We start from the raw sequence: 287,496 nt of genomic DNA, 5'->3' as shown, positions 1-287,496 counted from the left end.
TCAAAAACACATATCCAAATCTACTAAAATCATCAGTAAATGTAATAAAGTAGAGATACCCACCTCTAGCAAGCTTGTTCACTGGTCCACATACATCGGTATGTATGAGAGCCAAAAGATCACTAGCTCGCTCACCTTTTCCGGTAAAAGGGGCCTTAGTCATTTTCCCCATTAAGCAAGGTTCGCATGTCTCGATCGATTCTAAATCAAACGAGTCCAGTAATCCATCCTTATGGAGTCTAGAGATGCGATTCTCGCTAATATGGCCTAAACGACAATGCCAGAGGTAAGTCGGGTTCGAATCATTAGATTTGAGCCGTTTGGTTTCCACATTATAAATAGGCGTATCTAGATCAAGAACATACAGACCATTACTTAAATGTGCACTGCCATAATATACATCATTCATGTACATAGAACAACACTTGTTCTTTATAGTGAAACAAAATCCCTTCTTGTCCAAACAAGAAACAGATATTATGTTTCTACTAATAGCAGGTACATAATAACAGTCGTTAAGATCTAATACAAGCCCAGTAGGCAAAACTAGGTGATAAGTCCCTACAGTTAATGTAGCAACTCTTGCTCCATTTCCAACTCGTAGGTCCACCTCGCCCTTTGTCAACGATCTACTGTCCTTTAGGTCCTGCATATTTCCACAAATATGAGCACCACATCCGGTATCTAATACCCAAGATGTAGAAGTAGTAGATACATTAATCTCTATAACATGGATACCTGAAGTGGAAGTCTCACTTCCCTTCTTCTTCTTCAACTCTTCCAGGTATATCTTACAATTCCGCTTCCAATGTCCAGTGTTGCCACAATGGAAGCAGTAATCATTCTTCGCCACCTTGGCTTTAGGCTTCAACGCACCCAAGTCAAAATTGGATGCACCTTTAGCCTTCTTGCCTTTACTCTTGCTCTTGCCCTTTCTTTTGGTCCCTTGGACCATTAGAACGGACGTCCCCTTGCTGATATCATGCTCAGCTGTTCTCAACATGCTAAGCAGTTCAGGCAATGGTTTATTGTAGTCATTCATATTATAGCTCATAATGAACTGACTATAACTGCTGGGCAGCGACTGTAGGACTAAATCTGTGGCCAACTCTTGACCAAGAGGAAATCCCAGTCTTCCCAGAGTCTCAACGTACCCAATCATCTTGAGTACATGAAGACCCACCGGGCTACCCTCAATCAACCTTGCCTGAAAAAGTGCTTTAGAGATCTCGAATCTCTCATGTCGAGCCTGCTCTTGATAGAGCTGCCTGAGATGCACGATCATATCGTACGCCTTCATGTTCTCGTGTTGCTTCTGAAGCTCCGAGTCCATGGTGACTAACATGAGACATCCGACGTTTACGGCATCATCATGATGCTTACTATAAGCATCTTTCTCAGCTTGGGGGGCATCGTCAGGCGGTGGCGCAAGAAGAGGTTGCTCTAAGACATATAGCTTCTTTTCTTGGGTGAGAACAATTCTCAAGTTTCGATACCAACCAAGGAAATTATTCCCTGACAGTTTGTCCTTATCAAGGACGGATCGCAAACAGAAAGTACTAGAAGTGCTCCCTGCCATGGTAACTACCATAGAAATATACAAAATAAGTATTATGACACAACAATATTTAATGAGGACTTTATAAATATTGCTCCCACTATTTATATCAAATCAATGACCCTCAACATTGATTCAGAGAATATCATTCTCATAGTAGCTCAAGATCCATATCTCACCAAGCTCTGAGTCAGCGAGGGCTGATTCACCCAGAACTGGCTATTTAGGTAGGGAACTCACTTTCCCAATTGCATCACATGCAACTCTTGATTAGTTGGGTGAATAACTCCTTATTCAAATCTATCTTATAGATCGATGCCCAACTACATGCCTCTGAACTCCTAATCCTATTAGGCTTGCTCAGTTAAGTCCGACCCACTGGTAAACACAACGTCTTACTAGGATAGATAAGGGCATCCTGCGAAGGCAAGGTCTACACACTCATCGATCTTGGTCTTGACGAGCGTTACACGGTGGAAGGATATGGACTTAATATTTTGAGGGATTTGATTAACATTTAATCGATCTCACTATACACTATTATGTAACTATTACATAATAGTCCACACGTATAACTATTATACTAACACAACTAGGACATTGTCCATGTCTAACAGTCATGCACCGCAAATATCAAACATAATCACACGAGTACCAAGCATAAAATCATATTTTATGCTATTATCTACTCAGATTCTAACTAGCTAGGCTTTGATACCAATTACTAGTTCCACGGGGCGCAACGGAAGCGAAAAAGGAACAGAAATTCAAAATTTCCTACCCGTGAAACTAATTCCAAGACCTACTAGAAGAATAAGAGTAAATAAAAACGTACCTGGAATATTTAAAGTTGTCGACCGAGCGTCCCACGCGTGACGCCTCTACTGGAATCCACACCGACTTTGTCGACGAGTCTTCGAGATCGGCGGTGCTAGCGACCAACACTCGAAAGAAACACTGGTGCGACTCTCGAAATTTATTAGACTTAATTGGACCTAATGAGTTGAACAATTCAACTCAATTATGCCCATTTATATACATACATGTATATCTTATATATTTGTGTATGTAAACGTACACAAACACATGCATACATATATATCTCATCTATATATATATATATATATTCTGTACCCTTTATATAACAAACAGGAAGGGAAGAAAATTCAAATCCCACCGATGTGGGATTAGAATTACATGGGCTCCCTACATGACATGTGTCTAGGTAAATGGCATCATTTAATTAGCCCATGTGTATGTATAAATGTAGACATATGTATGGCCCATGTGTCTAGGTAAATGGCATCATTTAATTAGCCCATGTGTATGTATAAATGTAGACATATGTATGGCCCATGTGTCACCGTATTAATCTTGCATCAATTTGGTCCATTTAATCTAATAAATCGAGTCTAATTAATCGACAAATTTAATCTCATTAAATATCCGATTAATTAGTCGCACCATAAATCATCTAATCTTTATTAGATGATTTTATTGTTTCAAAATATCTCGTCAATTTAGTCGTAGTGTGTGACCCTGTAGGTTCCCAATTACGTTGACAGTAATATCAAAATCTCTATTTCAATATTACAAACAGTGAGTGGCATCTAGCAATGCATCACTGTTACTCAAGTAATCGGAAAGTCAATTTCTCGACGAACCTTGTGACCTCCATTACCGTGTAATATAATCCCTTTGTCCTCTATATCTCTATTGAGCCCAAGGCATGGTCGATGACATCCTTGTATGGCTCAATATCTCTTTTTCTTGGTTTACCGGGTAAGTCTATCAGAACAAATGAGCTCGATATCATTATATCGACTCATTTGGGTATGCATACACTTTTAGACTTAACCACCAAGTGGCCGTGAGATATCGCTCCCGTTTCGTAGGAGGGACAAATCCTATCTTGATCACTCACATTCCTCTCCATGCTCTGTGGTATACCCAATAACTGTCTTTATAACCATCCTGTTACAGTGGCGTTTGACAGTATCAAAGTATATGACATTACATGTAGGAATCTATGGTGACCTCAAGTCAAAGGACCATTACACTATATTCACTTTGAGATATGCTAATGACAGTCACGTAACAACCCATGTAGCAATCTCATGGCGGATCAGTCCTATACACATTACTCTTAATGTATACATGTGGTGTGATTTGATATCTCCATATCCATGACCTATGAGATTTGATCATCAATCAACACTTACACTAATCTAACCGTATTATCGTTGTCCTAATTAACGATAATACTTTGACTATGGACATTTAGGAATAATGTTCAGTAATTATAGGATCTCACAATCAAGTCACACTTGATGCCTATTGAACCTACTATTCCAAGGACATTATTGTGTAAAATCATATTTAGCGCAATTTACACAATAACAGATATGCCTCGTAATATAATGAAATACATGTCATATTACAGAACTGATGATAGATTGCATCTAGGGCATACACCAATTCCCAACATGTAGTTGGGCATCGATCTATAAGATAGATTTGAATAAGGAATTATTCACTCAACTAATCAAGAGTTGCATGTGATGCAATTGGGAAAGTGAGTTCCCTACCTAAATAGCCAGTTCTGGGTGAATCAGCCCTCGCTGACTCAGAGCTTGGTGAGATATGGATCTTGAGCTACTATGAGAATGATATTCTCTGAATCAATGTTGAGGGTCATTGATTTGATATAAATAGTGGGAGCAATATTTATAAAGTCCTCATTAAATATTGATGTGTCATAATACTTATTTTGTATATTTCTATGGTAGTTACCATGGCAGGGAGCACTTCTAGTACTTTCTGTTTGCGATCCGTCCTTGATAAGGACAAACTGTCAGGGAATAATTTCCTTGGTTGGTATCGAAACTTGAGAATTGTTCTCACCCAAGAAAAGAAACTATATGTCTTAGAGCAACCTCTTCTTGCGCCACCACCTGACGATGCCCCCCAAGCTGAGAAAGATGCTTATAGTAAGCATCATGATGATGCCGTAAACGTCGGATGTCTCATGTTAGTCACCATGGACTCGGAGCTTCAGAAGCAACATGAGAACATGAAGGCGTACGATATGATCGTGCATCTCAGGCAGCTCTATCAAGAGCAGGCCCGACATGAGAGATTCGAGATCTCTAAAGCACTTTTTCAGGCAAGGTTGACTGAGGGTAGCCCGGTGGGTCTTCATGTACTCAAGATGATTGGGTACGTCGAGACTCTGGGAAGACTGGGATTTCCTCTGGGTCAAGAGTTGGCCACAGATTTAGTCCTACAGTCGCTGCCCAGCAGTTATAGTCAGTTCATCATGAGCTATAATATGAATGACTACAATAAACCATTGCCTGAACTGCTTAACATGTTGAGAACAGCTGAGCATGATATCAGTAAGGGGACGTCTGTTCTAATGGTCCAGGGGACCAAAAGAAAGGGCAAGGGCAAGAGTAAAGGCCAGAGGGCTAAAGGTGCATCCAAGTATGACTTGGGTGCGTTGAAGCCTAAAGCCAAGGTGGCAAAGAATGATTACTGCTTCCATTGTGGCAACACTGGACATTGGAAGCGGAATTGTAAGGTATACCTAGAGGAGTTGAAGAAGAAGAAGGGAAGTGAGACTTCTACTTCAGGTATCCATGTTATAGAGATCAATGTATCTACTACTTCTACATCTTGGGTATTAGATACCGGGTGTGGTGCTCATATTTGTGGAAATATGCAGGACCTAAAGAACAGTAGATCGTTGGCAAAGGGCGAGGTGGACCTACGAGTTGGAAATGGAGCAAGAGTTGCTACATTAACTGTAGGGACTTATCACTTAGTTTTGCCTACTGGGCTAGTATTAGATCTTAACGACTGTTATTATGTACCTGCTATTAGTAGAAACATAATATCTGTTTCTTGTTTGGACAAGAAGGGATTTTGTTTCACTATCAAGAACAAGTGTTGTTCTATGTACATGAATGATGTATATTATGGCAGTGCACATTTAAGTAATGGTCTGTATGTTCTTGATCTAGATACGCCTATTTATAATGTGGAAACCAAACGGCTCAAATCTAATGATTCGAACCCGACTTACCTCTGGCATTGTCGTTTAGGCCATATTAGCGAGAATCGCATCTCTAGACTCCATAAGGATGGATTACTGGACTCGTTTGATTTAGAATCGATCGAGACATGCGAACCTTGCTTAATGGGGAAAATGACTAAGGCCCCTTTTACCGGAAAAGGTGAGCGAGCTAGTGATCATCTGGCTCTCATACATACTGATGTATGTGGACCAGTGAACAAGCTTGCTAGAGGTGGGTATCTCTACTTCATTACATTTACTGATGATTTCAGTAGATTTGGATATGTGTATTTGATGAAACACAAATCTGAATCCTTTGAAAAGTTCAAAGAATTTAAGAATGAAGTGGAGAATCAGTTGGGTAAGAGCATTAAAGTTCTTCGATCAGATCGAGGAGGTGAATATTTGAGCTATGAGTTTGCTGACTATCTTAAACAGTGTGGGATTTTATCTCAACTGACTCCACCTGGAACACCACAGTGGAATGGTGTAGCTGAGAGGAGGAATCGAACTTTATTAGATATGGTTCGATCTTTGATGAGTCATGCAAACTTACCTGACTCCTGGGGATATGCTCTACAGACAGCTGCTCTCATATTAAACAATGCTCCGTCGAAATCAGTTGAAAGGACACCATATGAGATGTGGTATGGGAAGCGTCCCAAGATGTCTTTTCTAAAAATATGGGGTTGCGAAGCTTATGTGAAGAGATTGTCTTCGGATAAGCTTGGCCCTAAATCGGACAAATGTTACTTTGTGGGGTATCCTAAGGAAACTCGAGGATACTATTTCTATAATCCCATCGAGGGCAAAGTGTTTGTCGCTCGAACTGCGGTATTCCTTGAGAAAGAGTTTCTCTTCAAAGGAACTAGTGGGAGGAAATTAGAACTTGGGGAAGTTCTACCACAAAATGACATTGACCAATCAACGGGCGATGTTGCAGAACAAGTACCACAAGTTGTTGTGGCACAATCTTCTACACAGGTGACACGGGAGCCTCGTTGGTCTAGTAGGATACGTCATGAGCCCGAGAGATATGGATTTCTCGTGACTCAAGACAATGACGTATTGCTCATAGATAATGATGAGCCTACAACCTATGCGGAAGCCGTAATAGGCCCTGACTCTGAGAAATGGCTGGAGGCCATGAGATCTGAGATGGAGTCCATGTACACTAACCAAGTATGGACTTTGGTTGATCCACCTGAATGGGCAAAACCCATTGGGTGTAAGTGGGTCTTCAAGAAGAAGACTGATATGGACGGTAATGTGATTACCTTTAAGGGCCGACTTGTGGCAAAAGGTTTCAAACAAGTTCATGGTGTTAACTATGACGAAACTTTTTCCCCGGTGGCTATGCTTAAATCCATAAGGATCTTGCTTGCAATTGCAGCTTATTATGATTATGAGATCTGGCAAATGGATGTCAAAACTGCTTTCCTGAACGGGAAGCTCCTCGAGGATGTGTATATGACACAACCTGAGGGTTTTGTCGATCCACATAGCGCCGGAAAGGTTTGTAAGCTACAACGGTCTATTTATGGGCTGAAGCAAGCTTCCAGGAGCTGGAATCTTCGTTTTGATGATGCAATCAAAGAGTTTGGTTTCATTAAGGATGAAGATGAACCCTGTGTTTACAAGAAGGTTAGTGGGAGCGTAGTGATCTTCTTGGTGTTGTATGTAGACGACATACTTCTGATCGGAAATGACATTCCTTCCTTACAGTCTGTGAAGACTTGGTTGGGAAGGTGTTTCTCTATGAAGGACTTAGGCGAAGCTACCTATGTGCTAGGTATCAAGATCTATAGAGATAGATCCAGGAGACTGCTTGGCCTAAGTCAGAGTGCATACATAGATAAAGTGCTTCGGCGTTTTAGCATGCATGATTCTAAGAAAGGGTCGCTGCCTATGTTACATGGCATAAGCCTTTCGAAGGCTCAGAGTCCTTCTACTCGAGAGGAGAGGGACCGCATGAATAGGATTCCATATGCGTCAGCTATTGGATCCATCATGTATGCTATGTTATGCACTCGATCAGATGTCTCGTATGCTTTGAGTATGACGAGTCGATACCAATCAGATCCAGGTGAAAGACACTGGATTGCAGTAAAGAACATCCTTAAGTACTTACGAAGGACTAAGGAGATGTTTTTGGTATATGGAGGCGAAGAAGAGCTCGTTGTAAGAGGTTACACCGATGCTAGCTTCCAGACCGATAAGGACGACAGTAGATCGCAGTCAGGGTATGTGTTCTGCCTGAATGGAGGTGCTGTGAGTTGGAAGAGTTCCAAACAGGAGACAGTAGCCGATTCTACCACAGAGGCCGAGTATATTGCTGCCTCTAATGCTGCAAAAGAGGCCGGTTGGATCAAGAAGTTCGTGACAGAACTTGTTGTGGTTCCTAGCATCGCAGACCCAGTGGATCTCTATTGTGACAACAATGGAGCCATTGCGCAAGCTAAGGAACCCAGGTCTCACCAGCGATCCAAACATATACTCAGGCGCTTCCATCTCATTCGCGAGATCATCGACAGAGGAGATGTGAAGATATGCAGAATACCAACAGATGAGAATCTCGCAGATCCACTTACGAAGCCTCTTGTGCAGCGCAAGCACGAGGCTCACACTAGATCTATTGGCATAAGACATGTGCCAGATTGGCTCTAGTGCAAGTGGGAGATTGTTGGGAATTGGTGTATGCCCTAGAGGCAATCTATAATCAGTTTTGTAATATGATATCTATTTCAGTATAAAACGAGGCATATCTGTTATTGTGTAGATTGCGCTAAATATGATTTTACACAATAATGTCCTTGGAATAGTAGGTTCAATAGGCATCAAGTGTGACTTGATTGTGAGATCCTATAATTACTGAACATTATTCCTAAATGTCCATAGTCAAAGTATTATCGTTAATTAGGACAACGGTAATACGGTTAGACTAGTGTGAGTGTTGATTGATGACCAAATCTCATAGGTCATGGATATGGAGATATCAAATCACACCACATGTATACATTAAGAGTAATGTGTATTGGACTGACCCGCCATGAGATTGCTACATGGGTTGTTACGTGACTGTCATTAGCATATCTCAAAGTGACTATAGTGTAATGGTCCTTTGACTTGAGGTCACCATGGATTCCTACGTGTAATGTCGTATATTTTGATACTGTCAAACGCCACCGTAACTGGTTGGTTATAAAGATAGTTATTGGGTATGCCACAAAGCATGGAAAAGAATGTGAGTGACCAAGATAGGATTTGTCCCTCCTACGAAACGGGAGCGATATCTCACGGCCACTTGGTGGTTAAGTCTAAAAGTGTATGCATACCCAAATGAGTCGATATAATGATATCGAGCTCATTTGCTCTGATAGACTTACCCGGTAAATCAAGAAAGAGAGATATTAAGCCATACAAGGATGTCATCGACCATGCCTTGGGCTCAATAGAGATATAGAGGACAATGGATTATATTACACGGTAATATAGGTCACGAGGTTCGTCGAGAAATTGACTTTCCGATTACTTGAGTAACAGTGATGCATTGCTAGATGCCGCTCACTGTTTGTAATATTAAAATAGAGATTTCGATATTACTATCAACGTAATTGGGAACCTACAGGGTCACACACTACGACTAACTTGACCAGATATTTTGAAACAACAAAATTGTCTAATAAAGATTAGATGATTTATGGTGCGACCGATTAATCGGATATTTAATGAGATTAAATTTGCCGATTAATTAGACCCGATTTATTAGATTTAATGGTGTGCTAAGTGGTTATTTTTATGGAACCACTTGGAGCCAATTATAGAAAGAAACATGGGCCAATTGTATGATAACACTTAGCTATACACATGGACTAATTAAATGATGTCACCTAGACTTACACATGTCACTTGGAGCCTTGATTCTCCTTAATCCCACATCGGTGGGGCTTTGAATTTGTCTTCCCCATATTGCTTATAAAAGGGGCAGCATGCATGTTTAGATATAAGAGATATATATACATGTATATGGGTGTACGTGTATAAGTGTAAGGAAATTCAAGTTGAATTGTTCAATTTGAATTAATCCTACTAGTCTAATAAATTTCGGGTGTCGCATCGGGGTGTTTCTTTCGAGTGTTGGTCGCTAGCACCGCCGATCTCGAAAACTCGTCGACAAAGTCGGTGTGGATACCAGTAGAGGCGTCACGCGTGGGACGCTCGGTCGACAACTTTAAATATTCCAGGTACGCTTTTATTTACTCTTACTCTTCTAGTAGGTCTTGGAATTAGTTTCACGGGTAAGAAATTTTGAATTTCTGTTCCTTTTTACGCTTCCGTTAGCCCCGTGGAACTAGCAGTTAGGCACATGGCTCTCAAGGAGATTGAGGTCTTTGGTTCAAGTCTCCATCCATGCAATTTAATTTTTCAATAAAAGGAAACCTATAGATAACCAAAAAATTGTTACCACAGTCACTGTTAAATTCGAACAAATTAATTATTGCTTATGTTAGGAGATGTTCTTTTGCTATAGATTTGAGTTTACTATTCCTTTGGTCTTTGAAAGATTAGCGAGCCAACACTTTGGTCCCTGAAAAATTTTTATCAACTACTTGGTCTTTGAAAAATGATTTCGTCTATCAATTTGGCCCACCTGTTAAATGAGGTAACGGAAGGCATGTGTAGACTAATGCCGTCCCTAATAATATAAATAATCAAAACAACGTCATTTTATGATTTCGATATTAAAAAATAAAAATAAAAAGGTTAAAAAGAGAAGAAACTAGAAAAAGAAAATCATAAGGAGAAAAACAGAAGGAGAGGGGATTTCTTGTGGGGCTCCCGATCGATGACCTCCCCCATTGATGGGGTCAATAGAGGTCCCTAAAGCCCTCGGCGATCTCGCCGGTGGGGGAGGTCTTCAGCTGGGGGGAAATCCACATAGTCTCTCTACCTGATTCCAATATTTTTTTAGTTTTCTCTTTTTCATTTTATTTTTTTAAATATTGAAATCCGCATGTGCATTCATGTGTGTGTCCACATCATATTATAGTGACGGCACTAGTTCACGTCAGATTTATGTTGCCCTAATTAATGGTTGGACCAAACTGGTAGACGAAATCATCTTTCAAGGACCAAGTTGTCAAAATTCATTGAGGGACCAAAGTGTTGGCTCGTCAAATCTTTCAGGAACCAAATATTTGGTCATATTAAACTAAGAGATTATAAGTGATATACCTTATAAGAGATCATATTTAATGGATTGTAAACTCTAATAGATTTCAAAAGGGGAATTTACCTAATATGACCCATGGTTTACCCGTTTTGTCAAATCTATCCCATGGTTTACTTTTTACATCAAATCTATCTCGACATTATCTTTTTCGTCGACATTTAACGGTCGTGTTGACATGGCGCCCACGTGGCAAGTGTGGCCCACTATCCCTCCATGTGTCACGTCAGCACGGCAGTTAGATGTTGACGGAAAAGATAACGTCGGAATAGATTTGATGCAAAAAGTAAACCATGGGATTGATTTGACAAAAAAAAGTATATGATAGATCTGACAAAACGAGTAAACCATATGCCATTTTAGGTAAAAACTCCATTTCAAAACAATCTTTTATTTTCTATAGGATATTACAGGACAATCTAATAGTTAAAAATAATAATGATGTAAGGAGGATTATAGTATTGTGATACCCTCTCAGATTAAACTAAGAGATTAAGTGTGACTAATATGACTTTCGATACTTTTTAATTTATTTTTTATTTCTTGTATCTTACTTATAATCGAAAAGATAATTGCATAACATGATTCCGGTCTATCAGAAAACAACAGAAGGAAAAGTTTTGGTTTTTCTAGGACAGATAGAAACTTATGAATTAGCGAGACTACATCCTGGTTGTCGTGATCCATCAAACGTGAAAATCACATGGGTAGTTTATTAATTGAGTAAGCAGTCAGGCCATCAAGGACCATATTATATTTGTCAAGGTTGACTCAAACAAAATTCTGATCAAAACACGTCGATTGCTTCAAGCAGTTCTGCATTTGTTCCCTTTAAATAAGGTTTTGAGTTCTATTGTGAGTGGAGATAATCCACGTTGAGAGAGTTTTAACCTTTAGTGGATTGACCCGGCTCAACCGAATTAGTTGGGATCAAATTGGACTTCCGAATATCAGGGTTCACACCAAAAAAAAATTATGATCACAAAGTAGTAGTAGTATTACCTAAACTTTTTAGGTCATTTAAGTGACTGATTCCCGACATCTTTTAATTAAACCACCACATCAACAATTTTCTATGAGGATCACAACTATAAAGAGTTTTGATCTCATTATCATCATCATGATTATTATTATAATTATATAAGGTAAAGATTGGGTCATCCCGGACTTCTCCACACGTACCACCGAATATTGGTATTGGCCTCTCACATGACATTATGTCCACTTCCCACGACAAAAACCTTGACTTCCTCGGGCTTTGATCGTCGATGTATTATCGACAATGCCCGGAGAATCTTTTGTGCTCAATTTGTTACTCCCCATGATGGACGTACTGGTGGTATCTCGATCTTCGGATTTTGTGTATGTTTAGTCTTGGATTGGGCGGATTTGCAACCGAATGGCTCGGATTCCCTTATTTTTCGTTTTCATTTTATTTAGTGTGTGGTTTGCTGTGTCTTTGCTTTTAAGAATGGACGACTCTACGGTCAATTCCCCTATTATGTTAGCTTGGAGTGTTCTGATTGTTATGTCGTGTGTCGTGTTACCAGGGATGGTCGTTCTTTTAGGGATCTTGTTAGATGAGATGGTTGCCTCTTCAGGAACCTTGCTCTCCAATATGGATGCTTTCCTGTAATTATGTTTGATCTTCAACAAAAGTTTACTGTTGACAAAAAATAAATGTCAAGAGAAGCCTTTTACAAGCTGGGGATAGGTCCGCTGAGGGGTTTAGAGACAGTCGTGCCTCCTAACATATTTACTCTCTATGCATAAAAATACATAATATTGATTTTCAATTTGTGATGAATCCCCTCGCCCCTTAATTCGAAAAATTTGTATTCCTATTCATCTTCCAAAAGATCACGTCTCCCTCGATCCAAATCCTCCGACTATCCATGTTTGTGAGAGGTATTGAAAAAGTCTGTTCTTCTGTAAAAGAGATTTGCAGGACAATGACAATTAATCCTGCAGTTGAAAGAACCAAGACGTGATTCCAATCAGAAAAATAAACAATAAATAAATAAATCAAGGACCAAATTATATGTACAAGGTACGTAGTTGAATAAATATTGTAAGCACGAATAAGTAGGCATACTATTCAACAAGATTTATCTAGTTCATTTGAGAAACAAACTGGTCCCCACCTCTTTTAACCACCACATCAACTCTTGTTTTTTTTACCCAAATGTATCTTCTATGATGATCATCACTATAGGAGTGATATGTTTATTATACAAGGTCGAGATAGATTATCAAGTTCTAGGAAGTAGCCGAAGATTCATTGACGATTTTTCTCATGATGTGACGTGCTTTGCACATTGCTCTAAGTGGCTCCGCTTTCGGCATGGTGACATTTTCTTTCTCCATCATGTCGAGTTCTTCTTCGGTGTCCCAGTCGAAGCACTGAATCAACACTCCCATAGTCAGACCTATCAGACGATGGGCCAGCAGAGCGCCGGGGCAAGCTCTCCTTCCCATCCCAAACGGCAGTATCAGCTTATGCCTTTCATCATTTCCTGTGCCTTCGAACCTCTCGGGCACAAAGCTCGTGGGGTCTTGCCACTGTTCGGGATCTCGGTGTATAGCCCATGCATTGACAATTACTATGGTGTGAGCGGGCACGTGGTAACCTCCTATGGTACAGTCCTCTGACGAGAAGTGCGGGAGCAGGAGAGGAACCGTAGTGTACAGCCGCAATGTCTCATAGATGATACACTGGAGGTAGTGAAGTTCTGGGAGATCTGTCTCATCGATCAAGCGATCCTGGCCAACTTGCGAGTCGATCTCTGCCCTAGCCTTTTTCAACACACTCGGGAACTTGACCAGATTCGCCAACAACCACTCTAGAGTAACTGATGATGTATCAGTTCCAGCAAGTAAAAGAGTCTGCAAGTTAATAGCAATAATTTGAGTACACGATGACCACTAAATTCATAGCTCATAACTCTCTAAAAAACGTAAAGATGATGGAGAAAGGGGGCGTAAAGAGGTACGAGAGCAATGCAAACTACTTTTCTAGTGCATAATTCTCTCTTATTTTTTTCGATCACAAGTGAGGCCCATGAATCTAATATAATGAAATAAAATTCTTAACCTAATAGCTGATAAAAAGCATAAGTAATTTTACCAGGAGGATCAAATTTGAAACCTATTAATTATCAGATGAGAGCATATGTGTCAGTGCATAATTCTCTTTAGTCAAAAGAAAATAATGATGAGGTTAAGATCCATAAATACTTGTTGTCTGGTTTAACTTAGTTGCAAAACACATGTCGAAAATGTCTTGAAAATGGTTCCGTTCAAATAATTGAGGACCGAAGGAAACTCATGATAGAGTCCAAAGTAATTGCATTTTATAGCAGACTCTTTCTTTCTTTTTTTGTTTGTTATTATTATTATTGGTTTTATAAGAAAGGCAACGAGGCGTTTGATTCTTATTAGTCCTGTTCGAATGAGCAAGTTCTGTTCGAATGAGCAAGTCCTGTCCAAATGAGAATTTAATGTTAGGCCTTATAATTCACTAAAGAAAAATCAATATTAATGAAGCAATCCATCACACTCTCGGTTTTTTTTTTTTTCCCGTGTGTGTGTGTGTGTGTGTGTGGGGGGGGGGGGGGGGGGGGGGGGGGGGGGGGGGGGGGGGTGGGGGTGGGGGTGGGGTTTGGTAAGTAATCCGTCACACTCTTGTCTATAATTTGTTTGGGCATGACTTGAATTTATTTGTTCTTGCTAAAGGAACCGTAGGGAGATGAAGACAATGTGCTAATTCAAAGGTAGTAGGTGAAATGACATGTTTTCCCTCTTTAATGAAGGACTTTATAGGTTTTAGCTACACATTTAAGAAAACATAAACAATATAACCTTCTTTCATTTGGTCTAAGTACTGGGATAATCATGACCATAAAAAATTGAGTTAGTCTTTGCTCAGATTTATTATACATGGAGTTGTTAAAAATTATTAGATTAGATATTCATCATTAATAATTTTAAAACCAAAGAATGAATTAAGTAAATTAAAATTAACTTGACAGGAAAAAAATTACTTTTTAATTAATCGGGATGCTCTATACTATATTATTAGATAACTAGGCAGCGTCTAATTTTAACCCTCACTAAGATAGCTAGTTTCATCAATCAAATGGGTCAGATACATATAACAAATTAACTATTAATCCTGGCAAAAGAAAACAAAAAGATCATAATGAATTATTATTATTATTATTATTATTATTATTATTATTATTATTGTCATTATTATAAATTGCTTCGCCAAGAGCTACAAACACAAGGAAAAGGTCCGGAGAGTAATTAGGCATGCGGCAATTGATTTTCGTACCAGTATAAGTCCTTTGATCATTTGATCACTATAGCACTCCGGTTCCGATTCTTGCAAGGAGAGCAAATGATCAATCATGGAGTTTGTACTTCCGAAGGAAGCTTTCCTTGCTCGACTTTCATCGACCAAGCCTTGCAAGAACTTATCGGCCTTCTCTCCAAGCCTTACCAACCTTTTTCGGTACCCCTGGTAATCGATCCATCTCAATATAGGCAAGAAATCACCTGCGCAAATACAAAAGATGGGAAGAACTGTTCCCTGCTGCAGATTAATCACGTCAAGTATTATTGGACCATCTATCTTGACTTACTAATCACCTGGATATGATGTCGATGTATACTTAGTAAGCTCTCTTATCATTTCCCGGAACTGCCTTACTTCTTCGACATCAGGTGCATCCTCCCCATAGTACCTCTTCCCAGCTATCATCCTCATCATGACATTGAATGTTAAATCCACGAATAGAGACCGCACCTCCACTGTGGCAAAATCACCAGCAGCGTTACGTGACAATTTCCATAGAAGCCTATTGATCTCATCCTTCCTTAGCTCCGAGAAGATGTTGAGGCGATGTGATGAGAAGATCTCGATCGCCCCAATGCGTCTCAGGTTCCTCCAGTGGTCACCGTAGGAAGAGGTGGGGATGGTCGTGCAGTTGTAGGAAAGGTGTTTGCCTGTCAGAAACTTTGCACGGTTCGCAAGTACGATGTCGTTTTTGGTGAAGCACTCCTCTGCGGCCGAGAAGGATGAGACGATGACAACTGGGCGCGACCCAAGCTGCAAGTACATGATCGGTCCATGACTTTGCGAGAGACAGAGGAAAGTTCTATGGAGGGGTTTCTTCAAGTGGTGGAGATGGCCTATGAAAGGAAGAGAAGGAGGGCTAGGAGGAAACCTCTTTGATGATCTTGATTGAAGCAATAGCTTGGCAGCGAGGAAAAGGAATAGCATGCAAAGGAAAACGGAAAGAAGGTTTTGTTCCATGGTTATGTTTGCCTTAGTTAATGATATTCACTGTGTGGCTTCTACTGGACCTCAAACTGGATTTATAGGGTTATTCCGGTTGAATATTTGTAAACTCGACATATCCCAATTTAGTCTTATTGAAATTAGATCAATTTATTAAGAGATACATTTCTTTCACATAGAATTTTTTTTTCATTCACAAGATTTGTATATTGCGATTTTATTTAAAGAGAATAAGTATCGAATTACTGAATCAATCTGCATTGGCCATTCATGGCATACTTTTATCTACAAGAAAGGGCAAAATAGGAAAAAAAAACTATTTCACGCGATAGATTTGCCTGATTCGCATGCACATGATTAGTGGACAAGCTTGACGAAGACTTCTAGGATTCATTGAAACAATTAGTGCGGTATCAAAAATTTTGATTAATTAAATTTTCTATGCAAAAGAAGGATGAAGGACAGATATTATTATTATTTTATCTCATCTTATTATCATCCCATCGTATCTTGATATCTAATGCTCGTACATCCAATTCACTGGGCGAGTAGGTGGGTTACTCCACTAGCCGGGACTTCCCCTCCTCTTTTTTATCACAAAAAAAGGAAATTTATCAATATTTTATTTTATTTTATTATATAAACTTTCTTTTATCCAAAAAGTTATATAAATTTTTGCTCGTGTGCATATGATATTTTAAAGTTCAACAGGTCCGATTATTAATGGGAATTCCTTTCTCTTTCTCTTTTAATATTTTTACATAATTTTAGTATAATAAACATTTTTTTTGTGTGTACCACCTAATATTTAGAAATTCAACGGATCTAATTAATTAATTTGAGCGAGATCGGTTCATTAGAGAATAAAATTTTCTCAATCATAGATTTTCTCGAATAGGGAGATTGACAAAAGGGACTGAGAGAAACGTGTTTTCTAGAAAAGATGGAGACATCAGACTTGGTGGGATGAGAATGGTTCATAGGTTGTTGTAATATACACATGATATACACATATGGGTATTTTGTTCGCCCGTCAAGGACCAAATTACATGTACAATAGGTACTCATGAAATTTATAAGCACAAATATTCACCCAAAAAAAAAAAAGAATTATAAGCACAAATGAGTAAAACTACTACGCAACTATTGCTTTTTTTTTTTTAATGGTGATCACAACTATAAGAGTGATCTGTTTATTATATAAGGTTGGGATAGCATGACCGAGTACTAGAAAGTAGCCGAAGATTCATCGACGATTTTCTCATGACGTGACGTGCTTTGCACATTGCTCTAAGTAGCTCCGCTTTTGGCATGGTAAGCCCGTCTTTCTCCATCATGTCAAGTTCTTAGTTGGTGTCCTTGTCCCAGTCGAAACACTAAATTAACGCTCCCATAGTCAGACCTATCAGACGATGGGCCAGGGGAGCGCCGGGGCAAGCTCTCCTTCCCATCCCAAACGGCAATATCAGCTTATGCCTGTCATCATTTCCTTCACCTTTGAACCTCTTGGGCACGAAGCTCGAAGGGTCTTGCCACCGTTTGGGATCTCAGTGTATAGCCCATGCATTGACCATTACAATGGTGTTAGCTGGCACGTGGTACCCTTCTATCGTGCAGTCCTCCGACGACAAGTGCGGAAGCAGGAGAGGGACCGGAGTGTACAATCGAAACGTCTCATAGATGATACACTGGAGATAGTGAAGTTTAGGGAGATCCGTCTCATCGATCAGATGATCCTGGCCGACTTGCGAGTCGATCTCTGCCCTAGCCTTTTTCAACACCCTCGGGAACTTGATCAGATTTGCGAACACCCACTCTAGAGTAACTGATGATGTATTAGTTCCGGCAAGTAGAAGAGTTTGCAAGTTAACAGCAATAATTTGAGCAAATGATGACCACTAAATTAATAGCTCATAACTCTCTTCATTACTATTATTATTTTTGTCTATAAACAAGGCTCACGAACGTAAAAGATAATAGAGAAATGGGTCATAAAAGGGCTCAGAGTGTTTCATTAGTGAGAATCGAACTCATCAGGATCCATTGATCTCAAACCAAGAGCAATGCAATTGAACTAGAATTCCTTTTTTAGCGCATAATTCTTTTTTGTTTTCAATTACAAGGGTGGTTTATAAGTCTAATATAAGGAAATAGATATTCTAATATTAATAGCACACAATGTCGACCAGAAGTCAAGGGTCCTCAATAGTTGGAATTATGTGCCCTTTATTTAGCTTTATTTCTTATTCTTATGGTAGACACATGGACCTCCTTTATTATTGAAAAAAATAACTAATAAAACACATATAATCTTACCACGAGAATCGAACCTAAATAGTTGTTGTCTGGTTTGACACAGTTGCAAAGCACATTTGAAAATGTCTTGAAAATGGTTCCTTTCAAATAATTGAAGTCTCAAGGTAACTCATGATAGCGTCCAAAGTAGTTGCATTTCATAACACAGACTCTTTTTTTTTTTTTTTGTTGGGAGGTTTTATAAGAAAGGTAAGAAGATGTATATATGACTCTTATTATAGTCTTCTCTGCATGAACAGGTCCCGTCCGAATGAGCATGCAATCTTTGGCCTTATTCGATCACTATAGAAAAATTAATATCAATGATGCTATCCATCACGCTCTCAGTCATAATTCGTTGGGGCATTACAAGAATTTGTTCATCCTAATCGACGTAGTAGGTGAAGTGACATGTTGTTCCTCTTAATGAAGGACACTAGCTTATAGACATTTAAGATAACATAAACTTCTTTTGTTTGGTCCTTCGTTTAGTCTAACTACTAGGATAATCATGACCATAATAAATTGAGTTAGTCTTTGCTCAAATTAGTATATATTAAGTAACTAAATTATTAGATTTGCATCATAAATAATTCTAAAACTAATTAAAGAATGAATCAAGTAAACTAAAATATACTTAATATAAAAAATTACTTTAGACTTAACTGAGATGCTATGCTATTCTTGTATAACTAAGCAGCATACTTTTAGCACTCAATTAAAATAGTTTCATCGATTAAATGAGTCAGCTAAATGTATCGAATTAACAATCTTAAACCCTGGCCTAAAAAAGATAATGATCTTAAATGGAAGCATATGTCTTGATGAATATTGGAATTATTATTATTATTATTATTATAATAAATTGCTTCGCCAAGAGCTACAAACACAAGGAAAAGGTCCGGAGTGAAATTAGGCATATGGCAACCAATTTTCGTACCAGTATGAGTCCTTTGATCATTTGATCACTATAGCACTCCGGTTCTGATTCTTGCAAGGAAAGCAAATGATCAATCATGGAGTTTGTGCTTCCGAAGGAAGATTTCCTTGTTCGACTTTCATCGACCAAGCATTGCAAGAACTTATCAGCCTTCTCTCCAAGCCTTACCAACCTTTTCCAGTACCTCTGGTAGTCGATCCATCTCAATATAGGCAAGAAATCACCTGCACAAATACAAAAGATGGGAAGAACTGTTCCCTGCTGCAGATTAATCGCATCGAGTATTATAGGACCATCTATCTTGACTTACTAATCACCTGGATACGATGTTGATGCATACTTAGTAAGCTCTCTTATCATTTCCCGGAACTGCCTTGCTTCTTCGACATCAGGTGCATCCTCCCCGTAGTACCTCTTCCCAGCTATCATCCTCATCAAGACATTGAATGTTAAATCCACGAATAGAGACCCCACCTCCACTGTGGAAAAATCACCAGCAGCATTACGTGACAATTTCCATAGGAGCCTATTGATCTCATCCTTCCTTAGCTCCGAGAAGATGTTGAGGCGATGTGATGAGAAGATCTCGATCGCCCCGATGCGTCTCAGGTGGGGATGGTCGTGCAGTTGTAGGCAAGGTGTTTGCCTGCCAGAAGCTTTACACGGTTCGCAAGTACGGTATCGTTTTTGGTGAAGCACTCCTCGGCGGCCGACAAGGATGAGACGATGACAACTGGGCGCGACCCGAGCCGCAAGGACATGATTGGTCCATATCTTTGAGAGAGATTGAGGAAAGTTCTATGGAGGGGCTTCTTCAAGTGGTGGAGATGGCCTATGAAAGGAAGAGAAGGAGGGCTAGGAGGAAACTTCTTTGATGATCTTGATTGAAGCAATAGCTTGGCGGCAAGGAACGGAAGGAGAATGCAAAGGAAAATGGAAAAAACGTTTTGTTCCATGGCCGTGTTTGCCTTGGTTAAGGATGATCACCATGTTGCTGCTACTGGACATCGGATTGGGTTTATATCTAGAATTATCCTGGTTGAATCCAGGGCATACTTTTTCTTTCTTTTCCCCATTGTCTAAATCATCTATGATTTGAAAATTCAACGACTCTAACTAATCAAATTCAAGCGGGTCGGTCTACTATGAAGTGATGCTCTCTCAATCGTATATATTTTTTAATTCACAGGACATGAACTCGAGATTTTATTTAAAAAGAACAAGCGTCGATACCTCAAACCAACTGATGTTGACCAATGACCATCCATGGCGTACTTCATCTACAAGTAGTTCGATTAGGGATAAAGTAGGGGCAAAGTAGACATAAAATGAACCACTTATTATTTCACGTGCTAGATTTGCCCATCATTTAATAAAAAAAAATGTGATATTTGAAGATGTCATATGTATGTATGTATGCATGCATGCATGCATGCATGTATGTATGTATATATAGGGTAAGCCTAAGGTGTTGACATTTATTGAAATCGATATGCTGAATTAATTATAAGTGATTTACATAAATGTTATTAATTACTTGACAAGTTCGACGAAGACTTTTATGGTTCATTGAAAGAACTAGTAAGGTATTAAAAAATTTTAATTTTAAATTATTATATTATATGCAAAAATAAAGGGACAAAAAAAATAATTTTATATTGCATATATAAATAGGGAGTTATTTGGGTTAGGAATAACCTGTATATTTTGATATTTTTTTCAGTGTGAACCTTGGTATCCGAAAGTCCAGTGCTTTTTTATTAATCCAGTCGAGTCGGGTCGGCCCTCTGAAAGGTAAATCTCTCTCAATCGAGAATTTTTTTCCATTCACAAGACTTGAATCTCGAGACCTTGGTTAAGGGGAGTAAGAGTCGAACCGCTTGAACTAATCCTTGTTAGTATATATTATGTTATAGATTATATATTTTGATATTTAATGAAGTTTTACCACTTATTAAAAGAAGAACAATAAGTACAATATCAGGAGACAATATATCGAAAATGGAGATGGCTCTTATATTATTGCAGGATAGGATACCCTCCAACGCACATTACAAGATATACCTTTTCTAATACTGTGTGGGTTTAACTTCTTGGTTGTGCTCCTCTCCTCTTAGCTTCTGGCAATAGATTTCTTACAATTTTTGCGTAACATATGAATAATAGTACCTCATTATTTTAAATTGACAAGCCACCCTTCCAAGAGAGTGCTATCAAAATCAACAAAGAAAAACAAAATTTAAATCCCTGAAAGTCTGAGGTCTCAATCTAATAGTATCAACTATACCACTAACTATGTAATTAACAAGAGAAACTTCTCGCTTGAAGACCCTTTTGCTCCTTTCCAGCTGGACCCTACACATGTATATATATATATATATATATACAAAGCTAATTTTTGTCTGATAACATCGAGTTTCCTTTCCTTCAGAGCTGTTATCGAAGCCATCTCAGCCTGCCAATTTGGATTCTGTTGCGTGATCCCAAGTCTGCATAATAGGCTTTACCAAATAGAATGTGTAACTCTACAGGCAAGAAACGGATTATCTCTGGTTTCACATCACAGCCACAAAACTCAATAGTCAAAGCTAGTAAACTCATAATAGACTTTGCCAAATAGAATGTCTTTGGTACTAAGCCGATCCAATATATTAAGCCAACAGATGAAAGATGATCTCAGAATGTGTCTAACAAATCAAACAGCTTTCCTCCATGGAAACTGGCTTTCTTGGTTTGAAACATTCAAACCCATTCTGAATATTGTATATGCCTATCTTTGCCAGGAGCCAGGTCACCTTGTCCTCCCTATCCAGTACCAGCCCAAGAGCGATTTGTTTAATTTCCTTAGCCTGTGGATCGGAGCTTCTCGCTACTTCCAACTACTACTATGATAGACTCTACTAACGATATATATCATGCTCTCTTATTGAGGGAAGCAATCAGTTCCTCTCAAGCAAAAATTTGCAAGGGGATTTACAAGAATCGAGGGGTGTTGGAGCTACGTTAGATGAAGTGCATCAGATTTGCTGCATTATTCTAGCCGTATCAGTTGATTTGTTAGTCGTGTCAGTAATTGTTTGCTTTCCTAAATTGTTGGTTTTGAGGAATCTGTTAGCATTTGTTTAGTTGTTTTGTTTCTGCACGTTAGTTGAAGTTATTATCTTGCTCTGTTTAAGTTTCAACTGGTGTCTTTTGGGTAGGCAACTAAAACATTTTGTATGAATGAAAGTAGAAGTCATTTTTCCTTTTCGCTCATCTACACTCATTTTCTCTCCTTAACTGAGTTCTGTTGATTTACTGTGAGGATTACGTTTGTTCTGAGCCCTAAAGAACTGACAATGCTAAGCTTAAAAGGATTTAACGGTGGTACCAGAGTTGCAATTGATCATAAGGGGCTGTGAGTTGCTTGATCGAGAGTCATTGCATCCATTGAAGGTTAGGATAAGATGGAACCAGGTTCAAGCAGTTTCCTTAGTATGGCGCCACCTGTGTTTGATGGAGAGAACTATCAAGCATGGGCAGTGAAGATGGCTGCTTACATGGAAGGGTGTGATCTATGGGAAGCAAAGGAGAATGACTATGAGGTGGCTCCACTTCCTGAGAACCCGACCATGAATCAGATCAAATACCACAAAGAGAGGACAACCGGGAAGGCCAAGGCAAAGTCCTATCTTTTGCAGCAATCCCCCCAACAATATTCACAAGGATAATGAGGTATGGATAAGCTAAAGCTATTTGGGACTTTCTTAAGTCTAAATATGAAGGACATGAGAAAGTGAGAGGAATGGAAGTGCTAAACTTCTTAAGAGAGTTTGAGAGGCAGCAAATGGATGAGACAAAAACTATAAAGGAGTATGCAGATAGGCTGATTGATATAGTCAACAAGACAAGGGCGCTTGGGACGGATCTAAAGGGTGAAAGAATTATGCAAAAGATATCGATTTCTCTCCCTGAGAAGTTTGAGGCTACTATAGCTTCTCTCTAAAATACAAAGGATTTGTCAGAAATAACAGTAGCAGAACTGCTTAGTGCATTAGAGGCATAAGAGCAAAGAAGGATGATAAGGAGAGGAGAGCCTATAGAAGGGGCATTACAGGCCAAATTGCAATTGAATGCAACAGGTAAAGGGAAGAAATAGAACCAATAAAAGGGAGATGGTGAAGGTTTCAAAGCAGTAGCAAGATCAGATGGTTCTAGTACTCAAGATCAAAGCAAGAAGGGAAAGCAGGTCCCTTGCAAGCACTGTGGGAAAACAGATCATCCCCACTACAAATGCAGGAGAAGACCAAATGTGAAATGCAGAAAATGTCACAAAATGGGCCATATTGACAAATTCTGCAAGGAGAAGTACACATAGCAACAAAATGAAGCTCAAGCAGCATAAGAAGTAGATCATTTGTTTGTTGCCCTGTTATTTTTCAAGCACTGCAGGTACCAGTTGGCTCGTGGATAGTGGTTGCACAAACCACATGACTAGTGACTGTTGCGCCTAATATACGATAGTGGAAGACAATATGAATGAAAAACAGAAAGGACACACGAAATTGATTATCCAGTTCGTCAGAAATTCTAACTACATCTGGGGGCGCCGCCAAGCCAGGTATTCTACTATTTTGAGTTAAGGTTACAAGAGATATAAGCTGCTACTTATAAAGGGAACAAACCCTAATTACATCACCAATGTTGGATCGCCGCTCTCAATCTGGAATCACAGTATTTCAGGCTCCATAACTCAACAATCTCCCACTTCGAGACTGAACACGAATGTAATTATCTCTTCATCTTCACAATCAACAAATAACCCATAAAATGACGGCGGCGCTAGTCTTCGAACTCCTCAAGTTCCAAGGCCAGTTGAAGCCATGCATAGCTTCAACTTCTCTAAGGTCACAGCCTTAGTTAACATGTCAGCAGGATTCTCGCTTCCACGAATCTTCATTAGTTGCAAAGCCTTCTTTTCCAAGAGATGTCGAATGTAATGATACTTCAACTCAATGTGCTTCGTTCTCGAATAAAAAGCTGGATTCTTAGCTAAGAAAATAGCGCTCTGACTGTCGCTATAAAGAATACTGTTCTTCTGCTCTTTCCTCAGTTCACACAAGAAATTCTGCAGCCATATCATTTCTTTACTAGCCTCTGTCACTGTTATATACTCCGCTTCTGTAGTAGACAAAACTACTGTCTTCTGCAACTTAGAAGCCCAAGAAACCGATGTACCACTAAAAGTAAACACGTACCCGGTAGTACTCTTTCTTTTATCAAGATCACCTGCCAAGTCAGCATCAATATTACCATTCAAAACCATGTTCTTGCCTTCGAAACATAGAGCCCTCTCTGTGGTACCTCGCAAGTATCTGAAGATCCACTTTACTGCTTCCCAATGCTGCTTACCCGGATTACTCATATATCTGCTCACAACTCCCACTGCATGCGCAATATCTGGTCTAATACAAACCATAGCATACATAATACTCCCAACTGCTGAAGCATAGGGAGTTTTCTCCATATGAGCACGCTCTGAATCACTTTTAGATGAATCCCTTTTTGATAGCTTAAAATGGCTGCCCATAGGAGTACTTATTGGCTTTGCTTCATCCATACGGAATCTCTTCAAAACTTTTTCAATGTATTCAGCCTGTAAAAGGAACAGCTTTCCTGCCACTTTATCTCGATTAATCCTCATACCTAGGATTTGTTTAGCCTCTCCAAGATCCTTCATTTCAAACTGTTTGGACAATTGCTTCTTCAACTTATTCACCTCTTGAGCACAAGAGCCTCCTATCAACATATCATCAACATATAATAGCAAAATAATAAAGCTATTGTCAAACCTCTTGAAGTAGCAGCAATGATCAGCATTGCATCTGACAAACTCGATCCCATGCATGAACCCATCAAACTTCATATACCACTGTCTCGGGGCTTGTTTCAAACCATACAAACTTTTTTGTAGCTTACACACAAGCTCACTGCTACTTTCGGACAAGTATCCTTCCGGTTGCTTCATATAAATGTCTTCGTTAAGACCACCATGAAGAAAGGCTGTTTTTACATCCATCTGCTCTAACAATAAATTCTCTGCAGCAACTATGCTCAAAACTAATCTAATAGTAGTTAGCTTCACGACATGAGAGAATATATTTGTATAATCAATACCTTGTTTCTGCTGAAAACCCTTCACAACCAACTTTGCCTTGTAACGCTTGCTTCCATTTGCCTCTTCTTTAATTCTGTAAACCCACTTGTTATGCAATGCTTTCTTACCCTTTGGAAGCTGAACTAGTTCCCAAGTGCTATTGGACATTAAAGAATTCATTTCATCTTCTATTGCAAGCTCCCACTTACTCGAGTGCTCACTCTGCATAGTCTCAACATAACATTCTGGCTCACCACTATCAGTCAACAAAAGATAGTGTAAAGAGGGCGAGTACCTTTCTGGTGCGTGATGTTGTCTTTCTGATCTCCTCAACGGAACTACTAGCGTACTTGGTTCTGCCTCAACAACCTCCTAGTCATTCTGAATTTTGCTAACACGTGAGTTTGAAATATCCAATTCAACAAACTGAGGGCTTTTAACCTGAGTACCTGCATTATCAATGTCTGGTGCACCCGACCTGTCTTTGTACAAGACATGCTCATTAAAAATGACATATCGACTTCAAATTATTTTCCGATTCTGATCATCCCAAACTCTATAACCAAATTCATCACCGCCATATCCAATGAAAGTACATTTCACAGATTTTGCATCCAGTTTACTTCTAGCAGTGGCATCAACATGAACATACGAAACACAACCAAATACTTTAAGAAATGACTGATTTACCTCTTTACCACTCCAAGCCTCCTCTAGTATGCCGTTATCCAAAGGAACTGATAGTCCTCTATTAATTAAGAAAGCAACAGTGTTAACTGCATCTGCTCAAAATGTCTTCGGTAACCCACACTTCAATCGCATGCACCTAGCACGTTCATTCAAGGTTATGTTCATTCGTTCTGCAACCTCGTTCTGTTGAGGGGTCCCTCTAACAGTTTTCTCCATGCGAATATCATCCACAGCACAGTACTCTTTGAACTCATCGAGCTCATATTATCCACCATTATCAGATCTCAAACACTTCACCTTTAGGCCTGTTTCATTTTCTACCAAAGCTTTCCACTTTCTGAAAGCATCAAAAGCGTTAGATTTACGTTTAAGAAAATAAACACATACCTTCCTCGTGGAGTCATCAATGAAGGTCATGTAATATGATGTGCCACCAAGAGATGTGACCGGTGCTGGTCCCCATAAGTCACTATGTACCAGCTCCAACTTCTACTCCTTCAAAGTTCTACCAGCTTTCGAAAAACTAACTCTTTTCTGCTTCTCGAATACACAATCCTCGTATAATCCAAGCTCAACTGTTTTTAGACTTGGTAGTTTGCCCTTTGAACATAACTGTTTCATCCCTTTCTCACTCATGTGGCCAAGCCTGCAATGCCACAATTCTGCATCGTTGTTTGCACTGGCAAGTGCAATGCTATCATGGCTATTCACGGTCATGTACAATGTACCCTCCTTCTTACCTCGAGCCACCACCATGGCCCCTTTGATTATTTTTCAAGAACTAGAGCCAAAGGATAGGTCATAACCCTCGTCATCCAACTACCCTACAGAAATTAGATTCCTCTTCAAACCAGGAATGTGTCGCACACTACGCAACTGCCATATGAGTCCATTCGGTGTTTTAATCCGAACATCTCCCTTCCCTGCAATCTCCAAAAGCTCATCATCAGCAAGATAAACCTTACTAAAATTACCAGAAGTACAATTCTCCATTATATCGGCATTAGGGCAGGAATGAAACGATGCTCCAGAATCCAAAACCCACGATTCTAACGGACTGCTGACACTCAAGATCAATGCGTCACTAATCTCCTCGGTTGCCACGTTTGCTGAGTTGTCGTCTTTCCTTTCCTTTCTCGATGCCTTACACTGATTCTTGTAATGACCACGTTTCTTACAATTCCAGCACTCAATTGAACTTTTGTCTTTTCCTGACTTATATTTATTTCTCGATTTTGATCTGCCTCGATTCGAATTCCCTGATTCTGATCTGCCTCTATTTTCTATACTCAAAGCTGATCCCGAAGTTTTTCCTGATTCTCTTCTGTGAATTTCTTCATTAACTATCAGATCTCGAACTTCGTCAAACTTTAATTTCTCCTTCCTCGCTGAAGCACTAACAGTTGTAACCGTTCCGCTCCAACTTTCTGGTAGAGACGACAATAAAATTAGGGCTCTTACTTCATCATCAAAATCAATATCGACTGAGGTCAATTGAGCCGTTATCAAATTAAACTCATTTAGATGTTCGGCAATAATAGTACTTTCCGATATCTTTAGGTTAAACAGCTGTCGCATCAGATGAACCTTGTTCGCCGTTGATGGCTTTTCGTACATATTGGCTAAAACCTGCAGTATACCTTTGGTGGTTTTCTCCTTCGCTGTATGAAACGCCATGTTCCGCGACAACGACAAACGAATCACACTCATCGCCTTCCTATCCAACACGTTCCATTCCGCGTTTGTCATCCCGATCGGCTTATTCTCTAAAGGTTGCCACAAATCTTTACTGTAAAGATAATCTTCAATCTGCATCCTCCAAAACCCGTAATCCGATCCATCGAACTTTTCGATCACCGATTTTCCTCCGTCCATCGTAGATTGCTCCAGATTCAAACCCGAGCTCTGATACCAATTGTTGCGCTTAATATACGATAGTGGAAGACAATATGAACGAAAAACAGAAAGGACACACGAAATTGATTACCCAGTTCGTCAGAAATTCTGACTACGTTTGGGGGCGCCGCCAAATCAGTATTCTATTATTTTGAGTTAAGGTTACAAGAGATATAAGCTGCTACTTATAAAGGGAACAAACCCTAATTACATTACCAATGTTGGATCGCCGCTCTCGATCTGGAATCACAGTACTTCAGGCTCCATAACTCAACAGTGACAGAAGCCTGTTCAAGGAGTTCGATGGTTTAATCTCTACAAAGGCGAGAATTGGCAATGGAGACTACATTGCTGTGAAGGGAGGAACTGTGGTAATTAACGGTTATATTGGCGCCAAGCTTATCACTGGTGTGCTCTATGTGCCTGAGATAGACCAAAACTTGTTAAGTGTTGGTCAGCTTGTTGAGAAAGAGTATAAGGTAATGTTTGAAGGAAAAAAGTGCTTGATTTCTGATGCAAGTGGCCAGGAGCTATTTAGGATACTTATGCAAGACAAATGTTTCTCTTTCAATCCTTTGGAAGAGAAGCAAGTTGCTTTCAAGACACAAACTAATGCTGCAGAAGTTTGCACAAGAGGTTAGGGCATTTTCACATAAAGGGTCGGATGTATATGCAGAAGAGTGAATTGGTTAAGGGCCTGCTAGTCATGGGGGAACAAGATTCAGCCTGCAGAACTTGTTTACTCGGCAAGCAAGCAAGACTTCCATTCAAGGGAACATGCTAGATACTGAGAAGCTTGAATTGGTGCAGGACCTTCCCTGAATGGAAGCAGGTACTTTACAGTTTTCATTGATGACTTTACCATAATGTCTTGGATTTATTTCTTGAAAGTGAAGTCAGAAGTTGCTGAGGTGTTCGTGAAGTTTAAGAGCTGGAAGAATCAATGTGATAGAAGGATCAAGGTGCTCAGATCGGACAATGGTACTAAGTATACTTTAAGCAAGTTTAAGTGTCTTTGTGATGAAGCAGGCATAGAACGTCAATTTATTGCTCCATATTCTCCATAGCAAAATGGAGTAAGTGGGAGAAAGAATAGAACCATAGTGGAAATGGCAAGGTGTCTTATGCAGGAAAAGGAAATGCCACTAAGGTTCTGGGTAGAGGCAACAAACATTGTTGTCTTTCTGCTCAACAGACTCCCCACAAAAGCTTTTGAGAAGAGATACCCTATGAGGCTTGGCACAAGGTGAAGCCATCTGTGAAAAACTTAAAGGCATTTGGTTGTGTATGCTACACACATGTACCTCAGGAAAAGAGAAGAAAGCTGGATCAGAAATCTGACCTTGGTGTGTTTGTGGGATATAGTCTGCAGTCTAAGGCCTATAGGGTATTTCGACCTCAAACTTAGAAGGTGACAATTAGCAGAGATGTCACCTTCTTGGAAGAGAAGTGGTGTTGGAAAGAAGGCAGTAAGGGAGAAAAGAGTGTAACTCAACAATACTGGCCGCCACAATTGTCAAGAGAAGAAATGGTAAAGATAGATGATACTGTTGATGATTATCCAGTGAGGGGCACCAGATCATTGGCTAAGATTTATCAAAAGTGTAATGTCGCAGTGCTTGAGCCATCATGCTTTGAAGATGCCAAGACAGATCAGAAGTGGATGGTTGCAATGAATGAGGAGTTGGGCATGATAGAAAAGAACCAGACTTGGGAGCTGGTTGACAGACCTTAGGACAGGAAGGTCATAGGAGTGAAATGGGTATATAGGACCAAATTAAATTCTAATAGTTCTGGCTAGGCTTGTGGTCAGAGACCTTTGCTCTTGTGGCCAGACTCGACAACATTAGACTGTTACTGGCAATCGCAGCAGAAAAGAGCTGGAAAGCATACTAGTTGGATGTTAAATCTGTATTCCTTGATGGTGTACTCGATGAAGAAATTTATGTTGAGCAACCTGAAGGTTTTTGGGTCAAGAGTCAGGAAGACAAGGTGTTTAAGCTAAAGAAAGCATTGTATGGTCTAAAACAAACTCCTAAAGCCTGGTATAGTGAGATGGACAAGTATTTGCGGAACTTGGTCTTTTAAAGAAGTTTGAGTGAATTTATTGTATATGTGAAAAGGGCTAGCAGCAGTGAGATTGTTATCTCTTTGTATGTGGATGACTTGCTTGTGATAGGAAATGATAAAGATCAAATCAAAGAGTTGAAGCAAGATCTTATGAAGGTTTTTGACATGATAGACCTTGGAGAAATGGCCTATTTTCTAGGTATAGAGATAAACTAGACTCATCTGGGAATCTTCATCTGTAAAAGAAGGTATCTGAAAAAGATTTAACATGGAGGAGTGCAGAAGTGTGAAGACTCCTATATGTTTACAAAGAGAAGTTAAAAAGAGGATGAAACAGAACCAACTGATGCAACACAATATAGAAGTTTGGTGGGCTATCTCATGTACTTAACTTCAACCAGACCAGACATTCTTTATGTGGTGAATGTTTTGTCCATATTCTTAAACTAAGCAAAAGAATCTCACCTGATAGCTGCAAAGAAGGTCCTGAGATATCTAAAATGGACATCTTATTATGGAATCACAAAGAGTAAGGAGGTTAAGCCATTTGATTTCTCAGATAGTGATTGGGCAAGATGTACATATGACATGAAGAGTACTTCTGGATATTGTTTTAGTTTTGGTTCAGCTTGCTTTTCTTAGTGTTCAAAGAAGCAGGAAACTGTTGCTCAATTTACTGTTGAAGCTGAGTTCATAGTAGAAACAACAACAACAAATCAAGCACTTTGGCTAAGGAAATTGATGCAGGATCTGCATTTAAGTTCAAAGGAAGGAACTGAAGTGTACGTGGACAATCAAGCCACTTTAGCAATCTCTCATAATCCTACTTTTCATGGAAGGACTAAGCACTTTAAGGTGAAGTACTATTTTCTCAGAGAAGTGCAACAAAATGGTGAAGTAAAGCTTATGTACTGCAAAACTGATGATCAACTTGTAGATATCTTTATTAAGTCATTTCATGTTGAGAGATTTGAGTTTCTAAGAGAGAAGATTGGTGTGTGCAGCAACAACTGATCTAAGAGGAGTGTTGGAGCTGCATCAGATGAAGTGCATCAGAACTGCTGCATTATTCTAGCCGTGTCAGTTGATTTATTAGTCACGTGTCAAAATTCGTTTGCTTTCCTAAGTTGTTGGTTTTAAGGAATCGTTAGCATTTGTTTAGCTATTATGTTTCTACACGTTAGGTGCAGTTATTGTCTTGCTTTGTTTTAAGTTTCAACTTGCGTCTTTGGGGTAGGTAACTGAAAATTTTCCTATGAATGAAAGTAGAAGTCATTTTTCCTTCTCTCATCTGCACTCTCTTTCTCTCATTAACTAAGTTCTGCTGATTTACTGTGAGGATTATACAAAGAGAGTTTATTTCTTTTGAGCACAAAAGAGCTGACAATGCTAAGCTTAAAAGGATCTAACAAGGGGTCACACGATAAGTTAATGGACTCACTTGAGCCAACTTTGTATATAAAGAAAAGCTTATGCTAACATGGTTAAGAAATTACTTTTCCGATAATATGTCGTGCTCTACAAAGAGCTTCTAGTGGCTCCGCTTTGGGCATGGTGATGCCTTGGCCCTCCAACATATCGACCTTCACTTCGCTCATCCTCTTCCAATTGAAGCACTGGATTAGGGATCCTAGAGTTAGACCCACCAAGCGATGGGCAAGGGGAGCGCCAAGGCACGCCCTCCTTCCCATGCCGAATGACAGTAATGGCTTCTGCCCCTCGCCTCCCAGGCTCTCAAACCTCTCAGGCATGAAACTCGTCGGTTCATGCCACAGTTCGGGATCTCTATGAATGGCCCATGCGTTGACAAGTACCATAGTGTTTCTCGGAATGTGGAATCCTCCTATGTCGCAGGCCTCCGATGACATGTGCGGAAACAAGGTTGGAGTTGCAGGATAAAGCCGATAGGTCTCTGACATAACATTTTGAAGGTAGCGAAGCTTAGGTAGATCGGCTTCATCGATCAGGCGATCCTGACCGATTTCAGAGTCGATTTCCACCTTCGCCTTCTCCAAAACACTTGGAGAGTTGATCAAATTCGCCAATGCCCATTCCAATGTGATTGATGATGTGTCAGTTCCAGCCGCAAGAAAGATCTACATAGATCAATTAAGGATATCATAACCCATTAAATTGATAAGCGCATGAATTTCTTATCATGGAATTAAATAAAAGGAGCTTGCATTAGTAATTCTTAGCTCATTGATCTATGACAAAAAAAAATAAAATTTATTGCAAAAAAAATGAAAGGAAAATTCGAAATGAGATAACATTGAATTATTTTGAGGGCGAATCAAAGGTGTTTTGTTACGCCACATAGAATTATTTTGATTTTCACATTTCAAAGAATTTCTATGATACACCAGAACAATCATTTAGAGGATTTAATAATTTGTAAAAGCAAATTCATACTTTTTTTAATAAAAAAAGGCTCTAGATCATTTGATGTTGAAAATAAAGATAGTAATGAATAGAGAGTTGCATCATCGATGGAAATGCTAAAGAGAACATGAATTTGATTCTCACTATTTGAATTTTGTACGTTCCAACATTTTTCCTCCTTGCAAAAACCTTCTAAAAAATATGCTTAAAAATTCTCCTTATAACTTACACTTAATAAAATAACATTGAAGTGATTAGAAAGATTATTAGAACACTTATAAAAAAAAGAATATATGATGTCTGTCAAAATAAGTCAAGGAGGAGGTATTTAAAAAATTATGGATCCACAGGTAGAAAGAACCGGACGCTTGACCAATTGAATAGGTTAAGCCCCTACGCGAAATATGATTAAACTCTATTTGATTTACTAACACAAACTAACTTTCTAACAATAAACTGAAAGTGGAAACATGCTCATTGCTCACCAACATTAGCCCCTTGATGATTTGGTCCGTGTAGTATTCGGGCTCTGATTCTTGTAGAGAAAGCAGATGATCGATCATAGTATTTGTATTCTCTTGTGTGGACTTCTTCCTCCGACCCTCATCAACCAAACCTTGCAGGAACTTGTCCAACTTCTCCCCGAGCCTTATGGCATTTTTCTTGTACCCTTTGTAGTCGATCCATCGCAAGAGAGGCACAAAATCGCCTAAGTACAAGGCAAAAGAAGTATTATCTCTTACCAAACTTGACAACACAAGATCATCAGTGAATGATTGACCTATAATATGCACTAGATTGGGATCTTGCGCGATGCTGCAGGTCCACAAAATTTAGCTCCATGATACATTACTTATATAATTAACATGTTTTGTAATGCCGCATTATGCATGTGCCTTCTCTGTAATTGAAAAAAGAGGAAAGAAAAGAAAAAAAAGAATAAAATATAGATAATTAAAGTTTGTGGAAAAAAAATGAAAGTTCGGAAAGAAGAAGACGAAAAATGCTTTAGTTAATTGTATCTATAGTCAAGATATGCTAAATTTGAAATTTCTTTTGAGGATGTAAGAAGAAATAAAAAAAAGAAGGGAAATAAAAGAGAAAGAGATGTAGTGCAAATATTACACATTATCGTTTGAAATTAAGAGGTTATGGGTTCGGCTCTCCTTAATGGCGCTTTCAATACCTCTATATTTAACTTTCTACATTTTTATATTAAGCTCTTGTGCTTTCTCTGTAACCGGCATAAAAAAGGGACAAGAAAAAAAAAACAATGAAAGTTGTGGAAGAAATTATAAAAATTAGTAAAGAGAGAGCCGAAAATTGAAAAAAAAAAAAAAGAGAAGGAAATGGATAACTTGTGATAGTTAATTGACTAGATAATTAAAACATGTTAATTTTGAAATCTTTTTGAAGGATGTGAAGAGATTAAAAAAAGGAAAAGAACACCAAGACTTGGTTCAAGCGGCTGAACTTGTATCGCTTAAACAAGATATCGAATTTGAATTTTTGTGAATGTAGAAAATTTACACTATGAGAGTTTTATTCCTTTGTGGATCGGTCTGACTCGACTAAACTAATAAAAACCCAATTAAATTTTTGGATATCAGGATTCATACCCAAAAAGAAAAAAATGAACACAAACAAAAAAGTAACGAAAAGTTTGTAGGGGAAAACTTGAAAAATAAGGGGAAAAGGGGCGAATAAAAGTTTTTAAAAAGGGACAGGTGGCAGGCTGAGATTTCCATTGGGCTAGTTTAGGTTATTTAGAGAAAGTTTCTAAGGAAAAACTTGAAAAATAAGAACAAAAGGGATAGAATAAAAAGTTTTAAAAAAGTGACAGGTGGTAGGCTGAGATTTCCATGGATCTGGTTTAGGTTATTTTAGAGTTTAGAGATAGAGATATCGAGGAATTTTTACCAGGATAAGTTGCTATAGCCGCCTCAGAAAGGTCTCTTACGAGTTCCCTGAACCGCATCGCCTCTTCGACGTTCGTTACATCGTCGCCGTAGTACCTCTTTCCGGCAATCATCCTCATCATGATGTTGAAAATCAAATCCGCCAGCAGGGACTTTACCTCCACCTTGGTGAAATCCTCGGTCGTGCCCAAAGTCGACAGTTTCTTCAGCAGCCTCCTTATCTCATCTTTCCTTACCCACGAGAAAGCATCAAGACGATGCGTGGAGAATATCTCCAGGGCACCGATACGCCTCAGGTTCCGCCAGTGGTTGCCGTAGGGTGCTGTCAGGACAGTCGTGTAGTCGTATGCGACGTACTTGCCCAGCAGAAGCCATGGTTGTTAGAATCGCGATTCGAATCGTAGAATCTTACGATTCTACGATTCAAGGGGTGGTTACCGATTCCGATTCCATGGCATGAATCGGGAAGGTATAATCGTGACTGAATCGCGATTCGAATCGCAGAATCGTAGAATCAGACCGATTCTACGATTCTAGTTTCAACCCAAAGTCATATGCCCCCTCTCTCTCCCCCCTCATCTCTCTCATTGTGCAACAGTATTACTCATCGGTTCTCTTATTTTATGAAAAGTTTGAAACTTGTCTCCTGACTGTAAGTGATAAGGACTTGGAAAGTTTCTGGAACTGTTTCGAATTAAGTTCCAGCCAATTCCTGATTGTCGTATGGTTTGAGATGATTTAGGCTGAAATTTTTTCCACTTTTTTTAGGTGCAAAGATGATTCCAAAAAGGAATATACCAAGAAGAATTTAGGGAGAAAAAACAACTTCGCCTATAAGATCCGTGACCATGGTACTATATCAATTTTCATTTGAGGTTTATCACCGAAAAAAAAAATTTCATTTGAGGTTGTTATAGTGGGAACGCTCTCTTGTGAAGACTAAGCACCATCTGATTTTGACGAACGAAATAGAAAGCAACAAAATTTATCATTTGATGTTTACTTCTACTATTTCTGATATGAGATTTGGTGTGTGTGTATATATATATATATATGTTATTTTTTTAAATATAGGTAGAATCTTACGATTCACGATTCGATTCTACGATTCACGATTCTACGACCCTCGACCGATTCTAGGTAGAATCGCGATTCTGACAACCTTGGCAGAAGCCTTGGACGGTTGGCGAGCACGATGTCGTTCCGGGTGAAGCACTCCTCGGCGGCAGCCCAGGACGAGATGAGGACGACCGGGCGCGACCCGAACTGGAGCGAGATGATCGGGCCGCCATACCTCTTTGAGAGGTCGAGGAGGGTCCGGTGGAGGGGGTCCTTTATGTAGTGGAGGTGGCCTAAGATAGGGAAGGAAGGTGGGCTGGGAGGGAGGTTCTTGGGTCGTCGTCTTGATCTTGATTTTATTGCAAGAACAAAGACAAGAGTGAGGATAGAAATTAGGAAGATGCTTATTAGGTAATTGTCTCCCATGAGTGTTTGGTTGAGTTCTGATTATATCTTTGGTCGAGGCTGCCCGTTATATCATTGCCAAGAACTGGGTAAAATATCATGTATTGCTTTCTAGATAAAGTAGTGAATACATATATATGTGTGTACAGGATCACAAATCACAATTCTCCTTCTTCTTTTTTTGGTACGACAAAGGACATGACCTAAATAATGAAATAAAATGGAAAAATAAAATCTAAAAAGAGAGTATAATACAGTGACGCACGTCCTCATTTGTTGATAGATACTCGGATTACCCGTGCCCTTTATTGGACATATGCAATCTTAGGGGGCTTTTGGTTTTAAAGTGTAATTTTAAAATCATGACTTTAATTTTAACTCTACCCACAACAAAATAAATTATCTCATTAAAATCAAAATTATGGATCCCACCCCTAAATATTTATACCGGCTTGTTTCAGTGAGGAGGGCAGCTACCAGTCAAATTGCTTTGATCGGTAAGGGAGTGTGGGGCCCGGAGCATTGAAAAACACCCCATTCAAATCAAAATCAAAATTCAGTTAAAATCAATCTAACAAATAAGTCACAGGTCCATAGCAGCATACTGCACTTCTTTCTCCACTATTTCCTCAACGGAGCATAAACAGAGGTTCTAGATATCATGTGAATGTATGGTGCACGGTCCATCCGGGACCCCTTTCTTATCCAACGAAAGGACGGTACTATGACCGTTTCTTATCAAACGAAAGGACAAAAGATTAGGAGTAAAACTTGACGCCTACATGAAATAAAGTGGCTTAGCCCCCTTGGATATTTGATAATGCGAAAAAGATACTATGCAGCATGCGCACTTCTTTGGACCATATCCAACAAAGTCGTCCATGTTTTGTCTCTCTCCTATTGACGATATAAAGTTCGAGAATGAAGTGAAAATTATTACCTAGTTAGATTGAGATCACCACGTTAAACATGCACTCGTCTAATACTTGTTTGGTACCAATGTGAAAATAGATATATAAGCATACCGTTCTGATAAAGTTGTCATCAAATTTACTTATCGACATTTAATGGAAAATTTTTTAATTAACGACATGAAATACTTGCACATTTGTCAACTCCCCATCCGTTATGACCTGAATTCCAAGCTCTTCGGTTACGTTTGGTTCGCTATAATTGAATAGACCGGGAATAAAATAAACAAGAAATATAATATAAATGGAATATAATAGAAATTCTGATGAAATTCTTTTGTTTGGTTGGAGGGAATAGCAAAATTGAGAATTATAATTATGATGTTTGGTTTGCTTGAATAAGGAATAAAAAAAAACAGAAATAGGGTGAAAAAACAGAAATGCCCTTCATGGTAAATCTAAATGGATTTTATAAGATAAATAGATAATTTTAATGGCAATTTTTATAATTAATAAAAAATAAACATTTTAAATAATTTAAAAGTAAATAAATTTTAAAAATTAATTATTTTAATTAATTTACTAAAAATGGTTTTTTCTTAATAAAAGTGATTATTTTAATAATTTAATAAGCATAATTATCTATTTTTATAATTAATAAAAAATAAACATTTTAAATCATTTTTAAAAATTAATTATTTTAATTAAATTATTAAAAATTGTGCTTATTAATAAAATTAATTATTTTAATAAAGCATAATTATCTAAAGAATGTGATAAGAATAAAGATGAGGATTGTCACGCTTTGCTTGACAATTAGACAACCCACTCTGTGCTTCTGAATGCCATCTACGGCTCATTCAAGATCCCATTTAACAACGGAAATATATGTCCCGCAGACATCAACTTAAGTTCTATAAAAAACTACACAATATGTGGGGAGCCTTCAACATGTGCGGCACAGTGAGAATTTAGAATAAAGGTTATACAAGCGAGAACTCTTACTCTCTACTGGCCTCTAGTTTTCCCTCGAGATCGACCGCCCTTTCCGCTGGTTTCTGGCTTCACCTTACCGGAGGCCTGCGTGAAAGGTGGCTTAGCACTCTCGAAAATCTGCTGAGCGACCTTTGGAGCAGCACGGTCTGTTGATGGAAGAGCCCAAGCTCCCCTACTGCTGCTGCCTCCTGAAAATGAAATTGGCATAAGCCAAAATTAAAAACAAAGGCCATATAACGCAGAAGGAAATAGAAACCCATGCGAGAGCTGGGGAAACAATACATACCATGACCATTGTAGCTGTTAGAATGATCAGTCCAGCCAGGAAGATGCTTTCTGGCATTTCCTTTCCAAGCTTCCTCAAATCCCACCAGATCATCTAGAGAGATTAACCAAAACTCACTTATTAATTCTGTAGACATTATGATGACCATTATCAAGGATGTTAAGCATTCACATACCTTGAAACACAACTGGAAACAATAGAACCTAAGCACTGAAACACAGGAAACAACACAACCGGAACAAACAATACTTTCCACAACAGAAAATACACATATCAGTAGGAACAAACACAACCGGAGACAACACATTTCAACACATTCTGATTTTAATACGATGCTAACTAAGCAAATGTTTAATTATAAGGTGAAACTCGTAATGAGAACATCTATAGAGCCTCAGATCCGATATTTAAGCAGAACCAATCATGCAGCTAGTTGATAAGATGAACTTCTCAGGGCAGATGAAATGCCTGGCTTTTAGCCCAGTATGCACTCGAACTAAATAACACACGATAGGCTTAAGTTCCACACCTCCAATCTAGATATTAAAAGAATACTATGCTTCATGGAATACCTGATACTTGTTTGCCCACCAGCATCAGCAAATAGCAGTGCATCAGATCAATCACTTGAAAGTACTTTTCATCAAAAAAAATGCAGAAGTCACTTGAGAAAGGATCTTAAAAGTATAAGCCTATTACTCTGGATAGCATTTTTTGATAAGGGAGGATTTGTCCATGAAATAGGTACAATTTGGACTTGGTTTTATGTTGGCTTCATGGTATCTGATGCTTGGATGATGGTTTCTAGGAAAAATTGTGCGAGAAAAGAGTTGGAGGCAATTTGATGCATGTTCGAGATGAATTGGAGACCATTGAAGTATCAAGATGGAATTTGGAAGGATACAAGGACTTTTGGTTAGTGGTGCACCATGTGCACAACCGATCCGAGAGAGAGTTCAGAATCAATCCCCGATTTATTTGCAAACCCTACAATTCCCCTTCAATTACAATGGGAGTTTTTAGGAAATCTTTAAAGATATGTTCATTATTTGTTTCCCATTTTTGAGGGAGATATAAAAACCTAAGAATCATCTAGGTTTAGGTTTTCTAGTTTTTCTGGGAAGAGAAACTGGAAAAAGAGGCGGGCGGCTCCGGAGTGTTCTTCCAACGATCGTCAGTTTTCATAAATTCTTGCATAGCCATGTGTGGCTAATTCATTTCGTTTGACTTGAGAACGGTAACCTTACGGTTTGGTTATGAGGAGCATGTTTTAATATTTCAATCTCAACACTTATTCATTCTTGGATGTCATCATTACAAGTATTCTCTCGCGGTCGTGAATAGGATATTTGTAAGTTAGCTTATCGACGACTACTACGGTGTTTGTAGAAATCGATTCGAAGCAAGCTTAATTAGGAATGAACTGTAGTTGCTGCCCTAATTGGTTAGAGAATGATAGGACGAGTCAATTAATTGACGAATTAATTAATCGCTCGAGTTAAGGCATCCTTATGTTTAAAGCCGTTGCTTAGTTAATTAGGGAATCGGTTGATACCTTGTTAACTAGTTGATGAATTTACTAGTTAGACGGTGTTTTGACTAGTTAGAATTTAGATGATAGTTGATTCCTTGCGGTCAACTCGACTCTTAGCTGCCGAAATTTACATTCTGATGCTTCTTTGATCAACCATCCGCTAGGTGGTTTTCGAACTCAAGTCATACGTCTCCCGGTTATTGATTACTCACTTTCCCTTGCACTTTTAAATTGTTTTTGCTGCAATTTAGTTTCTTGATTATCAAAATTCCCATTTTGTTACTTTTGTTAGCTCATTGGTTTAGAGAATCCCTTAGCTTCCTTTGGGATTTCGACTCGGCTCTTACCCTTTTCTCACTACAAGTTTTGGAGAAATTGATTTTATTTTTGGGGTTTCAACAGGCCTTGCCAAAATTTGGAGCCATTGCTGGGGAAAAATAGGACTCGCCTTGGTGAAAAACGAGCGGGATGAGCTAATTCCGACAAGAGTACAGAACAGGTGGCGAGTGTGCATCGACTATCGGAATTTTAATGCGGCTACCAGGAAAGATCACTTTCCTTTGCCTTTTATCGATCAGATGCTTGAAAGACTCGCTGGTAAGTCATACTTCTGTTTTCTCGATGGGTATTCGAGATATTACCAAATAGTGGTAGCACCAGAAGACTAAGAGAAAACGACTTTTACCTACCCGTTCGATACTTTTGCTTATCGGCGTATGCCATTTGGATTGTGTGATGCCCCTGGAACATTTCAACGTTGCATGATGAGTATCTTTTCTAACATGATAGAGAACTGTATAGAAGTGTTCATGGATGATTTTACAGTATATGGTAATTCTTTTGATTGTTGTTTGGCTAACTTGTCCAAGGTCTTGCACCGTTGTATTGAGTCAAACCTAGTACTTAACTATGAAAAATGCCATTTTATGGTGACTCATGGTATAGTTCTAGGTCATGTGATATCTTCTAGAGGCATTGAGGTTGATAAATCCAAGGTTGATCTAATTTGAAATCTGTCATACCCATCTAACATTCGAGACATTCGAGGTTTTCTTAACCATGCAGGTTTCTATCGGCGATTTATAAAGGCTTTCTCAAAGATAGCTCAACCATTGTGCCATTTAATTCAGAAGGACAATAATTTTGCATTCGGAAAAAAACTGCAATGAGGTGTTCGATAAGCTTAAGGAGCTCATTACATCAGCTCCAATCATCCAACCACCCAACTGGGATCTCCCTTTCGAAATCATGACCGATGCAAGCGACTACGCTGTAGGAGCTGTTTTGGAGCAACGAATGGATAAACGCAGCCATGTGATCTATTATGCCTCCAAAACCTTGGATGCAGTGCAGTGCAACTACTCGACCACGGAGAAGGAGCTTTTGGCCATTGTATTTACATTATAAAAGTTTCGATCGTATTTGCTAGGATCAAAAGTTATTGTGTTTACTGATCATGCTGCACTTAAGTTCTTATTGGCCAAGAAAGAGTCTAAACCTCGATTAATTCGTTGGATCCTTTTGTTGCAGGAATTTGTCTTAGAGATCAAGGATAGGAAAGGATATGAGAACTCCGTGGCAGACCACCTCAGCCGACTTGTGCTAGATGAGGAACCCCTTCCTATCTCTGACTCCTTCCCTAATGAACACCTCTTTCACATGCAAGGAGAAGAGCCCTGGTATGCCGATTTCGTAAACTTCGTTGTAACAAGTACATTTCCCCCTTTATGGAAGTTGTGTAGCCATCAAGTCATACGTCGTTGTGTTCCCAATAATGAGATTCATTTCATCTTAGCACATTGTCATTCCTATGCATGTGGGGGGCATTTTGGGCCCAAGAGAGCCGTTGGGAAAATTCTGGATAGTGGATTCTATGGGGAAACGTTGTTCCGTGATGCACATGGATTTTGTAAGGGTTGTGAAAGGTGTCAAAGAATCGGGAATATATCTCGTAGAAACGAGATGCCTCAAATGCCCATGATATTCTGTGAAGTTTTCGACATTTGGGGCATGGACTTCATGGGACCTTTTCCTAGTTCATTTGGTTTCAACTACATTTTACTTGTCGTTGATTATGTCTTTAAATGGGTTGAAGCAAAAGCTACTCGAACTAACGATGCTAAAGTTTTTGTAGGATTCTTGAAATCTAACATCTTCAGCAGGTTTGGAATTCCACGAGCCATCATAAGCGATCAAGGAATCTACTTTTGCAATCGCTCCGTCGAAGCATTGATGAAGAAGTATGGAGTCCATCACCGTGTAGCCACCACGTACCATCCTCAGTCCAATGGCCAAGCTGAGGTGTCCAACCGGGAAGTTAAGAGCATTTTGGAGAAGACGGTCAATCCATCAAGAAATGATTGGAGTTTGAGATTGGATGATGAGCTTTGGGCCTACAGAACTGCTTATAAGACTCCAATAGGTATGTCACCGTACCGTTTGATTTTTGGGAAGCTTTGTCATTTACCGGTTGAAATTGAGCACAGAGCCTTTTGTGCGGTCAAACAATGCAATATGGATTTGAGGCGTTCCGGTGAGGAAAGAAAATTCCAGTTGCAAGAATTGGAGGAAATCCGCCTCGAGGCATACGACAAGGTACTCCTTCGGAAGGGTTTCTCCATCGGCATAAAGGTATTACTTTTTTATTCAAGATTGAAACTCATGCCGGTAAGTTACGTTCTCGATGGAAAGATCCTTTCATGGTTTATAATGTGTTGTCTAATGGGGTTGTTGAAATTCAAAACTTGGAGACGAAGCAAATTTTCAAGGTGAATGGACATCGGTTGAAATCTTTTGTCGAGAATTTTGCAGTGTCTCTATTGAAAGAAGTACATTTATCGCACCCCATCTACATGAATTAGCAGGTCAATGGCATCGTTGAGCTAACGACATTAAACTAGCGCTTATTGGGAGGCAACCCAATCTTGAATTTTCCATTTTATTTTAGTTTCCCTTATTTTATTTATTAACTCCATAGCTAATCGGAATCCTTTTGTGTTGCAAGGGACATTGAATACGAGAGGCGAACTGATAATGGATTATGGTGGTTAAGGAAAGGAAAATACTTTGGTCGATCATCGTGCAGTAAGGTTGTGCGCCTGAGCGTGCACTGTTGACATTTGCTCTCAGTACGATTGTGCAATTAGTGCACAAGCAACCCGGTTGTAGACCCTGGTTGTGCATATATAAGAACAGCAAACTAGAAGTGGGATGTTGGAACGCATCTTAACTCATCATACCTCCCAATTGATCCACCATCCCCATCACCGTCACCACAACCTCACCTGTCGTAGGGGAGTCTCGTTCCTCTCTCTTGTACTTTGTGTCTCTTATTCTATTTTATAGTTTGTGTTTGCTTCTTGCATGTTGTGTTGTGTTGCCCACATGGAGGACCATGTGTGTCTTCAGTATGGGGGGTTTCTATTCTATATGCATATCACTTACATCTCATTGACATTCACATGTTGCATTCTGGATAGTTGCATACTCATGACATTTGCATGGTAGGGACCCCCATATGATTGGCAAGATTAAACATGTTTGAGTAAAATTAGCTAAGTCATGTGAGAGATGAATTGCCAAAGGGAATTAGCCCATAGCTCGAGTTGTGAATCGCGGTACCAAAGCGTGTTGATACAATAGATCAATAAACACCTATGTGAGGTCTTGGGCCTATGATTGATACACCTCTCTATCAATCTTTTTTTTTCTTGAGTGTGTCATTTCATGATTAAGTACTCTAGAACTTGCTTGGAATCTTGTTGAAATTTGTTTAATTGCAAGCATGGAAGTGATGAAGGCATAAAATTATCGATTGAGCCAAACAACCTACCCATCATGTTTATCCCCTTAGTGACCCCCTTTGAGCCTTGATGACGAGAGCCTTTCCTTTCTTCATCCATATTGCCTTATCCCAAACTATGCACAAGACGTCTTTTTAGATAAACCATGTCCCTTTTCCCTTATGATCATAAGGAAAGTCAAGCATTTAGCTTAGATGAATGGGGGAAATGAGTAGTGTATATTTCGTGTGCGGGAACAATGGAATGAGGTTTTTCATTCTTAAAAAAAAAACTGCAAGAGAAAAAAAAATAAAAGAAAGAAGAAAAAAAGTGCTCATTCATATCGGTATCAATTGCACATCATCATGGGATTTGGAATATAAGGAGAAATGTGTTGATTTGCTTGAATCGTGTTCTAGTAGTCTAAATACTTTGCTTTTCTTATGGTTGTCTTGCTTGTATGAACTCGAATATTTCCACATCTTTTTGTCCAAGCTACATTACAACTCGAAAAAAATCCTTCAGATTCATGCCTTGCAATTTATTTATAGTGGAGATGAGATGTAAAAGCAAGCTTACGGTAGTGCATTCTCATGAAATTGGATTTGAGTGACAAACACATAGCTTAAACACTTAAGAGAGAGCACATACACATCCCTGGTGAGGATTTACTGTGTTAACATATTAGGCGACGTTTCCTTGAGTAAGAGGGAAGTTCGTTTATGCAATTCTGTGCTCTCAAATGATTTAGTTATACACTCATTTGGGTATGTATCGTCCTGTTAATACTGAGGAACTAGATTTTTCTTTGGTGTCTTGCGTAAGGATGAGCAATGTTTAAGTGTGGGGGAATTTGATAAAGGAGGATTTGTCCATGAAATGGGTACAATTTAGACTTGGTTTTATGTTATTTTCATGGTATCTAATGCTTGGATGACGGTTTCTAGGAAAATTTGTGCGAGAAAAGAGTTGGAGACAATTTGATACATGTTCGGGATGAATTGGAGACCATTGAAGTACGAAGATAGAACTTGCAAGGATACAAGGACTTCTGGTTAGTGGTGCACCATGTGCACAATCGATCCGAGAGGGAGTTCAGAATGAATCCCCGATTTATTTGCAAATCCTACGATTCCCCTTCAATTATAATAGGAGTTTTTAGGAAATCTTTAAAGATAGGTTCATTATTTGTTTTCTATTTTTGAGGAAGATATAAAAACCTAAGGATCATTTAGGTTTAGGGTTTTTTAGTTTTTTTGGGAAAAGAAACTTGAATAAGAGGCGGGCAGCTCCGGAGTGTTCCTCCAACGATCGTCAGTTTTCATGGATTCCTGCATAGCCATGTGTGGCTAATTCGTTTCGTTTAACTTGAGAACGAAGATCTCACGGTTTGGTTATGAGGAGCGGGTTTTAATATTTCAATTTCAGCACTTATTCATTCTTGGATGTCATCGTTACAAGTATTCTCTCACGGTCGTGAATAGGATATTTGTAAGTTAGCTTATCGACGACTACTACGGTGTTTGTAGAAATCGATTCGAAGCAAGACTAATTAGAAACGAACGGTAGTTGCTGCCCTAATTGGTTAGAGAATGATAGAACGAGTCAATTAATTGACGAATCGATTAATCGCTCAGGTTAAGGCATCCTTGTGTTTAAAGCAGTTGCTTAGTTAATTAGGGAATCGGTCGATACATTATTAACTAGTTAATGAATTTACTAGTTAGACGATGTTTTGACTAGTTAGAATTTAGATGCTATTTGATTCCTTGCGGTTGCAGGAACTCGACTCTTAGTTGCTGAAATTTACATTCTGATGCTTCTATGATCAACCATCCGCTAGGTGGTTTTCGAACTCAAGTCATACATCTCCCGGTTATTGATTATTCACTTTCCCTTGCACTTTTAAATTATTTTTTCTGCAATTTAGTTTCTTGTTTATCAAAATTCTCTTTTTGTTACTTTTGCTAGCTCATTGGTTTAGAGAATCCCATAGCCTCATTTAGGATTTCGACTTGGCTCTCACCCTTTTCTCACTACAAGTTTTGGGAAAACCGATTTTATTTTTGGGATTTCGACAGGCCTTGCCACATTTCATCATAAGTAAAAGGCCATCTATAATATTGAAAAGACTTAATTATGGCCAAGTATTAACAAAGTAAAGCAACAAGAAGATAGCAATAGATCAAAGATGCATCAATAGGAATTAATGGAAAGGAGGAGAGGACATAAAGACAGGCAGCAACATGTTTCTGTGGCCAGGGAAAAGGATTTCTATTCACTGAGAATTGACAAAATTAACATGTATAAAGTTAATTTAAGATTAATCAAACTCAATTAAATTTTATGTTATTCATTCTTAAAAATTTATTCAGTTTGTTTGAAATACTTTATGAAAAATTTCATTTCCTATCAGAATAAGCATATGGTGGATCCAATCACTAGGATTATTAACTAATTAAATAAAGAGTGAGTATTGAAAAAAAAAAACGATTCTATTTTGTGAGAATCGAGAATATTCCTTCAGTATAACTAGTATATACGATATAGTTGATGATATATATGATGGAACTCTTATTGAATTTTATAAAGGAAAGTATAGAAGGGAAATTAACATATAAACATACCAGATGTTTAACTTATAGTCAGTTTTTCTGATCATTAATATTATATATCTTTGTCATGGGGTCCGTGATTCATTCATATTCAAAAAGTACCACCGAAAGAGAAAGTTATAAATTAAATTATTTTTCTAATGAACACTATCTGGAAAAATTAGTTCTCATATAAGTTGAATTTCTTAGATTCAGGCATATGAGGGGTTAGCAAAATAAGGGAGCTGCGAGTATATAATTTTCAGCACAAATGGTGAGATATGGCGATTGGTGATGAGTCCTTCGGTCGTAATATATTATATATAGATTTGGAAGAAATCTAATTTGTTGATTAGGATCGGGCCGGCTTTGCACTTCGAAGTCAGTAGAACAACCTTAGTTCTAATGACATCCAGTCAGGCCCACAAACCGCCTAGGTACGGGCTCATTTCTCTAACCCAAAAGACACATGACCTTAGTCGAAACATGTCGAATCGACTCATGACTTTGGTTGAGTCTCAATGAATAGCCGATGCACTTACCAATCATATCGTGCCTAGCGTAATGGTATGTCGTCCTATCATGCAATTCTTGGGTTGGAACTCATCAAGTCCACCCATGACCTCGGATCTCGATTAATCACTCCAGCATCGACAAGCAACATCGTACCCCATGCTCGCGATGGTGTGTCCTCCAGTGATGCAATCCTTGGAGCTCGCGTGTGGGAGCAGAAGTGGATTATTTGTTAGAAACAAGAAATTTCGTAAAGATTGTTGAATTAAGTGATTTGCGAGGACAAGATTAGTTATTCGATATTGTTAAATGAAACTTTAAGAATCAACATTTTCAAACAATAGCCAAACATGGAACGTCAATAAATCCTCCCGACTCCACGTAATGTGTAGTTATATGTAATATTCGGTTGAGATAATGCTGCAATTAAATTCACTATACAAGCACTATAGGATTTTAGAGAGTTTATCAATTCCAATTCTGAGCTATTCTTTGAAAGATAAAAATTTTAAATTTTAGATAGGCGTTATAAATTTGATGAAAAAAGTACTCAATTTAATTAGTAAGATTCAATTGACTTATATTGTTTGGAATCAAAACAATACTACAATCACTTAAAAAATACAAAATTTGCTTTGGATTTGAAATCGAATCAATTTTAATTTGGCCAGAATTCAATTCAATTGGAGGGAGTAAGTTTATCAAAATAAAAATATTTCAATTCTAATGTGTATCAGACAAGATTATTCAGTTCATTTCAGTTAAATCCATTGACATTCCAATCAACATTATCCTTCAGTTAAAAGTGAATGGAATTGAATCGAAGTAATTTGAAATCAAATGAATTCAAAATCATTTTCTTTGATGAATTTCCGATAATTTTCTACATAAATTTATGTGTCTGGTGAATTTAGTAGATATATAAAGAAATATATATAATTTGATTAGTATACGGTCTCAAAATTAGACCAATTAAGTATAATCATTTCATGACATCTAGGTTACCAATTTGCCAACGTCTTAGGTTGACAATGCATAGAGAATTCAAGATTAGGGACAAAGCATAAAAATTATTCATTTCGATCCAAAAAAATTAATGAAAAAGTTATGTGGGGCCCTCGATTAAAATGAATGTTGTTCAGCACGAGTGGGCCCCAACATCAAGATCCTGTTACCTATTTGTTCCCTAGTAACGGCCGAGGCCCTGAATTTTATATTGGGCCTATCGTGGCCCAATCTGAAGACCCTAATGATTCTGCTCCTACAAGGCGAAGCGTAGCACATAATCAACTGAGTCTGGTTGGCAAAATATAAAAAATTTAAAAATTAAAAAAGAAGGAGTCTAATGCTTCCTAATTCATTCATATAAATATTTAGACATGAAAAGCCTTCCCATTCATGGTCTACTTTTAGCTAGGAATTTATTTTAAATTGCTCATATCAATTAATAGCAGCAAACAATTTTTTTTTCGGGTAATAAAAAAAACTCGAATTTAATACAATAAAATAAAATTGATCTATCAAGGGAGTATAAATAGTCTCACAACGAATATTAAATGTATAATGTAACATTTTAGTTACCAGACAAAGGCGGACATCACTACGCTACATTCTCTTTTGATAGAGCCGCAAACAATTTATATGATAAGAAAATGATCTAAATGTGTAACGTTGAAAACTCACAAGATTAACTGTACAGGTACAATAAAATATGTCCGTCTAAATATACCTCTTAACCCCGATTAGAGACTGTCCAAGGATCAAGTTCCTACAAGATGTGCCGCATCTTACCATTATGCGACTTGTGGAGAAGATATATTGTTGAACAATTCATGATCATATCCTTTTTCCGTCCCTATGAACCGGACATCAACGGGTTCTTTCCAGATCTATATATGGTCCAGATTTGGACCTTGCTGATTTCGCCGTTAACATATGGGAAAGAAGAGAAAACGAGGATGCACCAATATCCTCATCTAATGAAACCTTATGTGCACTCTTCAAGCCCCAACTCGTCTTCCTTTTTGGTATCCTCATCGATCGCGAGATCTAGACCTTGGAATAATTTATTAAAAACAAAAATCTAACTTTTGTTAAGCTTGAAGAAAATAATTTCTTTACCCTAAAAAAGGTGAAAAGAAAAAACATCATCCCGGTGGCAAGGATCCAAAAAAACTAATAAGATGCCCAATTGGCACAAGAAAAGAACGGCACAATAATATCCACGAGAAAGAACAATCTATCAACCTCCATGAGCTTTTTTTTTTTGGCTCGAAAACCTTCATGAGCATTTGCTCGAGAAATGAAAATCTCTCTATATTTTGCTTTTCATTTATCTATATTTCAATTTCCTTCAGCTTAAAATTCATAAGCGGAATCAAACGAGAGTATAATATAATAGCGCATGCCCTCTTACCTAGTGATCGAGAGAGTAAAATTCATAAGCGAAATCAAATGAGAGTATAATGTAGTGTTGCATGCGTCGTTGCCTAGTGACCAAGATGTTCTAGATTCTATATTCGGTGAGATTATACGTGTTCCTTCATTAACTATTAGAATTTTTATTTTATTATATTAAATTTACGGACCTCCCTTGTAATGAAAAAAAAATTCATAAGTGAAATCTAACGGATAATGCTTGGTTCTAGAAATTAATTAATTAACCATCATCTTTCCATTTGGACCGGCGAGGTTAATTAGTCCACAATTAATTGCCAAATCTTGTAAAAATCAAAGTCGACAGCCTTCTGGAGACACCCACCAAACCCGACAGATACGTGGTCCTATAGTCAAATTGATGGTGTAAATAGTATAGGTCTATCTATACCCAAGGAAGATATAGTTATATTTGACACTAGGTTAAATTATACATCTAAGTATATGAACAAAAGTTTGACTTAGATTGCAATGGAATTCGCTCCTCTCCTTGATATCTTGAGTTTTATTTTGTCGAGAGTTTGTGAAGAGTAATTTCGATGGACGCACTAGACCTAATGTGATTGGCATATTTGCGGACCGGTCCAAAGCGAGGAAATCCTATTAATCCGATGCTCAAGCGAAATATATATTATATAAAAATTAATCTTAATAGCGTTTTGGGAACAAAACAAGGAGTGATTATATTAATAGATAATTATAATTAAGAATTGCCTAATACGGACAAAGAATTCAACAAACATTGGATGGCAATTTGGGTGACATGATCTGCCCATTTCCTGCTCGAGGATTTGACCAAGTGATTCTCTTGCAAAAGCACACGAAAAATGGTGGAAGCTCGGTCAATTACGTGAAATTTCATCTGAGGTTTCCGACTTAGATTTCTGTTACTGCATTCCAAGACAGGAGCCCCTAAACGATGACTAACCACACTATTAATGCAAGTCGCTTATAATAAAACCTCCTCATTGGACTTCGAACCCTAGTGATATAGCTTCCTCCCGCCTATCCCAATTTTAGTCCGATCAAAGTCGGCAACGCGCGCGTGTGTATCAACCATTCCACTCGTTAACCACTTAATATAGCATTCCATGCACCCCCATTCAGCTCATATTATTTGGATTTAGTCCAACCAGAGATGACATAGATGAGAGGTTGTGGAACGTGTCTTGTATACATAGGTTCTTTGACCTCATCGTTTGGAATGCATTGAATCTAAGACGTACACAGGCTCACGAGTGGCATGTGAAAAGAAAATCCAATGTTGGGTCTCACAGGTTCATCGATTGATATTTCCTATTCCCCTTTGACTGACTTGTGGAAAATGTTGGCAGGATTAAAACATGTGATGTATTCAATTTCTTGCTGCTACACGATTGAGGATATTGCTTGAGGGACTGAATGTCTTGCTTGGTGTTTGCAAATTACAAGGTAAATGGGGAACATATCAAAATCGTTCTCCTTTGTTTTGTCTTTTGGTAAGAGTAGAAGTTTTGTCTTTTTTATTTTTTTTCCTTACATTGACAATTTCTACATTTGACACATCTGCTTGCGATAGATAGATTTCGTATGAGCAGAATTTGCATTTTGACGAAGGCATGCAATAGTTTAAAAGGACAATAATTTTGACTTGAAATTTCCGAGTTGATTCATATATGTGAATTGAGCTCCTGTACATTGGACAAACACATTTACGTGTGTAAAATATCTTGGACAAAAATACAAACTTTATATTTCAATATCTAACTGAAAACGAAAACTCATCAATAAAATAAAATAATAAGGACATGGTTGAAAATGAAAATAAGTAAATGATTATCATATCTTCTACTTGGGGTGGAGTTCAATTGGTGTAGTTATAATGTTATATCCATTGCCATATTTTCCGTTGGTGCTAATTAACGAGGATTTAGTCTTAATTAATAAGTCGAGTAAGCCTGATAACATATATGTAGATGTAATTTCAACATATGTAAAAGTAATAAAGTAATCATGTAAATATCAGATTGACTGGGTCCATACCATCATGTACTGTGTATACTATCAACTTAAGTAATTGACGACATTTCAAATATCCTATATAGCTAGCCCATGAGTCAAGAAAAACCAATAATGCAAAATTGCAATTTGTTGATTTTGCTTGAAATATATGCAAATAGCACGTCAAAATTAGGTGCCATTGGCCGATATTAGGGGCCTTATCCACTGGTATACATTTTTGCTAGACATAGATACACACATGTACATATGAGTAGTTTTATTGCTTTTGCTAGTAGAGCTCGGAATATATATGCACCATATAGGATGGGATCTGAGGCCTTATTCAATCAGGAAGGATGGTGAGAGATGAGAATTATTGTATCGAATGGCTTCCATTTTCAAATCCTAAAAACTTGGTTGTGAAGTTTGGTATAGATCGGTATGTACCAGTTAAGGCGTTGAGACTGAGAAAAAAGAAAATAGATAATCCCGCAATAGCCAAATGAGAAAAATACGTGGGTTTATATGGCTGGTTTGAACTTTAAATGCCACCATCTATCATCGCAAGTTTTTGGTTTGAATATAAGATCGAGCATTTATAGGTCCATTGGAAATTTAAGATAAGGTTCATGGTGATCACAATAAGATATCAGTTTTTGCGCAAGGATAATCCATTCAATAATTAGTTATATATTCAGGGCTCATATATTCGAATTTCAAAACGATAACTACGAACGCAACCGTGGAAGTAAAGAAGTTCCCGAAAGTGGCTAAAGGGCAAATTATTGGGTTTCATGTGGTCAATATGAACTTCTCCATCCATCTCCTTGTGTGTTCATTATTGACAACATATCCTATGAAGTAAGGCAACATGAAGGGAGCGTGTACCTGCAGTCATGTCATGACAAATATACTGAAAAGTCATGGTGATGAAGTTATGATGAGGAAGAAAATTTTGAAACGGAACCGAGTGGATCGATCCAATGGGGGCAGAATAGCATGAATGCATGCATGCATGAATATATATCACCTCTGTCTCTTTGTCTGCTTTCAATAAGTTCGTTCCCTTCAACTCATGTTTCTATTGCAGTACACGTTTAACGTATATTTCAATGCATGTGTAGTGATGTAATATCTATGACCACAAGGACATGCATGTGTAGTGATGTAATATCTATGACCATAAGGACACAGGTGGATAAATTAAAGTTTTAATGGATAAGTACTTCGCTGGTTCGGTTACAATAGGAGGCTCATGGCCTAATACAAAAAAATAATAAGGAAATCTAAATAAAGGGGCACGGGTAGTCTCACTAATAAAAATCGAACCTGGAACCTCCAAGTTACTAGGTGAAGGTGTTAGCCACTGCACTACACCCATTTTCTCAGTACTTCGCTGGTTAAAGAAGGAGATTTGATACAGAGACAGAAATTGCCGATTTGGGAACTATGAGGTCCTGAAATCGATTCTCGTTAGTGAAATTTTATACCCTTTTATCAGTGGCGATCCAAGAGATTTCATGGCCTATGACGAAAATTAAATATGTGACCTCTAACTTATATTTAATAAAATTAATATATTATTTCATTTTAAATCTTTTTTTCTAACTGTTGAAATGCAAAATTAATTTTTTTATAATTAATATCTTCTAATAATTTCTTTTTTCTTTTTCAATGTGATTTTATTACGTTAATCATTCACAACGAAAAGATGAAATAATCATCTTCTTCTGTTCTAGCTTGCATCAACCAAGAGAATAAGACGAGGGGTAATTAAAAAAAAAAATTGAAACCATTAGAGGGGATAAAATAAAAAGAGAAAAGTTGAGTAATTCGGTAAAAAGGGAAAAAAATGATGACTAAAAGAACAAAATTATTATAATTGAATATTATGAAGCTATTTCATTATATATATAGCTCCCCAGTATTTGAAATATAAGTAAGTCCAGACATCCATGTTGTGCCCCATTATACCCTCAAGATATGCAGCTTTGTACCATAAGGGCCCCTTGGTGTCCGTATACTATCTTTGATACCGTTCTAGATCATTATTCAAGCAATGAGAAGTAAAATAAATCAAAATTTAGTAATTCAGATAATGGGTTGATCGACTTAATATAGCCATTCAAATTCTCTTGTACAAATATTCGAATTCATTCGGATCGGTGTGGGTAATAAGTTCTACATGTTTATTTACAAAAGTTGTAGTTAATAAATCAAAAGAGTAATCAGTTTCAAATTTAGTTTGTATTTCTTTATTCATCTAATCCGCCCATTATCAATGACCCACGATCTCATCGTCCTAGCTTTTGTTCTTGATCCAGTGAATTATGAGGCCACAAATGTCAACCCCTATAAGACCATCATCCCATTAAGCTAATATGGGAATCATCCCATTGGAAAAATGCTTAAAGTTAACCAATTGCATCATGGGAATCAAATCACGATGACTATCGACTAAGCTAATATACTGATATGTCTTCTCTCTCCTCATTGGATTAATTCTACAATAATTTCTTTACTGTAATTGATTTTTGGTCAGAATATTATTATTTTAATTACAAAATATTCACTGCATGCCCTGAAAAAGGACGAAGAAATAGGGCGTTTGGAAGGAGCACCTAATAAATGAGAACTACATGACCTACAATCTCATTGTTTCAGATGGAGAGCGAACATGCATGATGCAACTACACAGAGCTATTTCTGGTGATGACATGGCCAGGAAGCATCAACGAGTTTTTTTCAATTAAGAACGATTATAACTTTACTTGAGTGATTAACACTCATTCTCTTATTTCTTGTAATTTAATTTATACTTTCTCATATATAACGTGATCAAGTAGGATCATCGAATTACTTTTTCCCTACTTTAGAACAGTGCGTACTACTGCGTGGGCCCTTGAATGAAAATGTGAAGGTGGGTTGTATGTAACTTACAAGAGTATAGCTGGGATGCATGCAACTTGCAAGAATGAATCATCCTCAGAAAAGGAAACTGTGTGGTGAAAGAAGAAACATTTAGGATTGAGAAAAAGTCTCTGTTTTTACTCTAACGGTGATCACACTTGCTATAATTGGCGCAACATTGGAATCGTGCTGTTAGTATCGACGCATTTTTGGCACAAATGATGTAGATATATGTTGATGGGTATCAACTTTTCAAGTTAAACCATACACCACTGAACTACAAATTGTAACAACAACAATTCTTTTTTATCATATGTTTCCAACCTTTTATTACTCTACTCTTTCCCCTTTTACATGTAGATTTAGATCTAGATATGATGGATATGCGATTCAAAATTGTTGTGTTTCAAGTTCTCACAGCATGTTGCTGTGCTTGATCAAGGAATAATCGGTTCAATTGGATTAAATTTTCAGTATTAATTTTCTTCTTCCAAAAAGCAAAAATAAAGATAGAAAATTTATTAGCGCCAAGTGTCAAACATCATATAATTTTTGGTATGAGAACTTAGCATCCTAGTACTCATATTTAGTATATATCCGCACGCATTCATATAATAATCAAGAGATTTTAGGTTTAATATTCGTTATAGAACTATTCGTTTTTTTTATTAGTTATTATTTCTATTTCATTATATTAGACTCATGGACATCCCTATGTAATAAATGAATGAATAAATAAATAAATAAATTAGTTTTGTTTGGTTTTAGAGTTGGATAGGTACTCAACTTTACTCTATTTGTAAAATAAGAAAAGTAAAAAAAAAAGTAATCCTTACAAATGCTGATAAATGTATGGACGTATGACTATATATATATATATATATATATATATATTTTGTGAAAGTAGATGACATATTTATTTAATTATAAAAATTCAAAAGAAAAATATGAGTAATAAATTATTATTAAATGAGAGAAAAAGATAATAAAAAACGTAATGATTATAATGTTGAATTTAAGGAAGAATATAATTGAATTGGGTACAGGAAAAATAAATGCAAATTAAGTTGCGCAATGATCGATCTTGCGATTTTCTTTCTCTCACTCTCTCTTTTTCCCCCTCGACAACCTTAAACAAATAATGTGGCTCCAACAATATCTTCCCTCCCTCTATGAGCGTAAACATATTTAATTTAATTTGCTCCTCTTGAAGCTACGTACGAGTTGAATTAATCGTCCTTAGGATTCTTTGTCGATGCGAACTTTTTCTATTAAAAGTATTGCGGTTGTATGATAGATAATTTTTAAATCTCCAATTGATCGACCCATTAAATAAAACACTGAAAAAATTAATGAAATATCCAAACGTAGTTTTATCTCGATCATACCCCAATGGTGAGGAAAACAATGTGGCAACATTCCAAAGGCAGACAAATCGATCATCACATGACGTGAAAACAACTATAAAAGAGCTTTCACCTAATCTTATCATTAAATAATTGTTACTGTAAACCTTGACATTCAGAACAAGTACAAAACAGAAATTCTACCCAAATGAAAATTCGACATTAATTAAATTGTCATATTTCCACGTGATGACTCATACTCCAAACCTACATATACATACACACATATTTATACATTCAATAGAATATTTAATTTTAATTCTCCCCTCATATATTTAATCGTACTCTCCCCCCATGATAACCCTAATATTTTTACTTAAGAAAATGAAGCCTAGTTATAATATTCTCAATCATCATGTATAGATAACATTATCAAATAATGCAAATCTATTAATCAATCAGTATATGTTAATCTTAGCTATTACATATCCTATTTAGCCTAAGATAGCGACTAGTATAGCGTGACTAAAATAATGGCCCTTAGATTGGCACTACTCTGGGGTTAGAAAAGGTTGCAGTGCGCAAATTAGTTAGGAGGGAACCATCAGAAAATGACAGCGTAACGGGTCGAGCCGAGATTAACAGATGATTAATGAGAGCAATGATTGAGAACTAGCTAGTATAGGAGGAGGCTGGCTAGTTGTTTTTGCCTCAAAATACAGAGCCCTATCTACGATATTCCCTTCATAGATGAGAATACGATACGGAAATCAAATAAAATATATATGTGCTAATAATATGCCGTTAGACTAATTAATCTACCCTAATTTGGAAGGGCACTTTTATATAGAATATATATAGACATAGATTGATTTTTTTTTCTTTTTCCAATTCAACATGAAGCAAAGGAAAAGAGAAAAAGAGTTATCGGGTTTCTAAGGTCTCTAGCTAAGTTGCAACTATAGTAGTAACCACAATGTATATTACTGTTGGTAAATTGCATTTTATACCAGCATATTTTATTTGTAGTGCACGCGAGTTTGAAATGCACTGAAATTATCCAACTGAGGATTTCTTTTCCGACGTACACCTTACTATTTAAGAGTTTAATGTGCCTCGACTATCAATTTGAATTGAATTGGGCCATTAAATGGTAAAATTCTCGAAATTATGAATTTTTTTCTATTTACAAGAATCAAATTCAAAATCTTATTCAAGTATCCAATCGAACAAGAACTAGTCTTACCTAATAAATTGGGGATATCGTGACCCCAATGATAAAAAATAACAAATTAAAACTTGTGCTGAGAAAAGGGCAAAAAAAGAAATAGTAACAATGATGAATGACGCTTAGCGTGGTTATAGCATTTCGTTTGGCCGTCTCGGTTTATACCCACTCCTTCGCTGCCGGCTCATATCGCTGTCGGAAGCGCAACGGACTCCCCTAGCCAAACAAGACCATAGCTGATCTGGCAGACACGTGGGCCCCACATGTCTCTCCAGCCCTACTTCTTGGGGCCCACGTGTCGGTCCTCGGCAGACATCTTCTGAGACGACAAAATATTTCCCATGTCCCCTACGACCAGCAAAACCATTCACCCAAACGTCCTTCCAAGGACTACCATTGGTCCGGTCCAGATGACGTGGCTGCTGACGTGGCAGCATCCTCACTGGGCCCCCCTCTTCCCCTTTTGCCACTATAAATCTGCAAGAGCGCGGGTGTGCTCTCATCACAACTGAAGCTCAACACTAAGAGCGCGCACACGCAGTTCCCTCTTCCTCAATCTCCCTGTCTTCGATCCATCAATTTGCTCTTTGTGATTTGGTATTACTTAACATGGCGGTTGAATCGACTCTGTCATCCCCGTTGGGCCCACCCGCTTGCGAGAAGGATGTAATGGCTCTCCAATTCATCGAAGAGATGACCAGGAACGTGGATGCAGTGCAAGAGAGGGTCCTTGCAGAGATACTTAGCAGGAACTCGGATACCGAGTACCTGAGGCGGTTCAGGCTCAAGGGGGCCACGGACCGCGACACGTTCAAGGCCTTCGTCCCAGTGGTCACTTACGAGGATCTCCAGCCCGATATCCAACGCATAGCCAACGGGGATCGCTCGAACATCTTCTCGTCCCACCCCATCTCTGAGTTTCTCACGAGGTAGTTTTAACCTTTCCAGTATTTTCGAGATATCAATATATATATGTATAGATATATGGTTTCAGCATCCTCGCATTCCATAGTTTTTATTTTCTTATAATGCAAAAATAACATTTTCCATGGGCATAAAAAGAGTTAATGAATGTTTAAATTTTAATCAATTTGGAGATCTCTCTGTGGGTGTAGTTCTGGGACTTCGGCTGGGGAGAGAAAGTTGATGCCTACAATTCATGAAGAGTTGGACCGTCGCCAGCAATTGTACACCCTCCTCATGCCCGTCATGAACCTGTGAGTTCTTTTATTATTTACATTTGCTTCTTAAATTTTTTTTTTTTGGTTGAATTTCTCTTTTGTAATCTTTTAATAATTAAATAATGTTTTTCCTTCTTTTCTCATACTTATCAAAATGAGCTTTCTCTTTTACAAACTTACCTTTGCGTAGAGTTAGAAGTTATCACAATGGATCAAGTATTTTAATTCGAAAACAGCTTATCGTAATTGTTAAATGACATGTGTCTTATTATATGTCAGTATTGATTACGATATCACTTTTTTCGGTAGAATTACGGTATCACTTTAGAAAACCCTTTTTTAAAATAATTTTTAGCTTACTTGACCAAATTAAACTTAAGTATGCACTCATTTTATGCATGATATTAATCGGATATTTTCGGAGTCTTTCAATTCTTGCTGATTGAATAAGATATAGACCACAATTATCTACTACTGATTTTGTACTACTTTGAATTCTATATCTGATATATTTGAAAATTCCTTATGACAGGTACGTTCCTGGCTTAGACAAAGGCAAGGGGCTCTATTTCTTGTTTGTGAAGGCAGAGATGAAAACGCCGGGAGGTCTTGTGGCTCGTCCCGTGCTCACTAGCTACTACAAGAGCGACCACTTCAAGACCCGTCCCTACGACCCCTACAATGTCTACACCAGCCCGAACGAGGCCATTCTATGCGCTGACTCCTTCCAGAGCATGTACACCCAAATGTTGTGTGGCTTGATCATGCGGGAAGAAGTCCTTCGAGTCGGCGCCGTGTTTGCCTCGGGCCTTCTCAGGGCTATAAGGTTCCTCCAACTCAACTGGCAGGAGCTGGCCCACGACATCTCGACCGGTGCCCTGAACGTTAAAGTCACTGACCCTTCGATCAGGGAGTGCATGTCCAAGATCCTTAAACCGAATCCCGAGTTGGCGAATTTCATCATGAAGGAATGTTTGAAGGACGATTGGGAAGGGATCATCACAAGGATTTGGCCCAACAGCAAGTACTTGGATGTGATTGTGACTGGCGCTATGGCTCAATACATTCCCACACTTGATTACTACAGTGGCGGGTTGCCATTAGCTTGCACCATGTATGCATCGTCAGAGTGCTACTTTGGCCTTAACCTAAAGCCGATGTCCAAACCCTCGGAAGTTTCATACACCATCATGCCAAACATGGCATACTTCGAGTTCATGCCTCATGACCCTTCAACACCACTGCCTTCACGTGATTCGCCTCCTCGCCTAGTAGACCTCGCCGACGTAGAACTTGGAAAGGAGTACGAGCTTGTCATAACAACCTATTCCGGATTGTGCCGGTACAGGGTTGGGGATATCCTAAGGGTCTCCGGCTTCCACAACGCTGCCCCGCAATTTAACTTTGTCAGGAGGAAGAATGTCCTCCTCAGCATCGACTCAGACAAGACTGATGAGGCCGAGCTTCAAAAGGCCATTGACAATGCCTCAGGGTTCCTCCACGATTTCAACACAAGCATCGTGGAGTACACAAGCTTCGCGGACACAAAGACAATCCCAGGGCACTACGTGATTTACTGGGAACTTTTGGTCAAAGACCCGAAAAATGCACCGTCACCCGACGTCCTAAACCAGTGTTGTCTCACCATGGAGGAAGCACTGAACTCAGTGTATAGACAAGGCCGGGTGGCAGATAATTCGATCGGACCGCTAGAGATCAGGGTGGTGAAGAATGGCACGTTCGAGGAGCTCATGGACTATGCCATCTCCAGGGGTGCTTCCATCAATCAGTATAAGGTGCCGAGGTGCGTGAATTTCACCCCTATCGTGGAACTTCTCGACTCGAGATTGGTCTCTGCCCATTTCAGTCCGTCCTTGCCACACTGGATCCCAGAGGGACGCAAAACACTGAGCTAGCTAATGCCCAGCTAGCTCCAAACACATATGTGCAGGTCGACGTGAAGCTATATACCATTTGGACCAACCCAACATGATCAACTACGAAGTTCCACGTCGATTTGATAATTGTAGGGTCCATCTATATGGTACACTGTTATTATTTCCAAGGGCATGACAATGGCCAATGACTACGCACATGATCGATGCTTTGGCTACCAACCAGAAAAGGCGTTGCATGGAAGATGAGTCCACTGGATGTCGAGCTTTCCTCTCGTCTTTACCTTAGTCTTTGGTCGATTTATAGCTTTTAAAAGTGTCTTTCTTTTAGGTTCCTTTTGACATTTCAAGTGTGTTTGTTGGTGTAATAAGTTCAAATAATCCATTAATTCTTCTAGTGTTAATTGCATATCGGTCGTTGTCGTTCGTCTGTTTGTCTTTATTTCCTCAAGCTTCCTAAAGTTGAAGAAAAGAAGATTTCAAACGTGGCACCTGCTACCTCTACTTGATGATGGCAAAAATATGTAAATATCACTTACAGGACTTTGTTTCGGATGGTTCGGGGTCTGTTAATAGATCTCATATTAGAGTCTTTATGAATAGAAAATCTAAAATTACTAGAGTTTTAGCGCTCGTGAACCGACATGATTTGAATCTGAATTAGTCAAGGTTGATTTCAAATACTAGGTAGTAAACACTAAAAATAAATATGTAAATATCTAGACTCGGTAAGGGCAGAGTTGGAAATCCGACTTGTTGAATTGTTTCGCAGTAGGCCTTTTGTGCATGGAATTATGTTCACGTGCTAGATATGCTTTTGTCAACCAGGGTTTTCATTTTCTTTATATTTATAGGGTTTTAATAGATTTTTTTAGATCTATAACTTGGGGTTTTTTTGAAGGGGGTACTACACTACATATATTTTGGAAGGATATCATGAGGTTTCTAGTGGGTGGATCATATTAACAAAGCTTTTTTAACAGCTTTTTTAATTTTTATATGATCAATTAGTAATTAGCTATATATTTATATCTATTTATTATAGGTGGGTTCAAAAGGAAAACAATTTTAAACTCAAAAAAAATAATCTGCAATTGGCATATTCATTTAGCAACGATGCTCGTACATATATAGGGCAGGTGAAATGCGGACAACTTTTACATAATATATGTATGTGTATATACATATAGGTCCTCGACTAGCTCTCACTCAATCCTTTAAAATTAACAAAGATGTATTACCCAAATTTTTTTTTACCAAAGATGAGATTAACTTGCCCTTTTTTTTCTGGATAAGTTTTATTTTTCCTAACTTGCCCTAATTTATTGGCTTAAGTAATTTCTGGTTTTTTATTTCCAGGTGGGATTTTAAATCTTTTCTCTGCTTTAAGGGTATAAAGTAATTGCAAATTTAGGAACTTTTTTTGGGTGAAAGTAAATTTATGAACTTCAACTGTAGCAAAAGTATAACTTCCGGAGCTTTTGTAGAGATAGAAAAAACATAGAATTAGAGGTACGGTGCCGACACCCATCTTTTTAATCCTTATAAATGTTATACATTTTGGACAAAAAGCGATACATATATATTGTGAAAATTAGACAATTATTGAGCATAAGAATTTGTTATGGACAACATATGTGTCTCATCCACTGATAGAAGAGATATAACTGCACTATCGGAAAAAATCTCAACTGCAAAGGAGTCATCCGGCAGATGAACTAGGCTAGAATATAAAAGAGTAATTGTTTGAGAATAATGCGATAACTTTGACTTTGATGAAGAGAAGACAAAAGTGTTTGAGAATAACCATCAAAAGCAAATATATAAATTCATAAATCTGTGTGCGCTTATGCTTCGTTCATCTAATGAGATTCATGTTTTTCCTTCCTGAGAATGTCAAGCTATAGTTTTTTTTTTCGGTTACAAGAAAAGGTTGATCGGGCTAATATAATGAAATAAAAAATTTAATGAAACCCAAAAGAAAAAGACATGGTAATCTCAGAAAATATCGAACTTGCAATATCTTGATCGTCAGTCAAGAAAGAGCGCTACAACACTATACTTGCTTTGATAAGGTATAGTTTACTAATTCCCATGGAAAATCCAAAGAAATAAACAATAAAAATCTTTGCACCGAAATAGAAACACAGAATCTTTGAATGAGCCATGTGGAATGCATTTTGCGTCATCAATGGTATGAACACCAACCAGGCGGAGTCATCTTTAGAAGCATCAATGAAGAAGCTCTTTCTCGAGATATATGTGATATGCATGTGTATCAAAGTGAACTCATTTATTGAGAAAAGAGACTTAGCACGGTATCATATATCGTCATATGAGAATTAAAGGTTTGATATTCGATTTTTGCTAATAGTTGACTACCTGTATCGCTTTATATAGATTTATATTTTTCATACTAGCTTGTTGGTTTCTCTTGTAATTAAAAAAAAACTCATTTATCAACTTATATAAAACTATTAAAATAGTTTTAAAAAATTACTAGTGTATTATACCCATCATCCACTATAATGACGTTTCTATATGGCGTTCCACTAATGAATTTTGCATCAATAATGGAAACCATAGGGCCTAGATTATACAAGTACAATCCTCTAATATGATACTATACTAATGATCACGAGGTTCTAGACTCATGAGCTTCTCTATGTAACATAAAAAAGACTAACACGCACCGGATATAATTCATCCAAATTACTTGTTCTATGAGCCATATAAATACGAGATTAATTGAGTCGAAATCCGCTGGAAACTTGGTTCGGAGAAGGACAAGAATGATATTCGTCTTTTTATTAGATCGCATGGAATCTTCGGGGCGACAAAGTTTCCTGTGCAACATTCACCCAAAAATATATATATTAAAATGTTGCTTGGGCGACGTTTTTAATGATTATGATTATAATCATAAAAGCAGCAAAAGTTCAAATATCGACATTTAATTACTATTTTTCATAAATTGATCATATGCTTTCGAGTTCCAAAAAACGGCAGAGAAAGACAATCTGCCTAAATCTTTATCAAAAGGAGAAGATTTAGAAAAAGAAAAAGGCAATTTATGTAGCCCATGTTAAAGCTCTTTAAACCATCGTTAGCAATCTACAAAAAAAAAAAGGCATCATTAGCAAAAATGAAGGAAAAGAAGAAAGAAGGGTCCATTTGGAGCAAAAAAGACATACATTACTCTCCTTTTCCTAAATACAACAAAAAACGAAAATTATTAGCAATTTAAACAAGTGTTTTCAAAATTGTCTTGTATATATTAACCACTTTTAACTTTTTTTAATTTTTCGTGTGAACATATTTTTAATAAAAATAATTTTAAAAACATAAAATGGAGAAAACTGAAAAGAAAAATATATATAAATGGAGATGTTCGAAGATGAGCTAGGTTTGGTGATGGAAGGTAGGGGTGTGCATGGGTATAGGGTAGATCCGAAACCGGTTAGATCCTACATTAACGGATAGGTTCCGGGTAATTCCAATTAGAAACATGGTAGGGTCTGGGTAGGAAAATTGAGAACCGGTAAATTTCAATTCTGGTTTCGATTTCTACCTACAGGGTACTCAGAATCAGAACCGGAATCGGAATTCGGAACCGGATGATATTAAAAAAAAAACAGAGAGAGTAAAGTTCAACTCCCTGTTGCCGTGTCTGACTGAGACTTCCAAATCCCTAATCTGCCCGCCTAGTCCCCTCAGTCTCCGACTCTCCGTCTCCGTCTCTCCTTCAAGCTCCCTAAAGTACCTCTCTTCCTCTTCTCCAAAACCCTAGCAGTCAGCGATCGCTTCCTCTGGCCATCTTCTGGTATGAATCCATCCTCGGCGGCATCGGCGTGCTCAATTTTAATTTCTAAGATTTATTCTATGTTTTATGTTATAGATAGATTGAGTTGAGAGAGAGCTGGGCATGGTGATGATGAACTTTAATCACTTGATAGGCTGATACTCTGATGATTCAATAACCTCCTACTCATACTGAATGTCTTTTGAAGCTCTTTCACTTTTTCTCAAACTCTTTATCTTGGGTTCAGATCAAATTTTGATTTTTCTCCGTATATATGATTGTTTCTGAATCCGTTGAACAGAGAGTACTGGAGCCATCCAAGATGCATTGAAAACGATCAATCTTTGTGACTAGCATGGATGTTTTGATCGGTGCCATTGATGGTGTTCCTTCAACTGAATTTGAGTGTGTTTTGATTTGAGCTTGTCAATGGGGGGATTCTTCTTCTGAATGGTTCGGAGGTTCTTTAATTTTTATCGGATCTGCTGCGAGAGAAGGACAACACAACGATGATGATAAAACCATCATACTTTCATGTGTATTGAGGACCACCGATGATTGTTTTTCAAGCACTTTTGAGCTGCTCTTCCATCTCTTTATGGGCTCGGTTTATTCCCTTTCTGTTGTCAATTGTTTTCTGTCTTTTATTGCCACCAATCCTGAAGGTTGATTCCCTGTCTGCTATCAATGGTCTTTTGCTTTGCAGACACTTTTCAGCTACTCTCTCTCTTTGGCTTGTCCTATTTTTTGTTGTCAAATATTTTGTTTTTAATTGCAGCAAGTCCTGAGGTTAATGTCAATGTGCTTTTCAGCTCTTTGGAGCTGCTCTTCCCTCTCATTTCCAAGGTCGGACTATTTTAATATTTTATTGCAAATGTCTGTCATGGAAACCAGTTCCGAGGTTAATGCCAGTTGTAATTGTAATACCATCAAAACTGAGATCCCTTGTCTCATGTGACGATGATAAACATTTGCTGCTTTAGATCAGTTCCCTTCTCTGTTCTCCTCTGTCTTCTCCCACACGAGGAATTGTCGATAGGTAAATGATACACATCTTTTCATTAGAATGGTTAGTTAATGTTGTTAAACAAACAACAATGTCTCTCGTCGTAGTTGGAAATTTGTTTACCTTAGATAGTAAAAAGATAGCCAAATCTCTCATGAGAGATAGATGGGGTAATAGTTTAGGACAGAGTCAGAAGGCATTATCGGGCTGCAATCTTCTTACTGATTTGCCGTGATTACTGATTATGGATGAGATATTTTCGGTTTTATTTAGCTAGGTAAAAAAATTTACAGGTTCCAACAGAGTACTCGGAACCTGTATTATAATACAGGTTCCGGGTAGGTTCCGGTTCCATGATTCAACATGGTAGGGTTCAGTTCCAAAATCTTGGAACCTGTTCCTTATAGGGTAGGGTCCGGGTATCGTGAAAAAAACATGATACTCGGAACTGATCACCCCTAATGGAAGGCCCTCGTCCGTCAATATTGGGATTTGGTAATTTGTCTCAATAACTAGAGGGAGAAAAAATTTCAGTGGTACTGGTCACCACCGCTTAAGTATATTGCGATGTCCTCAATGTCGTGTATCCACTGGCCCCTTCTTACCTCCTCTGTTATTATGTATTTTCTTTTTCCTTCGTTATGATTTTATTTTCTGATATTTTTAAATTTTTTTAAAGAAATTAATGCAAAAACCAATGGAAAACGGAAAACTTAATGGAAGGACAAAAAAACTCAATGAAAAATACACAATTTGCTATAAATAAAATAATTATAAAAGCAAATACTTTAATTTTTACCAATTTGTACTTTTTGTTATTATTAGATTACAGAGTAGGAAAAGTATAGGTCTTTTATATATTACCCAAAAAAGAAAAGTGAAAACTCAATGGGCCCCATGTGATACAAATTCGAATGTATGCTGTGAACTCCATGGGCCCGCGGGAGGCCCATTAAAAAGCCCAATTGGTTGACTGGCTTGTAAGAGGCCAGGGCCAACTTAATTAGCGGCCTAATTCAAGTTCTGCTATGGAATTGGAGCTCTCGTGCGTTGCTCCCATTCTCCTGCAGCCTCTTAGCTCTTAGCTCCGTGCCTCCGACAACATTCAAAGGTGTTACTTACTAGGCAAATGATGAACCAAAAATCGAACAGAAATACATCGACTTTTGTATGTCTCCTTGCGGGGTAATGCTCAATCTAGTGGGTACTGTGTATTGGCACAAATGAATTGAGGGAGCATACGTCGAAAATATGGGTATTTTGGATGCTACCTTAAAAAATATCATATGCTTCGAATACATAATATATTAATGGAAAATATTTTAACTTATTCAATCTTAAGATCCTTAGTTGCAACCACGTCTCTGCATCCTTCCTTGATATGTACAATGCATATAGTCTAGTCTCCATTTCTCAAATCCAAATTATATGATAAATGCTGAAAGTACATTGATTTCTTAATGTACATTCCCTTTAGGCCAAGATTGCGTGAATCAAGCATTACTTGACAGACGATTTAGTATTACAATAAAGCAACTTTTCGACATTCCGTGGATTCATGTGTGGATATAATAAAGTACCTCGTGATATGAACAAAATCGACGCTCAAATCAGATTAGTTTTAAGCTAATAGGTTGAAGATACATGTGATTTAACCGATAAATAACTTAATTATCACAATCCTATAGAGATCAGATCGGATATGGATTTGCAATTCTCATGACTTAGACCGGTTTCTTTTTCTTGGTAGGGCAATAAAGAAACAACTCCAATAATCCAAGTATATATATTAGACAAGATATAGGTATGTAATACTGAAAGAGATATAGCAAAGGCGCGTGTATTTCACAGTCCTAGACGCCATCTGGGCAACAGAGCCCCGTGAATGCCCGAGCCCAACGTAACAAGGAGCACGCACGGCCCACAGGTGACCCGTGGCCCCGCCAAAAATAGCAATCAAGCACTCGCCTTTGCCACGCCCGGGCCCGCCACGCGCGCGCTCATCCTTCCAATCTGTACCTTCTTCTGACAGTTCATGACATACTCTCCTTATTACTATATTACCGAAAAGAACAAAATCACCAGTGTGGAGACATAATGGCAAGATAGCAAAATGAACCTCCTACCTACGAAGGGCAGTAGTTTAGATGTAATTAGGAGTGCGTTTGGTTTCAGAGTTAAAATAATTTTGATTTTGATTTTGATTTTAATTGTGAAAAAGGACAAATGAGATGGTATTATAAATTTGACTTGGAAAACGTGTATTTTTGTTATGTAGTGGGTAGAGTTAAAATCAAAATCATCATTTTAAAATCAAACTCTCAATCCAAACGCAGCTGTAATTTCCCTTTTTTCTAGTCCGCCAAACCTCATAGGATCTCACAATGTACGAACCGAATCTCCACGCAACGATTTTGTACTTTATTTATCCACGACCAAATTAGCTTAGTAAAAAAAACTGTGAAAAAAAAAAAGATCGGTCCTAACTGGCTGCTTATGAATTACTTATCTATTTAATAGACAAATGAGCTTATTATCCCAAGTAGGTTGGTTACCTGCATACTCGAGCTTTATGATGTCACCGTAATTTATTGTTAGTAATGGCCTAACTTAACATATATTGAACCATTATATGGAGAGAATCTTCTCATCAGTGTTGCATTTTTCATGCGGGAAATTCCCCGTATTTATTCAATTATATCCAAACCATCATTCGTTCAATTTGGCATTTAAAAAATTACACGATGCTTATTAATATTTGGAAGTAGAGGCGTATGACCTTCTCTAATAGAAAAAGGGGAAACGGTTTTATTATTATGTTTTTTAAATATAATTTGTACAATGAAGGTATGGGATGGGATGGTGATCCAAACCGAATTTTTTAGAGGATTATTATAACCATATGATCTAGGATGTTAATTTTGTCAGGTAATGGTACAATTTGTTCTATTGAAACTATAATAATTTCACGTAAATTTGCATAAGAGCATAAATAATTTTTAAAATTTGCTTCACCTTGCAAAGAAAGTTGGCCTGCTTCTTCTTCTTCTTCTTCTTGTTTTTTTTTATTCCCCATACACCACACCACCACATCCCCCCCCCCCCCCCCCCCCCCCCCCCCCCAACCTTGCCCTTTAATTGACCCATAAGGCTTTTAACTTTTAAGAGCCAAAAACGGAAAGAAAAGAAAAATGTGGGGTCTGCTGCCAGTACCTGTGGCATGGCATTTTCCCCTCTTTTACAGTTCCTTTGATGACTGGTCCCATTCGTAGGTGAGATTGAGAAAGCTCGCATTTAAGAAGAAATTCCTCTGTTTTCATTGGCTGATTAAAATCTAAGAAGATCATATTTCATATCGGATTAAATACATTTGATGTACTTCAGTGAAGTTTCAAAGCGAAGAATACAAAATTCACAATCACATTAAACTTCACAAATCATTTCATAAGTATTACTGGATCGAGATTCTATAAATTTCATGTACACGACTAATGCCTGAATCATGAAATGAAATATAATAAAAGATGCAATGGAATAAAGATGTTGTAAATATGATAATCCTATCTCGAGACGATATTGTCAATAAGGCTTACATAATTACTACGAATGGTGATCCACTATGTGGTGGGATGAACTATCGAAGAGTATCCCGAAGGTAAATAGATTATCGAACGGTCCAGTTGTTCGAGAATACAATATTCTCGACAAAGGCAAGGGGACCGGTAGTTACCAAAAACAAATGAATTTCCAAGGGAGAGTACAAGCTGCCGTGCTGGATAAATAGCAGGGAAGAGGACGAGGAAGGAGAAGCATCCTCGAACCCCCTGACAAAAAAAAAAAAACAAAAACAAAAGGACAGAAAAGGTACGACACAGCCAATCAAAACACTCCCATAACGATCCGCCGAAAAGCTGCAGCAGGGGAGTCTTTTTATCTCTCTTCTTTCTCAGTTTTCCCGCTGCCTATCCGCCGCGCCATGCCGCCATCCGACGACCCGGACCAACGTCAGCCGCTCCTGGCGGCGCGAGCGTCAGGAGAAGCGGAGGAGGAACAAGTAGAGACCGCGTATGAGGCCTCCGAGAAGGTCCACGTTGCCGGGTTCGGGGAGCCCGACGACCTGGACCCCGAGGACCCAGCTTCCTACACCGCGGTGCCACCCTTCTCGTGGCGGAAGCTGTGGCTTTTCACTGGGCCGGGGTTCCTGATGAGCATAGCCTTCCTAGACCCCGGGAACCTGGAAGGGGACCTGCAGGCTGGGGCGATCGCGGGCTACTCCCTCCTCTGGCTGCTCTTCTGGGCCACGGCCATGGGGCTGTTCGTCCAGCTCCTGGCGGCCCGCCTCGGCGTCGCCACTGGACGACACCTGGCCGAGCTCTGCCGGGAGGAGTACCCCAGCTGGGCCAGGACGGTGCTCTGGTTCATGGCGGAGGTGGCCCTGATTGGGGCGGACATTCAAGAGGTGATCGGGAGCGCCATTGCAATCCGGGTCCTGAGCAACGGAGCGGTGCCCCTGTGGGCTGGTGTCGTCATAACCGCCGCTGATTGGTAAAAGTTCTTGATTCTTCCCCCTGATTCTGTCGCTTCATTCTTCTGGGAAGATTGGTTCCTCCCCCCAGCAGGAGAAATTTCTCTGATATTCTAGTGAATCCGCAATCATTGCGCGGTGCCGCTTAATCAATGAACTGATATGTCGTTGATCAATCGCCACTCTCAATGGAGCATGGTTGGTTGCAGGAAATCCTCAAATTTTTCCACTTCAAGCATCGAACCTGATCCCATCCAATTGTCAAGGCGGGCGTCTTTCATATCATTTGGTACCAATTTGATTGGTTATGGATCATCATTTTTCTGCAATCATGTACTTCAAATTGTTTTCATCTATTCTATGGCAATCTTGAGGCTAAATGATTCTTCTAAAATTGTTTTAATTTCCCGAATCCAGGGACTCGATTATGTAATTAATTATTTCTTTTAAGTTCCAACTTCCAAGTAATCTCAGATGAAGTTTTGACTTTTTGTACTATTTTTTTATAATATATATTATTATTATTTTCTGTTAAGTTATTATTTTATTGTGTTTTATGGGATTTGATTATTTCAAATGGTTTTTGTTCCTTGGATCCTGCTCTTGGTTGGACAACTCATTAAACGAATAGATTGTTCACCTCTGTGTGATAATGGACTGTATTCTCGATACGAGTAAACATATGACACTGATGGAATATCTCAGATCACATATCTATTGCTTTCGGGTCTCGTCTCGCATATAAGATCAGGTTTCTTGATTTAACTCATATTTGAATTTGAGTTGGATTTTCTTAATTGGATCTGTCGCAGCTTCATCTTTCTGTTTCTTGAGAACTACGGCGTGAGGAAACTGGAGGCAGTATTTGCTGTTCTTATTGCAACAATGGCACTCTCTTTCGCTTGGATGTTCAGTGAAGCAAAGCCCAGTGCTGTAGAACTACTTCTAGGTAATAAGAAATAAAGCTTCTTTCGTTTTCTGAGATAAACTTTATGAATAAATACTTAGAGAAATCTTGTAATGTCTACAGGAATCGTGATACCGAAGCTGAGCTCCAAAACGATACAACAGGCTGTGGGAGTTGTGGGCTGCATCATCATGCCCCACAACGTGTTCTTGCACTCTGCCCTTGTACAATCCCGAGACATCGACCGCGCCCATAAAGGCCGAGTCCGAGAAGCCTTAAACTACTATTCTATAGAGTCCACGGTCGCACTTGTTGTCTCCTTCATCATCAACCTCTTCGTCACAACCGTCTTTGCAAAAGGCTTCTATGGAACTGCAATTGCAGATAGCATCGGCCTTGTGAATGCGGGCAACTACCTTCAAGAAAAGTATGGGACTGCCATTCTGTACATTTGGGGAGTCGGGTTACTAGCAGCAGGACAGAGCAGCACTATAACAGGAACTTATGCAGGGCAGTTCATCATGGGAGGTTTCCTAAATTTGAGGTTGAAGAAGTGGTTGAGGGCTTTGATAACCCGAAGCTGCGCGATTGTCCCAACTATGATAGTCGCTCTTATCTTTGACACCTCCGAGGACAGTTTAGATGATCTTAACGAGTGGCTGAATGTGCTTCAGTCTGTACAGATCCCTTTCGCGCTTATTCCGCTTCTTTGGTTGGTCTCCAAGGAGCAGATCATGGGGACCTTTAAGATTGGTCCTGTTCTCAAGGTACGTATTCTTTCCTTCTTAGGCATCGAACCTATGAGTTGGAAATCATATTGCCATGTCCAGACAAGTAGTTGTCCTTCAGAAAGACATTCCTAAACATTATAGCAGACAGCTAATGTTTTTGCAGATGAAATTTGAAAATTTCATGTCTGCTTTCTCATTGAAATTTTGAATCACCTTCACAAGATGTTTCATAGGGTGACATTGGATAAGTTGCATTCCCACACATTGTATCCTTTGTTTCTTCATGTGGAGAGGAAAAGGCAAAGGAAATGGAAAATTGGAGAACAATTTCCTAGCTTCCTAGAACCAAATCATCAAACACATAATTTGCGGTGATCCAATGAGCATCGGTGCTCTCGATTCTTTATATCAAATTCATTGCAAATATAATTCAAGGAACAGCAAAATTTTGGGAAATCATTAGGTTTCAAGCGAAACAGACCCTCCTGTGATGCCTGATGAGATTCTGCCAATTTGGCCCAACTGCATTAGGATTGATCAATAACGTCCTTACGTTTTGTATTTTTCCTTTTTGGATCAGACCGTCGCTTGGGTGATCACAGTTCTGGTGATGGTGATCAATGGCTATCTTCTGGTAGACTTTCTCACAGATGAAGTGACGGGAGTAGTGTTCGGCTCTTTAGTGGGCGTCGTTGCAGCTGCATATCTCGCATTTATAGTCTACCTCATCTTGCGTGGTATCGGGTTCTCAAAGTTGTGCAACATTTTCCAATCAAAGAGAGTCGTGAATGCAGAAAGCTGATTGAATCGGGCCAGAAAGTTAATCGCCAATGTACAGCTCTATCTACCTTTCGTCCTCGTGCAGCATGCGTAAATAAACATACTTTAGTCCTTCGAGGCATTTGGGTTTCTATTCTGACCATGACATCTCAATCTAAGGAGAGCCACCCAGTTATCAGACAGTTACTGATGGTCATGCAAGATGGAAGTCATTCATTATTTTCTGCTAGACACCGTGAAGTGAAGACAGGGAGTGGAAAGAAACGAGATTTTCTTCTTCCTCCTCCTCCTCTACTTCTTCTTCTTCTTCTTTTTATGTGGCGCTTCCTCTGTATTTGTCGGCTCTCTGGTACCATTTGCGAAGCAACTGTAAGCAGGAAAGCGTAATCCTGTTATGTACAAAAATCAGATGTATTAGGAGCTGTATGATTAAAATCCCCATTGGTTTAATGTTTCAAGTGTTTGAAAACAATTATGAGGTGAACTGCCTGATGAGCTCAATTCCATTTGCTTGACAAACTCTCTGGTTATCTCAATTTCTGGAACACACTTCTCATCGAGAGACCTTTGAGTCGCAAGAGTGAAATGGCTCACCTATCCCATATGGTTTCCGGAGCCACCCTTGAGCCCTTAAGTTTAAGATGGCCAGCACATATGCTCTAACTTCGAAACAGATCCAAAACTTCAAAAAAACCAGAACACTCAAGTCTCATGGAGCCGCATAGATCTAAAGACATTACCCTGAATCCGTAATAGCTAGAACACGGGAAAAGTCGGCAGCAACTCTTGCAGCTATCCGGAGCGATGTCGGGGCCTTCTTATACAGTATGCTTCTAGGCATGGAACAGAAAACCATGCATGGTTCCAAGAACATAGCTTAGCACATAGAGCAAGAGGAATTAAGCTAACCTCTTGATGGTCCTCCTCGTGGTTGTTTTTTTCTTTTTTTTGGGCTCACAGCTCCCAACTCTAATTGCCAAAATGAAAAAAAAAAAATACGAGAATATGACTCATCTATATATTAAGTTTTCAATAACAGTAGTCGTAGATATTTGAAACCAACCAGAAGCATTTTCTGGTCAAGTGAAAACCCAAAAATTACTCACGGCTTCAATACTCTGGCTAATTACGCTCAATGAGGCGAATTTTTACTAACAATATGGAAATTCAAAATTCAATATAAACACCTTGAACTCAGGCCAAGCCCGATTGTAAGCAAATTATCTGGAGATTTCTATGGCGCAACCAATAAATTTAGTGGTACTATATAATCATGTAAGTTATGAAAAGTGTAAGTAAATTATATAACCATAGACCTTCCCAAAGTGCAAGTATTTTATTAAAAAGATTAAGTAAAGTTTTTTAGAATTTGTGTATTTTATTTCAGAATTTGAACGGTTAATGTAATTTGTTATGGAATTTGTGCAACTTAATTTCTCTCTTTTTTTGATGAAGCTTTACTTTCTCTATTAGTAGTTTACTAAAAGTTCAAGTAATTAGATTTTCACTGAAATCGATTATCACTTTTAAAATTACTGCATTACCGTTGTATGGATTGGTAATGTTATAATTAATGATAATCTTGCCGGTAATGAGGATAGACACCTCCTGGCTGAGAAATTAGATTACCAGCTGAGTAAAAAAGTGAATTATCTCGAACAATCAAATTACAAGTAACATGCTTCAACCAAACATGATAATTTATTGGGTTTAGGAAATTCAAAATCAAATTTCCAGTAAACATAAATTATCTCATACCAAACGCCCTCGAGAGTTGTAGTAATTTATTTTGATTATATCCAAATTACACTATGGACCTTCCCAAATTGTCTTGGTTGAAATAATTCGTAATCTTAAAAAAAAAACAAATTTTATTTGCGGCGAAGGAAAAGAAAAAAAGATGAAAAGAAAAGGAAAAACAGAACACTGACATCTTCTTTGTAACACTACTAACATTTCGTCACCTACGTACGTTGACCTTCTTCCTGCATTCCTTGTTCTCCCTCCCTCACCTTCTCCCCCTCTCCGTCTCTCTGTAGCTTGCTGAGGAGGAAGAAAGAGTAAGAGGGCAGCCGATTCCCTTCTCTCTCTCTCTCTCTCTTTCTACGTCCCGTAATCTCCATTGGGTTTCATCCATTTTGGCCTACCGTCGGCATTCCTAAGCTTGGCCCGGAAAGAAGGCCGACATCGACCAGGATGGCCCGGGCACTGTCCCCGATTCAGGCCACCGTCTTCCTCCTCCTCTGTTATTCGTCCGCCGTCCAATTCGGCCTCTCCACGAACGGCCTCCTCGCTCCGCCCCATAATGGCGCCCGCCCTCCCATGGTCCTGCCCCTCTTCCCCTCTCCTCCCAATTCCTCCCGGGCATCCCCCGATTCCCGCCGCCGGCACCTCCAGGGATCCGACAAGCCCAATGCCCGTATGTCCCTCCACGACGATCTGCTCCTCAACGGGTAATCAAACCCCTTATATTATTCATCTTTTAACCGGTATCTCACCGTGATCTCTTCTGTGTTTTGTGGGATTGACTTCCGCTGCGTGATTGGGTCCTGAGTTTAGGTACTATACAACGAGGCTTTGGATCGGGACGCAGCCACAGAAGTTTTCCCTGATTGTCGATACGGGCAGTACAGTCACCTATGTCCCGTGCTCGACTTGTGATCAATGTGGGAAGCACCAGGTGCGTGTTTGCTTGAAATCCTATAGAAAGTTTCGTATTTTGAAGTGAAGATTGCTGTCATGTTTTTATGTAATTTGTTCCAATCGAGCTAGCTCGGCAGAGCATCACTTGCTTTATCTATAAGTTGGTTAGTATGGTCTGATTGCATAGAATGAGGGAGTAACATCTTTTGGATATGGTGAAAGTTGTGATTTTGCTGAGTAGCTAAGAGTGTGGAAGCTCGGGAATGTGGATTCAGGGGAACAATGCTTAGTGACTGACGCTCGATGTGCTTTAGTAAGTTGTTGTTGCAAGTAGTAGTTTGTGATCGATAGTAGTACTTAGATTATGCTATAACGAAATCGTGCTTTCTGTGCCTCAAATTGACGGGATAGATGGAGAATCATTTTTGCAAGATTCTTATTTTCTTTCCTCGGAACATGTAGAGGCGAACCTTGTTGCAATTCAGGAAAAAAAAAGTTTTCATTGATGGAACCGTGAGAACTTGTTTCTGTTCTCTGGAAATGGCGACTGTTTCCAATTGTTGGGGGTCTCGAAGATTCTGAGTGCATTATCACGCTGGAAAAGAGAAGGCACAATGAATGTTTTCCATGACCGAATGGACCAAACCTTTGTTGTGAAGATTTGCATAATTTTAGAGGGTGTCGACCTGCTAAATGAAATTCCCTTTTCCATATTTCCAGGACCCGAAATTCCAGCCTGAAGAGTCTAGCACATACCAGCCCGTTAAATGCAACATAGACTGCAACTGCGATGACAGCAGAGTCCAGTGTGTCTACGAGAGACAATATGCTGAGATGAGCTCTAGCAGTGGAGTTCTGGGCGAAGATGTAGTTTCATTTGGGAACTTAAGTGCACTCCCTCCTCAGCGAGTGGTTTTTGGATGTGAAAATGTGGAGACAGGAGATCTCTATAGTCAACATGCTGATGGCATAATGGGCCTTGGCCAAGGCGATCTCAGCATTGTGGATCAGCTTGTTGGGAAGGGAGTAATCAGTGACTCCTTCTCTCTGTGTTACGGTGGAATGGAGATTGGGGGAGGGGCAATGGTTCTTGGGGGAATCTCTCCTCCATCCGACATGGTTTTTTCATACTCTGATGCAGGACGAAGGTATTTTTTTATAAGCATTGTACATCATCAATTGTTAACCTGTTGTTCTGGGAAATTATTCGCTGCTCCATGCATAGTTTTATAAAACTTAACATATGTTGAATTGGCCAAGTCATGGGTTCAAGAGAGGTTTCAATGAATGCTATGGACTTTATGACATCTATTTGAAAATTATTATAAAAGTTAACTTTAAGGAAAAGAATGTCAGCCCACAAAGATCTGCATGAATTGGGTTGACCTTATTTATTTCTCTGAGCTGATCTATTTCCGTTGGTACCACTACTGTGAGCTTCTCTAGTATGGTTTTTTGGATAGTTATGGCTCCACAAACTTTAATTGTTCTCTGCAATTTGCACCGATAAATATTTGATTTGAAATAAATGGTTTTTTTTTTTGCCAATCATTTTTTTTTGGCCTGAGCGAACGCCAAGTGGCTACCTCAAAGGAAGCAGCCAATAATTTTCTTGTCATTATGTTTTCTCTGACAAAAATATTTTTGGTGTTTCTCGCGATTTACTCTAGTTTCGGGATGGTAACAGTCCCTATTACAATATTGATCTGAAGGAGATACATGTCGGGGGGAAGCCACTGCATCTGAACCCGAAAATATTTGATGGAAAATACGGAAGTGTCCTTGACAGTGGGACAACTTATGCTTACCTGCCTGAAGACGCTTTTTTAGCTTTCAAGGAGGCTGTAAGTTCTGCATTCCAGCATGTATTTTTTTTTAAATTTTAGTTGCTAACTTCAGTTCCAAGGATGAAGCTGATATTAGCCGATAACTAGTGATCCCATATATCTGTAGAAATTAAATGAATTATTTGAATGATTTTCCATTCTTTACTTAGGTTGTCATATATCTTGTAATTATCTCGTCCCAAGGTGATTTCTGGTATTTCTACTTGCAGGTGATGCAAGAAGTTCAATCCTTGAAGCAAATCCGTGGTCCTGACCCAAATTATAAAGATATTTGCTTCTCTGGTGCTGGAAGGTATCTTCTCTATTGGAAGTATCGGTTCTATCTGTAGCCTTACCATTGTGTTTGTCTGAATTATCTTATGTGATTGTTGTGACAGGTGTGCTTTCTATAGGTAGTTTTGCTCTTAGTGTATCTAAATGTTACCTTTTGATTTCTTTGGCAGTGACATTTCTCAATTGTCAAGCTCCTTCCCGGCAGTAGATATGGTATTTGGCAATGGGCAAAAGTTCACTCTATCACCTGAGAATTACTTATTCCGGGTCAGTTTTTGCTTAAAAAATTAAGACATCTAATTGGTAAACCTGTCGATGTTGCGTATCTTTTGTTGTGCTGACAGTTTGACTTCCTTCTTATACAGCATTCGAAGGTTCGTGGAGCTTATTGCCTCGGGATTTTTCAAAATGGAAAAGATCCAACAACTCTCTTGGGAGGTATGTTAACCTTTTGGATTTCATAAATTAGATTTAAAGAAAAAAACATTTGTTGTTCCATTTCTCATTTGGTAGTTGACCTTGACTAGATATATCAAAACTTCATCCAAGAAATTGTCAAATAATAAGTTTGAACTAATTCTTGTTCACTTTTGCTATATGGACAGGGATTATTGTTCGAAACACACTTGTAACATACGATCGAGAGCATTCGAAGATCGGGTTCTGGAAGACAAATTGTTCTGAGTTGTGGGCAAGACTTCATCTATCTTCTCCAGCATCCTCAACTTCTAACCGAACCCACAACCAATCGATTGATGTCACACCTAGTCCTGCTCCTACGCCATCTGAAGGTTATGACATTCCTTGTATTTTAACTGTTTCCTCTGTTTCCCACCTGAGTTCTCTCACTTCCATCATAATAGATATAATTTGGTTTAATATTTTTCTGATGATTTCTAGTGAACTTTCAGAAATTCAAGTTGGACAAATCACATTTGAGATGTCCTCAAGCATGAACGTTTCGGACCTCAAAAATCTCACAATAGAGCTTGTTCAAATCGTTGCACATGAGTTAGACGTCAATATCACACAGGTTAGGGAATTGCTGTTTTAGAGGAAATTCCTAATTCTCTGGAATATAATTGTATTTATGCTTTTACTTATGAATGATCGCAGGTCCATCTATTGAGTCTTACCCCTAAGGAAAATGGTTCGCTCATCAGGTGGGCCATACTTCCTGGTGGCCTCGATAAATACATTTCCAATTCAACTGCAATAGTAAGTGAACAGAAACTCTAATTGATTATTACTTCAATAACGAGTTGTTCTCAAACAGAATTCTCTTTTTCTTGTTCCCACAGGACATTATTTCCCGGCTTTCTGAAGATCGTGTTCAACTTCCCAAGTCCTTTGGAAGCTACCAGTTTAGTAAGTGGCATGTTGAACCTCCAGAAACACGGTATGCTAGTGAAGCTTTTCTCAATCTGTGAGTCACTCTTGTAAATGGCAAAGCAGCATATCACCTCAATAATGGGAAAAATAACCTGAATGTATATAGCTCAGGTCAGAAGTTTTCACTTTGCTCATTAGTTGTAAGGTTCTTCTACCAAAGCCAAAAATCCATTGAGTCTTAAGGTGTTGCTAATCGTGCAATTTGACATGTTTTCATCTTATTTTCTTGGTTTTCAACATGAGAAATATGCAAAATCGAATAGTTTATCTGGATTTACAGCTCATTTCTTCAACTATTCTTCGAAAAATTATGCAGGACATGGTGGCAAAAACATTATCTGGCTGTGGTTCTGGCAGTTACTGCTATATTCTTGATCGGATTATCAGCTTCAAGTGCATGGCTCCTATGGAGATGGAGCCAGCGAACTGTAAACAGCTACAAGCCCGTCGACGCGATGATTCCTGAGCAAGAGCTCCAGCCACTATGATAAACCTTCTCCTGGAATTGCCTGTTCATATTTTCCCCGAGCTTTCTTTCCCGTCATATACTTGCAGCCCTCTTCTTTTACAGCGTATATCGTCAGCGCAAGAAATTTTTTTTTTCCCGTGAAAATTGCATACTTTTCCTTGTACTGTGATAACTCTGCCTTTAGTTTTCTTGAAATTACTGAGTTTTGTAAAGAAACTGATCTGCGGTTATAGTATTAGTTTGCAATTTTAACCCCTTGTGAACAGTGTTGTACCATAGAATTGGCTCTCCACATCTTACAATGTTTGTAATTTAATATTTCTGCCATAGAATTGGCTCTCCATTGAGGTTTTATTAAATAAGAGGGTAAATTGCACTTCCCACCCTCGAAGTATTTTTGAATGACAGTGAGATTCAAACTTGATGAAAATAGATGTTTCCCCCAGTTGATCAAGTCAACTAACGGAGAGGTAATGGAAAAGTTAACGTCAATTGCATTTCATACCATTGTTAAATGATAAAAGAATTAAAAAACAAAAATAAAAAGAAAAAGAAATATAAATGGATGAAATCAGCCCATAATTGACGGAGAACCCATAGAAACGTGCTTCAGTCTTCTCCACAATTATGGGATGATTCGAGCCATTTTTATTTCTTTTTATTTGTATTTCTGTTTTTATTTTTTCAAATTCTTTTATGATTTAACTATAGTATGAACGTTAATTTTTCCGTTAACTATCAAGTTTTGTCTCGTTATCATTCAAGAATACTTGGAGAGTAAGGAGTGCATTTTACCCTAAATAATACTCTTTTTGCTGAATTTTATTAACTAGTACTCAACTCATTTTTTATTTAAAAAATTAGACACCTCACCTAATTGATCGTGTCGACTTATAAACAAGAATCCTTTTTGGTCCTTAACTTTTAAATATTTTCATATTTTCATTCTTTTTTTTTTCTTTGTTTCGCCTTATTTCAAATGTTTATATGGTTTGTCCATCTTAGTTTTAATGTTTCATTTTTCAATAAATGTATCGATAAGCAATATTTTTAAGAATAAGACTCTAAAAAAAAAGAGTAATATAGTAAAGCTCTTGGCAATATTTCAAACTGCTACTTCCGATATCTTGATCTCATGGGAAGTCTATTACCATGCAATACTTTTGTGAATATAAAAAATAAAATAAAGAAAAATATAATAACTTAAAGGAGTCTATTCAAAGTCGACGATTAACATATTCGTATAAAATCTCGATAAATTAGGGTAGGGACTGGCGCTCAGAAAGCCCCTATCCTTTCGCATCGGCACTCCCAAAGAGCGTCCTTGTTCATAATCCTTTTCTTCAGTAGCATCTAGGATTCCTCGAACAATATAATAATCGGTCTGATCCTTTTGCTCTAGTATTGTAGCAAGGCTGGTACTTGGTGACTCATGAGCAAGATATAGACGTTGGGTTGGTCCCCTCGCTCTTTTCTGAGGGCCCATACAAAGTTTGATTATATGGAAAACTTATGGTTCCATACCAATACCTACCATCACCCTAACAAAGTTGCAGTGACCACTTTGGTGGCTAATAACCTCGGTTGTGTTTGTGGCAGCATACAAGGCCCTCATCCCCAAGACATATATAGAGGTCCTAGATAATGGAAGATTTTAATAGCCGTCAATAACATTGGAGAGAGTATCTGCAACCGTTCTTTCATTTTAATTTTTCTTAATTTTCAACAAATATTTGTCATTCTTAAATAATTTATGTCAATGGAATGAAGGTAATTCATATAACAAGACCAAAGTGACAAGACCAAAGTGAACTTACTGTTACATTGAAAACAAGTTGAAAAGGAAAAAGGAATAAGGAAGAAGTTGTACAAGTATGTAAATATCAAGGACCGAAAGGATTGTTTTTATTAAATCAACATGGTTAATGAGGTTTTGTCAATTATTTTATCTACATGGAGTGAATTATCATGTATATCTTGGCCAATAGAGTCAAGCAAGTTTTGCCCAGAATTGTGAGCAAAAACCAGTCAGCTTTCATTAAGGAAAGAATAATCTATGATAATTATCTTATTAGCGCATGAGCTTGTGAAGGGACATCATAGAAGTTGTATTACTCCAAGATGTGCCATTAAGGTGGATATAATGCAGGATTTTGATTTGATGCAGCGGTTTCTTAGTGAATTTGCTGAAGGCTATGGGTTATTCTGAGAAGTACATTAAGTGGATAGGAGGGTGTACCACCGAATCCTATTTCGCAGTTGCAGTAAATGGGGCCCTAGCTGGTTATTTTCTGGGAGGAAGTGGGGTAAGACGAGGAGATCCATGTATTGTACTAAGGCAGAAAAGTAAAGAAAAAAAATATTTTAAGGCAATACTTAATGGGATTACTCGTATCCTTTATTAGCTATTATAATTTCTATTTCATTATATTGTGCTGATAATCCTCCATTGTAACAGAAGAATTTTAGCCCTTGGTGGACTAACCCGATTCAAACTAGTTTAATCGGTGCCTATTGGACATCCGAATACCAAAGATACACAAAAAGGAAAAAAAAAAAAAAGTAAAGTTAAAAAAGCCCATTTTTTAGTATTAGAAAAAAAAATCTAAATTTTAAATTTCAAAAATTTTATAAATAGTTATATTTTTATTGGATATCAAATAAGTCATCATTAATTTATCTTTCAAATTGCAATTGAAATATTCTGCATTTAGTGCAGATAGAAATCTATTTTTTCCTTAGAAATACAGGAACTGCAATTTACCCAATTTACAATGACCAAGAAACTAAAACCAAATTGCTTATAAATTCGATGTAAAATCATAAGTATTAGTACCAATTTCAGATTTACACAGAAAATCTGCTATGTAGTATACAAACAAGTGAGAGCGGAAAAATGAGATTCCGTTCCACCACAGCGGTTATATTTGTGTCACCATACACATGTATATCGACATTTCACGATATAAGATCTTTCTCGCACAAGCAAAAATTCAATAATTTTGTATTTACAAGTTAGCCGCCAAGGCTGAAGGAGGGACGGACCGACGGAGCGTGAGCATGTTCTTTGGCGTCCTGATCGGATGTGAGCAAATTGATCTACATGAAAAAATACAAAAGGAATTGGTTTTTTTCAGAAAACCAGAAAATATTCACTTTCCCGCGAAACATTCATTGAAGGCCCAGATGAGGCTTTACCTTCATGATCTCCAACTTCGAGCTCAGGCGGGTAGAAGCCGCAAGAACACTCAGGTGGAAGTCCTGAAAAATTTATGGAAATAAAGAGAACATGTTAAGAGTGCTGTTTCTTCAAAGCAACGAAACAAACTATCAAATATCAAAACAGACAGGATCAATAATTTTTTCATATAGCACGAGCAAAGAGCAAGAAGCTTAAATTTCCACTCAGTAAGAAGCTTACCCGGAAAGGATCACCTCTCAGGGACTGGATATACAAGGAATTTCCCGATTCGCCATCCTGCAAAGAAATGATGTGATCCTTAGCTTTGTGAAGCCTCATTAAGAGGCTAAAACTAAGGTAATTGTCAATATCTCTAGAGGTTTGTACCTCTACATAAACATCCCTTAAACGCCTTCCTGTTTGAGCACAGCAAACACGCACCACTTGCTCGTCACAACTACCGCTAATAATGTAGTCTCTACCATTCATGTAGTATGATCTGGTGTAGTTATGAGAGCTCCCAGTAGGAGCTATCTCAAAGTTCGTGTGGGGCCTCCCATCGACAGCCAATAGTTGCTTAACCTGAGACAGGACAACAAATATATGTCAGGCTTGGGATCTTTAAGATGCTATGTTCATGATCGATAAAGCTGTTGGGTTCTTTATACTGAGAACCCAGGTATCGGTAGAGGTAACGACGGGTTAGGAGCTTATCTATTAATCTGGAGAATGAGGCTTCATTTGATTCTATTAACCAGAACAATTTTATACCTACGTATATCTGGTGATGTGCAACCCCAAACAGTTCTAAATTTTCCCAAAGAATGGAGAATTGGAAAGAACAAAATGGAGTCAGATTCCTGGGAAAATTACAAGGCAAAGAATCATTATGCATTTGCATAGGTACCTCATTATCGACTGCCGAGACAAGAAGATAGAGGTCATCTGGGGAGAAGCAAGCCATGATGTTCCCCCTTGAGCTCGAGGCCGTGTAACAGGGCCGCACCATTTTCTGCCTCAGATCCCACATCTTCACATCGCGGTCGAATGATGAGGTTGCAAACATGAAAGGAGAGTGGTAGGCGAATTTGGCAACATTTATGGGCTCTCTGTGCAAGTCAGTGAAGAGCTCAATCCGTTTCCCAGTTCCAATGTCATAAAGGGCCAAGTCTCTCGAGTATCCACTTGCGAGAAACTGCTCATCCGTGGAGTTGACGTGGACGGAGGTCAACTGCTCAAAATCATTGAAAGTGGCTTTCACGTAATTATTGTGGAATTGGTCCGAGATGTTTGGCTGTTTGGAGTCGATGTCAAACAACTTCAACGAACCATTATCTGAACCAGCAATAAGCTGCTTGTCACAGAAAAAAGGAGCACTCCAATTTAGAAAAGAATTAAATTAATTTAGAATCATGGAAGTTGAATAATCGAATTAAGCGCATTACCATGGATGGATATTTTTTTAGCCAGGAGAGGCCTAAAATACTGTTATCAGTCCCAGCTGATGGTAGAAAACTAACAATCTTCCTATTCTCTGAGTTTATAACAACGATTTCTCCATCAAGAGTCCCAAATACCATAAGGTCTGGCTCCGATGGATGATACTCAAACTGCCTTGGGCGGAGCTGCCTGGTCTCATCCTTGATGAGGTGGCTGAATTTCGACACTGGCTCCACAAGCGGCCAAGTTGAAGACCCAAATTTGGCAGCGCTGAGGGCCCTTGAGTAGAAAGATGGGCTAGCACTCCTGAACCCTGGATCCTTCCTCTTAATGGATCTTGGGTGGTAAAGATTGCCTGTCCCCATTTCACGCTTATGCAAAATATCTGCCACACTCTCCCTGTGCTTCCTTTTATAGGGTAGGTATTCGTAGCAGCTCGAGAAGACATGCCTGGCCATTTCTTTCTCCTTTTTTAGAATCAGAAGATTGTCCAAGACCTTCAGACAAGGGAGTGAAACAATCATGTACTCCCTGTAGTGTTTCTCATAGCATATCGGAGAAGGATGGTGTGAGATGTATTTTTTTAAGGACTGGTCCATGGCCCTCGGATGCTGCTTCACTAAAGGCTGGCCTCCATCTTGAATCTAAAACAGTCCAAATCAAACCTATTTAACCAACTAAAGAATTGTACGTGACTGTCAAACTTGTATATCAAATAACCATAGGAAATTCTTACCTTTTTTTCTAGCTCAGCCTGTCTACTGAATCCCATTCGTCCGAGCTGATCACAGAGTTTGACATCACTATCGTCAGAATCAAGTAACTTCAGTTTCTCACCATACAGGGAGTGGCATGGGCCTGTGTCCCAACAACACAGACACTTCTGAAACCGTAGTTCCACAAGAGAAGGGAGATTTGATAGTGCAGTAGTCGCTGCCCAGAGATTGGAAACTCTCGTCTCACACAATGATAGTCGCATGAGATTTGGCATGCCTGAGAAGCAGTCCTTGTGGAAGTTCGTGATTGAAGCACAAAAGTCCAAGTTCAGCGTGTGGAGCTGCGTAAATTTCCCAACCATGTTCAGCTTCTGTAAGTGGACGGACCACAAGTTTAGCACTCGGCAGGAAATACCATTCTGGCTTAGATCACTGCAGAGAAAATCCATAAACGAATGTTTATAATAAAAACTCTGCACCTTTTCCTAGCACAATGATAAAGGACTAGGTTGTGTGTCTACCAAAAAGAAAAATAAAAAATACAAAAAGAGGACCGGGTAACGTAAATAAACCTGTGATGTATTACCACATTATTTGGCTGATTTTCTTAAAAGCTATAGTCAGTAGGAAAATACATATATTGAGCTTGATTTAACAGAACTTATACCCCTAAACTTCTCTGTGTTCCTCCTACATATTCAAATTTATAGCATGATTTCATCTTTGTAGCGGCCACAACGTTTATAATGATGCACAAAAGAGATATAATCTCGTTTTCTGACCTGAAAAAGTCTTCCCCGAAGGACATGTCTTGGAGATCGACCACATCAAGCTTTTCATTGGCTGCCCTCAATAAAGACAGCAAAAGCTCCGCATTCAAGTGACAGGACGACTCGTGAAGTATGTCAACCCTTTCAAATTCGAAAGTGCCAATGGATTGGAACACATCAATTAGTGGGAACAGATCACCATTCATTAGTTGGTCCAGCAAGATGGCTATGTTATACTTCCTGTACCGAGTCTTCTCTTCATCCGCCTGAACAATGAAATCAGCCCTTCAGTGCCCCAAGTTCTCTACACCTTTTCTCATTTTCTTTTTTTTTATTGAAACAAAAGTCGAGGAAGTTCTGAAGCAACTGGAGGTGCAGTATCAGTATACTAATGTTTAATGGATCAGTCATTACTATAATTGAACCGAAATTCATTCACAGGACAAGAGGGTTCGAGGAAAGGACCTTTGAGAACCATGACAAGAGAGCAGCATTTGGCAGCACATGATGCTTCTTGCAAGAATCCCGATACCTATTTCCATATGGGGAAAAAAAACCGAAACGATAGCTCAGTCGAAAACGTTCACAGACTACAATTGAATTGAATATGGGAAAAATCGTGGAGGTAACTAAAATCTAGAAGTCAAACAGGGCGTGCAGCTCAGTTAATTAAAATGAGCCAATAGCATAATACTGAATATTTAATTTCTTGGAAATCAGAATATAAAATCAGTAACACAAAAGCACAGCTTTCATACAAGGTCTGCTTCTTCGAAGTAAAGAGAATCAATTTTCGTGTTTGTACTTTCCATGAAAGATTAAAAAGAGTAACATTGGAAGAGTGAAAAAGGCAGAGGTCCATTAATCTGATTGAAAGAAAACCATGCACAGAAATTTGAAGAGGAAACTTTTATAAACTACAAGAAAGAACATTTCCTCTTATTGCAGGCAGCCAGGCACACAAAATTGCTTCCACAGAGAAAACCGAAACTTACTCAACATACATCAACCTCAAGAATCAAAAAGTTCAAAACTTCAATTAGTTGACTGAACTTTGTAAATATAATCCCAGACCCAATTCAAGAAAGCTCCACTCCATTAAACTGTTCAACCAGAATCCACAGACCCACTTGAGCATTTCACCAATCAAGACCAAGAACAGGACCCAATGAGAGAGCAATGAAGCAGAAAGTTAACTCACTCTAGAAAGAGAGATAGAGGGAGAGGGAGAGGGATGGAGTACAGGACATACAGAGATTGCAAGCTTGGGCTGGCCATGGAGAAGGAAAGGAAGCTTCCTCTTTTCTTTGGTTCTGAACAAAGACGGAGATTCACAGATACATTCATTCACTCCTTGGGGAGTATACTTGAATATGTATGTATGTATATATATGTCCTTGTCTGTGTATATAAATACAGAAAATGGAGCAAAATATAAGCAGAATGGCTTTTCAATTGTATTAAAAAAAAAAAAGAAAGAAAGAAAGAAAGAAAAACACGCATGTTTGATTGAAGGGTGCGGAGGATAAGCACAGGTGTTGGTGGAGGTGATGGTGGTGGGGGGGTGAGTGATTTGCGGTTATCTCTCGGCCCGCTTGAAACAACATTTGTAGGGACAATTCAGACAGCGATGTTTCTTCTTCCTTTCCCCCACTTCACTTCTCTTGCTTGGGTGAAATTTGGCGGGTCCCACCCCGTTTGAAAGCGACGACTTGACTTCCTTTGCTCTTCAATGACAAACGTTCCTCCATCTCCATGTCCATTGAAATATATATATGTATATATATATATATATATAACACCAGTTCAGCAAATATCATAATTATGAAGTTCCAGTTTACATTTTTTTGGGTTCAAAAAATATTAAGTGTGAACACCAGAAAAAAAAATCTCTTGTTTCATTTTGTCCTCAGGCTTTTTTCCTTTTTCAATTAGTTTTTCTCCGAGTTACAACTTGTATCCATAACTCGGTCGCTATTTTGCACGTGAATCTTACATTTATTCTCAAAATTCCAATGGTCTTATATACGAGTTCAGGCTCAATATACCCATGGATATCTTTCTGTTTGGCCAGTATTGGATGAATTTCCTTTGACTAGGATCTCTGCTTCTATTTATCCTCATGTTGACTTTTATAAATTGTGAATGAAAAGAGCTAGTTTGGTTTTCCTTATTTCCACAAAAAAAAAAAAAATGCGAGTTCCTCCCGCTTTTACGATATTGACTTATTAAAAGAGTAATAGCAATTAGCTTGTACGGATTCACTTACACTTTCTTGTTCGAGCGATGAATAACGTACTGGTGATATATATCGTCGTAGATATAGGTGACACAACCAAATAAACTACGAATTGATTAAGCCAATCTGATAAAGTCCTCTTTTGTGATAGCTAGAAGAATTAGAAGATGGAGACTCCTTTCTTGCATAACAAGAAAATTATAGGGAGTGATAGCTAATTATACAGACATATGGGAAGGGCAAAGAGGTAAATACACTCTTAGATCGCTTTCGTCCCTTACCTTGAAATGGGACTTGAGCTCAGTAATTGATAAACTCATGTCTAAAAAGTGATCAAAAGCTGAGCTCCATTTCTCCTCAGCTTTCTTTCTTGGATTCTCCCATTGAAAGCCTCGTTGCCTTACCACACTGCCCAACCCTCGCCGGTTGCTTGTCTATTGATTGCGGTCCAAAGTAAGCACATGCCCATAAAAAATTCAATTATTTAAAGAAAAATATATAGCAAAAAGATATTCTGTTTTGTCCCACAAAAAAGAAGTTCCTTTTTCAAATGAATATTCTTTGTGTTAAATTCATTTTATTCATTGAATATGTTGAAAAAAAAAAACCACTTACGAACTTTTATGGCCGGTTAAAGTTATTGAAAAGAATATTGTCAAACTCGAGGGGTGCAGACAAGGGGATGCGAGCAAACGACCATTCAGTTACTTGGCAGCCTGGCAATCTCTTCTGGACTACCCACGTCTCCTCAATGAGGAATGGAATAATCATCAATACTTACCAGCGGGCCTTACTTTTTTTTCTGGGAGACAATCAAAAAATGGAATAGAGCTATGTTTGGCCATATTGAGTCAAGGAAGCGGAGGTCAGTTTCGTGCCAGGTCATCGCATTCAAGATAATATTATAATGGCTCAGGAGCTGGTTCACACGATGAGTAAAATGAAAGGGGAAAAGAAATTCATGTCTATCACGGTAGATTTAGAAAAAGCCTATGATAGCCTGAATTGGGAGTTTGTGAATGAAACTTTGAAGAGTTATGAGTATTCTATGGAATGGGGAGTCCGCGGATTCTTTTCACATGGGTCGAGGGATACAACGGGGGTGTCCTCTTTCTCCATATTTGTTTGAGCTCTGTGTTGAAAGATTGGCTCATCTCGTTAACGAAGAGGTGAGTAATGGCGGTTGGCGACCGACGTGTGTTGGACGCCATGGACCTCCTATCTCTCACCTCTTATTTGCAGATGATTTACTACTCTTTAATGAGGCATCCATAGCACAAATGACAATTATATGTGGGACTTTGAACAAATTTTGCGCTTGGTCAGGTCAGAAGGTGATCCAGGCGAAAACGCTGGTTTTTTTCTCGAAGAATGTCTCGTATAAGGAAAGGTAGCAGATCTTAAATGTGAGCTCTTTTCGGGCTGCACCCATGGGGCGTTACCTTGGAGTCCCTCCAGTGCAGGGAAGGATCGAGCGAGATTATTTTATCCAGGTGCCGGAGCGGGTTGAAGTGCGTTTAAGGGGCTGGTCCTCTTCTGCTCTCTCAATGGCGTGGAGGGTCATCCTTGCTCGTTCAGTTATTCAGAGCATTCCGACTTACTCGATGCAATCTATGAGGTTCCCTATATCAATGTGCGATGATATTGAACGTATGTGTAGGAACTTTATTTGGGGACACTCGGCAGAGAATCACAAGATTCACCTTGTCAAGTGGAACATCATCAGGCAACCACTAGAAGTATCCTAGCCGTCTTCGAGGTGCATTACACTCGGATGAAACTTCTTCTGACTCTTGGCTTTGGAAGGCAATTGCTCGAGCCTGGAATTGGGTCTCTTAGGGGGCTGCATGATCGATTAATGGGGGCAATAGGGCTTTGTTTTGGAGGATCCTTGGGTGGTGGATTGCGAGCCACTGGAGTCAAGGGTTGTCATACCTATTCCTGAAGAGCTTATGGGGGAGGCCGGTGACGGATTTCTTATTGCCGAACGGGTCGTGGAGCTGGCAAAACTTTGGATATATTCTAGATCACACTTCAGCTCTATGTGTGGCTGCGATGCCACCCCAAGATCCAAGGGGTAGTGGGGATAGCCTTTATTAGAAGCTTGACCCATGGGGTCGCTTCTCAGTGAACTCTGTTTACCGATTAATTGTTGAACAGTCGTGGGCCGAGGCTGATTTATTATGGAAGCTGATTTGGAGTTCGAAGGGACCACAAAGGATCCGTAATTTTCTTTGGATTGTCGGTCATGATCGTCTTCTCACCAATGCGCACCGGGTAAGATGTCGCATCGCCTTCTCTAGTCTGTGTACTCTATGTTCCAATGGGGAAGAGACCATTATCCATATTAGGGCTGGCAATTCGCGTCGTGTCGTGTCGTGTCGTGTCGTGTCGTGTTTATACGTATCGTGTTTAAACAGGTTCATGTCATCAAAATCATAACCGGTACACGACACGATTATTAAACGGGTCAGGTTTTGGAAACACGAACACGACCTGTTTATATTCGTGTCAACCCGGACACGACACGTTTAAACCTGTTTATCAGAAGGAGTACAAATACATATAAATATATATGTTCACAATCACCTTCAAAACTTTTATCTAATCGTCCAGGCATCTTGGAGAGCTGATCGAAATGGGGCTTGCAGTATAACACTTAGTCGTAGGAGGAGTAATTATTCAGCTGCATAACCTGCCCATGGGAAGAAAACTATATAGCAACTATGTGTTCATTTTCTATTTCTTATGTTGTCGGGTAGGAAAAAATGTGTATTTAAGCAATATCTGAATATATACAGATTAATGCTCAATATACATATACATGCATATATACTAGCTGGGGAATATAATATAAATCATACTGCAGATTAAATCTTTTTTCAAGAATGGTACAGCTACCAAGCAAATTAGTGGCGATAGAGGCAGCAATGAGATATTAGTCAGCTAGGAAATTTCGGAAAACGTCTTGTTTAATTTCGATTTACATGGATACCACACGACCAATGCCGTCCATCTACACACATGTTCCAATCGAAGAACTTGTATAGCCTTTCCTCTTCTCTGCCATTAAAACATATGAGGGACCTGATAGAGGTCGCATCTTTATTTAATGTCATGGGACCATATAATTGGGACAACCATTGCGACTTGTATAATCAATCTGGATGAACTCTGATTTCAGAAAAAATCATGAACTCTCCTCTCGTCCTCCTGTCCCTGTGCAGGAGGAACTTCAAAATTAGGGTTAGTGGAAGGGTATATTGGTAAATTCGATTAGATAAACAGGTTAACGGATTACACAATTAAATAACACGATTAAACACGTTTAAATAAACAGGTTTAATCTTGTCTAATCGGGTTATGCGGGTTCAACCCGTTAAGACACGTTTATTAATCGTGTCTAAACGGGTTGAACCCGTTTAGACCGAATATCAAAAAATCTCAACCCGAACCCATTTAACTTCGTGTCGTATCCATGTCGTGTTATCGTGTCGTGTCAAATATTGTCAGCCCTAATCCATATCTTGCGAGATTGTGAACGGGCTAAGAGTCTATGGCTTAGCTTAGTTCCTCCTTATTTACAAGCTGGTTTCTTTTCCTTCCCCTTGTCTGATTGGCTTGTGGCTAACCTACGGAGATATAGACTTGATACTGAGGGAAGATGGGCAGTTATTTTTGGTGTTACATGCTGGATGTTATGGGGTTAGAGAAATAAAGAGTTATTGGAAGCTACCAGCCATATTGCCCCGGTGCTGAATTTTGCTAAGACAATCTGCCAATCTATGGTGTCTCTAGTTAAGAGTTCCAAGCCCCGTAAAGAATGGCGTTGGATCTCTTGGACTAGACCGCCTTTGGGTTGGACAAAAATCAATACGCATGGTGCTTCACGAGAAAATCCAGGATTAGCAGGAGCTGGAGGGATAATTCGAGATGTTGATGGGAGATGGATGAGCCTGTTTGCACATAATATGGGTATAGCCTCGGCAGTTGTGGCAGAATTGTGGGGTGCACTAATTGGGTTGCAGCATGCTTGGGATCTTGGGTACAGAAAGATTATACTGGAGTTGAACTCGGAAGTGGCTCAAAAACTTCTGCATCAGATGGTACCTGTGCTCCTCAGGTTGCTTCTCCGTGAATTGTATCAAGTATATTATTCAGAGAGCCTGGATAGTTGAGATCCAACATACATACAGGGAAGGAAATATGTGCGTTGACTGAATGGCTAGAATTGCACTAGATTGCCATTTGGTTCTCATTTCTTCTATGGTCCTCCGCCTAATATCTTATCACTGCTCTTCGGCGACACTATTGGGGCTTCCTTACCCCGGTTCTATTTGATGTAGCTTTTCTTTTGTTCCCTTTTTTTTTTTTCCTTTCCTTACGTTCAGAGCTTTGGCTCCGACTTGCACCCCAAAAAAAAAAAGTTATTGAAAAGAAGGTATTTTTCAATTTATTTTTCATTAGTTAACCATCACTTCTAATGAAGTAAAATTAAGGCTTCATCTATTAATTAATTCTTTGAAAATGAAAACAACAATAAGGATAAGATAATTACTTGTAAGGTCAGGTCCGTGTTGAGATCGAAGAAGGCTGTCGTGAGCAGAACCAAATGATTTAATTATTTATTTAAAATTTAATTTTAGCTTCTATATTGGAATGAACTGTATTTAAGGGAAAATTGAATTCCAAACTTTCAGTTGTTTGTTTGGTGGTAAAATTTAAAGGAAAAATCTAATATAACTTTTAAAAAATCTATATAAATAAAATCCGTTTCTATTGACAGGCTCCGTCAGCCGTCAGGACAGCCCACCGCTATCGACGACCACCACTAACACTAAAAAATTGTTGGATGGTTTGCATAGCAGGGTCTTAGAACACTTTCAATGACCTTGCCCAGGGTACGATATTAAGTCGCTAGGGAATGGTCACCCTCAGCCAACCAACTCCTCCCTCACGCCCAACTTCATAGATCTTGATCGATTCCTCTCAGACCAAAGATGAGGAGCCTCTTTGCCAAAAACCTTGGCCCGCCATTGAATTTTTTAAATAAATTTATTTTTCTTATAAATAATGTTTTCTAAGACAACAATATAAGTATTTATGTAGTGACAATAATGCGGAAACAACCATAAATCGAGTTCAGGTGCTGGAATCGGATCCTGAAGATGTCAATTACGAGATTTGAGGTTGAGAAAGTCAATGGATCGAGCGGTAACGGATTGTGCAGATCAAGTGGAAGTTATTGCTGGTGCAACATGGCCTTGACGGAGCATGTGACTCGAGCAACGACAAATGAGGTGGAGCCCTTGGAGGCTATAGCAGAGCAGGAGGTGCATGGATGTGTCGAAGCATGTTAAGGCAAATACGCTTCAAGATGGAGACTTGAAAACCTTGAAAGGAGGACGAAAGATCGATCGAAGATAAGGAGGAATATTCAGCAGTTCATGTCACAACACAGAAAGGGTTGCTACAGCGCTACCCGAGTATAAAAGTTTAGCACTATATTTGTGCTGCAACACAGAGATGGATGCTGCAGCACTGGAAGGCCAATGCGAGATTTAGTTTCCGTTTTGGTGTGATTTTGTTATAATTCAGAGATCCAACAAAAAAGTTCTGATCACGAGAAGATTGATTGTCGCGATGCTTGGCTGAATGCAAGTCAAGATGGAGAATTGTTGGGTGTGTCTTGCATTAAGCCGCAATCTGGAAGACCTAGTAAACGAGGAAGATATCACGAGAAATATTATTTATTATATTTTGGGATATCTTTTAATCTTAGAATATATTCAAATGGGGAAATATCCTTGGAGAGATATTATGATTATCTTTGGAATATATTTTTTGAATATTATAAATAGAGTCTTGTATGGCTTATAAAGTAAGCCTTAGTTGTTATAAAACCCCGACCCCTCGAGGGACCGATTGAGAGAGTCTTATATTACGGGAATAGTGATAGTGGATCTTTTTGGAGTTCTATTGGGGAAATTTCTTTGTGACTCCAGGGTATTAGAATGAGAAGGTTATAGAAAATTAAGCGATTCAGTCAGACTCTTCTCAGAGCGAAGTTTGTAACAGGGATTGGTATGATGAATATCTCTGGGGGCTATAATCTCCGGTTTATTATCTAGAGAATTCTCATACTCTATGTCATGGACATTTTCCCTTTCCCGTTGGGAGGGATTTTACCACGTATATTAGGTGTCCGATCTTATTTTCTCTATTATCTCATCTCGCGTTTCAAGTATCTTGTCACGACAATTTACATGAAACAGTCAGAGCTTGAATCTATTTTCATGGATAAACATAAAACTACAGTAAATTTTAGTGGAAAGTAAGCATATAAATTTGTTCGGTAGACATTATATTATAATCATATGAGGAATAATTGAGAAGTCTTTCCTGGCCGGCATCCCATCATATTTGACCCACCAGCACTAGCTATGTATCCAATTTGTGCAGTAGTAAAATATATGCTTCTTCAAAATGAAACCTCTACCGACACTTATAACATTTAAATATTACAAAACAAACGATTACTACATACATAATTATATCTATGAATTAAGTCACGTATAATTTGCGTCTGTCCAACCAACTCTAAATTTGTCTTTGCTCATAAAATAAAAGACCAATATTTTCCTTTTACCCAACAAAAAGCCAATATTCCCAGCAAAAAAAAACCAATATGAAATTTATTTCACTTTCACAAAACGTGATCCGTGATTCTGTATTTAGATAAATCTCTACATATAATATCTTGGAAAAGACATTTTTGCCCTGATCAATATCTTTAATGTTTTCTTGCGTAAGATGAAAAACGACTTCTAATTTTCTAATTGAATACGCATGTGGTTTCTTAATGAGGAGTAGAAAACGACCCCTTCATATATTAATAGATTTTCCAAGTTATAATAATAGTATTCAGTGGCTGCTCTAGATTCCCGTCTAGCGACTAATTATAAATATAACTCAACGACTAATAAAATATAACTCAGTTGTATCTGATTGATTTGCCAGACCACTGAGGAATAAAATGATTTTATTATGTATATATAATCTACATCCAATTTTGAACTTAGACCAAATGAAAGGATGATACGTAACTCATTTACTTGGTAATGGATAAAGAAGAAAGAACCAGGGAATAATAATAAATAAATAAAAAAGGAGAAAGGGACGTCAAAACTTAATCTATTTGAATTTGACAGCTCAGCTTAATCACTTATACATGCCTAACTCACTTAATTAGCCACATCCGGATAGTCTTTTCGTACAAACGGATGATCATCTAAGTCATTAATTATGGTTTGATTTTTGTGAGAAGTTGCCACGTGCAAGTGCGTTCCTATAAGTTCCACGGATGGTATCTTGTAGCCTAGTACTAACACAACTGTACAAGAAATAAGAGTTCATGAATTTTCCATTTTTCTCTACGATTGGGATAGCGGATTCGATATCTAACTCAACTCAAAGTAATATAATATTTTTTAGATCTGTTCATTGGTTTTTCATTAAAATATATGAAAGATTGCGCATATCTGCAGAATATGTTCATGTTCATGAACTCTATGAATGTTGTTTGAGGAGTATCGTCTTGTTTAGATATAAGGTGTCATACCCAATCAGGACGGTAGAATTTTGCCCGCAGAAGCTTAATGGATTGTCCTTGCATCATCAAGAGAGCCCTCTAGTAATTTCATCATCTTATCTCTATTGACAGTTCTCTTTAAAGAGCTTTTCCTTTTTTCCTTTTTTTCTTTCTTTATGTCAAATTATTCTTTGAGCTTTATACTAGAAATTAGATTTTTTTAAAAAAATTCCCACATGCATCTACTAAATTTTTTTTTTAAAAAAAATCTGAAATCAAGTTGGAAGTACAAATCCGTTTAGTTTTCGTAGTTCTTTGTATTAATATGTAAAATCGGTGAGTGTATAAGACTTCTATAATTCTAAATGTAATTTCAAGACAAAATTAAACATATATAGAGCTTGTAACTTAAAGTATTTAAACAAATTTTGACCTGGAGTACCGTTGAAATTAAATAGTTGGGTTAATAATAGCATATAGCCTATTCATCAAACATTATCAGAAGAATCATAATTTTTTGAGAATTTATAACTGAATTCATCAATTATCAAGTCGATACTTTTTCGACCACATGCAAAATAAAACAAATTAATACATTTTTAATGTTAAGTCTAGGTTACATTAGCCATGTATAGTTTCAACGATTAGTCAATAATACTGTAAATGTTTACAGAAAAAAAAAATCATCTCAGAATCCATGAGGCTTGGACAGGTATCCGATATGGAAATTAGTTAGGGAGCTTTTATGATCACTTTTAGTAAGGAAGCTCTTATGATGATTTTAAACAGCTCTTGTCAGGAAAAAAAAAAAAGATATTGTGCAATGACACGCGCTTTCATTTTAAAATCAATAGATTATGAATTCATTCTTGCGTGGAACTTTTTGTGTAATTTTTTTATTTAATTTTTCATTTTCATCTTCCAAACCGGCAAACCCATCAACCTCCTTTATAATATGAAAAAAAAAAAGTCCTTGTCACGATTTTAACATATTTGTGATTTGTTGGATGTTAATAAAAGTTTCGACAAAATGAAAGACAGAAACAATTTGATGGCCCAACTGGGCAGAAATATATATATATATATATAGTAATTATGGGGCTACAAAGAGTAGGAAGTCCATCCAATTGAGGCCACCAACGATACTTTCAGATGGTCAAATGGCCCAAATATCTCATTTCTTACACGAAGTGCTTTCCAAAATCACACCAATGAAGCCCACAAAGAAAAGTAAACTGTTATTTAAAGTGATCAATCGAGTCCCCACAATTCGAGGAACACCATCAATTTAGTCCAGTCATCCACTCGTCATGACGGTAAAATTAATGGAATCAAAAAATGGGCCATGTGCCACGTGGCACGTTATGAATGGTAGAAAATAAAAACCGAAGTCGAAATAATAAATTAAATACCGACAAAATGGTAAATTAAAAGAATTTAGAAAAAAGGGCCGAACCCTCATTCCTTTTAATTTCTTATATTTTTTTTATTTTTTTCGGCTTTTAATTCATTATTATTAATTTCATAGAGCTCCTTTTTTATTATTATTAACGCATTATCCTTATCGTTATATGGCCTTAAACAGGCCTCTCATAATTGATTTTCGAAATTTGCAACTGCGTTGACGAGTTACGGGTTCCAGCAAAGTGGTGCTGATCACTCTTTATTCACATTTGCCAAGAATGACATCTTATTGGCAGTCCTTGTTTACATCAATAATCTCATCATTGCTGGAAATAATTCTCTTCATTGTGCCTTATTTAAGGCATATCTCAATAGATGCTTCCATATCAAAGATTTGGGTTGTCTTAAGTATTTTTTAAGTATTGAGGTGAGGGGAATGAACTCAGGACTTTTTCTCTGCCAACGCAAATACGCACTAGACATTCTCTCTGAGTGCGGGATGACAGGATCTCGGCCCTTCCGTTTCCTGTGGAGCAGTAACACATATTATCCTCCCACTCAAACACGCCTATTCATGATTCAGGGAGCTATAGACGACTAGTGGGATGTCTTATCTATCTGACAATCATGAGATCGGAGCTCACGTACTCGGTTTCACATATTGGCGTAGTTCATGTAAGATCCTCGACAAGATCACTGGGATGCTGCAATGCGAGTGCTTTGATATATCAAGCAATCCCTAAGCCAAGGAATCTTTCTGAAATTTAATTCTTCTAAAGAGGTGTATTGCGACTTTGATTGGGCAAGTTGTCCCATGACGCTACGTTCTATTAGGGGGTATTTTATTATATATGCAGTTGTCCTGTCTCTTGGAAGACAAAGAAGTAGACAACAATGTCTCGTTCTTCAGGCAAGAAGAGTATCGGTAGATGGCAGCTGCAATCAGTGTGATTGTATGGCTTCGCAGCCTACTATCCAATTTGAGGGTGACTTTTTCTTAGCCTATATGTCTTCATTATGATAATCAAGCAGCACTTTCACATCGCTGCCAATCTCGTATTTCACGAAAGAACGAAGCACATCGTGATGGACTATCATTTTGTTCGGGAACACTTCAAGTCCGACCTCATTGCTACTGCCCATGTTTCAACTAAGCTGTAGCTTGCAGACATTTTCACCAAGGCATTAGGTCGGGACCCGTTCCAGTTCTTACTCAGCACGTTGGGAATTCAAGATCTTCATTCGCCAACTTGAGGGGAAATATTAGGAAACGTGTGTATCTTGTACATTAGGAATACAATTGATTTGCGCATATATATTTTTGGTAGATTGGATTATCTTTCCTAATGTACTCATTCTCTCTCTTTTACGACTATGAGGCTGGACCTATTTATGTATTCACAGATGTAATACAAAGACGTCTTTTTCTGCTCAACTCATTGTTTTAGATCCTAAGAGCTCATCTCTCTTTTTTTCTTTTTTTTTCCCCTTCATTAGAATTTTTTATATACCTGACAGAAAAAGAGAACATAACTAAATGCTCAAGGGAGCAGACACTGCAAGATCAAGCAAATATTGAGGAATCCTCCCAAGTAAACTGTAAATGAGAATCCACTTGGAAAATACCATAGCAAATAGATGCGGATGTACTGGCCAATAATAAAAGATGCATATGTATATAATTGCAGTACGCCGCGACATCAACTGAAAAGCCCTACTGGCCTATGCCCAGTCAAAACCAAGGAGGATCATCGATGGATAACAAATCCATGTTTATACGTCAATCATCAATTCTGGAGATCCCGAACATATAGCAATAAGAGGGATCTTGAGTCGTATTCGTACAGACTATCTAGACTCCATGGACTGGATATATGTAAAATGTATCTTTATCTCATGTTTACAGTAGATATAGATTATATAAGTTGCCATCACATACTTGTGGATTTGGCTGTGAACATACTTAATATATATCTTTTATATCATACTGAGGGCAATAGATTCTTCAAGAGTCGTCATCACTTTCGAAATTTATGGTGGACGTATACGTCCCTAAAATTTATGTATATATATCTACATATACTCATGTTTTTTTTTTTTTTTGGTGTTGAGCACATACATGGACTATTAACATTTAACACTTATCCTCCAATTAAAACCACATCTCTAGGATTCCAAGCAATAAGTCAACATTTATATAAATTGTAGCTCGAGGCACAGCCTATAAGAATAATAATTATTATTATTAATATGATGATAAACAACAGATGCAATCAAAGTAAGCCTGTCTTTTAGTAATTAAACAAATGTAAAAAATATCAGTTAAATACGAAATTTGAAAAATAATGAAAAATTGATCAAACAAATTCGTTTAATTTGTTTTGATGAGTCACTTCTTCTCTCAAGCTTTTGTCTGATCTACAGGATCAGACCAAAGACAGCCCATCCCAATGCCACCACCAGGCCCCCCACAACCTTATGGATCCTTTCTGCTCCACTCTGCAACGCAAACCCAATTATCCAATTAATTAATAAGAATGGACATTTTAAATTAAAATACTGAAGAAAATATATACTATTGACTCATTTTTCGGTACGACTACAAGATGTGCTCCATCAATAAGCTGAAACTAATCTTTACTCGGGCATCAACACGGCCTGAGCATGAGCGGCCTAATAGGCATTAGCTCCTTTGGGGTTGTATAAAATATATATATATATATAATATAACGATGAGTAATAGCGAGGTTACACCAAAGTAGCTGCATATGCATGAAGGATTACCTCATCGTTCAATGTTGACGACGGTCCAGGAGAGAAGGCGTCATCGCTCGGCCCGGGCGAGGCTGCCGGAGGAGCAGGTGGGCTGAGCAATGCCGGTGCAGGAGCTGGGGCAGCGTGCTTCTTCTTGCTTGGAGCTGGAGCTGGAGTTTCTGTTGCGACCGGAGGGGAGCTCACCGGGGCAGGTGAAGGGGGAGACTTTGCAGGGGCAGGCACCGGTGGTGGTGAGCTCACCGGCACTGGAGCTGGCGGGGAGCTCACCGGGGCAGGTGGGGGTGCGGTCGTGGCTGGGGGAGGTGCGGGCGTGGCCGCTGGAGTGGCCGGGGTGGGTGGAACAGTCTCCGAGGCTGGAGCGGAAGCAGGGGGCGAGGACGTCGGCGATGCGACGGGGGCAGTTACTGTGGCCGATGGAGATTTAGCGGGAGCGGTAGCAGGAGGAGGAGTCGAGGTGGATTTCGTCGGAGCAGCCGCTGGGGACTGGGCGCCGACACCGGCCACTACCATGCAGAGCAATGCGACTGCTACAATGCTTTTGCAAGCCATTGCTATGGAGGAGTTGGAAGGGAAAGAAATGAGGAAATGACACAGAGAGAGAGAGAGAGAGAGAGTACGTAATGGGATGGGAGGGTGAGTGCTTATATAATCGAGGCCGTTTCATATATTTATATATATATGAATACATTAATTTCATTTTTCACCCAAAAAATAAATTTATTTCATGATTTAGATGGTCCAGTTGGCCTGGTGATGCAGCGTGGGACCCGTAGGTTCACGTGGTCCCCGGCCTTTTTAGCCGTTTGATGAAAAGATTATTGACCGTTATAAAGCTATTCGCTTTGGTTAATCCCATTGCCTGATCTGATGTACCGGAGCTAATGTGTTCCATGGACCAATGCTCAGCATTTGTTGCCCGTTTATTACAGTTTCGGACAGTCGAGGCGATGAATTGCATTATCACAAGCACTTCATATGTACAGTTGCATCATTTGAATCATAGAAAATTTCATTTCTAGTACAAGTTTCAAAAAAGAAAGAGAAAAAGAAACACGTATCTTTTGAGGGAATCGAATTCTTTATGGAGGTAAAAATTCGAAGTGATATTTGAAATCAAGTTGACACATATAAAATCATAAACTAAGCCTGACACATCCTAAACTTATTATATATCTTTGTATGATTAAAGATTAATTGAACAAATGATGACAATATTGGGAAGTTCAGAAAAGCACATGTGGCAATTATTGGATGCCTGTAGTTAGCCGTTGAGGTTCTATTTCTCCGTCATGTTAGTCTCTTTGCTGGCCGATGATCTGTCTTTCTTCCGGCGGAGGCAGCGCCAATGGCTCCAGCTGGACCCTCGATGTGGGCCCACACGGTTGAAAAAAAGGACCAATGATAGCGCGCAACGTTTATAGGCTGGGCAGTATCAAGCACGAAGCTTTAATATAAAAAACATGGTATAACACAGTAACACTCATCTAGCGTGATGATCAAAAAATTTTAAATTTGATAGAATTATACGTGTCTCTTTATTAAATATTTAAAATTTTTTATTTTAATATACGAGATTTAATGGTTTTCCTTATAACTGAAAAAAAAGGACGAAGCTTCGATTTAGTTTAGGTGGCCGAATGAATATCTCGAACACATTTTTTTGCTCGATATCTCGAGCACATTGATTCCTTCTATACAATAAAGCAAATTTTTAATGATGATGGATTAGTTTCATAATGAAGTTCTTAAAGAACAAAAACCAGACCAAAATAAGGCCAATGAATTTGGAATCTAACCAAACATGAAATCTAGAGAATTCGAATTTGAACACCGTGCACCCAACACTTGAACAAACCTAAAACTACAACAATTCCGATCGAGATTGGAAGATCAAGAAAATTGTGCAACGCTGTAGACCATCTCGACTAAATCCTTGGAGGTGAAATCCCTGCAAGGCCTACGTTCATCGATACTAAAGTCCGGCAATGAAGGCAAGGTTTTCCAATACGACATAAATCAATTTAATTGTGATGAAATGTATAACAGAAAAAAAACTAAGTACATCACCTAGAGAACATATTTATAAGAGTGAGTAGTAGGGTGATGAATGACACTAAGGAATGACCAAAGTCCGCGTACACAAAGCATGGGATATCCCATATACTCATCGATCACAAAGGACTTGAAGAATATGAAAATAATGTCAGTTCGACCAAGTTTTAGATCTACATGTGTAGGTGATATTCTCTGATGTCACCTATAAATAGAGATACTATGACCACTGATCCCGTTCCTCTTTCCATTTTTGGAAATATCATTTCTTGGTCCGCATTATTCTTCGTCTATATGTGGTTGCTTGATCTAAGCATCAGAGGGTTGATTCGTGCTCAACTCCTTTGTGGTTTCAGAATTGAAGAGCTGAGCCCAAACTAAGGATTAAAGAAGTGACTGATGACCCCTCCAAGTCTATCGAATAATATTTAAGCTAAATCAAAACTAACAATCCAATCAATTAGTTTATAGAAAGAAAGTCATGCGTGTAACGGATATATCACGTCGCATTGTGTTATAAGACTCAATAAATTTTTTTTCTTAAAAGTTGTTTGTCAAAAATTTAATACTATTTATACTGACGTGTTTAAAAATAACATCGACTTGTATTATACCTGTTACATAGAAGACTTTCTCGTTGATAGGGATGTATGTGATCCGAATCATCGGATGAACTATTGGATTTCTGGAAATATTATCCTTTTCCATTAGTTCAGCTCTTGGAGAGAAAAGTGGAGCCTACGCTTCTTGGGCTCATATTGGGCCTCAGGAAAGAACCTCCAGACTTTCTCATTGGGCCCCACTTTTGGGCCTACCTGTTAGGTTTCTCCATTTCCTTCCTGCGATGTTCCTTTAGGCTTTTGTTTCTCTTTTTCCAGATAGCCGTTCTGCTTTTTTCCTCCTTGCCCTATTTCTAAGGGGATCTCGAATAATGACTTGGTCCACTCAAACAGCAAGGGGGACTATTTTCTTTGGTACATGTTCCCTGGTCCGAAATAGCTAGGGAGCTTCCATGATCCCGTGATGGGTCTCGCTTCGCCACAAATGGTTTCGAATATAGTATCGGTTGATGCTGAGGACATTACGTTCATATCCACTGCATTTTAACGGTTGCAGTCATTGTGAATCCATGACAAAGTTTATGAAAAGAGCATCAAGTGGATGACATGAGTTGGCACGAATCAGGTTCCACCTATTCGAACACATATATAACATTTATGATGATTAATTAAGTTTATTTCAAGCTATCTCTTTTTCCTTAATCCTCTTACTTTTTACGGTGTACACCTTGAAAGAAGCTCAATATGTCTCGACTAACCGAATTCAAGTGGACTTAAACCACTAAAGAGTAAATCTTTTTCCAACCATGATTTCTCTCAATTCACAAAACTCAAATCCGAGATGTTATTTAAAAAAAATAAGTACCGAACTACAATTTACATTTGATTGTTCCTCCTATGAGTAAATTAAGGATTTGATCATCGAGAGATGTATGTTACATCAAATTTGACCTCAAGAAATTTTTTACATTAAATTGAACTTTAAGAGATTAAATGTATGTGAAATCCGACATTCCGTCAGAATGTCCGTCAGAATGTCGTCCAAAAATAGACAGAAAAATCTGATATGGCATTCAACAACTAACATGGCATTGGTTGATTGTTTATGGCTCTAGGGTTTTAAGCTTTCGACAATGACTTTCACTTTCTTGGCCTTCTTCTTGGCGTTCTTCTTCGTCATCGTCGTCTTCTTCTTCTCGACCGACGGGCTTGGAGTGGAGCTCAGCTTGGGGGAGATTTCGAGGACATCGACGGTGGGGAAGTTCCACCAGTAGCTCATCTCCTCCGCCCACTTCCATACCCTCATTGACCCGATTCGGCTCCCCGTCCCAAGCCCAGGCTCCCATCTCGCTCCGGATTTCGGCAATCCGTCAGTGGGCTCGACGATTGAACCCGCACCCACGCTGATATTCCCCATGATGCTGTCGATTCCCTCATCGATTTCGTCGTCGAGGATGATTGATTATGCGTCGAAGTCGAAGTCCTCATACGATTCTTCGGGCAGGTCCGAGGCCTTTGATTGGATTTCCCCGGAAGCTAGCGACAACTTCTGCTCGGTTTGGAACCTCAGTTTATCGCTGATCGGCAGGAAATTGCCGGAACTATCGATTTCCCGAAAGGGCAGGAACAAGTCCAAGGATTCGGGCTCATCAAGGAAGAACTCGCAGGGCAGCTTGGAGAATTTGTGGGGATTGTCTGCCGGGAAAATGCTGGGGTAGGCTTGGGACAAGAGGGCGGTCGCTTCGTTGTATGTCTGGTTGGGCCGCTTCCGAGGGGTCTTAGTCTTTCGGGTGGAGATTGAGAGTGGGTGGTTGCTGGACTCCAAGATGGTCAAGGTGGGTGAAGTGGACGTCAGCGAGGTCCGAGGCAACGTCAATCGCAGCTTGACGATTTCGAGATCGAAACCATAGGTTTTCCCACCTTCGCTCAGAAAGGAGGACATTGTTCCTATTGAAATCGAGGCCTCAAGAAGCCTTGAGTTTGGATTGAATTACGGTAGAACTGAGCTCCAATTGGCACAACCAATAGAGGATGCGAAGCTATACCCGAAATCGCAAAGATTCAATCCAAATTACGCATAAGGTTAACGAACTCAGACGGACCGAGAGAAGGACTCAATTCCGAATCGGGGTTATTCTTCAGAAAGACACAGAGAAAGAAGCTTCTACTAATAGTAAGGATCGAGCTAAACCCCTTAAACCTCTGCAGAAGATTCTCAAACATGGAAGAAAACAATCAAATAATATTACGTGAGCAGTTAAATGTCAAATCAAATTTTTTCATCTATTTTTTTATGACATTCTGACGAAAGGTTGAATTTGATATACATTTCATCCCTCAAAATTTACTTTAATATAAAAATATTTTAAAATTAAATTTGATATAATATATATTTCTCGATGATTAAATTATTAATTTACTCTTTCTCCTACTTTCGAGTCTTGTCGGTGCGGATGTATAAATATCTTTTGCTCTTTTTATTAAGATATTGAATCAAAAGGTTCCATCGTTAGAAAAACGCGAAGGAAATTAGAATACTGATGGTGAAAGTATTCTCTTATATAGGTAATATGATCAGAACACGTGTTTTCACACATCGTCTTGATCTTTTAAAGTTTGGAAATCAGTCCTATCATCTCGATCTTATTTATTATCACACATTCAATTCTAGTGGCCTGTTTGGTTCATGGGAATTGGAGTGAATCGGAATTGCCATTCCGAGCCGGTTCCCATGCCTGCTTTCCTCGGTGCGAATGAGGCCGGAATCGAGATTCTGAAAGAATAGCAATTCTGTACGGACAAAGAATTGGGACTTCTCCCAATTTGTGAAGATTTTGCAATTCTTTGTGCTGAAGAATTAGGTCTTTATTTCATTTATCAAATTACCACTGTCTGTCGCCGCCCGCTCGCCACCGTCCGTCGTTGCCGCCGCCGCCGCCGCCGCACAATCTCCACCCCTGACCATCGGAACTTCCTCTTCCGGCCGGTCTCCACAAGGCGAGGCCCGATATGGCCTCTCAGTGGCCAAAACTCATCAGAAAGGGTGAGTTTCGACCGGTGGCACGTCGGTCGAAACACTAACCTCGCGACCCTCACTAGGGCGTGGCCCTTGGAGGCTCGCCTTGTGCTCGCGATGGGAGGGCGACCATGGTACGAGGTCCCCGAGACGCGAGCAAGGCTCTTCGAGACCTCTGAACCTTGTCGTGAACCCACTCGTGGTGCTCCTCCCTCTGCTCCACCTCATGCCTCCGTCGAGGCCCCACCTGTGGCTCGGACCCTTGGTCTGGGTTCGCGAGGGCTCGATGAACCCACCGGTCGTGCTCGCAAGCCTCGTCGCTCTCGAATCCATGGTATCCACACAGCTTGCAGACACAGTGCAAGCTTGTAGATTCATCTTCTTGCGAAGAAGATGAACAGTGAACGAATTAAAAAAATCTTTTTTATTTTATAAATATAGCGCATTCTAATCATTTCATAATTTATCAATTCCATTTCCTGTTAATTTCGAGCTCGCTCAAACAATTTTGAAACAAGAATTTCAATTTTCTTCGTTCAAATTCCTTCCTCATTTCAATTTTAAATCCTTCAGTTTCATTTCAGCAAATCAAATGCCAAATAAGTTCTATCTATTCCTTGATGAAACAAGATTTATGCACGATGCCAGAAAGCAATCGAAACAAACATTTCCTTGAATCACACCGATGGAAAAATTTTACATACACATGGCACTTGGACATTACAAAACAAACATGTATATACAAAGGATGGGACAATTCAGGATGCCGTTGATCATTAGATATATTTTAATTGAAGAATCTTGAATTGCCCCTTAGACAACAGATTTCGACAACTTGGGTCACATCTTCCTCTGGATCGCCCAACTAACCTGTCTGAATCATCGGATTCCCATTGTCCCCTTCTTCTGCATCATCATCATCATCATCAGTTCTTTCTTATATTGCCCCAACCTCAGTTATCTCAGAGCAACGCAATGCATGAAACGCCCCCCCCCCCCCCCCCCCCCCCCCCCCCCCTCATGGTCAAGTTTAATAACACAAAAATCACTAAAAAAAAAAAATCCAAATTGGAAGAGAGAGAGAGAGAGAGAGAGAGAGACACTGAAAGCTACAGCTTTTAATAAGCCCCTCTACCCTGATTGAGCATCTTGACAATTCAACAGGCCCCACAATAATGGAAAAAAAAGAAGAAGGAACGGTAATGTGGGCAAAGAAGCTCTATCAAGCTGCAATGTCGCTTTGGATATGCCTGAGCAGCACGGGGATGACGATGTCCGGGGAGCTGAGCTGCGGGAGGTGGCCGTCGGAGGACATGACCTCGACGATGGACTCGCCGCCCAGGTGCTGATGGAGGTACTCGGACACCGCCACTGGCACCGCTAGGTCCTTCATGCTCTGCACGACGTGGCACGGGACAGTGACCATTGCCAGTATGGACCGCATGTCACTGTTGAATATGGTCCGGCCTACACTCAAGGCTATGTCAGGTCTCATGTTGAAAAGTGTCCTGCTGAACTCCTGGACCGCGATCGAGTCCATGTCCCCACCCACCGCCAGCGGCGCGAACCCCGAGCACCACGCCTTGTAGTTCTCTCGCATCGCTTCGAACAGCTGCTCCAGGTCCTCCTGCTCGAACCCTCCATAGTAGTCGAAGTCGTTCAAGTACCTAATAAACACCGCATCGAATAATTTAACCCCAAACTAATGTAGATCCATAGAATGCATTTAATTGAATATTACTGAACTATTCGTCACTGAAGTAGCATATTCATCTCAATTAATAAATAATTTTTGGAACATTTATTTGGTTATATGAATTTAATTAAGAATTAGAAAATCGAGGGCTGGATGAGCAATTTGGTCTTTGGGAGGAACCACCACCTCAATTATTGCGATATTGCCGGGATAAAAACGTTGATTTACTGTCAAATCTTCATTGGAAAAGAAAAAAGATCTCCCCATAATTTCAAATAAATTCTTTTTGAATTTCCATTTAATCATATCAAACGAAAGCCCCTCCCGACCTCCTGGAATTTCCGGATCAACCATAACTGAACTCGATAAAAAACCGTTCGACATAATCAATCCGACGGATAGTAATATATAGGTAGCTAAGCTATGTACCTCGGAGAGCCAGAGAGCATGACAATCTTGGTGAACAAGTCGGGCCTGGTGATGGAGGCTATGGCTCCGATCATTGCCGAGACGGAGTGTCCCACGAAGATGCACGACTGAATCTGGAGCTCCTCCAGGATTGCCAGCAGGTCATACGCATACCCTTCTAGCGTCGAGTACCTGCAAAAATTAAAAACATCGACCAAATCAATCCTCTTTGACAACTACAATGCCTAAAGGAACACTGTTTGATTAATCAATTGTGAGACTAGAAGGCTTGGCGTGGGGCGTCTCACCGGTCAAAGTCGAAGTACTCAGGATTGGTGGTGCCGGCACCCATGTTGTCGTAGAGGATGACGCGGTATAGGTCGACGAGGTGGGGGACGAGGTGCTTCCACACAGACTGGTCGGTCCCGAACCCGTGGGCCAGGACTATCGTCTGTGGGTTGCCCGACCCCAGGACCTTCACGTTGTGGGCTGTCTCTACTATCCCCATTTTTCGCTTCTCCTATGCTCTGGGATTGAAACCAATGCAATCCAATCTAAATTTGAGGTTTTAGGTCTTGAAGTTACTCTACGTGAGGGTAGGGGAAGGGCTGTTTGGCTTTTGGACTTTGTGGTGGCTTTGACATATGAGGGAAGTGGCTAGCTATGCACCACATGTGGTTATTGATGACGCCTTCTTGATAAGCTGACGGTACGCGATTCCCTGTGGTCGTGTGCACAGCTGAAGGGTAGGACTACGTCTGATCCAAGGGGCGCTAGTGCACTGTCGGTGTACGGTCGACATCAACGGGCCAATCGCGATAAGCTCTTCGCCGGAAAAATATCTACGTGGGTGGTTAGATTCTTGTACATATCTCGGATGTTGGATCCATCCACGTATGGATATTATTATTGTGCAACAGTTTAGGAAGTCAGTCCCAATCACCATTGATGGACTCATCGGACTGACAGCAATAATTCATTCTAACGGTCCGTTTGATTTTATAATAATATTTTTAAAATTTTAACTCTAACTTTAACTCTACTCATTATATAATAAAATTCAACAACACAATTATTATTATTATCATTTTTAATTTTTTAATCATTCAATTCAATTTTTAATACTAAATTTTATCAACTATTTCTTACTTTTTTTCAACTATTCATTACTTTTTCACATTTTTTCTCATAATTCAATAACACAATCATTATAACTCAATTAAAATCAAAACTCAACTATATTTAACTCTAAAACCAAACACACTAGAAACGTCTCGTTACTAAAAATAACAATATTTGTCGTAATCGTTTGTGGTGGTGTTGTTTAATTAAAAAAAAAAAGTTGCAGTGGTATCATATAGATAATTGATGGTCAGGATCAAGACAGAAAAAAAAATGATAGACTGAGGCATTGATATTATGAAACTATACTATAAAAAATGAAAATAATGGGAACTTTCACACAAAATTTAAATAAATGAATGAATTCACTGTATTTGGAATATCAATCATCGATGTTATATATAGGTCATCAATTTGGTCCTAACTACCTTAGTGGTGGACGTAGCTGATGGAAAAATACAAAAAGAGTTAGAGAAGACAAGAAATTATAATTTCCACGAAATTTTATATAGTATATATACATAGAAAAAAAAAAGGGTTCTTGTTCTGTTTCTGATTAAAGTTTTTGCAGATGCTGCATAACCAATGAGGAAAAGGATCGATTAATTGAGATGCCCAACCACATGTGAAACGGGGTGGCCCCATTTGCAAGCTGGTCGATGCCTTTTACATCTTAGCATAAGAATAAGACACGAGAACCAAATGGACCACATTCTTTAATTATCTACTTATTTATTTATATACTATAAATCTTTTGAGAAATTAAATTATTTAACTTGCATATTTTAGATAGGGTTGAGAAAGATCAATATAATTCAATTTTAAGCTTTATTGGTAAATCAGGTTCTCGATATTTCATAAGTGTAATTGTCCTCAAGTTTAATCATGTGCTTTTATAAGCTATATTAGGCATAACATCTATTTGAGTATATGAACACAACCGAAATGAATGACGTGTATGGATGATAAGATAAAAAAGGAACAGGTTTAGAATCTGGAAAGGATCACAATAAAGCCATATACATATAGAATGCCCAATGGAGAAAGAAAAGAAACAACCGTTGATTGAAAAGACCATAGATGCCGCGCTAAGGAGCTTCATGGAGAAAGGTGATATATGGGGAATATATTTAATTTTTGCTAGAACAAAATTTGGGATTCTATGATACATTTGGTTGGCGGAAATTGAGGTACGTACGTTCAAAATGCCGTCAAATAGAAATCATAAAACTATAGCAGGCTCCATTCGATGAATTCTTTCATGATTCGATGGAAATATCTTCAAAGAGAGACAAGATAATGAACGCTTGCACGTACTGCTACCCGAAATACAGACAAATTAGAGTTGATGCGACATATATGCTGCCCGTCGTTTACATGCTTAAAAATTTTCCATGGAACATAAAAGCAAATGTACATGAAATTGACCCAAGCATACGCACACCGTGCACGACAAATTATAGTTAAGTGTAAAAATAAATTATATAGTTTTTAATAGAAAATTAATATAAATTAGGTATGGGTCCGCGTGATGTGCGGAGTGTTCAAAAAGCAATTAAATATTCTATGTGAAAATTTTCAATTAATTGCTCAATTTCACAAATATTTTTGCATTTATCAGAAAATTTTATAATATCTATTAGTAAATTGAGAAAATTTTATATAAGAAAATTGTAATCCTTACTCACAATTTTTAATGTGATAATTGATTATCATAAAAGCAAATGTACATGAAATTGACCCAAGCGTACGTACACTGGGCACAACAAATTATAGTTAAGTGTCAAAATAAATTATATAGTTTTTAATAGAAGATTAATATAAATTAGGTATGGGTCCGCGTGTTGTGCGGAGTGTTCAAAAAGCAATTAAATATGACTTGTGAAAATTTTCAATTAATTGCTCAATTTCTCAAATATTTTTGTATTTATCAGAAAAATTTATAATATCTGTTGGTAAATTGAGAAAAATTTATATAAAAAAATTTAATCCTTACTCACAATTTTTAATTATCATATTTTTTTAAGATAAGATATTAATAAATTCAGAGAATTCAGAGAGCTCGAGATTAGTGAAACAAAATTTCCACATTTTTCCACTTCTTATTTTTTCATATTATAATATATTTGTTGATAGATTATAATATATTTGTTGATAGATTATTTCTCGTGAATATTTTATATTTTCAGAAAAAATTTGAACGTCATCTACTCACTAATTGACAAGGATTTTTATGTTTATAGGAAATTTTAAAATTTTTATACAGGATAACGTTTACCATATGAGTTTTGTTATATATAAAATGATTGATTGATTATTTTTTGAGAATATGTTGTAATTACAAAAAAAAATGAACACGAGAGAATTTTTTATTTTTATAGAATTTTTAAAATTTTATTCTAGATGATGTATATTTTTTTATTACAATAGGAGGCTCGCGGCCAAATATAAGAAAATTGACAGGAAAAATAAATAGAGGAGCACATGTAGTTCTAGTGATTAGAATTGAACCTAAAACCTTTAGGTTACCAAGCGAAAGTGTTAGCCGCTGTAGTATACCTTTGTGTCAAATGATGTATACTATATAAGCAATGTAATATAAAAGATAAACTAACGGCTTCTTGATTATATCTTATAAATGAGACACATAAATTACACTAATTAATTTATTGTGCATGTTTTAAGGAGCTGAGAATTCACCTAAAAGCTATAATTTACTGATTGAATTCTTTAGTTTTTACATATTTTATTTTATATTGATTCGCATTCCGGACTTTCAAGTTTTCAACCAAAAACTCCAAGAAGACCTCTTCCCAAAAAATAAAAAGTTCACAAGAAATAAAAAAACAAGTTCATCATATAGCTTTCTGTCAAGATTTTGTAATACGGGGCAAAGAGTTAGAGATTTGGAGGGGGAGATTTGAGTAGACAATCAAGTGGATATAATTTGCACGACAGTGTATTCTTTCGACTCTTAGACTATGTTTGGTTCGCCGGAATAGAATTAATACAAAATAGAATGGATATGGATTATAATTGACAGAGAATATAATATAAATTCTGATGAAATTTATTTTATTTGGTTGGATGGTATAGAAAAATGGTGAAAATTGAAAATACAATGCAAACAAGATAAAAAGACATAAATACCCCTTTTAAAATATTATATTAAATAGAATTTAAAAAAAAACGCATTGTTCATCTTCTTCACGAACAGTACATGGCTCCCCCATGCACCGCAAGGGGGTTCGCGAACCCAGCCAGGGGTCGCGAGGTCAAGTTGACCTCATGGGTGGCAGCTTTCCCTATCTCCACCTTGCCTCTGCGGCTATGTCGTCTTCAGGTGTCAAAGCCTCGCGGAGGAGGGAGCAAATGCAGAGCGGCAACAACAGTCACCCTGACGAGAGTTGCGCTTTCGGATGGGAGACCTTGCGAAGGTGGCAGACTTATCGTTGTCGATGACGAAAGCTACGATGGCCCTGCCATGAGGACTTTGAGACTGGACCGTGTGGAGGACCTCCTAGGTGGCCCTTGAGTGACCCCAGATCCAACCTCTTGAGTGGCTCAAGGTCAGATCTGTGGCTCGTGAGACTGTAGCAAGCTACGGTAAAGTGAATACTGTTGGGAATTGGTGTATGCCCTAGAGGCAATCTATAATCAGTTTTGTAATATGATATCTATTTCATTATAAAACGAGGCATATCTGTTATTGTGTAGATTGCGCTAAATATGATTTTACACAATAATGTCCTTGGAATAGTAGGTTCAATAGGCATCAAGTGTGACTTGATTGTGAGATCCTATAATTACTGAACATTATTCCTAAATGTCCATAGTCAAAGTATTATCGTTAATTAGGACAACGGTAATACGGTTAGACTAGTGTGAGTGTTGATTGATGACCAAATCTCATAGGTCATGGATATGGAGATATCAAATCACACCACATGTATACATTAAGAGTAATGTGTATTGGACTGACCCGCCATGAGATTGCTACATGGGTTGTTACGTGACTGTCATTAGCATATCTCAAAGTAACTATAGTGTAATGGTCCTTTGACTTGAGGTCACCATGGATTCCTACGTGTAATGTCGTATATTTTGATACTGTCAAACGCCACCGTAACTGGTTGGTTATAAAGATAGTTATTGGGTATGCCACAAAGCATGGAAAAGAATGTGAGTGACCAAGATAGGATTTGTCCCTCCTACGAAACGGGAGCGATATCTCACGGCCACTTGGTGGTTAAGTCTAAAAGTGTATGCATACCCAAATGAGTCGATATAATGATATCGAGCTCATTTGCTCTGATAGACTTACCCGGTAAATCAAGAAAGAGAGATATTAAGCCATACAAGGATGTCATCGACCATGCCTTGGGCTCAATAGAGATATAGAGGACAATGGATTATATTACACGGTAATATAGGTCACGAGGTTCGTCGAGAAATTGACTTTCCGATTACTTGAGTAACAGTGATGCATTGCTAGATGCCGCTCACTGTTTGTAATATTAAAATAGAGATTTCGATATTACTATCAACGTAATTGGGAACCTACAGGGTCACACACTACGACTAACTTGACGAGATATTTTGAAACAACAAAATTGTCTAATAAAGATTAGATGATTTATGGTGCGACCGATTAATCGGATATTTAATGAGATTAAATTTGCCGATTAATTAGACCCGATTTATTAGATTTAATGGTGTGCTAAGTGGTTATTTTTATGGAACCACTTGGAGCCAATTATAGAAAGAAACATGGGCCAATTGTATGATAACACTTAGCTATACACATGGACTAATTAAATGATGTCACCTAGACTTACACATGTCACTTGGAGCCTTGATTCTCCTTAATCCCACATCGGTGGGGCTTTGAATTTGTCTTCCCCATATTGCTTATAAAAGGGGCAGCATGCATGTTTAGATATAAGAGATATATATACATATATATGGGTGTACGTGTATAAGTGTAAGGAAATTCAAGTTGAATTGTTCAATTTGAATTAATCCTACTAGTCTAATAAATTTCGGGTGTCGCATCGGGGTGTTTCTTTCGAGTGTTGGTCGCTAGCACCGCCGATCTCGAAAACTCGTCGACAAAGTCGGTGTGGATACCAGTAGAGGCGTCACGCGTGGGACGCTCGGTCGACAACTTTAAATATTCCAGGTACGCTTTTATTTACTCTTACTCTTCTAGTAGGTCTTGGAATTAGTTTCACGGGTAAGAAATTTTGAATTTCTGTTCCTTTTTACGCTTCCGTTAGCCCCGTGGAACTAGCAATTGGTATCAGAGCCTAGCTAGTTAGAATCTGAGTAGATAATAGCATAAAATATGATTTTATGCTTGGTACTGGTATGATTATGTTTGATATTTGCGGTGCATGACTGTTAGACATGGACTATGTCCTAGTTGTGTTAGTATAATAGTTATGCGTTTGGACTATTATGTAATTGTTACATAATAGTGTATGGTGAGATCGATTAAATGTTAATCAAATCCCTCAAAATATTAAGTCCATATCCTTCCACCGTGTAACGCTCGTCAAGACCAAGATCGATGAGTGTGTAGACCTTGCCTTCGCAGGATGCCCTTATCTATCCTAGTAAGACGTTGTGTTTACCAGTGGGTCGGACTTAACTGAGCAAGCCTAATAGGATTAGGAGTTCAGAGGCATGTAGTTGGGCATCGATCTATAAGATAGATTTGAATAAGGAATTATTCACTCAACTAATCAAGAGTTGCATGTGATGCAATTGGGAAAGTGAGTTCCCTACCTAAATAGCCAGTTCTGGGTGAATCAGCCCTCGCTGACTCAGAGCTTGGTGAGATATGGATCTTGAGCTACTATGAGAATGATATTCTCTGAATCAATGTTGAGGGTCATTGATTTGATATAAATAGTGGGAGCAATATTTATAAAGTCCTCATTAAATATTGATGTGTCATAATACTTATTTTGTATATTTCTATGGTAGTTACCATGGCAGGGAGCACTTCTAGTACTTTCTGTTTGCGATCCGTCCTTGATAAGGACAAACTGTCAGGGAATAATTTCCTTGGTTGGTATCGAAACTTGAGAATTGTTCTCACCCAAGAAAAGAAACTATATGTCTTAGAGCAACCTCTTCTTGCGCCACCACCTGACGATGCCCCCCAAGCTGAGAAAGATGCTTATAGTAAGCATCATGATGATGCCGTAAACGTCGGATGTCTCATGTTAGTCACCATGGACTCGGAGCTTCAGAAGCAACATGAGAACATGAAGGCGTACGATATGATCGTGCATCTCAGGTAGCTCTATCAAGAGCAGGCCCGACATGAGAGATTCGAGATCTCTAAAGCACTTTTTCAGGCAAGGTTGACTGAGGGTAGCCCGGTGGGTCTTCATGTACTCAAGATGATTGGGTACGTCGAGACTCTGGGAAGACTGGGATTTCCTCTGGGTCAAGAGTTGGCCACAGATTTAGTCCTACAGTCGCTGCCCAGCAGTTATAGTCAGTTCATCATGAGCTATAATATGAATGACTACAATAAACCATTGCCTGAACTGTTTAACATGTTGAGAACAGCTGAGCATGATATCAGTAAGGGGACGTCTGTTCTAATGGTCCAGGGGACCAAAAGAAAGGGCAAGGGCAAGAGTAAAGGCCAGAGGGCTAAAGGTGCATCCAAGTATGACTTGGGTGCGTTGAAGCCTAAAGCCAAGGTGGCAAAGAATGATTACTGCTTCCATTGTGGCAACACTGGACATTGGAAGCGGAATTGTAAGGTATACCTAGAGGAGTTGAAGAAGAAGAAGGGAAGTGAGACTTCTACTTCAGGTATCCATGTTATAGAGATCAATGTATCTACTACTTCTACATCTTGGGTATTAGATACCGGGTGTGGTGCTCATATTTGTGGAAATATGCAGGACCTAAAGAACAGTAGATCGTTAGCAAAGGGCGAGGTGGACCTACGAGTTGGAAATGGAGCAAGAGTTGCTACATTAACTGTAGGGACTTATCACTTAGTTTTGCCTACTGGGCTAGTATTAGATCTTAACGACTGTTATTATGTACCTGCTATTAGTAGAAACATAATATCTGTTTCTTATTTGGACAAGAAGGGATTTTGTTTCACTATCAAGAACAAGTGTTGTTCTATGTACATGAATGATGTATATTATGGCAGTGCACATTTAAGTAATGGTCTGTATGTTCTTGATCTAGATACGCCTATTTATAATGTGGAAACCAAACGGCTCAAATCTAATGATTCGAACCCGACTTACCTCTGGCATTGTCGTTTAGGCCATATTAGCGAGAATCGCATCTCTAGACTCCATAAGGATGGATTACTGGACTCGTTTGATTTAGAATCGATCGAGACATGCGAACCTTGCTTAATGGGGAAAATGACTAAGGCCCCTTTTACCGGAAAAGGTGAGCGAGCTAGTGATCATCTGGCTCTCATACATACTGATGTATGTGGACCAGTGAACAAGCTTGCTAGAGGTGGGTATCTCTACTTCATTACATTTACTGATGATTTCAGTAGATTTGGATATGTGTATTTGATGAAACACAAATCTGAATCCTTTGAAAAGTTCAAAGAATTTAAGAATGAAGTGGAGAATCAGTTGGGTAAGAGCATTAAAGTTCTTCGATCAGATCGAGGAGGTGAATATTTGAGCTATGAGTTTGCTGACTATCTTAAACAGTGTGGGATTTTATCTCAACTGACTCCACCTGGAACACCACAGTGGAATGGTGTAGCTGAGAGGAGGAATCGAACTTTATTAGATATGGTTCGATCTTTGATGAGTCATGCAAACTTACCTGACTCCTTCTGGGGATATGCTCTACAGACAGCTGCTCTCATATTAAACAATGCTCCGTCGAAATCAGTTGAAAGGACACCATATGAGATGTGGTATGGGAAGCGTCCCAAGATGTCTTTTCTAAAAATATGGGGTTGCGAAGCTTATGTGAAGAGATTGTCTTCGGATAAGCTTGGCCCTAAATCGGACAAATGTTACTTTGTGGGGTATCCTAAGGAAACTCGAGGATACTATTTCTATAATCCCATCGAGGGCAAAGTGTTTGTCGCTCGAACTGCGGTATTCCTTGAGAAAGAGTTTCTCTTCAAAGGAACTAGTGGGAGGAAATTAGAACTTGGGGAAGTTCTACCACAAAATGACATTGACCAATCGACGGGCGATGTTGCAGAACAAGTACCACAAGTTGTTGTGGCACAATCTTCTACACAGGTGACACGGGAGCCTCGTTGGTCTAGTAGGATACGTCATGAGCCCGAGAGATATGGATTTCTCGTGACTCAAGACAATGACGTATTGCTCATAGATAATGATGAGCCTACAACCTATGCGGAAGCCGTAATAGGCCCTGACTCTGAGAAATGGCTGGAGGCCATGAGATCTGAGATGGAGTCCATGTACACTAACCAAGTATGGACTTTGGTTGATCCACCTGAATGGGCAAAACCCATTGGGTGTAAGTGGGTCTTCAAGAAGAAGACTGATATGGACGGTAATGTGATTACCTTTAAGGGCCGACTTGTGGCAAAAGGTTTCAAACAAGTTCATGGTGTTAACTATGACGAAACTTTTTCCCCGGTGGCTATGCTTAAATCCATAAGGATCTTGCTTGCAATTGCAGCTTATTATGATTATGAGATCTGGCAAATGGATGTCAAAACTGCTTTCCTGAACGGGAAGCTCCTCGAGGATGTGTATATGACACAACCTGAGGGTTTTGTCGATCCACATAGTGCCGGAAAGGTTTGTAAGCTACAACGGTCTATTTATGGGCTGAAGCAAGCTTCCAGGAGCTGGAATCTTCGTTTTGATGATGCAATCAAAGAGTTTGGTTTCATTAAGAATGAAGATGAACCCTGTGTTTACAAGAAGGTTAGTGGGAGCGTAGTGATCTTCTTGGTGTTGTATGTAGACGACATACTTCTGATCGGAAATGACATTCCTTCCTTACAGTCTGTGAAGACTTGGTTGGGAAGGTGTTTCTCTATGAAGGACTTAGGCGAAGCTACCTATGTGCTAGGTATCAAGATCTATAGAGATAGATCCAGGAGACTGCTTGGCCTAAGTCAGAGTGCATACATAGATAAAGTGCTTCGGCGTTTTAGCATGCATGATTCTAAGAAAGGGTCGCTGCCTATGTTACATGGCATAAGCCTTTCGAAGGCTCAGAGTCCTTCTACTCGAGAGGAGAGGGATCGCATGAATAGGATTCCATATGCGTCAGCTATTGGATCCATCATGTATGCTATGTTATGCACTCGATCAGATGTCTCGTATGCTTTGAGTATGACGAGTCGATACCAATCAGATCCAGGTGAAAGACACTGGATTGCAGTAAAGAACATCCTTAAGTACTTACGAAGGACTAAGGAGATGTTTTTGGTATATGGAGGCGAAGAAGAGCTCGTTGTAAGAGGTTACACCGATGCTAGCTTCCAGACCGATAAGGACGACAGTAGATCGCAGTCAGGGTATGTGTTCTGCCTGAATGGAGGTGCTGTGAGTTGGAAGAGTTCCAAACAGGAGACAGTAGCCGATTCTACCACAGAGGCCGAGTATATTGCTGCCTCTAACGCTGCAAAAGAGGCCGTTTGGATCAAGAAGTTCGTGACAGAACTTGTTGTGGTTCCTAGCATCGCAGACCCAGTGGATCTCTATTGTGACAACAATGGAGCCATTGCGCAAGCTAAGGAACCCAGGTCTCACCAGCGATCCAAACATATACTCAGGCGCTTCCATCTCATTCGCGAGATCATCGACAGAGGAGATGTGAAGATATGCAGAATACCAACAGATGAGAATCTCGCAGATCCACTTACGAAGCCTCTTGTGCAGCGCAAGCACGAGGCTCACACTAGATCTATTGGCATAAGACATGTGCCAGATTGGCTCTAGTGCAAGTGGGAGATTGTTGGGAATTGGTGTATACCCTAGAGGCAATCTATAATCAGTTTTGTAATATGATATCTATTTCATTATAAAACGAGGCATATCTGTTATTGTGTAGATTGCGCTAAATATGATTTTACACAATAATGTCCTTGGAATAGTAGGTTCAATAGGCATCAAGTGTGACTTGATTGTGAGATCCTATAATTACTGAACATTATTCCTAAATGTCCATAGTCAAAGTATTATCGTTAATTAGGACAACGGTAATACGGTTAGACTAGTGTGAGTGTTGATTGATGACCAAATCTCATAGGTCATGGATATGGAGATATCAAATCACACCACATGTATACATTAAGAGTAATGTGTATTGGACTGACCCGCCATGAGATTGCTACATGGGTTGTTACGTGACTGTCATTAGCATATCTCAAAGTAACTATAGTGTAATGGTCCTTTGACTTGAGGTCACCATGGATTCCTACGTGTAATGTCGTATATTTTGATACTGTCAAACGCCACCGTAACTGGTTGGTTATAAAGATAGTTATTGGGTATGCCACAAAGCATGGAAAAGAATGTGAGTGACCAAGATAGGATTTGTCCCTCCTACGAAACGGGAGCGATATCTCACGGCCACTTGGTGGTTAAGTCTAAAAGTGTATGCATACCCAAATGAGTCGATATAATGATATCGAGCTCATTTGCTCTGATAGACTTACCCGGTAAATCAAGAAAGAGAGATATTAAGCCATACAAGGATGTCATCGACCATGCCTTGGGCTCAATAGAGATATAGAGGACAATGGATTATATTACACGGTAATATAGGTCACGAGGTTCGTCGAGAAATTGACTTTCCGATTACTTGAGTAACAGTGATGCATTGCTAGATGCCGCTCACTGTTTGTAATATTAAAATAGAGATTTCGATATTACTATCAACGTAATTGGGAACCTACAGGGTCACACACTACGACTAACTTGACGAGATATTTTGAAACAACAAAATTGTCTAATAAAGATTAGATGATTTATGGTGCGACCGATTAATCGGATATTTAATGAGATTAAATTTGCCGATTAATTAGACCCGATTTATTAGATTTAATGGTGTGCTAAGTGGTTATTTTTATGGAACCACTTGGAGCCAATTATAGAAAGAAACATGGGCCAATTGTATGATAACACTTAGCTATACACATGGACTAATTAAATGATGTCACCTAGACTTACACATGTCACTTGGAGCCTTGATTCTCCTTAATTCCACATCGGTGGGGCTTTGAATTTGTCTTCCCCATATTGCTTATAAAAGGGGCAGCATGCATGTTTAGATATAAGAGATATATATACATGTATATGGGTGTACGTGTATAAGTGTAAGGAAATTCAAGTTGAATTGTTCAATTTGAATTAATCCTACTAGTCTAATAAATTTCGGGTGTCGCATCGGGGTGTTTCTTTCGAGTGTTGGTCGCTAGCACCGCCGATCTCGAAAACTCGTCGACAAAGTCGGTGTGGATACCAGTAGAGGCGTCACGCGTGGGACGCTCGGTCGACAACTTTAAATATTCCAGGTACGCTTTTATTTACTCTTACTCTTCTAGTAGGTCTTGGAATTAGTTTCACGGGTAAGAAATTTTGAATTTCTGTTCCTTTTTACGCTTCCGTTAGCCCCGTGGAACTAGCAAATACGAGTGCACGTCCCCAGTAGTGACAATGGAGCTTGGGAGGCAACGATGGTTGAATGATGGCAGTGAAGGGGCTAAGCTGAGGACAAGATGGAGATTTGATCTCTATTCCCGATGAGAGTTGCTCTGGAGGATGGTGGAGTGGGTAATGCCCATGCTCCCCTTATGGAGGATGAGAGGGCCCATCTGAAACTGCCATTCCTATTCCGGAAGCAAACAAACACGAGAAATGTTATTCCTCACGAAATAGATCCAAAAGGAATTGGCAATTCCGGTCAACCAAAATACCCTTACAGGATTTGCAATTTAACGAGCTTCAACTTGGGATACGGACCTCATCCCTATAATCAAGGCATTGATACCTAAGGGTACACACCTAATTCACAAGGAGTATAATACGTACATAGAGCAGAAAAAGATGGTCTAATATTGTTTGCTTTTGCTATGTCTCAACAAATGCACCTAAGTGTTTACTAAAAGTACCACCATTTCGATAAAAATCACGAGATATGCAATGCGAATGCCAGTTTCTACATTATCTACATTGCGGGACCCTTATATAATTGGCTAGCAGTGAATGATATGTGACTTCCTATTTGTGGATTTTGAAAGACTAGAGAAGCAGATTCCAATTTTTAGTTCTCTGGAAAACTTTTTTTCGGTCCAAACCCTATGGATTCTTTTAGGTAATGCCTTGCGTACAAGGACTTTGTGACAATAGAGAGAAACACGCAATTGCAAAACAATTAAATGAGAATGAATTGCGATTTTCAATAACAATATGGTAATTACAATTTGAATATTAAAATATAAAATACTCGAAACAAAGTTATAGAGGATGATCTCCTCTGCTTTCCATCGTCAAAGGTAGTTTATGCTCTGAAAACCTTGACTCAAGCTCGCCCAAGTTCAAAGATTTGGAAGAATTGTGACCACGTTGAGATGCTCGAAAGCAAATGTCGTGAGATGGTGACAACCTTCCTGAACAAGGACTGATGGAGTTATGACCGTATCGTTGAGGAATACTCATACCGTCACAGACTTTGAACCTAAATCGTTGAGGGATAAGCCTTGCCGCTACAACTTCAGTTATCTAAATTACTCTACTCCTATGATAAGAGGGAAGATGTTCCCAAGTTAAGCTAAGTTACAATCTATTGATAGTCGTGTGTTGAATTGTTGTGTTGATCCCAGGAGATCAGCTGGTATTTATAGGTCTTCAAACTCCTCTAGTTGTTATGCTAGTTTCTTTGAGTTAGAGATCGTGGGTAAAGTGGTTGAAACAAACTTTTTTGTTGATTAAGGAAAGTATTTGTGTGCTCCCTACTCCAAGTAAATCGTTAGTAACAGTTTGGATCGTGTCTTCTGTGCACATTTTCCACATAATCTTATCTTTGAGGGTCGTGCCTTCGTTTTTACCCATGCGAAATTCTCGCCAAATCGTTCTTCTACCATTCAGAATGATTCGGCCGAATGTGTCATCCGGTCATCTTTCACCCATAGATGGTTCGACCAATCATATCATTCAATCTATCTTTAAAACGCAACGTATTATCTTCCTACGCTGGACGACACGGGGAATTCGAGCCATGGACATATTGGTTATTGCAAACAAGTCTCTGAACTTTATCTATTTACGCTAGTGACCTCGAATGTACCGTCCTATTAGATTCATGTCACGTAGTATCGGTTGGAAAATTAATTTTGCGCTGGCAACAAATCCAAGCTAGAAAAGTGAAAAATTAAAGTTGGAAAACTGCTAGATTGACGAGACAGTTTCCCCTTGTGCGTTAAGTGAGAAAATGTCAACCGGAGCATTCGTGCAGTCGAAATGCCCCCGTAGTTTGGCTCGGGAACCCTTGTTGGAATGGTCAAGGAACATCACGATCACGGTAATATCATCATGGAAATGCCGCCGTGTGCCCTTCTTGATCCTTTTAATGTCTTCGTACCTCATCTCTCTTTTCCTAGCAGCCTCCTGAAGGGCGGCTCTCACCAATCGCTTCGCAATTCCCTGGAATGTTAAATGCCCATGAAATCCGAGTGAATAATGCGGAGGAGAAAGTAGTGCAAGCAAAGCTAATTGTTTCAAGAGATTTATTAGTTGGACTTACAGTTCGAGGATTTTTTTGGACAGTTTCCACGGCTGCTTCATCAGTTAGGTGCTCCCATAGACCGTCCGACGCAAATATTAGGAATAAATCTTCCGGCTCTAGCTCACGGATCAGTATCGAAGGTTCAGCTGTCATTAGTGGTCTTTTCAGAGGAAAAGATGAACCGAACTGCTGCAGAAAAGGGTCTTGATGGAACTCGGCCTTTTTTAGATAGAAGTCCCCTATTGATCGCGAAACCTGCAGACATCAAATGGAAATCACCCGACAAGAGAAGATTAATTACTAAGCCAATAGCTCTGTGCACTGGGAACTAGCAGTTGATTTATGTTTCGGTGTCGAGAGCAGCTACAGGAACAGGAAGGATCCGATCTGAGACTTTGACTGAAAAACAACAATAATCTGATGAATTCTGAAATGTTACTGTAAACTTCTCCCGTAGAGTCACTTAGACAACCAATTAGTCAGTCTCCTTCGTAATTAGTTCACATTTCCAACTTACGAGCATGAAAAATTTTAGGGTATTTTCGGAATTTACGATTTTGTAGTTTGTTCACTGAGATGAAAATGGAGACCAACCAGATTACAAACCGAAGTTTATGGCAAGCCAACCCAAGTTGCCAGTCTTACATTTCAACATTATACTCAGGTAAGGGAAAATCTCAACTAAGCGGAGCAATTGCGGAACAAAATGGATCAGTTACCTGAATAATGCCCTTAATTCGCCATACCCCACGGGTGCAGACAACTATCTGCGAATCATCGGGATGGAGTGCCTCGACCTCCTTCCTAACCTCCTCGAAGCACACATTGTGATCGTTTGATAGCCTCTCTGCCATCACTCTACCATTCGTATGAGGGTGATTCTCAGAAACCCGGCGACCAAGAACCGCCCTTGAGTCACCAAGGTTCGCCACGTACAGCATCCCTTTCGATATTGCTCCAACAAGGCAGCATGAACCGACCGAAGCAAACTGTGGCTTGTGAGGCATTGACTGTCTCACCAGGTGGAGGAACTCCTCCTCCGTGGCTCTGTACGCCTTCCTTATCACATCCGCAGAGAGTCCCCCTTGTTCTAACGTTAATTCTAGGAAACAGAGTCACAGTTTATTCAGTCTTTAAATCAAAATTTTCAATTTGCTCTTAATATTCACTGGTTCTAATAGTGGTTCCTCAGGTGGATCAAGACCGGAAAAAATAGCAGCACATGCGTATCCATTGGGAGAGAGTTCCGACTGTGCTTTATTGTGAGATAGCATCACAAACAATTCATACATGCTGATGCGAAACGGTTCGTCAGGTTTTAGTTAATCTTATCACCCGGCAACCAATTTTATTCCCATAGTTAATTACGTTCTTCATCCGAAAACTATATGAGATGGTCATCTTGAACACATTACATGACACATTATTCACTTTTTATCTCTATTGTCATCCACCCTGAAATTCGAATTAGGCATGTACATTTTGGTAATACCATATCAATGTGTCCTCCAATTTATAATGGGACAACTCGTGCACGAAACTTAGGTCATCTTTGGTGCAATGATCTAAAATATGGAATCAAAGTGCCACTCCAATAGCGATTCTATTGAAATGATATCGACATTCCTTTTTCATTCTTTTGCTCCATAAAAAATTGTTGGATTCATCACTGTTCAAGTTCCCCTGACTTCAGATGCCCAAAGTTGAGTAAATTGAACAACATTACTATTCAGTAGCTAGACAGTTGAATTATGTAAAAAGTAAGGGCCGGAAATGCTAAGACTACGAATTAAAGTTTTCGTAAACATTCAATAAATAGTATATCGGTGATCTATGTAAGGCATAAGGAAAAAATTTGAGGGCAGTCCATATATATTACTGAATAAATGTACAATAACAATCAAGAACTATAGTTAGAGATCAACATAGAGGGATCATCAGGGAGTAAACTTACTGTGGAGGAAGGAGAAGAGAGAGTGGGTGATGAAGCGGGAGGCCTCCGGTCCGCCATGGCCGTCGTAGACTCCGACATAGGTGGCAGAAGGGGTGGTCAAGACCTGGCCTTGGTCCTCCAGTGCTGAGTTCGCCTGAACCACCGCCATGGAGAAATCCCCGAAAGAGTGCGGCTTCAGCCCCTTGTGCCACATCAGATCATCCCCCTCGTCTTCACCTCCAAAACACTTCTCTAGAGGCCTATAACACATCTCCAACATCCTTTGGCCCCGACTAGACCCCGAGGCCCCTTCAACTAACTAACTAACCTTTCTGTACCGGAATGAAAGTTGTATCCAGAAAGCTTTCTTAAGGACAGTTATCTCTTCACCTCCCTCATGCTCAAGACCCCGTGAAAGTGCACGAAATGGGAAAGAGGACGGACTGCAATGAATGAACCGGTCAGGAATCAGAACAGGCACGAAGGTGATTGCGGGTTGCTTCAACAGAAATATATGTTCTACCAAACACTTGTTTCCTTGACGGGTTTTGGAGGAAATCAAATGGGTTTGTTTGGAACAATTTCTTAGTCTAGACGGTCGTGGAATAAATAAGACATAGACGTGGGAATTGCGTGTCCGACGGGGGAGGAATACAGATTCCAGAAAAAGGGGTGGGGAAAGTTAATGTGAAATTGAATTTGAATGAATTTTATAGCGACGAATTGACTTTTCTATCCTCCTTTCGTATTATTTTATTCTTTTCCGGATACAAGATAACTCCACAAATTTAATATAATAAAATAAAATTTTAATAGTTAATAAACGAATACGGATAATTTTATTATAAAAATTAAAATTTAAAATTCTTAATTACCAGACAAAATCGTATATTGTCACACTACACCATCTTCTTCGTATTATTTGTTGTGTGTTGTATATTATGAAAGGAGGTTTGGTGAGGGAGATTAGTGGAAGCTTTTGGTATTAAGTAAACGTTGGGAAGAAAATTAAGATGGGAATGTGGGCGTTGACGTGGACATGGACGAAGAAACTTTACCACTGTGCCGTTGTGGACATGGAAATTGGAATCTTTATATTTTTTTCCTTGACAATTGATCAGGTCTGATGTGTATCCACGATGGAGTATGATCGTATAACATTTATTTTCGATGTATACCATGATATTCAAAAGTCTAATGGATCCCAATTAATTCGATTTACTCTTCTTCTCTCAATTGCCTATTTCTTGGACGATCCCTCTAGTACCACCACAACAATAAAAGATTGATCTCAGTGTTGATTTATGATTCAGACGAGTCAAACAAATCATTCAAAGTTACATGTACGAAGTCCAGCGATGCTAACTCACTATGATAAATTCTAATTTAAGGATAGAAAATGTCCCCAAAATATAAGAACTGGTGAGATGGAGGTTTGACTTATCGATTTTGGAAGATAATTGTTATGTGCGACAAGTTACATGTGCTTGGAGCGAAACGAGGCACGGTAGAAAACAAGGAAGGAAGTGTGTTTTTGAGAACAGGGACACGAAAGAGAATATAAAATTATTCTAAGAATATTTGTATGGTTCCACTTTTGTCCTCAATGTGCCCAACGAGTCATACGAAAGCAACATCGTGACTAATTTGTAGTCTTCGAAATTAAAAAAATTCTACTGAGGTCGTAAAGAGTGTCAAAAATGGCAAGTCAGATGTACATTAGTCTAATCTAGATTCGTTATTTGTATTCTAAAAGTAATTAAATTCTCATAAAATACTTTCTATAATGGTAGTTTCCTAATTTAATTATGCCCCTTTTCTTTCGTTACAGGGAGGCCAGGGTTTTTTTTTGGGTTACAGGGTCCATGCGTTTAATACAACAAAAATAAAAATCTTAATGGTTAATAAATGGACACCCGTAGTTCTACTATATATCGAATTTTGAATATCTTAATTATCAGGTGATTGCGTGTGTCAGTACATTACATCCATCTTTGATACGTCCAAACTTTTAGTAAATATCTTTTTTGGTGGGGGTACAAATACCCTCAATATACTGACTGTGTTGGGGGTATGAATTGGTTGTGATCACAAGGTGTTTTTACTTTTTAGTGTATATTAAACGCTTGCAATGTAAAATCCGTCCATTGAAATCTTAGTATATGCCGTTAAGTCACATCCCAATCCCCTGCAAAGTTTGATAAACTGAGCTAGAAACCACGCTTCTCAATTCTATATGATATCAGATGCAAACAAGGTAAATTCTTTCATTCTTTTATACATATATACATATATATATATATATATATATTTTTTTTTTTCCTGTTTGATAAGGACAGTTAGAAATGCTTGTAATTAGAGAAATACTGGAGGCCCTTGCTGGCTGTCTATATATGCTTAAGTGTGCCATATATGCTACTTATCTTGTATCGAAATTTTTTGAAATTCTACACGCTTCAAACTATTTCACTAGGAGACTGAAATGAGTCAATATGTGGCGCCAGCTTCCTTTTTGTGATCACGATTCGTGTTCGGTCCCTTACAATTGCTTTCTGATGCAGCGTGTACATGCAATGGGGACTGTTACCCAAAATCTTCTAGACCTCTCAAGGGCGATTACACTTTACAGCTATACTCAAGATGAGGATTACTCTTTTAAGTTGGAACTCCTCATGTGCATCCGATGCCTCCTTTTTTCATTAGTCGAGTTCTTTGCCAAAAGATCTGGTCAGAGGAGTGATAATAGTTGAAACAATAATTCCTATTTCCAAACTATTTTTATGTTGTTCAAGAAGAGTAAATTCTGTGAACCATTGGGGTGCTGCTCAGTGATAATGTGCAATATTTGGAGATAATGAAGAAGTTGGTGCTATTCGTGGAGAAAAATCTGGAGGAAGAGGTACTTTCCATAAAGTAGAATGCGGGAGCATCGCCTTTCCTTCTTTGAAGTCGAAATTTAAATATCTGGAATTATATGCTCTGGTGGTCTGCTTTTTCATTCAGGATACCATTCAGTTGAGCTTTTTCACCCAACCAAACTGTCCAGTGATAGGAAATGGAGCTTACAAGTCCTCAATCTTAACACCAAGGGATGTTCTGTCCCCATTTCTTAATTTCGAATGATGCTTCTGTCTTTCTGTCATCATCCTCTAACAGAGGGCATCTTTGTGTCCGAAAAAGGAAGCCATATATTTGGACCCACCAGCGAAAGACAATTAAGCTCCCAAAGGTACTAGCGATAATGTACTATGATGTTTTCTTGAATCAATAAATCGTGTGCTTGCTAACAGGCAGAGATCTATGCAGAACTTTCCACAAGGGTCTGTGCTGGTTGGAGCGATCTCATATGGAGAACTATCATCCGTGCCAACTCTGTGGCAGAACGTTTAGAAGAGGAGGTACATGCAGCTGTAACATGAATGAATATATTCTCCTCCTGATATATTTTGAATTCTGGTGAAGAACTCGTCCCATATTATCGTTTTGCTGTGAGAACGAGAGGCTAAAAATTGAAAAGGTTCTTCTAAGAACTGAAGAAGTGGGTTGATGTGAAGTCTTCCAGATATGGTAACCTCTTGGTCATACAAGAGAGGCGATCGGGAAGGCCTGGAACAGCTCTCAAGGCGCATCTCCTAATACAACTATTCTTTTTCGCAGGAAATCATATTCTAGAGAACAACGCCGCAATACTACGATGAGTACTTTAAAGCTTTATCTTTTTCATCTCGATTAATGTCTCGTTTTAGGCATTGAAACAACATGATCCGAGAAGATGCTGTTCCAACCAAGAAGAAGCTCTATGAACTAAAGCACTCTTTGCTCGAAGAGATTGGGTGGGGACACCTGGTATCATAGGAGCGGACACGAATGCACGTTCGGTTCCTGCCAAGCTTGCCATTGTTTTAGGATAAAGTCCTTGAGGATGATTCGCTTCAAGTAATAAAATGTCCATTCATCTCTCTCTCTCTCTCTCGAAACCTAATATGGTATCAGAGTCTAGGGATCACGCTCCATCACCTTTTCTTCTTGTTGGCTGAGTGATTCGGCCAAATCACTACATCGATCATGTCAAGGCTCTGATACCATCTAAAGACAATACTTATGCAAGGAATTGTTTATATTCACTCTTATTGAATCAATGTACAAGGCTGATGGTTATATAAGAGAGCAACAGAGAAAAAGGAAAGAATGTCAGAGAGAAAATCAAGGAAGATCTTATACATATTGATACATAGATGCCTAATTTGGGAGATATGCAAATATTCTAGAATTCTCGATCCTTAACAGTTTTCCTCCAACGGATAATTATATATATATATATATATATATATATATATGTAATTTTAAAATTGTTACCACTAGAGAACAAATTTACGTAATTATTGTTGATAATATTTTATTGGAAAAACAAGCGAATATATTTTTCACCCAAAAAAAGGATCATCAAATATATGTATATGATAATTTGAGCTTTAGGTGCATACATATTAATTACACATCCTCAAACAGATGGGCTTATCGTATTTATATATTTCCTCGCTCTTATGCCCCGAACAAGATCCATCAAATTTTAGTGGATTGTACTCATTGATTTTCAAGTTTTATGAAATTCATTTCAGTTAATCTTGCCTGGCGAGCCATTAAACTTTAGTAAATTAATTCAGCGTAAAATTAATATATGCATATATTCCTTCAATTAGAATTCAAGCAACTCGGAATAATTTGGACTTGTTCTGCTATATCTCATAATATTCTCAGCTCGCGAAGATCGTGTGATGACCAGACCGGACAATAAATCTTGAGCCGGTCCATGGAAATAATTCAATTTTTTTAAAAAATATAATATATATATATATATATATATATAAAGATTCACAATTGAGCATATATAAACGTAAGTTCCAAAATAAAGCTTTATATATTTCCTCGATCAAGATGTTTTGGATAATATATAAAACCATGGATATATAAATATGTATGATATTTTTTTATATATAGTTGTAAGCCGTTGGTCTTTATCATAGACCAAAAGCAGAAGGCGGGAGGAAAAGGAAGAAAGGTCGTCTTCATCAACCGTCACGATTTGTATATAAACAGTAGATTAATTAATAAATAATTATCCTAAGCTTTCGGGGTTCCAATCATTTCAATTGTTTGAATGACCGTTGAGCTAATACCTATTAAGCTGAGCAGAAAAAAAAAAACTAATGCGTGTTAAAATATCACATTATTAATATTGAGAAAGGAAATGTATTGTCGTCGCATAAAATCTCGCTTAATAAAAAAAATTCAAATTTGATTTTTACTAATGAAATTACTTAAATCTCTTTATTTAAATTACTATTTATTTAAATTATGTTCACAGCCCTTCTTTATTACAATATTCCAACTTGTGAAATATAATATATTTATATTGTTTATACATACATATCCATTGGTTGCTCAATTTAATTGTGTCATCACTTTTGCTTTTTTGACATGCTTAATGCCCCTCTTAGAAAGAAGGTGGCCCGTGGTCGTCAATAGGTTGGCACTGTATAAACGCACCGATTGAGCTCTTTCTTTTCTTTCGGTTGGATGTAATGCCAAGACCATTTGCGTAATCAATTAACTATATATATATATATATATATTTTTTTTTTCTGAACCGATCCAATGCTGGGACTGTTTGTGCTGCCAGCAGAACCTAAGCCAGGTCAATGAGGTCATATTTGCACTTCTATTTTCATCCTATGTATATGGTGATGAGACATATGTCAACCTAGAATAATATGAAACCGAATCTTGACCAATATTTTGTAGCCATAAGGAGAAAAAAAAAGAATCTTGACCAATATTTAAATTCTTGGATTTGTCATGCAAGAAATGGGATTATCTCCAGCACCTTGATTATTAAAAGAGAGCTTATAAACCGTCAAAAAGTAAATAAAATTATATATAATGTCGAAGAAAGTATCTTACAAAAATATACTATCCTTTTGAGGGCCGAGTTATAAAATCTTGAGAGTTGGTAATATTTGAAGGGTCCACATGCAAAGAAGTTTCTTGAGTCTCAGACACATGTGGAATTATTAATAAATTTGACTTGAAAAGGATCAAATATATAAATATAAATATATATGTATATATTTATATATATTTATATACACATTAAGGTGATGGTCGTACTACGCACGGTCATTAATGATATTATTGGGAAAAATTTTTATTGTGACATTTAAACTAATATAGGATAGTTAATGGGGAAAAATTATGTGAGATCAATCATTTTTAAATTAATAGGATAATTAATGTTTTGTGGCCGGTGAAATTAAATTGAAGCAATTAATGAAGCTAGTAATCATTCTCCTTAAATAATGTCAGAGTTCAAATGTGCTTGGTAAGCAGCAAAAAACAACACATTTTGTAATTTATGGAAAATAATTTGAAATTTATAAATTACTTAACTTTCAACTAAGTAAATCTGACAAAATCAATTAGTTTATTATTTTTCAAGTAAAATATCTAGAAAAAAATGTAAGTATGGGTAGTATAGAATCTGTATATACCTATACTACCCTAAATCCTAGAAGACTATGTCATAATAGATTCGAACATCTACCTCGGAAGGGTAGAATGGGGTACGTAGTACGCGAGAGAATCACCCGCCTGATTGAGTATGCTACCAATCAATTTTACAATGAAATTCATGAAAATTAATTTGTTGTAAAACTTGTTGAAAAATAAACATGCATATTAATATTATTTACTTCATCGTTAAGTAAACGTATTTATTAATATATTATTATGTACTTCAAATATGATTCATGATATTTAGTACTTTTTCCACTAAAAATAAGTTTTCAAACTAACAGTATATTATTTTTATTTACATTTATATAAGGACAGAATATTACTTATATTAAAAAACAGATATTAATATTTCTAATTTGATTTTCAGTCGGTTCTTTGATTTTCAATTTTCTAAATTTCACCATCTCTTAAAAAAATTTCTTTTATATTACTTTATCATCTACAAAAATTTAGTTTGATGTACGATTAACTAATTGGCGAGCAGCTACAGACTGAAAAAAGGCTATATCATCATTGATTATGCAAAATTTTAACTATATATTATTTAATTTGCACATGTATTTTATGATAATGATTATAAGTCAATGTATTTTTTTGTCAATGTAACATGAATAAAAATAAATTAAATAAAAAATTATTGTTTAAAAACTTTAGACTCATGGCTGAATTAATCTAGTGTGTATACATATATATATATATATATATATTGTATAAGTTTGAAACTCCTTCAGTGTTTTTCCATGCATACTCTCCCAAAATGCCATTTAGAATTTAGAATTTATGTATTTATGTCGCTTTAGGTTTTTTTTTTTTAAATTGTTCACGTCAAAAAACGCCAATTAGCCTCCAAGCGACAAATAGATGCTTAGAAAACTAAGTGTATCATAGCGTTGTCCCAAGATATTGTGGAGCGACGTGACACCAATCTGTACCACCAATTCATAGCGTAGTACCATGGCCTCGAGAGTCCACGGGACTGAACAGTGATTAGGTTTCTCCTAGATGAATTGGATGATTGATCAGACGAATCTCACAGCTTGGGAATTTAGCCTTTGTGAGTTCCCCACTATTCTTCGTGCTTCTGTGATTCGGAACTAAAATAGAAGCCGCCAAGGGGCCAGGAGAGCCCTCACACGTGCGCGTTTTCCATAATGTATGAACAAAATCTTATAAATTGAAAATTAAATTTCTGAGATTTGAAAAAATCTTTTAAAAAAATCCAATTTGTGTTTCTGAGGTTATTCTTGAATTTTGGATGCCATTGAGTGAAGCTGACTTCAGTGATGTTGCCTGCTAATTTTTTTCGCGATGAAGGTTGTTGAGATAACCAAGGGGAGCAAGGTCTAGTATGAACTTGACAAGAAGACTGGTCTCATTGAGGTAAGATCGATTAACCGTTTTACGAACTAGTCACGCACCATTTCCCCATGCCAGCAAGAAATTGCATGCAAACCTATAATCTATATTGTCTGAAATGTTTATGCTCCACGGATTTGTGGACCCCGTCCATGATCGTGAGGCTATTTCATCAGTATCGAAAATATCTGTTAGACAGATTGGCTATGTTATTTAACTGTCGCGACGGTTAAAAGATCGAGCTTCATCAATTAAGATGCTTGGAAATTAGCCGCGCGTAAGAGCAAAATAAAACAAAGAGAAATATTTCAAAGACCGGAAAGGAGAGTGCTCGTTTTATTGTGAACCGACCTTTCATAAAACTACGCTAGGGTATCCCGTTCATTAATTCTCCAGGGATATAGCACCAGCAATTGAAACTCAACAATGTTACCGAGAACTTTTGGAGCTAGCTTTACAATCTCCCAAACCGAAAGAATTAAACCTAGGCATCAATATTTCTTCCTAAACTTCTTTTACGAAGATCTATAATCAGGGAAGAAAGAACATACGAGAAGTACCAAAATCGGGAAGGTGCCCAAGTCCAACAAAGTATTACATCCTTTAATCGTTGTTAGTGGCAGCTTGACATTTCTTGACATGCTTCAAGTAATCGTATGGCGTTAAACCCCCAGTCCCTCCGCATGATTTGAGGGTGTCATACAGACCAAAAGCGGGCCTCTCTGGATCCTTTCTTGTTCTTTATTTTTGGGATAGAGTATGAATAAAATCATTACTAAATAACAGGGAGAAGAATTAGAAAAGCAAATCGACTGAAAAGAAAACTACAACTGCAATAACGATAAATAATAGAATGATAAACATACCTTGAATAGAATCCACAAAAAATTCTGAATGGCTAGCTGCAAGTGAGGATTATAATAAAAGGAAGTATAAGGAATTGCGGATGAAAAATTGATTGAAATAAAACATCAAACAATAAATGTAAAAAGAACTCCGAAGTAGTATCGTAATCTCATTTCATCATACATGATCATCATCACAACATAATCCCTTTCTTTGTATTATCATCATTTCACATCTTACATGACCATCATCACAACATCATCCTTTTCTTAGTATTATCATCATAATAATAAATTATCAAAGGTAAGTAGTGAAAGAATAGAAATCTTGGAAATGTACTCACTGCGTCCGAAAGAGGCGAAGAGATATCGTTCTATCCTTTGGTTTCGTTGATAGATAAGAGGATGAATGAACGAAGCCTTCCCTCACTGTATATGAGCATGCAGTCTTCTGTATGAGCACTTTTTCACCAAAGAAAAAAACTAAAATAACTGTCAACTAAAAAAAACTGATATAATTGTTGAGCGATTGTGTTCTAAAAATTTGGTTTTGGTTAAATAAATATTAATTTAGAAAAAAAATCAAAAAAGGAATATCAATTAATTATCAATCAACATATCTATACAATATATAAAAGTATGACAAGTTTCTCTAACTTTCAATATTTCAAAAATGCCCGTATAGCTACATATCCTTGTTAAATTTCTACCTTTCTTTTCATACATTTTACTCCCACAATTTTAGTATACTTTGTTAGTATGACTTTTTCTCACACACTTTCAACTCTGTATTCATCGCTCATTCTCAACATTCATTGTCTCACATCTTCTATCATATATGGCCTCAACCGAGTTAGACTCTATGGATCTCTTCTAAAGTACGACCATTCCCAAAGTGCTTCTCCAACTTCTTTTTCCTTTTTGGCTTGGGTAAATTAATAATATTACTATTTTATCCTTTACTCAAATAATATGAATGCTACTAAACATCACATATTTTCAATAACATGTCATGCTTTCATTCTCTTTAATAGAAAAACTAACTTTTACGTATTTTTCTCATGACCTGTCAACTTCGAGGCACCCTTTCGTAGTTCTTCACTATATAACAAACATAGCATGTTCTATTTCATAATTATTCACTCGTACAAACACATCAAACATGAAATAACTTCTCCATTCAACGCTCACGTTTCCTCTCTAAATAATAGGGAGAAGAATTAGAAAAGAAATTAGACTGAAAAGAAAACTACAACTGAAACAAAGATAAATAATAGAATGAAGAACATACCTTGAATAGAATCCACTGAAATTTCTGAATGGCTAGCTGCATGTGAGGATTATAATGAAAGGAAATATAAGGAATTACGGATGTAAAATTGATTGAAATAAAACATCAAACAATAAATGTAAAAGAACTCCAAAGTAATATCGTATTCTCATTTCACATCATACATGATCATCATCACAACATCATCCCTTTCTTCGCATTATCATCATAATAATAAATTATCCAAGGCAAGCAACGAAGGAACAAAAATTTTGAAAATGTACTTACTGAGTCTAAAAGAGCCGAAGAGAGATCGTTCTATCCTTTGGTTTTGTTGACAGAGAAGAGGATGAATGAATGAATGAATGAAGCCCTCCTCAATGTATATGAGCATGCAGCCTTTATAAGCACTTTTTCACCAAAAAAAAACTGAAATAATTGCCAACTAAAAAAACTAATAGAATTATTGAGAGAGTGTGTTCCAAAAAATGTTGGTTTTGGGTAAATGAATATTAACTTAGAAAAAAAAAGTAGAAAAAGAAATATCAATTAATTATCGTTCAATATATCTATATTATATATAAAAGTATGACAAGTTTCTTTAATATTCAATATTTCAAAAATACCCTTATACTCTCGTCACTTTTCCTCGCAAATTTTTGGCTTGTGACATTTGTTTGCACATTTTTACTATATTTATAAACCGACTATTTCTATTCATTGCTCATTTTCGACTCTTTATTTCCTCGCATCTCTCTCAACCGAGTTACCCTTCGTCACAAGTATGTTTGTTCTATTATTATTTCATCACGATTTATAATTTCAAAATTTGTTGCACCATATGTTCATTTTTGTTGTCCTAATAGGCTCATACATTTTTTGTCTCGTCCCTATAAATTACGTGGTTGTTTTCAAGATTTCTTATTTTCCCAATTTTGTTTCCAAAAAATACATGTATCTTTCGTAAATGTCAACCTTTCTTTTTATACATTTTACTCCCAAACTTTTGGTGTGATTTGTTAGTATGACTTTTTTTCACACACTTTCAACTCGCTATTCATCGCTTATTTTCAATATTCATTGTCTCACATGTTCTATCATATATTGCCTCAGCCGAGTAAAACTTTATAGGTTTCTTCTAAAGTATGACCATTCCCATACTTTGTAGATCTCTTTTATTTCCTTTTTGCCCTTGCTATATTAATAATATTACTATTTTATCATTTACTCAAATAATATCAATGCTACTAAACATCACATCTTTTCACTAACATGCTTTGCTTTCATTCGTTTTGATAGAAAAATTAACTTTTACGTATTCTTTCTCATGACATTTTGACTTCAAGGCACCCTTTCGTATTTCTTCAATATATAAACAACCTAGCATGTTCTTTCTCATAATTATTCAATCTGACAAACACATCAAGTATAAAATAACTTCTCTATTCAACGGTCACGGTTCCTCTCTAAATAATAGGGAGATGAATTAGAAAAGAAGATCGACTAAAAAGAAAACTACAACTGAAACAAAGATAAATAATAGAATAAAGAACATACCTTGAATAGAATCCATTGCAAATTCTGAATGGCTAGTTGCACGTGAGGATTATAATGAAAGGAAGTATAAGGAATCACATATGAAAAATTGATTGAAATAAAACATCAAACAACAAAGGGAAAATTACACAAAAAACCTAAATTTTGTAAAACATCTTAGTTTTGTTCTAAATTTTATTTTGTGACAAAAAAACTACAAGTTTTGATAATCGTCTCAGATTTGACCTCCCGTTACCATTCTGTTAAGTTTGCCGTCTATTTGCCTACGTGGATTTCACGGGACCCACAAAATTTACACATCATCTAATCATCTTCTCTTTTCTTTACAAAAATAACCTAAGTTTTTAGAAAAGTCTAAAATTTGTTCCAAATTTTGATTTGTAATTTTAAAAAATACATATTTTAACAATTTATCAGAAATGGTCAATGAGAGGAGATGCTAGCCGAGGCTGACTTTAGGAGCAAAAACGTATGGTTTTTTTTCATTACAAACCAAATTTATGATGAAATTTAGACTTTTGAAATTTTGATTTTTTTATTTAACCTATCTTATTTGTTTATTGATCTATGTTTGAAATTAATAGTTCACGTATGCAAAATTAACGGAATTTATAACGAATGTCATTTTTTAGACAATTTAGAAAATTTATGGTTTGTTTTGTTACAAAACAAAATTTAGGATAAAACTGAGACCTTTTACAAAACTTAGATTTTTTTTGTGTAATTTGCCCAACAATAAATGTAATAGGACTCCAAAGTAATATCGTATTCTCATTTCACATCATACATGATCATCATCACAACATCATCCCTTTCTTCGTATTATCATCATAATAATAAGTTATCACAGGTAAGCAATGAAGGAACATCAATCTTGGAAATATACTTACTGGATCTAAAAGAGCCAAAGAGAGATCGTTCTATCATTTGGTTTCATTGGCAGAGAAAAGGATAAATGAATGAATGAAGTCATCCCTCAATGTATATGAGCATGTAGTCTTCTGTATGAGCACTTTTTCACAAAAAAAAAAAACTGAAATAACTGCCAACTAAAAAAAACTGTTATAATTGTTGAGGGATTGTGTTCCAAAAAGTTGGTTTTAGGTAAATAAATATTAATTTAGAAAAAAAAGTAGAAAATGGAATATCAATTAATTATTAATCAATATATCTATACTATATATAAAAGTATGACAAGTTTTTCTAATTTTCAATATTTCAAAAATACCCTTATACTCTCGTGATTTTTACTCGCATCTTTTCTGCTCGTGACTTTTGTTTGCACATTTTCACTATATATATATATCGACTCTTTCTATTCATTGCCCATTTTCGACTCTTTATTGCCTCGTATATCTCTCAACCGACTTAGCCCTTCGTCACAGGTATGTTTGTTCTATTATTATTTTATAATGATTTATAATTTCAAAGTTTTGTTGCACCATGTGTTCATTTTTAGCGTCTGTTGTCCTAGCAAGTTCATACATTTTTTGTCTTGTCAATATGAATCACATGGTTGTTTTCAAGATTTCTTGTTTTCCCCATTTTTGTACCAAAAAATACCCGTATCTTTAGTAAATTTCTACCTTTTTTTTCATAACTTTTACTTTCACACTTTTGGTGTGCTTTGCTAGTATCACTTTTTCTCACACACTTTCAACTCTCTATTCATCGCTCATTCTCAACATTCATCGTCTCACATGTTCTATCATATATTTCCTTAGCTGAGTTAGACTTTGCAGATCTCTTCTATAGTAAGACCCTTCCCAAAGTATTTGTCCAACTTTTTTTTTCCTTTTTGCCCTTGGTAAATTAATAATATTACTATTTTACCCTTTACTCAAATAATACGAATGGTACTAAACATCACATCTTTTCAATAGCATGGCATCCTTTCATTCGTTTTAATAAAAAAAAACTTTTACGTATTCTTTCTCATGACCTTTCGACTTCAAGGCACCCTTTCATACTTCTTCACTATAAAAACAACATAATATGTTCTTGTAATTATTCACTCTGAAAAATGCATCAAACATAAAATAACTTATTCATTCAACGTTCACGGTTCCTCTCTCCTCTTTCCTATTTACATTTGTATCTTTTTTATTTTCTCTCTCAATTTTTAATTACTTCTTATTTTAATTATTCTTATTCTTTTTTGCTAATCATTGAAAAAACTTTCTCGTGCTCTTTTTCTTTGACCATAATCCCTTTATTGTTTTCAAGTTTCAAAAGCCAACTTATACATATTCTTTCTCATGACCTTTCAATTTCAATTCACCATTTCATATTTTTCACTATAAAAACTGCCTAGCATGTTCTTTTCCATAAGTATTCACTTTGACGAACGTATCAAATACGAAATAACTTTTCTTTTCAATGCTCACAGTTCCTCTCTCCTGTTTCCTATTTACATTTGTATCAATGGATTTTCAAAATTTATATAAAATTTTTTTAAAAGTTATTTTATAGATGGATATTTTTTTATGAGTTACTATCATATATCATGGGATAAAAAAAATTTATTTGTTGACGAATTTTTCAAAATTTATATTAATTTGTTTAAAAAATTATTTAAGACATTATGCCATTAGTAATTTGATTTCAAAGTCCTAATCAATTTTTTTATAGGATTCTAATGATACAAAAGTACGCATATGGGAGAATAAAAAAGAAAGAAAGAGAAGAAAAGTTTCAAAAAAAAGAGATACAATATCATTAATTTCTTTTTTATTTAATTTTATTTTTTCTTATCTCTAGATTTTTCTTCACTCCCAATACTTATTCTTTTATTTTTCTTCTATAGACATACATCGGCTACCGTTTTATCAATTCCCATTGCAGTGTTTGCCACCACCACCTACTAACAATGTTGCACAAGCTTAAAGCCTTCATGTGTCAATGTCCTCCTTCATGAGTTCTAGGTACATTTTCGTTCTTGCTCCTCCAGGATACGTGTGTAAAAAGGGAGAGGTAAGTTGTTCCCATGTAAATCTAGTATTGATTATCAATAAAACTTATCAGTTTGCAACATAAACAAAATTTACTCTTGTGCCTTAGGTGGGACCTAAAATGTATTTTTTTTCTATTTTATTTGTTAAGTATAAATTATAATATATAATATGAACTACTAAATAAATTTATATATACATAAAATTGAGTCCAATCAACTTTTTTCCAGTTTTCTTTCTTTAAAACTTAAACCCGACCCTTGAAGTCTTTAATTTTCGAAATTTTTCGATCGATATGGGTCAGTTTTTTCTGAATATCTGAATTTTGGGCGTCATTGCAAGACTATTTGTGAAAATAATATTTCTATTAATTATTTTGTAAACTTTTGTTAAAAATTTTAATTTTTTTCTCTATTTTTTATTTAGGATATTCTATTGAAATGAAAGATCAAGACAAAAATATATATATATACTGAAAAGAATTTCTTGAAAAAAATTTATTTTAAAATTGCATTAATTTTATTTATTAAAAATTCATTTTCAATATTTCAATAGTACTTATCAAATTTTTATTATTCATAAATTAGATTCTGCACCAGTGCTATGCATACTATGGAAAAAACCATAGTTTAAAACGTTGCCTTTGTATTTCCATCATTATATACCATTTGTAATTCTACATAATTGTGCTATTATTAATAAACTACAAAATTGTGATGAAAATTGAAAAAAAAATAATTTTTTAGTGAAATAAAAGAAAAATAACTTAGGTTGAGATAGAGATGGAGTGAGGGTTGAAGAGAAATAAGTAAAAAGTAGAGTGAAAGTTGATCGCGTATGAATTGATGGAGGAGCGAGATAAGATATATGAGTTCAAAATTTGAGCAATTTTATAGTTTTATTATTGCCTTCAGTTTTGCTTTTCTTCAATAAAGTAAAAAATAATGGGGATAATTTTGTAAAATTATACAAAAACTGATACATATATTTAGATATAGTAATTTGTCATTAGCATGTTAATTTTGTATATACTTTTTTATGTTACACATATGCAAATACCATTATTAATATATATATATATATATACATATATATGTTTCCATTGAATGTAATATTATTTATTTATTTTATTATAAAATTAAATGAAATATTTTTTGTAAATATTATTAGCTTCCTTTAATAATTTTTATTTATTTTTCAATATTTGAACACCCTTGGGTCCACTTGGTAGATTTTCATATGCCAAGTTTACAATGTTAGTGCCATGTTAGAAAAATCCATTAAAACTTACAGGAAAGTGATGGCACACGAGACGTTATAAGAGACTCATTATTTGTAATTCTATCAATTAAAAAAATTCTTGCTATAAATAATAAAAAGGTCAAATTTTACTTTTTTTGGTTCATCAACCCTCATAGATATTATTAATTATTTTATTTTTTTATTTATAAATTAAAGTATGAATAGATTTTTTACTAAAAACAATCACAAATTCATTCAAAATGAGATACTATTAATTTGCTTATGATTTATATATTTCTTTTTTTAAAAGAGTTTTCTTATATATTATGTCGTTCGAGTATTATGTATTTTAACATTATCAAAAAAGATTTCACGTGCACACGTAAATTCACTAGTATAATTAAATGTTACAAAATCTTGTACAAACAAATAATGTACTCGTGAAAGCTGGGTCTTTATCAAACCAACACAGACATTTATCAGCCCAGCCCATTTAATTAGCCCGTAGAAAGGGAAAATGCAAACATTATAGACAGCCCACCCATAGCTCATACTCTTTTAACTAGTTGAACAGCCATACTTTTTTTTTTTTTTGTGCACACCAGAATGTTAGATATCCAGAATTCTAACAAACCCTGCCTAATCCAATCAGGAGATCAAATATTAAAGGTTATTTCAAAAATCTAAATCTATGTTTATATGAATATCTATATAAATATATTTATATATATATAAGTACGATGCGTTTCTTATATATTTCTCTAATTTTCATTATTTTAAAAATACTCTTACATCATCGTGATCTTTTCTCACACTCTTTTTAGTTCATGACTGCGGCCGCGCACTTTCATATACTATATGTATACACACATATATATATATATTATCTATTACACTATTATTATTATTAAACCTATTATTACTTTTCTAAAATCTTCTTGACACTTTAAAAAGTATGCATTTATGCCCATCCAATTATCTCTTCTATTTTAATCCTTTGAAACATAACCGAACATACCTTTCCATATAAAACACATTTTTTCCATATAAAACACTTTGAAAAGTATCCATTCATATCTTTCCAACTATCTTTTCATTTTTAATCCTTTGAAACATAATTGAATGTACCTTCTCATTATTTCATAAATACTTTTGTACTCTCATGACTTTTCTCACACTCTTTTCAGTTCGTGACTTTTGGTTGCGCTATTTTAGATATTATATATTATTATTATTGTTTTGTTGTTATTATTATTATTATTATTAAAGTATGAAGCTCAGTTAAGAGTACTCCACGTTCGATAATTCCTTTTTTATCCTCACACTATTTTTTAAAGAGCTTTTTATTTTTAATTTTACTATTCATTGTAAATGGACATAATTTATCATCTCAATGGTGCCTTTTTTTTAGGGGGAAAATAAAAACGGCCAGTATGATATCTTGCATTGTCGTTTGGCATACATACCCCTCCAAACTCCATTAAACACAACCCTTCCAAAATTATCCATTTATCATAACGTAAAACTCTAATAATCTAATACCCGCTGCTATAATAAAAGTGACGAACCATCGTGCGTTTTCCACTGATGGTTAAGTGAGTGGTTCAACTAATATTTAATATCATCAACAATGAGCATCCCAAATATATAAGAAAATACCAAGCTTAAATTGATTAGTATAGGATATGTATGCGTGGAAGTTGAACCACTAGTCGGTACGTATCACTAGGTAAAATCCAAGTATCTCGTACGGACAATATTACTAATTGGTTGCTGTAAGATCGTAGGGAAAAGTTCGAATTTATCAATCCTGCTTAAAAATTATAGTCCTATACGATGTTGATTACAATTCGACTTATAACAAGCAGAAAAGACCAAATTACACAAATCCACAATCAGATCAGATGGGCGAATTTTTACTCAATGTTGCTTCATAAATATGCAAATTGTCTTGGCAAAACACTACCAAAAAAAAAAAACTATTTAAGTTTTCTAAGTATGGGCTGATGGCAATGTTTCTATCCAACTCAGTGGTTTTATCTTATTGTACTCCTCATCTGTTAGTTCGTTCACTTCTCAGCCCAATCAATAGCACGAAGATCGAGATCTGGGTAGCCCAAATACCAATACCGATTCAGTCCAAAATGAAGAAATCGAAACTGACATAATATAATCAACCACGATGACGACTCAACCATAAATTGAGGTAGATGAACTTTGCTTGCTGTGCAGGAAATGAAACCCGTTGGAAATTCTTTCGTGGCTAAGTCGATATCCGAACAGAATCAATACGGTAATTCTTTAAATAGATCGAATAACTTTCAATGAAATAGTAACTCCCCTATCTTCGATATTGTCATGAGCATGTAGTGTTACATTTTTGATACAGTCACATCGAAAGAACTCGACTGTTTTTATAGGGATAACATATAGCAAAGCCAACTATTTGGGCGCTGAATGGCGGTGAGCATCCTCGGCAGCGGGGACACCGGAATCGGAAGAGACGGCCCCGCCAGAGAGGGTGGGGGCATCAGTGGCCCCGGCACCCCGGCCAGCTTTCGGCTCCTGGTGGCCCTCCGTCCCGTAGCCCTTGCGCTTGTAGTCCTCCAAATCATCGTACTTGGTGTACGGGCTTTCCTCCGTAGGAAGCCGCACCTCTGCGCTCCTCGCTGCGTCGCCACCTCCTCCGGCCCTTCTCTCCATCCCCTGCTGCCGTTGCTGCTGCTTGTCGGGTTCCATTTGTCGTGGTAGTCGTTGATGACTATCCGTTGCTTCGGCCGATTGACGTTGTACCTACGTCGTTGAATATATATCTCTCACTCTTGACTACTTGCTTGACACGTGGAAGGGGACGTGGCAGTCTTTTATAGTCATGGCTCCACGTGGCACGTCCTCCTCGTTTTCAGCGCCCCCACCTACGGCAAGTGAAATTTGCTTGTGATGATCGTCTGTCTTAGTAGCTAGGGAGGTGAAGTGAATTTCTGGCTCACGAGGTATTCAAGATCGGTTCGGTATAAACTCGGATTCAATTCGGTCTTATTGCTGATCCAAGCTCGAGTCGAGGTCCCGAGTCAAGGAGTTGTACTCGAGTTGCTCATTACTTGCCCAGAATAAATTGCAGCGGATCCAATTTTTTGCCTGACTGACTATCCTCGTTCAAGCTCCTAACACCTCTCCAAGCACAAGCACAATTCGACTGCCCTCGTCCAAATTTCAAGCCCAATTCTGCTCTGCAAGCAGAGGATCTTGGACTAGAATCAATGTCCGCATGTATCAGAAGATAGACGGACCGAAGTGAAAATCTAGTGATTTGATCATACTGATAGACTTAACAACGCGTGCATATTTCATTTCCTTTCATAATCATCCTATCCGATCAACATTATAATCATCTATACACGCCGAAATGGTAATAGAGACATAATCGGGATTCAAAAGAAAGAAAAGACATCCTATGAGCATTCTGATATTCATGTTGTTTGTTGTCCGTAAGGATTGTTCATCAAAACACATTATTCCCAGAAGATCCCATGATTTACCAATAATTTATCCCACCCCTCTTCGAGTGAGTGAATAACAACATTTGATTGAAACCCAATTTCCCCCGTCGATCGTCCATCCAATTGCTAAGTCCAAGTAAAGGCCATGGGACTCCCGACCGTATGATCCCCGTCCGACCACACGAGCTTCCCGAAGCTGTTCTTTCCAGGAGTTGCCGAGCTCCATGTCACGGTAACAGCATAGCTCTTCTTCTCATTTGCAGCGCTGAAGCTCAGTGTGCTGGGGTCCACAGACACCTTGACTGCCTTCGAGTCTGTTGAGATCGAGACCTTGTAAGTTCCCGCCCCGCTCACACTGGTAACTGTCCTCGTGAACTTCACCACATTGCCCCCGCTTCCGCCCGTCCCTGTGGTGTCGAATGTCGCCGCAAAGGAAGGATAGTTTAGGTCAAGAATGCTGTACTTCTTGCTGGGATCGCACGTGAAGTTCCTTCGAGCCACTAGGTTGATCTGTGAGGCCGTGTAGTTGAGCGCGCAGAGGAAGTCGAGGTAGTCGGCAGCTGTGAGGTCGTAGACGAGCCCCGGGTTTAAGGCAGATATGGGGTCCACGTGGCCGGCCCCGTAATCGAATGGCGTGGCGGTCTCCCCTGTCGCCACATCCATCAGCATCTTGCCATCCTTGTAGGTTGAGTATGCGGTGGTCATGAGGGCGGAGCGGATAACGGCCGGACTCCAATCCGAGTGTCTGGATTTGACGAGAGCAGCCAGACCGCTCACGTGGGGACAAGACATGGACGTCCCCGAGATAATGTTGAACTCGACATGGCGGTCATCGACAGAAAGCCCCGTGGGGCCCACTGCGCCGGTCCAACCGGCTAAGATGTTGACACCCGGAGCTATCAGGTCCGGCTTGAGAATGCCGGGAGCGACCGTGCTTGGGCCCCTCGAGCTGAATGCTGCCACCACTGGGGCCGGCTGGATCCCAACCTTGGTCCCTTCAAAGAAAATCGTTGCGGTCGGATTCGAATCTGTGAACACATATTTCCTTATTTCGTCCCCGTTCTTTGCGCCCACCGCAGAGGCAGGTAACAAGTGCGCGTCCGCCACCAGCTCTTCACCATTTTCGTCCGTGTTGGCGAGCACCATCCCGGCGCCACCAGCCTGCTTCACGACCAGGCCCTTCTGGACCCGAGAATTCATTCCTCGATCGCACAAGACGATCTTCCCGGCAACCTTATTCGAGTCGAGAGTCCCCACCATACAGAGGTTCCCGTTGGTGGCGTTGCTTACATTGCCGGCGTAGACGAAGGGCAGTAGAGTCTTGGGCAAGGGGCTGCCGCTGTAGAGTGACACGCCGGAGTAGTTCTTCCCGTTTCCAAGGCTGACATATGCAGGGAAATCTCGATCGATCGTGCCCGCCCCGACAGTGGTGATCCACGGTGCAACATTGGACAGTGATCCTGGTGTCGGCCCCGAATTCCCGGCAGAGCATGAGACAAGGATTCCTTTCTCGGCAGCGGCAAAGGCCCCAATTGCTATGCTATCACGGTAAAAGTCAGGGGAGCCGCCTCCAAGGGACAGGGAGAGTACATTTACACCGTCGGTAATAGCCTTGTCCATGGCAGCGAGAATATCGGAGCTAAAGCAACCATTCTTCCAGCAAACTTTGTAGACGGCTAACCGAGCCTTCTTGGCCATCCCACGGGCCGTCCCCTGGGCATACCCAAATAGGTTTGCGCCTTCCACCTCGGAGCCAGCCGCCGTGGAGGAGGTGTGCGTCCCGTGGCCGTCATCGTCCCTCGGGGACTTGGACTCGTTGGACCAGTCGATCGGGCCCACCGCGGCCTCGTATCCTTTCGCAAGAAACCTTGCTCCGATCAGTTTCCGGTTGCAATTTGCAGTAGAGAAGTTTGCCCCGGCCTCGCATTCACCCTTCCACCAGGACGGTCCGTCCCCCATGTCAGCATCGCTGTAGCTCTTCCTCTCGGGCCAAATTCCAGTGTCCAGAACCCCCACGACGACGTCCGCCTCCGAATCGGCCTCCGGAAGCAGTTTCGAGTTATCACCCAGTCCGAGGAACTCAGGAGTCCTGGTCGTGTGGAGCTCGTACCGCTGCTCGGGGAGGACAGACAGGATCCCGGGCCGGGCCGCGAGGGACTCGGCCTCCGCCGCGGTGAGCCGGGTGGCGAACCCGTGGATGGCGGTGGAGTAGGTGTAGATCATCTCGGCCGTGTCGGAGACAGATCTGAGGTTGGCGTCGTACCAGTGCTCGTGGTGCTGGAAGGCCCGGGGCATCTGGGACTCCGCCACGTGTACAATGTAGGTCCGCCGGGTGGTCTCGCCATTATCCCCCGTCTCCGTAGCGGCGGCGGAGGACACGCTGAGGGGCCCCACAAGGAGGAAGCCCAAGAGAACGGGCACCAGATAGGCCCCCGTCTTCGCCATGATTGGACTACTCCTCTCTGGGTTCACTGTTTAATGGAGGAGCTCGAACTTCAATGAGAGCGATGGATGGATACAGAGCAGAGCGAGGGGCTGTCTATATATACATATATATATATATGGGGAAGCTAGTGTAAAATGATACGGAGATATTAGAATGGGAGGAAGAGGGTGGGTTGTTGTCGGGTTCGGGGGATGAATGATTGCGTTATGACAAAAAAGGAACAGCTTACGGCAAGCTCGACGATGAGAGAGAGAGAGAGAGAGAGGGAGGGAGAGAGGGAAATAATGATGTAGATTTAGATTAATAGCTGGAGCTTTGATCACGTGTGGTAGCCGGCTTTAATCCAAAGGGTGGAGTTCGTTCTTTCTTCCTCTCTGCTTCCTTCCCGCTTCGAGCCCTGTTTCTGCTCTGTTTCACACTCTCACTGGATTTGTTGATGAGGGAAGGGAGGGAGGGAGGGAGGGAGGTAGTGGGAATTGAGTAATGGCGGTTTTTGCTGATGAGCTTTGGTTGCTTTCTTCCCTCTTTTTGCAGGAAAAGGAAAAGAAATGTAACAGAAGCTTTAACTAGTGGGAGGAGAAGAGAACCCCATCCCGACTGAACTGACAAAAGCTAAGGATAAAGGAAATGGAGAGAGAGAGAGAGAGAGATCAGGGCGAGGAACCGGCGGTGGAAGAAGACGCTGACGATGACTAAGACGAAACTGAACTCAAATCAATCCTTCATCATCCTTCCTCGATTCAATACAACCGTTGGGAAGATTTTCTTCTTTCCCCAACTACCACGCACATTCACCGAGTGAAATCCAACCGTTGTGTTTTTGAGTGATGAGAGAGATCTAAAATTGAAAAAGTAATAATAACAATAAAAAATAAAATACATTCAGTGTCATAACAGCCATTCTCGACTCACCACTAAGAGATATTCGATATAACTGATTAATTATGTCTACGCATTGCACGGGTTTTACATTCAATGAACTATTTGGGTATGTCGACAATTTACATGTCTATATCTTAATTATCAACATATAAATTACATTAATAGGTTGATTAATATAATGAAGGCCCATGGTGTTACATTTATGAGGGTAGGAGACTAATGCGAATTATTAATTTACAAATAGATTTAAATCTCAATCAAAACTTGAGATATGATCTTCACTAATCTTATGGACGTAATACACTATTTTTAATCAATTTAGACTTTGATGGAGAGTTGTGCAAAACGACTATGGAGAATTCACGACTGCCTCGTCTTTCCCTTCCAAGAAAAATCAAGCCCTCCATATGGTATTGTGTACGAGCCCAACTGTATCAATTATAGCTTATGACAATCATCCATCCTTATCACAAATTTTTACCGAATGTGCAAGCTCAGCATGATACATATTTTTGCAATTATAATTTCAAGATAAATAGGTCAAAATGTGGAGACAGAAAAGAAAAAATAATTGGAAAATCTTGAACTTTGCGAGCCCTTCTAGTTCACGGGTATGTGTCTCTACTTACGAAAGAAAAACTTGGGTTGGTGGGGGTTATCTTTTCTGGAGGTTCCACCCGCCAACCAACTTTTTTTAAGGAAAAAAAAAATATTTTAACTACATTATTAATTTATAAAAATTATAAATATTGGCAATAGATATTCTCACGGGGAAATTCTATTATCGTTTTATTTTTCATCATAATAAAATCTGTATTTTCTTTTGTACGAATCAGGTGGTTCTCATAACAACTTGCGACTCGATTATTAACCTTCTTGGATGAATTACAAAGAAGCCATTTAAGTGCAGCTTAAAAATATTTAACTTGATATATAATTTCTAAGTTGTTCTTTTTATTCACCTGAATTTCTAAGTGATTCTAAGTAAATCTAAATCAGAGTAGTTTTGTGATAATAACCATTTAGGGGGCGTTTGATTTTAAAGTTAAAGTAACTTTGATTTTGATTTTGATTTTGATTTTGATTGTAGAAAAAGACAAATGAGATGGTATTATAAATTTGACTTGGAAAACGTGTATTTTTTTTGTTTAGTGGGTAGAGTTAAAATCAAAATCACGATTCTAAAATCAGTTTCAAATTTCAAACGGGGCCATCACCGGGGCAAAATCCCTTGAGGGTTAGAAAGTTTGAAATTGTATATATTATAATAGATAAAGAAATTTTTTCCACTTCCCCGTTTTGAATTATATATGAAGTTAAATCGCATATCTATATATATCTTATTGGTCATGCTATTACGTACTTTTATTTCGGTACGTACTTCGAGTTTTATCAAATAGAAATTGCAACTATCGGACGAGGAGTATGTTTCCCCAAAAGATATCTTCCCATTAAACAATGTGACGTAAGTACTAATTTAAGTAATTTCTGTTGAGAGAGAGTTCCAATGTAACACGCAGCAGCAGTGTCAGGTTCTTTTGTACTTTATATCATAATATTTTTTTTCTTTAACAAGAAAGGTCTAAGAACATCAGTTATTTCATTCCAATATCGAACTTAAAATTTATTACAAGTATGTATCACTATATTATATTATTTTTGATAACTCTTTCTTATTTTTCAATTGAAAAAAAAGACTGTTTTTCCATTGGATTTGGGGGCCAGGGCGATCACATGCATACCATTGGAAAGCGAGTTACATAAATTAAATTGATATTTTAATGTGCAAGATTTTTCTTGTTACAATTATGGAAGTGTTGGAGCCCGCGGGTCGTACTCTTCCTTGTTTTCCTCCAACGGATAATTATATATATATATATATATATATATATCTGTGTGTGTCATTTTAAAATTGTTAACACAAGAGAACAAATTTATGTAATTATTGTTGATTATATTTTATTGAAAAAAAGTGAATATATTTTTCACCCAAAAAAAAGATCATCAAATATATATATGAGCTTTAGGTGCTTACATATTAATTATGAGCTTTGATAATTTGAGCTTTAGGTGCATACATATTAATTACACATCCTCAAACAGATGGACTTATCGTATTTATATATTTCCTCGCTCTTATGCCCCGAACAAGATCCATTAATTCAGCGTAAAATTAATATATGCATATATTCCTTCAATTAGAATTCAAGCAACTCAGAAAAATTTGGACTTGTTCTGCTATATCTCATAATCCTCTCAGCTCGCGAAGACCATGTGATGACCATACCAAACAATAAATCTTGAGCCGGTCCATGGAAATAATTCAAATTAAAATATATATAAAGATTCACAATTAAGCATATATAAACGTGAGTTCCAAAAAAACGCTTTATATATCTCCTCGATCAAGATGTTTTGGATAATATATAAAACAATGGATATATATAAATATATACGATATTTATTTATACATACTTGGAAGCCGTCGGTCTTTATCGTAGACAAAAAGCGGGAAGGCAGGAGGAAAAGGAAGAAAATGTCTTCATCAACCGTCAAGACTTGTATATAAACCGTAGATTAATTAATTGATAATTATCCTAAGCTTTCGTGGTTCCAATCATTGCAACTGTTTAAACAACCGTTGAGCTAATACACGTTAAGCTGAGCAGAAAAAAAAACTAATATGTGTTAAAATATCACATTATCAATGTTGAGAAAGAAAATGTATTATAGCGACATAAATTCTCGCTTAACAATTAAAAAAATTTACATTTGATTTTTGCTAATGAAATTACTTATATTTCTCTATTTATTTAAACTAAGTTCACAAACCCTTCTTTATTATAATATTCCGACTTGTGAAATATAATATATTTATATTGTTTACTATATAAGTATACATACATACATATCCGTTGGTAACTCAATTTAATTATGTCATCACTTTTGCTTTTTTGACATGCTTAATGCCCCTCTTAGAAAGAAGGTGGTCCGTGGTCTTCAATAGGTTGGCACTGTATAAACGCATCGATCGAGCTCTTTCTATTCTTTCGGTTGGATGTAATGCCAAGACCTTTTGCGTATTAAATTAACTATATATATATATATATATATCTTTTTCCGAACCGATCCAACGCTGGGGACTATTTATGCTGCCGGCCGAGCCTAAGCCAGGTCAATCAGGTCATATTTGCACTTCTCTTTTCATCCTATATATTTGGCGATGAGACATGTGTCAACCTAGAATCATATGAAACCGAATCTTGACCAATATTTTCTAGCCATGAGGAAAAAAACAGAATCTTGACCAATATTTAAATTCCTGGCTTTGTCATGCAAGAAATGAGATAATCTCTATCACCTTGATTACTAAGAGAAAGTTTATAAACCGTCAAAAAGTAAATAAAATTATATATAACGTCAAAGAAAGTATCTTACAAAAAATATACTATCCTTTAGGAGGCCGAATTATAAAATCTTGAGAGTCGGTAATATTTGAAGGTTCCACATGCAAAGAAGTTTCTTGTGTTTCAAACACGTGGAATTATTAATAAATTTGACTTGAAAAGGATCATATGTATATACACATTAATGTGATAGCTTGTGCATGCACGATCATTAATGATGTTATTATAAAAATCTTTTATTGTGGCATAGGATAGTTAATGGGAAAAAAATATGCGAGATTAATTATTTTTAAATTAATAGGGTAATTAATGTTTTGTAGTCAGTGAAAATTAAATTGAAGCAATTAATGAAGTTAGTAATCTTTCGTCTTGAATAATGTCAGAGTTAACATGTGCTTGGTAAGCAACAAAAAAACAACACATTTTGTAATTTATGGAAAAAAAATTGAAATTTATACACTACTTAACTTTCAACCAAGCAAATGCGACAAAATCAATTAAAGTTTATTATTTTTTCAATAAAATATATAGAAAAAAAATGTCAGCATGGGTAGTATAGAATCCTTATGAACCCATATTACCCTAAATCCTAAAAGACTATGTCATAATAGATCCGAACATTTGCTCTGGAAGGATAGAATGTGGTACGTAGTATACGAGAAAATCACCCGCTTGATTGAGTATGCTACCAATCAATTTTACAATGACATGAAAATTAATTTGTTGTAAAACTTATAAAAATATAAACATGCATATTAATATTATTTACTTCATCATTAAGTAAATGTATATATTAATATATTATTTTATAATATTATAATTTACTTCAGCATTAAACATCGTATTACTTTATAATGTTATTATTTACTTCATCGGATGAAATAGTAATGTGAATGCACTTATTGTTTTCGTTCGTTTATTTATCGAAAGTCGAATAAAATATATTATAAGTAAAATGAATTTATTAAAAATATAATAAAAATAAAACAAAAATGAATCACAGTTGCAAGAATACGGAATTCGAATCGTACTCTCCACAGCGTACTTCGAAAACAGCCAATTTATATATATATAAATATAATGAGACGCAATTTGAGTGTCAGCTTGCGGCTCGGTTACAGTTACTTCCAGTTTGTTTCGAGCTCTTGCATTATAAATAAATCGGTCCAATTAAATCAATTACAAATAATTTACCAGTTATACACATCTCGTGATTATATAAAACATAATGTTGAGGTTGTTTCAAAGAGGATAAATTAAATGGCTCAAGAGATCATTTGTCCGAAGTAGGTTGGACATAAATAAGACAGCAACTAGGTTTCCTACCAGCCACATGCTACAGTCCATAATTATTCTCATTCCTATGTGATCGATCCCTTTATATTTCCTGCCTACTTCCCATCTATACGCTGTGACTGCGGTGGATTAATTATCTAACTATCTATTTAATCATTTACTTATTATATATAATCGAAACATTGATCTATACTTGATCGTTGCATTAACATATGTGTGTGACGAGGCTGTTGGAAGATTCTTGGTAGGGAGAGGATATATATATATATACATACACGATGGTCTCTAGCTACATATATATTATATGATTAAAATTAATATAATATCATATAGTTATTATGATATATAAGACCGTCGTCGTGATAGGATGCAATTTGAGATCAGTCGAATTAATCATACTTATCATGACTGAACACAACCAATTGTTTAATATGTATGGGAGGGCGGCACTATATATAGTATACTCTTTCATGTGCGTACAGATATTTGCGACTATGTAACTAATTTGTTAATTGATCTTTACCTAAAATCCAATAATAATGTAGAATTATCAATATAAAAAAAGAGATAAAAAATAGAGAGATTAGACGTACCATCTTCTTAATTTTTCTTTCTAAAATGTTTTTGGTGTCGTTATGAAGGAGCCAAATGAGACTAGTACAAGAAGATGATGAACTAAATATAAAAGAGTATGGGCAGTCTTATTGGGAAGAATCGAACCTAAATCATAGTATAATATGTGTATTGAGAAAGAAACTTAATGTAAGGGGAAATGCCGAACACCATTAACAAGAACCAAATGCAAAACATCTTTTTTCTAAGTCGAGGTTGAGGATAAGTATCACCGTGTATAGGAAGGCGGCACTATATATAGTATACTCTTTCATGTGCGGACAGATATTTGCGACTATATAACTAATTTGTTAATTGATCTTTACCTAAAATCAATAATAATATAGAATTATTAATATAAAAAGAAAGAAATAAATAGAGAGATTAGACCTACCATCTTCTTAATTTTTCTTTTCTAATATGTTTTTGTTATAATGGAGCCAAACGAGACTAGTACAAGAAGATGAAAAACTAAATACAAAAGAGTATGGATAGTCTTATTGAGAAGAATCAAACCTAATCGTAGTATGATACATGATGGAGAAAAAAAACTTAATATAAGGAGAAATGCCGAACACCATTAACAAGAACTGAATGCAAAACATCTTTTCTCTAAGTCGAGATTGACGATAAGTATCACCGTGGATTAATCTTCTTTTTCTGTTTAAGATATAATCTGGCCCCTCTCTTGATAATTATCCAAGTAAAGAAGGGAAAAAAAAGGAGGAGGAGGAAAACAGAAGGAAAGAAAAGAAAAGGGCCGCTTGCTTTAAAAATATATATACTGCGGATTTTTGGAGCATGCAGCATGTGTTGGCCCCTACACGTATGTCCATCCGCATGCCTCACAAACTAGTGAACCAAATTGTTTAAGCATCTCCTTCACTTATTTAGGTACGTGCATATGATGGTATGACTATAGACTCGCGCACGCAAATATATGTATATACTTTGTGCTTAAATTGATCCATCACATGGCTTGTAGTTTACTTGTTTGGTTCAAAAGATAACAAGATTTCTGAAAAGAAAATCGAAGACTATTAGTTGTATTTATGGGATTGGGCAATCTGTATCATTTTATGTATAGCATGTCAATATTCTTTCTATGTAATTGTATCTATATTAGGTAATAGATTAGCACACAGTAGGAAACTCTCCCACAGCCTTGTGTATGATACCGTGTAACTTTCTTTGCATCAATGAGAAGAATTTGCCCATCATTCTGGGAAATTTGATTAAGACACATACACGGATGGAGCGAGGATCGTCATCACAACCCAAAGTAGTCATCTCCTAGTTCATCCACGTCCTTGAAAAAGGTTCTTCATAATTAGTTAACACATTCGCCCTTGTTTTCGTGAACTAATATCATTTCTCTGTAGACGGCGATGCATATTAGAATTAACCTTGGTTTTATTAAAGCGATTAATCTAAATGAATCATATGTTACATTGGATGTACGACATCGATCGTCCATGACTAACATGGAAACAAATGATAGAGGGCGTTGGTAAACAAAGAGAACGAATAGAGTTTCACCAGGAAAATAAAAAATAAAAAACGGATAAGGATTACCTAACCGACCCGACTCGACTGGATTAGTCGGGGTATGATTGGGTTTTCGGATACCATTATTCACATCGAAAAAAACAGATATAGACTATTAAAATGTAGCGCAGTGACGCATGATCTCTTCTGGTAACTAAGAGGTTTCGGGTTCGATATCCAGTGAGATTACCCACATCCCTTAGATTTTTATTTCATTGTGCTATACCTGCATGCTTCCAGTTTAACAGGGAAAAAAAAAAAGGGATAGTGACTTCCAATTATTCGACTGCCATGGATTTGACGAAAGTGGAAGGCCTTGCCAACTACATATGCGCACTTGAACATTATTGCTCGTCCATTTATCAACCCTATCAACTCGTTGATTTGTTAGGGTTTGTCCAGTGGGTCTCAGTTCGGAATCCTCTTTGGGTAAGGTGATAAGGAGTTTTCACTCTATTATTTGTAATTATATTTAGTCATTGACTTGATCATACTGTTATGAGTTGTTCTTAATGAATTTCGAATCCATTCACTGCTAATAAAGTCCATTCACCATATGTATAATTTTTTCACTGCATCACACACCTCGTGGCTCAATCAGTTTTGAACACGTGAGGCCTGTAATTTTTCTTTTTCTTTTTCTTTTCTAAGGTTGTTAACCCTCTGTATTAATTACTTTTGTGTGCCTATGTAACAATGATATTTGTTTCACCCGTCTTAAATTTCATATATAATACTAATTGTCTGTTTGATTTACAACGAGAACAAATTATGTGCATATATATAATTTGCCTGTTTGATCTACAACCAGAACAAAGTGTCAAAAACGAGTGAACAAAGTACCTTTTTCTTTGTTTTTCACCCTAAGGCCAGAAGACAAAAGTTGTATTAGACCATCGATACATGTATATATGTTATAGAATTACCGCAGAATACATCCAAATATTGGCGTCCCACTTGCATATATATGTATATATGTATACGCATATATGGATAGCATGAACTAAAATTGAAAAAAAAAAAAGTGGGGGACTATTAATGTCTTTGCAATGTCGCGTCAAACAAATTTATATCTCAATCATCATTGTAGATTTTTTTCCCCCTACCGCGCGCTCTCATGAATATAACACGGATCGTCTTTATCATCGTGCACATAAGGTGTGATGATGAGCAAAGCGCATTAACTATTGAGGACGATTGAGAAGTTATTGGACGGTCTTCCATTAATAGCTAGGAATTAGGATACGGAGTATGATCCGAGAATAGGACGATTCAAATTGAACTTGGTCTTCTGAAAAGTTCATTGATTTTAGAACTACCTACAATATGCGCCTCATTAATTCTTTTGTTGACTAAGATGCCTCAAGATAATGAGTGGTGACTGAGACATATACATCCACTAACTCCTCTTCTTTAGTCCGATCTGCTTCCCCTTTGACCATATCATCTAATTATAATTTGTATGTACACGTTGTTTATATGTTTCCACGTCCCTAACTTATCTCGACGCATCTAAAATATAAACAACCATTATCTACCAAAAAAAAAAATATAAACAACAATTCAATGATGCTCGTAATTATATCGTGTACCGTAAATACATGCATGGCAAAGCAGAGAGCATGTTCTACCTGCGTAGACACATATGGTAACTTCAATCTACATTTGTGGTCGATGGGATCTCCGATCTCATATATATAGATAAGAGCGATAAGTGTGAAGAGCTAGAAAACTAAAATGATGGCCAATGACTTGATTCATATCAGTATCATCAATGGCAGTGGGCACAGATCTCTGATGCTATGAAGAAAATTCTACGTACTCGTGGTATATATGTAAAATAATTTGTAATATGGACTAATCTAGAAAAAAAAAATTAATATGCACTTGAGCTATACCATACACATTAGTTTCTTTCCTTTTTCTTTAAATTTTGTTTCATTTATTATTATTTTTATAACGAGAGTGCTTGGACTTCGCCCGACTAATCTCACGGTCCACGTGAACACCCTGCAAGCCCACGAACATGTCAGTCTGACCATAGGCTGTGCCGGTGGTCCAATAATGAGTATTCTCTTGCATGGTTTCTGAAATAATTCGAATTTGGATAAATTTGCACATGTCTATTTTAATTTCTTGCTTGCATGACCCACCTCGAGAATAAAAGATGCCCTTTTCATCCCAAAATGAAGGTAGCTAGGTCATTTATGAGTAATGGCGTGAAGAGAGAATGGCTTTTCTGAGGGATCTTTTCTCTCTATGATGATGGTTAATAATTAATAGGTCACTGGGAAGAATCGTACCCGATCATGCATTTTGTCCCATAAAGTAATGTCGGCTGAAGTAAGTGTGTTAAAATGGATTCCGTATGCTGTAGGTGGTTAAGTAAACACTAGACTGCCTTTTAGTTTGTGACATGGGCTTTAGTTGATTAACCAAAACGAGCAAAAGAGAAAGAGGTTTTGATATAGCAACAATGATTTCGAGTTGGAGTATATATGAGTTATGAGAAAAGGAGTTTACTTGGACCACCATTATGACTGAAAAACAAGCAGAAAAAAAAGAAAAAGAACATGGACTTGATTCTTATTAATGAAATTATTTATTCATATTTATATTTTCTTCTCCTATCTTATGAAAAATAACAATAAGAATTATTGCATATGCCACATGGCATCATATTTGCATAATTATGTATTAATTAAGCGTTTCATTATTCGACCATTTTATTGTATTATACTTATATATCTTCCTTTTTATAAACCAAAAAATAGAAGATTAGAAAGAAAATAATTGGAAGAACTATAAAGTCGGGAATATATGAATTCATAATTGTACTATACGAGCAATTTCTATACTATGATCAGATAAAGCTGAAACAAACAATGGTATATTCATGGCCACGAGTTTGAAGAAAAATATCACGGGAATGTTGCTCAACAGCAATAATTATGCTGCGTTTGGTTTCATAATAGAATTTTAAAATCAGATTTTGATTTTGAAAAAGAGTGGTATAAATGGGACCCACCCTTTGACTTTGTATGAGTTATGTTGTTTTGTTGTGAAAAAAAGTGGTATAAATGGGGCTCACTCTTTGACTTTGTATGAGTTATTTTGTTTTGTAGTTGATAGAGTTAAGTTAGAATTGTGATTTTAATCTCTCAATATGCTGCTGGAAGAATTTATGGCTATGGTCAAGCCGACAACAGAACTGAATTAATTTTAGTTCATAGATTAAAAATAGATGTAATTTGATGGAGAAAAGAGAAGGAGTTGAAGAAAAAAGAGGACTTCCCGAGTAGATTGATTTGAGATGCAACGGATAATGATGCAAACTTCCACTCAATGTCGAGATGATTACACGTGATTTTCATCCCTCACGAAGGAACAAAATTATGCTCTACTGATCTTTTTCAGTTTTCTTTCCCCTTTCGATACAAAGCGTGGCAAATTTCATTAGCTGACTAAACCCGCTAACTAATTATATTTGGGGATAGTGGTGATCATAATTAAGCTGTATTGTTGCAATTAACTTTAGGTCAGAGCAATTAAATTCCCTGACATTCTTCTGACCAAAAAAAAAAAAGAATGAAATTGGATTACGGTACTTATAGATGCAAATGTTTGGAAGGAGTCCAGTGCAGTAATACTCGAATATTGATATGACAAATTGAATTAATGAGTGATTTTATTGGGTCTATGGATCTCTAAACAGAAATTTTAGTTACAAAGTTCGTACATCCTTTTTTTTAATGTTTGATTTTGGCCCGGAACCTCAACAACACATCAACGGAACATAAAAATAAAAAGAGTAAATAGGCAATTTGATCCCTCAAATTGGAGTGTTACGTCAATAGGGTCCTTAACTTTTTTTTCACATCAATTGGATCCCTTAGTTTTGGAAGTTGCATCAATTTGGTCCTTGACATATCAATTAGGTCCTTTAGTTTGCATAGTTACATCAGTATGGTCCTTTGTACATCGTAAAGGTCCCTCAAATTGAAATTTTGCATCATGTTAGTCTATATGATAAATCGATTTGGTCCTTTGATCCATATCATCAATTTGGTCCTTCAAATTATTTCCATCTAATATTGCTGCTAGCGCCGTTAAAACATAGACAATGCTACATCAATTTGGTTACACATTACATCAAATATGTCCTTTATCTAATTTTAAAAAAATTTAAAACAAATTTTTTTATTTTTAAAAAGACAAACTACTATTTGTCTTCCTCATTTGGTTCGCTAGAGCTTTGACGAACCAGAGGCTCTTCTCCTACCACATCTGGGGCTCGCGACCCAAGCTGGGGGCTCGTGAGCCTCGGGCTTGTCGAATCAGGGGTCGGGAGCCCCTAGATCTTAGAGAGAGAAAGCTCTGACCCCTAGTTCCCTGAGCCTTCTCTCTCTACGATCAAGAGCCTCTCCGGCGAACCAAAGGCTCCTCTTCTACCACACCTAGGGCTCCCGACCCAGGTAGGGGACTCGTGAGCCTCGGGCTAGTCGAACTAGAGTCTGGAGCCCTTAGATCATAGAGAGAGAAAGCTCTGACCCCTAGTGCCCCAAGCTTTCTCTCTCTACGATCTAGGGGCTCTCGACGAGCCCGGGGCTTATAAACCCCTTGCCTAGGTTCGAGAACCTATATTTGAGCTTGTCAAGGCCAAGAGCCCCCTTTTTTTGTTTAAAAGGAAAACAAAATAGTGGGGGAATTTCATTATGGGCTCCCCTGCCGGCAACCTGCCCCTAGGGGAGGTCGTCGAAATGTTTGGCGAAAAAATAGGGGGACAGAGGGGACGACCTCTGGTGGGAGCTCCCCTAAAAAAAAACAAAAAAAGAAGGAAAGAACGAGGGGGGAGCTCGAGGAGCCCCTACCGGGGTTCTTCCACTATTTTTTATAGAAAAAAGAAAAATTTAAAAAATTTACACACTTACCCAATGGCACATCAATTAGATCCCGAAAGATTTTATGGCTACCAAACGCCGTTACCCCTACGAATTGGCTCACTATATGGGGACCCAACTGATGTGATCGAGGATCTAACCGATGTACTAAAGGACCTAATTGGTGTAAACGCATAATCTTGAGGACTAAATTGATGTATTCGACCCAACTGAGGGACCTAATTGATGTGTCAAGAACCAAATTGATGTAACTTCTTAAATTAAGGGACTAAATTGATGTAAAAAAAAAGTCAAGGATCCAGTTGATGTAACACCCCAATCTCAAGGACCAAATTGCCTATTTACTCAAATAAAAATCATTATAAACAAAGTCTATGGGCATTAAAGAGGTCAGGGTAGACAATCGATATGGTACCATGTTGTGTCACCGTGAGAAAGTAGACAAACTTTTTCCTTTATTTCCCCCCAAAAGATTCCTTAACATCTCATCCCACATCTCTGCGATTGATAAATCATATTTGCATGTGACCCGTCGAGTCACATGGATACTTATATGAGAGGAAGGCTTATGTTCTGTGTCATTGGATATCTCTATCTCCATATGGCATTTGAGAGGGAGAGTTGATCCAAGGCGGGAGGAGATCGGGGAGGCTTCCCCGAGTGCGGTAGAAACTCTGACATCAAGGACTACGAAGTTGTATCGGAGTGCTTGTTAGACAATAAGGAATAGGAATAACGGGGAAAATTTAATTAATTATGAAATCATTTTTCTTAAACTATAGGTCGACAAGTAGGACTTGAGGTGTTCGATACTATATATACATTGGATTCTTGGGGCCTACGTGGCTTTTTTTTTTGAGATAAATGGGCAAAGTTGTTCTAAGTGAAAAAGTTGAAAGGAGATTCATAGATTTATAAAATAGTTGAGTCTAGCAACCTATTAGTTTAAACTGTTTTGTTGTAGATAGGTCCGAACCCTCATAAGACCGGTCCAACATATGGTATCAGAGTTGAAAAGGTAACGAGCACACTCAATGCTCTGCACTGGTCTTCGGGCTCTCGTCTTACCACGAGCATACTTGTCCCACATGGAAATACATGAGTTTATAATATACTTGGTTTTAACAACCTATTAGCTTAAGTTTTTTTGTTGTTGATGGGCCTGTGGATTTTTCAACAAAAGGTATCAGAGTTAGGTTGGGCATATGCGCGAGTTTGCACCACGCCGGGCCCGTGTTCGAGTGCAGCAATATGCTCGTGGTAAGATGAGCGCCCGCAGTCCAGTGCGGAGCACCGAATGGGTCCGTTACCCGAGTGTGGCAGCTGGCCCATAATCGAGTTGGATTATTGTAGCTCAGTGAGGGATGCTGATGGTAGGGGAGGGGGAGGGTGGTTATGGTCACGTGCCACGTGTAAATTTACCTCGAGCGGGCGTTGGAGGTAAATAGATAAAGGTTTTGTCCCACGTGTAAAAGTTAAAAGGAAATTCATAAATTATAAGATACTTGAGTTTAGCAATCTATTGGCTTAAGCTACGTGATTGCAGATTATTAGTGTTGTTACTTCGATCCTTTTCTTAGTTAATGATAGCAAGATGATTTACTTTCTTATTCAAGGTAGCAGATAGCAGTAAATTCTGCCTCTTTCCCTCGATGGATCCATCCTGCCTGGAGCCGATAATGTTCATCAGTATCTCTTTGATCTCTTCGCCAAATCCTAATTCAAGAATCGTATCGATATTCATAACAAAAGCAACACATCGAGTCGTCAAACCATAAAGAAGAGTCGAGGCTCCTTATTTTATCAAACAAAGAGCCACTTAGATTAGAAAATGACCTATCTGCTTCATCAAAAACTATCCAGCACAACTTCGAATGCAATGCAAGAAAGGTGATGTATATCTCAGGTGATCCAAACCAAAAGACGTCCAGGAGTTGCCGCAAGAATGGATATGCACTTCGAAACCGACCCTCTCTGCAGAAAATTGATCGAGATTGAGAGCGAGCGAGCACTGAGGTTGTCGCATTGCAAATCTTGTGCAGGGCTTTTGCGAGTCAGGCGAGCAAGTGAGAAGGAATGGAGATCTTCCAGCTCAACTTTGTGTTCCCAAACGATAAAGTTCGGGAAAAGTATGATACAAGGCCAGGCGGACCTGGTAGTCAAAGTAATAGTAGAGGAAAGTTCTCACTTAAATTCCGGGAAAATTTTCTCCAGGCGATCACAATAGTAAATCATACGAACCCACACTGATCTAAGAGTTGGTCGGGACTGTCTTTGTCTGCAGTTCATCAATTTTTCGACGGAGTGTTCCTGTTCTTTCCCCGGCTTCCTCCCTTGGTCGGCATGGTCAATTGAGACACACCGGCACCTCAGCTCACTCGTTTGATTACCTTGACCAATCCATGCTTTAAGAGCAAAATTTTGATGTGAAATCGCTTTAAATTCGACGTATGCACTCTTTCAGAGCAGCATGGAATGCATTCCATTGAGACAATAAACGTCATGAAAACGACAATTATGAGTAAATGATTTGATCCACTGATACAACTGAACTGTGAAATCTTCAAAAATTCCAACAGCGGTATGAAAGTTAATTTATGGCATTCTTTACTTGATAAGATCCTCCCACTTGCAGTACTGTCCACCTGCTAAAGCGCGATAGTACCTGTCTCGGCAGTAAACAGGCCTGCCATCGGCAGCTTCAGCAGCAGCTGCTGCAAGATCGTCATCGGACTTCACCTCCACTGGCAGTCTAAGTAACTCCTCTTTCCTGTGGAGCATAGCCGAGGACGATGAGGATCACAAGGAACCTAAGCCGCATGAGCAGCTACTGCTCTATAAGACATTGTTCCATGAGCGTTACCTTATATTGAGCTTTGAGTTGGGTTTTGAGGCTGCGACTTCAGATGTGCTCTCCTTTGAGGCGAAACTAGTTCTGATAAAATCCTCGACTGGAGTCGCAAAGACGAATAGCATGACAGCAGAAACCAGCAATGCTCCTGTCCCGACGAGAGTCCGTTTCAGAAGTTTCACCACCGGTTTAACCTGCAGTGATGGATATTGTGTTAACGTTCTGGATTGGTGTAAGGATTTATTAAAGCTCCTAAGCTTCAATCGTTGATCGTTTTCTCACCTTGTAAGAGCCGAGCAATCTGTCACGAGCCAGGACCTTCGCGTTACAAAAAACGAGTATTAGGAAGCAGAACCAGAGTTGAAGTAACCGTCACGTTTTACTCAGTAACAACTGATTCCATATAGTAGAAGATCTTGATAGTTGATAGTCAACATGATGAGAAACTGGATATTTCACATTTATCATATGTGATTTTGCAGTTTCATTTGTGCACACTCGATGTCCGGCGTAACTCTACAGGGGGCTGTCTTTATATTTGAAAAAGGCACTCAGCGTTTCTTAATTTGATTTATCGTACAGATATATCATAGATACATAGCTTTCACCTCATAGACGTTGAGGCGGCGAATTCTATTTTGATCATGAGCATATATATCCTATCCTAACTAGTTATCTAGTGGGAGATCTACTGATTTATCTAATTGGGGTTCCAGTGAAGTCCAGAACGACACAGCAGCAAAGCATATAATCCTTCAAAAAATGGGTACTCGACACGCTTTTGTGCACACTAACCTCGGATGGCTTTACCCACATTTGCCCGTCGTACCATCCACTCTCTTCGTATGGAATCACTGCTGACAGAAGTCTATCACCGATGTAGCTCCATCCCTGTGAGACCATAATAAATGACATCTTAAGAACCTTAATGACAACAAAGAAAACTTCCCTCGGTACATCTGTCCTGTTGTTCAATATCTCGAATGATACTCTACCAAACTATCACTGATCAATAAGTAATAAGGCAAGATATGTAACAGTAGACACTAGGAGGAAACTGTACCAGATAAATTCGTAAGACGATTAAGGAGACGAGAAAAAGCGTCCCCGTGCCTGCAGCAAGCACAAATCTCAGTGGTTCCTGCAAAACCAACAAAACTTGTCCGCACATCAGAATTTAGAATTGCATAGACACAACTACCCGTTCTTTCTCATTAGAAAATTTCTGACATATAGGATAAGAAATCCACTGAAGAAAACATATAGGATATGAAGACAGTTGTTCTCAAACATCATGTTACTTTGGAAGGATTGAAGCTTGCAGCAGCTATTGGCACTCCCAGAACCGTAAAAGTCATGAGCCAGAGGCCTCCGAGGCGGAGAAAGAACTCCCCAGTTCCCAGGTCGCCCCACGAGCACAGGGGACCATCTTTTAGGGCGGAATACTCATTAATCTGTTCCATAGACCGACTAAATTAGAGCAAATGGGACTCCTCAAAGAGATTGTCTTCCAATCATATCAAAAAAAAAAAAAAAAACTTATGCAACTAAATCACCAATAAAGAACAATTCAGTGATATCGGCTAAACTTGCTTTCATCTTTGATTAATACAGAAACAATTGCGAAATATGGAATCGGCCTATAAAACTGAACGACGGCATCATTTAATTACCAACTACCAACAAAATTCCTGACCATCTCATAGCTACTTAGCCTCTGCAGGGATCAATGAAGCAGAAGCAGGGCAACCAAGTATTTATAGAATCTGCATCTAGACTTACAGGTCGTTGTTCGAAGGGGACCTCAATCTCGAGCCCTGGGTCCCAGCTCCTACCGGGCAGGCCCCTGGTTCCACCAGTACCATCAGTCTCGTCCTTCAATGCCTTTGCCAGTACCCCTCGGAGCAGTCTCCGGGATCTACCACTCCAAACGACCCAGGAACCATCGATGCTACCGAACTTGACTGGCTCGGCACAGGGAACTAGTAAGGAGCAGTGGACATGGAGTCTGAGCATTTAGCTCGATGGTCACAACTCCTCCTTCAATGGGGCGAAGGCTACTGATGATTGAAATGAGAAAAAGGAGGAGGGAGCGTTCAGTGGACTTTCGAATGAGATTTGAGGTTCGCGTTTAAGGAGTAAGGCCCCATTAGGGCCATGCATCATTTTACGTGGAGGGGAAAAATTAATCGTGGAACCAAAACAAAATTGTCTTTTGTTGCTTCTGAGGGTGAGTGGGACTCATATTCTGCTGACTTGGCATGAAAGTAGGCCAATCCAGAGTTGCCAACTCATCCCGGGGTATGATGATTACTGGTAATTTAGTACATGAATTCAACTATTATTGGAATGGATTGGACTTGATATGATAGACCAAACTGATCGAGATCATCCTGGAGGCGTTTCACATAGTGTTCTCAGCCTGCTTGATCCATATTGCTCGGTTACAAATGAGTTTTGTACGATAAAATAGAAGTTTTAATAGTTAATAATAGGACATCAATAATTCCACTACGAATATCGAATCTGAAACCCCTCAATTTTTATACAAAAGCGTGCGTCACTGCGCCTGATTGATCCATAAAGATTAATTCTCGTTTGAATATCACTTTGCTCTAACACCATCGGCTTCAATCCGGTTTGAAATTTCGGAAATAATATTTGTTCACTAACATCTTTTCAATTGCATCTTAACTCGTGTTTTAATTATTATTTTTTTGAAATTTTAATTTTTATGTTGTCTTTTGTTTTCTTTCCCCTCATTTTGTTGTGGGGATGAGAGAACCAGAGGAGTCCGCGTGGCGTCTGCTCCCCTACACGCTATTGGGTGCCTCAGGACACACGTTTCCACGGGCCCTAGAGCTCCTTACGTTATTATTCACATTACTAGGCACGTTCCCGGGAAAATCAGGACGAGAAAAAGAAATCAACGGCGTTCGTCCTCTGAGCATTATCCTAATGAGTTATTTAACGAAGAAAAATAATTTTTCTTTTATGTCATAATCTGTTCTGTAAATCGCATATGGACACAAGTGAAAACATAAGGCCCGTCCCGTGTTTCTGTCGAAATCGAGCTGTGTTGAGAAGACCCGTGCTTTATTCGACGAATCTGGGTTGCTTATAGTGATTTGTGTTGATGAGATGCTCAGCTCATGCTCTTCTAATTTTTCAGTGTGCTAGATTACCTCTTCGCGCAGGATATTGCAAATACTTTTCGAACAATTTGTTTTAGATGGCTGAGACTGCATAAATTTACTGACTTGTTTTTACTGGGACATTGATGGCTATTTGCTCCATTCTTATTACCTTCAATGTCTTAAATCTTATAGTTTTTCGTTTCATTGAGCATCTCGTATACTTTTTTAAATAATGATAAAATCATCATTATAATCGAGAATGAAAAAGACAAGGGCAACAATAATATAAATAAAGATGATCATGCTGCATTTGTTAGGACTTGAAAAATGATTTTAGGGAGGAATTAGCTGATAATATAGATTATTTACTTGGACTGGCAAGAGAAGAAAAAAGTATTAATCGAACACAAGAACAAGTAGCAATTTTTTCCTAGGTAGTTAAAAATAGAAAGAATGCAATAGAAGAGATATTAGAGCGTGAAAGATAGATATTCGAACTTACTTATGTCTGAACTTACATCATAGAATAGCGATGGTGCTTGTTTATGTGATACTGCACTAGTTGTCACCGTGACAACGAATCATAGTGACACATTTGGTATTTTTAATTCAAGCATTTTTTTAATAGAAACTTTCAATTTAAGTATTCAGTATTTTAGTTTAAGTTTTTAATAGTTGCAGTACTCGTAATTAGTACAAGCGTTTAGTACTTCAATTAAAGTATTTAGTGCTTTGTCTTTTTCAATTCGTAATCAGCGCTCTTTATTAAACTTGAACGCAAAATGCATCACCAAAACCGAGATTAGTAGCTAAGTATGCCCCATAAAACACCCAAACCCTAGTCCATCAAATACAGAACAAGGAAAAAAGGCCCATCTGGTGTATCAAATCAAAACAAAACCTAAAGCCAGGCTTCAAGGCTTGAATACAGAACAAGGAAAAAACCTACTGAAGGATTCCCCTTTTTTCAATCGTCGGCAACCAGTTGTTCTGAATTTTCCTTAATAAAATCTTCGTTCCCATCACCCTGCTTCTTACAGGAATTTTAATACCAGCCAAGACAGCCTCGCGCGAAGGAGCAATGTCCAGAAATAGCTTCTCATTTCGAGCTTTCCACAGGTCGTACATGAAGGCATGCCAGGCAATTTTACTAATTACAACCCTTAAGGACTTGCCTCGAAGATTCGTAACAGCAGAATCCAGTTCAAATTGCCAGTCTCCAACTTCTTTTCTAACATCATTTAGCTGCGGAATTTTTTGACAAATCTGCTTCGAGAAAGAATAGAAAAATAGATGGTTCCTATCCTCTTCTTCCGTCTCACAAAGCACACGATTGGTCTTGCTTCTTGGCTTCCACTTCACTACTCTATCCATTGTAGCTAACCCGTTTCATATAGCTAGCCATGAAATAAAACAGTGTCGAGGAATACTGGGATTAAACCACGCAAACTTAGACCGGCAAACTCTACTTCCTTTCATCCTTATACTATTCCAGGCACTTGAAACAGTGAACCTTCCAGTTACATCAGCTGACCAAATGATCCTATCAGCTCTATTTCATCAGGAAACATACCTGAAGTGCCTTCTCGTATAGTGTTCATGATGGGGATTCTATAGTTCCTCCAAAACCAGTCATTGCCATGTATAATGACAGCAACTTTGTCTTGCAAGGAAATTCCAGTGCTAGCGGGTTCCCTCCCTTGAAGCATATGCAGCAGCGGGCTCCTTTCATGCCAGTTATCAAACGAAAAGCTAGTCCCTTTGCCATCTCCTATAATGCTCTTAGTCAGAGGACAAGCAACACTTCTAAGCTTCAAAATTTAGTACTTTGTATATTCTATTACAAACAAAAAGAGTACTAAATACTTTAACTGAAATAATAAACACTTGAATTGAAATGTCAAATATATCACTTCAATACTATGTTCAGTTATTATTATCATCGTCATCATTTTCATCAACATCATCGTCATCGTCATCATCACTAGTACTTCTACTACTACTTCTATAAAAAATTGGAGAAGGAAGTTAGTTGTCTTAACTTTTCTTATTCAAAAATACCCAAAAAGGAATGGCAAAGTTTATCAACGACCATTACATGAGTGAAAGTTTAAGGGTAATTATATATAATTTGAACTTATTTTGTAACTGTCAACTCTTCCCACAATTCTCTCTCTCTCTTATCTTTCCTGAAGTGTCTTCCCATTTTCTCCCATTTCTCTTTCCTCAACACAATAATATACCCATTTTCTGTATTAACCTTTCAAATTAAATCGGTAATTTTGGCAAGATTAATATACATAATATTTGATAATAAATTAATATCTTTAATAAATTAAATTTACTTGATTCCACGCGAAGCGTCGGGTCACGTACTTGTTATTTTGATGGATAAAAGTCCATTTTTTGGTAGGGAACCATGATCAGTCTTCCATATGAAGACAGCCGCAGTTGACTGCCCGTCAACATCTGTTCTAAGTTGATCAGCCCATTGGGCCGAGGCCCAGTAAAGGCGGGAGCCCAGTCTATACAAATACGCGTATATAAAAGTAGGAAAATATGAATAGAGCCAGGTTCTAGAACATTCTCTTTTCACGCCATCCGCCTTCGATTTATCTGATTGATTCTGATCTCATCTCATTGATTGAGCTGCAAGCGCCATTAGGGTTCCGAACCTCGCCATCGCCCGATCGGGGGGGAGAGAGAGAGAGAGAGAGAGTGGTTGGTGGTGAGAGGTTGGGGAGAGGGAGACGATGGGAGGAGGCAATGGCCAGAAGGCAAAGACGGCGCGCGAGAGGAACCTGGAGAAGAATAAAGCTCCCAAAGGTATCCGGTTCGTGGAGCTCCGGCTCCATTTACTGTTTTTTCCCGTAAAAGACTTAGGTTGTCGAAGTTTCATCCCGTGAGCTCCGGCGGTGTGTCGATCTGAGATCCTCGTGAGGGGAAACAATCCGTTTTCGGCCTGATTTTGACTCTTGAATCTAGAATTCATTGCTGCGAGAGTTCTGATTTTGCATGGCTAGCTCTTTCTTTCATGATCTTGATTATGTTTTGCCGGTGAACTTGCAGGAAGCCAGCTTGAGTCAAACAAGAAGGCCATGAACATACAGGTACTTTCCTGAAGATATGTTATTGCGTCTCTCGCAGTCTGTTCTGTCTGCGTCTGATTTAATTGGACATTGTTGACTTGAAAACCGAGACTTGGCGGACTAGATATTCATTGGAAACTTGTGTGAACATTGGTCACGATCTGTAAGTTGTGTGATTACTTGTTGTGTTGGTATGAGATCTTCGACCTTAGATTTGGGTTAGGCCTTTGCTACTGTAATTATTCACATGGCGATGGTGTATTTTTAAGAAATGATGGAGGTGGTCTGTTATTTACTGATGTTTGTTTAAGGTGTATGTCTGAGCTGCTTACCATGCTGTTTTGAGTTCTTGTTGTTTTTCCTAGTTCTTCAATTGCAAAATTTAGTGCTTGTTACCTTTTGTAGGTAGATTAAATCTTGTTAAATAGATCCTGCAGATTCGAGATTTATACCATGAACTAATATGCTGGCTTTAATTCTAGCATGTAATTATTTTGTGGAAGGTTATATTATTTTACCTTGTAAATGTGTGAGTTGCATTTGTTAGAATTGGATGTCTTTCTGGCCATTTGATGCAAAATTTGATCCTTTTGGTTGGTTTTCTGAGATGAACAGCTTATTGTATTTGGGTATTTTGAATCTCTTCCGGGGCTTGTATAATTTTTGTGAGAGTCTATAAGATTACATGGAAGAGATGAGAAACCTCCTGAGCATGCACTTCGTGTTCCTGTCATCCTGCCACCCTCTCTCTAGGATACAACACGTAGTCTTGGACCCTTAATGATCATTCTATTTTAGAGTGTCGTTACTTTTATCATTCCACTCAGTTTTTCTCTTTAGTATAAAGATAGAGGAATCCATTGAAGAAACACCAACAAGTTGCAGTATATGAACAAAAAGATGCCCACAGGAGTAGTCCACCCTTAATAAAGAGAAACGGAGTTAGGAGAACTCTTGCTACATCAATGTCCGGTATCCATCTTAGAATAGAGAATCAGGGATTCAACTTGTTGAAAAGCCTAACGACTCCTCTAATGCTATATATAATTATAATAAAAGAAAACGGAAAGTCAATTATGCTGATCAATATCCGCATCTCCTTGCCATGCTGAGCTCTAGTCACTCACATGTACAACCCAGAATTCAGTGTTCTAGAAATCAAAATTCTTTTAATCCATTACACAAATCCTATTGTACAAATCAATCGATGGGTATATGTTGTTGTCATAGGAACATGTATTGATGGGACTGTTGATGGCAGGATGAATGGAAGATTTCTTTCTATGGCATAAAATGCTGAGTTTGAACATGATTGTGCAAAGAGAAACTAGTTCATGTAGTACAGTAGATTGTGCTGTTTGATCCAAGTGCTTCGGGCATGAAAAGGAGTTCAGTTCCGAGAAGGGGAATGAATAGACCTCAACGGAGCAACTAAAGTCCGAGAATGAGTGAGTCAGAGAAAAAGTTTTGTGTTGGTTGCCTACTCAGTAGGAAGTGTCAGCACTATTATACACAGAAACTTAAATTATCCAATTCAACGAGTGTCTTGTTGTGGGAGGAAAGATTTAATATAGTTTTTGGGCTTGCTTCTGCCATCTCTCTTTTGTTATGTTACTGGCTGTAATGGATTGGTCACTACTCTCCCTGCCCTTTAGCACTCTGTTGGAGCACGATCACTGACCTACTGTTCTTTCAATACTTCCCTCCTTTCTTCAACTATGGTATTGATATTGTACCTTGTCATAACTAGAGAGTCTAGGTCATGTAGGATAGCAGTTTTGATCTTAATCTCCAGAATTGCCATCTAATAATTCTTCATCTCATATATGAAATAGATCTTTGAAGATCTAGAGGTAAAATTGCAAAAGCAAGGCCAGGGAGGATTTTGTTTGTCATGTCACCTTTATTACACATCTTCTTGTTAATGTTTTCACATTCCGTTGTCATTACTTTTCTCCTCTTTTTTTTTTTTTTTATTTGGCTGAAACCATGTAATTATTCATATGCCTTACTTTATAGATTCACCGTCTTATATGTGTAATCTATTTTCTTCTTTCCAAAAACGCATAAATGGTGATGGCTGAGGGTGCTTTTCCTCTGTGTTATGCAGTGCAAGGTTTGCATGCAGACGTTTATGTGCACCACATCGGAGGTGAAATGTAGGGAACACGCCGAAGCTAAGCACCCGAAGTCAGATGTCTACGCATGTTTCCCGCACTTGAAGAAGTGACAAGCAATGTATTGTAGGGCTTTAGTTCCTTCTTTTGGGGTTGGGACGGAATCATCTTGTGTAAAGTATCATTATCGCAACTTTTCATTGTCCCAATCAATGGAGACTGACCCTCTGAGTGAATCTTAGCAGTTGGTGTCCTTGAAATGTCATCTCGCCTTTACCTGACTACGTGACTTGCTTCTGCTTGTATGGTGTCCCCTAGCTGGGATTAAAGTTCATCGTTGGTTGTCTTGCTAGCTCATGTCTGCCTTATACTTTATGGAAGTCTGAAGGTTGCGGGCTCGGGCAAACTTTGCCTCATTCATAGGTCAAGTGCCCAATTCATAGGTCAATCTGGGATGTCAACGGGGACGGTGTCAATCTTAGTTAGACCCATAAATGGGTTCGTCCATATTTTAGCTGGGCGGTGCCGTCTACACGCTTTCTCATAAACCAATATACTGCTCAGTGTCGGACCTCTTTCCTTTTTCATATATATTTTTTTTCTTTATTTATGCACAGCCCGACTGATTCGGCAGACTCACTACTGACAAAAGTATGACGCTTGGACGAGTAAATGGAATACTGCCAGATCTCAGGCTGGACAATCAACATTCATTCCCTTACACCGACGGTCATGGAGGAGCTGATCCAGAGGGAGATTGAATTGACTAATCAAAATGGGCTACAGATAAGCCCGGAACAGCATAGATTTGGGCCCATTTTAGGCCCGTGGACCATGAAGTCGCGGGCCCAGCTGAGAACGTATGTGATTGGGGCATCCCTGGACACACTCGTACCTTCTTCTCTTTTTTTCCTAATTATTTGTGATAAGTAAAAGGGCACTAGGGGCATCAGGATGATCGTGTAGCAGCTCTCACTTAGCGTAATGCAGTAATCATATGAGCTCAAATTTCAGTGGGACAACATGCAAGCTCATAATCAGAATAGTACTGCCGCGAGTTCAACGAGAAAAATGGAGACTTATTTTCCCCTTATTCTCATGAATTATGAAAGGAGCTTACCATGCCAACTACCTCGTTGGTACTTGGACATACCCGTCATGATTCTGCAGACTCAACGGTGAGCAGAGGAACGGAAACATACTCGAGATGTGACAGGACAGGAAATTCTGACATAAGATTAGAATAAACTCATCTATTATGGGCAAATAGCACACTGGGGACGCCCCATGTTTTTCTAGATTTTTCGAGCAGCTTCAGTCATCGGTTCTAACCCCAACATTATGAATCCTAAGGTACAAGTCAGAAGCAAATTCAGAGGTCCAAGTAAAACACTCAAGAAGAAGCATACAAAACACCGAAGGCGCTCAAAACGCATTAGTGAGCACCTAGAGAAAGCTTACAACTTCAGCTCAACTTCTCGCAAATAATGTAGGAGAGGTGTCTATGTTATACCACATATGGCACAACTGGTGTTGAACCCATAACATAGTATAGAAGTTCGAAATGGATACATAGCATGAATCCTCCACACAACGGATTATTGGGTACGCATCCTGCTACTTTCGGCAGCTCTCACCTGAGAGAAATATGGATGGGCCTGCGAACCAAACGTAATGTAACATGGATTACTTCATAATACTGGTATGAGAGGCACAACAAGTGTGTAGAGAAACATGAAGCAGCAACCCAACAGCGCGCAATTAAGTGAAGTATAACAGGTTATCAGCAACAAAGGTGGTGACAGCATCCTTGGAGAGCCAAAAATGCAAATATGTCTAATATAATATTGGCAAACAAACACAGAGATAACACGAGAAAAACAGACGAACAGAAACGGATGATCAGAAGGAATATACCATAGCTTCCCTTGCAGTTAATCTGTCCTGATGATCATATCGAAGCAGCTTATCAAGAAAATCAATGGCCTGCAAATCAGATGCAGTAAAGGAATCAGCAAGATATGTTCATTCCAGGAAGCTAAAAAACTAACTACCACTTAACTAGACGGTAGATACCTCAGGAGAAACTAGATGCTGATTGTCTGTATTGATAAATTTTGACCAGGGCTTCCTGCTATGCCTGCAGAATTATAAAGAATCAGCATAAGAACCCTGACAAAGGAATCACTCCCGAAACTTCAAGCAATTTCAAAAATTTAGTCAATATAGCTCCATTTAGCGCAAATTCCTTGCAGCAATAATGGTACGAAATGCCATAAAACTAGAGATTATTAAGAATCCATAACCTGTTGAAATTACAGGGGTAGAATCTCATACCTCCCAACAAGGGCATCAAGCTGTGGATCAAGTTCTAACCGATACTTTTTCAAGTACGCATTCAACTCATCTGTTCCCAGAACCTGCAGCCGCAACATTGGTGAATAACCACACAGATAGTGAATTTCATATTATTAGGAATGGCAGATCAGATTCCCTCTCTAGATTATTCGTGCCACAAAGATAGACAAACTGTTATAAAAACCCACATTACAGAAAAAGAATTCATTGACAAAGATTTTCCCAAATTGATTTGGTACAATACCATATAACTGAACATTCAGAAATAAGTACGCAATAAGGAAAACAATGAGATAATTTGTTTATGTATATGAGTAAACAAAACAATGCTAGCACTATAAGCTACCATTGTCTTGGCAACTTCCACAGAACATAGGAATACCAGAGAAAGTTTAATTTTCATTTTTTTATAACGAGACCAAACAATGATTCAAATATATTTCTTGACTTTTATTCCACAAGAAAAGTGAGCTGCAGATAATTTTTCTTTTGCCTATAAACATGAGAGGAACTTTCACAGTAAACTAAAACCAGCCTTACCTTTGCAATTTTAACAAGCTGATCTTGGTTATCATGACCATAGAAGAATGGTTCCTTCCGAAATATCTAAGAAAGGGGAAAAAATAGTACGTGAGTAATTAAAGCATGAAGATATATCTCTCTAGATCTAAAATGGCCACCTTCAGTTAGGTAGAAAGAACTTGGGTGTAATTCTAACCATTCCAGCAAACATGCAACCAAGGCTCCACATATCCAAAGAATAATCATAGTCTTGCAAATCGACAAGGAGTTCAGGTCCCTTAAAGTATCTGACAAAAAAGAAATGAGATTCAATATCTAATTCCATTCGGACTAACTTTAAGAAAACTGGCCAGACATAGCAAGGTCAATCAGTCATGTCCTAAAACCCAATAGAAAGATGAGACGAATAAGGTCCTTGTTTTTCAGCATTCAATTCACTACATGATAAGTTTTGGCCTCACAGCTTTCAATCACGAAAAAAGACACAAATTTCTTAATATATCAATACCAAATATCATATAGAGCGACACAATTTGGTCATGCGAAAACATGTCAAAGAGGGGAGATCGGTGTTAGGGTTTCAACATTTGTGAGGGTGTTCATATAAAACCTAATTAATCCTGCATATCATGTAGGTAGGTCGGGACAAGCACTTTGGCCATATGAACTGGTGAAAGAATCGGGTACCAAAAGTAAAATCATTCATATTGACAAATGGGGACACATCAAGGAGCAAGACACAATCAGTTAAATGTAGAATTCCTCCAAGAATCGATAAACCTTGTATGAGGCAAAGAACTACTTTTTCTACAAGAGGTACATGACCTCATATAGATACCTGGAAGCAACACGGACATTATACTCTTTGCCTGGATGATAAAATTCAGCCAGACCCCAATCTATCAACCGCAATTTCCGCAGCTCATGATCTATCATAACATTGTGAGGCTTAACATCTCTGTGCATTATCCCTTGTGAGTGGCAGAAATCTATAGCCTGCAATACAGAAAACAGAAGCTTTGCTTAATTATAAAACATTTCGTCTGCTCTGTCTTGACACATTAGTCTCAAGAATTCTTTCAATTTGACATCAAAATGACATAATGGCATTGAAAAAGGCAATACAGAGACCTATTTGAGTTAAGCAAATCTTATGCTGATTTCAATTAACAAAAAGCAGAAAGTATCTATTCGTATTGTAATATTGTGAAAATCAGATTTAATATATATTTCCTCTTTCATAGAATATATACAATTGTAAACTACCCATCCACCAACTTGACAATGACTCCGCAACCCAAAAAAGTTCAGCATTACAATGAACTACAAATAACTATAGTATTATTATGATTTCCAAACATGAAAAGATACTTAATAGCTAAAATGCAGGTCATATAGACACTAGAAACATACAAAAAGATCATGACTCTATGATAAGAGAGGGAAGAACAAGAAATGTACCTTGAGAAGTTCATAGATGTAGTATCGTATGTCATAATCTGTCAAAGTAGGATACAATACTTTGAAATCTGTACTATTCACATACTCAAATATCAAGCTAGGAGTCTTTGAATGTTGATCCCTGACAATATCAAGAAGCTTGACAACATTTGGGCCACCACATAGGTTCTGAAGTATTTTGATCTCCCTTTTTATCTGTTCATTGAATAAGAAAAAAGAATCCCATTATTCTTCAAAACTCTTATCTCCATGAGCTCACATACAGTTGCACGAAACAGTTGGAAATATAATGAAATGCTACCAGACTGAGAAAATGGTTTCACTGGTTAAAAGTATGAATTTACAAGGGTATTTCTGAGGGCACTCTGAAACTATAAATTCCATATCAGAGACAAGAAAAGCCACCTTTTTCTTCTTGACAGGCTTGAGGATCTTGATTATGCACTTCTCATTGGTATTAACATTTATTCCTTCAAATACCTCGCTGTATTTGCCCCTTCCAACTTTTCGTACAACTTCATAGTCATCTTGGTTTCTGTTTGGAAATAGAAGAAACACGCTTATCAAAACCGAAGGAAATCTCAGTTCAACAGAACAATGTGACAAGTTTTAAGTCAAACTGCGAAATGTATAACGGATAAAATGTTGCTTCACTAGCTACCATCTAAATTCTTGACGACACATGCACAAATAGTGCCTACAGTCGACTGAGTTAAAACATTTGTTCTGCTGATATTCCATACTCTCAAAAGAAAGAGCTCTTATATGAAGTCATGAAAAATAAAAAAGAGTTCCACTTGAAAGCAAAAGTCTAGCCAGCTGTTCAGCGTGGCCTACCAAAGCTGATCAATGGAGAGAAGTGGGGACCTGGAATAACATCAATGCGTATTTTGTCTTAAGAACTTAATTCCATTGGTACATTTGCCATTTCTAGCATCAAGGAGCAGTTACTTGTTAAGACAAATTGATGGAAGAATGAGGAAGTCATCGCGATTTAATAGATCACGTAAGAGTAGTCAATATTACTGACAGATGCCAACACCAGTCATTAGAATCTGAAGGAAGCGTTGCAAATCTCAATCTAGCCAAACCAATATAGATAATTGAGGATAATAGAAGATAAAACGAGAAAAATGCGCGATTCTGCACTAGCTAGAGGTCCGAATAGATCCTAACGATACAGTCCATCTCTCCAAACCTCTACTTTAACCATTCTCCGGTTGCAAAACAAAGAGTAGTCTAATTCACATGGCAATTCAAATCATCATTTCAACCTTCTCATACAGGATCTAAATATCCACAACTCCATCCATCGCGTCCGGTTTCATTTCTTACGCTACTACGGATCATAAGCATTCAATCAGAACAAGCAGGCAAAACCAAACAAATCCGCAAACCAGCTCGAATCCGGAAAAGCTAATATCAGCTATTCTAAGAACCAAGAAGCTCCGGTAAGGTTAAAGTCGCGAAGTTTACCCCCACTGGACGGTGAGAGACTCGTAGTCCCAGTACTCCTTGGGCCTAACGACATTGACATCGGCGTAGACTCGAGCCTTCGACATGGCCGCCGGATCGGAGGGGCCAGATATCTCGACCGCGCGGCCTCCGCAGCCGCTCGCTTCGCGGGAGGTGGTGAGGAGGAGCTCGCGCGGGAGAGGAGGCTGGGCCACCGGGGGCCGGGAGGCGATGATCGCGCAGATTAGCAGGAGACGGAGGTGGAGAACAGGTAGGCTGACGCGCGCATCTCTCATCAACCGCTCCGGCGCCAGCCCATTCCGATCTCCGCCATCTCGCTTTCTGCTGATCTATAAAAAGGCAGAGAGAGAGAGAGAGAGGGGGTGTTTCGCGTTTCGAGCTTCGAAGTTGTGGGCTCTGCCTTCCGTGGGGCCCCCTCTGGCTTCAGACGAGGGACAAATATCGGGGCCGGAGGATTTTATACGGTGTCGCAGGTCGCACAGCCTTCTAGTTGGAATCCCTTGACGTGGCCGTGTCCCATTGGAGGGCCTCTCAACGAGTACCAGTCCTATTGTCCACTTGGGAGGATGATTTCATTTGCTCAGATGGGAAAACTGGAAAATTAGTTCCAACATGCGGAGAGTGCATTGAGATATCAAATCGCCGTAACTGCCTCTAAATGGCAAGCAGCTGCAGGAATAAACTGGACATCTTATCAAATATCAGAACACCGAATTGCACCAGAAGTAGAAACATCAGCAGACCTGTCTCTGATTTGCATTCAACACCATCGACCTGACCCGAGATCCCCTACGCGGTCCCCAACCAGTTCTGTATGATGTCCCAACATCTTTTAGCTAGCAGAACTGAAGTCACGAGGCATCATAATAATGAATGTTCGCGAGTATCCGCATTGCCTCTCGAGGCACATGATAAGGAATAACTTTTCGGGTTAATATACAGCAAGCTTTTGCTTTCATTTTGCAGAAAGAAAGACTTCATTACAATACTCCATATGCCTCCGGTCCAGAATACCACTATGAAAGTCTATCTCCATACCGTATTCGGCAAAAAAAGTGTATCCATACCGAGTCCCAACAGGCCAACATAAAGAAATAATGACAGAGACAGACATAGAGAATGGTTGATCCTTTACATTCCTCCCACTGCAAATGACTGAGGATTTGTTCATTACTCGAAAAAATAGAGAACTTCTGTAAGATTGCAGAGATCACACGAACTTGCAATGAATATGCTTCTCCAGCAAACAGCCAGAAAATCAATGAAATAAAATAAACCGATCAAGTGAATATAGCTGTGGCAGATTTCAACAGTTTAATTCCTTCAAACAGTCTAGCCCCTGTTAAGAACCACTATTCTATTCATTAACAAGTCAACAATTTCTCGACGAAGATTTACCAGAACCAAAATATATACAGATAAATCATCCTAGTCTAATGAATCCACATATTCCCCCTCCTCAACTATGTATAAACGCTATCTATTGGGATCTCAGCTAGACCTTTAAGTGGTATTGACTTCTCCCTAATAAACTTCAATTCTTTCTTCTGATTCTCGCAAGCAAACCTTTTCAAGCTGAATGGGCCAGTCTTTTCCGAGCAATGTGGGATTGGACTCCACCGCGACCCGGAAGTCCACAATAGACGCTGATATTAACCTCTTTGGTTTCTCTATGCATCCAATGGGGACATCACTGTTAAGTCCGATCAAGCTCTGGCGGCTTTCTCGACCCTTATACTTGTTCCGTGCCCTCGAACTGGCCAGCATCAAACAGGGCCTCATCAGTCCTTTCAGAAAGATGTCGAGTCCACGATTCAATAGATCAGCACAATCAATAGACACTTTCAGTCCCTCCAACCTCCGCTCTAGCATGTCTCTGAAAGTGCCCGTACTGGGCAGAAAACCCGAGTCACTAAATGACACTTTAGCCCTTCCAGGCCTTGTGTTGATCACATTTGGAATTACCATTGGAGCTCTGATAGGTTTCCAATTACAAAAACTTGAGTTTCCAAGGGATTGAACGACTTCTTCTCCATCTTCCTCTGAACTTGGGGGTCTACTACCCGGAGAAAGCAACTCAATCGCACTATGCTGTTCTTGCAGTTTAATCGTCGAATTATTACATTTAACTGTGTAGTCCTTCCTGTGAGGCCCAAGGAAAGGTAGCCCACGGTCCTTGAATTTTCGATCACGGAGACTTGGGGTCCTTCCTTTTTGTGGTGATCTGGGAATATCTCTGCATAGCCCATTGGATACTCTAGCAATCTTCGAGTCTTCCTTTTTATTCTCCAGTGGGGCCGTCTTTGTCTTGGGAATACGAGCATTCTTGATGATTGATCTGATCAGATGATTGTGAAGCATCACGTTTTCTTTGCCTATGGTAGCGATGCAGAGTCTATCGAATTCGCGTTTCTGCAATTTGAGACTGAGAAATCTGGCGAGGAGTGAAAAGTATTTATCAGCATTCCATTGTCCGAGCCTCCTCTCAATTTCTGATTTCAGCTCCAAAGTGTCGGCTCGAGTACAAAGCCGGGGCGTCATTCTCTCGGCAAATTCCATACTACCAAAATAAAAAAATATAATCTTTAGACAACTGCTAGAAGCCAAAACAAGATTCATCGTATAAGAATCGCATCGCTCGATCATTAATCATCAAATTAACCCAACAAACCTCTCCGCCATTACGAGGAATTTCGCAGAGTCATAAAACAGTGAGCACCCAAAATTATAAAATTCGATCCGACACCCGAGATTCTTGGCAACATCTATTCGATCACTCAGAATACTCGAAGCAAATCACCCAAAATCGCTACATTCAAGACCCAACTCACCCAACTATGATATACTACTATACATGATTTCAAGTCCAAGAAACATAATACTAAGACCGCAGGACACTCGACAGAGTAATTCCGACGGAACAGAACCGAAGGAGAGAGAAGGCGGCAGGCGTACCTTAACAAGAAGGAATAGACAACCAAAATGATTGAGCTTGAACTGTTTTTCAGAGCTTCATTGATGATTTGGGTCAGTACTTCAATGGGTCACTGCACTTCCAGAGAGACAGGGGATTAGGGCTGGGTGAGTGAGTGAGTGAGTGAGAGAGAGAGAGAGAGAGAGAGAGAGAGGCAGAGAGGCTTTCGAAGGTTCTTCGAGTTGCAGGGAGTCAACGGCCGTAGTCAAACCCACGTGAGTCTGGACACGTGTGAACAGATTAACGGTGACCCGAACTAGAGGGTCGTGTCTTCTGGAGCTTCAAGTTGTCTAATCATCGTCCATTCGAAGTCAATCCGACCACATCAGCGGCTAAAAACTGTGGTTCGTTCCATCATGTCCATTCATATCCACGTCATCATCTCGGTCAACGGGGTCAAAGATTTAATGGGCTGGATAGTTTCAACCAATTTGAGTGGGCCTTTAAAAGTGCCCCATAGACCCAGAGACAGAGGCTTCGCTATACCCGTATATCACTGTAATTGACCGAAGCTAAACCAGGTGTGAATAAAGCCCTTCCGTCGCGCTTCGAAGTTCATATTAACCTCTGAACAATCATTACAGTCGAGATACATATATCGTATCGTAGCATGTAAAAGGTAAGGAGATAGCATAGGTCATCATAGCAATTGCTGCAAATGGTAACTCGACAGCCTCTCGGGTATGTACTAGATGTCACGTTTGAGATCAGGCCGGAATTTCACTTGGGTCCATGAAATGACTAGGTTAAGCCTTGCATACTGGACTATGTGTTACTAGATTTTCGAGATCAACTTGATAATTTGTAGAAGAGTAGACAACCGAGAGTGTCTTCATCCATTGTTGATACGAATTATCCCGACCTCGTGGTCTCTCATCGATCATTACTTGTACGTACATGAGAAGTCACTTGTTATCCATGAAGAGGAAGCACAGAAATAGTCAGAGAGCAAGAAAAAAACATATAGAGAGAGATGGACATCTCAAAATAATATGTGGAATTAAGGCACGCTATAGTCAAATTGCTAACTGACTGATAATTCCATCTCAATATCTCTGATTCTTCGACAGCTACACTCTTCACAGAGTACAAAAGACCATAGATTTAATCGAGTCAAAAGTCCAAATTACAAGAAAGAAATGTCAACTACAACCTATGGAACTCCTAGTCCTAATGTTTGGAGCTAGCTAGACACAACTGATCGTGTGTTTTCTTTTTTTTTTAAATAACTAAGTAGGCAACCAAGCAGTAGCAAAAACCACATTGTGCCCTTTCCATGTTAGTACAAGATGGTCCTCCTCCTCCTTCTTCAACCCCCATCCAGCGGCATGCTCATCCAGCATCGACTTCACCTCCGACACCGCTTCCTCCCCGAACCCAAAGCCCCGGAACCCTGCGCTCCTCATCCTCTGGACCCACCGGCTCTTGGGCTCCACCCTCTCTATCCTCTGGGCCCCCTCGTGCGCTATCACGTTCTCTATCTTCCAGCATACGTCAGCCTCGTACCACTGCCTCTGCTTGCTCCCTTTGGGAAGGAATGTGTCCACAGTGTCGTAGGGAATCCACAAGTAATTGAACGCCGACCTTAATCTGTCCACCAAATCATTTGACGTGAAGTCCGCGTCCTCGTCTACTAGAACCACGATGGTTGGGTCTAAGCTCCTTAATGCTTTCAGGAACATCGTACGTGGGGAGACTAATGCCGAGGGCTCAAAATGGGGATAAGGATTATTCCCTGAAGGGTTGGGATCGTGAAGCAACGTCGTAAGCTGGGTTTCTTCCGATATGTAGTGGAGAGTCATGTGACAATTTATCACGAGCGCCTCACAGTTGTCTTTGTAAAAATTTTGCACCCTGAGGTGTTCGATCAAGGTCGAGTACCCCTCTCTATAGCTCGAATGAACCACCTGGAATTTCAATGTGACATTGCGCGACATAGCAAAGTTCACCAACTTTCGGCCTAACTCCTCATAAGAAACATCGTCCAGTAAGGGAGGAGGGGGAGGGACGTGCCCATCTTCTTCAGCCACCCAAGCTACCGTGAGCTTCACGATTGGAGGGGGCGCCTCAAGCGATCGGCTCGCGATTGCATCGATAAGAGTCGGGATTTGCATGCAGTGGGTCGAGCTCAAGTCCACTATATGAATCACCGAGTACCCTTCAACGGCTTCCAGTATGGCTGCATTGGCGGCAGTAAACCCGAACCGATGCCACGGAGTCAGGTCCACGAAGCTGGCAAGCTCGATGACAGAAAACCGGTGGGTTTCGTGGAGAAGGGCAATATCATAGTTGCTGGCTGCCACAGCCGCCAGCATCTTGCACGAACCATTCCTGGCAGCTCGGGCGATCAGAGCTCGGAGGAACCCGCAGGTGAGGCGCTGGTTCGAGTCCCCGTCGGGTGGGGCCGTGTTGTTTAGGACCCACAGGATCTGCTGGGCTAGGGTTGCATCATTGCTCTCTATTGCATTCGCGCAGTGCACGAGCAGCTGCTCCATGCAGTTGGCGTCCCCGAAGCTCGTAAATGTTGTCTTTGGACCAGCTGGGAATAGGCCCGGCCACGGTCGGGTCCGGTGGACTTGGTTCTTATTGTTCATATCAGCGAGGAGATGGGGCGCTAGGGTTTCAGTGAATGGCATTTTGAGAAGAGAGAGAGAGAGAGAGAAAGAGGGAGGGAACAAAAGGAACGAAATCGGGATTCAGAAGAGATTTAATCTGATGAGGATGCAGCAGAGAAAGAGACCCGACTAGCACATCGGGAAACTACCCGACCCCAGCAGCTAAACCCGAAAAACCAAAAGATGCGCGTGGAGCCGTGGCCTACAGCATCCACATGGGATCACAGAATCTGTCTCTTGTAACATCTCATCGATCTATAATCCATATCATCGACAGAGGGAGCAAAAAAAGGCTCGGAAAAGTTGAGTAATGAAAGAAATTTCAAGCGTAAAAGCGCGTCCGCCCAAAAAGTTTTTCAGGGTACGCGATTGTTTGAAATAGGTGGTAGAGGGGAAGAAAATGGACAGTTCATCATCAGCTTTTGTTCTGGGCAGATCTTTTGATTCTGGTCGCGGAGGGGACTGAAAGGGGACTAATCAGGGTGGGGGAGGAATTAGGGAAACTCTGCTCCCAAGAGATGGAGAAAGAGAGAGAGAGAGAGAGAGTGAAAAACTTGGGTCGAAGTCAAAATTTGGGCTTCAAAAGGGACTGTTCCTTGGGATACAAACAGAGAGAGAGGGGCCCCCTTTTCACAGAGCAGCTAGCAGGACAGAGAGAGCAGCTATGGCTGAATCACTGAGTGAGTCACTGTGAGAGTGATTGTAAGCAATGGAATGAATGAAATTATGAATGATGAGGCCTACACCCCACTTCATGTCATGAGGGCTGCAACTGCAAAAAAGGGCATCTCTACCTTTCCTCATATCTGCTTCTTTTAGCTCTCTCTCTCTCTCTCTCTCTCTCTCTCTCTCTCTCTCTCTCTCTCTCTCTCTGCCAGTAACAAAATCTGCTTGAGAGGAAGTAGTCTTACTGTAGCGACGCAAGAGGCTAATTCGAAACCGAGAGGTCATCGATTCTATCTACACCAGTTGGAGTTATGTGCCTTTTTATTTCCTAATTTTGTTCTAAATTCATGGATCTCCCTTAACAAAAAAAAATTGCTTGAGAAAATTGGATTTAATGTACAGCCAATCCCTTACTCTCGAAATCAAGAGAATTCTATTACGTTTGGTTTGTAAGTAACATTTTAAAATTAGATTTTGATTTTGAAAAAGAATTGTATAAATTGTTATGTATGGGATCCGCCCTTTGACTTTGTATGAATTATTTTGTTTTATTGTGGAAAAAAAAAAGTGGTATAAATGAAACTTATCATTTGACTTTATATGAGTTATTTTGTTTTATTATTGGTAGAATTAAGTTAAAGTGTAATTTTAAAATCATATTAACAAACCAAACAAAGCTTTCAAATTCTTTCTCTGTAAAATTTTTTGTACTCATTTATTTCATCTGTTCTGTTTCCACCAGGCCCACGAGCCTCTCTCAAGCGTAATTTTGAAAAATAAAAACTTGATGGGAAATCATAGATAGTGCAATCATAAAAAAAATAGTAGTATGATACAACCAAGTATTTTACTAAAAGTCTAAATAAAATTTCCTCAAGATATAAGTAATTAATTAATAATGTTAGTAAAAATTTTTAGAAACCCTGTAATTTACTTCACTTGTGTAATTCACTAGAAATTTAAGTACTTTACCCCAAATTCTTAATTAAAATATACAAAATTTACTCAAAACACTTGTAATGTACTTAATATATTAAGCTATATTACTACAATTTTGAATAATCTACTTTGCATGCAGTGTAATCATTTTTTAAAAATGATTACACTATCGACCTCTCCCTTCGATATATTAAGCATAAGAAATCATTTCCAACTTGTTAAGAGTACATAAATGCGCTCTCTACCTCTCCAACGACATTATACTACGATTCTAGAATATTTTCTGTTGTGAGCCTATGAAGTATAACACAGATAACATGACGTACATTATCATTCCGTCGATCACCACCACTGCTTCATATTATATAATTAACTAAGAAAGTTACGTATTGTCGGCACAGTAGAATCGCAGTAGAGACGGTCCGTAATAACTTGCGATGTACAAATATATATATATTAATGTTGGGCAAATTACACATGAGAGAGAGAGAGAGAGAGAGAGAGAGAGAGAGAGAGAGAGAGAGAGAGAGAGAGAGAGAGAGAAGGAGGGAGGGAGGGGAAGGGAGATGGAGAAAAGTGACTGCTGGGGCTGGGGCTGGTTGGATTTTGGTGGCATGTGAAGTAGCCGGCCAGGGAGTTGTCGGGACTTGGGAGTTGGCGAAGGTTGAATTATGTCACTACATCAACTATCCCTTCCTTATATTATTAATTATTAGAGAGAGAGAAGAAGAAGATGAAGATGAGTTGCGTTGCGGACTGGGAGAGTTGCTGCAGCTTTGGCTCACTTCACACAACACATAACATTCACGGGCCACACCTCAAAATAATATATCTATATCTGTCCATGCATCATCCATCATGATGAAATCATTCTCATTCCTTTCCATTCTCCCCCGGCGCTTTCCTCTCTTCTTGCAGCATATATACGGTCCTTGACATTATTATACAATTTTATTTGTTTTTGAGTTCATGATGAATTTGGGGTACGCATCGAGCCCTAGAGTAAAAGAGCTTCTCAAAGTGATGAATTTATAAATGTTGAATTGGACACTTTGTACGTATCATGTTTGTACGCATGTTGAATTGGACAGTTTGTATGCAAAGGAGCCCTAGTGATACTATTATATCATGTGAATCATGCGCATCCAGATTCGGTATATGTCCTTAAATTTCATATCTTTTGCGTGCACGCCGATGCAAATATCTACACATGTGGTGTTTAAATGCAGTCCCAAAGGGACTCTAGAAGAATTGTTATTTCTCTGTTATTCGATCATACGTTGAAGAGGCAGCCCTTCTGATTTTGAATAAAATATTGGTTAGGATGATGAGGAAGATTCAATCGTTTAAGAGATTTGACTAGTTAATAAGTCAATAAGTGCTTAATTACCTCTTTGTAAATAATCACATGAGAGTCTATATATGTGCCAAAGCTCATCATGTCATCGCTTCATTTATTCTTCTGAGAGAGGGGGGGCAAAAAAAATCAAAGACTGGAATATCGCAGAGGGAGATGGGTCCCTTGATGGGATCAATTAAAACAGCTCAAAAAACCTGTGAATGTGTAGGTGGACGAAGAACGAATGGTCGTTTTCAAAGCCAACTTTGGAATATATATATAGCTGTGCGTATGTTCCACGAAATGGCTAATAACTCGAACGAAAGTATAATATACGCAAGTCTCTTGTCTCGATATAGAATTGTCCCGATATGGTTCCTATACTTTCTCGGCATTATTCATATGCTTATATACTTTACATCATAGCGGTCAATATATACGTGTACGCCAAACATAATTTATAGCATACTTTAAATTTAGCCAGAAAATATGATGTATCATGCCAAGTAAGCTCCAAACCATTGTCCTTGTCATCAATATAATCGTGTTTTAGCCTAGCCAATAGATCTTTATTTTTTTTTGGGCAAAGCTAGCCAATATATCTGATGATATATAATTGCTCTCATATATAGATTGGACTGTGATTTGATCATACATGTTCCATAAAACAAGATGGGATGAACATCCCTTGTGAACACAATCAACGGACATCCCTAGTAAACACAGGAAACCGGACTCGAACAAACAAAGATCAAGAAAGGAAAAATATAAGAATTTTTATACCATACACCGCCTGTAGAAACCAATTTTCCACAAGTGGGCTTTTATAATTGCGACATGTGTTTTTTTTTCATCCCAAGAACTAACACCATTAGTTTTCAAGTTAATTTTATCTTTATAATTAATATTAAAAATTACCTTAAATTAAACATTAACTTTTTATAACAATTACAACTTATTGAGATAAATAACCCTAAACAAAATGGAAAAATTGCATAAAACTATTCCTATGTTCTCTCTCTTTTCCTACAACATTCTTTAACCTCCATGGATGGCAAAAGACCCAATAAGGGGGTCTTTACTCTACTCAATAATGGCGAAAAAGACTAATGCACACTAGTTACAAAATTTACAATTTTTAATTCCTTGTTTTAATTTAATTTTTCTTAGGAATTGAATTATATATAATCTTTCAGGAAATCATTCATTATATCTATTTGATTTCATTAAAGATTCGAGATTCTTTTCAAATTTTTCCGCTTCTTACACAACCTTACAAATAAATTGCTACTTGAAGATGTTAAAGTAAAATTATGTTGTATCACTTTGTGACTACCCATCTTCCGTCCGCTTGGAAATCATTAACATCGCATTAACACAGTACATATTATTGTTCGATGCATCATCTTCAAGTATTTCATCATTATTATGAAATCCCCTTCGATCCCATCAACGTGTATTTTTGTTAACTTCTCCTATTGAAAATTCATGGAGCTTGAAGAATATTGGAGAAGAGGATAAGGAATGTATAAAAAAAGTCTAGAAATTTTGTATATTTTACACATTGTTTGTGACATTTCTCATTTAAGTTGTAATTATTACAGAAATTCAATACTCTACTCATGATAACTTTTAAAAGTTTGATTATACGGATAAAATTAACTTAAAAATTAATAGTGTTAGTTTTTGGGATAGAAAAGGATACATATTGTAATTATAGAAGCCACTCGTGGAAAATTGATTTTCACAGGCGGTACACAGTATAAAAATTCAAAATATAATTCATGGGAGTTCGTAAAACTGCATTAATACATATTCCGTCGATTTTGTTTCCAAAGAAATTCTAAAAGATGTTTTCCCGGCTAATCTCCCTAGACTCTCTCACATCCATACCATACCATGGATGAGCAGCAGCAGCAGCATAGCTGTATTTGGAAAATTAGTTTCCAAAATATTCAACCCTTTGAAATTGATTACTCATACGTAGAAAGGGAATAGAAGAGAGGATTGATTACCCCCTCATATTCCTCTTGGTATGAGTGGCTGCTTTCAAGCCATGCACGTGATATATATATATATGTGCGCGCGCGCGCATTCACGTACAAACTATCTTTTTGTTCCCTTACGCAAGGACTGGTCTCCCCCTCCTCCAAACACCAACTCCACACCCACTCCATGCAGAATCTAAAATAGACAACTCGACTTTTCATCCACACCCACTCACACTCACATCACAATTAATTAAATTGGATCTTACAAAACCCATTTGATTCAGATCATAACCTTCCGTAGGTTCTAGCTATTAGTCCTAGGCCAGCCGCGTACGTAGCAATATATATCCGTGCACATATAGTGTTTTCCTCATGCAAGGATCATGTGATCCTTCACAATAATTTAAAATTTTGTCGGGGTTGCCAGTATCGTGAAAGGAAAATAAAGAGGTACATGGACGAGAATCAGCAACCGACAAAATACGTGATTATTTGGTTTCGCTGCTATCCTGTCCTACCAGTAATTAGAAAAATTATGTTCATAATAAGTATCTCGTGATTAAGGTGATTCCAGTTGTTTTTTGCTCGTAAAAAATGCTAGCAATTACATGTAGGGTCCTGTGCATATATCTATCCGAAACTCGGGCCATGGCGTTGATGTACGAGTGCATGTGCCGGTTTGGGTCCATATATAATGTGATCCCATGATGTACATGCTTTTCCAAAAATCAATCGGGTCCACAAGGACAACCTCGATCATACTACAGAAGGGCAGTTTCAGAGATGACATTTACCCTTCTTTGTTACCATCCCACAAAAAGGTTCCTTCCCTCGATCATAAAATATCATATCCCATAAAAAGAATTGAAAACCCTAATTATTAGCTGTGGAATCAGAGCTCTTCAAAAACAGTCCAAAAAGTTCAACCCTGTTGTTTGCTGCCAAAAAAAGGCCCTTCCCACATCACTGATCACTCACAGCTACAACCAATTTTCACTGTTCAAATTCAAGTCAAATATCCATAAAGCTGACTCACATATATATTATGAATTTGAATCAGAAACAATTATTTATTTATTTCCCTCTCTTTCATTTTTGCACGTATCCCATCAATAATTATTCCTTCGCGTTATCTACTTGAAACCAAAAGGTGCAGCCAAGAAAAATGATAGTTAGGGTTAACAACAGAATTGTTTAGGGAGCCAATAACTTAATAGTCCAAATTCGACGAGAATTTGCGATGCATATTCGGGCACTGATCCACTGTTCTTTCATAGTTTAATCGCTTAAGCGCATGTCATTTCTTTTGGACGCTTCGACGATCTCAACTGACATGTGAACATAAATATGCTATATGGGTATTAATCTTAATGTTTGCTAATGGTTCTGGGCAAAAATATGTTTTCACCATGTACTGTATGTATGCCCATCGAGTGAGGTAGGTGTGTGTCTCATCATACACAAGCTGTAAAAGGTTTCTAATTCAAACCCATGCAAGATCTGTCCTAGTGAATACAAGATTTCAAGATAAAAAATTATTGGTGGTCTTACAATATATATACACACACATAGATAGTAATGCATTAGATATAAAAGTTGTGTCTTGATTATTAATCGGATGGGTCAAGTCGTATGAGTGCACATCGGCAGTCGTCGAGAGAAGGAACTGTCAATGTCTGTGCATTCCTCGAAAAGCGTAAACAAGCCCAAAGGTGTAGAAGAGCATAAGAAGAAGAATCCAACAACTAACAGCATATAAGGAGTGTCACATGAGTTAAGGCATTGAACTTATACATTATGCTGTTAAGACTTTGAGAAGAGGAATATTATTCCTCAACTTTGAGAAACAAGCAACTATATGACATGTTGGCTAGAGGAACAATACATCAAATTGACATTACTTTTATTAATTAATATATATATATATATATATATATATAGTTCTTTTCGAAATCCTCAGAAAGGAATTCTCTTGCATCAATGGAATTTGGATTTCCTTCATTATGACAACACATAAAACAAAGGGTCTCATCTCAAGCCATGAAAGTAAGGAATCGCCACCACATGTGCCTCAGATGCCCATATAAATATGAGCAATATTTCCCTTTTGTCTTGCAATAATATGTAGGCTTCAATTATTAATCATGCACTGCAAAAAAACAGAGATATAGAATATAGTATAGGGGCGCACTTTGCTTAAAATCATTAGGTTTTCGATTGAATTCTCGTCAGTAGGATTATTTATACCTCGTATACTAGGCTCCCGACCTCCAATATAACCGAAAAAATAAATATTTACAGTCCTAATCAATCACAGCGGGTGTGAGGTTTGATTTTATTATCTGACTAGCAGAGATTTCTATTTTATTTTTATTTAATTCAAGGGCAAGAACATGCGCAGACATATGGAAGCCAAAAGCATAAAGACAATAACTTCGAATGTTGAGCTTCATGTTATTAAACTATAAACGAACAGATTCCTCTTTAACAACCATTAATCGTTTTCTTTTCTTTTTATTTTTTCCCCTTGCAATTTTAGGTTGGGAGAACTGTGTCTTGTACTGCTTAAGTCTTCTATTCATAACGCGCGCCCGCATCCAATCATTAATTGTAGTTCCATTACCAACTGCTAATTATTTGCTTCTCGAAACAAAATATATATGATTTGCTTTTCTTGAAGAGCTCAAGAATTTGATCCGTCCGACCCCCTAATTTGCTCGTATATATATTCTCGTGTTCGGTTTTTATTATCCGTTGGGCCTAATGCATTTTCGCTTATTGTGTTGAGTGCAAATTACGGTTATAAGTTGTGGTTCATCCATACATCCAAATAACTGGAAAAGATATCCGACTAGAAAAGACACGACTCGGGTTAGCAATATAGTATCTTCCGCTGCAATATATAATATCATATAGGCTTGGGATGAACACAGCAAAAGTGTACTACGACCCTAGATTGGTTAGAACTCGATCAGCAACATATTTTGTCAGGGACGATTAGGTAGCTCCCTTGTCTTTTTTCTTTTTTTTCCATCCTTCGGTTACAAGGTAGTCCCATATTGGCATCGAACCTGAAAACTTTTGGTTATCAGGGGATGGCGTACGCCACTATGCTATACCCTCTTTTAATAGCTCCCTTGTCTTTTGACTACCGTCTATGATCATGCACAAGAGTTTTGTGAAAGTTGCATGTATATATATAACTCAAAACCTGACTTTTATATACGAGTTTTCCCCAGCGCATTCATGGAGGTACGTAGCAGATCGATGGCCACTGGAAGCTAGGGCAAGCCTACACCCGACCTGGAACTAGTCCGAAATAATAAGTTAAAAACACTTCATCGTCAACCTAAATTAGTTAAACGAAAATCCGATATTTATTTTGCACTTGCAATACTCGTATTTCGCGAGCCCACGTTCGTCACTCATTTTAGCACCTACCTGTGTAAAACAGAGAGCGAAGAATGATTAATGACTTGGACAGACAAAAATGCAAGGGCCCAAAAATCAGGTTCAAATTTCAACCGAGGCCCAGATAATAATCTTTCGGCCATTTCAATAGCCCATCGATCTACGCGAGCCACACATTGCCCTTAATTAACTTATATGATATTTGTCATAGGCCCGTCTCACGTAGATCTTTCCACTGGGCACATCCGCAGAGTATACATTGATCTACGGCCTCGAGTTAGAACAACAGCGCGATCAGTACCACACCAAAAGCCTAAGCTGTCGTGTAATGTTAAAGTTTCGCGATACGGGTCCTCTCTCCCGACAGGCCCCGTGACATCTCGCTCGCAACAGTCTATCTTTACATATACGAATATGGCCAATTTCGAATTTTAAATAGATGGGAAGGCTCTCCAACCAACCTGCTACTGAAAATTATTACATGGGTATGGAATGGATAGATTAGACAGGCCAGATGTGCCGGTGGGGTAAAAAATTGACCTGTACGTACACAGGATATATATGTTTTTTTCTTTTTTGGGTGGAAACAGGATGTACAAATATATATATATATATATATATATGTTCTAATTAGGGCAAAGAAGAGGGAAAACGTTAATTCGTATATTATTATTTTCTTTTTCTAGGAGGCAAAGGTTGATCATTGATTGGTTGAACAAGTGAGACTGAGGGGAGCGGGGGCCGAGTGGGCACTGAGTTTGTGGGGTGTGGGGGTCAACCATCTCAGTCAGTCGCCAGATCTGATCTGATCTGAACCAGAGATTCGGCTGCTCCGCTGTTTCGGGGTTCCCTCACGTGAACTCCCCGTGCCTTTCACCTCTTCCTGTCGGCCCTTTTACCTCCACAACCCCAACAACATTACAACCTCATTATACAGGGTAAATTGCATTGATAATCTAAAATATTTTATAAATATTTCATTATGGTTCAAAAATCTTTTTTCGCTATATGATGACACAAAATGTTTCAAAATTGTTTCATGATTGTACAAACCGTCAACTCGAGCTTGACGCCGTCAAGCCGACGCTGACGTGGCTATTACGTGTCACCTCCTTGCTGACGTGGCCGAAAAATTTTAAATAATTCTAAAAATTTTAAAATTTTAAAACTTTTAAAAATAATTTTAAATTTTAAAAACTTTAACAAATAATTTTAAACTTTTATAAAATTATTTAAAATTATTTTTAAAAATAAAAAAATTATTTAAAATTATTTTTAAAAATTTTAATTTTTAAAAAAATAATTTTCAAAATTTTAAAATAATTTTTTTTTCCAAAAATTTTACTCTTTTTTGTATTTTTTTAATTATTTTTTGTATTTAAAAAAAATTAAAATTTTAAAAATTTTAAAATAAAAAAAATTTTAAAATATTTTTTATATTTTTTCAAAATTTTACTCTTTTTTTGTATTTTTTTAATTATTTTTTGTATTTTTTTGGACTTTTTAAAATTTTATTTTCTCTTAAATGACGTAACGCATTATGATTGGTTTCACGTAACAAAAGTGACACATAGGACGCGCCACGTCAGCAAAATATTAACGGCGTTAGGGTCAATTGACGATTTGTATCATCATAAAATAACTTTGAAATATTTTGTACTATCATGTGGCGAAAAAAACTTTTTGGACCATAATGAAACATTTATAAAATATTTTGGACTACCAATGCAATTTATCATCATTATACATTGTCTTCGTTCGTTATCCTCTTTTACCTCGTATATATGCACGGTGTATATTTACTTGTATATATATATATGTGTAAAGAAAAAAAAGAATTGTGTATATCTCTACATGGAGATTTTGTTACTGTAACCACATACACGTACCACGTCCGTAAATGTGCTGCTCGTACTGGCGGCCCAATGTGGTATGCGGCTGTACGTATGGCATGGACGTTACCAATCTTACCGCAAGAGAGTCTAGCTAGCTAGCTAGCTCTGTATATGTGGAGCACGTGGTTATATAATATAAGCATGCAAACTTAAGTCAATCCCTACGGCTAAAATTAAATTATACAATCGATCCCCCGAGGGACAAACAACCCGACTTCCAAAATCAAACCATTCTCATCAGATAGTATAATAAGCAGTCGTGACAAACGTGTTTCTCAATTCAAAATAGATATACCGGATCCAGCAGTTTTGCTATCCCATGTATAATGCATCATCTGTTGATTATATTTAATACTTCAACTAATCCGACTGTTTCTTCCACTATTATTTACTATCCTTATCAAATTAAACTCGTTTATCCCGGGGGGGGGGGGCAAAAAAAAAAAAAAACTTATTTTTGGGAAGTGGGGTCTGCTACCGGAGTGCCCGGTTGTGTTTTAACCTACGACTGGCTGCAGTTGGAGTGACCGGCACCGGGGGTTTAATTAAAAAGTAGATAAATCATAATCAAATTGTATTTCACAAATTAATCTTTTAAAACAAACGGTTGTAATAAATCAAAATTTTCATGGCTTCACTTTCTTAAATTTATGTAAACCAATCGAAAGGATTCCCAGTAGACAGCATCAACTTCACAATAAAGAGGGGTGGATATAGACCAAGCAAAACCGATCAAATAAAATATTCTACCGAAAAGAAAGGGAAAAAAGACGACCCAATATATATTTGACCCGAAATAGAAATATCATAGTCCAAGCATCCGAAAAAGGAAGCTCGCGAGGGGTACGTTTATTGCATTCCAATAATGATTTTCCTGTTGAGATAATTAGATATTTATGTGTGTGTGAGTAGTGAGCTATAGGTAAGAAAAAGGAAATGAAAAGGAGATGCCATCTATTGCAATTTGCCAATTTCGTAGCGTCCGTGCCACCACGGGAACTTGAAACGATCCAATTGATCAATATGTGCAACGAGGATCATATCCACACGATTTTGCACTTATCGACAAATATAATCTCTTTCAATTTATGGTGGGGGGACCGAATCCGTCACCAGATCTCCATCGATATTGACTTCTCTCTGCAATTAGAGTTGTTCAAAAATCTAAACGAGCTTCGTCTCTGCATCAGATTATCATGTGGATATAAATGGTACCAAGTGCGATGGTCTGATAAGCTCGAAGCTAGAGAAAATGATGATCTGACCTTCATAATTTGCAATTTCCTAGAGATTCAATTGGCCTCGTCATAGAGTGTTAACAATCGAGTCCTATGTGCTTGATGAGTATGAGACGAGAACTCGGGGAGAGCTCTCGAGTGTCCATGGAGTATGGTGGCAACTTCGTCATGGTGACCTTTAAGGTCATATTCAAAAAAACAAATTAAGGTGATCGAGGATCGATTTCAGGACTCAAGCAGCCAGACTGTACCTACTCATTCTCCATTGAGAACATGGTTGATGGTAGATTTGCAGATCACATGCTAAAAGAAAGGAACTTATATAGTATGACAGACTATAAAATTAGTTCATCTCACACAGTTCATTATTTACTATATATGAAATTTGACGCCAAACTTGAACACGATGCAATATAACCTAACTACTATGAAATTTGGTGTCAAATTAACTCGGGTACACGATGCAACACAATATAACGTACCGTAACCTTTTATATTATTAGGTCATGTGCTTTAACTCCTTTCATTGTTAATATCCAAAAAAAAAAAAGGTCATCTAACGTACCTGCAAACCAATGATATACTAGCAAGTATGGGAAATTATTGGAACTAACCACTTCGTCCCCGAGTTTTGCGGGGATATTAATCATCACTAAAATTAGTATATCTTATTATTTATTTTAATTTGGTCTTCAAATAAGTTATTTATTTATCATAAAAATAATTATCATTATATACTCTTTAAATTACCTCATAATAAAATATATTGAATTCATTAATTACTCTTAAGAAAAGTAATACAGTGCAGTGGCGCATGCCCTTGACGGATATAACCAACAAATTTCAAGTTTAGTTTTCTTATTGAAACTATTCATACTTTTTTATTAGTTAGTATGATTTATATTTTTATTATATTAGATTTATGAGCTCCCTTATTACCGAAAAAATTCATTAAATATTCCTTTTAAAAAAAAAATTATTGCGTGTAAAATGCAGTTTACCCCCAATTTTTAGGTATGGTGACAAAGTGTCATCCGACCTTTAAAAAGTTATACTATACCATCCGACATAGTAAATGAGAAGTAAAGTGCACCATTGGCGACTTTTTCAATGAATTTTTCAGCCAAACTTTAATTTATTAATTTCATATTTTAGGAAATCTTAGAGAGAGAGATCTGGGACCTTGATCGCCTGGGCCATGTCTGACACAGCTCTTCGTTCAGAGGGTGAGAGACCCCAATCCCATGTCTGCCCCGAATGCTAGGGGCTAGGCCTCTCGAAGAAGATGAAGAAGAGGAAGCAGAGCTGAGGCGACCGCCATTGCTGGTCATGTTCAACAGCTCTGTGGCCTCACCCACACCTCATTCTTCCATCACTTCCACAACCCTTAACATAGAGAGACAAGAGACGGAAAGTAAACAGCAAGAAGAGCATGACCAGCAATGGCATACACACACAAACTTTATAGCTTCTTTTTGTTTGTTTGTTTTTATCTCAGATCTCTCTCTCATCACTCCGACAGAGAGATTTGTTTTATCCTAGCCAACATCGCCCCCTTCTCCCTCCCCTCTCTCGAGATTATTCTCAGCTCTTTTTTTCTAATTTTTTTTAAAGTTTTTGAAATTATTTCCCGATATATGAAATTACTGAATTAATATTTGGCCAGAAAAGTATTCTAAAAAGTCGCCGAGAGTGCACTTTATTTCTTTTTCTAATAAGACGGGTGGGATAGTGTAACTTTTTAAAGGTCATGGAACACTTGGCACCGAACATAAAAGTTGAGGGCAAATTACATATTACTCTTTTTTTTGCCAACTATAAAATTACTTTTTATATAAAAGTAAAACTAATAAATTTACCCATTTTACGAATAAAATTAGCAAAGTCAAGTTAGTAAAATTATTTTCACAAAAGTAACGTACGTTATTAGCTTTATTCTTTTTTATTTTTAAAAGAACTTTTAATATTTAACGTAAAAATTAAAGATATTTCAATCTTCTGAATTAATTTTACATCTCCTACACATAATAAATGGCTTTTAGATTTGAAGTATCAATTTAAATAGATAAAAATTTGCCTATTATGCTATATTTACTTAATTTACGCAGTATGTTATTGAATGCATGCATTGCACTGGATAACATTTCCACTAAAGTGATTTGATTTGAAAACCTGCATTTATATATTTATTTCTAGATTTTTTTGCAACAATTTGTCTTTCCATGTCATTCATTAATATTCTTATTTAATTTGCTTTTAAGAGAACATATTTTCATCAAATTAATACTTGTCGTTCCAGGCTATTGAAACACATAATAAAGATGTATTAATTATTCATCAAAATCGATTATCTTTTGTTTTATTTTCAATATTTGTAATGATAATTGTTATTTATATATGTTACACAATGGATTATTCTATACTAAATATTTAAATTTGAATATATTTATTCATCTTTATCTGAATCAAAATCCATTATTGTGATTTTGATTCTTTAATTTTTAATTTTAACTTAAATTTTGACCAAAGAGTCTGAGTACAATAAAAGGAAAACGATATCTACAGCTAAACTAAGGCTGTCCTAAGTATGATATAACAAGATATGTACGTCAAATACAATAGAAAGAAAAACTTTCCATAATACTCTCTCTCAAGTTGGAGAATAAGGATTCTGAATTCCCAATTTGCTAAGGAGAAAACGGACTTGATCACGTCCAAGTGCCTTAATAAATATATCTGCCAATTGAAAGCACGTAAACACATGGGATGTTTCGACAGCTCCATAGCGTAGGTGTTGCTTAATGAAGTGGCAATCTATTTCAATGTGTTTGGTACACTCATGAAAAACCGGATTAGAGACAATGTGAAAAGCCGCTTGATTATCATAGAACAACCGTATGGGACATGCATGATAAATACCAAAAGAACTTAGGAGACAATTAAGCCATAAGAGTTCACTAATAATAGCTGTCATGGCCCGGTATTCGGCCTCAGTGGAGGACTTGGAAACCGTCGTTTACTTCTTGGTCTTCCAACAGATGGGACTGCCACCAAAGTGATGAAATATCCAGACAAGAATCGTCCAGTTATAGGACAACTAGCCTAATCCGCATCATAATAAGCTGTTAAAAACAGAGAGGTCGATCGAAGAATGGCGGCTTCCTAGTAAGAACTGTGATAGGATATGGATATGATATCTGAGCTCTGGCTTAGTGATGATAAGATACAGAAGACAGCCAATAAGACGAAGGTACTGTCTCGGATCAGGAATGGGATCGCCATTGTCTTAAGATAACCGATATTGTTATTCCATAGGAAAATAAGCAAGTCGAGAACCCAACATAACAGTATCAATAAGAATATCCAGAGTATACTTCCGTTGGTTAAGACAAAGACCTGAACCGCTTCGAATAATCTCTATCCCCAGAAAGTATGATAATGACCCAAGATCCTTAATGCAGAAGTACTGATGAAGATAATTTTTAAAATGCACACATGAGACAGAGTCATGAGTTGCAAGGATCTTATCATCCACATAAACTAGTATAGCAAGAAATACACCACCATGAGAAAAGGTGAATAGAGAGTGGTCGGCCCCTTATTGCTGAAAGCCATAGTGGATGAGAGTCGTGGCGAATTTGGAGTACCAATTGCGAGAGGCTTGTCAAAGACCATATAAAGACTTCCATAACCGACAAACCCGATCGACATTGGCCGAACGAAAACCAGGAGGAAGGGACATGTGAACTTTCTCATCCAAATCCCCATGGAGAAAAAGCATTATTGATATTGAGCTGATGCATATTCCATTTCTTAGCAACAGCAATGGTCAATAAACAATGTGCCATGACTAGTTTGGCTACTAGGCCAAAAGTCTCATGAAAATCGACTCTTTCAACCTAGGTGAATCCTTTGGCCACGAGTCGAGCTTTATAACATTCCACAGTACCATTCGCCCGTCTTTTAATCTTGAAAACCCATTTACATCCGATGGGTTTCTTCCCGGGTTGAAGTGACTGAATAACCCAAGTGTCATTATCCTCAAGAGCACGAATTTCGACGGCTATGGCGAGGCACTATCATGGATCCTTAGCGGCATTTGAGTAAGTCCTTGGCTCTGTGTTGGAATCAATAGCGGCAAGAAACGACAATTGTGTGGCGTCGATATCAGAATAAGTAAGATAATGCTTTAGAAGATGATACACACCTGGAGAGTGCGACAGAGCGAGTGATTTGATTTGGGGGAGTAGGGGTGGGGAGTCAAAACAACGAACAATGTGGGAGAAAAAATCGTTGAGCTAACTTGGTGTACGAATGTTCCGTGGAGCCTTAGAACAAGCAATGCTTTTTGCCGGAGGATCATAAGAAAAAGAAACAGTCAGGTCAGTAGAAGGTGGAGCAGGTGTCGAGTCGGGCAGAGCAGTCGGATCTAATGGATAAGAATATACGGGCTCAGCCGGAGAAAGTTGGACTGGATTTGACCCAGTTTGTACCAGGTCGGACAGAGAAAAAAATGGAGCGATCGGATCTAATGGAAGAGAGTGTCCGAGATCAGCTGGAAGGAGTTGGGCCGAATTAGGCCCAGTTTCCGGTATGGGCTCAGCCGGTCTGGGGGTGTGCCTTGGACTGGATTTAGGTTGATTGCATATTCAGGCCAAATAGCTCCTCCTTAAAATAGGGCCCAAAGTGTCTAAAGAACGGACGCCGATATTAGTCAAACTAGCGAGTTGCTCCATGCTGAATGAAAAATCAATCTCATAAAAGCAGACATATCAAGAAACAAAAACTTCACGATTCTCCAAGTCATAAACTCACCAACCTTTCTTTCCAAAAGGATATCCAATGAAGATGCACTTTCTTGAACGTGGCCCAAACTTATTCTTGAAAGGAGGATTATGATGTGCATAGCAAAGACATCCAAAGACACGAATATGTTGATAATCTGCTTTCTTACGGAAAAGCAGTTCAAATGGTGTCTTGCTTGAAAAGATGTTCGAAGATATGAGATTAATGAGATGTGCTGCAGAGGAAATACATTCCTCCCAAAAATCAATTGGAAGAAAGGCTTGAAACATTAGGGCCCGAGCTACATTGAGGATGAGATGGTGCTTGCGCTCGACCTACCCGTTTTATTGAGGCGTGTCGATGCATGAAATTTAATGGATGATTCCATTATCGGAAAAATAGTCTTGAATAGCTTGACTCATGAATTCTGATCCATTGTCGCTTCGTAATGTTTCCATTGTTCGGTCGAATTGGCTCCTAACCAGCTTGCAGAAACTAATTAGGAAACTTTGTGCCTCTAACTTATCTCATAAAAGATAAACCTATACATCACCAGTTATAGTCATCCACAATTGATAAAAAAAAAAATACCAAGCACCATAGATGGATGAAACCTTATAAGGTCGCCATATGTCACAATGTACTAATTTGAATGGAAAAGAAGCTTTATTTGAACTTATTTGAAAATTGGAGCGCGTCTGTTTTGCTCGGCAACATACGTCACAAGGTGCATTATTATCTGAACAATGTATAAAAATGGAATTATTATCGAACTGAATGCGAGGAGAATGATGTCTCAACCGCTTGTGCCAAATGTCTTGAGTATCTGCTTTCATTGCTAGTGTTCTCTGAAATGATGAAGACACTCATCATAGAAGGCAAACCCCCCCGTGAAGTTCACCCACTCCAATCGTACTCCTCGAGCTGCGGTCCTAAATCAAACATAGACCAGAGATGTAGTGTCCACTACAATTAAGTTCCCAAAATAATTGAGCCATGGACATTAAGAAGCAATTAAAATCCAGCACGTAAAGAATATTATGGAGAACCAAATTAGCTACAAATGAGACTTTCCTAACTAAAGTGACTTTCATTGTTCCATTCGGAACATGGATAATCGAACCATTATTAATGGGAGTAACCTCAAAAAGATTATCTAAGCTACCAGTCATATGTCGTGAAGCTTCCGAATCAATGATTCAATCAAGTTTTGAAGTGATGGGCACAAAGTTTTCACCACTTATTCAATTAACCTCACCATCATCAGGTGAGACCATTGACACAAGCTGTTGCAATTGAGCCTCAGAGAGATAGGCCAACTTGCTGAGGTCTGCGGGCTGATCCGTATAGACTTGAGCCTAGGTTGTCGTATAGCCTGCTTGGATGTGATTGAAGATATGTTGGGCTGACTGATTGGGCCTCAATTGCCCAAGAATTTGTTAGGCCGAGCTCCACTGTGATGGGTCGCCCAAGTGAGAACTGTCGGTGCCTCTAGTGTTGAGGTACCCAAACCCGAAACCATTCCCACGCTACTGTGAAACAGAAGATGAAGACACCCCATACTTTACTCCCGGTCGAGACTACCCTGCGGAATTTCCTTTCGAGTTCCATTGATTTGATTGATTGGAGTTCGAATACCCATGGAACTAGTAGTAGGTGGCTCGATGATGGCCATTTCATCCACAATAATCGAAGAAAGGTTGACCCTGACGCTTGAAATCGCCTATGTTCGAGCTGAAATTAGGGTTACTGCCACCGAGATCATTCGCAATTTAAGCCGCGAAACCCATCACTTCGGTGCTGGAGTCCCTCCCTTGAGTGATCAATCTTTGAGCTTCATCATGCGCGACCATGGAGAAGGCTTTGTTAACATTCATCAGGGGATCCATGCTCAAGATTTGAGACCGAATAGTAGAAAATTCGGGATTGAGCCCGATAAGGAACTGATGAACCTTCTCCTTCACCTTGTGAGCAACGAGTTGGACACCAACGTTGCAAATGCAAGCCGGCAAATCAAGTTATAAATCCAATTCATCCCAAAGACTCTTCAATTTAGAGTAAAATTCAGAAACCGATTTCCTCTCCTGTCTAAGTAAACAAATATCGGTTTTGAGTTGATGAATTATCGTTTCATTACCTTGCGAGAAAAGCTCCTCAAGATCGTCCCAAAGAATTTTAGCGTTCTTCGCCCTAGCTATGGAATTATGCAACTCTTCATCTAAATGATTGAAAATCCACGAGACGAGCATCGAATTGCACATTACCTTCTGCTCGTGGTAAGGTTCTCCCTCTGCTACCTATACCACCTTGCCTTCGATAAAATCGAGTTTGTTCTTAGCTTGAAGCGCGGTTTGCATTGTTTGTGACCAGTTGTTGTGATTCCTGCCATTGAATTTGCAGGAGATGAGTTTACTCTCAGGACCATTTGAGGGAGAGAGGACATAATGTTGGAGGCATGCCTGCACCCGAGTTACTACTATATGCATTTTTCGACATTTCAACGACTCAAGGAGTTAAAAGATGAGAGATGATGTGCAACTCAAAGACTGACAAGACAAGATGACAGATGACGCTCAACTCAAAGATTGGCAAGACGGAAGCTCAACCAAAACAGGATGGCAATGAGAAAAGATAGATGGTTGCCCTCAAGATCGATACTTTGATACCATGTCAAGAAATGAAATTGGGCAGAAGAAGAAGCATTTGTCATTCATCTCATCGGTATGTATACAACCAGGCATGATCAGTATAAGGAAAACGATATCTACGGCTAAACAAAGGTTGTCCTGAGTATGATATACAAAGATATGTACATAAAATATAATAGGAAGAAAATCTTTTCATAAAATTAAACAAATTGGCTATTCTAATCATTTCGACCGACTATATTAATTATCTCAGATTGTCTTGCCATTATATATATTATATATAGATATATAGATTGGAAAAATTGGGAAAACAAATAAAATTTGGGGGATGACTTTAAAATTCCATGAAGGGCCAGATGTCTCTTTTCCAAAGCCAAGAGAAATTCCCTTCCCCGAAGCTTACAGTTGCAGCACATAACATACCCCATATACATATATATATATATATACACACACACAGATACGCGCGCGCGCGCGCACATATACATATATATATATATATATATAGCAAACGTCATCTTCTTCTGCATATATATGAGCTTTCTTTTAGTAGACCGGGGGAAGCCAACTTGCTCACCAACTTGCAAGGGAACATACTATATTGTACATGGCTTTCAACTTTCTCCCAGGTCCCACTAAATATTATCATTCTTTGTCTACTTAATTGATCAAACGAATTAACTACATGACAAGACATGGACATCGCCCAAGTTAAATATTGTGCAAGACACATAGTCGACATCACCCGACCTTGGCCGGGGATCCCCGTCCCCCGATTAGGGTCCAGTCACCATCAAGTTCATTACAAGAGACGTCTACTACATCCTGAGCTTCGGCTTCTGCTATACCCTCGATCCACTGGAAGCCTGACCACTGGTGTCGAGTTTTTGATATATATCGAAACGAATATTGATTTGTAATTGATTAATTCAATTTTTTTTCTCCACTTGTATGTAAGATAAAAGCAATACGTCAAAGTTGATAAATTAAAGTATATTATCAATGATTGACTTTATCTATGGTAAATGAGTTCAGAATTCATTGGAATTATTTCATATCCATTTTAAGTCGTCACCAAGCGGACAACTAGTAAAGTAAGAATATACAAGTATGCGATGATTAGAAGATTTTTCATGCTGCTGTAGCTCTTTTTTTTTTTAAATATGCATTCTAATATCAAAAAATTCTGAATTGATTCCTAATGTGTAAAACTCTATCAATCATAAATTTTTTTTATTCATATAACGCGTACTTGAAATTTTAGTAAAACATGCGCCGAACTATTTAAAGGTTTGAACAATTTCATAACATTTTATAAGTTTTCTCACTTGTGCTTTCCCATTAGACTTTGTAAGTTGTATTTGAGCAATCCCATAATCATCGAGAGTCATCAGCTTTTACTAAAAAAATAAGATCATCAAGTGACTGACATATTGCAAAGGAAAGCCTTTTTTTAATATATTTGGGAGGACCAATAACATGACCAAGCCATATGATTCTTTTCCGACAAGAAAACCCTCAATTAGAGCAAGCCGCGAGGCAGACAAATTGACTTCATCCGCCAACCCTATAGAGCTAAATTGTTCCCATTTTATGTTGCAATTAAAAAGGCATAACGAAAAAGGATTGGTTTAAACGATTTGATATTTATTTCTCTTAAGTAAAGTCTCGAATTCGAGTCCTTATAAATATAAAAAATTTATGCTGAGAAAGTTTTATCTCTTAGTGGACTGATCATACTAGATTAGATTAATCGATGCCCATTGAGCTTCCGGATATCAAATTTATATCGAAAAATAAAAATTCACATGCATAATAATATTGATGACAAATAAAAATTCTCAAGCTTTGGTCGTTTGCTTGGGTATTATTATTTGTATTCCTTCATTAAAATATCTTGCTTTGGCCATGGGTCTTTTCTTTAAAAATATATAAATAAGATAAGAAAATAAGAGAAAAGAGGAGGATGCAATATGATCAGAAACAAGAAGCTTGGTTTGTGTTTGGTTTTTGAGTTGGATCAGTGATCCGATTCAACTTAATTTTATATAATGATTGCAAGTGTTGACAAAATATATTAACGTGTGATAACATATATGTATATATATATATATATATATGCGAAAGTAAATTCAAAAATTTATTATTAAAAAATAATTAAAAAATGTGAGTGAAAAACTATTATTAAATTAAAAAAATATAAAATAATAATGATTATATTATTAAAGATAAAAATAATAAAATAAAATCGGTAAAGTTGAATTATTACTTAAAAAAAAAAGCGAAGTCGGGATTTGTCGCGGTGTCCTGGATTCAATGAAAGTGAAAGGTGGCGAAATCCACGTCACCCTTTGCCCACGCCCACTCGCACACCCCTTGTTCTTGTCCCATACATTTTTCCCTTTTTTTTTCTTATTTTTTTTAAAAAAGGCATGCTAAGCCGCCCAATCCGTGGTCAGATACTCCGCCATCCTCCACGTGTCCCACCACTTCGATTCAGTTGGAACCTCCCGTCTCCGCAACGTCAACCGTCAGATCTGTAGATCATGAGACCGGATGACTCGATGTGCCCATGGTAATGATCCTGCGTACAACTCTTAAGAGCAATTCAGCTCCTAACATAATCTTCAATCTAGACGAGGGACCTTATTAACTGTATTAAAGAACGAAATATTTTACCGTCCTTATCCTAGATAGAACCATGACCCCTCGGTATTATCAGATCAACACTGACTCGCACACTCATTGTTGATCTAATGACGAGTAACCAAGGGATCATCCAAGAGATGATAGGAGAAGTTCTCTTGAATCATAATTGGACAAACCAATCAAGTCGAAGCAAAGCCAAATCATATGAAAATTAGAGTCAATTCGAGTGTTGATTGACCTAGGGAGATTAGGGTGATAGATGCTTCGACGATAAGTTATTTTGAAATCAAAACTACTTGAGAAATAGTTTAATTTATGTAATAAATAGTTTTTATTTATTGATACCCTCCAATAACTTTTGATATCTTTGCATCCGTCTTCCTTGCATTTTTAGTTTCATTGATTCCTGCCTAAAGTAATTAATTTGTAACAAATTCAATTCATGTTTGAGCTATAATCTTTAATCAAGTGGGCGCAAGTTCTTCTTCTGAAATACGCGACAGTCATCTTTCATCAATTTTTTCAGCGTGAAAAAAATTACATCGATTTTAATACTTCATAAATTTGGCATAATTACATCAATTTTGGCGAGTCAAAATGCATAGATAACCCGATGGAATATGAAATAAGCGACATATGCGGGGACCGAAAAGATCTTTTTAATAGATCCCTTACCCTTACACTGATCCTGACATTGGATTAGCTTAGATTATTATTATTATTTTAAGCACACGATACATAATGTAATTTGGACGCATTGCCCACTTGTTTGGTGACAACATCTATGTCCCCATGGAGCGTCTTTTGTGGAAGCTGAGGTGGAGCTGACTGCTCCTTCCGTTTTTTTTCATTTTCTAATAGATCGCAATTTTTTTTTAAAAAAATAAGATTTAGGAATCAAGATTTATAAATAAAAAAATTAACAATCTGAAGAGTTTTAATCTTTTTTTTCTGATCATGTAAGATTTTCACTCTTTAGTAAATTTATCCGACTCAAACTTGAATTAGTTAGTATCGGGTAATGGACATAAAAAAAATGATATCTATATGCATCATTCCTAATTAATTATTTTAACCCTAACTCAATATAAACATATTTTTATCTTCCGGGACACTTGCTTTTTTGAATTCTATCAATATTTTGCTCCTACAATTACTTATTCGTTGAGACACTACCCCCGGGAAGCATAGATTTTAGGATAAGAAATTAGTATACCGATTTGCTTTCTTCCTTCCCGTTCTTATTGATGGAAATCCCTTTTTTTGAGTTTTTTCAGGAGTGTTACAACAGCCAAGTGTTCTGTAATTGATATTAAACTTGTCCCAGGTTCTAATAAGTATTATTCTTATTAGTTATTAAGAATTTCCAATTAAAAAAAGCAAAGCCTTTCGAAATCAACTATATTTTGTATTCTTCTATTTGTTTTATTCTGTTTATACCTTTAGAAATAGTGAAATTAAAAAATAATTAATAATAATAAATATTAAAATAGAAATATGTAGAATAAATAGAAAAAGTGCTTAAGTGATACAAAAAAAAAAGAACTCTGTTTGACTTTTTATTTATTTTATCTATAAGGGGAAATTGTACACACATATATATATTGAGATTAATTAAATTGCACAAATCAATAATCAAAATAGGTGTAGCGTAATGACGTACGTTATTGCCTAATAATCAAGATGTTCGATACTCTTGGTTGGTCTATCGGTGCTCATTTATTAACTATTTAATATTTTTATTTTATTATATTAGGCTCATGAATTTCATTTGTAATAAAAAAAATTGCACAAAACACTTACTTAGAAATCTAAAATTAATACACACGATTCATGATTTGTACTTGGATCTGTGAATTATAGTTGCTAGCATCAATCTTAATATGATATGCTTAGTTTGGATTACAATGGCATAAAATCTTTTAATTCGAAGTTTATATTCTCACCCTTTGTTGCTAGCATCAATCTTATTAAGGTTGATTTTTTTAAAATTACTAGTAATGTTACTTATTATATATATTTATATGAAAATAACCTAATATTCATTCTACTATATTATCTTGGTAAAATTCTACATTATATATATATATATATAAAAAGGGGGAAATGGGAAGAAAATGAAAAGTCTGGAAGAGAGAGAAGAATGGAAAAAAAATAAAAAAATAAAAAGAAAAAAGACAGGCCTACTTGGAATGAAATGAAATGAAATTACTTTGGATGAATTAAACGCCTACTATATCAAGACAATAATTAGGTCAATTTGGTTTCAAAATTTGATTTTAAAATTATGATTTTAATTTTAACTCTATCAATTATACAATAAAAACATACGTTTCTCAAGTCAAATTTATAATACCATCTCATTTATCATTGTTCACTATCAAAATTAAAATCAAAATCAAATTTATTTTAACTCTGAAACTAAATGCACTCATTTTGAAATCAAAGTTGGAAGAGAGAGAAGAAGGTTCCGTAGGGCCCAGGAGAGGCCAAATGCGGCGAGACGCAGCATTTTCTCATGGAAAAATAATAATAATAAGCCATTTCCAGCGGTGGTGTTGCGTTGGTGCTCTACTTCTCTCCATTGATCAACTTTCTTTTCTTAATAGAAGATATGAATTTCTCTCAAATTTTAATTTTATTTATTTCCCTGCTTTAATTATATATGATAATAAATTTTTGATTTCCTCTCTCCTCTCTCCCAAGCAAGCAACTTGCATGGTGTTGGGTGATGATAAGTGTTTCATGGGTCCCATCCACTCCCAAGATAGGAGGAAACCATTGGGCCCCCCTCCCCTCAAGTGGAGGAAGAGGGAGACCCTTATAATTGCCCCTCTTTATTATAAAAAAATTCATCTAAATACTCATTATTCTTGTATTATTATATCTAAAATATACAATCTCATTTCCAAATTATTACCTTACATATCATATCATTTTTTTTTCATTCAATACCTTACATATCATGAAACTTATTTTGGTCATATCGTGAAATTTTCAATCACACCCTCTTATACTTATCGCCCAGGAAAAAAAAAAACAGAGAGATATGTGCACCTTATCCTATGATAATATGATATGCCTTCCTCAATTTTCTCATGTACTCCAACTTACAAAACACTAATCCTACCCGTAGAACTATTTGAGATAGTACTTGGGCACGTGTCATTTCTTATACGGATCGGCAAATTCTGAAGTCTTTATATAATGACCGGTTTAGCTGAATAATCCATCATTTGCTCAAGCCACACTATGTACAAATAAATCAACTTACCAAATATTGCTGGCGTTCTTGATTTTCGGTCGAGACTCCATGGAACCCTAGCTAGCTAAAAGTTTCTCCGATCACTTTAGTAGTCTTTCAACTTACCCCACAACTTTTAAAGATGCACGCCCCTTTTTTCTATCTCGAAAAAGAGATAAGCCCCTCTTTCTTACATATCGTGCTTTAAGATAATTAATGATACAATCCCACATGTGAGAGATTAATTGGGTCTATCTGAGCTAGTGATCGTGAACCAAAATAAGATTCCCACCGTTGTCTTTGGCTTCTTCTTTTTTTTTTTTCTTTGTGAAGATTATTAGTAGAGAAAAGATGATCCAAAAGACGGTTTTTTTAGATCATATTATGTAAAGGCGGCAAGAAAAATGATTATATTATGTAAAAGGGAAAAAAATTTTACACGATCTCGTGTCATGTGACATGAAGTCATCGCAATTATTCGCCCATGAGTAGATAACTGGGCATACGTTGAGTGAACGGTTGTAATTTTTATATCACATTACACGAGATCATGTAAGATTTTTCGATAAAGAAAAAATGATATCATAAAAAGGAAAATAAAAAGAGAAAAGAAAAGGATATATCGTGGAAGCGGACAACCAAAACCGACGCTGATAAGGAACCGTACTGTCTCCCATCCCATTGGCCGATAGATACTCAGAAACTACAGCTTTGCGGGGCCCCCCAAATGACTTCCTCCACTCCACCCATCACATATCTTTGGTACGGCATGTATCTTCAAAAATATGTTTGTTCCCCTCGCCCCTCAAAAATATTTTTCTATTTTTTTTCCATATTTATTTTAAATTACCGGAAAAAGAGTGTGTATATTTTCTTAAGATCATCGTTAACTTGAATTTTTTTTTTCAAGATACTGTCACAGCAAAGTCATTCGTTCATGACTGGTGAGACGACTCAACATCCTAGTCTCTTAGATAAAAAAAATCTAGGACATTGTCACTTGAATTTCGAGATTATGTATAATTTTTTTAACAGGGATAAAGTACGGTACTAGGTAGAAACAAAGCGAGATATGTAGGCTCCAAAGATATCATCGAAAATCAACGCTCTCAGATCAGACAGAGGATGCTGGAAAAACAATGAAGATCAAGAGGCAATTGAATAGATTTCATCGTCAATCAATCCACACAAACGTTGCCTTCTCGATACGTGTGTTTCACACCAACCACAGACCAGTAAGAATCTTTTCTCTAGCATCACACGCACACAGGAAATAAGCAAATAACGAGAAATCTGATCCGAGTCGTCACAAAACCCGCTTGATTATGATTCCTTTTCTTTCCCCTTCTAGATACAATACGCCTCTTTCCATCCCCCAAAAGCCGCCTCTCATGTACTACAAAAGTGTACATATAGTTTCATATATATTTAGAGAGAGAGAGAGAGGGAGAGAGAGAGAGAGAGAGGCTCTCTCTCCTCTCACAAAGTCTAAAACCTTACACCGAAAGGTCCGAAACTTCAGTGATCTGCAAAGAAGGAGCCAACTACCCCTCCCAGAAATGACCCCTACTGTTCCCCCCTTGGACCCTCCGAAATGTTAATTTATCGGGTTTTGGATAACTACGCAGAAAACTTTTGCGTGGATAGGCCTTTCGACTTAAAATATGATTGATTTTCTGTTCGGGCTTGATATTCGGCTCTCGTAATTCTCAGTGATTCGTGTTCTATGTATAATTCGGATTCCCACTCGGTTTCGAACCTATCACTAACAGTGTTAACAGAACATCGGGAGGTCACAAGTATCATGTTATATACCGTGTTACCGATCTTTAATTTATTAATTGCTGTATGATTGTCTTTGATTTCTCATCTAGTTGGCACGTAATTTCTTCAATGGAATGGATCATTTGACCTCTTTTCTTGGGGCAAGTCAAAGTTGTGATTTAACCGAACAACTCCAACGGTTGATTAATTACATGATATACCTAACTCTTAGATTAGGTCGCATGTCCTAAAATTTCCGAGAATTGGGTCAAGTGAGGTATTTATCCAACAAGAATAGTGGCTAATTAAATAATAATAATTTTTGTTTTTATTTTTTTCAGTAGCAAGAAGGAAAAAAAAAACAGAGAGTGAAGTCATAGTGGGGAAATGCGGAGACTCGGGCAATTTACAAATATACGTGTGGATGGAAATCGTTTGAACCTAAAATCCATAATTTTATATAATATAAAAATACTTTTTCTTTTGCTGGATAAAATAATTTATAATTGTCTAGATGTTCATGCTCAAACTCGAATGGCTATCGATGTGTCGATAATCATCCGATGTGTTGTACTATATATGTGCAAAGTTCGAGAATTGTAATAAGTCTGCTTGATTATCCAATCATGATTCGTTATATTTATGATCGCACGAGACACGGAGAATTTTCAGTAAAACTCGAAAAGGATGAGCAAAATAAATGGAAAAAGAAATTAATGAGGAGTCATATTATTCCAAGAGTTGGCACGCAGTTATGTATATATTCAGAGAGAAAAAGAACTATTAATATAACAAAAAAAGAAAGGAAAAAAAATGAAGGGGAAAAAAAAGGATCATCATCACCGACGGACTATCATTTCTCCCCCTTCCAGCAGCTGATCAGAAAGAGAGAAATCCGGTGCCGGTGACCCACAAAACCTCGCCGGAGCTCAAAATCCGGCGAGAACCCTTCCCACTTATCATCAAAAGAAAGAGAGAAAAAAGGTAAAAAAATTACAATTAGCAGAAAAATATATCAAAAACTCTCTTCAGATGAACAACTTGAGCAACTTCATCTCCTTGTTATTGGCTTCGCCCTCTCCAGCCCCGCTGTCGACGAGGCAAGTGTTTGTCGTCGTGACCGACTCCTCCGAGTTCATCGACGGGCTACCGAGTCGCCTCTTTGCCTCGGGCTGCAGCTTCAGCACCGGGGCTTTCCCGGACAAGGCCGACAGCCTCGGGGTCAACCTGAGGTCGAGGTCGATCTGCTGGTGAGGCTTGATGTCCTCGGTCACCTTCCTCCGCTTCGGGGAGACCCTCGATCTCGATGTGGAGAAGTGGGACTGGCCGGAGGTGCGTTCCTGTCGGAGGTTATTCCAGGCGTCTGTGGTGCACGTGACCTCCTCAGCCTCGGAGGCCTCATCGGGGGCTGAGCCAGAGGCTGAGCCGTCGAGGAGCTCGGGGATTGGCCGGAGGGTGCCGCCGCGTAGGACGGTCTCCACGGCGGCCTGGCAGATGTGCCAGTTGCCCGTCCACAGGAGGCCGACCGCTCCGTTCACCGGGTTCACTGTTCTGCCGCACGCTTCAAATAGTAGGGACTGGAATAAAGCTGAGAAAAAAAAAAGAGAGAGATGAAATTAGGAAATATATATGAATTAAAACCCGATATTCTTTATAAGTTCTCGAACTCAAATCTTGTTTAGATCGACTTATGCGAGCCCAGGAATTATATTAGAATGATTAGAGTAAGTACCAGGGCGCTGGGATTCGGGGACGTTGGAGATGAAGGACATGAGGCCGGCACGGCCAAAAAACTTGGCCACGAAGACGGTGGCGTGGCCCTGCGCCTCGGGGCTCTCGATCCACTGCAGGCACGGCCGCAGTATGCACGACTCGCTGCACCCTTTCCTCAGGACCCTGCACCCGTTGCAACTCATATCCGATCTACGACACCGAACTCTCTACGCGCGATATCGGGATACGTATTGTCAAATACTTCAAATGAAAAGCCTTGGGGGAATAGAATAGAATTGTTTGGGGCTCAAGAAGGGCAAGAGGCCGTAGGGGCAGGAAAAGAAGAGAATAAGAAAAATTGTGGTTGGAGAGTGAGGGGGAGGGGTTATATAGAAGCGAAGAATTAATATCAGCTGGGGAAGGTAGGTTGGGGCAGGGGAATTTTTTCTATTTTTTATAAGAACAGGAGGTATCATCGACTGAAATTAATTTTCATTTAAATATCGACTAACATGATAAATATTTACAGTAAATATCTAACTTTTACATTATATATAAAATGCATCAGTTGATGTATAATTTACTAACTGTATTATATCTTGTGGTTAGGGAATTGAATCTGACTCTCATGCCTATATGGCTATGAGAGAGTGGGTTGGGCGTTAACTAGGGTTAGGTTAATTTGATGGGTCTTTTTAAAAGAAAATAAATTAAAAAAATATATGTTGGTGGGTTAGTGCTTTAGTGGAGGGAGGAAGTAGGGTGCTGTTTGGGAATTGGGGGGAGAGATTCCAAAGACTTGGGCGTGAGCGGCTCCGTGTTTCCGCGGTTGTGCGGTATTCTCCTCCCTTGGATTCCACTCCCCCCCCCCCCCATCTCTTCTTGTTTTTTTTTTTTTGGCTTTAATTAGTTTTACTGAAATAATTAATTAATATCATCAAAAAAATTAATTAATTGAGTTTTTTTTGGGCACTTATTAGTGGATATTGATGGGCTTTCCTTTCCTTGATAAATCTTGCCCCTCTAATATTTTCCAGAGCTTTTTGTGTGCTGTGCCTTGAGATGCAAATTCTTGGGCATACTATAGGGTTAGAGGCTCCCCCTAGGCACATGACGTTTGTAGATGGGAAAGTTTACATAATAATCCAAAATTTTCAGAGTTTTTTTTAATTATAAAAGACATTCATGAATCTAACTAATACTTTGAGATAATTCTTTAACCTTTATTTAAATTAAATATATTCAAAGAATAACCGAAAAAATTAAAGTATCTTAGAAATTTGATTTGCAATCATCAATCTTCCGTATTTGCCATTTTGCATATATAAGGTTGGACCAATGTTTATGAATTGATGAGATGGACCAATCAGGACACATGTTTCTTCTTTTATTAAAATTTCACTAAGCGTAAAAGTGATTGACTTCATATACATACAACCCAAAAGTTTAAATATATAATAATATTTAACTCCTTTATAATTTTAAGGATTTCTTTTTTATTTTTTCAACGTGTGATCACTGGATTCATAACCATTTTGATAGACAAAGATCAAACAATTTAGATTATTCAAGGGAGGAAACCTTTAGTGCGATTTAAAACAAAGTAATTAAATTGAATGGTATGATCTTGAACCGGTTAGAAGTTCCTCCCAAAATGGTCTAGGGAGTTGTTTGATCTTCAACCCTATATGTAACAGCAACTCCTCGGGATATATACACCATCAAACAACTTGCTATAGGATAAAATTGTAATTGTAAATCAAAATTGAAATAGTCATATCTTTTGTTGTCACATCATCAAAATTCTAAACCCTCTCATGCCATCACATCAATATATACTTTCCTATTATAGAAATTTCCACTAATCATATATGCGATATTTTTTATACGATATCTTTTATATTATATAATCTTTGAAATAGTTGTCTTATAAGATTGTGAATACATAATGGGGCAATTATATAGTCTAATTGTGTATATAATTTACTATTGTTATCATATATATAGTTGTACATGAAATATTTCAATATCTGAGGAAATAGTCACAGCGTATTTGATTATTTTTTTTCGGAGAATGATAATTATTATATTATCACATAAGTATTTTCAATATATATATATATATAGACCATCACATATAAAGAGAGTTCTTTCCATATTCAGATAATTATACATTACATATATATTTTCAAATGACAAATGTTAACATCTAATTATATATATATATATATATATCAATGTTTAATTAGATTTTGCGTCAACCAAATAAGAATAAATCAATGGATTTATAAAAAGGTCAGATACCACCACCCAATAGCTTAAATTTTTGGCAACCACCTGTAGATCAATTGAAAATTAATTTAAGATGGCATATATTCAGGGGCGGAGCCAATGTATTGGCAGGGGTGCAATTGCCCCCCCTAAATTTTGAATTTTTTAAATTTTATCCCAAAAGTATGAGTTTGCCCCCTGAATGAAAATCATGACTCCGCCCCTGCATATATTGGAACTAGTTTCAGCCAACACATGGGCAAGGCCTATTCGGTCGTGGCTGGATATCTTCGCACATCGCATCCACATACACAACATATACTTCCGCATCGGATAAGGTCCTTGGCTAATACTTGGTGACTGGACTTGATCTCAACCCAGATTGTAATTAAGCATCACTTGAGAGAGGGTTTTAGAGAGAGAATCCCACATTGGTATTCACATCATGCATGAGGACGGGTGTTTAAAAAGTCCCACATTGACCGAATAAGAGGAAACTAATCATCTTGTAAGAGGGTCGGATATCTTCATCTGATATTTTAAAATTTTAGATTGGACGTGGTTCCAATCACTTGTCCTTTTGGAATTTTAATTAATAATATATGATATATGAACAAGATTTTATCCGCTCCTTTGGAATTTAAGACAATTTACTGTTTGATACACGGTGAAAGATCGATAATATATATATATATATACATGGACAAGCAAAAGATCATAAATGTTGGGACATATTATTCCACATAAAAAAACTAAAGAGAAATCAACAAGTTTATATAAAGGTCCTGTTTGAAATTTGAAACTGATTTTAGAATCGTGATTTTGATTTTAACTCTACCCACTAAACAACAAAAACACACGTTTCCCAAGTCAAATTTATAATACCATCTCATTTGTCTTTTTCCACAATCAAAATCAAAATTAAAATCAAAGTTATTTTAACTCTGAAATCAAACGCTCCCTACTTGATTAAGTACCATAACCTGTTAGATCGAACTTTTAGATTGGAGAATGGCCTAATCGCTTATAGGCCAATTGAGAATTTTTACATGGTATCAGAGCGGGTTACGCTTTCGCGCGCACGTGTGGGCTCACACCATGCCAAGTCTAGTTCCGAGGCAGCCAAATTGCGCCTCATCTTAGTCCGGCTCAAATGTGGCCTCATTATTAATTATCCTCTCTCATCTCGCCCAAGGTGTAAGAAGAATTCCATCTCGTGATTAAGTCCCAAGCACGGAAGTCCAGTTCCGGCTCGTAGTCAGTTCTTGAGGGCAGGTGTTCAAGTCCACGTGACACGTGTAGGTGAAGCATCAAAGCCACACGTTGCCACGTGAGGGCGAGTGTTGAAACATATTATCCCACATGAAAAAACTACAGAGAAATGCACAGATTTATAAGTGATTAGGTACTATAACTTGTTAGCTCGAACTTTTGGGTTGGAGAATGACCCAATCAATTATATGCCCATTTATAAAAAGGTTTATAAGTGATTATGTACCATAATATGTTAGCTCGAATTTTTGAATTGAAAAATGATCCAATCGCTTATAGGTCTATTAGGAATTTTTACAATAAACATTCACCTTTTAAATTTAAAAGGCATGGGGGAGTGATGGCGTCTGGAGAATATAAAAAGGTTGAAATGCAATGCAAGCAATCAAAAAGGAAGACCATTTTAGGGTTTTATAATTTGTGTAGCCGCTGATCGTATTTCAGAGCTTGGGCATATGGGGAGCACATGAACTGGAGGGCAAATATTCGATATCCATGTGGGATTTAATAATATGATGCTATTCGTAGTGGACGGCGTATATAATTAATTAGCACTTAATTAATATATATATATATATAGGTAGAAAGATATATAATATTATTCTGTGGGACTAATCATTGAGGCCTTTGTATTGGTGCAAGATCGGGAAACGCATACCCTCGGCTAATATGCCTAATGGAGATTAGGATAATTTAAGCGATGGTTGCATTATTAATGATGGAGACTAAAGATATTCTTGGGACTAACCACTGCTATTAACATAGGCAAATTTGCCTTGGTCCCTCTTGCATATAATTAATATGAATGGCATGCTCGGAGTACTTACCAGTAGAAGCCTAGCCCTGGAAGGCGAAAAAGAGATGAGATCTCCGATCGGGTTAAGGCCAATTATGCGTGTTGGGATGGATATGGGTTCCATACATGCTTATTCATATAAAGCCGTGACCTTATGAGACATTTTTGCCCCTAGGCAAATATATGGTCTAGCCTATAGCTGTATTTTCTGTTCTTTTTTTCCCTTGGGTGAACAGCCTATAGCTTTTTCAATTGAGTGTATGTGTGTATATATGCATATTTGATGATATGGGAATATATATATATATATATATATATATATATTAACATTCATTGCACTGAGTTTCAAAATGGAATGCTTCCTCCAATGAAAGTGGCTCCTCCTCCTTATAAGATAATGAGTAAATTGACAAATTAGTCCTCTAAATATGCATTTTTCATAAATCTAATCTCAAGAAATTTTTTCTATCAAATTGAACCTTGAGAGATTAAGTGTACATCAAATCCAACCTTAAGAATTTTTTTACATCAAATTGGACCTTGAGAGATTAAATATACATCAAATTCCGCCTCCGATTGAAAAGTGAGGAAATTATAAGAAATACTTTTTTAATCCAATCATAAATGGAGAATATAAAAAAACAATCAAATAATACCATATCAGCTGTTGAATATCAAATCAAATTTTTTCTTTCATTTTGGACGGCATTATGATAAAAGGTCGAATTTGATGTACACTTAATTTCTCAATGTTCAATTTGATATAAAAAAAATTTGAGGTCGGATTTGATGTACTCTTCACCTCTTAAGGTTCAATTTGATGTACACTTAATCTATCAAGATTCAATTTGATATAAAAAAATTTCTTGGTATAGGATTTGATATACACTTAATCTTTTAAGGTTTAATTTGATGTAAAAAATTTCTTGAGATCAGATTTGACGTAACATACATATATGGAGGACTAATTTGTCAATTTACTCTGAGATAAAAGAGTCATCTTACGGTTACGAAGACAAGGGACATATCAATCATGTCAAGGCAAAACATCCTTGGCCTCACTCACCCGAAGAGAAAAAGAAAATTTACTTACATGTGTGTGTGTGTGTGTATATATATATATATATATGCGCTCGCGCAATAGCTAATGAAAAATATAAGAAATTCAATTTCCGGTGTGAGCTGTATCTCATCCGAACAAGCATGTTTCGCCGGATTTAACGTGAAGAATAAAATCGTAGTTGCCGGTTGCAAGCGCACGTGAAGAAAGAAATTCACTTGGAATATATGGTCGATCATGTCAATCTATGCGTCTCTCCTTGTTATATTCAAAACATACATATATGTGTGTATGTGTGTGTCTCAGAAGATAAGGACAAGCATGTTCACGACCGCCACATTTGATCCTTTTGAAATGACGCGATTGAGTGCCTATAGTCTATGCTGCATGAAAAGAGCATCAGCTTATTACACTAATCATACTGGTGCGGTTGCTGAATGCTTAAGGATTAGTTGTGAAATCAGAGGCTTGAGATGTGTATTTATAGCACATATACCTAAAAAAAGAGGTATATTATATCATCATAATGAAAAGTTGGTGAGAAATTTATCAAAGAGTTGTTAAGAAGAAGAAGAAAAAAAAAAAACTATGGACAAGGAAGGGGAAGACGTGGCGATCTTATCAGTTATCCTTAGGGGACAAAACAATGCCCACTTGCATGCTGTATTTGTGTAGAAAGAGAGTGATAGCTTCTTCTTTTTTTGACATTCTCCTTTTCCAATGTCTAAAATAATATTTTGTATGAGAAACTTGTTTTATATCTAAATTATCAGATTCTGGATCTGATTTTGTAATTCATTATTTTTCATTTTCGTATCTCCTATCAAGGCAGAGTCTCTCTTTTGTAATAGAAAAAAAAAATTATAATACTTTTATGTAGTTATATTATATTGAGTTGATGTATACCCACATGTATTTAATTTCTTCTTTTGAAATTTATGATATTTTGTGTTGTGATGGTCCAACTCCAACGGCATCCAATGTTATTTTATGTGCTCGCAGTCCCTTGGTCTGTTCGGAACCAAAGATGGCCAAAATTGACTTCCTCAAATGCTGGAGGGTCACCTCTCGCTCTCCCCCCTCTCTGTCCACTCAATGATTATTTTTATTTTTATTTTTATTTTTATTTTTAATTAGTCCTACATTAATTAAATTTTAAGTCCCTTTATTTACCCAAAAATTTTCCCCTTTTCTTCTGTTGCTATATGTCGATGTGCGATCATATTTTTCAATGTACCGCAATGATATGCATTCTTTGCATATCACCTTGTGAATAATTCTCAGTTGATTTCAACTTATAATCCAATTAAAATATATGCTAAAACGGGTTCTTCGACGGAAAACAAAAATAACGAGTATGTTCTACACTTTTACTGACTACGGTGGTCCCCAAGGGCAACGGGTAAAGAAGCTGGGTTCTACATTCAGCGGAATTTTGTGCACTTTAATCTTTCTAAATAAACTTATTATTATTGATCGGCTATTTTAAGATTCTACTTAATATAATTTATGGTCAGGTCTTTATATTTTTGAAAAGCCATAGGGAAAGAACTCGTAAGAGAGGAAGCAAGCAAAAGAGTGGCTAATGAAAGCAATCCTGAAATGATCGTGAAAAAAATGCAAAAGCAATATCCTAAGATTCCGATTTGTAGGACCCCCGCCTACGGCGAAAGCAATTGGGATGAGACTAATAACGCCCTAAAAATTTCAATTCCAAAATGATGTGATAATTACTTCCAATATTCCTTTGCTGAATAGAAAATTAGTAGTTTTTCTTTTACGCAGCAAAAAAATAAATAAATAGAAAATAAGTAAAATGGATAAGTACAGTGAGACTCACCTTCAACACGCATGAGTTTACGAACACCTTTAGTTTCCTTTTGTCATCCTACTGGGTCCATTACCTGTCCTTGCCATTGAAAACTAAAAGAATAATAAACACTAAGCTAATCTATATACAGTATGTAAAAGTAGAGACAAAGTTTAGGAACTTATCACGTAAAACGAAACAAGTCTCCTATCGCATGACCTTTCGCTCCCTATGATTTAATATAACGATAAGTATCTCATCATTATATTGTCACCTTATTACTTATAGAAGTTTGAAAGACATGCACTCGTTTTAGAATATATATGTAAGACTTTAAGCAGCCTTTCAACCGTTGAACTTATAAAAAAGTAACATCGTTTGAAGAACGCCCGACTTCTTGGAGCACTCACAAATCTTTCCAAAGAACGATAGAAATCATCAAAATAAGAAAGAAAATCCCTCCACTAAGAGAAAGAAATTAAATAATGAAAGTCATGAAGAGAAAAAAATGTTCCGTTAAACACAGTTTTGTACTTGAGTTGTAAACTGAATGGCTTATATTACTTGGGTACGTATATTGGCCAGAATTCATATAGTTACCCTATAATAATAATAATAATACAAAAAAGGTTCTCTAAAATATAATCCATATTTAAAATTTATTACTTCTCCTTTATTTTTAATTCATCAATGATTATTTTGCTAATCTAATAGGTCTAACTCTAATATACGTGTGGGCTTTCATTTAGTTTTTTAATTAAGAAAAAAGCTATTTTCCTTTTGTGCTGTCTTCCTAATGAGAGTGGCCTCTCCTGATTGTCGAGACACCAATAAGGATTGGATGATGAAGCCTTGCTCCTGTTCCAAAATAGACAGCAAAAAAAAAAAAAAAGTCTATAACTATAGATATGTAGGTACATTTGGTTCAGAGTTAAAGTAAATTTAATTTTAATTTTGATTTTGATCGTGGAAAAAGACAAATGAGATGGAATTATAATTTTGACTTGGGAAACGTCTGTTTTTATTGTGCAGTGTGTTGAGTTAAAGTTAAAGTTAAAGTTCAAATTTTTTACTTGAAAAATGTGTATTTTTATTATGTAGTGTATTGAGTTAAAGTTAAAATTAAAGTTATCCGAACAAGACATTTTAACAAATATCTATTGGTTAAGATTTTGTTGCTATTCCTTCGTATCTTTTTCCAACATAAATTGACTGATGAGTGAAAGCAATCCTGATAGCCTCCCACTGATTGCTGGAAAACGATTTTTTTTTTTTTTGAAGTTACGAGGGGGGTCGTGAATTTAGAAAACACAACTAGAAATGAGAATTGAGAAAGAAGGGTAATTCGAAAACCTTTTATTGAGAGTAAGGCGTATGAAGATTTTTTTACAAAATTTGAGAGCACTCGGAAACTCGATCATCTTTAGTTTTCACGTCATTCTAAAATCAAACCGAATCTTTCCGATCACTTTCTCTCGTTTCATTTTTCCAGAAACAAGCCTTTTAGATCGATAATTTATCAATAGAGAGAAACATGAAAAAATAGAGAAAACTTTGCCACTTCCACGGCAGAATATTTCCTTAAACTTGAGACGTCGAATTACCTTGTCAAACCAGACCACCTTGGAATTGAAAATCAAGTCGGAAACCGAATCAAGGAATGGAATAGTTTCTATTCCAATTATTCGGATGGTTGCATCACCGCATATTATCGTACGATGTTGTTGAAAAAGCCAGGTGCTTAGGCGTTAACGATGATGACGATGATTATCATAAAGTTACATCAAGTACACGCTGAGAGAGAGAGAGAGAGAGAGAGAGCATATTATTCCTTAATGGTCGGTTCACTTTTAATCCAGATAACACAGATTATGAAAATAACCTCAGTGGATTATATCATGCCACCTTATTACATTTTCATTCAGTCAAAAGCAGATAAAATTGACATCATGAGGGTCTGGAACCAATATGCTTGTATACGCTACAGCATCTCTGCATCGTGTCTCCCTCCTCTTGGTCGGTTTGCGGTTCTCGAGTCTTGATACCCGAGGCTTTACGAGTTCTTTGAATCGTACACACCTCTTTCGGAATCTTCATCCAGCTCAGATTTAAATCGGCACAGCTTGAGGATGGAAACGAGCAGATGAAGTCAATGCAATTCATTGATTACATTTGGGACAAGTATGTAAGGAAACAGCTTACACTGTCATGCAGATAGAAAAGCTTGCAGCCTGTCAAAGTACTGTTGTCACAGTTGGGTCAGATCAGGTGGCCCGCCAAGCTAATTGGGATGTATTTGGGTGGGCCTCCGCAACATCATGGGGCCAATGCGCCGATCCACATCACATCTGTCATGGGCCCCCATTTCCCGCCCTTCGCAAGACAGCGCCTTCTCTGAACGGTCGGATCAATATTGAGGGTAGAGACGGTGTCGTCACAAAGAACGCTGAATTTTTCTTTTATTTTTCAGTTAATTTTTTTGAAAAAAAAATTCTTGGCGGGCTCGGTCTTACTCTAAGAGGCCCACCCATTAGGGAGACCCGGGCCAGAAATTTTTGGGCCAGGCCCAGCCAGGCTTGTGCAGCGAGCGGGTTTACTCGCCATCGGTATACTATAAGATTCAAATTCAAGAACCATAGCCGATTTAGAACTTACTTGCACTCAAGAAAGGGTGAATCCATACGCTTTAGAAACCGTGAGATTTCATGTTCGATTCTCTTACAATGGGACTATTGTACTTTTTTATTTATATTTGTATTTCCTTTTGTTGGCCTATTGATTTTCTTTGTAACTGACGAACTTCTTGTATTCAATCCATTGACATTTTAGTTGTGAATATATCCGATGAAACCTATGACTTTGTTAGGTTGCTAGGCTCATAATTGTATTTCAAAAAGTTCGATGTCACCCACCAGTCCTATCGATGGCAATCATTTAAAGGTGTAAGCACAAAAAAGCTAGTGCGGTCCATAAACTAAAGCGAGGAGAAGGAAAATTCAAGAGTAAATTAATGATTTGGTCCTTCAGATATACATATTATATCAAATCTGATTTCAAATTTTTTATTACATCAAATTAAACAGTGAGAGATTAAGTGCACATCAAATCCGATCTCAAGAAAATTTTTACATCAAATTAAACTTTGAAAGATTAAGTGTATATCAAATTGAACCTTGATAGATTAAGTGTACATCAAATTCGACCTCAAGAAATTTTTTACATTAAATTGAACCTTGAGAGATTAAGTGTACATCAAATCTAACCTTTCGTCAGAATGCCGTCAAAAAATGGATGGAAAAATTTGATCTGACATTCAACAGCTGATGTGACATTGTTTAATTGTTTTCTTCCATTTTTTTTATCATTCCCCATTTCTGTCTAGCTTAAAAAAGTATTTTTTATAATTCCCCCACTTTTCAGTCAGAGATGGGAAAACTTCCTCCTCTCGGCGCGTCATCTTCAATCGCTGGTGCTCTCGGCGTAAAGAGCTAGAAGCAAGGAGAGGGAGGGTGACGGAGAGATTACGGTCGCAGCGATTGGCGGGTCGCAGCGATTGGCGAGTCTACGCCAAGAGCACCATCGATTGAGGAGGACACGCTGGGAGGAGGAAGTTTTTCTCGCCTCCGGCTAAAAAATGAGGTAACCGTAGGAAATACTTTTTTAAACCAAATAGAAATGAGAAATAAAAAAAATGAAAGAAAACAATCAAACAATACCACATCACCTGTTGATTGCCAGATCAGATTTTTTCATCCATTTTTTGACGGCATTCTAACGGAAGGTCGAATTTGATGTACACTTAATCTCTTAAGGTTCAATTTAATGTAAAAAAATTTTTGAGGTCATAATATTTGATGTGCACTTAATCTCTCAAGGTTCAATTTGAGTAAAAAATTTCTTAAAGTCGGATTTGATGTACACTTAATTTCTCAAAATTCAATTTGATGTAAACTTAATCTCTCAAGGCTTGATTTGATATAAAAATTTATTAAGGTCAGATTTAATATAACATGCATTTTTGGAGGACCAATTTCTCAATTTACTCAAAATTCAATGATTCAACATGTCCCCATCACATCACAATCATGTCTAAACTCCAAACCTTATCGAGAAGACATTGATGCATCCGTCAAAAACTCGTTTTCTTAAGTCCATTAGAGAGCTGAAGCTGATAAGTTCTCGGTGAGAGGACTACAGGAAGGCAAATCAAATGGCTCAGTGCGGTCCGAGAGTGATCATTCCGATAGATGTCAAGAAGAAGCCATGGGAGCAGAAGCTTCCCCTCCACAACCGTTGGCACCCCGAGATACCGCCAGTTGCAGAGGTGACGTCAGGGGAGGTCTTTCGGGTGGAGATGGTGGACTTTAGCGGTGGCGGGATAACTCGGGACTACTCCGCCGAGGATATCAAACACGCCAACCCTTCTATCGTGAGTAGCCATATCTCCTTATTCTTCTCTTTCCGAGTTTTCGAATCAAATTCGATTAGAAGCCATATCTTCTGCTTCATGAAGGTAAAAAGACAATGGTGCCTTATTGTCTACTTGTAATAAGCTGTTGGGGACCATCATTGGAAAATAAGCCACCTCTCTTTGTCATCTACTTGTATCAAGTCAAACCTCTTCTCCCTCCAATGGATGAAGCCCTTTGATAATAGGCTGCAGCAAGGCCACAGAGATAAATATTTACCCACACCTCCCTTTCTTCTGTAAGACCGATCAATGGCTCCTCCGACTCCGAGGTTGGTGGTGCCGGTAGACCTGAAGAAGAAGCCTTGGGAGCAGATGTTACCTCTCCATAACCGGTGGCACCCCGAGATTCCTGCGGTTGCAAAGGTTGTGACCGGTGAGGTCTTTCGGGTGGAGATGATGGACTGGACGGGAGGGATTGTAAAAGAGGATGACTCTGCAGATGATGTTAAATTTATAGACCTATCAACTGTAAGTTAGCCCGTTCTACGTTACTACCTGTTGATTGATAATCAAGACTGATCATCGGCACTGGAGCAGTCCTCCATCCTAGAGCTGGGTAACTTTGATTCCGACTATACGTCAATCTCATAATTTGCAGATAGATATTGCAACTTTCTGAATTATAGCCTATAAGATTATCCAGTATCGCATTATTACACTGTGGTATCCTAGACAGGAAAGACTTTATTTGGCCTTGGTCGCTTTCCATCAATTTATACGATCAGCTTCTGCAGTTTGTGTACTATAATCGATCTATAACCCTTCTTAGGTCCATTATCTCAGTGGTCCGATAAGAGTACACGACTCAGATGGGGTTCCTGCAAAGCCCGGTGACCTCCTAGCAGTTGAAATATGTAACTTGGGTCCTCTGCCCGGGGATGAATGGGGTTATACTGCAACCTTTGACAGAGAAAATGGAGGCGGCTTTTTGACGGACCACTTCCCTTGTGCAACTAAAGCCATATGGTACTTCGAAGGAATATACGCCTATTCTCCTCACATACCTGGTAATGATCTTCGATCTCCAACGCCCTGGGAAAGACTCGTCGTTTGCTTCTATGGTAGCCATTTAGAACAAGCTCCCACGGTGACTTGCAGGTGTGAGATTTCCGGGATTGACACACCCTGGAATAGTTGGGACTGCACCATCCGTTGAACTCCTGAAGATTTGGAATGAGAGGGAAAGGAAACTTCAAGAAGAAGGTCTCGAGACGTTCAAACTTTGTGAGGTTTTGCATTCGAGGCCATTGGCGAACCTACCATCAACAAGAGGCTGTGTACTCGGAAAGGTATGAATGGAAGGACTCGCGATGTAAACACGCACCTGGTTCGATTTTAAACCAGTACTAATCCTCTATAAGTAAGGGCAGAGCAGTCTGACATTTCTTTGAAACGTATAGATTAAAGAAGGGACTCCTGAATGGGAAAGGATTGCAAATGAAGCCGCGAGGACTATACCAGGACGAGAAAACGGAGGCAACTGTGACATCAAAAATCTTAGCAGGGGTTCAAAGGTTTACCTTCCAGTATTCATAGAAGGAGCCAATCTTAGTACAGGCGATATGCACTTCTCTCAGGGTGACGGTGAGGTCTCTTTCTGCGGGGCCATCGAGATGAGCGGCTTTCTTGAGCTAAAGTAGACTTCTATCGATCATAGTTCCTTGCCTTGCCATTAACTGTTGAGATAAAATTACAAGTGGTCATAGAAGCATAACTTTTAACAAACAGGACTTATTTGGTTCTGATGCTATTGATTCCCATCGTTTCTTCTTCAGATGTGAAATCATAAGAGGCGGCATGAAAGAGTACCTCACACCAATGGGACCCACCCCTCTGCACGTGAACCCAATTTTCGAGATTGGCCCGGTCGAGCCGAGGTTCTCGGAGTGGCTAGTTTTTGAGGGAATCAGTGTGGACGAGAGCGGGAGGCAGCATTATCTCGATGCAAGTGTTGCTTACAAGCGTGCAGTTCTCAATGCGATCAACTACCTCTGCAAGTTTGGATACTCAAAAGAACAGGTTTGTATGAAACCTCTCTTGAATCTACTCCTTTCGTCTATGATAAGGATTGCATCTAAGATTTTTCTACTACCGTTACTATACCATCAGATGTACCTTCTGCTTTCCTGCTGCCCATGTGAAGGAAGAATTTCGGGAATTGTGGACTCCCCGAATGCTGTGGCAACCCTTGCTATTCCGACAGCTATTTTCGACCAGGTACTCATAACCTTTGTCAAACGACAGAGGCATATATAAGAGCAATACAACCAACATTCTCAACTACAAGTTAAAAATGCCCATAACATGTTCTGTTCATGCAGGATATTCGCCCAAAGAGCAAGGTGCCAGTCGGGCCCCGGATAGTGAGGAAACCTGACGTTCTAAAGTGCACTTATGATGGAAATCTTCCGATCACAAAGAATCCCAGTGAGGCAATTTAGCTACTTCCAAGTTCTCAAGAAGCCAATACATGAAGTATAAGAAACCTATGCATAGCCATGTTTGAAGTCTATTAGGCTGGCATCTATAATTTACAAAGCAAGACATGCAACAATTCTCTTTAGGCTCGACGAACTTCACATCTTGGTCGAATAATGCTTCAGATATGCCGTTACCGCGACTTAAGGAGGATCATTAGGAAATATATGCAGTCCGGCTTGTGTTATCCGCAACCGAGTATAGTCTACCATGCACCCTGACATGAGTCCCAAAGAAAAACACATGTTCTTGATGAATATGGACAGTGGACAATGATGTTTGAGCTATGAGCACCATTATCAAAAATAAGGAGCTATGAGCACTGGATGCTGCAAGACGAAAATGAGCTTACACTTTGCTTGCACTGTTATTTGAATGCAACTGATTTTCCTAGTTAACAAAGATATTATTTATCGGCGAGACAAACACTAGGAAGTCGGGAAAATGACTTCCAGTAATTCATTTTCTAGAAATAAATGCGGCATTGGAAGAAAATTGTATTAAAAGAAGAGACACAGAAAAAAGCTTCGAAATTGCAGTAACAAGGAAAGTGGCCATGGCCAGCCATTCTTCCTTCTTTTTTTTTTGATAAGTCGGCCATGGCCATTCTTTATTGTTAATAGACAAAAGAAAAACCTCTTAACATCTCTGTTGGTTTCGCTTTTCTTGTTCATTTCCTTTTCTAACATGCATCGACCTAGTGAAATAGTAGAAACATTAATTTTTTGAATTGTTATATCTGTTTCAGAAGTTTCCACCTCTGAGAGATGAGGAAATGAAAGGAGAACGTTCTGAAATCAGAATTCAGATGAATTGTATCAAAATCAAGTCACGGCAATAAATTCTTTAAGAAAAACAGTTCTTCGGAAACCATTTTATCGAGAGCATATAAAAAACATTAAGCTTTCTACAAAATCAAAAGCACCTTAAAACAAGAAACTTCCGCAGGTTTCTCAGTAGAAAAACTCCTTAAGCCTGAAATTTTTTTATGAGGTGTTCTAATTGTACATGACTCTTCGAGAATACATGTTCAACTGAGATTTCATGTCACAAAGTGTCACGGTCGGATGATGAAGCAAGTCAGCTCAATGAAAATGCATCGATTACATGTAGAACGAGTATTGGGTCGCCTATACAATGTCATGGAGAAACTCACCGGCTGTCAAAATGTACGTACTTCTGGAGAAGATATCTATTGCTACTTAGATCTGATGGAGGACTGAGTGGACTGCCAACACCAACAACCTCGGCATGAGCTAAGCTCGATCAGGCCTCGGCAACATATTTTGGCCCTGGATCCATGGCCAATCCAAAATCTGCGCCTGGCAATGGCACGGTCCAAAGAAAATGACTGAAATAATGGAACTCTTTGTTGTTCTTTTATTTTATCATTAATTCTTACAAACTAATATTCTTGGCAGGTTTGGCAAGGCTCTGTCTTGGCAATGGATGGAGATGAAATATCCAGTCCCTATTGGCGCAACGTTCGGGTTTAGTCCCCATAGGCTCTACTATAAGGTTCGAATTCAAGAGCTATATATATAGCCACTTGTTTCGGCTGGAATTCACAATCCACTCTCTGTCTGCCGCGTAGTAATTGGGTTGTCAGGCATGTTAGGGTGCAGTCTCAAGATATGAGTGAGGGTGAAACCACCAGCCATCCTTACCGGGCTAAAGCATTGCATCACAGTCCCTGAGTCCGTAGGATTAACAGATGACTGAGTTTTCGATTACAGAGATATGATGATGTCGGTCAGAAGGTTGTAGAGGTGTTGCAGATGATGTCAGACTTCGAAGGTTAAGCCGTTTAAGTTCTCACAAACGTGTGTGTGATGTTTAGTCCAATTCTTGTATGAGACTGCTCAAAAACCGGTCTATGTGGTGTCGAAATGGCTTGAAATCCAATCTAAGTGAATAAGGGTCACGGCCCAAGAAAGGCTCGTGAAGATGTGTCTCAGCTGATCGTGGAAACCATTCTTAGCCCAGAAGCCTCGAGATGGGTAGAAGTGGTAAAGCTGATCAGGAATGGGGTGCTTCGGAAAGCTATTGCATTTTATAGTAAACGGTGCGTGAAAGATAAAGTATGTAAGGTGCACGAGTGGAATTAAAGTGCGGGAATGATAGATATGTAATGTGCGGCACTAGGAATGATAGATATGTAAAGTGCAGTTGCAAGGAATGTAAAGATACGAAAAGGTAAAGATAGATAAATGATACAAGGCGTTGAGCCGTTTGTTTGTTGTCACGAGGGAGAGTTTACAATGAATGGCTTCATCTACTCTTATAGGGTCGGACCTAGGAGACTCTAAACAGAGCAACTTTCCGCTTTATTGGAACAAAACAAAATAAAGATAATGAGCAACAATCTAAGAGTTGCCCAACTCAATAGCTAAAACTCGGAAACTATATCTTACTCGCTAAAAGATAAGGAAATTACTCTACGTGACTAAATTCTCTTGCCAAACCTTAAAGCAATTCCCAAAAATGAGATATCTAACCAAGGAAACATCCCCCAGCCGCCCAAATTAGGACACCGGTTGTGTCTTCTTGCTTTGCATGCACATGTGACCCATTTAGGAAAGAATCAAGTCAATTTCCTTGTGTGAGCTCATTCCCTTGTGTGTCCAGCAATTCCCACATTTGCTATGATTCGATAAGGAAATGATCCTCAGCAGCCATGTAAAAATGCCAACTTTCCTGCGTGTATGTCCAAGCTAGTGCGTCAATCTCATCTTGGAAAGAATTGAGATTCTTTCCTTGTGAGAGTTTGTTCAGCTAAAATTCTCAGCTAATTCGAACATGCCAGCTCAGCTAGAAGTCATCATCTCATTCTCGAATAACCAACCCATTAGTGGCTTTCCGGATGGGGTAATGCCACTGATCCTTAAGTCGGGTCATCAAGTGCTCGATTATGGGCCGCCTCTTTACATGGGCCCCTTTGTACGTCCAATGGGTTGTGTCGTGGACCTCTAATTAAGTTCAAATTTGACCAGTTAAGCTTGATTTTAAGTCACATACTTCACGGGCTCCGTAATTACCGCTACGTGCGAAAAATGGGTACCACCATTTCAGTTTTTTGGTGTAACTCAGAACAGTACGATATCAGCATCACCCAGCAGATTGACACTCCCCGTATTTGCATGCAAGAGAGAAGCTTCAAATTTCAGTATGTTCCCATGCACTAAAGACTGGAGAAGGAAAAACAAAAAAGCTCACGTGGTGCTGTGACAAAAGACTCCGACGCTTGCCTAGGAGACATCAGCGCGTAAACCGAAACTCGGTAAATTTTTTCATATGTCCTGTCACTATAACAAAACCATCGTACTTTCTTGTCTCTATAGACAAAAAAAAATTCCGTCTCAATCTCCGTCCCACTTAAGGAGACGGATAATGAGACAGGAAATTCGGTTTCTTCATGAAGAGATGGAATTTGTCTCAAACGATATATATGGAGACAGATAAAGAGATGAAATTTTTCGTCTCCTCCATTCTTTGCTTTAAAAAAAAAAAATCAAATTGTCTTTCAAATACTGTATTCTTCAATCCTCCCCTCAATGCATACATTCATACTACATCCATCGCCAATTCATATCCGACACAATACATAAAATATGAGGAGCAATCGCACAACACGTCATATAGCTTCAGCAGGCCGGGGAAGACAGCGACAATCCTAGCTATGCTCCAGCAGAACTTCTGATACTGGTCGGATGCTTATCCAAACCGATACAGCTTGGGGCACAGACAAAGCTTGCACAGAACAGCGACAAAACAATCATTCAGTCCTGGCGTGTTCCGATTTCCACTACATCATCTCTGCAGGCTGAAGCACAAGGAATCCTGGTTGCTCTATCAGTGGCCTTGCAGAATGGATGGGAGAAGATCTGGTTGCAGAGTGATTCCCTTCAGTTAATATGATTTCGAACTCTGCACTTATCCCTCGGGATGTTAGGAATATTTTATCTGATACTTGCTCCCTTCTTACTGAAATATTTCAGGGAAATGGCACTGAAAACCTACTGGCTCGTGACCCCTGCCATCTCAGCTTCATGACCAATTTTGTTGTTCTGTCTGTTTGATGGAACACGGTACGAAAAATACAAATAACATTGCAGCACGATCCTTTAATCATATAATCAGGCATAATAAAAAAAAATAGAACCGGGCGATCCATCCAATAAATTCCATTCAATATCTCAGTGTGGAGCGAGAGTGATCATTCCAAATGATGTGAAGAAGAAGCCATGGGAGCAAGAGCTTCCTCTCCACAACCGTTGGCACCCTGAGATACCGCCGGTTGCAGAGGTGGCAGAAGGGGAGGTCTTTCGGGTGGAGATGGTGGACGCTAACGGTGGTAGTATTACTCGGGACTACACCGCAGAGGATATTAAACATGTCGATTCTTCTGTTGCGAGTAGCTTTCGCTCTTTATTCATCTCATTTCTAGTTTGAGAATCTGATTTGAACAGATGATCAACCAGGAAGGTAATTGTTTTCCTCCTAATCAAATATTAGGCTTCAAATTGACAGCGAGAACCAGTTAACTTGCTAAAAGTTGACTGACTTATCTGATATAGAAACCAGTAAGACAATATGATATCACATTACAAGACTCGCACCCTAGAGTACAACCACACTTTTGGCCTCTCTAGCTCGACCAACTTATCAATCGGCTTCGTGTTTTGTGGGTAATAACCGAGCAACTATTGATCTTAGGTCCATTATCTCAGTGGACCAATCCGAGTTATTTGACTCTGATGGTATACCTGCAAAGCCCGGAGACCTCCTAGCAGTTTAAATTTTCAACTTGGGTCCTCTGCCCGGGGACGAATGGGGTTATACTGCAAGCTTTGACAGAGAAAATGGAGGCGGCTTTTTGACAGACCACTTCCCTTGCGCAACTAAAGCCATATGGTACTTCGAAGGAATATACGCCTATTCTCCTCAAATACCTGGTAAAAAATCTTCAAGCTCCATTGCCTCTGAAAGACTTGTCAGCTGCTATTGGGGATAGTCGTGTGTTTAGATACAATCTCAACTAACAAGCTCCCACGGTGATTTGCAGGTGTGAGATTTCCAGGCTTGAATCACCCTGGAATAGTCGGGACTGCACCGTCTATGGAACTCCTGCATGTATGGAATGAGAGAGAAAAGAAACTTCAAGAGGAAGGTCTTGAGACACTCAAACTTTGCGAGGTTTTGCATTCAAGGCCATTGGCCGAACTTACCATCAACAAAAGGCTGTTTTCCGGAATGGTACATAAGCAACTGTTCACCATAGGAACGCACAACCGTTGACTTAAAATGGATATTTATCTTTCCTATATACCGACCTGTTAAGAGCTGTCCTGCCATTTGTTTACTTTTTAGATTAAACAAGGATCTCCTGAATGGGAATGGATAACAAAAGAAGCCGCGAGGACCATACCAGGACGAGAAAATGGAGGCAACTGTGACATCAAAAATCTCAGCAGGGGTTCAAAAATATACCTTCCGGTATTCATAGAAGGAGCAAATCTTAGTACCGGCGATATGCACTTCTCTCAGGGGGATGGTGAGATCTCCTACTGCGGGGCCATTGAGATGAGTGGCTTTCTCGAGCTAAAGTATGCTTCTTTTATAATCCCTTGCCATCAAACTGTTAAGAAAAAGATTGTGGTAACAGGTCACCTGAAACAAAATGGATGTCGGAAAAGACTGACTTGATTCCGCTGCACCTTTTATCCATTGTTCTTCAGATGTGAAATCATTAGAGGCAGGATGAAAGAGTATCTCACACCAATGGGACCAACGCCTCTACACGTGAACCCAATTTTCGAGATCGGCCCAGTTGAGCCAAGGTTTGCTGAGTGGCTGGTTTTTGAGGGCATCAGCGTGGATGAGAGCAGGAGGCAGCATTATCTCGATGCAACTGTTGCTTACAAGCGTGCAGTTCTCAATGCGATCGACTACCTCTCCAAGTTTGGATACTCAAAAGAACAGGTTATTTGCAGCCTAACGATAAGGACTTTTCTTTTTTGGTTGGACAATTTGCATATAATTTTTCAACTTTCTTACCATCAGATGTACCTTCTGCTTTCGTGCTGCCCATGTGAAGGAAGGATTTCGGGAATTGTGGATTCCCCGAATGCTCTAGCAACGTTTGCTATTCCAACAGCTATTTTCGACCAGGTACTCAGTATCCTTTTTCAAACAGAAGCATAAGAGCGAAAGAGTTAAACTTCTTCACAACTGTCGACAAAGCCAATATCAAATATTCCTCTTCTTATGCAGGACATTCACCCAAAGAGCAAGATACCAGTTGGGCCCCGAGTAGTGAGGAAACCTGATGTTCTGAAGTGCACTTATGATGGAAATCTTCCGATCACGAAAAATCTAAGTGCGACTAGGTAGCACTCCAAGGTTCCTAGTTAGAGGATACATTATATATATATGTGTATATAATAAATTATGATTCAGTATGTGTACACTGAAACCTGTCGGGAACCATTTTGGGTAGCTATAGATGCCAGAAAGCTCCTAGGCAGAATTAAATTCCACATCTTGGTTGAAATGCTTCAAATATGCAGTTCGTGTAATTTAACAGATTAGCTAATGTTCACATTCTAAGGTATGTTTTCCTGCAACAAAATAAAATTCTGAAGTGCAGCGTACTATGGATCTCAAAGACATACTCTTGCTTTAGTATTTAAGAAGATGACCAAATGAATGATTTTTACTAGGAACTTCCATTGACAAAATGCGCTTGTTGAGCTTCCGGTGTATTGCTTAATCAGAAAAGACCCGATGGCATTTAAAAGAATAACATGATCTAGTAGGGGAATTAGGAAAAACTGATAAACTGACAGGTTGAAGGTTGAAGCAACCTTTTTATAAATAAGCAAAGATAAAAAAAATAAAAAATAAATAAAAAAAGAAAAAGTTTGCTGAACTGCCTTCTCACATGTCCAAAGAAACTACCTAGGAAATGCCATCTACTCATTATCGCATTTCCAAAAGTATAAGAAGCTACTAAAATTTCTTCTCCATTAGTAGTATATGGACAGCGTACGATGATGTTGCAGCGATGGGCACTGGATGCCGCAAGACCAGAGCCATAGATCTAATTCCACACTCAGCACCTGAAAAAAAAAGCTTCCACTTAGATGAACTCAGTATCAACAGAAGAGATGAAAAAGCTTTAAAGTTACAGTAAAAAAGAAGTTTTCAGAACCCAAGTCTCATCAAAAGAGAAGTCATGTTGAAAAGGTGGCTGAACCAAGTTCATAGAATAATATATGCAGCCCTAATGGACTGACTCTGATGTGTCCTGAGACGGCAACTTTCTGTACTTATCTTTTCAAATTATAGGAAACTACAACAAAACTAACTCTAATGGCTTGCCATATGTAGATGAGAAAAAGGCATAAAGGGCCGAGTTGTGAAGTACCTGCTTTCCTAATTTCTTGCTGAGCAGCTCCCTCATCTTCTCTACAGCATATACAGAGCAAGCACGCAATTCAACTTCCTCTTCACTGCCCGAAGCTATCTCACTATTGGCCTCGATGGTGCTAGCAAGTGCTGAACTATATTTCAGGACCCCGAGCTGTCTAAGCACTGCCGGAACAATATAGTCTGCGAATATGGTTATTGCGCCAATATCATGAAGTTCTCCATAGCCTTGACCCTTAAATGCACCCCATAAATCTGCTGCGAAAATCTGAGCTCTTTTGTAGAGGAATATTTGGTGCCCTTTGTAAATTGAATGGTCTCGAAAGCCTAGAAGAATTGTGTGGCATGGATCAGTGTTAAAATATCCTATAATAGCCGATTATTCCTGAACTACTTCACTGTAACTGTTTTGAGTTACGCAGATCTTAGTGGAGACCAGAAATCATAAAAGCCCAAAACAGAGAAATCGATATGCGGATACCAGGAAAGTGACGAGTAACAAGAGCTACAAGCTTCACAGCTGATTTTCCAGAGGACTCCACGAGATTGGATGCTTTACCACCAAAACTCCTCTCCAATTCAACTCCAACCTAAAGCATGGAAGGATAAACATCAAATATTACTAGAAAATTACACTAAAACGGACTAAAATAAGATTAATACAAGAAGAGGAATTACAAAACCTATGTTAGATCTTAAACTCTAGTATTCTAGTTTACCTCATGTAATAGGCGTAAGCGTTCATCCTCTAAAGGCAGCGGTCTTGGCCATTTCAACAGCTCCCGTAACTGAGGGCCTGACAGGGCAAATTTAATTCATCACATTGTCTAGATTATACTCATTTCCACAAGGAAACAGGTAATTAAAACAAAAAAACGTGACAAAACATGCATCAAGAGGTTCTTAGGCATGGTCTATGCAAGATCAGACACTTCCTCCAGTAATGCATGTAAACATTACAGAGACTACAGTTTGCCGACTAACTTAATGGCAAAAAGAATGCTTGGTTTTAATTTTAAGATTTGATAACTCTAATATGCTGGAAGTACGAGGTTTGTGTGAGACAACGAGAAAACGTTAGCCCATCTTTTTGAAGCCTTTCATTTCTTACTGAGATCCATAACAAGACCTTATAACCATATCTAAATCAAGCTCAATCTTTGAGTGAAATGGATGATGTAAGCTAAGTTGGGCACCAGTGTACTTCTGCAGACGATCAGCATCGAAGGCGGATTCATCATTAAGCAGCGCATCCTTTAGGCCCGAAGCCAGATGATCATAACTGAGATCCTTGTCTGTTGAAGCAAAAAGGGAAAATGCGAGCTCAATTTAGAGGTCATTTGTATATATGAAGGGATGTCTCTCCAATTAGCAGCACGACATCCCGACATCATAAAGACCGAAATTTGCTTGTTCGAATACTGACGTACCGGGCCAAAAGCAAAAATTCAGAGCATCCAACACGAACAGGTACTGAACGGTGAGGGGCCCGCCGTCGAAGTAGTGAATCCCCTCAAAATCCCACTCCACCTTCGGAATCGACCCCTCGATGGTCTCCATGACCTTCTCGATCCCTGCAGCGACGGACAACGATGCCATTGCCTTTTCCGAGAATCGATAAACAGAGGAAGAAGGGGAAGAGAGAATCAAACGGAATGTGAGCTGACCTGAGGAGTCAACGACGACGTGAGAAGCGCGGCTGGCGACCCAAGCGGAGCTCGCCCTAACCTCCTCCATTGCCGGACTATGTCGAGACTGCCAGGAATCCTGACGGAACCCTAGCCGGCGGAATGGGAGATGATGATGGGGGGTGGGGTGGCGGCTGGCGATATTGACCGCGATGTGTGCGAACAAATTTGTTTCGCTGGAGTTCGAAGTTTCCCGCTATTTGTTCGTTGTCTTTGCGGGCTTTTCTCTTCCACTTTCCGAAGACCCTCGCGTTCCGAAAACACTATATCATTGGCCGAATGGTCTTTCCGACTCCTTTGGGACAAATCTTCGCCCCTAATGCTCTCTCTTTTTCTTTTTCTTTTTCTTTTTCTTTTTTTTTTTCTAACCAAGGTGTCCAGACTTCACCCGACTAATTCTCGGAGCTCCATGAACCCCTAACAACACACGGAGCGAGTAATTACACCAAAGACGCTCTGGTGGTTCCAAGAGATTTCGATTCCGGAGTCGGGTGGATACTGAAGCTCCTCCTTAACCACTAGATCAAATCTATTGGAGTTAAACTCTACAAATGCTCGAGACGAGCGCATAGATATTTGATTCGAGGACTCACGAGCTTAAACGGACTAACTTAAAATCGCAAATATAGCTCACCACACTGATTACGGATCTCATATAAATAAACAAAGGTTTAAACTGTCGGTACTCAACTAAAGTTTTTGAGTAAGCTCGAGGTCACCTTTTTCTAAGGTGGACAAAGATTGAGTTTCTCAATACTCGACTCAGCTCGACTCGGTTATATACTCCGGCACGCCTATCCTTAGCCTGCACTGGAGTCGGAGGACTGTCGGCTATTTACGTCGGAGGAAAAGAAAAAGGCGGCCCCTGTCTTTCCCTTGGGAGATTATTTTTTTTCTCCGGCTCTTTCGTTTGCAATTAAGATAAAGTGGTTGTTTGTTTTCTTAGATATGCACGTGGGCGACCGGTTCACGGAGTCTCGGATGTCGGCTCCGGCTAAAAGAAAAGGGACGGGCCCCACGACATGACTCACGTGGGCTTGTCACTGGGCCCCGCTCCAATTGGCCCTTCTCTCCCGGTCTCTTTCCCCTTAGAAACAAGCAAAATCCTGATCTCGTCTCCTAACCACTCAAGTTTATCATCTCATGCAGAAAAAGGGAAAATGTCAAAAATGAATCAACGTCTTCCATAGTGCCACTTCCTTCTTCGAACGTAGATAGATACCTTACCTATGCGATTTTTTGACAGGCAATTATTAATTTTTCGATCCCGGAAATCAAGCCGCAATGATAATTTTCCAACCACGAAAGATATCACTTAAGATTTTAGGATATGTTTGGTTTTAAAGTTTTTTTTTTAACTCTACTCCACTTAACTTCACTTATTTTAAATTCAACGACACAATTATTATTTTTTCATTTTTAAAATTTTTTTTAACCATTCAATTCAATTTTTAATACTAAATTCTCTAAACTATTCATTACTTTTTCCACAATTCAACAACACAATCATTATTTTCTCTCAACTATTCATTATTTTTTCTCATAATTCAACAACACAACCATTATAACATCAAATAAATATAATTATTTATAATTAAAATTAAATTAAATTAAATTTCACTCAATTTCCAAATAAAGCCTAAACCAGCTGCTCCTGAACTCTCGCGCTCCGAACGTTCCAATTGTGAAATTGCAATTGCATTTATATATAAATACACAAACACGATAAATTTTCACCATATGGACGATTTCAAGAAATAAAAAACCAAAACAAAAAAGCTTAATAATATGAATCTAATATTACTATTATTTTCTAATAGAATTAATCGACCTCTCCAACAACAGAGCGAAGCCCGAATGGATCAAAAAGTAAATATCTCAAACTTTGGCCCTTGTTAATGTAACTACAGTACAGATCCATTAGGTACGAATACTTAGTTCGACGAAAGGACATTACTCAGAGATAAGATGGACCCCCCCTCAGAAAACCAAATGAATCAATCAGACAAGCAATTGGGAAGAAGGAAACTCTCGCCTTAAATAGCACTTCCATTATTCACAGGTTAGTAGTCTCACACAGCAAAACTACAATAATACAACAAACCTCTGCCAGCTAACATCAAAGTAATCAAATTTTCCACAAGAGAGAGAGAGAGAGAGAGAGATAGAGAGAGAGAGAGCGAGAGAGACAATAAGAGCTGATAACACAGGCAAATTTTCTCTGCCTCCACATGGTTCAGTCAGATATCACAAGAATGCCAAGCTGAGTAAAGAAAGAAAAAGAGGAGATGGCGAAAGAAGGTTGATGATGGGGGGCTCATCGATTGAAGACATCTGTCTAGGAACGGTTTCTGCTGCTTTCGGCGTTCCTTATCGGGTAAAAGTAAGGATGGGCCTGCAAAATGAAACCAGAAGGCCATCTTCAGAACTGCAAATTTTCAGCGTTATACATATAGATTTTGCAAGCCAGAACAGATGGTTTAATCTGGTATTATGCTAACTCAAAACGGATTATATGTCCTCTGTTTAGTTCAGCAACATTTGCATTCCTCATTTTCCTATTCTTCAATATCAAAGAAAATAAACAGATAAAGAGGTCCCCAAAGATGTTAACTGTAAAGTGCAATCCCACAAACGTTACTTGTTCAAACCTTTTCAAGTTTAGCAGGAACCAAACAGAACCTCAGAATCCCATGAAACATATCTAAGACGGGAAAAAGGGTAAATTGCAAGAGAACTTTACCATTGCTTCCTTCGCAGTTGGCCTTTCTTGATGATCATATCGCAGCAACTTATCAACAAAATCAACAGCCTAAAATTTTGAAAGAAAATGATTTAGGAGTAGATAAGTGATCAAATGGATTTCCCCTTTATAAACCTATATACACTCCATGATTTGTCCCCAAAATTTAATTCACTTGATTCTGTCATGAAATTTGCCGGACCAACAAGTAGAAACTGCTTCGAGAGCCATGGAATCAATTCTAATTGTTTTCTGCTTTACAAATCAAAATATATAAATCAAAAAAAACAAAATTCATTCTTCTCCCTAAATAGATGCACTAGTAAATACGAATGAAAAGCAATGCTCAAATTGGTTTTACCTCAGGTACTGCTAGATGCCGATTATCCACATTGATGAACTTTGACCAAGGTTTGCGGCTATGTCTGTGAACAATTATAAAGAATAGAAAATGAAATTATAACCGGCTGAAACAAGCGTCTCCAAGATTAATTCACCACCAGCTCTTGAAAATTCAGTGACCAACCTCCCAACAAGAGCTGCAAGATGCGGGTCAAGCTCTATGCGATACTTATTGAGATAAGCATTTAATTCATCTGTACCAAGGACCTACCACAGCAGAAAGAACCCATCTATCAGAACTACTAATTTAAAAAGACTCAAACCAATTATTTGTTTTCTTTTCCCTTTCTTAAGTGATGTCAACTTAGAGGTGAATCCATATTGCTAAAGGCATCATTTTGTGGTGCATCAGTATCATCAATTTATATCATGTACCTTGGCTATTTTGACCAGTTGATCATAGTTGTCATGCCCATAAAAGAATGGCTCCTTACGGAAAATCTGCATAGACCAATAACCAACAGTATGAGATTATAAAAGCTACTCCTATAGTGCTACTGAAAAATAAATTTTTTTTTTCCTTTGCTGGATAAGGAAGAAATAATTTATTATTGATTAGCTACAGCCGAGAATCATCACCATTCCAGCAAACATGCAGCCAAGACTCCAGAGGTCTAAAGAATAATCATAATCTTGCAAATCAACGAGAAGCTCAGGACCTTTGAAATATCTGCAAACCAACCAAAAAACAAGATCAGTACTAAAAGTTGATCCAGAATTATGGAATTTCAACTTTTTCGCCTGAACATATCTTTTGAATGGCAGCTGATCAAAATGAACATCATTGCCGTGAACCAACAATTTAAGGCATCAACTACAAAACTAAAGCATATAGATGTCCACCCAAAAAAAAAGGCATATCAGCAGCATCAAAACAATATCACATGCCAATATCGACAGGGCAGCCAGTATCAGTTTGAACTCACATATTATATCAGGAAGTACCTAAATAAAATAGCACTTCCAACCATAGATTGTTTATACACATTGACATCAAAGAAGTGAAACGTAGAAGCTGCACATGATTATTAACACTACTTAAAATTCCATAAGCAAAGAGCTACTAAATAAAAAGCAACAAATTTCCGCAAAAGACAGCCTCATAAAAACCTTAGGATATGTATATAGGTTTTAACAAGTCAAATTAGGTGGGACGTATAAGTACACGTGTGTGATTTATAATGAAAGATGGCAACAGACCTTGATGCAACACGGACATTATACTCCTTTCCAGGATGATAGAATTCGGCAAGCCCCCAATCTATTAGGCGGAGTTTACGTTGCTCATGATCAATCATGACATTGTGGGGTTTCACATCACGATGCATAATACCTTGGGAGTGGCAATAATCCAATGCCTGCTCATTAATGTGCAAAAATATTAAAGATGGAGTTAATAAATTAGACATGCTATTAGCACATAAAGCTTACTGGAACAGACAGTTGCAGAATGATGGTATAGTGCATATACAACGTTTGCAGAATTAAATCAAATTATATATTCATCAATCTACTCTACTAAGGCTCAGCTGCTGCATACATTATAGGGCATAACCAGCATTGTTCTTAAAGGACGTCCAAGACAACAAGAAATATCTAGAAAAGGGCACACCTTTTAACCTAATGTCACGTACCTCTGACTAAGTGTAAGAGAATTTAATTTACAATACATATCTCTCACGTTCATCCTATCTTATTAAGAGAGAAGAGACTTACCTTCAGAAGTTCATAGATGTAGTAACGAATGTCATAGTCAGAGAGAGTTGGATAGAGCACTTTAAAATCTGTATTGTTCACATATTCAAATATCAGACTTGGTGTCTTTGATTGCTGATCTCTGACAATATCCAGCAACTTCACAATATTAGGTCCACCGCAAAGATTTTGCAATATCTTAATCTCCCTCTTGATCTGCAATCACCAGCAAGCAAAGAGCATGAGCCTCGATAAATTTTTTCGCGGGCAAATTTTAACAATAGCGAAGAAGCAAAATAAGTTCTATAAGCATGCCATGTTTTTACATAGGCCAGATACTGCAATGAAATGATAAAACACAGAAAAGAAATGAAGAACAGCTTGCCTTCTTCTTCTTTACAGGCTTGAGAATCTTGATTATGCATTTCTCATTGTCAGTGCAGTGGACACCCTCAAACACCTCACTGTATTTGCCCCTTCCGACCTTCCTAACCACTTCATAGTCATCTTGCTCCCTAAATTACAGAAGAGCAACTAATGAGCTTCTAGAATAACTAAACCTAACAAGGATATCAAGAAGGGCAACCGAAACCTATCTAGCTGCACAAGCCAACAGAAATGGAAAAAAAAAAAAAACAATTATCATTCCCATGGACTTAGCAGATAAAGGGGAGAGAGAAAACCATCTTCTTTCCCACATCCGCTGATCATGAGAGCAGTGCTCACATCAATCAATGGAGAAAAAAAAGTAGAAAACCTATATGAAAGAGACGTGCTAGCAGTAATTTGCGTAAAAAGAACACAGCCTGAAAACGAAATTCCCGAACACAACATCGAGACGAGCTATGGCGACGTGAAACCAAGTCATGCAAAATTTACAAACCGATTCTGCAGGAACGAACCACCACAAGATACAATTTTTCAACCCGAAAGCATTCAGAAACGACATCCAAATTAAGAAAACTGCGAGAAGCAATCCCCAGCAGAAGATAGCGGAGATTACCCCCACTGAACGGTGAGGGACTCATAGTCCCAGTACTCCTTGGGGAGGATCACATTGACGTCGGCGTAAACCCTCGCCTTGGAGGGGGCGCCAGAGCGGCGGACGGCCTTCCCGATCTTCTGCGCCAGCGTTTCCGGTGGGGAGAGCGGGCGGACGCGGTACTGCTGGTAGGCGGAGGTCTTCTGGTGGCTGTGGCGGCGGTCGTGGGGCGGCGGCCCGGAGATCGGGGACGCAGCTGAGGCTATGCGGCGGAGGATGAAGATCAGAGACGGAGAAGGCACGGAGAGAGGAGAGAGGAGGAGGCTAGGGTTTCTTCGGTTCCGAGAGAGAGCAAATTGATGAAGTAAAGGCCTTATGGCCATCAAATCGCTCACTGGAAAGTGGGCGAGAACGACGACCTTCCCCACCCCCACACCCTCTCCCTATCCCATTACTTCATGCCTTTTTTTTCCCCCCCCTTTTTTTAATATTAATTAATTTATCCTTTATTTTCTTTATCTATTTATTCCATAAATAAATTTATTCTCTTCTTTTACTTTTTCCCCACTTTTTTTAACTTTTATTATCTTAAATATAATTTAATCCTAATTTCCTATTTGCCAATTTAAAAAAAAAAAAAAAAAACTCCTTTTTGTAAATATACTTGCAGTGTCAAGACTTCCAATTGCAATTGTCCGTTTCTTCTCAATTTGGCAATAAAATAGTAATCCCCGTCTAAAACAAAGGAATGTTAATGGGTTTTAGTAAACGAGTTTTAAGTTTTAACCCTATCTAGGTAATAAAATGATTTTTACCAGTTGGATCGTGGAAAGAATTTAGGGAGTTTTCGTCAAAACCCTATAGGGTTTAGGGAGGGGTTCGGTTTCTGACATGAAAACGCGTCACAAACCGATTAAGTTTAAAATTACCAAAGTACCATGTTAAAGAGCTTGGAGAGCATTAAGTTTATGGAGTTTTACGTGTTTGAATGAGTTAAGTTATTTTAATGGAGTGAATTATTCAAATTTATTTTAAATTGTGTTGGAGAAATTAGATTTTCTTAAACTCGTTTAATTTAATCAATATTTTTATTCAATAAACTACTGCGTTAAGTTCATTGTGACTTCTATTTAGGTTTTTCTACGGTGGACATGAGTACCTTAATGGTAAGAGGGTTCTCGATGAAAACTCATTATGGAAAGGATTTGAGATATTTCTCACAAATTCTTAGCGGGTTTTGGTACGGTTTTGAGGACAGACCCTCCTTAAAGGGTTTGAATTTGGAAAGGATCAGGCTATCACAAACCCTACCCACGAACATCCCTACTCAAACGAGAGTAACCATCAATCACCCGATATTCTCGAACTGTTGATCCTTCAAAGACGTAATCAAGGCGTAAACTCAGGTAGAAAACCTAAGTCGAACACAAAGCACGCATACATCGAGGATTGTAAGGCATTAAAACAGACGTAGACATAATAAAAGCATTGTTCGGCATTCATCATCATAAGGAAAAAATAGACGAGAATAGGTACTGATCAGATAAGAACGAATAAGAGCCATTTCCTGTTAAGTACTAAGCAAAAGTCACTGTCCATAACCTCCATATCCTGTGAGGGTAACAGATGTTTCTCCCCCCCTTCACAACCCGTGGTTCGCTCGGCCAAAAAGCCGAGAAAGGTGGCAGCCACAAAACTCGATCCCTAAACCTCCGGCCCAACCTAGTTTCCCATCCCAACCAAGGAGGCCCAGTTACAAATAGTACCCAGTAACTAGATATCTGTCAGCATATTCTTCTAAATATCTTCCCTTTTTCTTCTCCCTAATTGTCAATTGAGGGACAATAACTTTTCACATTTTAACCAAAAGTAAAATAAAATTCTTTCGAAAAAAAAACTAGCCTTCTTCCCTTCCCTCTGCACAACGTGAGGCAATTCCAGGCTTCACGCTTCCTAAGACACAGAATGCCTCCGACTCCTCGACGGGGTGGACTTGGTCTCCCCGGCATTGGCAGACCCAGGGCTTTCGGAGGTGTCCGAGCTGCTCAGCTCCCCGCCCTGCCTATCCTTACTTGACCAAAGCCTCGAGAATATCTTTGAAGCAAGCAGGCCCTTCACCTTATTTGCTGCAGCCCTGTCCCCTCTGCCCTGCCCATCAGGCCCGTTCCTTTCACTCGGCCCACCTAGCCTCAGGGTGGCGAGCTGGCCCTTCAGAGCCCGGATCTCCTCCTGTGTGGGCACCCCATCCCAGTCATCCTCAGTGTTGGTGGTAGCAGCGGACCTCGAGCTCCCATGGGACCCGCCTGGGAGCAGGGATCCAATGGGTCCAGGCAAAGGTGGAGTGGTGCCACCTGCTGAGGAAGTGGATGCCCGAGCCTGCTCGAAGAAAAGAACCTGGACCACCACACGGAGCGGGAGCCGCTCGTTCTGGACTGCATGCATGCAGGCTTCTGCAGAAAGCTTGCTGCAGTCCATTAGCTTGCAGATCTTCTTTCTCTCACTCTTCGTTATCTCAGAATGTTCCTAATGATAAACAGAACACTGTCAATACAAGAACCAAAAATTAAGTTTAATACTTCCATCAAAGTATCAATGCCAGCAAATTTACCTTCAAATACATATCAATGGCACGATAAAGCCCATCATGGGTTGGTCTTGGGAAACCGGACACCATATTTGCAAGATTAACAAACTTTGCCAAAGGCAGGTTTGGGTCCCGAGAGATCTCAGCCAGGTAACCATCGACCAACTTAACCACTCTTGCTTTTGATTCTGACAACCTCAGTGGGCTCTTGATCTCTTCTCCAAACTCATCCACCCTTGAGATCTCATCAGATCGCTGGTGCATTGCAAACTCCTCAACCAACCTCTCCACAGTCTCCACATCATACATCGTGGGTTCCCCTGGTGGGGCCCGGAACAGGAGGTCCCCCACCGAGGCCTCATCAAGCTGTAAACTGATCCGCCCCATCAGATTGTTCCTCTCCATCTCCGCACACTCCAACAAAACTGCCGCCCTCAACAACCTTAGCATGAAGCCACACGGGACACTCCCCTTTTCCAGAGGGAGCAACCTCATGATCATCTCCACCAGTGCCCGATGCTTCGCAATATCGTTGCTTTGTATCACGCCTTTACTGAAACCTGGCAACCTCCTGAGGGCATAGGCCTGCAAAGCTTCTCCAATCACTTTGCTCGGAACTGAACCTTTAGCTTTGATTGTAGTAATGACCCGTTTATACAAATCCATCTGAAGCTCGCAGAGATCCTCGACCCACCAGTCCTTGGGGACCATCTGCTGCTTTCTCACACCATTCCAGTGGGCCTCATCCCCACTACCATTCTCCGATGGGAGCTTCTTGCGGTTGTAGGTATATGACCACTCCACCTTTGAGGTATCAATTGAGGCCTTGAGAGCAATCGAGTCGAGGCACCTGCTCACAACCTTAAGCTCATCTGACCATGGATGGAGTGACCTCGTGGTCTGAAGAACGATAATCGAGTCCTTCCAGCTCCTGAATATACTCGAGTTGAGGAAAACCTCAATCTTGTAGATTAGGTTCCCTTTCTCGACAGTCTCATACATTTCCAGGTACTCTGAAGCGCAGCGAGCAGCCACAACATTGTATGCATTGAGAGTGACAGTCATGCCATAGCAGAACTTTGCACAGACCTCAAAGGCAGCAGGCCCGCCAGGGATGTCCCCAATCTGGATTTCATCTGCACTCTCTTCATTAACTAACTTCTGCAATCGTGCACTCTTGGACAAAAGTGGAAACTGCAAAGATAAGAAGATCCGTAAGCATAAAACTTCCCAAAAAAACAAGTTTCTAATAGCTAGATCAATGAAAACAAGGCCACGAAACTGAATGACAAAAAAAATTTATTTTGACATCATGGAACGTATACGTTTTCCATTTCATTACACCAAAACAAACGGCCAAGCAGATCCCAGTACTTTAAGGCCCTTACCTTGTGCAAGTAGAATTTCACATCCCCGACATTAATGGCTAAATCAGTTGCAAGCTCTGTTGCCACATACCTGTTCAGAAAATACCGAAACTGAATTAGGAAATTGATATCAATTTCTAGAAATACATATTCACTTGGTCAGCTGTAAGACTTCATGCCGAGAAGAACATAAAACAATATATGGGTACAACATGTCAGGCAGTCATCAAGTAAAATCGAGAGCATGAGCTTATGCAAGTCGCAATTTATGGAAGAACCCCCTAAGTTCAAGTGCTCCATAAACACAAGGAGAGGAAACAGCTGAAGAAATGGATTATGCGTAATGAAAAAGAACATTCGTAAAGCCAACAAAACCTGTTTAGCCAAGTCAGTTGCTCAATTACTCATAAGTCTAGACCAAAGCCAAACTATGATTAGTTTCATTTGAACAGCTAAATAATCACCAGCCCGCTGCTCAGAAGAGGATTGAGGAAGGGTGCAGAAACACCAGATAAAACTCCTCCCTCTATCAAACTAATTCCTACTAACAAACTGAATGGCTCACTTTCTTCGCTGAACTGCTGAATCCACCTTTTTTTTCTAATCATCAAGAGAACAAAATCGATACTCCAAGTACCTTAATGGTAACAATAGCTGGTCAACGTGCTATTCAAGATGTATGAAAAATAAACTAAATCTGTAGCTACCCAACCCAAAAGAAACACAAAGGTTGACCATATGAACACAGAGGATAAGTTTAAAAGAATGAAGAAAACTGATCTTAGCAAAAAGAAATTGGCAACTTTTGTGATTGAACTCGAGCTTTTCATTACTAATGGAACAGGACAATCTCCTCCAGAACGGATGAATCATATCCAATAAAATCTTCAAGAAATTTAGCCGCACAGGTTGGATCAAACAAAACGGGATCATAACCAACTCATGATATGTTGGGTAAGCCCCAAATATCCCAAAACCAAAGACAAGAGAGCCTTTTTGTGGTAACAACAAAAAGAATTAAGAACCTGCAATACTAGCAATATATGAAAGAACCGCCTGCAATTTTTCTTCTAGAATGTCATCAAGCTAAACCGCAAAGAGAATGCGATGTAAGATGCAACACACGCATTTTGTCATCCGATTTCCATTTTTACTGGAGAAAATGAAAACAGAAAGCGGAAAGTTATCTTCGGTGCCCAAATGAGTCGTGTTTAGCCACATTTTGTCAAATCACGGCACTACATCAGCTGAGCTCTGAAAATATTATCTACTCTCCCGCTAGCAGAGATTGAAAAACACTTCAACAAGCTAATCTTATCCAGCAATAAGAGAACGAGAACAATAGTGGAAACAAACAAAGAGCAATCAGAAAATCAGAGCCCGAAAGTGAAACCTCACAAACTTCCAGCTGAAACGTTAGAAGAAATCAGAGATTTTACCTTATATTATCCCCCTCAGCCTGAAAAGAATCAGGCTTGGATCCAAGTTTCATAAACTTCATCTTCACTGATTAAAAGATCTACTTCTCGAATTTATCCCAGCAGGGAGAATTCACGCTATCCGCATAAATCCCACAACCGCCAACCGCAACCAGATCCTCCCAGAAGAAAGTGTGAACCCTACAAGAAGTAGAAGATTCAATCCTTCCTATCTTGAATGTGAGACTTCCAGGGTGGGGGTTGGAGATGAGAAATAAGAAATCAAAAAGGAGCAATTTTTGGAAGATTTCTTAGTATGACCGAATCTTTCCCACTAACCAAGACCACACCAGAGGGAGAGAGAGAAAAAGAGAATACTGAATAGGACTGTGAGTGAATAATAAAATGATCACTTAAGAGGGAAGAGACCTAAAGAAAGAGAGTTGTATGCTCCCTAATCTGGTAACAGAGAGCACGGTCCCCGGGCCAAAAGAGTTTGCTAAGGAGACACAGGCAACAGAGTTTCCCAGTCCTGATTTTATATAAAGATTTTCCTCCCCAAAAACACAGAGACACACCCACTTGCTCAAACCTGACACCACCGCCCGTCACCACCCCTTAATATAGTCTTTGCTTATCTGTAAAAATTCAATAAACTTCTGGTTTTGTGGTTTCCAAAGAGATTCACACCTCTCCAAGAAAGGCTGGAACTTTAAATACTCAGCAGCACTGTCACTGCTGCCCTTCAACCAAAGCTTCAAAACCCAGAAGCCAGAGATCTGCTTTCACCCATTTGCCTTGTGGGAGCAGTGATAATCTTTTTTTCTCTCAGAACCTGCAAGGGGAGACAGTGAAATCTGGTGAGCAGACAATGAGCATTGATTTTGAGGGGATCTAAGATGGATAAAAAGAAAACAAAAATTTTCACCAGTACCCAAAGGCATTGTTCCTGACAAGAAATGGTTGTGAGGAACAAGCAATGAGTTGGGAGCAGAATCGAGAATGCGACACAGAAATCAATCGAACAAACAAAACCCAAAATTTCTGTTCCAAAAAATAAACCATCCTCAGACAGAAAATGCAAGCCCCAAGTAAATGACATCACTGAGAACCCATCAACAGTGGAAAAAACCCTAACCCCTAACAGGCGTGCCAAGAGATTGTTGCTTGTTTACCACATTTCCAGTCAGCACACATTGAAATCATCTCTTTTACACAGATGGGTGTGAACAGCATAATAAACAAGAAGAACAGCAACCCGTTTAAGGGAAGCAAAGAAGGTGAGATGAGAGAGAGGACCAAGAAGCATGTATGGAGTATGGATCTGTCGAACCCACCTAATAATGCCTCATGGTAAAACCAGTGGGCTGTCTAATAAAAACTCCTCCTTTCCTCTTTCTTCGTCCTCGAGCCTCTCTTCTCCTTCTTCTTCTTCTGGGGGTTGTGTGTGGAGCAAAGAGAGAATCAGAAGCAGGGATGACCCGAAGAACGCAAACAGTGCTTTGAAGAGAGAGAGAGAGAGAGAGATGAAAGAGGCTAAATATTCTGCAGGGCAAAAGCCAAGAAGAAGCACACTGTTGCAGAGCAGAACTCGGCAAGGGAAAGCAGAAACCTTTCCCAGCAAACAAAATAAAAGGAGGAAGAGGGAGAGGAAGGAGGAGTAAAGAAAGGAATAGGAGAGACCAAGTATCAAAAAGATGAGCTGTTCTTCATCTTTTGACAGCCACCACAGCTACACACTGCACTGCTACACAAAAGGCCAATGCTCAGAATGTTCCCTCTCTCTCTCTCTCTCTCTGCGTCTATGTGAAACTCTCTCTCTCTCTCTCTCTCTCTCGCCTCCCCCCTTTGAATCAGCACCACCGCCCCCACCACCACTTTACTCTCTGGGCTGCCATTTCTCTCGGCTGAGTTTTTCCATACCAGAAAAACCACTAAAGGAGCAAACTTTACCCATCTCTTTCCTATTATTTAAAGTTTGTATTTATTTTTGTTTATGCCATTGATTATTGAGATGTTGGGTTTGAAAGCTTTCCTTAATGTCAATTTCCGACACCCCAAAAGCAGATTAGAGCAACCGAAACCCAGGTCTAATGTTTTGTGCTTGGCATTAACCCTGAAAGTACAAATTATGGGATCCATACGCCCATCACATTTGTGTAGTACCCAACACGTTCCATTCAGTTTCATTGTCATTAATTCATGGCCGAATACGGCGCTGAAGGGACCATTAGGTTTGATGACACCGAGTTTGAATAGTATGTCGCCGCTGCAGCCATACTATATACCACATCTGGTTAGTGATTTTGGCTTGCATCGATTACGAGCTGCGAAAATACATGGAGATGCACCATTATTTCCAAAAGGTTTTAACTTGTGTGGACTGAGGAGCTTATCCATTGGCATATCCAACTCAAAACACAAAACACTAATGCCCCGTTTGGATTTAGAGTCGTTGATTTTAACTTTAACTTTAATTTTAACTCAACACACTACAAAAAAAAAATATACCGACCCGTTTGTTTTCAAAGAATTTGATTTTAACTTTAACTTTAACTCAACACACTACACAACAAAAATACACGTTTCCCAAGTCAAATTTATAACTATATCTCATTTGTCCTTTTCCACAATCAAAATCAAAATCAAAGTAACTTTAACTCTGAATTCAAACGCCCCTACATTTCTCAATTCAAAAATTTTAACTTTAACTTTAACTCAATACACTACACAACAAAAATACACGTTTCCCAAGTCAAATTTATAATCACATCTCATTTGTTTTTTTTCACAATCAAAATTAAAATTAAAATCAAAGTAACTTTAACTCTGAATCCAAACGCCTCCTAAATTTCTCGTTCCTTATCTTATTGAAAAAATCAAATTATGAAACTGACAAGGCACATTCAGAATTAAAATTATTTCTCATTCAAGCATCGGTTTAATTTTATTTTTACCCAAAAATACGTTTATTGACTTTCAAACTTTTTATGGTAAAGTTTATCAATTTGTCAACCGAATCGTATCCGGTGATTAAATTCCGGGGCTTTTGTATCTGGGCTGCTGTTGGCTGGCTCTTCAGAAAGCTATAGCTAAATGCATAAATTTGCAGGAAATACGGCTCTAGCTTGGCTATAAACTAGCGAAGATAGACAATTATGAGACCCCACATCTTGCCTGTCCATATTTTTTAAAAAAAAAAAAAACTCTTTTTTTTTATGTTTATTTTGCTTTCTCCACATAGCAGAGCAAATGCACGCCAATCTGACAGAAATAGCTTTTTTAGTTTTTTTTTTTTTTTTGGTTCAATTACAAATACTTCTTTTTCCTGTTTGCTTTTGGCTTGGGAATGAATGAATGAAAAGAGGAACCATACAGGCCCCTCACCAGTCACCCCCCAAACTCTGTGTACTAGAAAACGACTCATCCATCTCGTACTTTGATAATAATGGCATCCCACCCCCCCGGATCTGATAAGACCCGTTTGGTATCCCGGGATCGAGAAAACAGGTATAATCCGCGTAAGAATATCGGGATAATTTTGCATGACGGTCAATTGAATCTTTGAGTTTCAAGAAACGCATCTGTTGGTAGAAAAAAGAACCTTTAATGTTCGAATCCCCATAATTACAATAACAATGTCTCTCACAATCTTTAATTCTTTTATGTAACCGAATGATCCGTTCATATGATTATTTTCATTTCGATTCGTAGACATCCTTTAGTAGTTGGTGCTAAGCGGACTAAATAAGTGAAGTTAAAATGGAGTAGACTTAAAAAAAAATTCATTTGCCAGACAAGGCCTTGATTTTGAACAAAGTTTTCTTAAATCTCCCCTTTTCTTCTCTCGCAAGGTTCTAAATTCAAATATTTATCATATGCGTGTACCATTTGATAACTCGTGATATGTGACAATAGCAGTTCATAAGGTTCTCTTTTTATCCATTTGATTTTATACTTGCCACAGCCCTCATTTTCTTTTTCATACCTCCAATACTAAAGTAAGTACCGGCTTGATGTCTATTTCCTTGTTCATGGCCTTATACGTTCGAGATGTCCGCACACGTCATAACGCATGCCATGGTTGGCTAGTTTATCCGATCCAATAGGATCACTTAGCGGGGGACGATTTTTTCTTAGCTAATCTAGTTGGTCTCGAATCCAATTGTTAGGTGAAGAGTTCATTTTCCCAGTCCTTATGTTTCCTCATCAGTTATCGCTCGCTTTGATAGAAATCTATATCTTCCAAATTCTCGAAAGACATTTTCATTTGGATTACATTAATCAAAGAAAATTATACTATTCTGCGATGCAGTGGCAAAGATGTTTACAATGATAAGAGACACTCCTCCAAGGCATCTTGAACTCCAAATAATGTCAAATTAACAAGTCCTAATCAGAGTTCAAAGGACGCGGAAATTGTTAGGTAATTCAATTTTTGACTCACCACGCAACAGTCTTCTTCAATCCTTTGCTTGTCCAAGACCAACTCGGGGGATTCTACCTATCAAAAAACAACACCATGCCCGTCGCGATACAAACAGGTCCATCGTTATTATCTTTAATTTTAAGTTTCTTGCACTGTCAATCAATCAAGAGATTACAAATTCAACTCGTTATGAAATTATCCGTACTCATTTATTTGCTATTAAAGTTTATATTCAATTATCTTAGATTTTAAATTTTTTTTTATAACCAAAAAATTGCGAGTTCCCTTCTAGAATGGAATGGATCCCAATATTTGAATTTCTTAGTTGAAAGACCGGAATAAATCAAATCAATCTACTTTGAGCACACATTGATTTCTTTTTTCGTAAATAATTCCTATTGGGGGACTGTTGATGATCTTGTCCCCAGCCACAGCTATACGTATAAAAACTCTTTATTCGAGTTTGACTTATCGAGCTTCGAACATTGAATCTTTGTTCTACACGTATATTACTCGACGGAGGATTGGTTGAAGAGAAAAATGAAAGGGAAAGTGTTGACCCATTTCAAAGAAAATAAAATAAAAATCTCATATAGAAATCAGAATAAACCACTCTGAATTTATACAAAATTAAATAATAGGTCGGGCATTGCGTCAATTTATCTTGCAGAAAATTTATATTTTAAATTTGTAATTAGATTATGATAATTTCAACATCATTATAACTTTTTTTCATACTTTCCATTGTCTTGTTATTTGCAGTGAAAGTTCCATGATGTATTTCTCATTTATCATCCCTTGTTGATCACCACGCTTTGCGCGATAATTTTTCATCTTTTCTTATAAAATAAATAATCAAAACATGTAAATAAAACTATTATCATAATAAAGAAATACGTACTCTATACATATAAGTGAACAATATGTCTATAAAGAGTCTATAATCTTATAATATGTATAAGTGCTTAGAAAAAAACCATAGCTAATAGAAAGACGATGGACAAAATGAATTTTGTCGAATATTTATAGAGAATTTAACACGTTGAATTTTAAGCATATTACGTATTTCGATGAGTTCTTTCCTATTATCGATGAAATTTTAAATTTTTCAAAACTAATTTATTATATATTATTACATATAAATAATCTAGATAAATTTTTAACATTTGTTGAATATAACATAAATAAAATATAGATGAGTTCATTTAATTAAAAAATGAAAGGTCAACTCACTTGGAGCTGAGGCTTATCAAATAGCTTGAGCAATCGATGACATCTTACGAAGAGAATAAGGTTTTCAAATAGAGCTCCCGTGATTCCTCTCTTCCGCTTTTATATATTATATATAGATTTTGAATGTAAATTATATCATATCAGTTATTGTAATGTTTAATTATAATGAATTAATAAAATAAATATTTTATTGGAAATATATAAAATTAAGAATTAGAAAAAAATAATATTGCAAATAATTAGTAAAAATTGCATGAAATTAGACTTATGACTATCTCGTAAATAAATTAAGATGAATCACCAATAAAAAAGCGTACATTGAGTTTTTTGACAAGTTGATACTTCCAAGCTAGTTCAACTGTGTCCCCACGAGAGTGATTGATGTCAAACTGCGAGCAAGGAAGAAAGAAGTAATGAGACTAGTGACTGAAATTGGTATGATCCATGTACCTAGTCCTCAACGGGCTTCGTAATAATATATATATATATATATATATATGTTATCAAAATTCCATCCTTTAGTCTAAAGGACGCCAACTAATTTAAGTATGAGCAAATTGGCATATTAACGAGTAAAGTTCTTTTGAGTGAATTTTTTTATTTATAAGATTCGAATTTAAAATTTTATTTAATAAAAGATATCGAATCACTTAAATGAATTTACGTGGTGGTTGTCTAATTATTTAATTATTATAAATTCATTGTATCGTCCAATCAAAATGATGGACGCATCTCCCCTTTCATCTAAGTGGGCAAATAGTGACCACATCCCTTTCCTCTTCTTCTCCCCCCTCTCACATGCACTTAGGTCCAAATTCCTCTCATCCCAATGCCACCACACAGATACACACCATCAATATATATATATATACGCACATATTTACAAATAAATATACACAAATACATAAAAAAAAATATGTATTTTATTTATCTTCTTGGCTTTATCATATTCTCCTTTTATCTTTCTGTTTTTTAACACATCCCCATAACAATGCGCAGCTTTTATTTTCCTTTTTTTTTCCATTATGGTTTTTTAATTAATAATATTTCCTTCTCTCTGCAAAAACCAAAGAATCTCACCCACCTGCTGGAATCAAACTTGTTTTTAATCTTAAAAAAAACGCTTCCACGGCATTTGCAAAGGAAAATCCATGACAAGATTTAGATTGATTCCTGAAGAAATGTCGGGGTCTTGTTAATAATAAACTAAATTAATCAATAAACTCTGCCTAAAAAAAAAATACAATAAAATGAAATACAAGATCAGCTGTTTGTTTCTCAGTCTTCTGAAAGATCCTGCATACCCTTTAAGAATTGGTCGGGATGATGCTTTGCTCCACATGGTTTTCAGTCAAAGTGCTTAGTATCTGTGGACTTGCTTACATCTACATACATATTATGCATATATATATATATATATATATATATAAAAGAAAAAAAATGAATTGTTTTCTATAATTGGTTGAAAATATTTTAGCTTAGTCGACATAATCATCAATGTTTTCACGACTTGGGTGCGTGATTTATATACACCCTTCCAATGTGATATTGATTCGTGTCGGACCTTTCAAATATGTGCACATTTTCGTAATAGACATTTAGATGATTCCAATGCTATTGTAGTTGTATTACGACTGATGAGAGACTCGTGTCATTGGATGCCGACAAATATCTATGGTCGTGGAAACATGAGAGGGTCTACATGAAATGAAGTGGAACTTTCAGAATCTGAAGGGGATAAAACGACTCCACACACTTTGTGGATGGAAGTATATGCCCCAAGCTAAAGGCAAAAGCAAAAAAACTAATAAAATTTATTACATTTATAATAAAAAAAAAAGGAAAAAAAAACCAAAATAAATAACTAACGAAATGAAACTATGTGGATGTCAATTTGTATCTGGACTAATTTGTAAGTTTGAGCCTTTGCCATGTGGTCTACTGGCTAAAGGGAGGATGGTCCCCATTGCCCAACAATTATATGGTAGCACCCCCTCCTTTGTTAGCCTTTTAGGGCAAATAATTCTACCTTCCAGCTTGATTGAAAATTCCCTCCTAGAATGGACGGATGTCGGGACCTTCCCCTAGATTTTATTGTCGAATAAGGACATGTTTCCTGGCCGACCAATCTGTCTCGAACTAAATCTTGTGACCTGCTTGGTTCGAGAGGTCCCAACCTAACCGGTCAAGTGTACAATTAGCCCAGTACTATCACGACGACGATGAGATTATCATACCGGTAGTATTATGTCCGTTATAGTTCTACATTATGCAACGGATTCGGTAAGTGTGTCCCTCCGAGCAAGAAAGAGATCGAGGCTTTAAATTCTCTAGGAAATCATTGGAGAGAGAGATTTGATATCTTTTACATGTATCATGTTTCGCGGATATTCCATTACTTTACATTGAGGATGGATGATTTTATCAAGAAAATGGAATAATGTTTAGTCTTGTTAACAGGCGTATTATTCGATAATACAAATAATAAACCATAAATTTAATTGGGTATACATAGCAATCAATCGGTCCATAAATTTTCCATGGAATACGATAATCCATGAAGCGTTGGCTGAATAGCAGTCAAAGAAAAGGAGATATAGAAAATTCAAAGTTGACGGGTATCATTTAAGACTCACAGGGGCTGATTTATGTGCAAAGCTCTTTGAGATGCAGACTAATTAATTAATTAATTAAATTAGTTAATTATGGCTTATGCTAATCACATTTTTTTTCTCAATTATTGCAAAGCACATGGCAATAGATTCTTGGGATCTAATTAATTGCATTAGTTTTAAAGCATTTATTTATTATGCATATTAACACTACAAAGATCCATAAGCTAATCATGGTGGTCAATGCCTGATATTGATGGCTTAACCGCAATATCTCCATGACATTCTTCGACTTATTAACCGAATTTATCCATCCCCTACAAATCACTCTACAATTAAAAAGAGTGAGATGAGTCTGACACTTTCATGATTCCATTTATGCCCCTGACTCTCCCACCCGTTCAATTCACCTGCTCAAACCTTCCGTCGCTTCCTGGGTGGCAATATATGTTGCGTCGTATTTGAATATGTCGTATCTAATTGAATATGTCGTATCTAAATGGATTCTAGTTAAAAGGCTATAAACTCAAACACGACACGTTTAATAAACATGTCAAGATTTTCAGACACGAACACGACATGTTTAATTATGGGTTGACACGAATATGACATGTCTAGGTACATATTATACATACATAATATTATTAACTTTAATTACACGTTAATACACAATTGACATTATAAAAGCACCATAAACGGGTTATTTATATAAATAAATTTATATAATTTTAGTATATATATTTTTTCTATAAATTGATAGAATATGTTGAATAAATTTATTAACACGATAACAAGTAATATAAACTCGTCAACGAGTTACAATGGTTGAACCCAAACATATTTATTTATTGTCTTTAAACGGTTTGACTGGTGCGTTTGATTTCATAGTTAAAGTAAACTTTTAATTTTGATTGTAAAAAAGGACAAACAATTGTGTAATGTGTTGAATTAAAGTTAAAAGTTAAAATTTTTGGCTTGAAAAATATGTATTTTTATTATATAGTTTACTGAGTTAAAGTTAAAGTTAAAGTTAAAATTTTTATAATTTTAACGGCACAACTAAACAAAGCATATCCATTTAGATACAAAACACATTTTAGCCTTAATTCAAACCCACTTTTAACTTCGTTTTGTATTCATATCCCCTGGTCGTGTTGTGTAAAATACTGCCGGACTACCTCCAGCCAAGACACGAAATAAGAAAACCGGCCACCTCTCGCTGCAACCTCCCCCTCTCTCCTTCCGGCTCCTTTCCCGACCAGCCGCTCTCCCTTCGGCCATCACCGTTCCGGTCACCTCCCCCACCGACGACAGCGTCACCACCTATCCTCACCCTCTGGTTGCCCCAATCGCCGCGCCGGCCCTCCATTTACTGCTCTCGCGCCCGACCTTGACCCCGACCTCGCCCTACCGTCCTGCTGGCCACTCCACCGGGGCACAGCACACCTACGCTACAATGATTCTACCATCTGCCTCCCAAACCGGCGCACTTCCTTCAAAGCCTTCATGCGTTTTCGACAATTCTTCCGCTGTGCCTGTGCTCTTGTTGCCTTATCGGTTGTGCTATTTATGCTGGACTACATACATGGAGCGCTGCGCTGCCCTCCCCACCCTCTGCTCCCAATCTTCCATCAGATTCTGCTCATCCTCTGTTTCATTTTCGCTTTTACGCCACCAACCTACTCGCTCAAATGCCTGCTCCAACAATCCCTCTCTCCATGGTGCCCGTCGTCGAATTCCGCCCCAAACGGGTGAGATTTCGTCTCTAATTGATTGCACTACAAGTACTACAAGTATATGCCGCTGCATTTTTTTCATTGATTAGAACTAGCCTCCCCTTCCGCCTGCCAAATGTTTGCTTGATTACCCAACTGATTGTGCCATGGTAAAAAATCTGGCCTGCCAGTGTAGATTTTAGTACAAGATAGTGTTGTATCTAGCTTGTGGCATTGTTTGGAGTAGAAGCTATCCTTGAATGATTTCTGCAAATCGATTATGCTCAATGTACATTCCACTGCTTTCCTCACATAGCCCTACCCAATTCTTCGGTTATGAATATACTACTATGTATGCTTGTAGCAGTTGAGAGATCATGAGTTTCCCCACGAGTTGTGAAGCCCGGCGGGCAGCCCCGCCAAATCCAGGAAGGAAGCCTTGGCTGAGGTTGCTCAAGAAGATTGCTGCGTTTGACAATTTGGTTTTGCAATTTGAGGTACATTCTTCCGCTTTGCATTACTTAAATCTGATTGTAGAATAGATTATATACTTCCTACTGTAGTTTTGTGAAATTCAATTGTCATTTTAAGCAGACTTAGCTCATAATGTTGACCATAACCCTTATAAAGTGAGATGACTCTTTATAGGAGTGAAATATCTAAAACAGAGTAATGGCATGTAGTAGCAAGTACCCTTGTTTCTAAAATCCATGATGCACTTAACTGGTAGAAGATAGTACCATTCTGTTCAACAAAGTGCTTCGTGTTGTTTATTTGTATTTCCTACATAACCTCACCCTTTAGAAGTGGATCCACAAATGATGTTTCTACATCTTCATTCTTGATGGCTGGTTAGTCTAGAGGGGAATCATCATAGACCAGAAACAAATAATCTAGCTATGTTTTATGAGATTGGAACGTTTTTATCCTTTCTTTATGTGCTTAGTATTTTGCTTATTGGGGATCAGCCTGTTTTATTTCTTTATTCATAAGGGACATGGTAACATCATCTCAAGCAACATGATTGTATTTCTGTTGTCTCTATTCTGATGCCATTTTCTACTGCTTATTTTGCTCTTCTTCTATCTTGTTCTCATATTTTCCTGCTGACGTGCTCACTGTAATTGTCCATATGACATGTCACTTAATTGGTATTACACAGTTGATATATCCTAAGGAAATCTCTTGAAATGATTTCAGCCTAAGGAATTTCTCTGTCACTATAAACTCTTGTTCTACACCCCTGTTATTTGTTTCCCCCTTCGTAGAATTTTGTATAGACTTCACAATATAGGACCGTGTTATTTTAGCTTCCACGAGTGCAGTTGGTAAGTAGTTAGCATTTACTATTTATTCTTATTTTACTCTTACCTTCAATTTGGAAAGTGCTGTTTGCAGTCGCCAAGTTTTGGTCCTTTCTAGACCGACTAGTAGAAGTTCTCATTTTGAAGTTCCTTTATTTTCTTTTAACTAAATGTGAAAACATATTTTGGCACGAAATCCAGAACTTACTGTGCTGAACTGTTTTCTGTTACTGATTTAGGCAATACTAAAGAATACTGGAGGTGTGGATATCCGAGTCTAGAAAAGATATCTCATATTGCTAAAGAAGAAGTATTTCAAGCTAAATGGTGGTTTATAACTGCATGTGCAACTCCAAGGTCGCGATGTGTCCACCACAATCACGCCTGAGATCTTTTTGTCTAAAGAGACCGCCGAGAATTATGACAAAGACATAATTATTGGCGAAGGAGGATATGCCATCGCCTGTCAGAAAATCTTGGCTAATGATAAGATCGTGGCAAGTCATGAAGTCCAAAAAGGCGAATCAAGCCAAATCCAAATATTCGTGAATGAAGTGATCGTATCGTCGCTGAATTCTACCTCATTCCTATATTTTTCGATCTATTATTATTATTCGTTCGGTGTCTTTCACATTTATATTTTTCATCTTTGTGCCCATCGCAATCTAGGTACTATGAAGCTGATATTAGATCATGAGACTACCCTTTTGTTGGCTGAATATCATGAGACTAACTTATTGAAGACATGATCACACCATGGATGATTAGTTTCATTCAATTAAAACTGTATTTTATTTTCGCTTTTTCCCCCCCCTTTTCCGGTGGACGGTGTTGGACATTTTTTTTTTATTCTTATAATTTGGCTTATGATGCAAATGTACAAGAATAAAGGCTTACAGTAAATTGCTTCTTTATCTTTATATGTATATCATATATATCAGTATCTGTGATGCGCACTCTAAATTTTCTTTTGATAGGTTGATGTGCCCTCTAAATAATCATGCGTTTGATGTGTGATTTTATAGTTACTTATTTAGAATATCACATCAGAAAAGTTGGCCAAAAAAAAAAAGGATGTTTTACTAGCAATTGGAGCATGTAGACTAGCAGGGATGTAATTGTGTTTTTTTTAAGCCGACAAGATTAGACATTCAAAAATGATAATACTATGTTTTCAAAATTCGATACGAGAGCCATAACTCCACGTGTCTTAATTACGTCTCTAACTAAAGCTATATAGTTCGGTATAGCTATGAATTTCTTAATTCTGCCAGCACATTTTTTGTTTATAATTAAATATCTCTTTAGTTAAATTTTTTAATACATCATTTTGTTGTTCATAATTATGTTGTATAATTAATACGTAAACAAGATTCATCATTTTAGCAGTTATCCATATCAAATTTAATAAAATAATTAAACAAATATTTGTGAGAAATGTAACTTCTAAATCACCGATCCATATTATGACATATAAAGTACGCTACTTATATCATATTATGCTGAAAATAAATATAAAGAATATATTGAATCGATGCTGGTACGTCCAACGCATGTAGTATTACACTAGTAATACAAATACCTCAACAATTGTATTATGTTTTCTTAAAAAAAACGATATTCCAAATATTTCCTATATTTATCTTATTTTACATGAGCGACGAGTCACGAACTTAATCTCGAACCTATGAATGCCAATGGGTCCAAACCGGCCCATATGAGTCGGCAATCTACATCGATCTCGGACGAGTTAAATATTTGAAATTAGTCACTTTCTTTCATTATATATATACTCCTTTAGCCGTTGGACCAATCTAATTGTAAGGTACTATTCTATTCCTCAATAGTGAGAGTTTTATTTTTAACCATATTAATTATTCGTTTATAACAACTACCTTTTGCCTTTTAAGTTTTAACCTTATCAAATGCTGGGTAGATTTACCATAAAAAAAAAAAACAACATAATGGGACTAGACCGACTGATTAACATTCTTTACAGCGGTCCAAGATATATAGCACCTCGATTCATTTTTTATATCGTATATACATATAATATAAATGAAAGTAAAATGGACATAATCTCGTATTCTCAGGGCACCTTTTATAAATTTTTCATAATCTTTTTAGCAAGAAAGAAATGCTTATAATTTCCACATTCAAAGAAATCATAAAATTCAATTTTTTTTAATGTCCAGATGTTGGATTTCAATTATCTTATCTCGTACGATAAGTATATTAAAATTAAAATTTCCTTTATTTGTTCATATTTGTAACACAACAGAGTATCATATCATAATCTAATCTGAAATGATGCAGCCCATCTCGAGACAAACCTTAATTTTCAAATCCGATAAAGTTAGGGACCAACTCCCCCAATTCTAACCATCTCTCTAGCCTTAAAGCAAATCCCAATCCTTTGCATTTGGACATGAAAAAAGGGAGAAGTACTTTGCAATATTAATAGCATATAAAACTGACCTGCGAGAGTAATTATTGTTATCACTATACATATTAGTTCAAATGATTCAACGCTTATTTCCAAATAAGGCCTTGAGTTCGAGAATTGTGAATGGAGAAAACCCTGTTCGAAACTAGATTTAGTAGAGATTCATTGGGTTTTCAAATATTATAATACACATCGAAAAAAATTGTTATTATCTTAAATATTATGTAAAAAATTAAGGAAAACCTTTTCCTCTGATGAAGTTATGTTTTTTTTTTTTTTTTTTTCGTTTAAAGGCTTTTGGGCAAAGTGTGGTAGGGGAATGATGCATCCTGAGGGGTGTCTGGGGCAATTGGGGCTGCTAAGTGCTGTGTGCTAATAGAGTAGACCTAGACACAGGACAGGACAGGTCCCCCCCCCCCCCCTCTCCACTCCCTCATTATTATGGCTTTTACCCCTCTCCACATTCAATTGGAAAGATGGAAGTTAGGTGGCTTCGATCAGTAGCCTCCCTCCCCCAGCCCCAGGGGCCTTTATTGCCTGTGCCGTTGTGTTACGAAATCATCTCAGCAACGTGATCTAACATGTCTGCGTTTCCATTATTCCCTTCGCCGTCTCGTATTCATGTCGCCGTAGACTGCCAAGCTTAACACGTCGTACTCGCATGTAAGTTATACTGTTTCCGGGAAGAGTTTCATGTTCGTCTCGAACATGCACGAGTTATGTGTCTCGAGCTCGTCTCGGTCTTAGTCAGCGATGTGTATATTACAACTCTGGGATCCGAACAACTGTATGTTGTGTCTACTTAGGTTGCTCCTCCTCCTCCAAACCGGTTGAAGGGGTTATCTTTGACAGATATATGGATATACAAAATCCATCTACGCATACGAAACAGTTGGACTAGGGAGGGCGGGGTCGGGGCCGAAAAGAGGAATGAATTATATATAGCTTGACATGATCATCTGCACTTTCACATCGGATCTATCTTCCGCGTCAGATCCATACACATAAATATTCCTCAGTTCGATCAGAAGATCATATACCGGTGCGATTGAATTTTGTTAACAAAGACGCCTCACTCGATCACAAGCCCCAAAAAGCACGCAAAGTTGGACGAGATTTTACGTAGAGATAGTTTTCCAGTATCTGCAACCAGTATTGTTTGATCTATCGATCACAGCAACCATTATTATTACTCAAGGTCCTCCGCGGGTCGTACATGGATAAATTATGTCCCGTAACATGAATAGCTGGTAGTATGCTGGGCCAACTGCCAAGCCACACCCTGCCTCGCACCAGCGGATCGTTCCCACAGGGCTGTCCATTATTCGATTTAACCCGAAAAATCAAACCTCATACAAAATTCTGGCTTGGTTTTTTTGAAGATTTGGTTGGGTTCGGTTTGGACTTCCTATTTTCTGAAACTGAACCGAACCGATCCAAAATCCGGATTAAAAAAAACCTTAAGCCCAACTCTTGAGGCCCATCTAACAAGCCCAGTAGCCCACAGCCTCCACTTCCTCAGTTCCCGCCCGGCGGCCGGAGGGCATCAGCTCAACCTGTGATTGCGCGACGGAGCACCGACCTTCCCTCCCTCCCTGTCTGCTCATCGCCTCGGGCAGGCCGACGCGTTCCTCTCCCCACTCTGTGCCTGAGCTCAACCTCCGACTGCTGAGAGAGAAAGAGAGAGAGAGAGAGAGAGAAGGAAGAGAGCGAAGGAGATCGAAAAGCAGGAAAAGAAGAAAGAAGAGACAACGATTGTGCGTAGGCGGGCTGCGATTAGGGCATGGATCCGAAGTACTCGGCAGAGGTGTTGAAGTAAGTTTTCCTCGATTAGATTCGTCCACTATTCTCGTCGCTGTTGATCAATTACACCGAATTTTCATCCTCAATTCTTGAATTTCGTGAATTCCAGCGTGATGATTTCCTTTGTTCTTGTTTCGGGCAATATCGTGCTCATCCTGCTAGCTCATTTGGCTGCCTAGTCTTGTCGGCTTCTTTGCCATGGCGGTGGACAAGCTCTGTTCTTGGCAATTCTTCCGTTATGCAATTCAGTTTTTAGGCTATTTATCGGTATAGCTATATTGATTCGGGAATTTCGTGCAGGCATCTGGAGAATCAGAGCGAGATGCTTACACAAGTCCAGAGGTCCATGTCACATGAATTGCACAAACTTCAGGTTTTCCTCGGTTCTACTTCAGTCAGATTCAATTTACTTTGGTTGCGTGGTGAAGAAGTACCTTCTATCTAGGATGAACCAGAAGGAGCTGATCGGGATGGTTCGGGTTTAAAAAAAAAAAAAGTGGTTTTTGCGAACCTGAAAGAGATTTGCTTAAGCTTATATATGAGTTTGTGCAGTTTTGAGAAAAAAGTGTAGTAACTGTGCCTGATATATGAATTGCAGGTCGAGGAAGAAATGCTCATGCGCAAGCTCTATGAAATCATGACTGTGCATGGATATGCAAAGAAGGTCAGTCGATCGTTTGTGTACTTCATTGTGAAGGGCATTGCTGCTTGCAAACATGAACGCGTCACAAAAAAGCTTCCTTTGTTTAAAAGAGCAACGAACACATCATCAACATATTCGATATATTCTATCTGAGAGTTAATTATAATGGACATAGAGGCCCGTTTGGCATAAGTTTGACATTGACGATAATTCTTGTTCCTGTGTGTTTTTCTTCCTCTGAGGTTGACGTCGTTTTATCATTATGCAGAGCCAAAACAAGAAAGATGAATCCAACGATGGTAAAGTTGACCAGTAACCATCACCGGATGCCGGAGGAGTCATCGTTCAACTAGTTCCAGTTAGAAATATGTTTAACTATCTGTATGGACGTGGCCGATGAAAGAACAGTTACTCGATTAGTCTGTATGGAGCGTTTGTCAGCAGTGCTTCTTGTTCGACATAACCTTTTGTAGCGCTAAGGGGATAGAAGAAAGAGAATTCCAGGAAGTGCCGAGATTTGGATTATTAAATTGGTGTAAAGAATATTTGTTGCACAGAATATACTTGTTTGCCATATGAAGATCTTGATGTCAGTGATCTTTAGTTGAGACTGTTTTCCAGTTTTCCAGAAAAACTCGGGCGACTGAATCATTTTTTCATTTCTGCGGTTGGGTTTTGTTTCTGGCTCAGTTTCTAAAATGATGCTTGGTTCCGCATCTGTTATCGGTTTTCTATCTGAATAACATCAGGGAGCCTGAACTGGCACCGTGAGTTCGGACTTGGCCTGATCTTTGATTCGCAGAGGTGCGGCATAGAAAGAATTTTCATCATCATCAAATTTTCATCTCATCAATTTACTAGCTCCTCTTCTAGATATTTCTTTCGACAGTTTAGCGAAGCCGGTAATTTTCACTTCTTTCATTGACTATACAAAATGAGTCATGAAGAACTGCCTATTTGCGCTTCTAATGAGAAGTATGGGGCCCCGGTAATGCTCTTGGCTCTCAATGTCTTTCTCACCAGGATTCTCCACTTCTTATCGTCCTTCTTGTTCTGTTTCTCGATCCTGTCCTTGAAGTTTCCGCACAGGGGAACCCGGCACATGCTCGAATCTGCGCACAAGCGGGAGTGAAGTTCCAACAGCTGCCACATCCGCTTGCAGTGGATGCAACCACCAGGAACCCTGAACTTGCAGCCTGCAAAGTGGCGAACGAGCAACTCGAGCCCCTTGCATGCCATGAAACTGCAGGGCGCCTGGTCCTTTCTGAACGCCTTGTCATGGGGTCCGATGGTCCTGCAGCCATCCCTGTATATGTGGACAAGGGCTTCCATCGCCTCGTGCAGTTGCAGGTAGATTTTCCGCTCATTCCTTTTCCTTATTCTCTCCTTCTGCTTCTGAAGAAAACGAAAAATATTTTCGGTTCATATTTCAAGACACATCAGAGAATATGCCGGGAATGCATAGAAGGTTCATATGCTCTTAGGATGATTGATCTTTTTAACCGAGAAGCGCCCGTGAGATGGATGATTGGGTAATTAATTAAACGATTTGCAGTGGATAGTGTTCTATATGATGAATCGCGACTTGACTAGGCCTTACATTTTCCTCGTCGATGATGGACTCCAGCAGCTCCTTCTCAAGGTCTGGGTGGCTCTGCTTCATGGCCTTCCAGCCCTCAGTTGAGGAGACATCCTTGAAGTTGGCGAGGATCATGCGGTGGCAGATGAGGCTGAGCCGCGGCGCATCGCACAGAAGTGCTAACTGGAACACATCAACCACGTTCTCAGCGTCTAGGCCGCCTTGCTCGAGCCTCTGCTCACATGCCCGCTTCAGATGAGGGACCACATGGACATGCGACAGCACCAGCAGGTGCAGGACAAGTTCCTTCATTTCCTCCTCCTCAAAGCTGCACACGGAATGCCATCAAAAATTTTCCATAAAGCTGAGGAACAAACCCGAAATATCTTATACAGCAACATCTTATTCTTTTGCTGGATAAGCGACGTGATTTGCTGGAAATGCCTAGTAATTGCTTCTAACCAAGAGAAGCCGACTCTTACCAGGAAGAGTACAAGAACCGTATAAAAACACGAACGGCATCATGAGGGACTCCGCGGATCGAGATCTTCCGATAATGTCCATGCTTTCTTGATTGCTTTATCATGCCTCTTATCGTCGGAGAAGCCATTCCCTGCCACCAGTAAAATTCAATATTATTTATCAATATAAAATTCTCCGCTCAAGTTTAAATTGCTTCCCACTGTTTCGAGAGATATCCCGGAATCAGGAATGAATCGAGCACTTACGATGATACAAGCATGTGCGTACACGGCACCACCACTATCCGTACAGATAATAACATCTGCCTTGTAGCCGTCATCAAACAGCCGCTCCCACATGTTCCATGTAGCTGTGGAGACATAGCTGTGGGCCCTCGACGGCAAACAGGCCATATCAGAGCAGCACCTTCGATGGGTAACCTTGGGCGGTAGTGGCGGAGCTGCCGGGGTACCCTTAGATGACCCGAGACAATCGAGATCGACTCCCCCCATTGATTTGAGATTCCGCCCTGCGCAAGACATTTCAAACTCAATTTAATTCCAGTCCACCGCCAAACTAGTACGATAAAGGTCGGAACGAGCATTGCTGATCTCCGGAAGACTGAACCATAATTAAATGATATTTGCAGAGGATGGAAATAAAACCTGTAAACATACCTCAACAGATGGATGCTTCAGATGTCTGATCTTCTCTTCCCGCCTTCGAAACTCTGACCAACTCCTGCTTCCACGTAAATCTTATTCGACAGATGAACGCCGACCAACCCGAAAGCCCAATCCCTGGTTCCTATCCAATGCGAAGCCGAAGCCTGCTCTCCTTTCTGCTTCTTCAATGGGAAGAAGCTAATATATTTTTCTGGTGTTGGGAGGAAGAGGGGAGGAACTGGGAAAAACAATGAGCAAAATATTGATGAAAGTTCGACTCGCCACGATTCGATCCCGATTTACTAGTGCGCTCCGCAAATGCGAGCGCAAGATTGTTAGCTGTAGGCCTAATATTGGCTTGATGCCTCTGGCTCCTCCCAAGAGTATCGGAACATCAGAGGAAGGAGCCTAAGAAAGAAAATGTTGGAGGACAGCGCGTCTCATATTTTTTTTTAATGTTTTTTGGAGATAATGCTGACAGAGGTACACGTTGGATTTTCCCGCGTTTTAAATGTGACCGGATGCTATGCTAACTACCACCCCAATTGGGGAAACTGCAGAAATTGCACAATTTGTCCCTCTACTTTCACCTGGAGACCATTTCAGCCCCTGCTCAACAATTATGCCCAATGTCTTATTTTACATACTAATCTCGGGGCCGGGCCGTATCATGATGTTCACTGGACGCGTTTCCCATGAGGGATCCATGCTTTCTTATGCCGTATTTATAACATCCATAATCTATAGGAAAAAAAACTTACAAATTAAAGGGTTTGACTCAATTTTACCTCTTGTAATTTATTAAGATTGCATGGGACTGAATAAAATTAAACTTCTGATTATGTAAGTATGGAACTTGATGACCTATTAAAAAAAAGTATGGAACAAGATGGAGGCAGCAAGCAGATGGAAGGTAAAAGTTGTCGTCGTGCTCAAATTTGGCACGTCGAAAGAGTCTCGATGACCAAATTGAGCGAAAATCTACAGGACAAGGGCTAAATTTGAGTAATGGACTAAATTGATCCTAAAAAGAAAATCGATATACCAATGACTTAGTATATCGAAATAGAAATCCTAATAACCCGTTTGATTTTAAGGTCAGTTTTTAATGGCTTGTTTGGTTTCAAAATAGGATTTTAAAATCCTACTTTAACTTAATTCTACCCACAACAAAACAAAATAACTTATATAAAGTCAAAGGGTGGGCCTCATTTATACCACTATTTTTCCACAACAAAACAAAATAACTAATACAAAATCAAATGGTGAGCCTCATTACAACCTAATTAAAATCAAAACTTAACTATACTTAACTCTAAAACTAAACACACAAGGACTTATCCTTATCTTTAACTACTTGAATTCGTGGGACAAAATCCAAATGCGATGACGAAATAGGAAATAACAGGCGAAATTTAGGATGAGATGGGAGAAAAGGTTGAAGGATTTCAAATTATTAGTGCGAGTTAGCAAAAGCCTGCGAGCTACACTAAAACAGAAACTACTTTGCGGGACAGAAACATGTTGACGATTCTTGTAAACCGCAACAACGTAAGGCACTGGCCAGCGGTTCATTGAACCGCCTCTTAAAATTTATAGAGAACCGATGGTTCTTTAAACAACCGCATTCCAATTAGTGGTATGGGCAGCGGATCTGGGAACCGTTTTGATAAAACGGCATCCTGATCCCTAACGTGGCGTTTGATTCATTAGAATGGAATTTAAGGGGAATTCAGATTTCCCTCCACATACTTTCCCATTCCCGCTCCCAAATTCAAGAGAAATTCGCTCTTCATTTATTTAATTTTAACGAAGATATCCAATCTCAACTATTAAAAAAAAAAAAAAAGGAAAAGAAAGAAATCCAATCTCCTGGCCGAGATTGGCGAGCTTGACAGGAAACTTGAAGAGAAGCTGGCAGATACGGACTACGCATTTGGAGGAGGAGATTAGAGAGTTCTCTGAAGAAAAAAAAAATGTTTTGATATAAAAGAAAAGAAAGCCACTAATAAGAAAGTAAGTAAATTTGGCACTCTCGTTTTAATTGCTTGGAAAAAATAAAAAGAAAGAAAAGGAAAAATGTAAGTTTCTCATCCCTGGGTTCTAATGTGATGCTTATGGCCTTTGATGTGAAACTGATAACGTGAATCATATTTATAAAGTTATTAGTGGTGTGTTTGATTTTAGAGTTAAGTAGAGTAGAATTGAGTATAATAGAGTTGTGTGTGAGTTTATATATGGAATCCATATTTTTTAATTAGAATAATTGATTTTTGGTAAGTATAATTAAAGTTAGAGTTAAAATTTTAAAATTAAATTGTAAAATTAAACGTGAAGTAGGTATCGCCGATTGTAAATTTGATGGAAAAGTCAACTAGTTCACTTTTGATTTTGACAAGCACCTTGAAATTCCTTTACATTTTATTGTCAGGGTGGCCAAGTAGTCAAGTAAAACTGTTACACTAGCTTGTGGCGGCGGTGTTGGTGTTGGTTTTACAAGAGCTAATTAGCTGAAGGCCCTGCAGTTGCTATCCCCATCCAGAAGGTATCTACCTTTTTTGGTTGTTTTACTTTCGTTAATGAGTAAAATTGTTGTCCCTTAATGATATTCTTTTGAGTCGATCATATTATGGACGTAACAAGTATAAGAATATATTTTTTTATAATAGTAAATCTGTTTCATAGAAACAAGTTAAAAACCGTGGACAGTCATCATGACAGATGAGGGTCTGCTCTTGTCTTTGCGAAATGGACATTTTATGAGCACCGGAAGTTTACAAGGCTTTGAATATGTTGGATTTCATGTTTGAAAAGATGGGTATATTATGTGATCTTTGGACAAAAGGGCAGGTGAGCATTTGAATTCTTTTATATAAATCATTGAGCCGTGTTCATTTTTCTGGTCAGTGTAACTTTAAATATTGTAAACTTGATCAAAGTTAGGATTCGGATGTCAAAGTTGGAACCCTCTTTATGTAGCAGGCAGTTTTTAATGATATGTCTCATCTGTCTTAACTGATCAGGCCCATGAGAAATGCTTCTAGAATCTCCATTGTGTGGAAAGGCACGACCAGCATACAATTGCCTACGCAGTGCAAATATCATGCAAGAAAATCAAGGTTTCTTAGGCCGCGTTTGATAAATTACTTGCTTAAAAGTTAAGCACTTAATTAGTTAAGAAAAGAAATATATACGGAGAGTGGATAAATGATAAGGATGATGATACGTTTTGTGGAGGAGAAATGACACCAATAAGTGAAAAATGATTAATTTCATTACGTCAAATATTTTTACTTTAACTCAATAAGTAACTTTTGACTTGATGATTAAGTAATATAGAACCTCATTTCTCATCTTTCCCTCTTTCTCGCATTCATTTTCCCTCATAACTAACTTGTAACTAACTTTTAAGCATTTATTTCGATTAAGTCGAAACAAATACATCCTTAGTTTTCCTTTCTTTGTGAATCTGAACTAAAATGTCAGAGTTTCATGTATTTATGCAATGTCTATCAAGTTTCCTGTCAATCTTAAAGCTTGTGCAGGTCCCCTCATGCTTTATCGCATTTGTCCAATCACCCTTGATTCTTCAAGAACTCTTCATGACGCTCGGGGAATCGATGGAATTGGCCGAATGTTGCCTACGTGGGAAGTATGAGGGGAAGCTTAAACCGCAAAGCAGCCTGGACATCTCGTTGAGTAAGTTGGACTTGAATTTTCGAGGTTGCTGGGTCCTTGTGAAGACTGGTGTACTTCAGGAAGTGACTCTACCTCTGTGTAATATGTATCACCAATTCTTGCGACCCCAAAGTCTGTGAATATCATCCATGCAGTAACAGACCTTGTACATTCATTTACATTCAGTTGCTTATATTAGAGGTCACTCTTCATAATTTTTATTTTAGTCCAATCATTTGACTTCGGTTAAATTAATGTAGCAAAAAGACAAATGTTTGACCAAAGAAAGATTACAAACAAAAGTTTATAACCAATGGCAAGAAATGTATAATTACAGGTGAATGTTTCATGCCAGTAAAGCAATTTTCCTAGCGGATAAGAAAAAGCCTTTCCTTGCGGTTCCTTACCGCAGAGTAAAGTATCTGTCCTTGCGGTTTCCAAACCGCAGCGCAAATATGTCCTTCCCTGCGGTGTTACAAAACCGCAGCCTAAACGATTCCCCACGGAGCTTTGGCCAACGGTTGCAACCGCGGCCCGGAACCGCAGCCAAAGCTTATAAAAACCGCAAGCAGAGGGTAACTCCTCTGCTGTAGTGGAGTAATTTATTACACTGATCGGAACAAAATCTTGTAACTGAGACCTTAGCCAAAAGGCCGAGTAAGGTTTAGATACTAGATCGTGATTCAGTATCAATAGTTTAGATCATGTATGCGTCTTTAAAAAACAAAATTATGAATAATCGATGTTGCCTTTTGCCATATTGCACGATATAGTCCCCTTCTTTGTACCACAGAAATATGCATTGATATGATTTTTCCTAGAAAATGACATAATTTGGGACCAATTTCACATGTGCAGCCTAGCTGACAGAATAAATAACCAAATACATAAAAAGAAATATATAGGAAGGAAAAGTTCATCCGACTCTGCTAAGCTGGACATTCCTCTTCATAATATTGGGTCAGACCTAATTCCTATTAGTCAATAATCGGATCCTTTTATACAAAAAAAAATAAAAAATAATAATTCGTAGATTTTGACCATTAATGATCTTCTACAAAACTTGTACTGTAAGAAAGACGATTCTCGTACCAAATAGTCAAATTAGACGCTAATCCATGCTACATATATGGAGATTATTATTTAAGTTTAGCTGATTAAAATACATATTGAAGTTTCTACCCAAAAAAAGAAGAAGAAAGGAGTACATATTGAAATAACAGAAAACTCAGCTAAATATTGCTTCTAGAGTAGGTTCGATATCAAATCTTTAAGCCTGTGATTGGTTCTATTATTTCAGAGAATTTATGAAAATAAAAACAAATAGAAAGTTGGATTAGAGGAAGATACTGCAACTAAGAATTTTACAACCTCTACTTGGAAACAAGATCAAATCAGGAGAAAACACGAGAAATTGGTTATGGAGCCCGAGCTGTCAAATAACTATTAGCTTGTAGCTTGTGGCATATGTCAATATAACATACCCGTTACATATAAGATCTTTCTCTCACGAATTTCAATTTTTCGAGCTTGCAGGGTCCTCCATGGCAAAAGCTTTAAATTTTTAATTTCCTTCTTTCGAATTTTCTGTTAGGTGGATTAGTATATGTAGGGTGGGGGAATAGTCATCCGTTATAATGTACAATTATAATCTTCATTAATAGGTCTTGTCAATTACGAATATCATGACAGGAACTTTTTTAAGAAGACGATGTAAATGAGATTGAAGAATGTACCTAGCATATAAAAGAAAAATACGCTTCATGGATATTATCTATTTTAAGAGATACATCACGTCCTCTTGAAATTTAGCTCAAGCTTGGAAATTCTGATATCAACATCAAATTTTAGTGTAGGACACCACCATTCTTCCCTTATAATCCAAAAAACAAAAAACTTATCATCATGTCTCGTGATACTATTATAGCCTTTTTTTTTTCCTCCTAAATGTTTTATTTATCCAAAATGGGCCTAACTGTTGGGTTTGGGCTGGGGAATTAGAAAAAGCACTTGGTCCATAGTCTCCAGCCTTGAATTTTATGAATCCTTAAACAACACCTACCTGTAATTAAGATTTATTTAAGGAAAAAAAAAGTCGGGTATTACCCTCTTTCGATAAAAGAATAAAAAAGACCAAATTAATACACGTAGGTCATACTTATATATATAAGCACTTAGGCCATGTGGTGGAAATAATGTCATGTCCCAAGGTGGAAGCACTTCGTAATCCATCCTAAGCTCCAACAAAAAGATTATACCGATCGACTAATTAATGTGTACAATCAACTGCAAATTAGACGGAAACTGATTAAATTATATGCCGTGCCATTCATCGATCTAAACGTTATTCCAACTCAGTGAGAAATAAATGGACAGGACGTGCAAGTGTCGAGTATGCAACAAGCTGGGACCTCGAAGACCAAAAATCATTAGATAAATATAATTTATTTATTTATCTTATAAAGAAAATTTGGGAAGTTTGAAATTGAAGAAGGAGATGAGAGATTCTCAGAAACCTATGCATGTGGATGACATATGATTCTTCCCACATAACAAATAAGAAGTGGTATAGTTTGTTGTTGTGGTTAGCATGCAGAGACTGGAAGAACTGTCTGACAGAAACCATCATATTCATATATTGGGGTTACAACATTCTCAGTCAAAGTGAGTGGGGAGAGGTGTCGTTTGACCATCTTGGGCTTTGCAAATCAATTTACCCTCTTGGAGAGTCAAACATCCTCCCTGGCTTGCACTCACTCCCAAGCTCAAAACACCCCTCCCTCCCTCATTCTTATTCATCTCCCAATATACCATATATATAATCCCCATGGATCTTGCCAAATACACATGAAGATACACGTACATTGTGTAGTCACATATATGTATGCTTATCTATACTTATATATATATATATATATCATAAGTAGCCAGAAAAGTGTTGATATATTATTGTATTGGATTATATTACTTTATGATTTGTCATCCAATACAATTTCCATATAGGGAAAATTATACCGTACAATACAGTTTGCCAACTTTTTTCATATTGCAGTACAAATCTAAATAGTTTCACCATATAGCACAAAAAAAAAAATTTCACGCTGCAGTACAAACCTAAACAATTTCACCATAGAGTATGAAAAAACAAAAAAATTTCACACTACAGTATGCCGTCTGTATTCCGTAAAAAAATGGACGCAAAGTTGACGTTGTGGCTTCTTTTGGATAGTTTTTTGTGGATGAAAACTTGAGGGATTCAGAACAATTTAAAATAATATAATTTTTTTTTAAAAAAACCAAGGGACTGGGGACGGGGGTGGAGGCGTCGCCGTCATCCACCCACTCCTCAGTCGACATCGCGGGCGGGTGACCCCACCTCCTTCTCCTATTCCGATTCGATTTTTTTAAAAAAAATTAAGTTATTTTTTTTATTTTTTCAAGTCACATAAGCTTTCCGTGTATGTTTTAAACGAAATATAGACTGCATGTTGTGATGTATGAAATCGTGTTATATGATGAAATTGTTTTGATTCGTGCTGAAATGTGAATTTTTTTTGCCTTTTTGTGCTATATGGTAAAATTATTTAGTTTTGTACCACATCATGAAAAAATCATCAAACTGTGTTGTACAGTGTAATTCTTCCTTTCCATATATATATATATGTATCGATGTGTCGTGTATGACTCATACCCGTCAGGGCCCTAAGTGATGAAAAACAGTCATCGTATGAGATACATGATGTTCGATTGCTACACCTGAAGTAGTGTTTAACATTCATATAAAACAATCTATTAAGATATTTGACCTATCTTGGGTAAAGCTTTGATCAATTAATCAAACTCATAAACTAAACTCTATGCTGAATCAAAGCATAGTAACGTAAACTAATTAAAAAGTTTGGGTTCAATACTAGTGATAGGACTATCCGTGTCATTTATTAGTTGTTAGAGCTTTTATTTCACTGTATTTAATTCATGACCATCCCTTATATATATATATAAACCCTGTTGAAACAACATTATCTCCTCGGCCATGCTCCCACTATATATGTGTTTGGATCTTACTTCCAACAATTTTCCTTCTATAACTTCTCTGAACTTACCGGGGAGCAAATGCTAATATCAATTATTATATGAGTTTTACTTAATCAGATGCATAAGAAAATATATCATCATACGTAATTCCTGCACAAAAGGATGTCGCAGGAATATATAATTAGGTACGTAACTAAAACTGATCGACGGGTGAATTGTCATGGAACTTTCTGGAATTAATTGCAGGTAACTTCATAATCTCGAGGCCAAACTTATAATTTTATCCAAATTATGTAATTAATAACTTACATCAAAATTCTATTATTTATATGGGTAAAATGCAAAGACCTTCCTTGAGATTTGGGAAAATAACACCTAACTCCATTTATTTGAAAAATATGCATTTAACCTCAATTCATCGGTTTGACCAAATCTCTATTTTTATTTTTTTGCAAATATAACAATTTAGGTCATAATTTTTGGGTTTCTTTCTTCTAAAGGCCATATAATTATCTATTACTAAATAAGGTCACCACTTCACATAAAATTTCGTATAAGCTCTTTTTTACTTTCATAAAATATTTTCTCTAATTTGAGAAATAAAAATTAAAAAATCAAACAAAAATATAAAAAGTATAGTTGAAGAGAGAGGAGAAAAGTCTTGGCAATGTTGCTTGGGCAAGTAGCAACTAACGACGGCCACCGATGTCCCTTTCTTTGTCTCTCTTGAAAAAAGAGAGAGAGATAAGGGACAATGGTGGCTCGTTACCGACCACCACCCTACACGAAGTAGTTGTTGGCTTATAGAACTATCAACAACCTCGCTTGGCACGGTGATGGCCAGATATGAGCCACCACTGTCCTCCCTTACTCTATTCCCCTCTCTCTTCAAAGAGAAAGCTGGGAAGGGCCACCGCCACGCCAAATGAGATTTTTGGCACATTCTAGCAACATCGTCTGAGGCTGTGGTGGTCGAGAGCGGACCACTGCCACCATTTCCTCTCTTTATTTCTCTTCTTTGTTTGATGCTTCAACCTTTTTCTTTTGTATTTATTTCTTACTTTTTTTTATAAAAAAAATCTCAGATTAAAGAAAATATTTAAAATATGAAGGGCCTCATGCGGAAATTTTATGTGAAGTAGTGACCTTATTCGGCAATAAATAATATGGCCTTAAGAAAAATGAAATCCAAAGATTATGACTTAAAATGTTATTTTTGCAGAAAATAAGGATTTTGTCAAATCAGTCAACCGAGATTATAAGTGCATTTTTTTTATCGAATGGGGCAAAATGCAATTTTTCAATATGTCAATAGAAATTTTACCTATTTCTACCCAATTTATATTTATCAAAACTTGAATTAGAGCAAAAGCTTAATCGTATTGATCAACTAGTCTCGTATGTATACAATGTGTCTGAGGAGAAATAAGGCAAGGTTACCTAAGATACGAAACCAAAATCTATGACAGTAATACAACAAGCAAGACTATGTATGGCATATGTTGGGAATTGGTGTATGCCCTAGAGGCAATCTATAATCAGTTCTGTAATATGATATCTATTTCATTATATTACGAGGCATATCTGTTATTGTGTAGATTGCGCTAAATATGATTTTACACAATAATGTCCTTGGAATAGTAGGTTCAATAGGCATCAAGTGTGACTTGATTGTGAGATCCTATAATTACTGAACATTATTCCTAAATGTCCATAGTCAAAGTATTATCGTTAATTAGGACAACGGTAATACGGTTAGACTAGTGTGAGTGTTGATTGATGACCAAATCTCATAGGTCATGGATATGGAGATATCAAATCACACCACATGTATACATTAAGAGTAATGTGTATTGGACTGACCCGCCATGAGATTGCTACATGGGTTGTTACGTGACTGTCATTAGCATATCTCAAAGTGACTATAGTGTAATGGTCCTTTGACTTGAGGTCACCATGGATTCCTACGTGTAATGTCGTATATTTTGATACTGTCAAACGCCACCGTAACTGGTTGGTTATAAAGATAGTTATTGGGTATGCCACAAAGCATGGAAAAGAATGTGAGTGACCAAGATAGGATTTGTCCCTCCTACGAAACGGGAGCGATATCTCACGGCCACTTGGTGGTTAAGTCTAAAAGTGTATGCATACCCAAATGAGTCGATATAATGATATCGAGCTCATTTGCTCTGATAGACTTAACCGGTAAACCAAGAAAGAGAAATATTGAGCCATACAAGGATGTCATCGACCATGCCTTGGGCTCAATAGAGATATAGGGGACAATGGATTATATTACACGGTAATATAGGTCACGAGGTTCGTCGAGAAATTGACTTTCCGATTACTTGAGTAACAGTGATGCATTGCTAGATGCCGCTCACTGTTTGTAATATTAAAATAGAGATTTCGATATTACTATCAACGTAATTGGGAACCTACAGGGTCACACACTACGACTAACTTGACGAGATATTTTGAAACAACAAAATTGTCTAATAAAGATTAGATGATTTATGGTGCGACCGATTAATCGGATATTTAATGAGATTAAATTTGCCGATTAATTAGACCCGATTTATTAGATTTAATGGTGTGCTAAGTGGTTATTTTTATGGAACCACTTGGAGCCAATTATAGAAAGAAACATGGGCCAATTGTATGATAACACTTAGCTATACACATGGACTAATTAAATGATGTCACCTAGACTTACACATGTCACTTGGAGCCTTGATTCTCCTTAATCCCACATCGGTGGGGCTTTGAATTTGTCTTCCCCATATTGCTTATAAAAGGGGCAGCATGCATGTTTAGATATAAGAGATATATATACATGTATATGGGTGTACGTGTATAAGTGTAAGGAAATTCAAGTTGAATTGTTCAATTTGAATTAATCCTACTAGTCTAATAAATTTCGGGTGTCGCATCGGGGTGTTTCTTTCGAGTGTTGGTCGCTAGCACCGCCGATCTCGAAAACTCGTCGACAAAGTCGGTGTGGATACCAGTAGAGGCGTCACGTGTGGGACGCTCGGTCGACAACTTTAAATATTCCAGGTACGCTTTTATTTACTCTTACTCTTCTAGTAGGTCTTGGAATTAGTTTCACGGGTATGAAATTTTGAATTTCTGTTCCTTTTCGCTTCCGTTGCGCCCCGTGGAACTAGCAATTGGTATCAGAGCCTAGCTAGTTAGAATCTAAGTAGATAATAGCATAAAATATGATTTTATGCTTGGTACTGGTATGATTATGTTTGATATTTGCGGTGCATGACTGTTAGACATGGACTATGTCCTAGTTGTGTTAGTATAATAGTTATACGTGTGGACTATTATGTAATAGTTACATAATAGTGTATAGTGAGATCGATTAAATGTTAATCAAATCCCTCAAAATATTAAGTCCATATCCTTCCACCGTGTAACGCTCGTCAAGACCAAGATCGATGAGTGTGTAGACCTTGCCTTCGCAGGATGCCCTTATCTATCCTAGTAAGACGTTGTGTTTACCAGTGGGTCGGACTTAACTGAGCAAGCCTAATAGGATTAGGAGTTCAGAGGCATGTAGTTGGGCATCGATCTATAAGATAGATTTGAATAAGGAGTTATTCACCCAACTAATCAAGAGTTGCATGTGATGCAATTGGGAAAGTGAGTTCCCTACCTAAATAGCCAGTTCTGGGTGAATCAGCCCTTGCTGACTCAGAGCTTGGTGAGATATGGATCTTGAGCTACTATGAGAATGATATTCTCTGAATCAATGTTGAGGGTCATTGATTTGATATAAATAGTGGGAGCAATATTTATAAAGTCCTCATTAAATATTGTTGTGTCATAATACTTATTTTGTATATTTCTATGGTAGTTACCATGGCAGGGAGCACTTCTAGTACTTTCTGTTTGCGATCCGTCCTTGATAAGGACAAACTGTCAGGGAATAATTTCCTTGGTTGGTATCGAAACTTGAGAATTGTTCTCACCCAAGAAAAGAAACTATATGTCTTAGAGCAACCTCTTCTTGCGTCACCGCCTGACGATGCCCCCCAAGCTGAGAAAGATGCTTATAGTAAGCATCATGATGATGCCGTAAACGTTGGATGTCTCATGTTAGTCACCATGGACTCGGAGCTTCAGAAGCAACACGAGAACATGAAGGCGTACGATATGATCGTGCATCTCAGGCAGCTCTATCAAGAGCAGGCCCGACATGAGAGATTCGAGATCTCTAAAGCACTTTTTCAGGCAAGGTTGATTGAGGGTAGCCCGGTGGGTCTTCATGTACTCAAGATGATTGGGTACGTTGAGACTCTGGGAAGACTGGGATTTCCTCTTGGTCAAGAGTTGGCCACAGATTTAGTCCTACAGTCGCTGCCCAGCAGTTATAGTCAGTTCATTATGAGCTATAATATGAATGACTACAATAAACCATTGCCTGAACTGCTTAGCATGTTGAGAACAGCTGAGCATGATATCAGCAAGGGGACGTCCGTTCTAATGGTCCAAGGGACCAAAAGAAAGGGCAAGAGCAAGAGTAAAGGCAAGAAGGCTAAAGGTGCATCCAATTTTGACTTGGGTGCGTTGAAGCCTAAAGCCAAGGTGGCGAAGAATGATTACTGCTTCCATTGTGGCAACACTGGACATTGGAAGCGGAATTGTAAGATATACCTAGAAGAGTTGAAGAAGAAGAAGGGAAGTGAGACTTCCACTTCAGGTATCCATGTTATAGAGATTAATGTATCTACTACTTCTACATCTTGGGTATTAGATACCGGATGTGGTGCTCATATTTGTGGAAATATGCAGGACCTAAAGGACAGTAGATCGTTGACAAAGGGCGAGGTGGACCTACGAGTTGGAAATGGAGCAAGAGTTGCTACATTAACTGTAGGGACTTATCACCTAGTTTTGCCTACTGGGCTTGTATTAGATCTTAACGACTGTTATTATGTACCTGCTATTAGTAGAAACATAATATCTGTTTCTTGTTTGGACAAGAAGGGATTTTGTTTCACTATCAAGAACAAGTGTTGTTCTATGTACATGAATGATGTATATTATGGCAGTGCACATTTAAGTAATGGTCTGTATGTTCTTGATCTAGATACGCCTATTTATAATGTGGAAACCAAACGGCTCAAATCTAATGATTCGAACCCGACTTACCTCTGGCATTGTCGTTTAGGCCATATTAGCGAGAATCGCATCTCTAGACTCCATAAGGATGGATTACTGGACTCGTTTGATTTAGAATCGATCGAGACATGCGAACCTTGCTTAATGGGGAAAATGACTAAGGCCCCTTTTACCGGAAAAGGTGAGCGAGCTAGTGATCTTTTGGCTCTCATACATACCGATGTATGTGGACCAGTGAACAAGCTTGCTAGAGGTGGGTATCTCTACTTTATTACATTTACTGATGATTTCAGTAGATTTGGATATGTGTTTTTGATGAAACACAAATCTGAATCCTTTGAAAAGTTCAAAGAATTTAAGAATGAAGTGGAGAATCAGTTGGGTAAGAGCATTAAAGTTCTTCGATCAGATCGAGGAGGTGAATATTTGAGCTATGAGTTCGCTGACTATCTTAAACAGTGTGGGATTTTATCTCAACTGACTCCACCTGGAACACCACAATGGAATGGTGTAGCTGAGAGGAGGAATCGAACTTTATTAGATATGGTTCGATCTTTGATGAGTCATGCAAACTTACCTGACTCCTTCTGGGGATATGCTCTACAGACAGCTGCTCTCATATTAAACAATGCTCCGTCGAAATCAGTTGAAAGGACACCATATGAGATGTGGTATGGGAAGCGTCCCAAGATGTCTTTTCTAAAAATATGGGGTTGCGAAGCTTATGTGAAGAGATTGTCTTCGGATAAGCTTGGCCCTAAATCGGACAAATGTTACTTTGTGGGGTATCCTAAGGAAACTCGAGGATACTATTTCTATAATCCCATCGAGGGCAAAGTGTTTGTCGCTCGAACTGCGGTATTCCTTGAGAAAGAGTTTCTCTTCAAAGGAACTAGTGGGAGGAAATTAGAACTTGGGGAAGTTCTACCACAAAATGACATTGACCAATCGACGGGCGATGTTGCAGAACAAGTACCACAAGTTGTTGTGGCACAATCTTCTACACAGGTGACACGGGAGCCTCGTTGGTCTAGTAGGATACGTCATGAGCCCGAGAGATATGGATTTCTCGTGACTCAAGACAATGACGTATTGCTCATAGATAATGATGAGCCTACAACCTATGCGGAAGCCGTAATAGGCCCTGACTCTGAGAAATGGCTGGAGGCCATGAGATCTGAGATGGAGTCCATGTACACTAACCAAGTATGGACTTTGGTTGATCCACCTGAAGGGGCAAAACCCATTGGGTGTAAGTGGGTCTTCAAGAAGAAGATTGAAATGGACGGTAATGTGATTACCTTTAAGGGCCGACTTGTGGCAAAAGGTTTCAGACAAGTTCATGGTGTTGACTATGACGAAACCTTTTCCCCGGTAGATATGCTTAAATCCATCAGGATCTTGCTTGCAATTGCAGCTTATTATGATTATGAGATTTGGCAAATGGATGTCAAAACTGCTTTCCTGAACGGGAAGCTCCTCGAGGATGTGTTTATGACACAACCTGAGGGTTTTGTCGATCCACATTGTGCCGGAAAGGTTTGTAAGCTACAACGGTCTATTTATGGACTGAAGCAAGCTTCTAGGAGCTGGAATCTTCGTTTTGATGATGCAATCAAAGAGTTTGGTTTCATCAAGAATGAAGATGAACCCTGTGTTTACAAGAAGGTTAGTGGGAGCGTAGTAATCTTCCTGGTGTTGTATGTAGACGACATACTTCTGATTGGAAATGACATTCCTTCCCTACAGTCTGTGAAGACTTAGTTGGGAAGGTGTTTCTCTATGAAGGACTTAGGCGAAGCTACCTACGTGCTAGGTATTAGGATCTATAGAGATAGATCCAAGAGACTGCTTGGCCTAAGTCAGAGTGCATACATAGATAAAGTGCTTCGGCGATTTAGCATGCAGGATTCTAAGAAAGGGTCGCTGCCTATGTTACATGGCATAAGCCTTTCGAAGGCTCAGTGTCCTTCTACTCGAGAGGAGAGGGACCGCATGAATAGGATTCCATATGCGTCAGCTATTGGATCCATCATGTATGTCGTATGCTTTGAGTATGGCGAGTCGATACCAATCAGATCCAGGTGAAAGACACTGGATTGCAGTAAAGAACATCCTTAAGTACTTACGAAGGACTAAGGAGATGTTTTTGGTATATGGAGGCGAAGAAGAGCTCGTTGTAAGAGGTTACACCGATGCTAGTTTCCAGACCGATAAGGACGACAGTAGATCGCAGTCAGGGTATGTGTTCTGCCTGAATGGAGGTGCTGTGAGTTGGAAGAGTTCCAAACAGGAGACAGTAGCCGATTCTACCACAGAGGCCGAGTATATTGCTGCCTCTAACGCTGCAAAAGAGGCCGTTTGGATCAAGAAGTTCGTGACAGAACTTGCTGTGGTTCCTAGCATCGTAGACCCAGTGGATCTCTATTGTGACAACAATGGAGCCATTGCGCAAGCTAAGGAACCCAGGTCTCACCAGCGATCCAAACATATACTCAGACGCTTCCATCTCATTCGCGAGATCATCGACAGAGGAGATGTGAAAATATGCAGAATACCAACAGATGAGAATCTCGCAGATCCACTTACGAAGCCTCTTGTGCAGCGCAAGCACGAGGCTCACACTAGATCTATTGGCATTAGACAGATGCCAGATTGGCTCTAGTGCAAGTGGGAGATTGTTGGGAATTGGTGTATGCCCTAGAGGCAATCTATAATCAGTTCTGTAATATGATATCTATTTCATTATATTACGAGGCATATCTGTTATTGTGTAGATTGCGCTAAATATGATTTTACACAATAATGTCCTTGGAATAGTAGGTTCAATAGGCATCAAGTGTGACTTGATTGTGAGATCCTATAATTACTGAACATTATTCCTAAATGTCCATAGTCAAAGTATTATCGTTAATTAGGACAACGGTAATACGGTTAGACTAGTGTGAGTGTTGATTGATGACCAAATCTCATAGGTCATGGATATGGAGATATCAAATCACACCACATGTATACATTAAGAGTAATGTGTATTGGACTGACCCGCCATGAGATTGCTACATGGGTTGTTACGTGACTGTCATTAGCATATCTCAAAGTGACTATAGTGTAATGGTCCTTTGACTTGAGGTCACCATGGATTCCTACGTGTAATGTCGTATATTTTGATACTGTCAAACGCCACCGTAACTGGTTGGTTATAAAGATAGTTATTGGGTATGCCACAAAGCATGGAAAAGAATGTGAGTGACCAAGATAGGATTTGTCCCTCCTACGAAACGGGAGCGATATCTCACGGCCACTTGGTGGTTAAGTCTAAAAGTGTATGCATACCCAAATGAGTCGATATAATGATATCGAGCTCATTTGCTCTGATAGACTTAACCGGTAAACCAAGAAAGAGAAATATTGAGCCATACAAGGATGTCATCGACCATGCCTTGGGCTCAATAGAGATATAGGGGACAATGGATTATATTACACGGTAATATAGGTCACGAGGTTCGTCGAGAAATTGACTTTCCGATTACTTGAGTAACAGTGATGCATTGCTAGATGCCGCTCACTGTTTGTAATATTAAAATAGAGATTTCGATATTACTATCAACGTAATTGGGAACCTACAGGGTCACACACTACGACTAACTTGACGAGATATTTTGAAACAACAAAATTGTCTAATAAAGATTAGATGATTTATGGTGCGACCGATTAATCGGATATTTAATGAGATTAAATTTGCCGATTAATTAGACCCGATTTATTAGATTTAATGGTGTGCTAAGTGGTTATTTTTATGGAACCACTTGGAGCCAATTATAGAAAGAAACATGGGCCAATTGTATGATAACACTTAGCTATACACATGGACTAATTAAATGATGTCACCTAGACTTACACATGTCACTTGGAGCCTTGATTCTCCTTAATCCCACATCGGTGGGGCTTTGAATTTGTCTTCCCCATATTGCTTATAAAAGGGGCAGCATGCATGTTTAGATATAAGAGATATATATACATGTATATGGGTGTACGTGTATAAGTGTAAGGAAATTCAAGTTGAATTGTTCAATTTGAATTAATCCTACTAGTCTAATAAATTTCGGGTGTCGCATCGGGGTGTTTCTTTCGAGTGTTGGTCGCTAGCACCGCCGATCTCGAAAACTCGTCGACAAAGTCGGTGTGGATACCAGTAGAGGCGTCACGTGTGGGACGCTCGGTCGACAACTTTAAATATTCCAGGTACGCTTTTATTTACTCTTACTCTTCTAGTAGGTCTTGGAATTAGTTTCACGGGTATGAAATTTTGAATTTCTGTTCCTTTTCGCTTCCGTTGCGCCCCGTGGAACTAGCAGCATATACATAATACACAATAGGAAGAAAATCTTTCCATAATACTCTCCCTCAAGTTGGAGAATGAAGATTTCGAATTCCCAACTTGTTGAGGAGAAAATAGAATCGATCACGACCACGTGCCTTCGTGAAAATATTAGCTAGCTGAAAGCTTGTAGACACATGAGATGTGGTAATTGCAGTCTATCTCAATGTGTTTGGTGCGCTCATGAAAAACTGAATTGGATACGATAGGGAGAGCCACCTGATTGTCACAGAAAAGATGCATAGGACCAATATGAGAAATATCGAGAGAACGAAGGACGCTTTGTAGCATAGTAGTTCACTATAAGTAGTTGTCGTTGCACGATATTTTGCCTCAGCAGCAGACTTGGAAACTGTCGTTTGCTTATTGGTCTTCCAAGAGATAGGACTACCGCCCAAAGAAACAAAGTAACTAGGTAAGGATTGCAAAGTCATCAGGCAACTGGCCCAATCAACATCATAGTAGACAGTAAGAAAGAGTGGACAAGAATCTCCTGAGGGACTGCTTGAGATAACGGAGAACTCGTATGGCCGCATTCCAATGACCTTGTCGAGGATCCTGCAAGAAATGTGAGAGAATGTGGATAGGATAGCTTAGTTCAAGTCTAATGATAGTGAGATACAGTAGAGACCAATAAGATGACAGTACTGGCCCGAATCAGGAATTGGATCTCTACTATCCCGAGAGAGTTGGTGTTATTGCTCCATGGGAAAGTAAGCTAGCCGAGAGCCTAAATGCCTACCTCATAAGAATCTCCATGGCATACTTCCTTTGATTCAAGAAGAGACCAAAATCAGTGCGAGCAACCTCAATCCCCACAAAGTATGATATGATCAGGGAACAAGGTCTTTGATGTGGAAGCACTGGTGAAGACAGTTCTCGAAATGGACACATCGAGTAGAATCATTAGCAGTTAGGATCATGTCGTCCACATAAACAAGCACTGCTAGGAATATGTCATCATAGGAAAAGGTGAACAACGAGTGATTAGCCTCAAATTGCTGAAAACCATAAGAGAGTAAGGCATTGGAAAATTTAGAATACCAATTGCGAAATGCCTGTCGTAGTCCATATAATGATTTTCGCAGCCGACAGACTTGCCCAGGATGAGTATAACTGAAATCCGGTGGAAGAGACATGTAAACTTCTCCATCCAAATCTCCATGAAGGAAGGCATTCTTGACGTCGAGCTGGTGTAATTCACATCCTTTCGATACGGCGACTGTCAATAAACAATGTACTGTGACGAGCTTTGCAATTAGGGCAAAGGTCTCATGAAAATCTACTCCTTCGATTTGTATGAAACCTTTAGCAATAAGACGAGCCTTGTAATGCTCCACAAAACCATCAGCCTGATGCTTGATTATGAAAATCCACTTGTAACAATAAGTCTCTTCTCGAGAGGGAGGGACTCTATAGTCCAAGTACCATTATCTTTAAGGGCCCGAATTTTTTATGTCATGGCAATGTGCCATTGAAAGTCCTTAGTTGCCTATGAATAAGTCATCGGCTCTGTCTCAGAATCAATGGCAACAAGGAAGGATAGTTGCATGGCATCTAAATTGGAATAAGTAAGATATTGCTCTAGAGGATCGGATATACCTAGAGAGCGTCATGGAGTGGGTGAAATGGAGGTAAGGGGTCATAGCAACGAGCGGTGTGAGAAATGAAATCCTTAAATTTACTTGGCATGCGAATGATACATGGGGATTTGATCTTGGCAATGCTCTATGCAAGTGGATCAGATGAAGAGGCAACAGTTGGACCGGGGTCTGATAATGTTTGGTTAGACTGGACTGGGAGCAAGTCGGTTTAGAGAACAAGCAAATCAGGAGATGTCGGGTCGAGAGAAGGAGTAGAGTCCGGCCCTAGATCAGTGGCAAGCGTTGGAGCAAACACCAAACTAGGCTGGGCCACGACAATGTCTTGATTGGGTTTGGGCTGGTAAAGAATAGAAATAGGCCATAGGTGCTCCCCTTGAGGAATAGAATCTCAGAGGTCCAAAAATTGAAGCCCGTTGGTCTGATTTACAGAGTGATGCTCAGACAAAAAGGGATAAATGTCCTCGTCGAAACCTCACATCTCAAGAAATATAAACTTCACGACTCTCCAAATCGTAGACACGCCATCCTTTCATTCCAAAAGGATACCCAATGAAAATACATTTTCTCTAGCGTGGTCCAAACTTATCTTTCGAACGAGGATTATTGTGAGCATAGTAAAGGCAGTCGAATACACGAATGTGTTGATAATCCGGCTTTCTTTGAAAGAGAAGCTTAAACGATATTTTGCTTGATAATATTTTTGATGGAGGGTAGTTGATGAGATGAGCCACAGTGAAAATGCATTCTCCCCTAAACTTAATAGGAAGAGAAGCCTGAAAAATGAGAGCCCTTGCGACATTCAAGGTATGGCGATGTTTGAGGTCAACATGTCCATTTTGTTGGGGTATGTCGACGCACTTTGTCTGATGAATTATACCATTATCAAAGAGATACTCTTGAATGGCTCGACTCATAAACTTCGTGCCATTATCACTCCGCACCGGTTTCGTTATTCGATCAAATTGGTTTTGAACCAGCTTGCAAAAATTAATCAAGAAACGTTGAGCTTTAGACTTATCATGTAGTAGATAAACTCACACGGCACGACTATAATCATCAACTATTAATAAGAAAAATCAAGCACCGGAAATTAAAGATATTTTATAAGGCCCTCATATGTCGCAATGAAGCAACTGGAATGGAAATGATGCTTTATTAGAACTAGTCGGAAAACTCAAACGTGTCTATTTGGCTCGCAACAAACCTCACAAAGTCCATTATTTTCTGAATTACTCAAGGAAACTGAATTATTATTGAACTTCGTGCCATTATCACTCCGCACCGGTTCCGTTATTCGATCAAATTGGTTTTGAACCAGCTTGCAAAAATTAATCAAGAAACGTTGAGCTTTAGACTTATCATGTAGTAGATAAACTCACACGGCACGACTATAATCATCAACTATTAGTAAGAAAAATCAAGCACCGGAAATTAAAGATATTTTATAAGGCCCTCATATGTCGCAATGAACCAACTGGAATGGAAATGATGCTTTATTAGAACTAGTCGAAAAACTCAAACGTGTCTATTTGGCTCGCAACAAACCTCACAAAGTCCATTATTTTCTGAATTACTCAAGGAAATTGAATTATTATTGAACTGAATACGAGAGGATCGATGCCCTAATCGCTTGTGCCAAATGTCATCACCACCTGCTTTCATTGCCCATAGCCCCGAATTTGATGTCGACACTCGACACAAGAGCTAGACCCCCCTCGAAGTTCATCCATACCCATCGCACTTCCCGAGGTAAGGTCCTGTATCAAGCAAATATCACTGATGTAATGCATACTACAATTAAGATCCATAGATAATTGGGCCATAGAAAGCAAGTTGCAATTGAAGTCCAACACATAAAGAACATTATCAATTATCAGATTATCATCGAAGGAAAATTTTCCCATGGAGGTGGCTTTGGTCACACAATTTAGAACATGGATAGTCGGGCCATTGTGGATAGGAACAATATCAAAGAGGTCATTCAAACTATTAGTCATGTGCCTTGACGCTCCTGAATCAATAATTCATTCAAGCTTGGAGGAGATAGTCATGGAATTCTTACTGTTAAGTCTATTAATCTCGCCATCATCACGGGGTTACCATAGAGGCAAGTTGTTGAAGTTATTCTTCAAAAAGATGGGCCAATTCGCTGAGTTCCACAGATTGATCAGCATTGGCCTAGGCCTCTATTACGCCCATCAGGCCGAGATGATGTGCCTATTGTTGCTGATAATTGGGCCTATTATTGGACCTCCACTGCCCTTTGTAGGTTGGGCACTGCTGATAAGACCCACTAGGAGGCTGAGTTTACTCTCATCCACTATGCTGCTGCTGCTGCTGCTGACCACTTAGGAAGAATGGAGTTGCGTTCTTTCCATCACCAGAGCGAGATTGCCTTGGGTAAACACTCTTCTACCCCTTCTGTCTTGACTGATCAGTGTTAAGAAAATCGTGAAGTTGATAGCATGGGGCTCTATAATGGCCATTTCTTAGGCCGTCCCCGGGGCTTTAAGTCACCTTTGTTCGGATTAAAGTTCGAGCTCCCAATGAAATCACTTCCAAATTTTGCTACGAAACCCACCGCATCATAGCTCGATTCTCTTCTCTAGGAGATGAGACACTGAATCTCATCATGCGCCACCATCTAATGCGTCTTGTTGACGTTTGGCATGAGCTCCACACTCAGGATTTGTGAATGAATGGTGGAGAATTCAGGATTGAGCCCGATCAAGAACTGATGAACATTCTCCTTGTCCTTTTGGACGACAATCTAAATACTAACATTGCAAGTACAAGCAAGCAACCCGAGAAACATGTCTAATTCATGCCACAATTTCTTTAGCTCAGAATAATAATAAGTGATTGTCCGATTCTCTTGCCTTAACGGACATATATCCCTTTTCAATTGGTGAATTCTTCTTTCATTAACTTGGGAGAAGCGCTCTTTAAGATCATCCCAAAGAATTTGGGCAATCTTCGCTCTAGCCACTGTGCTCTACAGCTCCTCGTTGAGATATCTAAAGATCCACCGAACAAGCATCAAATTGCAAGTCTCCTATTGCTCATAGAAGGGTTCTCCCTCCGCTAGTCATGGCACTTTACCTTCACTGAATCCGAGCTTATTCTTTGCTCGAAGGGTAATCTCCATTGCTTGCGACCAAGTAATGTAATTCTTGCAATTTAGTTTCAGGATATGAGTTAAGTGCTGGGGACCATCAGAAGGAGTGAAGATGTATGCGAGAGGCATGGAGGTTGTGGATTACTGGACTAGATCAATCGTTAATTGAGGGGATGGTGGTGGTGGGATTCCTTGGTTAGCCATGGACGAGATAAAAGAAGACGGTAGGACAAGGATTACGGCCTGAAGGACATGACATTTGGTTGGATCTGACAATGGACAAAGACAAGATGCTCGGCTTAGGGTTGGCATGGATCAACAGGTCTCAAAATTACAGCTCTGATACCATATCAAAACTTGAATTTGGGCAAAAGCTTAATCATATTGATCAACTGGTTGCCTATGTATACATCGTGTCAAAGGAAAATAAGGTAAGGCTACCTAAGATAGGAAACCAAAATCTACGACAATAATACAGGTAGCTAGACTATGTATGGTATATACATATTACACAATAAAAAGAAAATCCTTTCATAATAATATTTATCTAAAGTCTATGTCTCTATATTATATTATTATATTCTATTCGTGGGTCGAGGAAGTGGAACCCAACCCAACTTTGGATAGGTGAGGAGCGTCTAGTCTATACTTCTCTCAGTTTCTTCTAATTTTTTTTATATATAAATAAACAAACAATACATAATAAATAAAAATATATGAATAACTTATATTTATTGATATAATTTTTTTGGAAAGGAAAAAAAAAAGGAGAGAAAAAGGAACAGAGAGTGGTTCAGGCTTTTTGGCACGTGAAGACGCGCTCCTCCCCTCTCTGCATATAATTTCACGTGTGTTATGATATCATATTACCACCTCTGCCCTGCCCTCCCATCAATCAATGCTATACTATGCTATGCTATTTATTGGCCGTTCTTCATTAGTTCTTCTGGATCCAAGCTTTTCTAATGCCACTTTTTCTCCCAAAAAAAAAACTAAAAGACAAAGTGTTTGTTCTTTAATGGATATTGTTAATTGACTTTTGATGATTAATTAGTTTAGAAATATGGTTTTTGGATTTTATTTGTACACGTACAAAAAGAATAAGTAGCTTTGATAAAGTTGGCAGGCTAAAGCTAGAAAAAACAAGCTTCTTTTTTCCTTTTGAGAAAGGCTTATATATTCGGCATATTTGGTGAAAGCGATTATTCGCGTGGATAGCTTGTTTAACAACACCAAATCGACCCATGATTAATTAAATTAAAAGAAGAAAAGAAATTGAAGCAATAGATATATATTCGATCGCTTTTCAACTTAATTTTATTCAGCTAACTTGTATATTGATTGATATAGGAGATTAACTGTATGTTGGTCCTGAATTCCATTATCATTACTAAAACTTATATATCCCTTTATTTCACTTTATTTTCTCTACTTATAATAGATGCATGAGTCTCCCTTAAAATCGAAAAAAATATATTTTTTAATATAAACACTTTATTTCATGAAAACTTCATACCTTTCCGACATGCATAATGTAAATGCAAGGTCGATCGTATTCAGTTTTTAGCTCCAAACTCGAAGAGCAAAATGACATGAATTCATTAGTGTTTTTTCCCCCCTTGCAATTTTAGTAAAAGTAGGAGGGGGCTCACCAGAATGAACGCATGCATAGGTTTAATTATAGAGTAGATGGATAAATATAATTCGTAGGGAATCAAATGGGGCTCGCAAAATATTAGGAATATGGGCTACATTTCTTTTTCGTCTTTTAAATTCCGATATCGTGTTGAATCAATAATTTATTCTATACATAAACATTAAAAAAAAAAAAGGTTGATAAACTCGGCCAGTTGTGTATAATTATTTTCATGGGGACAGGGACAAAATGATAGAAGCAACCGCAGATAATCAATCTCCAACCAAAAAAAATGTGAAGAGGAAACAAATACGTAAATCCCTATTCATATAATAATCCACTCCATGGAAGTATCAAGTTCGAATATCGTTAACACATGTCATGGCAGGTGATTCTCATTAAAGTCCTAGATTCACACAAATGGTATATTTGGATTTTTCTTGAAGATACCTCGACCATTACTTAAAAAATAAATAAAAAGAAGCTAGAAGTTGAAATATGCACGGTAGTGATGCAAGGAAAACGAAAAATTAACTCCTATAAATTCGCGTTCTGATGAGATAACCAGAAGAAAGTGTTATTCACATATGATTTGACCGAGAGGAACTTTATGATATTCTTTGGCCATTTTCTTTCTTTCTTTCACCAATAAAAGGTCCCGTGTTTATTAGCCATTACTACGGTCGACATTTTAATTAATTCTTAGTAAAACTGAACTCTTTCTATGTGAAGATAGATTATGATATTAAGAGCATAATGTCATGCCAAACTTTGGCAATCCTTTTTCTTTTTTTAAGCATGTGACGGGCTTAGTATGAAGCACGAGCACTTAAAATAGTACTGTGGACCAAATTAAATTGGGAAGCCAGTCTTCGGATCTTGTGTGTGTATGTGTGTGTGTATTCTCATTGTTCTGATTATATATGGGTCATTTACATACTCATATATATATATAATATATATTTAATATGACTTAATATTATCAGTCCACGTTTATTGAAAATTTAAAAAATATATAAAAGAGACAGCCTCTTCCTGGAATTAAAGTTCTCACTTTATGCCCTTTCACGGGTCCTGCAAATGGCCATTGGCCTTGGCCTCTTAATTTCTTATTTTCTATGAATTTCTCATTTATTTTTATTTCTAGATTAAATAACTAATTTTATGTTATCAGAAATAACATGAGATAATAATTCAGCCTTTTAAGCCCAGAAACCTCTGACAGGCAGAATTTGAATGGTCTTCAGAGATAGCATTTATTATAGTTAAGGGCATCTAATACAAGCTGGGAGACAATAACAGATGACTGTGAAAGAACATCATCAGAGTGAGATAAAAAGCAATCTTAGTGGCCAAAATGGGAATAAATCTTAATTTAAGAAACAATGTAACCACTAACCAGTAGATTCTTCAAAAAGTACACATAAACATATATACTGCCAAAAATTATATTCAGATATAATTACATACATTTATTTACCTTCTTCTCAGTAGATGCTTGGTTTTTTTTTTAACCTTTTAGAACTAAAATTAGGGTTATGGGAAATTCTAATATGATCCGTATCATCGTGACACGCTTAGTGTTTTAGTTCAAATTTTTAGTATTTTAGTTAAAGTATTTAATACTTTTACTATTTCTGATTAATTATACAAAATAGTAAATAATTTAATTGCAATACTAAACACTTAAATTGAAAGTAGAAGTAAAAAACACTCGTACTAATCATGATTACTAAAAATACTGAACTGAAATACTAAAAATTTGAATTGAAATTACTAAACGTGTCACGGTGATACGAAATCATGTTAGCAAAGCCCCTAGGATTATATATGGATCTTTTGGTTAGATAAGTGATTTGAGAATACGTATGATATTGAGATTGTAAATAAGAACTGGCATTTGTTTTTTGCCGGCAGAATTTTTGAGTGTTTGAACTAGCACATTCTATCCTTTTAAATTTGCATCAAATTAATCTTTTCTTGGACCAGCTAGTATCCTTTATTTATCTTACCGGCAAACATTTGAGCCCACCCTTCGCTTGAGTAGATTCTAAGAGGACGGTCTTGGAGTATATATGAGGTTCTTATTAGTGTTAATCAACAATAATATCGCGAAAGAGCTGTTATTTCAATTTTTTGAGGAAAAGATGCGGTCGAGCAACTCAAATACCCTTTCAGTGTCAAGCGAGCGAGATTAGACACGAGTCACGCGACAATCTGGAAGGAGAGTTAGAATGCCAATAGAGATGCCTCCATTGAATTGTTTAGGGAAGTTAGAGGATGCGATTGAAAATCTTTGAAAGTATAGGGGAGATATTGAGGCAAAAATAAGTTGATGAGAGAACAGTAACAGGAAAAAAGAGGGATTTCCCTCCAAAATAACATACCAATTAACAAATGAACAGTTTCATTCAGCGGCACTCAATGATAACTACTTCGGCGATTTTTTTCCCTTTCTTTCTTTCAATATGCAACTTTTGATATTTAAAACTCTAACGAGTTTTGCCTAATAGTTAAAGAGGAGTTCATATATTCACTTAATCTCGAATTCGAAATTCCTTCAGGTCATCAGAGCGCCTTTAATATGATTACATGACTCGTGCACCATTGGAGTTCACAAGCCTCAAGGATTAGTTAGACTAAACTCGAATACCAACACATCAGCCAGAAAAAAAAAAAAGAATCCCAATAAGACTTGATTAATTCAGATT

At 38.3% G+C, this 287,496-nt stretch overlaps 24 protein-coding genes, 4 long non-coding RNA genes and 3 pseudogenes across 34 annotated transcripts; 11 read left to right on the top strand and 20 right to left on the bottom strand.

Annotated features, from left to right (window-relative positions):
• Positions 1-12,903: 12,903 nt before the first annotated feature.
• Positions 12,904-16,282, bottom strand: LOC116201560 (isoflavone 2'-hydroxylase-like). Its single transcript, XM_031532824.1, has 3 exons — positions 15,520-16,282; positions 15,203-15,426; positions 12,904-13,752 (listed from the first exon to the last, which is right to left on the bottom strand). Exons 1-3 carry the CDS (start codon positions 16,184-16,186, stop codon positions 13,126-13,128), a joined length of 1,518 nt encoding a protein of 505 aa, XP_031388684.1. The 5' UTR covers positions 16,187-16,282; the 3' UTR covers positions 12,904-13,125.
• Positions 16,283-17,141: 859 nt separating this feature from the next.
• Positions 17,142-20,492, bottom strand: LOC116199109 (annotated as a pseudogene).
• Positions 20,493-22,882: 2,390 nt separating this feature from the next.
• LOC116200356 lies at positions 22,883-23,391 on the top strand. Its single transcript, XM_031531208.1, has 2 exons — positions 22,883-23,065; positions 23,158-23,391. Exons 1-2 carry the CDS (start codon positions 22,883-22,885, stop codon positions 23,389-23,391), a joined length of 417 nt encoding a protein of 138 aa, XP_031387068.1.
• Positions 23,392-31,682: 8,291 nt separating this feature from the next.
• On the bottom strand, positions 31,683-35,984 carry LOC116200355 (cytochrome P450 81Q32-like). The gene is made up of 4 exons (XM_031531207.1): positions 35,665-35,984; positions 34,501-34,862; positions 33,066-33,289; positions 31,683-32,294 (listed from the first exon to the last, which is right to left on the bottom strand). Exons 1-4 carry the CDS (start codon positions 35,982-35,984, stop codon positions 31,683-31,685), a joined length of 1,518 nt encoding a protein of 505 aa, XP_031387067.1.
• A 21,002-nt stretch (positions 35,985-56,986) lies between these two features.
• On the top strand, positions 56,987-59,981 carry LOC116198552 (probable indole-3-acetic acid-amido synthetase GH3.1). The gene is made up of 3 exons (XM_031528722.1): positions 56,987-57,408; positions 57,595-57,696; positions 58,193-59,981. Exons 1-3 carry the CDS (start codon positions 57,089-57,091, stop codon positions 59,574-59,576), a joined length of 1,806 nt encoding a protein of 601 aa, XP_031384582.1. The 5' UTR covers positions 56,987-57,088; the 3' UTR covers positions 59,577-59,981.
• A 3,211-nt stretch (positions 59,982-63,192) lies between these two features.
• LOC116198500 lies at positions 63,193-64,344 on the top strand. Its single transcript, XR_004155329.1, has 2 exons — positions 63,193-63,378; positions 63,659-64,344. It is a non-coding gene; the product is annotated as an uncharacterized LOC116198500 (long non-coding RNA).
• A 3,839-nt stretch (positions 64,345-68,183) lies between these two features.
• Positions 68,184-71,825, top strand: LOC116200867 (metal transporter Nramp3-like). The gene is made up of 4 exons (XM_031531812.1): positions 68,184-68,908; positions 69,701-69,837; positions 69,919-70,562; positions 71,107-71,825. The coding sequence occupies exons 1-4, from the start codon at positions 68,340-68,342 to the stop codon at positions 71,326-71,328; spliced, it is 1,572 nt and encodes a 523-aa protein (XP_031387672.1). The 5' UTR covers positions 68,184-68,339; the 3' UTR covers positions 71,329-71,825.
• A 1,433-nt stretch (positions 71,826-73,258) lies between these two features.
• On the top strand, positions 73,259-78,273 carry LOC116201543 (aspartic proteinase-like protein 2). Of its 2 annotated transcripts, XM_031532803.1 has the most exons (12): positions 73,261-73,759; positions 73,866-73,986; positions 74,670-75,097; positions 75,637-75,793; positions 76,006-76,088; positions 76,240-76,336; positions 76,435-76,507; positions 76,675-76,860; positions 76,981-77,102; positions 77,186-77,287; positions 77,371-77,468; positions 77,778-78,273. In XM_031532803.1, exons 1-12 carry the CDS (start codon positions 73,503-73,505, stop codon positions 77,947-77,949), a joined length of 1,896 nt encoding a protein of 631 aa, XP_031388663.1. In that variant the 5' UTR covers positions 73,261-73,502; the 3' UTR covers positions 77,950-78,273. The 2 variants fall into 2 exon arrangements, with proteins under 2 accessions (XP_031388664.1, XP_031388663.1); XM_031532804.1 differs by lacking the exon at positions 77,186-77,287 and having other exon boundaries at positions 73,259-73,759.
• Positions 78,274-80,711: 2,438 nt separating this feature from the next.
• Positions 80,712-85,549, bottom strand: LOC116201133. Of its 3 annotated transcripts, none has more exons than XM_031532253.1 (10): positions 85,239-85,549; positions 84,503-84,569; positions 84,050-84,303; positions 83,288-83,699; positions 82,557-83,195; positions 82,019-82,462; positions 81,499-81,693; positions 81,352-81,408; positions 81,129-81,191; positions 80,712-81,029 (listed from the first exon to the last, which is right to left on the bottom strand). In XM_031532253.1, the coding sequence occupies exons 1-10, from the start codon at positions 85,382-85,384 to the stop codon at positions 80,946-80,948; spliced, it is 2,361 nt and encodes a 786-aa protein (XP_031388113.1). In that variant the 5' UTR covers positions 85,385-85,549; the 3' UTR covers positions 80,712-80,945. The 3 variants fall into 3 exon arrangements, with proteins under 3 accessions (XP_031388113.1, XP_031388115.1, XP_031388116.1); XM_031532255.1 differs by having other exon boundaries at positions 85,290-85,546; XM_031532256.1 differs by lacking the exon at positions 85,239-85,549 and adding an exon at positions 85,033-85,140.
• An 11,894-nt stretch (positions 85,550-97,443) lies between these two features.
• Positions 97,444-98,685, bottom strand: LOC116198864 (lysine-rich arabinogalactan protein 18-like). The gene is made up of 2 exons (XM_031529116.1): positions 98,056-98,685; positions 97,444-97,770 (listed from the first exon to the last, which is right to left on the bottom strand). Exons 1-2 carry the CDS (start codon positions 98,593-98,595, stop codon positions 97,690-97,692), a joined length of 621 nt encoding a protein of 206 aa, XP_031384976.1. The 5' UTR covers positions 98,596-98,685; the 3' UTR covers positions 97,444-97,689.
• Positions 98,686-101,713: 3,028 nt separating this feature from the next.
• LOC116200820 lies at positions 101,714-104,210 on the bottom strand (annotated as a pseudogene).
• Positions 104,211-104,394: 184 nt separating this feature from the next.
• Positions 104,395-106,455, bottom strand: LOC116200821 (probable esterase KAI2). Its single transcript, XM_031531738.1, has 3 exons — positions 106,087-106,455; positions 105,800-105,970; positions 104,395-105,341 (listed from the first exon to the last, which is right to left on the bottom strand). The coding sequence occupies exons 1-3, from the start codon at positions 106,284-106,286 to the stop codon at positions 104,897-104,899; spliced, it is 816 nt and encodes a 271-aa protein (XP_031387598.1). The 5' UTR covers positions 106,287-106,455; the 3' UTR covers positions 104,395-104,896.
• Positions 106,456-120,146: 13,691 nt separating this feature from the next.
• LOC116198856 (probable protein phosphatase 2C 63) lies at positions 120,147-123,186 on the bottom strand. Its single transcript, XM_031529109.1, has 4 exons — positions 122,592-123,186; positions 121,357-121,739; positions 120,656-120,892; positions 120,147-120,555 (listed from the first exon to the last, which is right to left on the bottom strand). Exons 1-4 carry the CDS (start codon positions 122,848-122,850, stop codon positions 120,301-120,303), a joined length of 1,134 nt encoding a protein of 377 aa, XP_031384969.1. The 5' UTR covers positions 122,851-123,186; the 3' UTR covers positions 120,147-120,300.
• A 2,394-nt stretch (positions 123,187-125,580) lies between these two features.
• LOC116201537 lies at positions 125,581-126,756 on the top strand. The gene is made up of 3 exons (XR_004155892.1): positions 125,581-125,799; positions 125,877-125,968; positions 126,228-126,756. It is a non-coding gene; the product is annotated as an uncharacterized LOC116201537 (long non-coding RNA).
• A 13,914-nt stretch (positions 126,757-140,670) lies between these two features.
• Positions 140,671-141,163, bottom strand: LOC116199783. Its single transcript, XM_031530272.1, has one exon. The coding sequence runs from the start codon at positions 141,101-141,103 to the stop codon at positions 140,807-140,809; it is 297 nt and encodes a 98-aa protein (XP_031386132.1). The 5' UTR covers positions 141,104-141,163; the 3' UTR covers positions 140,671-140,806.
• A 524-nt stretch (positions 141,164-141,687) lies between these two features.
• Positions 141,688-145,047, bottom strand: LOC116199782 (subtilisin-like protease SBT1.7). The gene has a single exon (XM_031530271.1). It carries the CDS (start codon positions 144,307-144,309, stop codon positions 141,991-141,993), a length of 2,319 nt encoding a protein of 772 aa, XP_031386131.1. The 5' UTR covers positions 144,310-145,047; the 3' UTR covers positions 141,688-141,990.
• Positions 145,048-159,392: 14,345 nt separating this feature from the next.
• On the bottom strand, positions 159,393-161,961 carry LOC116201782 (protein CONSERVED IN THE GREEN LINEAGE AND DIATOMS 27, chloroplastic). The gene is made up of 7 exons (XM_031533188.1): positions 161,590-161,961; positions 161,109-161,261; positions 160,871-160,948; positions 160,603-160,698; positions 160,090-160,125; positions 159,820-160,001; positions 159,393-159,726 (listed from the first exon to the last, which is right to left on the bottom strand). The coding sequence occupies exons 1-7, from the start codon at positions 161,821-161,823 to the stop codon at positions 159,564-159,566; spliced, it is 942 nt and encodes a 313-aa protein (XP_031389048.1). The 5' UTR covers positions 161,824-161,961; the 3' UTR covers positions 159,393-159,563.
• A 3,578-nt stretch (positions 161,962-165,539) lies between these two features.
• On the top strand, positions 165,540-168,496 carry LOC116198603 (uncharacterized protein At2g23090-like). The gene is made up of 3 exons (XM_031528786.1): positions 165,540-165,770; positions 166,014-166,054; positions 168,144-168,496. The coding sequence occupies exons 1-3, from the start codon at positions 165,698-165,700 to the stop codon at positions 168,261-168,263; spliced, it is 234 nt and encodes a 77-aa protein (XP_031384646.1). The 5' UTR covers positions 165,540-165,697; the 3' UTR covers positions 168,264-168,496.
• Positions 168,497-169,378: 882 nt separating this feature from the next.
• Positions 169,379-174,379, bottom strand: LOC116198599 (casein kinase II subunit alpha-2-like). The gene is made up of 10 exons (XM_031528784.1): positions 173,968-174,379; positions 172,897-173,026; positions 172,492-172,686; positions 171,869-172,026; positions 171,227-171,317; positions 171,049-171,114; positions 170,488-170,570; positions 170,227-170,290; positions 170,068-170,136; positions 169,379-169,808 (listed from the first exon to the last, which is right to left on the bottom strand). The coding sequence occupies exons 1-10, from the start codon at positions 174,240-174,242 to the stop codon at positions 169,749-169,751; spliced, it is 1,191 nt and encodes a 396-aa protein (XP_031384644.1). The 5' UTR covers positions 174,243-174,379; the 3' UTR covers positions 169,379-169,748.
• Positions 174,380-175,229: 850 nt separating this feature from the next.
• On the bottom strand, positions 175,230-177,086 carry LOC116198600. The gene is made up of 2 exons (XM_031528785.1): positions 176,923-177,086; positions 175,230-176,527 (listed from the first exon to the last, which is right to left on the bottom strand). The coding sequence occupies exon 2, from the start codon at positions 176,524-176,526 to the stop codon at positions 175,492-175,494; it is 1,035 nt and encodes a 344-aa protein (XP_031384645.1). The 5' UTR covers position 176,527; positions 176,923-177,086; the 3' UTR covers positions 175,230-175,491.
• A 939-nt stretch (positions 177,087-178,025) lies between these two features.
• Positions 178,026-180,417, bottom strand: LOC116198598 (scarecrow-like protein 32). The gene has a single exon (XM_031528783.1). It carries the CDS (start codon positions 179,575-179,577, stop codon positions 178,171-178,173), a length of 1,407 nt encoding a protein of 468 aa, XP_031384643.1. The 5' UTR covers positions 179,578-180,417; the 3' UTR covers positions 178,026-178,170.
• Positions 180,418-206,834: 26,417 nt separating this feature from the next.
• LOC116198597 (LOB domain-containing protein 37-like) lies at positions 206,835-208,219 on the bottom strand. Its single transcript, XM_031528782.1, has 2 exons — positions 207,858-208,219; positions 206,835-207,713 (listed from the first exon to the last, which is right to left on the bottom strand). The coding sequence occupies exons 1-2, from the start codon at positions 208,039-208,041 to the stop codon at positions 207,154-207,156; spliced, it is 744 nt and encodes a 247-aa protein (XP_031384642.1). The 5' UTR covers positions 208,042-208,219; the 3' UTR covers positions 206,835-207,153.
• Positions 208,220-219,117: 10,898 nt separating this feature from the next.
• LOC116198594 lies at positions 219,118-228,617 on the top strand (annotated as a pseudogene).
• LOC116198593 (formamidase-like) lies at positions 219,760-222,360 on the top strand. The gene is made up of 7 exons (XM_031528780.1): positions 219,760-219,986; positions 220,288-220,525; positions 220,617-220,807; positions 220,919-221,154; positions 221,294-221,537; positions 221,628-221,735; positions 221,840-222,360. The coding sequence occupies exons 1-7, from the start codon at positions 219,768-219,770 to the stop codon at positions 221,957-221,959; spliced, it is 1,356 nt and encodes a 451-aa protein (XP_031384640.1). The 5' UTR covers positions 219,760-219,767; the 3' UTR covers positions 221,960-222,360.
• On the bottom strand, positions 226,936-227,821 carry LOC116198596. Its single transcript, XR_004155352.1, has 3 exons — positions 227,714-227,821; positions 227,225-227,634; positions 226,936-227,123 (listed from the first exon to the last, which is right to left on the bottom strand). It is a non-coding gene; the product is annotated as an uncharacterized LOC116198596 (long non-coding RNA).
• Positions 228,618-228,758: 141 nt separating the features above from the next.
• On the bottom strand, positions 228,759-231,360 carry LOC116198595 (queuosine salvage protein-like). The gene is made up of 7 exons (XM_031528781.1): positions 231,095-231,360; positions 230,858-231,001; positions 230,624-230,722; positions 230,147-230,223; positions 229,909-230,017; positions 229,426-229,754; positions 228,759-229,117 (listed from the first exon to the last, which is right to left on the bottom strand). The coding sequence occupies exons 1-7, from the start codon at positions 231,162-231,164 to the stop codon at positions 229,025-229,027; spliced, it is 921 nt and encodes a 306-aa protein (XP_031384641.1). The 5' UTR covers positions 231,165-231,360; the 3' UTR covers positions 228,759-229,024.
• Positions 231,361-233,128: 1,768 nt separating this feature from the next.
• On the bottom strand, positions 233,129-237,424 carry LOC116198592 (casein kinase II subunit alpha-2-like). Its single transcript, XM_031528778.1, has 10 exons — positions 236,959-237,424; positions 236,341-236,470; positions 235,977-236,171; positions 235,461-235,618; positions 234,840-234,930; positions 234,636-234,701; positions 234,385-234,467; positions 234,220-234,283; positions 233,859-233,927; positions 233,129-233,510 (listed from the first exon to the last, which is right to left on the bottom strand). Exons 1-10 carry the CDS (start codon positions 237,318-237,320, stop codon positions 233,454-233,456), a joined length of 1,275 nt encoding a protein of 424 aa, XP_031384638.1. The 5' UTR covers positions 237,321-237,424; the 3' UTR covers positions 233,129-233,453.
• A 1,051-nt stretch (positions 237,425-238,475) lies between these two features.
• LOC116199980 (BTB/POZ domain-containing protein NPY5-like) lies at positions 238,476-244,228 on the bottom strand. 4 transcript variants are annotated; one of them, XM_031530597.1, is made up of 7 exons: positions 243,990-244,228; positions 243,644-243,851; positions 242,997-243,141; positions 242,328-242,507; positions 240,910-240,979; positions 239,546-240,715; positions 238,476-239,460 (listed from the first exon to the last, which is right to left on the bottom strand). In XM_031530597.1, the coding sequence occupies exons 4-7, from the start codon at positions 242,387-242,389 to the stop codon at positions 238,891-238,893; spliced, it is 1,872 nt and encodes a 623-aa protein (XP_031386457.1). In that variant the 5' UTR covers positions 242,390-242,507; positions 242,997-243,141; positions 243,644-243,851; positions 243,990-244,228; the 3' UTR covers positions 238,476-238,890. The 4 variants fall into 4 exon arrangements, with proteins under 4 accessions (XP_031386457.1, XP_031386458.1, XP_031386459.1 ...); XM_031530598.1 differs by having other exon boundaries at positions 243,644-243,740; XM_031530599.1 differs by lacking the exon at positions 243,644-243,851.
• Positions 244,229-251,722: 7,494 nt separating this feature from the next.
• LOC116198471 lies at positions 251,723-254,525 on the top strand. The gene is made up of 3 exons (XR_004155327.1): positions 251,723-252,331; positions 252,663-252,792; positions 253,839-254,525. It is a non-coding gene; the product is annotated as an uncharacterized LOC116198471 (long non-coding RNA).
• Positions 254,526-257,579: 3,054 nt separating this feature from the next.
• LOC116201375 lies at positions 257,580-259,150 on the top strand. Its single transcript, XM_031532596.1, has 4 exons — positions 257,580-257,860; positions 258,149-258,221; positions 258,447-258,512; positions 258,760-259,150. The coding sequence occupies exons 1-4, from the start codon at positions 257,829-257,831 to the stop codon at positions 258,805-258,807; spliced, it is 219 nt and encodes a 72-aa protein (XP_031388456.1). The 5' UTR covers positions 257,580-257,828; the 3' UTR covers positions 258,808-259,150.
• A 146-nt stretch (positions 259,151-259,296) lies between these two features.
• LOC116201374 (BTB/POZ and TAZ domain-containing protein 4-like) lies at positions 259,297-261,611 on the bottom strand. The gene is made up of 5 exons (XM_031532595.1): positions 261,210-261,611; positions 260,799-261,061; positions 260,553-260,683; positions 260,092-260,398; positions 259,297-259,886 (listed from the first exon to the last, which is right to left on the bottom strand). Exons 2-5 carry the CDS (start codon positions 261,042-261,044, stop codon positions 259,431-259,433), a joined length of 1,140 nt encoding a protein of 379 aa, XP_031388455.1. The 5' UTR covers positions 261,045-261,061; positions 261,210-261,611; the 3' UTR covers positions 259,297-259,430.
• Between the last annotated feature and the right edge of the window lie 25,885 nt (positions 261,612-287,496).

Source organism: Punica granatum, chromosome 3 (assembly GCF_007655135.1).
Source record: "Punica granatum isolate Tunisia-2019 chromosome 3, ASM765513v2, whole genome shotgun sequence".
Taxonomy (NCBI): Eukaryota; Viridiplantae; Streptophyta; class Magnoliopsida; order Myrtales; family Lythraceae; genus Punica; species Punica granatum.
The sequence above is the reverse complement of the archived record's forward strand: the minus strand, read 5'-3'. Positions and strand labels throughout refer to the sequence as shown.

Bases quoted from the DNA above. Each gene is read 5' to 3' on its own strand.
- LOC116198593 (XM_031528780.1), top strand. From the start codon at position 219,768: ATGGCTCCTCCGACTCCGAGGTTGGTGGTGCCGGTAGACCTGAAGAAG. The intron at 220,526-220,616 runs GTAATGATCTTC...GGTGACTTGCAG, and splicing joins CTATTCTCCTCACATACCTG to GTGTGAGATTTCCGGGATTG. The intron at 220,808-220,918 runs GTATGAATGGAA...TGAAACGTATAG, and splicing joins GAGGCTGTGTACTCGGAAAG to ATTAAAGAAGGGACTCCTGA.
- LOC116200821 (XM_031531738.1), bottom strand. From the start codon at position 106,286: ATGGGGATAGTAGAGACAGCCCACAACGTGAAGGTCCTGGGGTCGGGC. The intron at 105,971-106,086 runs GTGAGACGCCCC...TAATTTTTGCAG, and splicing joins GAGTACTTCGACTTTGACCG to GTACTCGACGCTAGAAGGGT. The intron at 105,342-105,799 runs GTACATAGCTTA...GGTGTTTATTAG, and splicing joins ATGCTCTCTGGCTCTCCGAG to GTACTTGAACGACTTCGACT.
- LOC116201133 (XM_031532253.1), bottom strand. From the start codon at position 85,384: ATGAATGTATCTGTGAATCTCCGTCTTTGTTCAGAACCAAAGAAAAGA. The intron at 83,700-84,049 runs GTCAGAAAACGA...TTTTCTCTGCAG, and splicing joins TTCGGGGAAGACTTTTTCAG to TGATCTAAGCCAGAATGGTA. The intron at 83,196-83,287 runs GTAAGAATTTCC...GGACTGTTTTAG, and splicing joins AGGCTGAGCTAGAAAAAAAG to ATTCAAGATGGAGGCCAGCC.
- LOC116201543 (XM_031532803.1), top strand. From the start codon at position 73,503: ATGGCCCGGGCACTGTCCCCGATTCAGGCCACCGTCTTCCTCCTCCTC. The intron at 73,760-73,865 runs GTAATCAAACCC...TCCTGAGTTTAG, and splicing joins GACGATCTGCTCCTCAACGG to GTACTATACAACGAGGCTTT. The intron at 76,508-76,674 runs GTATGTTAACCT...CTATATGGACAG, and splicing joins TCCAACAACTCTCTTGGGAG to GGATTATTGTTCGAAACACA.
- LOC116200355 (XM_031531207.1), bottom strand. From the start codon at position 35,984: ATGGGAGACAATTACCTAATAAGCATCTTCCTAATTTCTATCCTCACT. The intron at 34,863-35,664 runs AAGGTTGTCAGA...ATGGCTTCTGCT, and splicing joins AACCGTCCAAGGCTTCTGCC to GGGCAAGTACGTCGCATACG. The intron at 33,290-34,500 runs GTAAAAATTCCT...CCTTGTACTTAG, and splicing joins GGCTATAGCAACTTATCCTG to GCGATTTTGTGCCTCTCTTG.
- LOC116199980 (XM_031530597.1), bottom strand. From the start codon at position 242,389: ATGAAGTTTATGAAACTTGGATCCAAGCCTGATTCTTTTCAGGCTGAG. The intron at 240,980-242,327 runs GTAAAATCTCTG...TTTTCTGAACAG, and splicing joins GCTGAGGGGGATAATATAAG to GTATGTGGCAACAGAGCTTG. The intron at 239,461-239,545 runs GTAAATTTGCTG...GTTTATCATTAG, and splicing joins CCATTGATATGTATTTGAAG to GAACATTCTGAGATAACGAA.
- LOC116198592 (XM_031528778.1), bottom strand. From the start codon at position 237,320: ATGGCCATAAGGCCTTTACTTCATCAATTTGCTCTCTCTCGGAACCGA. The intron at 234,702-234,839 runs GTGATGATTCTC...TGGTCTATGCAG, and splicing joins GCTGCATGTTTGCTGGAATG to ATTTTCCGTAAGGAGCCATT. The intron at 234,468-234,635 runs GTACATGATATA...CTGCTGTGGTAG, and splicing joins AACTGGTCAAAATAGCCAAG to GTCCTTGGTACAGATGAATT.
- LOC116198598 (XM_031528783.1), bottom strand. From the start codon at position 179,577: ATGCCATTCACTGAAACCCTAGCGCCCCATCTCCTCGCTGATATGAAC.
- LOC116201782 (XM_031533188.1), bottom strand. From the start codon at position 161,823: ATGCTCAGACTCCATGTCCACTGCTCCTTACTAGTTCCCTGTGCCGAG. The intron at 161,262-161,589 runs GTAAGTCTAGAT...TCTATGGAACAG, and splicing joins TCCCCTTCGAACAACGACCT to ATTAATGAGTATTCCGCCCT. The intron at 160,002-160,089 runs GTGAGAAAACGA...CCATCACTGCAG, and splicing joins GATTGCTCGGCTCTTACAAG to GTTAAACCGGTGGTGAAACT.
- LOC116198864 (XM_031529116.1), bottom strand. From the start codon at position 98,595: ATGGCTTGCAAAAGCATTGTAGCAGTCGCATTGCTCTGCATGGTAGTG. The intron at 97,771-98,055 runs GTAATCCTTCAT...TTTGCGTTGCAG, and splicing joins CGTCAACATTGAACGATGAG to AGTGGAGCAGAAAGGATCCA.
- LOC116200867 (XM_031531812.1), top strand. From the start codon at position 68,340: ATGCCGCCATCCGACGACCCGGACCAACGTCAGCCGCTCCTGGCGGCG. The intron at 68,909-69,700 runs GTAAAAGTTCTT...GATCTGTCGCAG, and splicing joins GTCATAACCGCCGCTGATTG to CTTCATCTTTCTGTTTCTTG. The intron at 70,563-71,106 runs GTACGTATTCTT...TTTTTGGATCAG, and splicing joins AGATTGGTCCTGTTCTCAAG to ACCGTCGCTTGGGTGATCAC.
- LOC116201375 (XM_031532596.1), top strand. From the start codon at position 257,829: ATGGATCCGAAGTACTCGGCAGAGGTGTTGAA. The intron at 257,861-258,148 runs GTAAGTTTTCCT...AATTTCGTGCAG, and splicing joins TACTCGGCAGAGGTGTTGAA to GCATCTGGAGAATCAGAGCG. The intron at 258,513-258,759 runs GTCAGTCGATCG...ATCATTATGCAG, and splicing joins TGCATGGATATGCAAAGAAG to AGCCAAAACAAGAAAGATGA.
- LOC116198600 (XM_031528785.1), bottom strand. From the start codon at position 176,526: ATGGAATTTGCCGAGAGAATGACGCCCCGGCTTTGTACTCGAGCCGAC.
- LOC116200356 (XM_031531208.1), top strand. From the start codon at position 22,883: ATGGCGCCACCTGTGTTTGATGGAGAGAACTATCAAGCATGGGCAGTG. The intron at 23,066-23,157 runs GCAAAGTCCTAT...GACTTTCTTAAG, and splicing joins GGACAACCGGGAAGGCCAAG to TCTAAATATGAAGGACATGA.
- LOC116198603 (XM_031528786.1), top strand. From the start codon at position 165,698: ATGGGAGGAGGCAATGGCCAGAAGGCAAAGACGGCGCGCGAGAGGAAC. The intron at 165,771-166,013 runs GTATCCGGTTCG...GTGAACTTGCAG, and splicing joins GAAGAATAAAGCTCCCAAAG to GAAGCCAGCTTGAGTCAAAC. The intron at 166,055-168,143 runs GTACTTTCCTGA...TGTGTTATGCAG, and splicing joins AGAAGGCCATGAACATACAG to TGCAAGGTTTGCATGCAGAC.
- LOC116198856 (XM_031529109.1), bottom strand. From the start codon at position 122,850: ATGTTGGAGATGTGTTATAGGCCTCTAGAGAAGTGTTTTGGAGGTGAA. The intron at 121,740-122,591 runs GTAAGTTTACTC...TCTGTTTCCTAG, and splicing joins TCTCTTCTCCTTCCTCCACA to AATTAACGTTAGAACAAGGG. The intron at 120,893-121,356 runs GTAACTGATCCA...TGATGTCTGCAG, and splicing joins GAATTAAGGGCATTATTCAG to GTTTCGCGATCAATAGGGGA.
- LOC116198597 (XM_031528782.1), bottom strand. From the start codon at position 208,041: ATGAGTTGCAACGGGTGCAGGGTCCTGAGGAAAGGGTGCAGCGAGTCG. The intron at 207,714-207,857 runs GTACTTACTCTA...TTTTTTTCTCAG, and splicing joins CCCCGAATCCCAGCGCCCTG to CTTTATTCCAGTCCCTACTA.
- LOC116199782 (XM_031530271.1), bottom strand. From the start codon at position 144,309: ATGGCGAAGACGGGGGCCTATCTGGTGCCCGTTCTCTTGGGCTTCCTC.
- LOC116201560 (XM_031532824.1), bottom strand. From the start codon at position 16,186: ATGGAACAAAACCTTCTTTCCGTTTTCCTTTGCATGCTATTCCTTTTC. The intron at 15,427-15,519 runs GTGATTAGTAAG...GTATTTGCGCAG, and splicing joins TACATCGACATCATATCCAG to GTGATTTCTTGCCTATATTG. The intron at 13,753-15,202 runs GTACGAAAATCA...ATTAACTTGCAG, and splicing joins TGATCAAAGGACTTATACTG to ACTCTTTTACTTGCTGGAAC.
- LOC116199783 (XM_031530272.1), bottom strand. From the start codon at position 141,103: ATGGAACCCGACAAGCAGCAGCAACGGCAGCAGGGGATGGAGAGAAGG.
- LOC116198552 (XM_031528722.1), top strand. From the start codon at position 57,089: ATGGCGGTTGAATCGACTCTGTCATCCCCGTTGGGCCCACCCGCTTGC. The intron at 57,409-57,594 runs GTAGTTTTAACC...CTGTGGGTGTAG, and splicing joins ATCTCTGAGTTTCTCACGAG to TTCTGGGACTTCGGCTGGGG. The intron at 57,697-58,192 runs GTGAGTTCTTTT...TCCTTATGACAG, and splicing joins CTCATGCCCGTCATGAACCT to GTACGTTCCTGGCTTAGACA.
- LOC116201374 (XM_031532595.1), bottom strand. From the start codon at position 261,044: ATGGGGGGAGTCGATCTCGATTGTCTCGGGTCATCTAAGGGTACCCCG. The intron at 260,684-260,798 runs GTAAGTGCTCGA...TACTGGTGGCAG, and splicing joins ACGCACATGCTTGTATCATC to GGAATGGCTTCTCCGACGAT. The intron at 260,399-260,552 runs GTAAGAGTCGGC...TTCCGTGTGCAG, and splicing joins CGGTTCTTGTACTCTTCCTG to CTTTGAGGAGGAGGAAATGA.
- LOC116198595 (XM_031528781.1), bottom strand. From the start codon at position 231,164: ATGGAGGAGGTTAGGGCGAGCTCCGCTTGGGTCGCCAGCCGCGCTTCT. The intron at 230,723-230,857 runs GTACGTCAGTAT...TTGCTTCAACAG, and splicing joins GAATTTTTGCTTTTGGCCCG to ACAAGGATCTCAGTTATGAT. The intron at 229,118-229,425 runs GTACTTCACAAC...TTTTTTTTTCAG, and splicing joins GCAAGAAATTAGGAAAGCAG to GTGCTGAGTGTGGAATTAGA.
- LOC116198599 (XM_031528784.1), bottom strand. From the start codon at position 174,242: ATGAGAGATGCGCGCGTCAGCCTACCTGTTCTCCACCTCCGTCTCCTG. The intron at 173,027-173,967 runs GTAAACTTCGCG...ATTTCCAAACAG, and splicing joins TCTCTCACCGTCCAGTGGGG to AAACCAAGATGACTATGAAG. The intron at 172,687-172,896 runs GTGGCTTTTCTT...TTCAATGAACAG, and splicing joins AGCCTGTCAAGAAGAAAAAG to ATAAAAAGGGAGATCAAAAT.